The 269861-nt window shown below is 46.2% G+C and overlaps 47 protein-coding genes and 2 long non-coding RNA genes across 67 annotated transcripts; 26 read left to right on the top strand and 23 right to left on the bottom strand.

Annotated features, from left to right (window-relative positions):
* Nucleotides 1-8992: 8992 nt before the first annotated feature.
* Nucleotides 8993-14793, top strand: MGP (matrix Gla protein). Its single transcript, XM_068142698.1, has 5 exons — nt 8993-9071; nt 10975-11125; nt 11886-11921; nt 13031-13106; nt 14421-14793. The coding sequence occupies exons 2-5, from the start codon at nt 11065-11067 to the stop codon at nt 14557-14559; spliced, it is 312 nt and encodes a 103-aa protein (XP_067998799.1). The 5' UTR covers nt 8993-9071; nt 10975-11064; the 3' UTR covers nt 14560-14793.
* A 645-nt stretch (nt 14794-15438) lies between these two features.
* Nucleotides 15439-23933, bottom strand: LOC137442756 (uncharacterized). The gene is made up of 4 exons (XR_010987763.1): nt 23811-23933; nt 22435-22518; nt 18828-18945; nt 15439-15736 (listed from the first exon to the last, which is right to left on the bottom strand). It is a non-coding gene; the product is annotated as an uncharacterized lncRNA (long non-coding RNA).
* On the top strand, nt 17884-25811 carry BGLAP (bone gamma-carboxyglutamate protein). Its single transcript, XM_068141726.1, has 5 exons — nt 17884-17898; nt 18185-18504; nt 20721-20756; nt 22404-22473; nt 24438-25811. Exons 2-5 carry the CDS (start codon nt 18438-18440, stop codon nt 24565-24567), a joined length of 303 nt encoding a protein of 100 aa, XP_067997827.1. The 5' UTR covers nt 17884-17898; nt 18185-18437; the 3' UTR covers nt 24568-25811.
* Nucleotides 25812-27798: 1987 nt separating this feature from the next.
* On the top strand, nt 27799-30850 carry ART4 (ADP-ribosyltransferase 4 (inactive) (Dombrock blood group)). The gene is made up of 2 exons (XM_068142688.1): nt 27799-28141; nt 29295-30850. The coding sequence occupies exons 1-2, from the start codon at nt 28043-28045 to the stop codon at nt 30108-30110; spliced, it is 915 nt and encodes a 304-aa protein (XP_067998789.1). The 5' UTR covers nt 27799-28042; the 3' UTR covers nt 30111-30850.
* A 21-nt stretch (nt 30851-30871) lies between these two features.
* SMCO3 (single-pass membrane protein with coiled-coil domains 3) lies at nt 30872-38316 on the top strand. 8 transcript variants are annotated; one of them, XM_068142694.1, is made up of 5 exons: nt 30872-31056; nt 31569-34008; nt 34484-34532; nt 35497-35535; nt 36503-38316. In XM_068142694.1, the coding sequence occupies exon 5, from the start codon at nt 36520-36522 to the stop codon at nt 37195-37197; it is 678 nt and encodes a 225-aa protein (XP_067998795.1). In that variant the 5' UTR covers nt 30872-31056; nt 31569-34008; nt 34484-34532; nt 35497-35535; nt 36503-36519; the 3' UTR covers nt 37198-38316. The 8 variants fall into 8 exon arrangements, with proteins under 8 accessions (XP_067998795.1, XP_067998796.1, XP_067998793.1 ...); XM_068142695.1 differs by having other exon boundaries at nt 36506-38315; XM_068142692.1 differs by having other exon boundaries at nt 34484-35535.
* A 3169-nt stretch (nt 38317-41485) lies between these two features.
* Nucleotides 41486-59258, top strand: WBP11 (WW domain binding protein 11). The gene is made up of 12 exons (XM_068142687.1): nt 41486-41620; nt 46191-46306; nt 47095-47126; nt 48015-48108; nt 49012-49208; nt 50465-50598; nt 51293-51492; nt 53463-53657; nt 54122-54223; nt 55707-56024; nt 57393-57575; nt 58149-59258. The coding sequence occupies exons 2-12, from the start codon at nt 46243-46245 to the stop codon at nt 58580-58582; spliced, it is 1953 nt and encodes a 650-aa protein (XP_067998788.1). The 5' UTR covers nt 41486-41620; nt 46191-46242; the 3' UTR covers nt 58583-59258.
* A 2944-nt stretch (nt 59259-62202) lies between these two features.
* LOC137443206 (histone H2A) lies at nt 62203-63019 on the top strand. Its single transcript, XM_068142682.1, has one exon. It carries the CDS (start codon nt 62239-62241, stop codon nt 62626-62628), a length of 390 nt encoding a protein of 129 aa, XP_067998783.1. The 5' UTR covers nt 62203-62238; the 3' UTR covers nt 62629-63019.
* Nucleotides 63020-64693: 1674 nt separating this feature from the next.
* Nucleotides 64694-65761, top strand: LOC137443205 (histone H1). The gene has a single exon (XM_068142681.1). It carries the CDS (start codon nt 64722-64724, stop codon nt 65373-65375), a length of 654 nt encoding a protein of 217 aa, XP_067998782.1. The 5' UTR covers nt 64694-64721; the 3' UTR covers nt 65376-65761.
* LOC137443207 (histone H2B 1/2/3/4/6) lies at nt 64839-67285 on the bottom strand. Of its 3 annotated transcripts, none has more exons than XM_068142684.1 (2): nt 66760-67285; nt 64839-65039 (listed from the first exon to the last, which is right to left on the bottom strand). In XM_068142684.1, the coding sequence occupies exon 1, from the start codon at nt 67265-67267 to the stop codon at nt 66887-66889; it is 381 nt and encodes a 126-aa protein (XP_067998785.1). In that variant the 5' UTR covers nt 67268-67285; the 3' UTR covers nt 64839-65039; nt 66760-66886. The 3 variants fall into 3 exon arrangements, with proteins under 3 accessions (XP_067998785.1, XP_067998787.1, XP_067998786.1); XM_068142686.1 differs by having other exon boundaries at nt 64867-64930; nt 66771-67285; XM_068142685.1 differs by having other exon boundaries at nt 64886-64930.
* Nucleotides 67286-71919: 4634 nt separating this feature from the next.
* Nucleotides 71920-72323, top strand: LOC137442753 (histone H4). Its single transcript, XM_068141725.1, has one exon. The coding sequence runs from the start codon at nt 71955-71957 to the stop codon at nt 72264-72266; it is 312 nt and encodes a 103-aa protein (XP_067997826.1). The 5' UTR covers nt 71920-71954; the 3' UTR covers nt 72267-72323.
* A 391-nt stretch (nt 72324-72714) lies between these two features.
* LOC137442752 (histone H3) lies at nt 72715-73630 on the bottom strand. The gene has a single exon (XM_068141724.1). The coding sequence runs from the start codon at nt 73619-73621 to the stop codon at nt 73211-73213; it is 411 nt and encodes a 136-aa protein (XP_067997825.1). The 5' UTR covers nt 73622-73630; the 3' UTR covers nt 72715-73210.
* Nucleotides 73631-74476: 846 nt separating this feature from the next.
* LOC137442750 (histone H3) lies at nt 74477-74993 on the top strand. The gene has a single exon (XM_068141722.1). It carries the CDS (start codon nt 74508-74510, stop codon nt 74916-74918), a length of 411 nt encoding a protein of 136 aa, XP_067997823.1. The 5' UTR covers nt 74477-74507; the 3' UTR covers nt 74919-74993.
* Nucleotides 74994-75893: 900 nt separating this feature from the next.
* Nucleotides 75894-76283, bottom strand: LOC137442751 (histone H4). Its single transcript, XM_068141723.1, has one exon. The coding sequence runs from the start codon at nt 76260-76262 to the stop codon at nt 75951-75953; it is 312 nt and encodes a 103-aa protein (XP_067997824.1). The 5' UTR covers nt 76263-76283; the 3' UTR covers nt 75894-75950.
* Nucleotides 76284-79784: 3501 nt separating this feature from the next.
* On the bottom strand, nt 79785-84302 carry LOC137443204 (histone H2A-IV). The gene has a single exon (XM_068142680.1). The coding sequence runs from the start codon at nt 84233-84235 to the stop codon at nt 83846-83848; it is 390 nt and encodes a 129-aa protein (XP_067998781.1). The 5' UTR covers nt 84236-84302; the 3' UTR covers nt 79785-83845.
* A 246-nt stretch (nt 84303-84548) lies between these two features.
* On the top strand, nt 84549-85575 carry LOC137443203 (histone H2B 8). Its single transcript, XM_068142679.1, has one exon. It carries the CDS (start codon nt 84602-84604, stop codon nt 84980-84982), a length of 381 nt encoding a protein of 126 aa, XP_067998780.1. The 5' UTR covers nt 84549-84601; the 3' UTR covers nt 84983-85575.
* A 96-nt stretch (nt 85576-85671) lies between these two features.
* On the top strand, nt 85672-90519 carry LOC137443202 (histone H3). Of its 6 annotated transcripts, none has more exons than XM_068142673.1 (3): nt 85672-86755; nt 88217-88363; nt 88696-90519. In XM_068142673.1, the coding sequence occupies exons 1-2, from the start codon at nt 86359-86361 to the stop codon at nt 88258-88260; spliced, it is 441 nt and encodes a 146-aa protein (XP_067998774.1). In that variant the 5' UTR covers nt 85672-86358; the 3' UTR covers nt 88261-88363; nt 88696-90519. The 6 variants fall into 6 exon arrangements, with proteins under 6 accessions (XP_067998774.1, XP_067998773.1, XP_067998775.1 ...); XM_068142672.1 differs by having other exon boundaries at nt 88693-90519; XM_068142674.1 differs by having other exon boundaries at nt 85672-86922; nt 88693-90519.
* A 1707-nt stretch (nt 90520-92226) lies between these two features.
* On the top strand, nt 92227-92701 carry LOC137442749 (histone H4). Its single transcript, XM_068141721.1, has one exon. The coding sequence runs from the start codon at nt 92274-92276 to the stop codon at nt 92583-92585; it is 312 nt and encodes a 103-aa protein (XP_067997822.1). The 5' UTR covers nt 92227-92273; the 3' UTR covers nt 92586-92701.
* A 1509-nt stretch (nt 92702-94210) lies between these two features.
* LOC137442748 (histone H4) lies at nt 94211-94917 on the bottom strand. Its single transcript, XM_068141720.1, has one exon. It carries the CDS (start codon nt 94868-94870, stop codon nt 94559-94561), a length of 312 nt encoding a protein of 103 aa, XP_067997821.1. The 5' UTR covers nt 94871-94917; the 3' UTR covers nt 94211-94558.
* A 2476-nt stretch (nt 94918-97393) lies between these two features.
* LOC137443201 (histone H2A.J) lies at nt 97394-103962 on the bottom strand. The gene has a single exon (XM_068142671.1). The coding sequence runs from the start codon at nt 103907-103909 to the stop codon at nt 103520-103522; it is 390 nt and encodes a 129-aa protein (XP_067998772.1). The 5' UTR covers nt 103910-103962; the 3' UTR covers nt 97394-103519.
* Nucleotides 103963-104224: 262 nt separating this feature from the next.
* LOC137442747 (histone H2B 1/2/3/4/6) lies at nt 104225-105224 on the top strand. Of its 2 annotated transcripts, XM_068141717.1 has the most exons (2): nt 104225-104562; nt 104866-105224. In XM_068141717.1, the coding sequence occupies exons 1-2, from the start codon at nt 104250-104252 to the stop codon at nt 104892-104894; spliced, it is 342 nt and encodes a 113-aa protein (XP_067997818.1). In that variant the 5' UTR covers nt 104225-104249; the 3' UTR covers nt 104895-105224. The 2 variants fall into 2 exon arrangements, with proteins under 2 accessions (XP_067997818.1, XP_067997817.1); XM_068141716.1 differs by lacking the exon at nt 104866-105224 and having other exon boundaries at nt 104225-104859.
* Nucleotides 105225-105682: 458 nt separating this feature from the next.
* LOC137443200 (histone H1.10) lies at nt 105683-106595 on the bottom strand. Its single transcript, XM_068142670.1, has one exon. The coding sequence runs from the start codon at nt 106571-106573 to the stop codon at nt 105908-105910; it is 666 nt and encodes a 221-aa protein (XP_067998771.1). The 5' UTR covers nt 106574-106595; the 3' UTR covers nt 105683-105907.
* A 10045-nt stretch (nt 106596-116640) lies between these two features.
* LOC137442746 (histone H4) lies at nt 116641-116997 on the top strand. The gene has a single exon (XM_068141715.1). The coding sequence runs from the start codon at nt 116657-116659 to the stop codon at nt 116966-116968; it is 312 nt and encodes a 103-aa protein (XP_067997816.1). The 5' UTR covers nt 116641-116656; the 3' UTR covers nt 116969-116997.
* Nucleotides 116998-118299: 1302 nt separating this feature from the next.
* On the top strand, nt 118300-119845 carry LOC137442745 (histone H3). The gene has a single exon (XM_068141714.1). The coding sequence runs from the start codon at nt 118334-118336 to the stop codon at nt 118742-118744; it is 411 nt and encodes a 136-aa protein (XP_067997815.1). The 5' UTR covers nt 118300-118333; the 3' UTR covers nt 118745-119845.
* A 78-nt stretch (nt 119846-119923) lies between these two features.
* LOC137442744 (histone H3) lies at nt 119924-120648 on the bottom strand. Its single transcript, XM_068141713.1, has one exon. The coding sequence runs from the start codon at nt 120618-120620 to the stop codon at nt 120210-120212; it is 411 nt and encodes a 136-aa protein (XP_067997814.1). The 5' UTR covers nt 120621-120648; the 3' UTR covers nt 119924-120209.
* Nucleotides 120649-121724: 1076 nt separating this feature from the next.
* LOC137442743 (histone H4) lies at nt 121725-122768 on the bottom strand. The gene has a single exon (XM_068141712.1). The coding sequence runs from the start codon at nt 122596-122598 to the stop codon at nt 122287-122289; it is 312 nt and encodes a 103-aa protein (XP_067997813.1). The 5' UTR covers nt 122599-122768; the 3' UTR covers nt 121725-122286.
* A 3129-nt stretch (nt 122769-125897) lies between these two features.
* LOC137443198 (histone H1.03-like) lies at nt 125898-126659 on the bottom strand. The gene has a single exon (XM_068142667.1). It carries the CDS (start codon nt 126652-126654, stop codon nt 125974-125976), a length of 681 nt encoding a protein of 226 aa, XP_067998768.1. The 5' UTR covers nt 126655-126659; the 3' UTR covers nt 125898-125973.
* A 1997-nt stretch (nt 126660-128656) lies between these two features.
* LOC137443199 (histone H2A type 2-C) lies at nt 128657-132934 on the bottom strand. Of its 2 annotated transcripts, XM_068142668.1 has the most exons (3): nt 132450-132934; nt 131082-131331; nt 128657-130861 (listed from the first exon to the last, which is right to left on the bottom strand). In XM_068142668.1, exons 1-3 carry the CDS (start codon nt 132833-132835, stop codon nt 130847-130849), a joined length of 651 nt encoding a protein of 216 aa, XP_067998769.1. In that variant the 5' UTR covers nt 132836-132934; the 3' UTR covers nt 128657-130846. The 2 variants fall into 2 exon arrangements, with proteins under 2 accessions (XP_067998769.1, XP_067998770.1); XM_068142669.1 differs by lacking the exon at nt 128657-130861 and having other exon boundaries at nt 131257-131331; nt 132445-132934.
* Nucleotides 132935-133806: 872 nt separating this feature from the next.
* LOC137443189 (histone H3) lies at nt 133807-134559 on the bottom strand. Its single transcript, XM_068142659.1, has one exon. The coding sequence runs from the start codon at nt 134425-134427 to the stop codon at nt 134017-134019; it is 411 nt and encodes a 136-aa protein (XP_067998760.1). The 5' UTR covers nt 134428-134559; the 3' UTR covers nt 133807-134016.
* Nucleotides 134560-135972: 1413 nt separating this feature from the next.
* LOC137443190 (histone H2A type 2-C) lies at nt 135973-136362 on the top strand. The gene has a single exon (XM_068142660.1). The coding sequence runs from the start codon at nt 135973-135975 to the stop codon at nt 136360-136362; it is 390 nt and encodes a 129-aa protein (XP_067998761.1).
* An 861-nt stretch (nt 136363-137223) lies between these two features.
* On the bottom strand, nt 137224-137676 carry LOC137443196 (histone H4). Its single transcript, XM_068142665.1, has one exon. It carries the CDS (start codon nt 137662-137664, stop codon nt 137353-137355), a length of 312 nt encoding a protein of 103 aa, XP_067998766.1. The 5' UTR covers nt 137665-137676; the 3' UTR covers nt 137224-137352.
* An 8944-nt stretch (nt 137677-146620) lies between these two features.
* Nucleotides 146621-147711, top strand: LOC137443188 (histone H1.01). Its single transcript, XM_068142658.1, has one exon. It carries the CDS (start codon nt 146661-146663, stop codon nt 147318-147320), a length of 660 nt encoding a protein of 219 aa, XP_067998759.1. The 5' UTR covers nt 146621-146660; the 3' UTR covers nt 147321-147711.
* A 22-nt stretch (nt 147712-147733) lies between these two features.
* On the bottom strand, nt 147734-148761 carry LOC137443191 (histone H2A-IV). The gene has a single exon (XM_068142661.1). The coding sequence runs from the start codon at nt 148759-148761 to the stop codon at nt 148372-148374; it is 390 nt and encodes a 129-aa protein (XP_067998762.1). The 3' UTR covers nt 147734-148371.
* Nucleotides 148762-149109: 348 nt separating this feature from the next.
* LOC137443194 (histone H2B 1/2/3/4/6) lies at nt 149110-150374 on the top strand. Its single transcript, XM_068142663.1, has one exon. The coding sequence runs from the start codon at nt 149110-149112 to the stop codon at nt 149488-149490; it is 381 nt and encodes a 126-aa protein (XP_067998764.1). The 3' UTR covers nt 149491-150374.
* A 3390-nt stretch (nt 150375-153764) lies between these two features.
* LOC137443187 (histone H2A-IV-like) lies at nt 153765-155089 on the bottom strand. The gene has a single exon (XM_068142657.1). It carries the CDS (start codon nt 155070-155072, stop codon nt 154398-154400), a length of 675 nt encoding a protein of 224 aa, XP_067998758.1. The 5' UTR covers nt 155073-155089; the 3' UTR covers nt 153765-154397.
* Nucleotides 155090-155092: 3 nt separating this feature from the next.
* LOC137443195 (histone H2B 1/2/3/4/6) lies at nt 155093-155644 on the top strand. Its single transcript, XM_068142664.1, has one exon. The coding sequence runs from the start codon at nt 155133-155135 to the stop codon at nt 155511-155513; it is 381 nt and encodes a 126-aa protein (XP_067998765.1). The 5' UTR covers nt 155093-155132; the 3' UTR covers nt 155514-155644.
* A 120-nt stretch (nt 155645-155764) lies between these two features.
* On the bottom strand, nt 155765-156770 carry LOC137443192 (histone H2B 1/2/3/4/6-like). The gene is made up of 2 exons (XM_068142662.1): nt 156354-156770; nt 155765-155841 (listed from the first exon to the last, which is right to left on the bottom strand). Exons 1-2 carry the CDS (start codon nt 156728-156730, stop codon nt 155835-155837), a joined length of 384 nt encoding a protein of 127 aa, XP_067998763.1. The 5' UTR covers nt 156731-156770; the 3' UTR covers nt 155765-155834.
* Nucleotides 156771-162749: 5979 nt separating this feature from the next.
* LOC137443179 (histone H1.11L-like) lies at nt 162750-163523 on the top strand. The gene has a single exon (XM_068142648.1). It carries the CDS (start codon nt 162840-162842, stop codon nt 163521-163523), a length of 684 nt encoding a protein of 227 aa, XP_067998749.1. The 5' UTR covers nt 162750-162839.
* Nucleotides 163524-164257: 734 nt separating this feature from the next.
* On the bottom strand, nt 164258-164711 carry LOC137443183 (histone H2A-like). Its single transcript, XM_068142652.1, has one exon. The coding sequence runs from the start codon at nt 164645-164647 to the stop codon at nt 164258-164260; it is 390 nt and encodes a 129-aa protein (XP_067998753.1). The 5' UTR covers nt 164648-164711.
* A 282-nt stretch (nt 164712-164993) lies between these two features.
* On the top strand, nt 164994-165503 carry LOC137443186 (histone H2B 5). Its single transcript, XM_068142656.1, has one exon. The coding sequence runs from the start codon at nt 164994-164996 to the stop codon at nt 165372-165374; it is 381 nt and encodes a 126-aa protein (XP_067998757.1). The 3' UTR covers nt 165375-165503.
* Nucleotides 165504-166957: 1454 nt separating this feature from the next.
* Nucleotides 166958-167467, top strand: LOC137443181 (histone H3). The gene has a single exon (XM_068142650.1). The coding sequence runs from the start codon at nt 166984-166986 to the stop codon at nt 167392-167394; it is 411 nt and encodes a 136-aa protein (XP_067998751.1). The 5' UTR covers nt 166958-166983; the 3' UTR covers nt 167395-167467.
* Nucleotides 167468-168168: 701 nt separating this feature from the next.
* Nucleotides 168169-168681, bottom strand: LOC137443182 (histone H3). Its single transcript, XM_068142651.1, has one exon. The coding sequence runs from the start codon at nt 168653-168655 to the stop codon at nt 168245-168247; it is 411 nt and encodes a 136-aa protein (XP_067998752.1). The 5' UTR covers nt 168656-168681; the 3' UTR covers nt 168169-168244.
* Nucleotides 168682-170201: 1520 nt separating this feature from the next.
* LOC137443185 (histone H2B 5) lies at nt 170202-170661 on the bottom strand. Its single transcript, XM_068142654.1, has one exon. The coding sequence runs from the start codon at nt 170657-170659 to the stop codon at nt 170279-170281; it is 381 nt and encodes a 126-aa protein (XP_067998755.1). The 5' UTR covers nt 170660-170661; the 3' UTR covers nt 170202-170278.
* A 75-nt stretch (nt 170662-170736) lies between these two features.
* On the top strand, nt 170737-171400 carry LOC137443184 (histone H2A-IV). Its single transcript, XM_068142653.1, has one exon. The coding sequence runs from the start codon at nt 170991-170993 to the stop codon at nt 171378-171380; it is 390 nt and encodes a 129-aa protein (XP_067998754.1). The 5' UTR covers nt 170737-170990; the 3' UTR covers nt 171381-171400.
* A 519-nt stretch (nt 171401-171919) lies between these two features.
* On the bottom strand, nt 171920-172677 carry LOC137443180 (histone H1.10-like). Its single transcript, XM_068142649.1, has one exon. The coding sequence runs from the start codon at nt 172598-172600 to the stop codon at nt 171935-171937; it is 666 nt and encodes a 221-aa protein (XP_067998750.1). The 5' UTR covers nt 172601-172677; the 3' UTR covers nt 171920-171934.
* Nucleotides 172678-181507: 8830 nt separating this feature from the next.
* APOLD1 (apolipoprotein L domain containing 1) lies at nt 181508-187354 on the top strand. Its single transcript, XM_068142646.1, has 2 exons — nt 181508-181591; nt 184722-187354. The coding sequence occupies exon 2, from the start codon at nt 184727-184729 to the stop codon at nt 185465-185467; it is 741 nt and encodes a 246-aa protein (XP_067998747.1). The 5' UTR covers nt 181508-181591; nt 184722-184726; the 3' UTR covers nt 185468-187354.
* A 4122-nt stretch (nt 187355-191476) lies between these two features.
* DDX47 (DEAD-box helicase 47) lies at nt 191477-200584 on the top strand. The gene is made up of 12 exons (XM_068142645.1): nt 191477-191573; nt 192258-192351; nt 192935-193123; nt 194521-194592; nt 195135-195253; nt 195988-196059; nt 196183-196299; nt 196488-196634; nt 197783-197920; nt 198702-198772; nt 199774-199903; nt 199997-200584. The coding sequence occupies exons 1-12, from the start codon at nt 191490-191492 to the stop codon at nt 200114-200116; spliced, it is 1353 nt and encodes a 450-aa protein (XP_067998746.1). The 5' UTR covers nt 191477-191489; the 3' UTR covers nt 200117-200584.
* Nucleotides 200585-217559: 16975 nt separating this feature from the next.
* On the top strand, nt 217560-224269 carry LOC137443176 (retinoic acid-induced protein 3-like). The gene is made up of 4 exons (XM_068142644.1): nt 217560-217753; nt 220278-221251; nt 222194-222246; nt 222921-224269. Exons 2-4 carry the CDS (start codon nt 220324-220326, stop codon nt 223011-223013), a joined length of 1074 nt encoding a protein of 357 aa, XP_067998745.1. The 5' UTR covers nt 217560-217753; nt 220278-220323; the 3' UTR covers nt 223014-224269.
* A 20417-nt stretch (nt 224270-244686) lies between these two features.
* Nucleotides 244687-251405, bottom strand: HEBP1 (heme binding protein 1). The gene is made up of 4 exons (XM_068142643.1): nt 251229-251405; nt 250942-251080; nt 249349-249529; nt 244687-247610 (listed from the first exon to the last, which is right to left on the bottom strand). Exons 1-4 carry the CDS (start codon nt 251304-251306, stop codon nt 247439-247441), a joined length of 570 nt encoding a protein of 189 aa, XP_067998744.1. The 5' UTR covers nt 251307-251405; the 3' UTR covers nt 244687-247438.
* A 3405-nt stretch (nt 251406-254810) lies between these two features.
* LOC137443175 (uncharacterized) lies at nt 254811-264547 on the bottom strand. 3 transcript variants are annotated; one of them, XR_010987830.1, is made up of 5 exons: nt 264327-264547; nt 263338-263435; nt 259041-259178; nt 258506-258635; nt 254811-256116 (listed from the first exon to the last, which is right to left on the bottom strand). It is a non-coding gene; the product is annotated as an uncharacterized lncRNA (long non-coding RNA). The 3 variants fall into 3 exon arrangements; XR_010987831.1 differs by lacking the exon at nt 264327-264547 and adding an exon at nt 263987-264131; XR_010987832.1 differs by lacking the exon at nt 263338-263435 and having other exon boundaries at nt 264327-264543.
* Between the last annotated feature and the right edge of the window lie 5314 nt (nt 264548-269861).

Genomic DNA, 269861 nt, shown 5'->3' with positions numbered 1-269861 from the left:
CTGATAACTCTCTGCATAGAGATGCAAAGCACTCTGGAAAGATACAATCCTCCTGCTGAGAAGCAGCCAGGAATAGGTGACCTAAGAATCATTCCTTTAGGATTGTCCTCAGTATCCTAAACCAGGGTCTTTTCTTTCCACCTTGTTGTCTGCTCAGCAGTATGGAGACTTTCAAGGGTACAAACCACTCCACAGTGGCCTTCTCAGACTCCAGGATAGGGCTGTCTCTACTTGGACTCTCTTACTCCTTTCTGGCTCACTGTCTCTGTGCCAGTCACAGGCTCTCTGACCTTTGCTATGATTTTATTTACCTTTTTGCCCCTCTGCCCCTTGCATAACCCTGCTTCTCCCAAGGGAAGGTCCCTGCCACACTGCAAGCACCCCAGGCACTCCCTTTTAAAGAGAACAAATATGCTCCACTAATGGAGAACAAAGAGGAGCAAGACTTCAGCAGCACAGGGGAATGGATTAGCTGCCTTGCCCTGGGGCCCTGTTCACTCAAAGGTTTCTGCTTGGTCTCTGACTCCTGTAATTGGTATTTCAGCTGAGTCCTTGGCAGGTCTGGCTCTGTGATCTAGTACAATAAACTCCTCCTTTTCATAATAAATTTTGGGTGTTTAGGACTTGAGAAATTGCTTTAGCAGCATTTCACATTGCAGGGCTGGATTATTTCTGTGTTTGTTCCTATAGAAATTAGATGTTTTTTGTGTTGGCTTGTCTCGTCCCCCCTTCCACCTGCTCACACATCTGGCAGCAGAGTAATGGTCTCTAAGGTATTGTGGTGCTACTGATTTTGTGAGACTAGGTGTTGGGCAGAAGGGGAAAGTCCCCAAAGCTACATTGTTAGCTTTGTTATGCCAGGGGTCCTATGCTCCTGCTCATAACATGCCCTCATATCCTTGCTGGGACCCTCAACCCTTCCAAGATAAGCTGCTGTGGAGCTGCTTCTTGCCCCATGCCCACTGCCTTGAATGGTGTCAGTGCTCTCCCACTCACCTCTGTGGCCCCTTCTTGAGTATTCATGTGGGATGTTTATTTTTGATTTGGGCTGAGGCTAGCTGAACATCTGTGCTTGTGCTGGCAATCCACCAACCTTGCAAACTCAAAGTCCCTGAAGTGATTGGCTTCTAGTGTTTAATAAAGTAAATCTGCCAGTGAATTTCTCTGTGGCAGACATGGCATGGATAGGTGGCATGTGTGGGGAAGGCCTCTCTTTCCCAACAAGTACCTTTGCCTGCTTCAGCCCCAACACCCATTTAAATTCCCAAGGATCCCTGTTCCTCAGGTCACTGACAAAAGCTCCTACTAACAGCAGGGAGGTGGGGATGTGAGGAGTGGCAATGTGTTCTCTGCCCTAAAATGCTCCCAAATGGAGAGTGGAGACACCAGGGTCCTGAGATGGGCCTCAGGATATCAAGATTTCAGTTTGCTTGCTTGGATATGCAGCTGCCATTGGCAACTGCTTTGCTCTGTCATTCGAGCTTAGTTGCACATGGGAGCAGGCTTGTTTTACAGAGGTGTACAGCTGTTTGGTAGATAAAATATGCACAGCAGAGATTCTAATACAATGCTTGCTTCAGTGTCCTCATCAATCTGAGGTTCAGCCAGCCAGCAGGGCTGTAAATTCTTGTGTACCCAACATGTGACTCATGCAGTGTTTTGCTGATAAACATCCAGTAACATTTTCCAGTGCAGACAGGATGGTAGGTGGAAGACAATGTGGAGAGAAATCTCAAATAATAACAGCCCAGTTGATGTCAGGAAGTATTGCAAATAGATCCCATTACTAGAACAGAGTGGGGGAGAAAAAACCACACCAGTTAAAGCCCAGGAAGAACAAAAGTGCCTTTGTTGGCAAAAGTCTTTAAAGAACGGTCCTGCTATAGAAAAAGCTCTATGCAACTGCTAGGAGTGATATAGAACTCATGCATGTGGTTTTGTGTGGGTTTTGGTACCTGTGTTCAGTTTTAAAATGCCATCCTTTATCATGTGTGGAGGGAAAAATAGGAAAGATAGAATCATAGAATTGTTAGGGTTGGAAGGGACCTCAAGGATCACCCACTTGCAATCCCCCTGCCATGGGCAGGGACACCTTACACTAGATCAGTTTCCTCACAGCCACATCCAGCCTGGCCTTAAAAACCCCCATGGATGGGGTCTCAACCACCTCCCTGGGCAACCTGTGCCGGTGTCTCACCACCCTCATGGGGAAGAACTTCTTTCTGACATCCAATCTGAATCTGCCCATTTCTATTGTTTTTTTTTTCCCATTCCCCCCAGTCCTATCACTCCCTGACACCCTAAAAAGTCCCTCCCCAGATTTCTTGTAGCCCCCTTCAGATACTGGAAGGCCACAAGTAGGTCTCCTCGGAGCCTTCTCCTCTCCTGACTGAACAGCCCCAACTCCTTCAGTCTGTCCTTCAGCCACACTAATTTCACTGACTCAGAGTAACACTCTCATAACCACACACTCACAAGCACCAGGATGCATTTGTTCATACCCTTTGGTTTCCTTGCAATCACAGGGGCTGGGGTCCTCATTGTGTCTTCTGTGTTTCTCTAAGTTTGACCATGAAATGCTCATTTTTAGATGCATCTTTTGCATCCTTCAGGAGCTGGCAGTGACTGTAGTCTTTTGTGTCTCCATCTTTTCCCACCTCTGGGTATCATTAGGTCTGAACACCTTTTGTCTCCTTATTCAAGCATCTTGGCTCAGTCTTGTTCTTTATTTTATCATCATCATCATCACTTATGATTTCATTCTGTCCTTTTATTAAGTCTTAGGTTTACTCTGGCCTTTATTTTAGAGCATATTTTAAACTGTGCTTTGGTTTTCCCCATCTGGGTGTCCAGAGGATGTGTTTCTCAATATGTTGGGATCTTAATGATCTGCTTATCTAAGTGCCATCAATACATGCTGGTCTTGTAGCCCTTCTTATGCCTTTCTTCCTAGGGCTTTCTCATCCAGACCTCTTCTTTGCTCTCCACTTCTACTATTTTTTTTAATTGCTTCTTCTATAATTTAAAGGAAATTATGACCACTAATGGCAAAAACATCCCTGCTCAAGTGGTGCCTTCTGGATTCTAGTGCTGCTTTAGGAAAACCAAGCAACTAATTGAAAAGCAATAAAAGCTGATCTGATCTATCTTTTCTTTCCCTTTTCAAAATCTTTCCTGGTTTATAGGAAGACAAACTCACACCTTGAATCCTGTGTCCAGTTCTGGGCCACTCAGTTTAGGAAAGATATTGAGTTGCTGGAAGGTGTCCAGAGAAGGGCAACAAAGCTGGGGAGGGGTTTGGAGCACAGCCCTGTGAGGAGAGGCTGAGGGATCTGGGGTTGCTTAGCCTGGAGAAGAGGAGGCTCAGGGGAGACCTTATTGCTGTCTACAACTACCTGAAGGGAGCTTGTAGCCAGATGGGGGTTGGTCTCTTCTCCCAGGCAACCAGCACCAGAACAAGAGGACACAGTCTCAAGCTGCACCAGGGGAGGTTTAGGCTGGTTATTAGGAAGAAGTTCTTCACAGAAAGAGAGATTGGCCATTGGAATGTGCTGCCCAGGGAGGTGATGGAGTCACCATCCCTGGAGGTGTTTAGGAAGAGACTGGATGGGGTGCTTAGTGCCATGGTTTAGTTGATTAGATGGTGTAAGGTGATAGGTCGGACTGGATGATCTCAAAGGTCTTTTCCAACCTGGTTAATTCTGTTCTGTTCTACTTATTCTATTCTATTCTATTCTATTCTATTCTATTCTATTCTATTCTATTCTATTCTATTCTATTCTATTCTATTCTATTCTAAAATTTCTTGATGAAAACAATCAGTTGTCAAAGTTTATACAAATAAACAGGGACAGACCCAAAGAATGTAGAACTAGTGTATGAGATGCATTACTAAGGAAGGTCATCATGTCAAATGACTTGGCTGGCATGTGATGTTAGGAGCAGTAATATAATTTGTAGCTATGCACAGGAAGATAAGAGTAATCTGGTTTTGTGCTTCAAGGAATAACAATCTCTTTCTTCTCACCACAAACAGCATTTCACAATTAACTGGGTATCATACATTTCCCCCACCCCTTAGCTTTCCTTTGAACTCTGTCAGGTATTGACATCAGAGGCCAAGACCAGGGGCTTGGCATGCCACAGAAAAAAATATTTACTCACTAGAGACAAAATTTATGATACTCTAGATACTGACCCTGGGACAGAACAAAGAAACACACATAACACTATGGAGATGCTTGTAAATATTTCAGTGTCCCTCCTGTATTCAAGAGAGAGCAGAAACATTTCAGCCCAATCTTGGTTTCACAAGGATCAGTGGATGTTTGGATCTCAAATGCTAAGCTTGTTACTGAAAAACACAGAGGCATTACTGCTATTTATTTTTTTATTTACTGAATGGATGAGAGGAGTGGAACCACAGCTGCTTGCTTATCTTTCTGCATGCCTGGACAGGAAACAAGGCAGATAAATCTCATCTCCTCTGATCCCAAAGAATGAATCAGGTCGAGACATTTCTGTGCTCATGTGTTGAAGTCAGGGGGATGGGAGTGGAAAAGGAGGCTGCATTTCTACCCCCCTTTCCCGTAAGAGTGCAACCCAGAAGCATGCCCTGTTTTTGACAGTCAGAGTTCAGACTTTTTGCTTGCTCAAGGTATTTGAAGTACAAGCAACTCTAGTTACTTATATGGATTATTTCATCCCAACACAGGAGCCCCTGCCAGTTTTTGAAACATCCAAATAATATTAACATTATCCTCTCTTCCTTCCTTCCCAGACAGCAAGAGAAATAGGCTGATCAGTGCATGTGGATGTGTGGGTGGAGAGAGGTGAAGCCAAAGGAAAGGACAGAGTTAGCTCTTAGATCTGAGTGCTTTGGTTGCTCTATTCAGTGAATCAAATAACCTTGGTCTGGCTTTTGTGATATTTTAGTCTTCTGTGCTCGTGAACTTCCTGTTACCAGTAATCTCTTTTTATTGTTTTATTTTTTTTCATTGTTTCAGCCAAGCACAGCTGTTCTGGGAAGTCCTGGCCAGAAAGAGTCAGTCTTTAAGGCAACTTAATGACATCCCATGGAGAATGCTGAATATTGGAGCTGAAGGCTTGAGCCAGGCTCACTTTTTGCAGGAAGCTGAAATGGAGAGCAGTAAGTTCCCACTGAACTGTACTGCTGACCCCAAATGCTCCTCTATTTATACCCAGACTGCATTTTTTTTTCCAGGACACTGGGCTTAATTTTGAAGTCTGGTAGATTGCAAGGAGTAGCTTTGAGGATCACAACTCCACAGACTTGCTGGGAGGTTGTGTCTGGCCACTAATCTCTGAATTGAAATAGTTTAAAGATTTTAAACCAAAGAGTTGAAACTAAACTAAATGTTTTAAACGATTTAACTGGGCTCATGAAAAGAGGGAGGTGGTTCTGCCCCTCTACTCTGCTCTTGTGAGACCCCACTTGGAGTACTGCATCCAGTTCTGGAGCCCCCAACGCAAGAAGGACATGGATCTGTTGGAGAGGGTCCAGAGGAGGGCACAAAGATGATCTGAAGCACCTCTTCTACAAGGACAGGCTGAGGGTGTTCAGCTTGTAGAAGACAAGGCTCTGAGGAGACCTTATAGTAGTCTTCCAGTACCTGAAGGAGGCCTACAAGAAAGCTGGGGAGGGATTATTTGTAAGGACACATGGATAGGATAAGGAGCAATGGTTTTAAACTAGACCAGGGTAGATTTAGATTAGACATTAGGAAGAAGTTCTTTACTGTGAGGGTGGTGAGACTTTGGAATGGGTTGTCCAGAGAAGTGGATCCCTCATCCCTGGAATTGTTTAAGACCAGGCTGGATGAGGCTTTGAGCAACCTGGCCTAGTGGAAGGTGTCCCTGCTCATGGCAGGGGAGTTTGATGTCCCTTCCAACTCAAGCTATTCTATTCTCCTTTCTTTTACTCTTTCAACCTTTGAAAATCTACTTTTGAAATAATAAAATCTGTGTTTCCTCCCAGACTGAACTAGGTTTTTGAACTTGTTTTAGGGTTAATTTTGGGTAACTAAGTGACTTTGCTGCCAGAGCTAACACAGGTTCAGAGATGGGGATCAAGTTCTCTAAACGTCTGAAATGTGTTCTGTTTATTTTTATTTCTTAGCCTTTTGACTAGCTCCTGTGTTTAAAAAAAACCCCCACATCTCCCTCTCTAAAGCTTAGTGTCAGTCTGCTAGTTTTCAGCACGATTTATTCCATGAGCTTGTTGACTTTAATTATATTGTGGATACTCAGAGACTGTCACTTAGTGGCTCAATTATACTTGCTTCTTGGATCAGTTCCCAGGTGTTACTTAGGACCAAATGAAAAAGTGAAAATAAAGTTCTTGTTTTCTCATGTGCTGCAGAACTAGTTCTTCCAAAAAAGCACTTGTTTATCGTGTTGAGAAATCACATCCTAAGCCCTAGACCATGTGGTGGTTGACTGACTTGCGTCCTAAAACACAGGAGCAAAGTGAGGGTGAGTCCAGTTGGTTGGTACTCTGGGCAGCCTGGGATTGGGCACTCCACTGTGTCACAGAGCTGATAGTCTTTATCTGTGATCACTTCTAGGATCATTGCTTCATAATCATTCCTTTTGTTCCTCTTTTACTTTCCTTTTATGAGCTCTTAATTTACAGCAGGATTCTTCCTGCTAGTCCTCGTGGAAGACCTTGCCTCAGCACTATTGTACATTACCCTGTTCCAGTTACTCCAGCTTTCAAGGTCATCCTTTTTCTCCACTCAGGCCTCTTTTCCACTGATGTTGCTTTCTTGCTTTGTGTTATCAACAAACTTGCTCAACAAATATTTCCTTGATGGCAGTAATCAGTAAAAATAATCCCAAGGGAAATTCAAGTAGGAATTTCTCAGCCTTTCTCCCTTCCACTGCTCAAGCTTCTGCCTCATTTGTCTGGTTCCTTACCATCTCACAATTTTGGCTTTAATGCCCACTTTCTCCCTCATAACTTGCCAGATGGGACTGGGGCCAAAGCTTTTCCACTGTCTAGGTAGATGAGGACAGTAAGATCTTCTGGCTCCTGATTTCTTTCAGGCTTCAGCATGTCTCAGGTCTGATATCCAACTGTCCCTGAAAGGTGTTAAAAGAGGGTAAGACATGTCCTCCTGTTTGCACCTGTTTTCAAAGGTGGCTCATAACTATATGCCCTATACCTTGAGGACAGCTCAGTGTTGCTGTTCCTGGGTTTTGAGAGCCAAGAGCTGCTTGCAGGAAGACACAGATGACACAGCACATTGTTGCCATAGGTATCATAGTATCATTCAGGGTTGGAAGGGACCACAAGGATCATCTAGTTCCATCCCCCCTGCCGTGGGCATGTAGGAGTGAACTTTTCCCAAACTCATTGAGCACAGCAGGAGCTAAAGATCCCCCCCTTGGACAGGACCTGGGCAAAAGCACATAGATCAAAAATGCATGTGTTGGCTGTGAGGTGACAAGGTGTCCTATAGAAGCCCAGAAAATCCCACCAGCCCTGTCCCAGTCATTTGGTGGTTCTTTAACTCCACTGTTATGCCATCATTTTCATTTTGCAAACAAGGCTGTAAGTCAGGCCACAGGATCACAGGATGTGAGGGGTAGGAAGGAACCTCTGAAGATCACCGAGTTCAACCCCCCTGCCAGAGCAGGACCATAGAATCTACCACAGGTCACACAGGAACACATCCAGATGGACCTTTAAAGTCTCCAGAGAAGGAGACTCCACAACCTCTCTGGGGAGCCTATTTCAGTGCTCTGTCACCCTCACAATAAAGAAGTTCCTCCTCATGTTGAGGTAGAAACTCCTGTGCTGTAGCTTATATCCATTGCCCCTTGTCCTATCACAGGGTGCAACTGAGCAGAGTCTGGCCCCTCTTTCTTGACCCCCAGCCCTCAGATATTTATAAACATTTATTAAATCCCCTCTCAGTCTTCTCCAGACTAAAGAGCCCCAGGTCTCTTAGCCTCTCCTCACAGGGCAGTGCTGCAGTCCCTTAATCATCCTGGTAGCTCTGGTAGCCACGTTTGATCTTTTCCTGGACCAGACAAGCCACATTCACCAGCTGTTTGGTTAGTGAACAGATGTGATGGGTTTTCTTTCTTAACCTCTGCAGCTGCCCATCTCCTCCATCTCACCTCTGCTGAGGTCAGTCTTTCATGCTGTGCCTACCCTTACTTAAGGACTGGACCTTCCAGCACCCATGCTGGGTGTGCACAAGCAGTGGATCTCGGAGAGCACTGCAGCAGATTGCTACTCACACTGGTTCAGCATCCCAGCATGATATGTGTGTATTCTTGGCTCAAGCGTAGGCAAGACCAGAAGCCCAATAGCCCAGTTCAGCAAGCACATGTCCTGGGTTGTCTGATTTATTGGCCAGCACTGTTGTGGGTCTGGTGTTAGTCGTGAGGCTGCATCTTACGGACTTGGGTTTGTGTAAGCCAGCTCTTTGCCTCACAGTTTGTCACTTCGGGAGGTTTCAGAGCTGTCTCCAAAAGCAGACTCCTTTGTTATATGAGTTTGCAATCCAGCTTTAGCTTGCTTTTAGGATGAGGGATCAGACAGTTGCAAAAGGAGTATGAAAGAAGATGGGAGAAGACTCCTGGCTGCCTGGTCCCCATGGAAGAGCAGGTACACTGGCCAGCAGTGTGACTCTAATTAGAGTATGGCTAAGGAAGGAGAGGGTGTAAGAGAAGGGATGTCTTGCTGCAAAGAGAGAGACTGAATCTCATGCTCAGACCTCGGCTCACTCACTGCTCCTGGGCACAGAAAGGCAGCCTGGATGTGGCTGTGCCCCTACTAGTCCCTGGTGTCTCCTTCAGCCTCTCCCTCTTGGCTCAGTTCTTTGAGGTTGTTGGTTTCCTGGCTGTGAGCAGAAGGTGTTTTTGCTGGAGAAGGTTGTAGCCTGAGGGTGGATCGAGAGTAGGAGACTGAAGAGGGGAGGAGTCATAAATCAATGCTGATAAATAAAAGGTCCCACTTCTTCAGTCCAAGGTCCTGGACGCTGGGAGAGCTGCCCCCTCAGACAAGAGCTGCAGGCTGGTGGGGAAGCGACAGCTTAGTGAGTATGCAGGGACTGCCTTGCTTTGCCTGGACAGCTGCTCATGATTAATGCCTTTCTGGTGCTTCACAGCTGAAAAGTATTAGGAGTGGTTGCTATGGCATGTCTAACATTGTGATTCTCTGCTCCAGCAGGAGACAGGTCAGAGGGCTGCTTTTTCTGATCTCCTCTTTATTTGGGGGACTGCAGATATGTTCCCAGTGTTTGCAGGCAATTAATCTCAGCTCCTCTTTCTGTATTACTAACCAGTGAATGCTGCTGGAAAGCAGGGGGATTGGACTCACTGTGCTGTGGGCTGTGTTACCTTTGGGGTAGCTCACTGATGCCAGGGAGGGGAGATGTCTGCTGGAGAAATATGGAGTGCAGTGGGAGTAGAAAGGAGATGCACTTTTGCAAGGGACAATATTCCCCAAAAGCTATTTGTTGGCATAAGGCTATGAGGCTGGCATGTTCATTCATCCCTTGGAAAATGCATTGCCTAACTGGTGAAAAATGAAACATTTGGGTTAAAGTGGTGGGTTTGGCTCTTCTCCAGTGGTTGATGGGCAGGGTATGCTCCAGGTATTCTGGGACTGGAGTCCTCTGAAATGACAGCAAAATCTTCCAGGGAGCCAAGGACTCTGCCCTGGGTGTAGATAAACAAAGAAGGTTTGGCTGGAAAGTGTCTTGGAGTTTCCCAGTGTGGCCTCACCATCATTTCAAAGTATTCCTCTTTGTGCACCACTGCTTTCCCATTGGGGTCTCTCCTTCAGCCTCTCCTTCAAGCCTCCCTTATACACTCCCAGAGCGTATAAGACATTCAGAAAAACCTATAAAATCCACATTCAATATTTAACTCCAAAACTGTGGGCTCTAAGGAATGCAAACAATCCCAGTACAGAGAATTCCCTTGAAGCAGCTGGAGTGGCAGGGGATGGAGGACAGCAGAAAAGCCTCAGTTCTCCTCTGACTTTGTGTCTATAGCAAATTTCTGGCTTCTGCCGCAGCATATCCTCATCTCAGTCTAAGCAATAAATGGGCAGGGCATAGATGGTGTGCAGAGGCATAGATGGTGTGCAGGGGCATAGATGGTGAAGATTTGAGCTGCTCTCTGTGTGAAGTGGGATGATTGGGGAAGAAATGCAATTCTTTCTTTTTGGTCTGAAGCTGAAGGCCCTCCTCTATTTGTCTCTCAGAGAGCATAGGCTTCAGAGAAGGGCCATGAGTTTGGTAAGGAAAGGGGAAGATGTAAAGCTCAGAGTAATGCAAAGTTCTGAGAGCTGCTATCAGCTCAGTGGAAAAATCATGATCTTTCCAGCAGAAGAGATCCTTCTAGGCTGCTGCTTGTCACTTCTGGAGCAGTAAAGTAGGAGAGGGGAAGGGGCAGTAGGGTTGGATTCTTCCTCTGACAGCTGACAGACTGGGACCACAGTGGAGGCCAACTGGAGGGAGGGGGAGCAAGTGGGGAGGGAATGTTGGAAGCCTCATTCTCCACTACTCCATCGGCAAAGCTGACAGAACAGTCTGGGATGAGAGTATCCAAACAGAGGATGGTGAGGGCAAAGAGGGCAGATCAGAGGAGAAATGAGGAAGGCAAACATTTACATTTGGGATCAACACACACCTCTCCCTCTGAGTTTCTGGCAGCCCCTGAAATTCCTTCCACTTATGCAGGCCAGCTTTTCTGGTCATGGAGTGTTGGTGACATGCTTGCCTGCAAATTATGGCCCCCAGCCATGAACTGGAAGAGAAATAGGGCATGCCCTCTCCTTCCTGAAAACCTGATTCAGTCTGCTTATAGAGGATGTTTTGTAATGGCTCCGTAAAGAGTTTGTACCAGACAGCCATTGCCTTTCCCAGGCTTTTTCATGGGTGTATTCCTAGCTCTGTTTTCATAATAAACATTTCAGTGCTAATTTTGCAGGCGTCCCAGGATCTCCAGCTGCCCTCAGTGGGAAGAGTGTGAGACACAGAGAGAGAGAAAGACTGAGAGATTCCTCCCTGCACTGGCACAATGCGTACTCTCATCATCTTTACACTGTTGGCTGTCTTGGTGATGGCTGCTACTTGCTATGGTAGGTGACCCTTTTTGATGGATAGAGTGATAACTCCAAGCCTGCAGACATGTTTGGGTCTGTACAGACATTTTTTATTCAGCTTTGTTTCTTCTACCCTCTTACCTTGATTCCTTGCCTGCTTTTCTTCCCTTGGGTCAGATCCTCATAGCCCTACTCCAGAACTGCCAGCTCCAGTCATTGCAATTTGTGGTCCAAGGTGCTTCAGGCCCTTCTTCTCTGTTCCATCTCACCTTGCAGATTGTTCTTCCTCCTGCCTCTCTGTTGTCTGGACTGCAATATGAGTTATTATTCTTAGTTCTTCCTTGTTAAGGGGGAGACTTCCCTCTCTCCTTTTGTGCTACCAGCTGCTTTTCCATACTGATGGAATTATGATGCTGTTTCATGCAAGAGTCAAGCACATCTCCTTATGCTAATCCATTCTCTAAGAATGGCAGGCTTTGAAGGTAAGCAGGTATCACATCCACCATGCTGTCAGGAACATGAAAGTGAGGAGCTGTACTTGAGACTCACACACTAGAAGACCAAGCACAAGCCTTGAAGCCCTGGCAAAGACACCAGGTAGCTCCATTCACCCTTTGCCTAACCCCCCTAAACTCCTCATATAAATGCTAGGCCACACCACTGATCCTTTTCTTTCCCTTTTAAACCTGGCTTCTCTGGTTTGTGTGTTCATGTTCTATTGATCTGTGGTGTGTGAAAGATTGTAAATGCCATCAGTGGTGTCTTACCACATGTTTTGTTCTTCTTTTCCCCCCAGAGTCCCATGAGAGCATGGAATCCCACGAGTATCTCAGTAAGAGACTGCTTTACTGTTTTCTTGAATTTCAAGTGTGCTACAGACATCTTCAAGACCATTTCCTTACTGTAGGGTTAAACAGGCAGAACCACTCAACCCAGGCAAACCGAATTTACTGACTGATGGAGATTCAGGGTGAAAAGGAAGAGCTGAAAAAAAGACTCCACATGTTTGGGCACAAGTACATACCACTGTTGTGCACAGAGTACAGTGAGAATTGGAAACCAAAAAGTCATGAGCTTAGTTCCCTGCTTCATGCACCTAAAACAGATTGATACTAGAAAAGGATGTTGCTCAAAAACCTTCAGGATGAGCATGAGAAAAGGTTCTGCAGGAGCCAGTGATCTGATTTCTTCTCTCCCAGGGACAGGGAGAGCCTTACTCTTAGCACCTTGGAAGAAGCAGGTGGAATGTGTGGGCAGGAGGGATTCTTTTGTTGTAGTGTCACAGGAGAAGCATGAGAGGGTGGAGATTCTCACTCTGGAGCAAGCAATATCCTGGAGAAGTTAGAGAACAGATGGATTGAAACGAAAAATATATTACATCATCCGAAAGAAAGACTTCACAAAGCAGTTAGTCAGGGGCACAAAGGCCCTTGTGGGAGCTGGTACCAGGCACCCACAGACTCCTGAACTCTGCAGTGGTACTGTGATGTTTCTCAAAAAAGGATGGAAAGGACCTTCAGGCAATTCAGTCCAAAGCTGCCACACAGACTGCACAGTGACTGCCTTAACTTTGGAAGCAGATAGACTTTAACAATGCCCTTCCTGTAATTTCACAGTCCTGGTAATTCTGCTGAGTGTGCCCAGGCCGCCTGGCCAAGCTCCGCTCACTTAGAGGGACTGTGGCAGTAAAATCATAATGGCTTTCCTCTGGGTGGCTTGAGTAATAGCAGACCCAGAGCAGCATGTGCCCTTCCCTTGCGCAGGCTGCATAAGCCAGAGGAAAAGCCTGTGCACAAACCAGAGGGTTGGACAGCAGAGAACATTAACAGATCTTGGGAGGGAGGGACAGGGAGGCTGTTACAAATGTGGAAGCTAGCCTTTGTTGAAATCTGGCCTTGAAAAAGTGCATTAGCTCATCTGAACAAATGCTTGCCTTCCCAGATCCCTTCATCAGCAGGCGAAGGGCCAATGACTTCATACAAGCTGATGCGAGGCTGGAAGCCATCTCTCAGGAGAGGTATGGTATGGCCTCACTAAGGATGAGAGTGAGGAGAGGTCTTTCACTGTGAAGGACAGTGTGGTATCAGGAGTGGCAGTCATGGTGACTTCTGAGAAGCCTTAGCCCCTCTCTCAATCATAGAATCATAGAACCAATAAGGTTGGAAAAGACCTCAAAGATCATTAAGTCCAGCTGGTGACCCAACACCTCATGACTACTAAACATTGGCACCAAATGCCACATCCAATCCCCTCTTGAACACCTCCAGGGATGGTGATTCCACCACCTCCCTGGGCAGCACATCCCAATGGCTAACAACTCTCTCTGTGAAGAACTTTCTCCTCACTTTAAGCCTAAACTTCCCCTGGCACAGCTTGAGACTGTGTCCTCTTGTTCTGGTCCTCATTGCCTGGGAGAAGAGACCAACCCCCTCCCAGCTACAACCACCTTTCTGGTAGTTCTAGACAGCAATTAGCAATGTGAGATGCCTGCCAAGATTCCAACCCCAGGAGGAGAGTCACAAGGGAAGCTCAGTTTGAGGTCTTGTTCCAGTCCTCACATCTCAGGCAGAATTTGCATGATCTTTTCTAAATCAAAAGGCCATCTGGGGACCTCCTCTTCTCATCTATAAAATGCAGATATAGGCAGTTTCCTGCCTATGGAGGGCTTATGAAGATAAAGCCTGAAGCACAGGAATCAACTTAGTGAAGTGTCAAGGCAAAGCTTCTCTGCAGTAGCAGGTGACCCTTTGCCAGTTGTTTAAGATCTTTGTTCCATGCATGGATTTGGGGAAGAGTAGAAGAGCTGAAGACAGCAGGCTAGGGGGACTGTGGAGAGTACCTCAGCTTGAGACAGGAACCACCCCCCTCTACCCACCACCCTACTTAGTCCTCAAGTAAAAGATTACCTGAGGAGGCAAAATGTTCCAGCTGTAATCCCATGGTTCCCCTGGGTGCAGTGAACACAGAAGGTAGAGTGCTAAGTAAGAGCTTGGTTGCTGGGTGAGGGAGCCTGGTGATGGACCCTTAACCCTGGTGGTCTTTGACCAGGGGGGTTCTTGTGCTGTTTATTAATTGTAAACACCTGTAAATGTTGTATATTTGTACATATTCATTGCATTCCATTGTAGATTCTAGTTTTGCCTGTAAACACAGCTTTCATTTGCTTCCAACTGGGCTGGGCTGGCAAATTTAATGTTGAGGGGGGGTGAGTGGGGGTGGGTGGAGAAGGGGTGGGAAATTTCAACCCACCACAGGGTGGTAAGGCAGGGAAGGGCTATGGGCAGCTATTTAAGATGACAGCACTAACCTCTAACCTTCCTTACTTGTGCAGGATCAGGGAGCGTGTTAAGGCGCCCCGGGAACGTCAGAGGGAGATCTGCGAAGACTACATCCCCTGCAAACAGTACTCTTTGTACCGTGGCTATGGTGCTGCTTACAGGCACTATTTTGACAGGAGGAGAACTAAATAAAAGCTGACCTGTCTCCACTCTGGGGCCTGGAGCCTGGGGTATCAAGAAACAGAAACAAATCTGCTCTGAAACATAGTTGCTTGTGTCCCTGTATGTTATCCTGCCTGCTGCTTCTCTCCCACGTAGCCATGGTTTCCTACCCTGTGTTAATTAGGGCTGAGCTGATGTAGCAGAGATCAGATAGAGTTCAGGATGTGGGTGTTTACTGCACAATAAATTGCTGGTTTGATACTATCTTCTCATGAATCACAGTATTTTGGGGGGGGGGAAGAGTGTGTGTGTGGGGTGTCTCTGTGATTTTCCATGAAGAAGCTGAGTTTGTTTATCACAGAAGCTGGTGTGAATTATGGAAAGAAAGAAAAGGGGAAAAAAAGGCAGCCAGTACCAGACTGCAATGTCTGTGTGCCAGAGACCATGAGTGGCTGCTTTCGGAGATCACTGGCAAATTTCAGATCCCAGCCTTAAGGCATCTTAAAATGGTGTGGTGTTCAGAAGGCAGGGATGAGATTCACCTCTTGGAAATTAAATCCACAGTATATTTTGTCCTTGGGGAAACAACATTTAGAAGGTGCTGTTTTTGATCTTAAAAGCAAAGTTAAAGCATGAGTTAGGGACAAAAAACCAAGCCTGTAAACTGCATCTTGTTTATCCAGCTGCATTCAGGTCCTGATGTAGGTTGCTCCTGTAGAAAGGAGCGTATGGCCCAGACTTTGCTCATGTTTCCTTACTTCCATTTGGAACTGATTCTGGTAATGTTAGAAAGCTGCAGAAACCAAAGGTGAAGAGGAGCTCCAGGTGGTAAATAAACAAATAAAAGAAATTCAATGCTTGGTGTCAAGCTCATTTTTTTTCTTTCACTTAGAGCAATTTCCTGTTACTGTTTGTATCTCATTCGAAACCAAGATGTGGTCTGACCCTCTGCACAGGTTGCTCAGCACCTCCTGGCCCACTGAAGCCTGAGCATGACCACTGTTGAGTGGTCACCAGCAATAGGGCACTTCCCAGAGCCTGTCTCCACACCAAGAGGCATCAGCAGGGACATTCAGTGCTGCTCTGGGCTGGTTAGCAGCCACAGGAGCTTGAACACTCCTTGGTGTAGGCTGTGTAAGAGACATCTTCTATCTCAGCCCAGCACAGATGATTTTTGATATTCACATCTCCAGGCTTCCACAGGCATCTGCAAATTATAGACATGGAAAAGTTTGATTGCATGCTATCAAAGACCATGAGATATGAAGTATCAAACTGTTGATCAATCTGTGAAATTAAGTCTAAGGCAAATCTATCTGATGCATGCATCTCCTTCCAAAATATGCTGTAAGGCTTTGCCAGCTTTGAAAATGAACTTTGGGAAAGACATGGGCATTATTTATTGAAAACACTTCTGACAGGAAACTCCACTGTGACAGCTGCTAAAGTTCTGTGCAAAAGCAAAAGTGAGAGGTAGGTGAGTTTAAGTGGGGTGGGGGGAAATCCATATGGTTATATGTGCACCCACTCTTGCTCTGCGTTTTCCCAAGTAGTTGAATCCTAGAATTGTGGAATGGTAAAGGATGGAAGGGATCTCCAAAGCTCATCCAGTCCAACCTCCCTGCAGTCAGCAGGGACATCCTCAGCTACATCAGGCTGCCCAGGGCTTTGTTGAGCCTCACCTTGAATATGGAATAGAATGGAATAAACCAGGTTGGAAAAGACCTTTGAGATCATTGTGTCCAACCCATCATCCAACACCATCTAATCAACTAAACCATGGCACCAAGCACCCCATCAGTCTTCTCCTAAACACCTCCAGTGATGGTGACTCCACCACCTCCCCAGGCAGCACATTCCAATGGGCAATCACTCTCTTGATGAAGAATTTCTTCCTAACATCCAGCCTAAACCTCCCCTGGCACAGCTTGAGACTGTGTCCTCTTGTTCTAGTGCTGGTTCCCTGGGAGAAGAGACCAGCCCCTGCCTGTCTACAAGCTCCCTCCTATCTCCAGAGAAGGGGCCTCAACCACCTCCCTGGGCAACCTGTTCCGGTGTTCCACCACCCTCATGGTAAAGAACTTGCTCCCAACATCCAATCTGAATCTGCCCTTCCCTAGTTTGAAGCCACTGTTGGTCATTCTGTCACTGCAGGCCCTTGTAAACAGCCTCTCCCCACCCTTCCTGTAGGTCCCCTTCAGGTAATGGAAGGTTGCTATTAGGTCTCCCCAGAGACTTCTCTTCTCCAGGCTGAACACCCCCAGCTCCCTCAGCCTCTCCTGGCAGCAGAGGTGCTCCAAACCCCTGATCATCTTATAATCAGCTGGCACAAAACTTTCACATCCTAAAGTCAACAAGTCTGCAGTGTCTGGATTTGACTTGACACTGTGACTCTACCAAAACAGAGGGCACAGTGTTAGTGCTGTCTAGGCCTGTGCCCAGAAATATCTCCCAATTCCAGCCTCTGATTTACCAGTATAAATAAGGAATAGAAATATCTCCCAATTCCAGCCTCTGATTTACCAGTATAAATAAGGAATAGAAATATCTCCCAATTCCAGCCTCTGATTTACCAGTATAAATAAGGAATAATACCAGAGATCACTGTGGGATTTGGGTAGTGGAAGCAACAAAGCAGCATTTTTAAAGGACTACATGCTGGTTAGAAATGTTGGGAAAAGCTGAGAGCAAAAAAGTATAGCTGTTTGGATTACTGGAATTGCACATTGTTATTCTTCCAATGTTGTTCTTTTGGAAGCATAACTTTCCTAGAATGTCTATGATTTGTAGATTAATCTTTTGATTTATGAATTTATTAGTGTGTTATGCTTTAAGATGCTTTTTGCTGGAAGTTGTCAGCAATACACATTCAGTCTTTCCTGGACTGTAGAAAAGTTGCTGTTGTTGTTTTTCCCCCCCCCACACATCCTGAAATGACTCTAAGATAAAAGTGTTCCTGAGGATTGGCAAAATCCCTGATGGCTCTGACTGCCCTTGGAAGCCTTTTGGGCTTGAATTCTGTAACTTTTGGATGTGTCTTTCGCATGTGGGGCTGAGGAGGATTGGATATGATGTAGAAGAAGATGTGATCCATATGCTGTTTGTGGGATACAGCTTTGTGAACTTGGAGGGTTTAGGGGGTATGGGAGATAGGCTGCAGAAGAGTCCTTGCAGGACACTTCACATACCAAGTAACCACAGCTACTTCTGTCCTGGAAGCTAATGGTTAATGAGATTTTTAGACAAGAGAAGCCAAAGTAAAGCCTCCAAACTAAGAAGATTTCCAGCAGGTAAAAGGAAAGGCTCTCCCTCAGGCTAACTACTGGAGTTCCCAACAGGAGAATAATCTCAGCTCTTTGAAGTGGCTTGGTGAGAGTCTCTGAAGCAAAAATCTACTTTGTGCTTGCTCTGTGCAAACTGTTTCATGGGTTTCTTTACTCTTCAGGGGAATGGGTCAGGGTGGAGTGGGAAAAAGGGGTCATCACTGGGTACAGTTTCATTTGATTTTCCAATTGGGAGAGCCCCATCACACAAAAAGAGCTTCTCTACCTCAGGGTGTGCTGGTCTCTTTCCTGGCTTTCTAGCAAGAAACTGGTTGGCTTTCATGTTTATAATAAAACTGATGTTTTACATTCCAGTTGTTTTCCTTCAACAGCCCTGTTCAAAACCTCAGGAAAAAAAAAATCATCTTCCTGAGACAGATGTCAAGATGGCTGCCAGGACCTAGTACCTCCTACCTCAAAAGATGAACTTTATTTTGGAGCTCAAATGCCAGAACACAAGTCAGAGCAATGATCTCCTCAGTTGATCACAGGATATAAACTGCTGCCTGAAAGCAAGCTGCAGAGAACTTCAGTAACCTCCAGGAAAGCTCTGAGGTTAGGGAGCCTAGCGCAGCCAAAGAAGACATGAGGAGTCTGCTGGCAGTGCTGATGGTGTCTCTGGCCCTGGCAGTGCTCTGCTATTGTGAGAAAGGTAAGGGAGATGTCTTCCTGGGAAGGCTCTCAGGAGCTCTGCTCAACCCTGCAGCTTTTGGGGAGGAGGTGCACTGCTGGTCATTGCACAACTTCAGAGACAGAGCATGGAGGAGAGAGATCTTAGGGAATGAGAGCTTCATCTCTTGCTCAGCACTTTCTTCTGCTGGTCAAACACCACCCCCTCCCAGTTTCACTGTTGTTCACATGTTGTTGTTCATAACAACAACAGCAACAATAATGATGATGATGATAATAATACTGTTGAAATATTAAAGTAGTTTAGCATTTAGGTGAACCAACAAAGGGATGCTGGATACTCACTTTTTTTTTGACAGAGGGTTTTGTTGCAAGCAGATTCATGTTGACCATAAGGAGAGGGATTTTGTGCCTGCCAGTCCTGGAATGCTGTAGGATCACAGCTACTGAGTCAAGGCTTCACCTGCAGGGAAATGTGAGAAGTGGGGAACTTCTGCAGAAAAGAGAACCTGCTATTGGTTGTTAAGAAGGAGGGATTCGTCATACTGAAATAAGAACACATCGCATTTGAAGGTGATTTAGCCATGGTAGATTTATAATGAAGAAATTGCAGTGTGGTGGCAGCTCTCCAGCTGATGACATGAGAGGGAAGGGAGGAAAGCTCAGAAAAAAGCCAGTATTTTCCCCTTACAGCAGGAAAACAGAAGATGAGCAGAGGAGAGCTCTTGCCTTTTCCTGCATTATCTCATTTAGAGTGAAATTTTCACTCCTTGGTATGGACGTGTCCTGTTCTGTAGTGGCAAACATACAATGTTTGATGACATATAAAATGTTTGATGAGTCCAGGTGAGGAGAAAGTTCTTCACTGAGAGAGTCATTCATCATTGGAATGTGCTGCCCAGGGAGGTGGTGGAGTCACCGTCCCTGGAGGTGTTCAAGAGGGGACTAAACGTGACATTTGGTTCCATGGTCTAGTCATGAGGTCTGTGGTGACAGGTTGGACTCGACGACCTTTGAGGTCTCTTCCCACCTTGGTGATACTGTGACACTGTGAGTCTTTTCCTTCTGTTAGTCTTTTTCTCATATTTCACCCCCCCGCAACTTTTGAGCATATATCTGCTTTTAAAAGTCATTATTATGTCCCAAAATGCTTAAGGACCTTGGAGGAACTTCTAATTTCATTTTACTGTTTTGATCCAAGGAATAGAAACACTGGTTTTGAAATAGCACTACACCCAATCCTTGTCACACTTTTTTGTTTGTTTCTTTGTTTTGGCAGCTTTAATTTTTGTTGTTGTTGTTTGTTTTCTGGGTTTCAAGAGCCCCTTTTCTGCCCACAAGTACACTTATGGCAAGTTCCTGGTGACTTCAATGGAACTGTTCAAACATATGATGAAATAGTGGAAGAAAAAAAAACACCCTGTGAAACAGAGCTCTTTGGGAGAGCCAAGATTAGGACACCTCCCTTTTCCCTTAGAGAACACTTTCCTTGGCTGTTTGCAGAGAGAATTAGGGATTAAGATTAGGACTGAAAACAGAAATGGTGTCTAAATTCCTCTTGGAAGGCCTGGTGAGTCAGGTACCTCAAACTTGAACCAGAAAGCTGTGATAACAGAATGGTTCCTGATTGTTGAACTTATTCCTAACTGTTGATCTTATTCCTAACTTTTCATCTTATTCCTAACTGTTGATCTTATTCCTAACTTTTCATCTTATTCCTAACTTTTGATCTTATTCCTAACTTTTGATTTCATTTCTCTTCCCTACCAATGCCTTTCAAGTTCTCCTCAAAATCAAGGGAATCTCTCTTTCCAAGAATAGAAGAGATGCTCAGCTTGCTTTAGGTTCTGTCCAAATCTGAGGTTTTGCTCAAACGCTCAGCTAGCCCTGTCCCTCCCTGCTCTTAGCCAGGATGGGGAGGATGAAAGAGAAAGATCCTCCTCTAGCTCCCATGGTGGGTAATGTTTACTGTATCATTTAATCTGGCTCAGAGGAAGTTGAAATTAAACAAATCTGGGCATAACAGGTGGAGAAGTGGTGGAGAAGTTTCTAAATTAGATTCTATTTCTAGATGATAAGTGTTGATCAAACAATTCCTCCTTTTTTGGGAGGAACAGACCTTCTGGAAAAGTGTGAGGGGGAACTGGATCCAGCCAGCAGGCAGAGGGATTTAGTTACAGAGTGGAGCAGAGGAGGAGGACTCACAAGCAAATTTCTTCCTTTCTGTCTGTTTTCCAGATCCCAAAGACCCCTCAGGATCTCCCAGCACTGACAGTGAGTATTTCTCCTGCATCTGCCTTCCCTTTGATAGTTTCAAGGGGTGAATAAGAACAATGCTGAGTCCCCCTTGGTCAGGTTGGACTTGATGATCTTTGAGGTCTCTTCCAACCTTGGTGATTCTGTGATTCTAGCTGCTCCTTTTTTGTTTCCTCACTGCTGCAGTCCTTGAGGTGCAGGAGCACCTGCAGCAGTATGACTGCCTTTCACAACCATGAGGGCCTGAGACACCAGGGAGGTCAAGTTCTCTCCATCAGCAGCCCAGTATCACTCTTGAGTGTGCTAGTACCATAGTCTGCATCTCCACAACCTCTGAGCAGCCTCCAGGCATGACAGGAGTCCTTCAGGATGTTAGCAGCTGGATGTATCTGCCCTCCAGGATCACAGGGTGGTGAGAGTAGAGGAATATGGTCAATCTCTCTGCTTCAGAGACCTATTCAAAGTGACTGTTGCACTGTTAAGAGTGCAAAACCTACCGTAGGGCCTCCAGGCACTGGTGTTTTGGATGTGCTCAGCAGTCAGCCTGCTGTGCAGAATCAGAGCAGAGAGGTTTGGTGCCTCACAGCAACAGGCTGTGACATCCCTGCCAAATGCCACAACCTGGAGAGTGTGGAAGCACAAGTGCCTTTGTTGGCTGCTGCTGAGGGGTGCAGTCCCCCCTGTCAGGTCATCTAGGACATGGGGGATTTGCACACCTTGAGATGTTCACAGCTTTTGCAGCAAACTGAGCCTGGCAGAAAGCTGTATGGAAAATCCCTTTCGTTCTCCCCTGTCTCTGTCTCTCCTTTCTCATGCTTTAAAGGATAACATTGCTGCTGAGGAGCATGAAAGCTGGTGTTTCTCCAGTGAGCCAATATAAACATAGATTTGGCAAGGCAAAAAAAAGTGTTCAGGGAAAGGTGTTTTCTGACACCTTATTAACTGGCAGTTTCTGTGTAGTCATTATTTTGATCCAAACTAAACCCCAGCTTGCTAGAAAAGAGGCACCTCTTACCTGCCAAACAGAAACACAGACAAACATCCCATGATGGTAAGTGAAGAGCACAAATCTCACCATAGGGGAGACCTTAGAAACTTCTTCCCCCTGTGACAGTGACAGTTTGCTCATTTCCCTGCTGAAACATGTACTGGTGTGCAGCTGCCTGTGTTGCTGGTGTGCTAGCAACCTGTGCACACCTCTGCTGATGGAGGTCCATCTCATGGAGTGAGATTGTGCTGTGCTGAGCCCTTGCAGGGGATGAAGAGTGAAGTGGCTCTACCTGCTGTTTGTGGGGTGCTCCACACCACTACCACAAGGCAGAAATCCCTAGGGGATTGAAATCCAAGGGAGAAAAGAGACTGCTCTGATGGGTATGTTAGCAGAAGCCAGGAGCCAATGTTGTCATGGCAGAAAGATCTTGTTTAGCTTGGAGAAGAGGAGGCTCAGGGGAGACCTTACTGCTCTCTACAGCAAGTTGGAGTGAGGAGGGAGCCCTGAGTGGACAGTGCGGTGGGGGGAAATGAATGGGCAATTAGGACAGATGGTTCATGACAGTCATTTACTTGTGAGGAGAGTAGACTGTCCATTTTCAGAGGTTAGGCTACTCTCTGTTTCTCCCAGTCCACGGCCCTGCATTTCTAACCCACTGCATCCTCTCTTGCTAGGCATCAGGATTAAAAAAGAAGTTGCCAATACCTTTGTGAAGAGGCAGAAGAGATCCAACCTGTATGAACGGTAACAGCTCTCCAGTCAGGCTGAGAGATGGATTCTGGACCTGTTCTGAAGAGGGGGTGGGAAGGCAACAGGACATGACAAGGCATTAATTGCTTGTACATCTATGTTATCACCTTCATGTGTTGAAAGTAATAATGGCTGCAGAAGACACTTACTGATAGAGAAACAGCTCTCCCCACCCCCCAAAATATTGTTTTGGGAGCTCATAGCTGAACTGTGATATGCCTCCCAGGGAAGAAGACAGTACTAGCTGTCTGGGCTAGCCTGAGAGGGGACATCAGGATATGAATTAGAAGTGCTCTAATCTTTAGGGTCAACAGAGGTGATGAGCATGACAGAGTGATGACAGGTCATCACTTTTGGCTCCCTACAAGAGCATGGCTCTGTTGCAGGGATGAGCCTGGATCACAATGGTTGTTCTCTCTGAAGCTGTATTTTGTTTGTTTTGCAAAAATCCTCGGCACAAAGGCTTGGAGAAATCCTAGCTGTAAACATCTGCAGAAATCTGGGGACATCCAACAATGTGCTTTGCATTTTTTTTCCCTGGAAGAGCTTGTTAAGTCACTGCCTCATGTAGGCCTGTGCAAAAAGAATTTTTATTCAATCCTTCTTTGGACTGGGGGGATAATCTTGTCTTTTAGACAATAGAAGATTGGGAGGCCCCATCTCTGGCAGTACTCTGGATCAGAGTGCTGTAGCAGAGGAAGCAACTCAGGTTGAAACCTGCAGTGGTTTAAAACAAGGTGAAAATGTACTGACTCTCCCCTCAAAGGTAGGGCATCATAAAAGCAGCTTCTCCTACAAGCATTAAACAGGAGGGACTGAGCTCAGGGTATAACTTTGTCATGAAATAAGGTTAGTCTGGAAATACAGATGGAACAAATGGAATTAAAGGGTACTGCAGGGTATACAAATGGAATTAAAGGGTACTGCAGGGTATACCAAACACAGAAACAAAGTAAGAACTAATGAGCTATCAATGTGACTTAGAATCATAGAATCAGTCAGGGTTGGAAGGGACCACAAGGATCATCTAGTTCCAACCCCCCTGCCATGGGCAGGGACATCTCACACTAGATCAGGCTGGCCAGAGGCTCATCCAGCCCTGGTCTTAAACACCTCCAGGGATGGGGCCTCAGCCACCTCCCTGGACAACCCATTCCAGGGCTTCACCACTCTCATGATGAAGAACTTCCTCCTCACATCCAGCCTGAATCTCCCCACCTCCAGCTTCATTCCATTCCCCCTAGTCCTATCACTACCTGAGATCGTGGGAAGTCCCTCCCCAGCCTTCTTGTAGGCCCCCTTCAGATACTGGAAGGCCACAATTAGGTCACCTTGGAGCCTTCTCTTCTCCAGACTGAACAGCCCCAACTCTTTCAGTCTGTCGTCTTCTCCTCCTGACTTCTCCAGCAGCACTGTGTGCAGTCATCAGGAAAGATAACCAAACCTGGAATAAGAGCTGAGAGGGAAATCCAGAGAGTGTAGTTGAAACTAAAAGATTTGGGCTTGCTTAGCCTGATTAAAGAAAAGCTGAGTGGAGATAGTGTCACTGTTAACAACAGAAAAGGTGATTAAATGAAACTCCTTAAGCTAAAGGAAAAGTGGTCATAAACTGGGAGAAAACAAAAGGAAGCAGGTAATATAAATACATAAACAATAGAGAAAAGATTCCTGGGTAGTTGGAGAATAAGGTTGGGGACAAAAAAACCTAACACTAACTGCTTCTGTGGTCTCCTTTGATCATAAAATCTCCAAAGCAATTGCTTTGAGTTGGATTCAGTGCCAACTTTTCCCAACATGACTCATGTAAATTAACCTACCTTGAGAAATCTCCTGATGGGGCACCCTGGAGAATCACTCCTCTCATGTTAGTGTCATGGGTGTGAAAGCTCTCCAGCTACATCAGCTGAATGTGCAGAATGGCATCTCTCTCTCTCTTTATCTCTCTCTGTCTGCTCCAGGTACCTTGAGTATTACAAAAGCCCAATGGAGCAGATGCACGAGCGCTGTGAAAACTACCCTCCCTGTGACTATCTCTCTGACCAAATAGGATTTTACACAGCCTACAATCGGTTCTTTGGGAGATACTAAGGATGAGATGGTCACTTCTTTCACTCTGAGCCCTTCAGGAGAAAGAAGGCTGTGGGCTGGAAGGAAGCAAGGACGAAAACCATGTAGACTGGGGCTGCCTTCTGATTTCTCCCTGCGCAGCTGGAACTGCAAAGCAATAATTATCCAAGCTGTTGAGCTCGTGTTAGCTGTCTTCCTTTCCTCAGAAACATTTATCTTCAGTCATATTTTGTGGTATTTTGAGCTTCACCAGAAGTGATTGAGAAGACTGTGTTATGTCTTTCCACTTGAAACCCCTTGAAGCAGCAGATGAAAAGAAATTGTGATTCATCTGAAGAAAATCAGTGCATGCCTTAGAGACACACCAAGACCTTTTGTCCTCTGCTACAAAATGCAGAGTGTTTGTAAGAGGAGGATGTCACAACATGTGTAAATAAAAATGTTGATGGATCTCCTTGTGGGGGTGCTCACCAGGAAGAAGGCAGAAGAGCTGCCTTCTGTTACAGTAACTGGGAAAGTTCAGTGCTTTCAGGTAACACAATCACTCTAAATACGTGACAGTGTAGGATCATTTTGCAAAGGTAGGGGCATGGAAATACTCTCACATCACCAGAAATCAGGTTCTAGAACACTCCTCTGACCATTCTGTCACAAAGTCTGTCTGTAGAGCAACAAGAGATAAATCCCCAGAGGGGTTTTTTGAGGAGTCCTTTTAGATGAGCCCTTCCATTCGTGCTCTGCCTTCAGGGACTGCAAAAAGTGGCTTGGAAAGCTCTGGGGGTTTGTTACAGTTTTCTGGTGAAACTGAATATACCTAAGCAAAATTAAAAATAGCCTCTTCCTGTCTGATGTTTTAGCATTTATGCTTGAAGCCAAACATGCTCCAAAGAAAGCAAAGGAATAAAAAGCAATGAACTTTATGAAATAAAGAAAACGCATATCAGTTCAAGGATGGATTGAAATTGGGTCAGCATTTGGTTTGCTCAAAGCACTCTGTGTCTCTCTCATACATATGTGTGTCTGTGTTGATAAACATATCCTCTTCCCCCTGCACTGCTTCATTTTGTCCTGTGGTAGGGATATTGTAGCTCAGCAACTTTCTGCACAGCCTCTCTTGATGTGCTCTGTCAGCTTTTCTCCCCTGAGAGGGAGATGGCAGATCCCATCTCCAAGGACAGGGACTGCTGACCCTCAGGAGACTGAGAGAGTCCAAATCTCTCTGGTTACATCAAAGCTGGTGCAGCTATCCACAGCTGCTGACTGCAATAAATACTGCTTATGCAAAACGGGTTGGCATGCTGCTTCTTTCTGTTCCTCTGTAAAACTTTTATCTCTGGTTAGGGATGTTTAGAAGACAAAGCCTGCTCCTATGGAACCTGAAGAGCAAAATCCAGATGTGTGAGGCTTCCTTCTCCCCTCCTGTGCCACGGTGTCTATCAGAAATGACTGCACTGAAATTTAGGTCGCGATGGCAGCGAGGGAGAGGAAGGGTAGGCTTTTTCCAGTTCACCATCTACTGAGTTCAGCATTTCTCTGAAAGAACACTGGGTAAGTCCACAGAGAGGGCTGCCAGAGTGAGTGTGAGCATCTTGTGTTTGGCAAGCTGCTATGACTTGCTCCAGCTATGCTGACCTTGGCTGAGGAGAGAAGGTACAGTTAATAAGCACCTCCGCTTGTCTTGGTTAAACACCTGGCACTGCTTCCTTTGTTGGCGTAAACTGATGAGGACTTCACTGCTTACAGCCAAACCCTGACACTACCTAGTGAAAATGAACAAAGTGCTCACTGAAAGCAGGTAAAATTTTGCTGGGATCAGTGAAATCCTAGTGTCTTCTGTACTAACAAGTCAGGAGGGGGTGTTGTACAGTTCTGTCCACACACACACCAGAAAATCAAGCTTGTCCAAATGTCCATTTTTTCTGTTGGTTTGGGATTTTTTTTCTCCCCCTTTCAGCATTTGTTAACTATTTTTTTTGTCCAGGGAAGTTGCACACAAAGGCCTCTATCATGTTACCTGCTCTGCGTCACCAGATCTCTATATGGGCTGAAGTCAGCACCACCTTTGGGGATCTGAGCACACAAATTGCGTTACAAAGTTACTGCTGGCACGGAGGAGCCCGATTTTTGCCGGCTTAATGGCGAGTTCTCCTACTACAAATCCTCTCGTGCCACCTTGTGGCCATTGTATTTGCTGCAGCTATTGCTTTCGGAGCATTTGAAAATGCAGAGCCAGTGTTCTTCCTCATTCGCCTCATACTACAACATCCCCTAGGAGGCCAGAAGAGAAAAATAGGGACAAAATCTGCAGCTGGATTGTATGCAGCTGAGATGACCTTTCACAGGCGTTATTTATCCTGGTTGTCAAGTTCCCACTGGGACCTATTCCAGTTTAGCTCCTTTTTATCTCTACACAACCAGGAGAGGAGATGCCTCTGAATAAGTTCAGAAGCCTTTCTGCAGACTCACTTTTAGCAGTTGAAAAACCACTTTCTGAAACACAATCCAAGAACATAAAGCAATTACAAGCAGAAGTAGCTAGGCTGCATTTATCCCTTTACATCATCCTTCATGTCATCATCTCATATCACCAGTGGATGCAGACCCTGTCAGCAGCATTAGCTGGTGCAGAGTTACAGATCACTTTGAAAGCAACTCAGTACAAACCCTTTTGTCCTCTCTAACCTTATTTCAGCAGCAATCAGCAAAAGCTCCCTGTCCACCAAATCCAAGCAGCTGCACAAAGGTCTCTTTCCCCAGGTAATCCCACCACAACTACAAGTGTTCCCCTCACCTAGCCTATCACACCTACCTCACACACCATTGTCCAGCAGGCAGTGGGAAATGGATTTCACTTCTGTATAGTCAGAACAAGGCCCTGACACTTCCTTTTGGCTCTTCTTTTGGGGTTTTTTGGCTGTCAGAGGCCATGGGGCTTTGCAGGTGAGTAACTCACTAACCTTTATCGAGAGGGCTGACTAGAAAGCAGTTGCTAGAGAGGGGTTAGTTCCACTATAGAATCTGTGTTTACACAGAGGGCTGACTGGAAAGCAGTTGCTAGAGAGGGGTTAGTTCCACTATAGAATTTGTATTTACACTCTCATTCTAAGTGCACCCAATGTAAACAGTTCAAATGTGCCACTCTCCAGTGATGTAAGAGTACGATTGGCAGCAGATTATTTGAAACAGGAGGGAGCTAAGGAGGATCAGGACAGTTACCTTATCTCTGCTTCCAGATGCGATTCTGACCTACTCTGCATTTCTGTGTTGGCTTTATCAGAGCTCTGCACTTCTTTAAAAGGGTTTTTTTTAAGCTCTTGGTCAGGGACTGCTCTCCACCTCATCTTGATACATCACTCCTTGGGGGGAGAGCTGTCTTATACTTCTCCAAGCAAGGATTTTCTTCCTTTTTGCAAGAAAAAGGATAACACCTGGAACTGCAAAATTTCCAATTCAAGAGAAAAGGGAAATAGCTGTAAATAACCTTTGCTTGAGCAACATGCTCTTTACAGTGTCTTGGGTGGACACTAGGATGCCAGTGCTGGCCAGCCTTCTATTGCTGATCTCCTCACAAATGCTGCTAAAAGGGGTAAACATGGTATGGTTTCTCTTCTCTTCTCTTCTCTTCTCTTCTCTTCTCTTCTCTTCTCTTCTCTTCTCTTCTCTTCTCTTCTCTTCTCTTCTCTTCTCTTCTCTTCTCTTCTCTTCTCTTCTCTCTTCTCTTCTCTTCTCTTCTCTTCTCTTCTCTTCTCTTCTCTTCTCTTCTCTTCTCTTCTCTTCTCTTCTCTTCTCTTCTCTTCTCTTCTCTTCTCTTCTCTTCTCTTCTCTTCTCTTCTCTTCTCTCTTCTCCTCTCTTCTCTTCCTTTTCTTCTCATTTCTTTCCTTTCTTTTTTTTCCTCCTCTCCTCTCCTCCTCCTCTCCTCTCCTCTCTCTCCTCTCCTCTCCTCTCCTCTCCTCTCCTCTCCTCTCCTCTCCTCTCCTCTCCTCTCCTCTCCTCTCCTCTCCTCTCCTCTCCTCTCCTCTCCTCTCCTCTCCTCTCCTCTCCTCTCCTCTCCTCTCCTCTCCTCTCCTCTCCTCTCCTCTCCTCTCCTCTCCTCTCCTCTCCTCTCCTCTCCTCTCCTCTCCTCTCCTCTCCTCTCCTCTCCTCTCCTCTCCTCTCCTCTCCTCTCCTCTCCTCTCCTCTCCTCTCCTCTCCTCTCCTCTCCTCTCCTCTCCTCTCCTCTCCTCTCCTCTCCTCTCCTCTCCTCTCCTCTCCTCTCCTCTTTTTCTTTTCTTCCCCTTTCCTTTTCCTTTCTTTTTGTCTTTGTTGGTCTCTTTGCCTTTCTCCTTCTCCATCTCTTTTTCTGTCTGAGAGATGTGACAAGACAGGAGGAGGAAATGCACCTCTGATCAGGCTGCTCTAGCACATTGCTTGGCTTATTCTTCCCCTCATTAAAACCACTTAGTAATCATGAGCACAGTATTGACAGAAATGGACCATGTGTTCCTGCCAGCTCTCTTGGAGGTTTTAATGAAACTGGTCCACATCAAATATGACCTCAGGCATCTTGGCTGGCATTTGCCTGAGGTGGGGCTTGGATAATAACACAAGGCTGCTCAGGAAGATTTTGTCAAAGATTCCTGTTTCCTGCTCTTGCTCTGCCAGTAATGTCAGAGGCAAGAAGAGCCAGGTAGAAACTTGGCTTGTATGCACAGTGATGCACAGAAAAATCACACTCTGATGCTAAACTTAATTTGCTTTTATGTTGCAGGCTGGATCCCACTTCATGATGGATATGGCTCTGCATTCCTTTGATGACCAGTATCTGGGGTGCAGAGAGCAGGTGATGGAAGAACTGGAGCGAGGAGACTACTTCCAAAAGGAAATAGCTGCTAACAAGGACTATTTGAGTCTCTGGAAGAAGGCTCAGGAGGCTTTGCTAAAGAGCCCTGTAGGTCTCCTAAGGGAGATGCATGAAAGCCATGCCATAGTCCTCATGGCATACACCATGAACTCTTCCCTGCACTCTCAGCTGAACTGGGCCACTGCTACAGGAGGAAGCTCTCCAGAGCACTACAGACACAACTTCAGTTTCAAATATTTTCACTTTTACCTAACAACTGCCATTCAGATAATGAAACAGTGGCAGAGCAGCAAAGAAAGCACAGGGAAACCCAAGTGCTACCGAGTGCACAGGGGGGTAAAAGACTTATACATCGAGGCCATGGTGGGCAACAGGGTGCGGTTTGGCCGCTTCACTTCTACCTCTCTCCTCTGGAATGAAGCCCAGAAGTTTGGGAATGAAACTTTGTTCACAGTGACCACTTGCCTGGGAGCAGCTGTGCAAGGTTTTTCTTACTACAGATCTGAGAAGGAAGTCCTCATTCCTCCTTATGAGACCTTCCTTGTCAAAAGCTTCTTTCAGACGCAGCAGGGTAACCGGATGCACCTGCATTCTGTGGGTGACTACAGCAAGTACCACTGCCAGCTGGTGGAAGGTATTGTATTCAGCCTTTCATGCAGGCAGGACACAGGACAGTCTGGTCTCAAGTGGCCTAAGCAGCCCTCACCAGCTACACACACATGAGGCCACACTCAAGGCCAAATCTGTGGCTTGCTCATTGTGTTTGCTTACAAGAAGTAATGTTCCATCTCCTTGTCATGAAACAGCACCCCAAAGCTCACTAAAAGTGAACCCACCTGATACAGAGCAGGTCCCACGGTTCTTTGCAGACTCAATTTATCCTGCCATTGCAAGGATGCCATGTGGGTCCCCATCATTCCTACTGCAAGGGCAGAGGAGCTCTGTATGTTGCTCGAAGTCAGGTATTTATTCTGGTGGCTTGCAAGGCTACTACACTTCAAGCTTCAGGACAAAACTGCTGCTGCCTTAGTTGTGTTCCCTCCTGTGGCAGAAGAGAGAAAAGATATTCTTTGTCAAAGCATGCCCTGTGAGTTTCCTGGCTATACAGATAGCTCTGTGCTGGAAGACCTTACCAGATCTGTTCCACATCCCTGTCCTTCTGTGAGTTCACCACCAATACAGGACTCTTGCTTTTGTCTCTCCAAAGAATATTGTGTCAGTGCAACCTATGAGCACAAAATAATTACCCAGGAATGAGTCTGTGTCTGGACTTAAGCCACAGTAGCAAGTAGACTTGAGGAAATGGCTTTCCTAGGAAAAGTCTGTGTTAGCAAGTGCAGGAAGCTTTAGCCAGTGAAAGACATCGAAATGACTGCTCTCTTGACTTTCTTTCAGCTTCAAGAAGCAAGAATGCTGGATCTACTGCCCTCACCTCTTCTGCTCTTGTAGTTGGAGTTTTCATGTTCTTGGTCTGCAAGAACTGATTCTCTGGCTGCATCCAGATATATACAAGCTTGGAGAGAAGGCAAGAAGAATTCACAGAAACTCAGTCTCTGGGGCTCCGGTTGTGGCAGGAGGTTCAACCCTCCCTTTGCTTTCCGCAGAACCTCATCATCTGAGTCTAGAACATTCAGCCTAGTTTATCAAGACCTTCTCTGCAGACATTAAGGTAGGAGGGCAGTTACCTATGGCCTTTCTGGAGAGTAGGGAAGTGACACCCTTCACTGTAGGCAGCTGTGCCCTTTGGCATTCAGGAAAGACACACATGGACTCTGGACTATTTAGAGATCTCTTAGTAGCTTTATTTTTAGTGAGAAAGAGTCTGTCTGTGGGATGCAAAAGACACCATGGTGGTAAAGTCTGGTGGGTAGCTGTGCAGCCTTGCATATCTCCTTTAAGTGCAAGGTCCCAGGGGACAATAAAGTCTGTGGGTGCTGCACAGTGGTCTTTTCCTACTGCATGATCCCATGGACCAATAGCATAGATGTCTGTAATGGCAGAGGCTATCATCTAATAATCTAAATCACAGTGACATGTTCTGTCAAACTAGACTCCTGTCCCTGAAATCCTAAGACATGATTGCCCAGTTAGCTAAAACAAATTCAGTCCACAACTATTTTACTCTTAGCTTGTTTTCTATCTTTATTTCATGGTACTTTCTTGTTGCTCTTGGCTGACCAGTGATTTCAAGCAAGAAGTTGTCAGAACTTGATGTTGACCCCTACATGCTCAACAATACTAGGCCCAGATTCCAAAAGAAGAATGAAAAGTTTAGAAGCAGCTGCTGCAGAGACTTCTTGCATGTGTGTTCAAACATTCCTAACTCTCTCCTGTGCAAGAATTACAGGAATCAATGGGGATTTTTCCTGCATCAGCTCACTGATGTCTCTTTCTGTAGATCAATTATTGTTGAGATGCAGACTTCAGCCATTTTAACAAAGGATTGGAATCCTTCACAAGGTGGCTTCAGCACCATGAAAGTCTCCTCTAAGTAGTCAGCTGCTGCTTTCAGGATTTTCTTTATGGATCTTTGTCCTTTCAGAACATTGATAGACTGTATGAAACTAAGAAAGGAAGAGGAGTGATGCTCGAGCTGTTGTGCTGTTTCACTTGAGGAGGAGCAGCCTTCTGTGGTACATGGAATCTCCTTGTGTCGCAGTATCTTCACAGGATAAGCATAGTCCATGAGAAGTTCTGATACTTGGAGGGATAAGGCAGGTGAACTCGATAACTGATGAAGAGCAGCCTCTATTGTGTCAGGAAAATCATGTTTCAACATCACTGCAACAAGTACCCACACGATGCTGCCTACAATCCCTCTGTAATTCTCATACAGCTCCTTCACTGCCACGATCTGGTCCTGCAGGGAGGCGGTGGGGCCAGAAATCTTATACAAGCTGCGGGCGATGCTTTCCTGTACTTCATCTTTTGCTTCCATGGTGGTTTGCATCTCTTTCAGAGCACTGACCAGGAGCTGCAGATTCTCTTCGATGCTGAAGTGCTCTTTGACTGTCATGATGGGGAAGTTGGTGCCAAGATGCTGATTGAGGAGTCGGAACATTTTGTTGGTTGAAGAGACGTAGAAGTACATTAAGTCATGTAGATTGTGGCAGGTCCTAATCAGCCTGCCTTTATGACTCTTTGCACGGAGGCAGGGTGACATTTCTGGAGGGGGGGGTCTGACTCTGAAAAGCAAACAGAGAAAAATCCAGGGGAGTAAAACTGGAGTGGGGAATGAAACTGGACACATCTTCTGCTAGAATGTTGCATTCCTGAAACCAGCTTTAGAAATTATCAACCCACCTGATCCTCCCTCCACCAAGACGTTACAGTTAGAAGAGAACACAGAAAAAGCTCCTTGTCAGTCTTTGCAGGTGTCTTATCAGACAGGCCAGAAAAATATGGTGTAAACAGCTGCAAATATCATTGCTCTTATGGCTGTGGGAAGCATGCAACTTGAAAAGCAATAGAAGTGCTGTAAGTGGTCATTCTGCCCTATGCTCAGCACTGGTCAGGCCATACCTTGAGTCCTGTGTCCAGTTCTGGGCCCTTCAGTTTAGGAAAGATGTTGAGTTGCTGGAACGTGTCCAGAGAAGGGCAACAAAGCTGATGAGGGGTTTGGAGCACAGCCCTATCAGGAGAGGCTGAGGGAGCTGGGGGTGTTTAGCCTGGAGAAGAGGAGGCTCAGGGGAGACCTCATTGCTCTCTACAACTACCTGAAGGGAGGTTGTGGCCAGGAGGGGATTGGTCTCTTCTCCCAAGCAACCAGCACCAGAACAAGAGGACACAGTCTTAAGCTGCACAAGGGGAGGTTTAGGCTGGATGTTAGGAATAAATTCTTCATCAAGAGAGTGATTGCCCATTGGATTGGGCTGTCCAGGGAGGTGGTGGAGTCACCATCCCTGGAGGTGTTTAGGAAGAGACTGGATGAGGCACTTGGTGCCATGGTTTAGTTAGTAAGATGGTGTTGGGTGATAGGTTGGACTCGATCTCAAAGGTATTTTCCAACCTGGTTAATTCTATTCTATTCTATTCTATTCTATTCTATTCATTCTATTCTATTCTATTCTATTCTATTCTATTCTATTCTATTCTATTCTATTCTATTCTATTCTATTCTATTCTATTCTATTCTATTCTATTCTATTTTTCTTTAAATGCCTTCTAGTGTTTATTGGTGATTTTATGGGAGTCCTGGCAAACAATCCTCTTTACATCATCCTTAGAAACATAATCCTTCAGGTTGTATATACTAGTGAATCCACACAGAATGAAACTCATTCTGTGGAAGGGGCAATGGGCACAGCAAAGTCAAACATATTCAAGAGGCAATGCAATTGAAGGCTGCACCTATTCTCTCGAGGAACAGAAGGCTTTTGGAGGATCTAACAAATGGAAGGAAGAGAAAAAGAGTGAAAAAAATGAGATGAATTTGGATAAACATGCCACAATAGAATCAGTGAAAAGCAGGCAGGCAACAGGACCCAGCTGAAGCTCAGCCTCTGGATCCCGAACTCATCACATGCTGCTGGAAACAACCAGAGGAACACAGGGGAAAGAGGATGAAGTCACTATCCCACACACATTACAACTGATTGCAGGAGCACTCAGAGAAAAACAGGTAGGCAGTCTAAATGTTTAATTAGAAAAGCCTCTGGAGAAAATTTCCCTGGAGCAGGAGAAATAGTCAGAGATATGGAAATATATGTGGCCTGCCTAACTCTGGACAGCAAATGTAAAAGCTAGGAAAAGTGTTAATTTGAAGAGACATAAAATCAAGGGCAGTTACAGGAAGCTGAAATATTCACTTATAAAGAATAGATGCTAAAAGTCTCCTCCACACCTGCTTGTCTGTTGAAATGCTATTTCTCTTAGGATGTTTTGTCTTCTCAAGTTCTACAAATAAGGGAAAAACAAATGACCTCTCCACAAAACATTAGTGGTGTGGAAAGGTACCAAGACCACTCTGCATCAGGGAGCAAGCCAGAACCGTCCCTGAGGCAGGACTGACACAAAATCATACTTGGCATTGCCATGACTTTATGTTTCCTGACAACCACAAACTTTTACTGTATATGTACTTTGCTCCCTTCCAGCTTGAAGAAAGATGTGTTAAAGAGTTTATTCTCTTGACAGAGCTACAAGGTAAGTGGCCGAGAGAAACCTCCAGTATTGTGCAAAATATTGTGGACAAAATTATCTTCAGACTAAAAGGGGACTGTTGAAATAACTGTTTTTTCCACAGTGCTCTTGTGGGGGAGGGTGTGTTTAGTAAAACACAGCTAGGTCAGTGTCAGATGATTTGCAGTTAGCAGATGGTGCAAGAACTTCAAAGGACTAAAATGACACAAAGGTATCTTCTTTTTATTTAATGCAGAAAAATTTAGCTAGTCCCTTTCTCCTAACAACTTGTATTGATAACTGTGATATGTAGGCACCAACAGCATAAAAGTGGCCCAGAATTGCAAGAGAAGGGCTGAGAATGCAAAAATACTGACAAAGAACCGAGTCATTCGACTCATTCATAGTTTGCCCCTGTTGTAAAGCAAGGTTTATTCGAGTCAAATCCATGATAAAGAATGTTTGCTTTGCAGTTGGTGATGGGTGAAAAGGAATTGGCACAGAATTGGTTACAGAAGCTTAGTGGTGAGGAGCAACTCCATGATCACTGGGAATTCAGCCACTTTGGACTCTGCATATTGACATGCAGAAACATGCATTAAATGTGTCATTGTGCTGGCAAGCAACCAACAGCCCAGAGAACAGTTACTATAAGGATTAGACACAAGTGTCTGGGGAGAAGGAATCAAACAAGTTCAGTTTTGTGCTCTGGTCTGTAAGCAACTGGAAGTGTTTAAGAAGAGATTGTATGAGGCACTTGGTGCCATGGTTTAGTTGATTAGATGGTGTTGGGTGATAGGTTGGACTTGATGATCTTGAAGGTATTTTTCTACCTGGCCAGGTCCATTCCATTCCATTCCATTCCATTCCATTCCATTCCATTCCATTCCATTCCATTCCATTCCATTCCATTCCATTCCATTCCATTCCATTCCATTCCTATTCTAATCCATTCCTATTCCTATTATTTCTATTTCTATTCAATAAGGGAGGGCCAGATTCTGCTCAGTCGTGTCCTAGGAGCTTGGTGAGTACCTGATGATATTAGGTCCACACAGCACATCATAGGTATGGAGGAAGTGTGGCTGCACAAGCTGGGGTCTCCCTGTTCCAAGGTAGTCTGTCGTTACAGACATCATGCTGGAGTAGGTGCACTTCACAGTGCTTAGAGGGCATGCTGAACATCATGGAGCTGTCTGAAGCTGTTTGATATTCACAAGGCAAAAACCATCTGGGGAAACAATTACAGCATTAGGAAAGTGAATAAACAGTAAGGGAGCAGAGGCTAAGTATCAGGGAAGGAAACACAGTGAGAGATGCATATGAGGTGACACAGGTTAGAATGGGTTTATTATAGATAATTTGACTACTCTCTATGAATTCCCAAGTGTGGGTTTATTTGTACAAGCACTGAGTGCTTTTATAGTAATATTTTCTCTTGAATATGAGGAGAAATCAGCTGCCCTGGCATGAGACACCCTTATGGTGATACAGACAATGCCTGCTCCACCAGTTCTCATAGCTGTTTAAAAATCACATGCCACTATCTGAAAAACAAAACAAAACAAAACCCAGGCTGTTACAAAAGTGTGTCTAGAACAGTTCTTTCATTTCCACAGCTTGTTTTAGATGTTGATAATTAAATGAGATTGTTCCATTTTTTTTTGTTCAGTGAACTAGTTCAGCTTCTACCACTTTCAGTTTCCAAGGTGAAGAGTGACCCATATTCATCTCACCAATCTGCTAACTACATATTTGTTAGCTATTTCTGTTGCTCTATGTCCAGTGTCTCGTAAAGTCCTTTTAAAAATCATTTGGCTAAAGATCCAAACCAAGATTTAAGATTTCTACCCAGTTACAAGCTATGCCTTGAGATTTGACTTGTTGAGTAGGAAAAGAACCAGTGAGGCAGAGACAAAGGACATTTCACTGGCCTTTAAGGGTTGGGGCTGTGGGTGTTGAACAGAGTAAGAGATTTCTTTTCTCTCCTGAAGCAGCCTATTTCTGAAGAATGGCGCTGAGTGACCTTCTTTACCCAGATAACCCCAAGAGAAGGCAAGAATTGATCCAGCTGCACCAGGAACTGCTTGACTGCATGTCCACAAATTTCCATGCCACAAATGAGCTGGCTGGGGTGCTGAACGAGCACCTGGGCTGTACTATTCCTCACATTCAGATGAGAGAGAGCAGCACCGTCAAGGAAAACTGTGATATAATCATTCAAGCCATGAGTGAGATTCAGCATCAGGTACAGAAGATTGATAGTGACATGAAGGAAAAGCTAGAGCCTGTGCTGTACCAGAAGCTGTATGACATCAAAGAGCCTGAGCTGGAGAAAATTGCAATAGCCCATAAAATTTTTTCCATTGTTCTTGGGGAAGCAACTTCAACAGCTGAGATGGTAGCTCTGAAAATTCTTGGATCCAGTCTTGTAACGTTCACTGTGAGCAAGCTCATTAGCCTCCTTGCACAGATTGGGGCATCTGTTCTTGGGGGAATCAGCATCACCATCCTTGGGCTTGGAATTGAAATGATTCTCCATGCCATCCTGGGAGCTGTGGAGAGGAATCAGCTTTCCACAGCTGTGAGAAGCTACGAGGAGCACCTGGCTGAGTTTAAAGCAGCCTCGGAAAAGTACCAGCGTGCCATACGTGAAGTGACTTCTTTGGTGAGGCAGCAGGTTCAGTGAAGGCAGTCAGAGCCCTCTCTCCTGCTGTGACAGTGGCTGCAGCAGCTATACCTGCAGAAACCTTTTTGATTCATTATGGTAAATGGACTACTGATGGGTTTTTGGTGGTGGTTTTTTTGGTCTTCTTAGTGGCAGCAGAGCAAGAGATGTGACATCAGAGAATTGTCAATGAAGTGTATTAATATAGAATTGCCTTACAGGTGCCTCTGGGAAGCAATGCTCTCAAACCTTTGCACCTTTCCTTCAGCCATTTTTTGGAAGGCACCATAGATAACCTTGAACTGCAATTTGTACCAGTGACATTAATATTCACTGCTGGAGCAGTAGTGGTAAGAAGGTGTGATATTTTTTCTCTCTGTTACAATGTCAAAGATCACAACATCATGGGAGAAAACCATTTCAACAAGCCAGCCCATGTTGTCACCTGCAGGGCTCACTGGGACAGCAAAACTCTTGGCTTGGATTAGTGCTAAATCTGGTAGGCTGAATTCCCTGTTCATTGAACTGCTTACAAGGACTAGGTGAAGCATATTTAACTGCTATTTCCTGTCCTCTGCCTGCCTGAGAAGCCAGGCAGAGATCTTCTTTAAATAAACTCTAATCCCCAAAGATTAGCAGATAAGAGAAGCATGGGCCTACAAACAAACACAAATAATCATGCCCCACAACTGAAAGTGGCTACAGTGCTCCAGACATGCCTGCCTGTGAATAACCTCTTATGCTCAGTAGTGCCCTGTTCCTGACAACCCTCAGGGACACATTTCTGTGCACACTTGCTGCTCTGTTGACTGAAATGGAATTGCACACATGTACAAGTGTCTGTAGGATTGAAGCTCTCTTGATGCACCACATTTATTTTCAAGTGCTTTACCCAAAATCCATCAACATGGGACTGCAAGAGCATGCTCAGGTCCTGAATTCCCCAGCATGCTACCCAATGGGCCCTTGCTTTTCAGGTTTCGAAAGCAAAGCTGAGAGTGAGACATGATTTGCAGCCTCTTGCTCTGATTTGCTGTGGTTTGCTTTTACTTCTTTGCTCTTTGAAAACAGCCAAGAAAAATAAAACAAAGTAAAGAAAAATAAAACAAAATAAAGAAAAGTAAAACTAACTAAAGAAAAATAAAACAAAATAAAGAAAAAGAAAACTAAATAAAGAAAAAATAAAACAAAATAAAGGCAATTTCAGAATTAATAAAAATGTGCCTGAATATTTTAAGATTTCTCTGTCCTATACTCAGGTTAGATTATTTATTTGGGGGGGGGCTTTATCTGAAACAAAAATCTTGAAACAAATAATGAAAAGAAAAAAAAAAGATATTAAAACCTCAATTAGAGATGCAATTTTTATATCCATGATAGGCTTATCTAGTAGGACTGTATATAGGTTCCTTTTTTAGCACCAGCTTCCCTCAGACTAACAGCATACCCAAATTCACATGTGCTTGTCTATACACAACATTAGAAATGAGACTGGGGTGAGGCCTTGAGCACAAGCTCTATGAGGAGAGGCTGAGGGAGCTGGGATTGCTTAGCCTGGAATAGAGGAAGCTCAGGGGAGGCCTTATTGCTCTCTACAGCTACCTGAAGGGAGGTTGTAGACAGATGGGGGTTGGTCTCTTCTCCCAGGCAACCAGCACCAGAACAAGAGGACACAGTCTCAAGCTGTGCCAGGGGAAGTTTAGGCTGGATGTTAGGAAGAAATTCTTCATAGAGAGAGTGATTGGCCATTGGAATGTGCTGCCCAGGGAGGTGGTGGAGTCACTATCCCTGGAGGTATTTAGGAGGAGACTGGATGGGGTGCTTGGTGCCATGGTTTATTTGATTAGATAGTGTTGGGTGATAGGTTGGACAAGATGATCTTGAAGGTCTCTTCCAACCTGGTCTGGTCTGGTCTGGTCTGGTCTGGTCTGGTCTATTCTATTCTATTCTATTCTATTCTATTCTATTCTATTCTATTCTATTCTATTCTATTCTGATTGATATATTACTAACTAGATTGTACCTGTGAGAATAAAGAGATGGGTGAGATTACAACAGAGAAGCTATAGATTGGCTTCATAGCCCTTCCATTCTGGGTTTTTGCTTTTGTTGCTTTGCTTGCTTGTTTGTCTGGTTGCGAGAGGGTTTGTTTTTTTTTTGTTGGTTGGTTGGTGGTTTTGGTGGGTTTTGTGTGTGTGTGTGTGTGTCTGCTTTGTTTTGTTTCGCTTTGTTTCCCCCACTGTATCCACTTTAATCATCAGAGCTCTCTGTGCATTTGTGTTCAAAAGCCACTAGATGGCAATGCAGTGGTGACTGACAAACCGGGACCCGCTCAAGGCATGGACTGGATTGAGAGGCAATTCAGAGGCAGAAAGAACTGCCTTGCCTCGCATGATGTATTGTGGTGGGTGACATGGTGACCCGAGGCATAATTTCTCCAAGAGGTGACATCTCCTGTCTCCTGCACAAGTGACACTCAGTTTAGAAGCACTTGTTTAGAAACAAGTGACTGTCCATCAGCAGAACAGCAATACCTCAGTGTTGGACAGGCAGGAGCTCCTGGCTCCATCTGACTTTCTATGTGCAAATGCTCATTCTGATTTAGGAAGAAAACTCACCAGCTGTGTATCTGCAAGAATGCAAATCACCACTGTATAAGAACAGCAGAGTAAAAACTGAACCTGTTACTTTTCAGGCAGTTTGTCCACACTGTCTGTAAAGCAAATTCTAAGCAGTGTCAGGGGAATTGGGATATGCAATGTACACAAAGAACTTAGGAAGAAGCTCTTCAGTATGAAGGTGGTGAGAGTGTGGAATAGGTTACCCTGAGAGGTTGTGGATGCCCCTTCCCTGGAAGCATCCTGGGTCAGGTTGGATGAGACCTTGAGAAACAAGTCTAGTTGAGAGGCATCTATGTCCGTGGCAGGGAAGTTGGAGTAGATGAACATGTCCAGAGAAGAGCCATGAGGATAATCAGAGGGCTGGAACACCTCTCCTATGAAGACAGGCTGAAGGAGTTGGGATTGTTCAGTCTAGAGTAGAGAAGATTCTGAGGAAGTCTTATTGTGGCTTTCCAGTATCTGAAGTGGGCTTACAAGAAAGCTGGGGAGGGACTTTCTAGGGTGTTGGGTAGGGATAGGAGTAGAGGGAAATGGATCCAAGCTAGAAAAGGGTAGATTTAGATTAGATGTTAGGAAGAAGTTCTTCACTGTAAGGGTGGTGAGACACTGGAATGGATTGCTGAAAGAGGTGGTGGAAACCCCATCCGGGGAGGTTTTTAAGGCCAGGCTGAATGTGGCTCTGGGCAACCTGATGTAGTGTGAGGTGTCCCTACCCATGGCAGGGCTGTTGGAACTAGATGATCCTTGAGGTCCTTTCCAACCCTGACAATTCTAGTATTCTATGATCTCTAAGGTACCTTCCCACCTAAACCATCTCTTGATAGACCCTTATTCCTGGTGGGCTTAAAGGAAAGCAACTTGACCTACTTGTGTGACAGGTGTCCTCATGCCCATGAGAGATGCTGGAAGAAGCTGGAGGCTGATGGACAGTGGCCTGCTCCTTCTGTGTATGAGTCAGGAGACTGTGAGCTCACAGAGGCTGGGCCAGCAGCCCCCCCAGGCTGGGAGAGCTGTTCATTGACCTCACAGAGGGGAATGGCAACATCCAGTGGTAACAAGGTGGCTTTGAGGTGAAAAGCCTAACAATCACTTTGGGACCTTCCCAAAGTCTTTCCCCCAGCTCTAGGAATAATAAAATCAATAGGATTTCCCTGCATTATTGACAGTTATATACTTGAATTGTGTGCTGGATGTATGTCACCAGCTGGATGCACCCAGGGGAGCAGAGGTATCCTAGCTCTGTTTCTGCATGGTAATCAAAACTCTGTCCAACAAAATATGTAACAATTCCCTCTGAGCAGTCTTACACTTGGTCCTCCAAAGATGCCACAACCAGTCTGCTGTTGTTTCTCCTGTAGTCTCCCTGGAGCTGCCTCTTGGTGTGGCAGAAGCACCACGAGAAACACGTGAGCAGACAGGCCAATTCGAATTCGTAAACATTGTCCAGCAATAGCAGCCTAGCATTCCCCGAGCAGCAAAGGCAGGCTCTCCCCATGCCCCTCACTAAAAGTGCCTTCCCTCGCCTCCAGAGGCCGGCAGGGAGCTTTCTGTTCCCGCCCAGGCGGCCGCGCGGCCCTGAGCCCGCCCTGACCATAGAGAAGCCTCCGCGCGTGGGAGAGCGGCGCCGCGAGATCACAGAGCTGAGGCGGCGAGCGCGCCGCTGCTCGCTCGCGGCGTGCCGTCCTGCGCGGCAGTCGCGCTTTACGGCGGCGCGGTTCCGTCCTGGTTCAAGATGGCGGCGCGGCCGCGGCAAGGAGCGAGGCGGCTATAGAGGCCGCTGCAGCGGGAGGAGATCGGGCTGCCCCGCCCGGCCGGGCGGAGGGGTGAGAAGAGAGGGACGGTGCTGGGCTGGGGGGAGAAGGCGACGGGAAACGAGGGAAAGCGACGATTTTGTGCTACCTCCTCTTCCTTCATTGTGGGAGGAGGGGAAAGCTTTCGTGTGCCTCGTGGGAGGCTTTCTGCTTCGTTCTGCAGCGGACAAAAACGCACCATAAATGTAGTGGTTGGGTTGTTTTCGTTTTGTTTTGGCATTCTTTTTTCCCCCCCCTCCTTCTCCCCTCCCCCCTGGAGTGTTAACTTGTTGCATTGAAGCTTTATGTCCTAAAAGGATTTGGGATGGAGGGTTCAGAAGTTTGTCGTCTTTCCCATTGCCTTTTATATGTTAGAAATACGGGAAGTACGGGGTGCAAATTTAACTCTAACCGCTGTTTGGTGGGCTTCCCATGTAAAGAAACCATTGTGGTGTGCAAAAAGCCCAAACACCACCAACAGAAAAATGGTGTGATCCTGTAAGTGTGTTATTAGTGATCACAAATCGTGGAACACTTGCATGCAGCAGGCCAAATGTGAGCATAACCTGGGAGTATGAGCCCTCAGCAGAGCTCTGTAGAGCTTCAGCAGTCTGTGCATTGAATGGGGTCAGTTGTAGATCTTCACCAGTCTGTGCATTGAATGGGGTCAGGTTTTGGAACTTGCTAGGAACCCTTTCTGCAAGGCCTGAAAGCACTAAATGAGGCACTGTGCTTAAATTTCTTTTTAGGGTATAGAGGAGGGTATTCAATTTAATGGTTTGAGAATGGCATCTTCTGTAATTGGGGGAGAGGAATGTGTACAAAGGCTGCAGTGAGCCTGTAGAGAGCTTCAGAATCAACTTGTGAATACTTTGCAGTCTATTTAGAAATTGTATGGTGACTAGAAAGCTGAATCCCTTCAGCTTCTAAATGCTGAAGCATTTACAGCTGAAATGCATGTACACTGATGCACACAACAAACAAGAGGACTTGGAAGCCATGGTACAGCAGGAAAGCTGTGATGTGGTCACCATCACGGAGACGTGGTGGAATGACTCACATGACTAGAGTGCAGTAATTGATGGCTACAGGCTCTGCAGGAGAGACAGGCAAGGAAAAAGGGCTGGAGGGGTGGCCCTGTACATCAGGGAGGCTCTAGATGCCATGGAACTAGAGATTATTATGATCAAGTTGAGTGCCTGTAGGTGAGAATTAGAGGGAAAGTCAACAAGGCTAACATCCTGGTGGGAGTCTGTCATAGACCACCCAAACAGGATGAAGAGATTGATGAATTATTCTATAGGCAGCTAGAGGCTGTCTGAAGATCACCATACTTTGTTCTTAGGGTTGATTCTAACCTGCCAGATATCTGCTGGGAACTTAACACAGCAGAGAGAAGGCAGCCTAGAAGGCTCTGGGAGTGTATGGAGGATAGCTTCTTATCACAGCTGCTGTGTGCCTACCAGGGGGAAGGCTCTGCTTGACCTTCTTTTTACAAATAGAGAAGGGCTGGTGGGATATGTGGTTGAAGGCTGGCTGGGGCCCAGTGACCATGAAATAATTGAGTTTTCAATATGCAGTCAAACTAAGAGGGACATCAACAAAACCTCTACTCTGGGCTTTCAGAGGGCAGACTTCAGGTTATTCAAGGAACTAACTTGGAAGGTACCTTGGGAAACTGTGTCCAGTTCTGGGCCCCTCAGTTTCAGAAAGATGTTGAGTTGCTCTAATGTGTCCAGAGAAGGGCAACAAAGCTAGTGAGGAGTTTGGACCACAAGCCCTGTGAGGAGAGGCTGAGGGAGCTGGGGTTGTTTAGCCTGGAGAAGAGGACGCTCAGGGGAGACCTTATTGCCATCTACAACTACCTGAAGGGAGGTTGTAGCCAGGTGGGGGTTGGCATCTTCTGGGCAGCCAGCATCATAACAAGAGGACACAGTCTTAAGTAGCATCAGGGGAGGTTTAGGCTGAATGTTAGGAAGAAATAATTCTTAGAAAGGGATTGGCCATTGGAGTGTGCTGCCCAGGAAAGTGGTGGAGTCACCATTACTGGAACTGTTTAAAAAAGAGACTGGATGAGGCACTTGGTGCCATGGTTTAGTTGATTAGATGGTGTTGGATGATAGGTTGGACTTGATGATTTCAAAGGCCTTTCCCAACCTGGTTAATTCTGCATTTCTGTATGAAGGATGGGTATTCACTTGTCACAATGTCTCTTTCTCAGTGATTCTTCCTATAGAAAAGTGTGACTGGTATTTCCAAGCCTCTTCATTTACCACCATGAAGCATAACCATTATGGAGAAGATGCAGCCTTTTTCTGTCTGTTCTTTATGAAACTTGTCTTGTGATTTGTAAGAAGTGATTCTCACTTTCCACCCTGCCCCTCTTCCTGAAGGCTTCCTGTTCAGAGTTGATTGATAAGTGAGTGCATTCTCCAGATATGCTTTATTGCCTTTTTTCCTCCTTTCCTTCCTTATTTCTGAAAGGAAGCAGTGAGGGAAGGAATGGTCTGTAAATGAGGCACAAAAGCAGAGAGTCATTGAATGATGAGAGCAGAGTCAAGAGGCCTCCAGGTAAAACCACTGTAATTAGCATAACATCACATGGCTAAACAGCTCCTGCTCCACCACCACCATTTGTGCTCCCATCCCAGAGCTGTGGGCAAGACCCTCACCAGCCAAGATACCACACAGAGGAGCTCAGCCCCAGCAAGGAGGCCCAGCCAGAACCCATGGGTGATACTGGAGGAATCATCAACACTCTTCCTACCTAACCGGGGGGCCACCAGGCCCCCCGGCCTTTGTTGTCACCACCACCATCACCCAGTGTGCACCATGGGCACTCACCAGTGATGAGAGGAGGATCCCTCAGCCCAGATGGGCTCAGCTTGGGGCTTCTGGCTCTTCTGGAGGGGATTAAAAAGGGGAGTGGGTGGGTGGGGGCCAAGTGGCCACACCTGGGGTGGGAGGAGACTCCAACAGAGCCCAGGTGCTCTGGGTTTTGAGGAGGAAAAGGGAGCAGGTGAGGGACTTTCAGGGTGTCAGGTAATGATAGGACTAGGGGGAATGGGAAAAAAAATAGAAATGGGTAGATTCAGATTGGATGTTAGTAAGAAATTCTTCCCCATGAGGGTGTTGAGACACTGGAACAGATTGCCCAGAGAGGTGGTAAAAGCCTCATCCCTGGGAGTTTCTAAGGCCAGGCTGGATGTGGCTCTGAGCAACCTGCTGTAGTGTGAGGTGTCCCTGGCCATGACAGGTGGGTTGAAACTGGATGATCCTTGAGGTCCCCTCCAACCCAAACAATTCTATGACTCTAAAACCATTTTTCAGTTTAGGCTGGATGTTAGGAAGAAATTCTTCACAGAAGGAGAGATTGGCCATTGGAATGTGCTGCCCAGGGAGGTGGTGGAGTCATCGACCCTGGAGGCGTTCAAGGGGAGATTGGACGTGGCACTTGGTGCCATGGTCTAGTCATGGGGTCTGCGGTGTCAGGTTGGACTCGATGATCCTCGAGGTCCTTTCCAACCTAAGTGATACTGTGATACTGTGATACTGTGATACCATCACTGGGAGTGTTTAAAATAAGACTGGATGAGGCACTTGGTGCCATGATTTATTTGATTAGCTGGTGTTGGGTGAGAGGTTGGACTTGATGATCTTGAAGGTCTTTTCCAACCTGGTTAATTCTGTGATTCTGTACATCTCAGAGGCTGTTTTACATCTTGAAGTGGAATCTGTTGCATATTATGTGGTGGGGTTTTTTTTTCCTGTTGGTTTTGGTTGGTTGGTTTGGTTTTGGATTTGGGGCTTTTGTCTGGTTTGATTATTTATTTAGTTTCCTTTTTCATTGGTGTTCTGACAGGGAAGTAGGCTTGGACTGGGGGGAGAACTGAGAGAGACAACATCCCTGGCTGTAGTTTGGACACATTTGTGGTCCAAGTTGAAGAAATATCTGAAGACAAGAAATAATTCTTTCCAGAATACCTTTTTTCTTTTCTGGTCTTCATAACAGCTTGAGAAAATGCTGATGGAGGCAGAGTGCATAAGGGCAGTGGTGTAGTACTGGTCTGTGGGGGAGAAAAGAAGACATGGGGGAGTGTGCACAGCATTTCATAGTATCATAGTATCAGTCAGGGTTGGAACAGACCACAAGGATCAATTTGCTGATGGATGCAGTAGTTGCTGGGGAGGGAAATAAAAGGCAGCTTAAAAGTCTGAGGAAAGGAGGAAAATTGTGGGGCACAGTTGAAAATGAGAGGAATGGGAAGATAAACATTTATGAGCTCTTCAGGGAGTAAATGAAAAGCTATAAGGACTCTGATAGGCTTGTGAAAAGAATATGTGTTTTACCCCTCTGCAGTGTAAGCAAGAAGCTTTGAATCTTGGAGTGAATAGCAAACTTATTGATTAGACAGCTAGTAAAGTGGTAGTAACTAGGCACTTGGTAGTGCCTAGTTGAAGTAGTGTGATTTTGATGTGACTGACTGACCTCGTAGTGGGGACCTCACAAGTATGTGAGGATTCTGGCGGGGGGAGCAACTCTGCCTTTACAGAGAGAAGAAACAAGCATCCTCAGGCCTTGAAACCGTGTCATCTTTTCCAGGACTCCCTGTTTCTAAAGTTTTTTGAGGTGGAAGGCAAAAGAAGAAGGCAAAATGGGGCGGAGATCTACATCATCCACCAAGAGTGGGAAGTTTATGAACCCCACGGATCAGGCCCGTAAGTATCTACAGAAGCTAAGCAGGTGGGAATGGGGTAGGGGGCTCCTAGGGAAGCAAATAAAAAGCTTTTTCTGAGGATAAGATTCTCACTTGGAAATATTAGCTTAGTTTTGCCTGGCAGAAGAACTTCTGGGGTGGGATGTTTGCTTGCATGTTACTCTTCCTCCTGAGTACTTACCTCTTAGTTTTCACTGCAGTTAGCAGCGTTCAAAGATCTTTGTACTTAGCTGTTGGCTAAACTGCAAGCTGCTTCTTGGGGCATAGTTCATCTGTGTGAGGCTAGAATTTGAGGAACATGTCGAATTTTGCAGATGCTCTGGTTAGAATGAGAGTTGTCTTAACATCTGATATGTTACCAGAAGGAGAAGACATAGCTGTCAGTGCTGAACAGATAAAGACCATCCAGAATTCAGTGGTGAATATGCTTTGTTTCAAATGCATACTCAAAGCCTACATGTTTTTAAAGTGCATTACCTACTGTTGGCTCTGTTCCAGCTTCTGGGGCTGCACACATTGCTGTGACTTTTGCTCCCTGGTGTTCTTCTCTGTAGAAATACCCCTGCTCTGGAGACATGAAAAGTGCTGTATCTGCTTTTCTTTCTGTATAAAACACACAAAATAGAAAGCTGTTGATACATTTCTCCCTCACTGGGAAGAGAGTTAAACAGTCTTTGTAAAACGAGTGAACTATTGAGACCCAGAGCTAGTCTTGATGAAGGAAAGGTTCTTTAGGGATTTGACTGTCTCTTTCAAGCTGTTTTTGCTTTCTTTTCCCCTCCTCCCTAGGGAAGGAAGCTCGGAAAAGGGAACTAAAGAAGGTAAACAAAGAGATTGGGAATTATTACTTGCTTTTCCTTGTACTATGTGCCATGGTTGTGATTGTAATGTGAAATGCTATCCAAACAAGGAGTTTAAGAAAACAAAGTTTGGTTTTGAGCAGCATTATCACATCATCTGCTGTCGTGAAACCTGTGAGTTAGAGCTTTTTGAAACAGGAAGATAAATGCTTGGGAATTAAAAATACCCCCAAAAAAACTAAGAAACAGCCCAAACCCAAATCCCTTCTACAACTATCTGAAAGGAGGTTGTAGAGAGGTGGGATCAGTCTCTTCTCCCTAATATCAGGTGATAGAATGAGAGGAGATGGCCTGTAATTGTGCCAGGGGAGGTTTAGATTGGATATGAGGGAAAAGTTCTTTCCTGAAAGAGTGGTCAGGCATTGAAACAGGCTGCCCAGGGAGGTGATGGAGTCACCATTTTTGATGGTGCTCAAGAACCATGTGGACATGGCACTTGGGGACATGGTTTAGTGGCCATTGTGGTCTTGGGTTGATGTTTGGACTTGATGATCTTAGAGGTCTTTTCCAACCAAAACAATTCTGCCATTCTGTGGCATAAACCTCCCAAAACTCACATCTTTTTGAGCATGTTTTGCTGTATACCTTTTGTCAGCTGGTTTATTTTGTTGAGTGTCTTAACTTGGAGTGAAAGAGTCATAGAAGCATTTGTAAGTAGCAAGATGGTGGAATTAAAATGCCCAGAAGGTTTAATTGCCTTTGCTGCTGATGTTTGGCATGGTTAATAGTTGCAGGGAGTTTTGAAGTGTGGTTTTTTTCCACACCCTGGGAGTGGGTACTCAGTACCAAGGTTCTGTTATCTTTCTCCTGTGATGCTGTTCTGATCTCCTTGATCTCTGGTCTTCTTAGAACAAAAAACAACGTATGATGGTACGAGCTGCTGTACTGAAAATGAAAGATCCGAAGCAGATTATCCGGGACATGGAGAAATTGGATGAGATGGGTGAGTGAGAGGTATCAGGTGTTGGACTTAGGTAGTGGTTTATGTGAACACTTTAATGGTTTAACTTTTGAGGGGTGACTTTAATGGTTTAACTTTTAAGGGGTGCCTGGGAGACTAAAGCAGAGCAACCTTTTTATTTCCCTGTTAGAACAGGAGGTTCCAGGAGAAAGATGTTGAGTTGCTGGAACGTGTCCAGAGAAGGGCAACAAAGCTGGGGAGGGGTTTGGAGCACAAGCCCTGTGAGGAGAGGCTGAGGGAGCTGGGGGTGTTTAGCCTGGAGAAGAGCAGACTCAGAAGAGATCTTATTGCTGTCTACAAGTACCTGAAGGGAGGAGGTGGGGGCTGGTGTCTTCTCCCAGGCAACCAACACCAGAACAAGAGGACATAGTCTCAAGCTGCACCAGGGGAGGTTTAGGCTGGATGTTAGGAAGAAGTTCTTCACAGAAAGAGAGATTGGCCATTGGAGTGTGCTGCCCAGGAAGATGGTGAAGTCACCATTACTAGAGATGTTTAGGAGGAGACTAGATGTGGCACTTGGTGCTATGGTTTAGTTGATTAGATGGTGTTGGGTGATAGGTCGGACTCAGCGATCTCAAAGGTCTTTTCCAACCTGGTTAATTCTATTCTATAATCATGCATTGATTATGATTTTATGTGGTGCTAGCAAAAAGGATTTATTTTTTTTTCCCCACAAGAGGATGACTGATAAAAAAATAGAAGTGGTGTGCATGGTAGTGACTTAGACTTGGAAGAGGAAATCACCCTAAGGCTGAAGACTTCCTGAAAACAAGGACTGAAAGTTGTTTGCTTTGAAGTTATTTCATTCCTTGGAAGCTGTGGAGTGGAGTTAGAAGAATATTTGGATTGTTTTGGGGTTGTTTGTTTTTTGTTCTCTTGAATTAGAGTTTAACCCAGTGCAGCAGCCACAGCTTAATGAGAAAGTCCTGAAGGACAAGCGCAAGAAGCTGCGGGAGACTTTTGAGCGCATCTTGCGGCTCTACGAGAAGGAGAATCCTGACATCTATAAAGAGCTGCGCAAGTTGGAGGTGGAGTATGAGCAGAAGAGGTCACAGCTCAGCCAGTACTTTGATGCTGTCAAGGTAATGCTTATTATATTTCAGTCTTGCCACTGTGGTAGCATGTGCTTTATGTCTGCTTGTTAGGTGTGACAAATATGGAGGAAGGGAGGTTTCTGTGAGACCCGCCTGATGCTCTTTGGCCCATAATAAGTCCTTAGATTAGTTTGTGTGGGGCTAATGCTTCAAAAGGCCTTGAGGCCTTGAGCACAATCCCTATGAGGAGAGGCTGAGGAAGCTGGGATTGTTCATCCTGGAGAAGCGGAGGCTCAGGGGTGACCTTCTTGCCATCTACGACTACCTGAAGGGAGGTTGTAGCCAGGAAGGGGTTGGCCTCTTCTCCCAGGCAACCAGCACCAGAACAAGAGGACACAGTCTCAAGCTGTGCCAGGGGAATTTTAGGCTCGAGGTGAGGAGAAAGTTCTTCACTGAGAGAGTCATTCATCATTGGAATGTGCTGCCTAGGGAGGTGGTGGAGTCACCATCCCTGGAGGTGTTCAAGAGGGGATTGGATGTGGCACTTGGTGCCATGGTCTAGTCATGAGGTCTGTGGTGACAGCTTGGACTTGATGATCTTTGAGGTCTCTTCCAACCTTTGTGATACTGTAAAAAATCTGTGTGGTAGCTCCAGTTACAGCATTTCATTGAGGACAGGATGGGGGTTATCAAGTCTGTGTTTGTCTGTGATGAAATGATTTCGTTCAGTGTGAAATTACAGAGGAAAGGGAACTTTGTTGCAATTAACAGTATCAGAGTTGAATTAAAGATGGAGCACACTTGTGAGTGAGCTGTTGAAGTTTCTTTGGCTTTCTGCTAAATCTGTTGCTTGAAATAATGAGAATTCTTTGAAGAGCTTTCTTTGACATCCTTCCATACCATATTTGACAACTTAATGTTGTCTAAGTGCAAGTATCTGTAAGATATTTAGGTTTGTCCTTTGAAATATGAAGCACCCTGTGATTTGTGCCTTCTGCATACTCTAAATACAAACATATTTGTCTTTGCTATGGAACTGAAGGTCTGAAGGGAGGTAGAAGCCTCACTGGGTTTTAGCTGTAATACTAAAGCCTTTCATGGGTACTCTGCCTATGCTTGGTTTTGAGTTGAAAGCTTTTACTGTTTCCCAAATGTCTTGCATGGACAGCTGCAAGATAATGTGCCCTCAGAACTGACACCTTTGGCAAGTGATGGTAGATCCCATGAGTTTTGTACTCTGAAAGGTTGTGCAGTAGCTTCTGTGGGAGTAACCCATTCTCTCCTTCCCTTTTTATTCTCCCCAGAATGCTCAGCATGTCGAAGTGGAAAGTATCCCTTTACCAGATATGCCACATGCTCCCTCCAACATCCTCATACAGGACATTCCCCTTCCAGGGGCTCAACCACCTTCTATCCTCAAGAAGACATCAGCTTATGGGTAAGAGGAAAAAAAGACAACTCAGAGAGGAGGTAAAAAAGAATAAAAGGGTAGAAGCAGAAGTAATGTGGAGTAGGAGAAATCAGGAGTTCTGTGCAAGTAGTTTGTAGTTTATTTAACCAAAGCCCTTAATCTTTCCCTACTGTTACAGACTTTTTGTTTTAAATTGGTGGGAGTAACACCCTGTGTCTTCTAGCATTTGTCTTTCTGCATCAGTAAAACTTAAAGCCCTGCAACTCTCAACCTAAATGCCTCATACATTGCCATGCATGTGTTCCTTTGTCTTGCTGGCATACTCAGTTTAAGTTCCTAGTGTACTTGTGTTTCAGGTTTCTCATTCTAGTACCAGTTCTTTCTGGGTTTTTTTTTTTCTGAGTAGGCTTCTGTTTTCACCAACTTTGTGATTACTTCATTCTGCTTCTGTGGTAGGAGTCAATACTTCTTTTCTTCTTTCTTCTTCTTTTTTCCCCTTCAGTCTTTTCCTCAGTCATCTCCTGAGAACCTTGCTCTTGTCTGCTCTTCAGCAATCATGTCTTTGTATGAGGCTGTAAACTCCTTGGGACAAATCTGTTCCTGTTTGTTTTTAGAAGGCTTCTGTGTGAGCAATGATGAGAGAAGACTTAGGAACTCTGCTAAGCTCATGTTTGGTTTTGTTTGTTTCTGTTCTTGCGGTTCTTATTTCTTTTATCTCCAGACCACCAGTTCGTTCCATTTCTGTACTTCCTCCTCCTGGGCTTGGTGTTCCACGTTTACCTCCGGGTAGGAAGCCCCCTGGACCTCCTCCAGGGCCACCCCCACCTCAAGTCCTACAGATGTATGGCCGGAAAGTGGGTTTCACCTTGGAGATGGCTCCTCGAAGGCGAGAGGAGGAGGTTTCTTACAGTTCTGAAGCAGGTAAGGACCTCCCTATTATTGTCTGAGGTTTTCCTTGGCCTCTCTGTTTTGCTACTGTTGTGAACATATTGTGCTTAAGTCAACGTTCTCTGGCAATGTGGATATAAATACCACTTGAAGGACTTTCAAATTGATTGTACCTCTGAGACAATTCTAGCAGATTTCATAATGCCTGCAGTTTTTGTTACCAACTACATTTTTAAGTGCTGAAACTTCTAATTACAACTCGCAGATACCATCTGTGCAACATAATGAAAAAGGAAGCATGTGTTCCCAGATGGTTTTAAGCAAAGCTGAATCATTGTGCTCATTACTCCTCAAAAAAAAAAACCCAACCAACCAAAAAACCCAAGGGAAAAAAAACCCCACAACTTTCTGAGAAGCCTTCCCTTTTAAAAACAAAGAAACAAAACCCCCCAACACCACCAAAAAACCCAAACCCAATGCAACAAAGACAGCCAAAAAAGCCTGAACAAAATGAACTCAACCAAAGCCCTGAAAATCCAGACCAAGCTGAGGCATGGATTTGGTAGGAGGGCCTAGGGTCCTCCTTTTTAACACAGCTACTCTGTCTTCCACAGAAACTTTTTTGCTGACTAGGTAGATGCTTTCTGGTAAGCAATAAAACTATTTCAATGATGGGTGATGAATGTGTAGAGATGAACTAATGAGTTGTAGGTAGGAGTTGCCTTCACTTGTTTGCTGTGCAAATCAACCATCTGGTTAATAGGAAATCTTATAAATAGACTCTCTGGAATATTCTTTAAGAACATGCTGAACAGCTTAGTAAAGAGTTGACAATATATCCATGTGGTTGCCAGGGGAGATTTTTCTAACTGTAGACATACAAAATCCTCTCTTTCACACCAGTGTATTTGGAGTTTATGCATTTCATAGATCCATAGTTTAGGAAGGAGGTTGACTAGCTGGAAGGTGTCCAGAGAAGGGCAACAAAGTTGGTGAGGGGCTTGGAACACAGCCCTGTGAGGAGAGGCTGAGGGAGCTGGGGTTGCTTAGCCTGAAGAAGAGGAGACTCAGGGGTGAGCTTCTTGCTCTCTACACCTCCCTGAAGGGAGGTTGTAGCCAGGTGGGGGTTGGTCTCTTCTCCCAGGCACCCAGCACCAGAACAAGAGGACACAGTCTCAGGCTGCACCAGGGGAGGTTTAGGCTGGATGTCAGGAAGAAGTTCTATACAGAGAGTGATTGGCCATTGGAATGTGCTGCCCAGGGAGGTGGTGGAGTCACCATCACTGGAGGTTTTCAGGAGGAGACTTGATGGGGTGCTTGGTGCCATGGGTTAGTTGATTAGGTGGTGTTGGATTGATTGATGGGTTGGACACGATGATCTTGAAGGTCTGTTCCAACCTGGTCTGGTCCATTCCATTCCATTCCATAGAATGGTTTGGGTTGGAAGAATCTTAAAGATCATCTAGTTCTAAGCCCCCTGCCATGAACAGGGATGCCCTCCAGTAAACCAGGTTGCTCAAGGCCTCATTCAACCTGGCCTTGAATGACTCCAGGGAGGGGACATTCACAGCCTCCTTGCACAACCTGTTCCAGTGTCTCATCACTCTTATTGTAAAGGATTTCTGTCTAATACCCAGTCTAAATTTGTCCCCCTCAAGCTTCAATTCATTCCCTCTCATCCTATCACTACAAGCCCTTGTAAAAAGTCCCTTCCTGGCTTTCCTGTAGGCCCCTTTCAGGTACTGGAAGGCTGCTATAAGGCTTTCCCAGAGCTTTCTTTTCTTCAGGCTGAACAGCCCCAACCCTTGCAGTCTGTTCCTGTAGGAAAGGTGGCTCCAGCCCTCTGATCCTCTTTGTGGCCTCCTCTGGACCTGCTCCAGCAGTTCAGTGTCCTTAGGTTGTGGACACCAGAATGGGACGCAGTGCTAGCAAGTGTGTTACAAAATCATGATGTTCTCAGCATGAAGTGTTCCTAGTATTACCTGATGCTCTGATTCCTGCAGGCCAGCGAGGGCATGATGATGACATGTCCAGCACCAGTGAAGATGAAGGTTATCCTGAGGATATGGATCAAGACAAGCATGATGAGAGCAGTGATGACAGTGACAGCGATAGGTCGGATGCAGACAGCGAAGGCGAGGACTTCCTGCATCGTGATAATGACAAGGAGAGGGAAGGTGGTGAAGAAAAGAAATCAGGTATGGTGGGAAGTCAGAGATTTAGGTTCAATTTTTTTACCTCCCCCAAAAAAAAAAAAATATTTCAACACTGTTAACGGAGTTTGTATCTTTTTCCTGACTGGGAGGGAAAGTACTTTGTTTAGCCAGCTAACTCTGTTTTAACTCACTTTATTTCCATCTATGGCACTTTTATGAGTAAATGGATCAGAATGAAACTAAAACCACTGCATGTCACACTGCTAATGCTTTTGGGGAACGTGATTTTCTTAGTTGCTTGCAGGAGACCAATTGGTGAAGAGCACTAGGTTAGCAAAACCTCAAATCATTACTCAGGTTACTTCAGTAACACAAATGTTTGCTGTTAGGTGAGAAGCACCATTATATTAGAATGAAATGTTATCCATGCCAGGTAGAAGGCTTAAATCTACCTGATTTGTATTATGTTCTTCCCACTAACCTTGCCTGTGCTTTGCTTTCCCCAGGTCATAGTGTTAGGTTTGCAGACATGCCTGGGAAGTCACGGAAGAAGAAAAAGAACATGAAAGAACTGACTCCACTGCAGGCCATGATGTTGCGAATGGCAGGTGGGTGAGAGAGAGCTGTCAAATTGGAGACTGGCCATTTGGCTTTCAGATAAGGCTTCTCTGGGAAGCTTGCTTTGTGTGCACAGCTTTTATTTTATTGGATAAATATTTTATTTGTCATCATACAAGAGCTGCTGAGAGTGCAAGCTGTGGCTAGCTATTTGGGGGTCTTTAAGTTACTTTTAGTCTAGTAGTGTGTGTGTGTGTTCTGCATAGCAGAGTTGAAGTTATGGCAGCTTATGGTGGTTTAATTTCTTTTTCTTTAGATGTACTGTGATGATTTTTTTTTCCCTTCTAAATTTTATTTTGCTTAACTCTCAAAACAGTTGCTCAAATGAAGTATAAACCCCATGATGAAAAAGGAAGAGTGAGATTGTCTTTGGGCTCAGCCTGTAACGATTTGTACTGCCTAAAAGATTTACATTCCCTAAAAACAGCCTTTTGAAGAAATAAGTTAACCAATAGAGTGAAGATTATTAATTTTTTAAGAAAGACACCCTAATATCTTTCAAAGGCTTCTAGCTTCTTGGACATGAGGATTGTATTTATTCTGAGGTCCTATCCCTGTCTCTTTGTCTCCATTTCCCACCCTGTTCGCATGGACTCTCACAAACCATAGATCAAATAGCTGCAGTTTGGGTTAGTAGTAGAAGTAGAAGGCCAATGGCATCCTGGCCTGTATCAAGAATAGCGTGGCCAGCAGGAGCAGGGAAGTCATTGTGCCCCTGTACTCTGCACTGGTTAGGCCACACCTTGAGTCCAGTGTCCAGTTCTGGGCCCCTCAGTTTACGGACATTGAGACACTTGAACATGTCCGGAGAAGGGCAACAAGGCTGGGGAGAGGCCTTGAGCACAGCCCTGTGAGGAGAGGCTGAGAAAGCTGGGATTGTTTAGCCTGGAGAAGAGGAGGCTCAGGAGAGACCTTACTGCTCTCTACAACTACCTGAAGGGAGGTTGTAGCCAGCAGGGAGTTGGTCTCTTCTCCTGGGCAACCAGCACCAGAACAAGAGGACACAGTCTCAAGCTGCACCAGGGGAATTTTAGGCTGGAAGTGAGGAGAAAGTTCTTCACTGAGAGAGTTGTTCATCGTTGGAATGGGCTGCCCAGGGAGGTGGTGAAGTCACCATCCCTGGAGGTGTTCAAGAGGGGATTGGACGTGGCACTTGGTGCCATGGTCTAGTCATGAGGTCTTGGGTGACAGGTTGGACTTGGTGATCTTTGAGGTCTCTTCCAACCTTTGTGATACTGTGATACTGTGAAGTTTTGGCTCCCACAAGAATGTGTTGCTCTTGGTGGCAGAGCTCTGTTTAGAACTGTGATGGGTTTTGTATTTTATTTTTAAGAGGAGTTCATGTTTTTGGTTAAGATTTGGTCAGGTTTGTTTCCTTGAAGATTTTTCTGTATTTTTTTATTCTGTGTGTTCAGGTTTCTCACGTTCACAGACACTACCTGTGGACTGATTTTATGTCTCCATTTCCTCCAGGTCAGGAAATCCCAGAAGAAGGGAGAGAGGTGGAGGAATATTCAGAAGAAGAGGAGGAGGAGGAAGAGGACTCAGAATCTGAAGAAACATCACAACAACAGCAGCAGCAACAGCAACTCAGTGAGGAAGCTCTTGCAGAAAGTGGGTCATCTACTTCAACTTCACAGACACAACAGCAGCAGCCACCTCCACAGGCTGTTCCTCCAACTCAGATACAGGCACCTCCTATGCCTGGGCCACCTCCACTAGGACCACCTCCAGCCCCTCCACTGAGGCCCCCAGGCCCACCCACTGGTCTTCCTCCTGGCCCTCCACCAGGCGAGTGCTTGATATCTTCTGCTTTGAAGGATGCAGACTCTATCTACTAGAGGGAGTATGTCAGTTTGGGAAGTTCTAGAATGGGGTACAAGAGCCTGATGTCATAATTTCTGAGACCACTTTCTGTGGTCAGTCTGTTGTTGCTGTGCTGTGCTTTTGAGGCATCAGGCTCCTGTAGCTGTGGTCAGCCTGAAGGGCACTGGCTTGTTTTTATTAGTACTGACACAGACAGCAGTGAAGCCAGGGCCTGGGGTATGAAGAGCAAGGCCTGGTGCCCTGTGCTTCCCCAGGGTGTTTTGTGGTTGGTTTGTTATGTTTGGGGGTTGTTTGGTTTTTTTTTGGTGTGGGGTTTTTGTTTGTCATTGGATTGGGGTTGTTTTGAGCTGTTCTTCTGTGTGTCTGTAGTTGGTTGTGGTTTTTTTCTTGGTTTGTTAGTTTGGGTTTATTATTCCCTTGTGTTGTTTCCTTTACAAGACATCCTAAAGAGGTTTGGGAGCCAAAACCTAGTTACAGGCTTTCATTTGTTGATTGATTGATTGATTGCTTTTTAATAACAAACTGTCACGTGAAGGCTTCTACTATTCTACCACCTGCATATATTTCAATCTTGTTAGGGAAGAAAAATATCCTCAGATGAAATAAATGTAATTTATATCAAGATTAGACTGCCTGGAGCAATGGAGTGAATCAGGAATTTTGTAATGATGCATTATGGGATTTTATTTTTTTTGAGGGCAAACAAAGTTTGTTGTCTTTAAAATTTATTTAGAGGAAGGCAGCAGTTTGGTTTCTGTAAGCCAGTGGGGTTACTATATAGCTGAATTGGATATGAGTAGCAGACTGCTTTGTGACTTGAAGTGTATGAATCTGTCTCTTAATTTCTTAAATTGCAAAGATCAATAGTTGGACTGTAGTGAGGAGCAGGATATGCTGTGATTTTACTGTGTTACTCTGCATGATTACATTAACAACATGATGGTTTTTTCCTCTAGGGGAGTGTATGGAGAGTGCAGTTCTGTCCAGTCTCTTCCCCACAGTTTTATTTCTGATAACCCCCAGGGGAACCTCAAAACAGCTGCTTTCAGTGGAGCAGAAGCTGCTTGCTGCTTTTAGCTGTTCAAATTGTAACAGCCTCAGCTCAGTAGCTGTTCTCTGTTCCTGTTCTATCACATGAGGAAGAGCCCTTTTTACAAGTGTGAGAGAATATTAGACCTTCTTGTTTTTCTTTAATTTGAGATCTGTTTGATCTGGCAGCTGACCAGCATTACAACAGCTTTCAAGTTCCTATTGGGGATTTAGTATTCACTGGATTGGTTTGGGCTTTCTTCACCATGAGCTAAAACTCTCTCTCTGTCTGTGTGCTTTCAGGAGCTCCTCCATTCCTGAGACCTCCTGGCTTACCAGGACTGCGTGGGCCTTTACCTCGACTTCTGCCACCAGGCCCTCCGCCTGGGCGACCACCTGGCCCTCCTCCAGGTCCCCCACCAGGTCTGCCCCCAGGTCCTCCTCCACGTGGGCCTCCTCCTCGCCTGCCCCCTCCTGCCCCACCAGGTAAAGTGTTCTGTTTCCTTCAGTGCTAAGTCTCTCCCTACTTAATTTTCCCAGGTTTTGCTGTGGTGACCAAGCCAGGAAGTGCAGGTGGTTACTGATTTTACTGCTGCTCCTGTCTGTAGCTGCATTGTGCTGTATCTCACTGTGTTTAGTTTGGTACCAAGAAATCCATCCTCTAAAAGGGAATTTCAGAGTTTAAACTTCTGATGGTTTCTGAATAACCCCAGGGTGCTAAATGGTACTGCACTTAATGAGGTGGTGTTCATCCATGTGGTCATACATTTCTGATGACTCTGAAATTCCAGTGGGGTAGATCATCAAGGAAGTTTCTTTTCAGTTTGTAACTCTAAAATTTAGGAGAGCAACACACAGGCTCCTGTGGCTCCCAGAGTCTTGAGGATCCAGCAGCATTTGGTGCAAGGTTGCAAATATGCCTTTTATTTTTTTAAGACAGTTCTACTGCATCTTGTTCATTTTTTGGTTTGCTTCTTCCCTTCTTCACTTTCTGAGCCAGTGCACTTAAGACTTCCAAGTGTGGAGTCAGCTCATGGTATTTTTTCCCCTGTCTTACAGGTATCCCTCCTCCTCGCCCGGGCATGTTACGGCCACCTCTGGTGCCTCCATTAGGACCTGCCCCGCCTGGGCTCTTCCCACCAGCTCCTATTCCAAATCCTGGGGTGCTGAGTGCACCACCAAGCTTGATTCAGCGCCCCAAGGCAGATGACACCAGTGCAGCCACCATTGAGAAGAAAGCCACGGCCACGATCAGCGCCAAGCCACAGATCACTAACCCCAAGGCAGAGATCACTCGCTTCGTGCCCACTGCCCTGCGAGTGCGCCGGGAGAACAAAGGGGCTGCAGCTGCCTCCCAGAGAAAACAGGATGATGAGCCTGCTCTCCCATTAACCAAAGCTGCCCCTAAGGCTGGATCATCTGCCCCTATCTCTGTACAGACAAAGGATGATGTGTATGAAGCCTTCATGAAGGAAATGGAAGGTCTCCTGTGACCTGTCATAGTCCTAGTCAGCTTTGCTGCCCCTCTGAACAAAGATGAGACCACCTCAGAGGAAAGAGAAGAAAGGGTCCTCCGGCAAGCAACAAAAGGGCTCACATGATAGGGAGTAGTTCCCTACCCACAGGTTAACTTTCTGCTAAGCTCTGGATAGAAATGGCCGCAGATGAAATGTGGCTGGGGACCTTCTTTCAGAGCTGGCATGTCCACTTGGTGGAAGGAACTTAAAAGAACGTCACACTGCTTCCCTTAAGTCATCCCCCTTCTCTAGAGGGAGGCAATGGTACTCTGGGGAAGGGGCTGTGGGAGAAGGGGGTGACTATGCTCTGCCTGAATCTTTCCATATCGGGTGAAGGTAGTGGAACAGGTTTTTAACGAGCCAGCAAAGCATTAGCAGCATTTCATACACATATGGTTGTCCAGGTTTTATTTTCTGTGCCCTTCTTTTTCTGTAAATATTTTATAATCCTGATGGGTTTTGGTTTACTTTTAGTTGCAGTGAGATTGGTCAATCATCTTTGTTCCAGGGTAGTCAGGGAGGTAATCTGTTGCATATACTGTACACTGGAATTTGTCACCCTGTCCCCTTTATGGTCATCTTGACAGCTTTTCATCATCTGGGGAAACTTCATTTTGTCTTGTGGAAGACAATAAATGTTCAGTGTATCAAAGTACTGGTTTCCTTGTGATTTGTTTAAAATTAGCATGATGAGATGAAAAAGTGGGGAGAGGGAGGGAGATATTCTTCGGCCTTGGGGGGAGATTGAAGCATTCTGAACCATAGTAAAGCGAGGTCAACTTCTAAGTAGTACTTGACCTAAGTTGTGCTGTTTTTCTGGTTTTAAGTTCATAAACAAGCTTTGGTAGCTAGTAGAAGTTTGAAATGGGAATGGCAATTTATTATTTTTATTATATTTATCTTTTTTTCCTTTTTTATTTGGGAGGGTGCAGTGGGGAGGAGATCATCTTGGTTCTTCTGACCCTCGGGGTTTAATAATAGCGCTGACCATGCCTCGCAGGAGCCAGCCCAAGGAGAAAAGGAACTGTATTCTGGGGTGTCAGGACCAAGCATCATTCAAGGTGGAGACAATCTCCTTGGCAGTCCTGTCATGACATTGGTAACCTGCAGGAGTCATTTGATTTATTCTGCTCCTCCAGTCTTACTTATTTATTACTTCTTATTTACTATATTCTCATGTAGATGAACCACCTTGTCTTTTACTGGGAAAGACTGGACACTTGCCTGCTGCTGTACTTACCCTTTTCAGACAGAGGCACAAGGGCTTGAATTTGCTGTGTGTTTAGATGGGCTCAGAAAAGGAGAATTGATGCACTGAGACTGTACAGACAAAGGTCAATTCCTCACACTGTGTGGGGTAAAGGGGAGGGCAGTAAAGAAGTTGGGTGGTTTCCTACAACTGATAGACCTGTAAGATAGAATCATGGAATTGTTTCAGTTGGAAAAGGTTTCTAAGATCATCAACTGTCAACCTAAGACCACCATGGTCATTAAACCATGTCCATGCTTTTCCTGAACACCTCCAGGGATGGTGACTCCATCACCCCCCTGGCAGCCTGTTCTAATGCCTGACCACCCTTTGAGTAAATGAATTTTTTTCTTAATACCCAATCTAAACCTCCCCTGGCACAATTTCAGGCCATTTCCACATGAGAGCTTTGAGAGAAGGGAGGAGTGGAGTGGGGAGGTGAGGTGGTGCAGACAATGCTACTGAAATGGGATTTAAGGCCACATAGAAGGGCTGGATTTGATAATGCAAATCATCCAGGAGCTGCAACATAGATGATTAATTTTTTTCTGGGAAGAGTTCAAGGACAGGATACCTACTGTCTCATGTCACTCTCACACAGGAGGCTACTCACATTCCATTGTGCTTTTGGATAAATGTGGAGTTTGGGAGCTGTATGGCTTGGTGGGATTGTTTGTGTAGAAAATGGCTGCACTTCATCTGATTGACCAGAACTGGAGGATTGTCTTCAGTTAATATAGGTGATGTTGTTATTATTATTATTCCTTTAATACAGTTCTAGGTTGAAGGAGCACAGATGTAAGCTCTTCCTCTCACTTCTATCAAAGCAGTGGGATATGTGGATGCCCTACCTTCAATCCATGCACTCAGATCAACAGCTGGTTCTGCATTAGCCACACAAATGATGGGTCATGGCAGAAATATTAAATAAAGCTTTGAGGTCTCCTGACAGCATTTTGTTCCCCAGCATCAGAAGTTATTGTAATGTCATTGCTAAACTGACAATACTTGCATCAGCTAGATGATTCCCCCCCCCCCCCCCATTCACTTATCTTTGATCTCTGGTGAAATCAAACCCACAGAATCCCAGGATGTGGGCAAAAAGGAGGAAGACTCTGCTGTACAGGGCTGGGACAGCAGAACTATGTGGCTAAGTCCAGGGTGCAGGGATTGTCCCAAAAATGGATTCTCCACACAGTGTGCAAAGTCACACATAGATAATGAGATACCAGGTTTATTATGATCCTGAGCAAGATGGACTGGGAGTTTTCACACTGTAATTAGTAGAATAAAAGGGTGCCATTTTAGCAGTTCATATGTTATCTCTTCTGTTCACAAGATTTTGCCTCCTTTTAATCTTCCTTAAGGCTTTATCTTGTGAAGCATCTTAGTCAGTTGTCCAACACAGGCTCCTTTGTTGCTATTGACAAGAATGGTATCTGCCCTTGCTCAAAATATATGGAAGAAAGAGAAAAAGAGGTCAGGGAATAAGGGGTATCCATGGGACTGCTACAAGGGAGGAAAAATGAACAGGAATCTATTTTATCTGTAGAACAGAGCCAGACAGTACCAGATGAATACCCTGACTCTTGAAGAAAGCACTTCAGCTTATTGATGTGGTATTTTCCAGCTAGAGTAAAAACGTGACAGCCTGACTGCTAATGCTCTGCAGAATAGCCTTGCAAATAATACCATATTTGTTTGATTACAGCAATATTTGAGTAATTTGTCTCCAGAATCACAGAAACTTCTCATGGTGCGTGTTCCCACCTTGTTTCTACACACGAGTAGTATTGGGTTGCAAATGTTCCTACTGAGTGTTGCCATCATTATTATTATTATTTTTAATTACCCCGTAGTTATATTTCTGAGGTTCTAAGTAAAAGACTATTTCTAATAGGTCAGAGATAGCATTAGCAGAGGTTTCCTCTGCTCCTGGCAGGCCCCTCTGCCCTCTGCTCTCCTCGAGCTGGCTGGCCCACGATTCGCCGTAAGATGGCCTTCCAAGGCTCGTCCCGGGAGTCAGAGGCTTGGATTGCTAGAAAGAAGCGTGTCAGCACCGCAGCCCAGAAGGTGCTTCGAACCCTCCCCAGTCGGACACCGCGCCGGTAATGCCCAGCCCAGCTCAGCCCCGTCCTCCTCCTACCCATGCCGCCAGCCAGCCGGCGGAGCCAAGCCAGGAGGGGAGAGCTACCAGTCTGCTCACCCATTGGGTGGATTTGGATCCGCAACGCCATTGGTCGGGACGATCGAGAGAGTGTCACAGCCAATCCGGAAGCGGCACGGGGAGCGCGGGGAAGCTATAAAAGGGGCTGGGCAGGGGGCGTAATGTTACGTGTTCCACGTGACGTGTGGTAGCAGTACAAGGAGAACATCGGAAGCAATGTCTGGCCGTGGGAAGCAAGGCGGGAAGGCTCGGGCTAAGGCCAAGTCACGTTCATCCCGGGCCGGGCTCCAGTTTCCCGTGGGTCGCGTTCACCGACTACTGCGCAAGGGTAACTACGCAGAGCGAGTGGGCGCCGGCGCTCCGGTCTACCTGGCGGCTGTGCTGGAGTACCTGACTGCTGAGATCCTGGAGCTGGCAGGCAACGCTGCCCGCGACAACAAGAAGACGCGCATCATTCCCCGCCACCTGCAGCTGGCCATCCGCAACGACGAGGAGCTCAACAAGCTGCTGGGCAAGGTGACGATCGCACAGGGTGGAGTGCTTCCCAACATCCAGGCTGTGCTGCTGCCCAAGAAAACGGACAGTCACAAGGCAAAGAGCAAGTAAAACCTGGAGAGAGCATTTCAACTTCCGAAGTAACCCAAAGGCTCTTTTTAGAGCCACCCACTTTGTCATAAAAGGAGCTGTAGGTCCTAGCAACCCAACCAACCAAAACTAAACAAGCACTCATAAATGCAACAGTAACAAAAAACCCCACAGCAACTAACAACCCCCCCCCCAAAAAAAAAAAAACAAGAAAATGTTCCCCTCAAGAATAAAACTGCTGAACTCTTTAAAAAAATTAAACAAAAAATCCATTTTCCATATAAGTCAACACTAAAACCAATTGTAGTTATTCCACATGTAAAATGATTTTTCTTTGGTGAGGATGAGAAAGGCACAAAGTTGATGGCCGCTGTAAAAGTGAACTCACAGCTCCAGGATGCCTCTTGCATCAGTTCAGCCCTGTGTGAAGTTGAGGTAACTCACCAATGTCTTTAAAACCTACTCTGCTTCTTTCTGAACCACCTTCAGGCCTAAAGACTGTGTTCATACCAATAGGCGTCCTGAATCTTTTCTTAACACTTTCTCGTGGCTTTGAATTGCTGTTCCCACTTTGCTTGAAATCTGGGTGGGCTGGGGAGCAGTCTAATTACAGGGCAGACAATTTGATGTAAAAAGGGATATTGCTGGGTCTGACTCATACATAATGCCGAATGTTATTGTAAAAGTGTTGAAATAGAAGCAGAAAAATGGGTCATTAGGGGGTCAATAAGCATATTTTAATAATTCTCCATCTGAAAACACAAGTTACTTGAGTCACAATGTGGTATAAAATGTTAGTAGCATTTGCACTTACCACAGCAAGAAGTTACAAGCAGTTTGCAGGCCTCTGGCACAACAAAGGGTTGCAGACAAGAATGAAAATCCATGTGAATTACTTGTTTTAATTGTCTGTGCTCTGGAAAACAAGATGCATTTACTATCTAATTTGTTTAAACGTGGTCCTGGTGAAGTGCAGGTGAAGCCTTAACCTCTCTTTCCAGCAGCCAGTTGTTTCAGTGTAGCAAATACATCAGGTGGATGTGCTCTTTTAAACATTACTTCTAATGCAAGAACCAGGTCACCAAGGAAGTTAAAAAGAAAATGGAATATTTCACAACCTGTTGTGAACAGGGAACCCTGACCAAGTTTTCAGCAAGTTTTATCGAGCAGAAGTATGGAAAAAAAAATCAGCTGCAGCAGTGTCTGCCTAGATAATGATGACTCAGATTTTCACCAATCAAACACTATCAAAATTAACCATTGCTAAATGGTGAAATGATAGGGCACTGATTATAAATCCTAGCAAAACCTGGCTGTCTTAAGTCCTTCTGTCGCCAAATTTATTAAGGAAATAAGTATTTCTGTAGCAGAGCACAAAGAAACCATGTCTGCATTGTGCACCCTGAGCAACATAGTACAGGCTGCACTGCTGAGAAAAGTCATCTCCTTCTGGGGTACAAGCAGCCTTTCACAGGAGTTCAGTCTGCTGCTTGCCTTGTTGCATAATGCACTGTTTTAACTTATTTTAATTATTTTTAAAGGGGTAAAGGATTTTGGACAACGAAGCTAATTTCTAATCCATATTCAGTGCTCAAGATGAGCCTGTGTTACTTCCTCCTCTTTGAAATCAATTTGCGATTAAAATATCTATTCAAATTGCTACTTTTCAGTCCAGATTAACAGAAGACCCTTTAAAGAGTAATAATTAATTAGTTTGTAAATTTAGTTGTCCACGTTGCGGATTTTATTTAAAAGGAAAAACAAAAGTTTCTCTCTCCTGAGGTCTGTTCAGGTCCAGGACTCGGGGTTTATTGCCTCTTTTTTAACTCACCCTTTGCCTCTTCGAAGGGAAACTTTGCCTCGGGGAAAAAAAGTCTTTCTTCTCCACGTCGCTGAGAACTAAGGGGGATTAGAGAGCAGAAATTGTGATAAAAACAGGCTTTTTTGACTGCTAAGAAACACAAAATGAGCGGGGAGAAGGAACCTTTCTGCCGTGCAGCGGGGCGGGCTCTACAACGCACCAATCACCGCGCGGCTCCTCTCTATAAATACGAGGCCGCTGACTTGCTCCAGGCCCAGTGGTTTTCCTTGATTCGTGGACGGAGCCTGCTATTATGTCGGAGACCGCGCCTGTTGCAGCTCCTGCTGTCTCTGCGCCCGGCGCAAAGGCCGCCAAGAAGCCGAAGAAAGCGGCGGGCGGCTCCAAAGCCCGCAAGCCCGCGGGCCCCAGCGTCACCGAGCTGATCACCAAGGCTGTGTCTGCTTCTAAAGAGCGTAAGGGGCTTTCTCTCGCTGCTCTCAAAAAGGCACTGGCCGCTGGTGGCTATGATGTGGAGAAGAACAACAGCCGCATCAAGCTGGGGCTTAAAAGTCTCGTCAATAAGGGTACTTTGGTACAGACCAAAGGCACCGGCGCTTCCGGGTCTTTCAAGCTGAACAAGAAGCCGGGTGAGACAAAAGAGAAGGCAACTAAGAAGAAGCCGGCAGCCAAGCCCAAGAAGCCAGCAGCCAAAAAGCCTGCCAGCGCTGCCAAGAAGCCCAAGAAAGCTGCGGCGGTGAAGAAGAGCCCCAAGAAGGCCAAGAAGCCAGCAGCTGCTGCAGCCAAGAAAGCAGCAAAGAGCCCCAAGAAAGCAGCCAAGGCAGGCCGGCCCAAGAAGGCAGCAAAGAGCCCTGCCAAGGCAAAAGCAGTGAAGACCAAAGCAACCAAGCCTAAGGCGGCCAAGCCTAAAACAGCCAAGGCAAAGAAGGCGGCACCCAAAAAGAAGTAAAGCCGAAAACAAATTACTTTACTCATTTTAAAAAACCCAAAGGCTCTTTTAAGAGCCACCCACTTATTCTCAAAAAGAGCTGAAACGCTGCGGCAATGGCAGCAGCAAAACTTAAGTCTTTAAAGGGAAGTTGGGGGGGATTTTGATAAGCTTTTTGGTCCAGCCTGCGTGGGACACCTGGGGCTTCCTTCCAGAGGAAGTGTTTCCCTACGTGCAGTTCGGGAGCTCTGCGATAAGCGGCGGCGCTTGCTCCGCCTCTTAATTGCCCAGCCCTGCCGAGAGCAGCAGGGGGCAGCAGTCACGGCAACTCCGGCCTAGTAAGCGCCCCAGTCCTGCGGTCTCCGCGGAAGTTTAAAAGTCCCGCGTTGAGTCGGGATTGGTCTCTTCCGCCCACCCCAGCCCGCCCCTTGTTCTCCAGGCTCCGCCCTGTAGCCTCCCCCCTCCCTCCCCGGCAGTTCCCGATACTGTCTCCCCTACGTCAGTCAGTCGGTTTCCTACGCTACTGCAGTGCCCCCCTCCCCCTCTTCGCAGGGGTTCCGGCACCGGCCGTGGTTGAGAATAGGTCCGGAATACGGAAAACGTGCTCGTTGTGCCCCGGCTCTCTCTTTCCCTGCAGGGAAACGCTGCCGGGGGAAGAGCTGTGAATGCAACTTCGCTGACAGCGGAGGGCAGCTGTGGCCCCACACCGCCAGCCTATCTGAACATCACTGACCAACCCTAGCTTTACATCCGTCATTTAACGATTTTATTTTGACGTTGTTTTGGATCGGAAAATCCTTCATAAAGACGAAAAATCTTTCCCTTTTGCCTAATCGAATGCGAGCAGCTACCTCGCGGGAGGCGGGGGGGGGGGGGGGGACGGGGGAAGAGGAGGAAAGAAAAAAAGCGGTGGTGCGGGTCTGCGGGGCACGTACTGGAAAACAGGAAGAAAAAGACAAAACCATAAACCAAGCCACAAACAGACCGGGAAAACTTGCTTTAAAAACTGCTTTCAAGATATTTGTCACGGAAGGAGACATTTTAAATTAATTTTTTTTTTTTTACTCTACAGGCATAGGACACAGCGAGTGGTTTATTAACAGTAGTAAGATTCCGCCCCCCCCCCCCCCGACCTATCAAGTACAAGAAATTAAAATCTTTAGAAAACAAAAAGCCACCTACCTTCTGCAGGACTTCCAAGCTCTGAAAACAGAGCTAGCACAATACTTGGCATGAAATTGCTGCTTTTTAGCCACATTGGAGACCAGGCAGAACTTAAGAGCATGCATTTCCCAAGTTTTAAACCAAGCATAATAAATATAATAAATAAATAGTAAGCACAAGCTGTTAACAGAGAGCTAAATGTAGTTACATTCCGACTACTAAAAAACCCCCAAGAACTTACTAGTTACATACAAGCAACTAGGCTCTTCAGTCACTTCCCAATAAAAACAGCACTTCAGCTCTTTTTCTTGAAAGGATTGGTGGCTCTTAAAAGAGCCTTTGGTTTACAACTGATGGTTAGAGACGCTCTACTTAGAGCTGGTGTACTTAGTGACAGCCTTAGTGCCCTCGGACACAGCGTGCTTGGCCAGCTCACCAGGCAGCAGCAGCCGCACGGCCGTCTGGATCTCCCGCGAGGTGATGGTGGAGCGCTTGTTGTAGTGTGCCAGGCGAGAGGCCTCACCAGCGATGCGCTCGAAGATGTCGTTGACGAAGGAGTTCATGATGCCCATGGCCTTGGAGGAGATGCCCGTGTCGGGGTGCACCTGCTTCAGCACCTTGTACACATAGATGGAGTAGCTCTCCTTGCGGCTCTTCTTGCGCTTCTTGTCTCCCTTTTTCTGGGTCTTGGTCACTGCTTTCTTGGAGCCCTTCTTGGGCGCAGGGGCAGACTTAGCAGGCTCAGGCATGGCGAGAAGTGTTGTGCAACTGCAACACCGAAGTGCGCGACAACGCAGTTACTCCACTATTTATAGGGGCCTTATGCAAATCACTGGATTCAGGGATCAGCACTTCTATTGGATAATGGCGCGAGTGACGTCAGCCATCGGACGAATAGCTTTGTCATTGGTTCTTTTTAAATTCCACGCTACTATTGGTTAAAATAGCTAACCCCCGTTAGCCAATGGCAATGCGCTCTTACAGTTTCACTGTTCGGTTGCGAAGCTCGGCCTGGGCCCGCCTGGCCTCAGCCATCTGCTATAGCTGCCCGCTCCGAAGGGTTTGTGCGTCCAAAATGCAGTCAATTTATCCAGAAAAAAACACCACACAAAACTACATAAAATTACAAGATTTTGCTCTTCTTATTTTTCTTATTTTTTTTTTTTTGTTTGTGTGTGTGCAAGAAGCATATCTGCATACCTGGCGTTTTAGCCTGTGTTTATAGCAATCACCACTTAAAAGTAAAAAGGAAGAAATACAACCTGAAAAGCATATGGAAACACTGGGATATTAAACATTGCTAATAGTGTTTGAAATTAATTCTTTTGGCTCCCAGAGCATAGGTTGTTTTTCAAGACTTTAAATGAGATGGAAGTAATGATTTAATTTGTACCCTGAAAGATTATTAATTTCTTTTGAAGTAAATGCATTCATCCAATCTTTAAGTCAAACCAAAGAAAAATTCTAGGGATTAAATGGAGATTTTAAACTGCATGTTGATTTTATCAGGAATCATAAATACAAGCTCTTTTCTTGGCAAATTGACTTAACTGTGCAAGAAGAATAGCCTTTAAATTATTTAATCACACTAATAATTCTGATGTGCTAGTTGCGAGGTTTGTTTGGTTTTTAAATCAAAATGCTGTGTAGCAACTTTATAAATTACAATTTAAAATTCACTCCTCTATACATGAATGCACTATAATCCACTTTTAAAGAGAGGAATTTGTCCTTGAATGAAATGACTGGGTAACTTGGCATCAAATAGCCAGTTTACAAGTGCTTCTGCTGTGCTTAACACCTAAACTGGGGAGATAAAAGCGGCTACCCGTGTTGAGAACAGCAGCTTCTTATTGCTTTTGTGATGGTGTAGCTCTCGGGTTTCATGTCCATCTCCTCCCAAGCCTGCTTCCTCTCATCAGGAAGAGAGATAGGGTGGGTGCTCATCCATCTCCTTTTGTTCTTCCTCCCCCCTCAGGTGCTAATAGCCATTCAATGCACTTGGAGATAATCTTTTAAAGGAGGAGAGAGATGCCTTGGGGAGAAGAAAAATAGTTATCTCATTTTCAGCAGAGGAAGAACAGAAGCCAGAAAGGCCTGTCTCCACAGATTTAACTCCCCACACATGCTGGGAACCTGGTAACATTGTTTTGGCATCACCATTAGCTAGAAAAACAGTTCACTGAGAACACCTTTGCCTAGTTATAGTTCTCTTGTTAACATCTCTAAAAATCCAAGACTTCCACTTCTGGACAGCATTGTATAGGAATCTCCCCTTTTGTCTCCAAAAGTGCTGCCAAGGTTGCTGCTTTTTGTTATACTGCTCTGAAAGAGAAAATGTGAAATAATACAGAGCAATCTCAGCAATGTAATCAAACAGATCCAGAAAACAAAGACACTGAAAGCAAACCAAAGCAAAACAAGAACCCCAAACACAAGAACAGTTTCTGCAAACATGTTCCCACCCCCTGTTAATCTTTTCAAGCCTGTTGATCAGTTCCAGCTAAAACTGACAGCGGACTCAAGTCTTAGAGGTTCTTAGTTCTAACAAGTTTTATAACCATCACCTATGGAGGAGAAAAACATCCTCCATCCAGGGAAGCTGAACTGAATAGCTGCTACTTGTTTTTAGCCTTACAGGTAATGTGTTAAAAACAAACAAACCAACCCCCAAACATAACTCCAAAGCCCAATCCAAAGAAATAAACAAAAACCACAGTAGCTGAAGGCCAGTGAGTCCTGGCTTAATGTGGTTGTGCATGCTGCCCCTTCACAAAGAGGTGCAAATCAGAGAATGGTAAAGGCAAAGTATTTGGGGAGAGTAGGGAGAGGAGTAGGAGAAATTTGTAAAGGTAACTCAAGTTCTCAGGAGGAATTGATTGTGGAAACATTATTGATGGCAGAAAAGCTGAGTTCATTGCATTGTTTAGGCAGTCAAGATATATGGAAGAGGAATCCAGACATTCAATTCTTTTGGGTGTCTAAAATAATTGTACTTACTAAAGGAAATGGATCAGAATTTGTTAACATTTAGTCATCCATCTTACTTCCCATTTCAATAGCAATGAAATTTCCAGTGACTGGCTGAGGTTTTGGAGCATCCAAAAGAGAGAATCCTTGAGAACTGAGCCCCTGAATCTGATAGGAGGGAACTGAGAAAAGACTTCAAGAACAATTCCAGAAAATTCAGGGACATCAGAGCGTGGAGTCAATTTCCTATTGCATGTTACCAAACAGTATGAAGTGAAACTCATTTTCCCTGGATGGTGTCTCTCCTCCAGGTAAACACATAATGCTGCAGGCTAACACCTTATTCTTGTTCAGGTGCCTATTCCACTTGCTGGGATGCCACAGCTTACTGCCAGCACAGCTCCTGGGTGAGCTCTGCATATACTTTTTCTGAAATCTCCAGTGAGAAGCACATTTATCTTTGTTTTCCATCTGTACTTATTGCAAAAATAGGCTTCAAGAAAATAAAACGTTGCCTTTATGGGCAGTACCTTTGCTCTAATTATCCCACATTTAATAGCCTCCTCAGCCAGAAAGTCTGGGGAACAACTTGCATGATGAGGCAAAGTCAGACACCTGTATAACATTTTGGGCTTACAGAGTACAACTTGCCAAGGCCAAAAGCTCCTGTTAAAAACCAATCAACAATTGTTAACCAAAGGAAACATGCAGAGACAAATAGACAGACTTTAAAACATAGGAAGATCATCACTGGAGATTCTAATTGATTTATTAGAATAAAACCCTTATTAGAATAAACCAAACCAGGTTGGAAGAGACCTTCAAGATCATCGTGTCCAACCCATCAACCATCCAACCCACCCAAACAGCTAACCCATGGCACCAAGTACCCCATCAATTCTCCTCCTGAGCACCTCCAATGATGGTGACTCCACCACCTCCCTGGGCAGCCCATTCCAATGGGCAATCACTCTTTCTGTATAGAACTTCTTCCTAACATCCAACCTGAACCTCCCCTGGCGCAGCCTGAGACTGTGTCCTCTTGTTCTGGTACTGGGTGCCTGGGAGAAGAGACCAACATCCGCCTGTCTACAACCTCCCTTCAGGTAGTTGTAGAGAGTGATAAGGTCACCCCTGAGTCTCCTCTTCTCCAGGCTGAGCAACCCCAGCTCCCTCAGTCTTTCCTCATAGGGCTTGTACCATTTTATTTTATACTGCTATATTCTCTGTGAGAAAAGAGCCAAGAAGTTGCAGAAAAAGTTATAGGACAACTAGACTATCAACAGAAGACAACCAGCACATAGCCTTCTGGGTCACTGGAAATATATCAACAGTAAGGCAGAGTGGCCTATAAGTTGTGATTAGTTTGGAAAATTACTAAAGAGCATGTTGCACATTGGAATCACATTTCAGAAGTCTGTTTAAGGTTGGAAATAGGTACTGCATATCTTTCATGAGCAGAGACTGAAAGATCAAATATCATTGAACTATATGCTGTATAACTTGCCATCTATTACTGCAAATTTTATAGCTTTGTCAGTCACTGAGTATCACAAGCATCTGAACATTGTGTAATTACAGAAACAGGAAATACATGGTCCACATTTCCACAGCATAAAATAAGAGTACTGAGACACAAGAGGGAAGGATTAAGCATGGAGGGGAGCTTGCCATGCATTTTGTGAAATAAATGGTGTTTAAAAACTTGAGCTTTCTAAACATGGTTATAAATGATGCGAGTCATTACGTTCTTCCCTAAATGTAGATGTAAATTACAGTTTGTGAAGTGACCAGAGGGATAACAATGTTGCCCCCGACAATGAAGAGGGGCCTGTCGGCACCGGAGAAGACAAAAAACAAACAACAAAAAGAGAAAGTAGTAGAGGGGAAAGGATTAACACCCTTGCTCATCACTCGTTAGAGAACAGGGGATTTGCTTGAGCACAGCGAGCAGCCCGACTGGCCGCGTTTCCCCAGCTCAGCCCCGGACGAGCCCTTTGTTGGAGCGCGGCGAAATGGCGGCGGCGGAACGCGGGCGGGAAGCGGCACTGCCGGCCCCGCCGCCCCCATTGGCTAGATTTTGCTGCACACCCGCGACCGGCGGGGCCCGGCTCCTCCGCTGGCGCTGAGAGCCACAAAGACGGAGTCGGAGAGCCGGAAAAGAGTGTCCCCAAGACGGCTATTTGCTTTCGCGGTGCCTGGGCCGAACCGGCGGTGGAACTCGACTGCGCCGGGATCGGGTCGGGGACCAGGGCCCGAGCCCGCGCTGTGTCGGTTGTCCCCGCCCCCCCCAGCCGGAGGCGATGGCGCGAACGCTGCCGCGCGAGGAGGGAAGGGCGCGCAGAAGAGCCCGCCCTTGTCGTACCCCGCCGCAGTCCTCAACCAGGTCGGACTCCGAGCCATATAGACAGGCGCTGGCGGCCGTTCCCGCCACACGCTGCTTGTTGGGTCGAGTAGAGTGAGATCATGTCTGGCAGAGGCAAAGGCGGGAAGGGGCTCGGTAAAGGAGGCGCCAAGCGCCACCGCAAGGTGCTGCGCGATAACATCCAGGGCATCACCAAGCCGGCCATCCGCCGCTTGGCTCGCCGTGGCGGTGTCAAGCGTATTTCTGGTCTGATTTATGAAGAGACGCGCGGTGTGCTGAAGGTCTTTCTGGAGAACGTGATCCGTGATGCTGTTACCTACACTGAGCACGCCAAGAGGAAGACTGTGACGGCCATGGATGTTGTCTACGCGCTCAAGCGCCAGGGACGCACCCTCTACGGTTTCGGCGGTTAAACTCGGATTGCTACAATACACCACACTTTTCTAACACAAAGGCTCTTTTAAGAGCCACCCACTTTTTCAAACAAAGAGCTGTAATTGCTGTTAGTGTACTGTTTCGTTACATAGTTGCGTTCAGTCGAGGCAGGGAATAGGTGTAACGTGTTGGGTAGGTATTTTTTCTGTTAAGCTTTGTAGCCTCTCACTCTCGCGGTCTTCCTAGCCTCAAGCAGGGCGGCCTACACACTGGGAGCAATAAGAGTAGTAGCGTTTCACCCCCGGGCTCTGCTTGGTAGAGAAATAGATGGGCTCTGTAGTATAGCGTGACCTTTATCTGCACCCATTCTGTTTTTCCCGCGCTCCCTTCTCTGTTCCCCTTCTCACCACCCTCAAACCCTGTCTTGAAACGGAAGGAAAAAGACCAGGCAGGCAAGGTAAAGGGGATTCCATAATAGTGCTTTTTTTATCCGGTATTCCCTGCCACGCCTGTACGGGGAAGCATACGAAATGGCGGCGGCTCTCCTCCCTGCTTTTCAAGGGGCGGGGAGAAGGGGGGTTACGAGCCTTAATGGAGCCTAAGGGGCCGCAGAGCTAAAAGGCTGCAAGATACATAGAAACGCCTTCACTCGACTCTAGAATAGCTGGCGCCACTCGATGCTCTACTCCCACCCCACACCCATAGCTTCAGCGCAACTGCCGGATTTCAAACACAGGCCAAAGGTGGTGGGGAGGGAGCACATGAATGAAGAGTGCGACCAGACTTCTTCAAGTCTTCTGCAGTTATCTCAGGGAAAACAGCACTGGCCTGAGTACAGGGAAAAGCAAATAGAAATAGGCTACCTCTGCTTGACTCTACAAGGAAAATAAAAACTGTAACCTGCAGAGATACAGCTCTTTTTAGGGACCATGTAGTGGCTCTGAAAAGAGCCTTTGGGGTTGGTACTAGCAGGGCAGGAGCCTCAGGCACGCTCACCGCGGATGCGGCGGGCCAGCTGGATGTCCTTGGGCATGATGGTCACACGCTTAGCATGGATGGCACACAGGTTGGTATCCTCGAACAGCCCCACCAGGTAGGCCTCGCTCGCCTCCTGCAGCGCCATCACGGCAGAGCTCTGGAAGCGCAGGTCGGTCTTGAAGTCCTGCGCGATCTCACGCACCAGGCGCTGGAAGGGCAGCTTGCGGATCAGCAGCTCGGTCGACTTCTGGTAGCGCCGGATCTCGCGGAGAGCCACGGTGCCGGGGCGGTAGCGATGGGGCTTCTTCACGCCGCCCGTAGCCGGGGCGCTCTTGCGGGCCGCCTTGGTGGCCAGCTGTTTACGGGGAGCTTTCCCGCCGGTGGACTTCCGCGCTGTCTGCTTTGTACGCGCCATACCAATGCCTTACACCTTCTAGTTAAGCGTGAGATAATCCGTAGCGCAACCCTTATTTATATGGGGTGCTGATCCCGCCTTCTCTCCTGTGATTGGTCAAAAATCGGATAATGTAATTGGTTAATTAGAAACCTGAGCAAGCCCGGCCCTAGCTGGAGGTGTCCCGAGCTCCGGCCCAATTTTTTTACGCTTTTCTTTTTTTTTTTTTAAAAATAAGTTTTAGAGTACTTTCGACATTCTATTTTTCTTTCTTTCTTTTTTTTTTTTTTTTTTTTTTCTCCTTCCCTTAGTTTTGTTTTAATTTCTTCCTCTTAATGTTTTGTGCCTGAATTGTGCTTGCTGCACGGTGGTTTAAATTCATGTTGTTTTGCTATGTATGACATCAGCAGCTAAAATCGGGCTAGTAAGAGAATTGGATCTGGAACTACAGATTCATTCGATTAGTCGAAAAACACTGTCCTCATAATTTATCACCACGAAATAGAAATTATTGACTTTTTATCTACTTAGGTTCTAGTAAGGAAACATGGGGTGAAACCCTGTAGATTATAAAACAAACTTCACGCATTTTTGATAACACAGCCCGGAAGAGATTCATGTGAATTAATTTAATGAAGGACACACTGCGTGGAGAGATAAATCACTAAAGCAAAACACTGAGTTTCTGAAGGAATAGGAGTTCAAAAGATGATGCCTTCTTTCGAGTCATTAAGGAGAACCGCTCTGGGTAGAAGGGCAAAGTGGAGTTTTCAAATTCGTCCAATTAGATCGGCCCTTTTCATCAGCCAATGGGAAAGCAGCGTTTGTATATAAAAGAGAGTCGGTGGAGGTTGCGCTCAATTGAGCTTTTTGTGTTGTGCTTTGTTTAGAGTCAGGTTTCACTAGGATGGCACGTACAAAGCAGACAGCGCGGAAGTCTACCGGCGGGAAAGCTCCCCGTAAACAGCTGGCCACTAAGGCGGCTCGCAAGAGCGCCCCGGCTACGGGCGGCGTGAAGAAGCCCCATCGCTACCGCCCCGGCACCGTGGCTCTCCGCGAGATCCGGCGCTACCAGAAGTCGACCGAGCTGCTGATCCGCAAGCTGCCTTTCCAGCGCTTGGTGCGTGAGATCGCGCAGGACTTCAAGACCGACCTGCGCTTCCAGAGCTCTGCTGTGATGGCGCTGCAGGAGGCGAGCGAGGCCTACCTGGTGGGGCTGTTCGAGGACACTAACCTGTGTGCCATCCATGCTAAGCGTGTGACCATCATGCCCAAGGATATTCAGCTGGCCCGCCGCATCCGCGGTGAGCGTGCCTGAGGCTCCTGCCCTGCTAGTACCAACCCCAAAGGCTCTTTTCAGAGCCACCACAGAGCCACTGAAAAGAGCTGTATCTGCGTGTTTCTGGGTTCATTGTTTCATTGTTTGGTTGTAGGTGTTGGGGTTTTTTTTGTGTGTGTATGGTTTCTTTCTTTTGGGTTGGGTTTTTTGTTTTTTTTTTTTTTTTCTCTGATTATTTTTTGGGTTTTTTTGCGGAGCCAGGCATAGGCAGCCTTTGCTATATGCTTTTCTCTGTACTCAAGCCACTGCCGATCTGTGATGCATGTGAGAGGCTTGGGTGTAGGGCAGCGTGCTTCCCTCATTTCCCCTTCCCACTGCGCCTCCAGCCCTTATCTTGAATGGTTTGTAGTTTACCCGTTTGAATCTATAGCTGTGGGGTCGGAGGAGAGCACGAGTGCCTCCTGGGCACCAGGCAGCTGTTCAGAAGTCCAGTGAAGGCGTTTCTGTGCGAATACTACAGCGTGTTAGCTCTAGCACGCGGGGCACCACTAAGGCTCGCAGTGCCCATTTTTACTTCCCGTCCCGCCCCTCCTTTGAAGAGCGTCGCCATTTCATAAGCTTCCTGGTACAGGAGAGGGGATTCCACAATAGCCCTTTTACCTATCGTTCCATGTTTCTTCCCTGGCTGTTCCTTCCGTTCCTATTCCGGGAGGGAAAGACAGGAGAGAGGGCAAGACAAACAGTGAAGGTCACACTACGCTCTCAGAGCCTATCCTCTCCCAACCAGAGCCCGGGGGTGCAGCTCTACTATTCCCGTGCTGCTGTTTTCAGCGTGCAATGTAGACCCTTTATTCGCACTTCACTGCATGAGACTAGGAAAACGAGAACGAGGCTACAAAGCTCAACAGAAAAAATACCCACCCGACACGTTACACCTATTCCCTACCTTAACTAAACACGACTATGTAAACAGCACACTAACAGCAATTACAGCTCTTTGTTTGAAAAAGTGGGTGGCTCTTAAAAGAGCCTTTGTGTTAGAAAAGCGTGGTATATTGTAGCAATCCGAGTTTAACCGCCGAAACCGTAGAGGGTGCGTCCCTGGCGCTTGAGCGCGTAGACAACATCCATGGCCGTCACAGTCTTCCTCTTGGCGTGCTCAGTGTAGGTAACAGCATCACGGATCACGTTCTCCAGAAAGACCTTCAGCACACCGCGCGTCTCTTCATAGATCAGACCAGAAATACGCTTGACACCGCCACGACGAGCCAAGCGGCGGATGGCCGGCTTGGTGATGCCCTGGATGTTATCGCGCAGCACCTTGCGGTGGCGCTTGGCGCCTCCTTTACCGAGCCCCTTCCCGCCTTTGCCTCTGCCAGACATGATCTCACTCTACTCGACCCAACAAGCAGCGTGTGGCGGGAACGGCCGCCAGCGCCTGTCTATATGGCTCGGAGTCCGACCTGGTTGAGGACTGCGGCGGGGTACGACAAGGGCGGGCTCTTCTGCGCGCCCTTCCCTCCTCGCGCGGCAGCGTTCGCGCCATCGCCTCCGGCTGGGGGGGGCGGGGACAACCGACACAGCGCGGGCTCGGGCCCTGGTCCCCGACCCGATCCCGGCGCAGTCGAGTTCCACCGCCGGTTCGGCCCAGGCACCGCGAAAGCAAATAGCCGTCTTGGGGACACTCTTTTCCGGCTCTCCGACTCCGTCTTTGTGGCTCTCAGCGCCAGCGGAGGAGCCGGGCCCCGCCGGTCGCGGGTGTGCAGCAAAATCTAGCCAATGGGGGCGGCGGGGCCGGCAGTGCCGCTTCCCGCCCGCGTTCCGCCGCCGCCATTTCGCCGCGCTCCAACAAAGGGCTCGTCCGGGGCTGAGCTGGGGAAACGCGGCCAGTCGGGCTGCTCGCTGTGCTCAAGCAAATCCCCTGTTCTCTAACGAGTGATGAGCAAAGTAGATTGTTTCACGTGCTTTGAAAAAAATGTATTTTCTATTCAATTTGGAAGGGTTAAAACTTGGAGAGCAGAGCTCCAAGCACTGCTAGAGTGACAAGGGGAGACAGTGTTAGCCTTGATGGCTCGTGAACCATGGGAACACGGTGCAGCAGTGTAGTTGAAGGAGAACAGATACCTGGTTACACACGATTATTATGACCGCGATTCAGCTCAGATTCAGGCCAGGTGTCCACTTTATTATGCAAAATCTTTTCTTTATGAAAGCTAACATAACAAAGAAGCAGTTTGTGGTTGGTTACAGCAAATGCATCACACAGGTACCTATACCTTATCGGGGTTTTAGCAAGCATCAAAGAAAAATTAAGAGACCAGGAACTCTCTTATAACACTCTATGATATGTGTGAAGTCTTACAGGCATGGGATTACATGGATCATTTAAGAGGATAGTGTATCAGTGGGGATAGCTTGAGTTAGCTGCTGTTGCAGAAGGACATGAACAAATAAATACCTGGGCATTTATATCCTTAAAAACTCTGCATCTTTGCTTCATTAGGTCTTCTCCAGGCTAAAAATCCCCAAGACCCTCAGCCTTCCTTCATAAGATAGATACTCTGGTCCCCTGATCATCTTTGTAGCCCTTTGATGTACACTCTCCCATGCAGTCCCTCTGCTTCTTGAACTGGGGAGCCCAGAACTAGACACAATATTCCAGATGAAGCCTTACCAGGGCAGAAGAGAGGGGCAGGTTAACCTCCCTCAGCCTGCTTGCCATGCTCTTCTTGATGTGTCCCAGGATGCCACTGGTCTTCCTGGACACTTTCATGCAGTGTGCAGAGACCTGAAATAAATTCTTAAAGAAGTGATATATAGAGATGCTATGTGGAGGAAAAAAAGCTGTTTGTTTTTTTCACCAGCCTAGTTAGTATGGTAGGGTTGTTCCTGTGCCGTGCAGTCATGCAGCAGGCTTTCTGGGATAGAATGAACAAATCTGGGACATGATCTAATGATGATTGCCACCTTGCCACCTTATAGAAGTAGTTTATCAGTTAGTATGATCAGCTGTGAAGTCTGAAGAATCAAAACAACATTTTCAAGCAGAGCAAGCTGTAAACCCAGGTACATCTAGGAGGTTTGTTGTGTTATGTAATTACTGCCCCCTTCCCTCTCTCTCCCCCCCGACCCTCTCATCATGGTATTAACCAGGAGATTCACATTCCTAGCCTGCGGAGTAATGAAATAGAAACGACTGGGGGAGGAGGAGAGGGGCGGAGGAAGTGAGATAGAGAAGAGTGGGCGAGGAGGAGGGGGAGGGAAGTGGAAGGAAGGAAAGAAGCCACTTCCCTGACAGGATTGGTCAGAAATTGCTGCAGCGGGGGCGGGCAGTGCTCAGGGCTGCTGCGGGACCGGACCTCGGCTGCTTTACGTTGTTGAGGGGGAATCCCCCAAACCGATTGCTCTTCCTGTTTACTCAGCTGAGCCACACTAATATTAGGGAGATTCTGTGAAGACGCATAGAAAAAGATTTTGCAAGGAATTACTTGTGTGTTATGGCAATCTGCTAGTTTGTTAACACTATATGTCAGACTCCATCTAAAGGTCCTTTCCAACCAGCTGATTCTATGGTTCTTTATACACTTAGAGTATTTAGTCACCATCAGAGGCAGCTTTCTGTGTTTCTACATCTATAACACAATTGGCTTTCAGACTTCAATCCTTTCATTCAAATTTCCTGAATGACAGCATCAATGCCTCTGAAATGTTATGAATGGAGAAGTGTGAGTTTCTTTCATGCTTAGCAGTGTATAAATTGATCCTATAGTGTGAATCAGAGGAAAAAACCCAAGCCACCAAATAATAACATAGAATGCCTTCCTCCATCCCCCCAAAAAAACTCATTTGTTGTCTAAGCAGGCCTGTTTTCACAGGGAATGTGATAAGTAAATTGCTGATGATCCTGTTCAGATAGTTTCTATATGCTAAATGATTTGGAAGGTATTCCTGCTGTGGTCATATTGTGATTTGCTATGGAGTATTTCAGAAAGCTACTAAAGGAAGTAAATATTTGCATGAAAGGGATTTTGAGAGTAACTTATACATAGAAGTGTATAGGTAACCTATGAGTAGATTGTCACATAAACATTCAAATAAGTTTTACTAAGGACAGCACACAGAGGTAGCCCTCAGGAGCCCGCAAACGATTCAATTATGGGCTATAGGCAAATGTCCTGATGTAGTTACATATAGTTATTATATTTTAAATACAGTAGCCTAAAGCAGATTCCCCTTATGAAAGGTGAAGGGATTAAAAAACTAAAATGAAAGTCACACCTTCCTCAAAGACTGCAGAAGACTGCTTAGAAGCAAGGAAGTTAGGACAAGGACTATATACTGTCCACAATAAGGTCATTACAGAGCAATCAAGTGTAGTTTTTTTCAAGAAGAATGTAAGTGGCTTTTAAAGACTTTTCCCATACATTGCTTTCACTATAATGAAGTTAAGAAAAAATGTTCTTATATCCCCTTTCACTGATCTACTTGTTTGCATAACTGGGAAAGCTTCTGCATCTGAACATGTAGTATAGTTTTCATTTGGTGGTTGTTTGGCTTTTGGTTTGCTGGATTTTGTGTGTGTGCATTTAATTGGTTTCTTTCATCATTTCTTACCTTGCATTTTATCTTACAGTGTTCTATAAAAAACCCAGAAAGCTATGAGATACAGATTGAGTAATATTTGGGAGAAAGATGAGAGATTGCACTGCCTGTGCTACAGCTACTTTAAAGCTTAAGGCTATATTTTGTGTGTACATAGAAGTCAAAAGAAATATAGGCCATCTGTGATATTTTTTCCCCACAACTACCACCATCTGTGATGCATTGCTTTTAAATATAAAGCCTTTCCCATTTACACAGAAATCTGAGAATTAAGGATCCAAACTCAGTAAGAAACTCAGCATCTGTGCTGAAAAAAAGTTTTCTTTAATGGCAAGTATTTTATTTAAGTCCAACCTGTGATCCAACCTGGTTTATTCTATTCTATTTTACATGGGTTAGTTGATTAGGTGGTGTTGGATGATAGGTTGGACGTGATGATCTTGAAGGTCTCTTCCAACCTGGTTTATTCTATTCTATGTAAGTAGATAGGTGCTATAGTGCATTTCTTTCATCTATTTTAATATACATAGTGCTTCTATTTAACTATGGTGTGCAGACAAGATATATTCATTTACAACAAGCACAGCGACATGAGACAAAAGAATACATAGCCTTTCTACCTCAAATGTGGAAAACTACTCAGGACAAACATGGAAGAGGAACTATATGCTTTAACTATACAAGCAAAAAATATTTGAGTTGTATTCTAGCTGAAGAGGAGGAGGATTTGTTCTACAGAACTTATCACATTAATTAAAAACTGCTGAAATGAACAAAAACCTCATGAAAAATACTGGTGATGACATGGAAAAGAGAACATTAATCTTAAGCTACTATGAGAACAATCTGAACTCTTTATATGCATCAAGAAAGGCAAGAGAACAAACTGGTAAATTATGTGATTTACTATTACTGAGTGTAATTAATTTCAACTGAGGATGACAACAGAAAAAACATGCTTTAAATTTCAAGCTGTCTAAATATCATTTGTAAATGAAATGCTGGAATGCTTGTGCTTTTGAGTATCTTCCCAAACATCAGTAAGGGGGGAAAAACCCCCCTCCTTAATTTCCTAGGGAAGAAAAACAGACATGCTTCCTTCCCAGGCACTTTAGTGTGAACATTAGTCCTGAAAACAAATAAATGCTTCCTTTTCACAAGGTGTTTCCTAGAGCAAAAATAAAGCTTGGGAAACCTCCGTTTCCAAACACAGGATTATGAAATGGCCCAATCAGGAGCTTCTGCAAATCAATCCTCTGCTTCAGACCCATATAATCTCTCCTCCCAACCCCATACTAGATATCCACTAACATAAGGTTATGCTTCTTACTATACTACATTAAATAACTCGAGATTATTAAAAGAAAAATCAATTTTCATATATATTAAATCTAATTCTAAGTCTGGAAGTTCAGTATGGCTTTTAATCAAATTCATCTCTGAATAGTAGGTGATTAATACCTAACAGTATTTCTTTCAACGCGAGACAGATGATTAGAAGTGGTAAAAACAGTCCTCTGCCTGTTTCTGGAAACAAAACAAAACCCGAAAAAACAACAAACCCCAAACAATAGCCCCCACAAACAGATAACCCAGCCAAACCAGACAGCAAACCCCAACACAAATAGACAAAGCCCCCAAACAAAACCACAACCCTCTCCCCTTCCTGAAGCAACACAGCAACAAAACGCATACCAAAAAACCTCCTGCAGCATTGAAAACTGCGTGAATCAAAGGCCGTTTAAAACAAGTCCGGCGATTCTCATCTTGTTTCCAAGCAACACTTCGGCAGGGCACTCCTGTATTACCTCATCTGCTTGAAAAATATTTTCGATTAACACATTTGCCACGGTGACTCACTCCGTCTCCTGAGAGAGAACACTGCAAAAAGCCGTACAATTTTCCCCTCCGTATTTCCCCGGGGGCACTTTTAGGGAACAAAAGTCCCATTGCATCCCCACCCTGCTTTTCCCTCCCCCGCCAAGCCAGGGCTTTCAGCTACCGGCGGTGTATTCTCTAGTTGGAAACATCCCTGCTTACTGTTGGGGACTTAGACAAGATGATCTTCGAGGGTCTGCATTCTGTGATTCCTGCCCCCACCCCGCCCCCGAGGACTGTTTGGTTTCCTACAGCACAAACACTCACAGAATGAAAGAAATACAAAGCAGGTTTACTTCAGAGGAAAGGATATAGCATCCCCGACAGTGGAAGAAAACAATTTGTTCTGAAGAAACATGGAGGGCAGATGAGCCTCCACTACCTTCCAGCAGAGTGAACCCTCCTGGCCACTAAGGCAGAGGAGTTCCTCCCAATAAATACCAGCCTCTCTGGGCTCCCATTGATTGTATCCCACTAACATCTTCCCTCCCCTACCAAAGTCAGATGCCAGCAGCTCCGGAGCCCATGGCCTCAGCATGTCTGAGCTGAGCAAGTCTGTGTGCACCTGTTGGGCCAAAAATGGCTTCTTCAGCCATTGTGGGACATGCAGTCCACACACAGAAACAAGATATCAAGATTGTTACAATCCTGAACAGGATCAGGTGCTAGCAGGGTGTTACAAAGAAGCTAACACACCCGAGGCAAAAGCTGGGGCTTATTATACAAAATAGTAACAAAGTACACTGCAGTCATGTCATCTCTTCCCAACCTTACATACGATGTTCCTTCTACATTTTGGGACCACCTGATTCTTCCCCACAAGTAATAATACCACCTCCCCTTCCACATCCCGGGTTGGGAAATACAAACCCTTGTATCTGCCGGAGGATTGGGATATTCAGAAGTAATTAGCAAGATAAAAGGGTACTATTTTAGCAATTTATATGTTACCTCTTTCTTTCACAAGACTCCGCCTCCTTTGAAGCTTAACACCCCATTGTTCCCTCTTCAAGTTTTATCTCTTGAAGCATCTTAGACAATCTTCCAACAGGCCTCCATGGAGCACAAGAGGCTCCCACACTCAAGCCGTCCAAGGCCGACTTATAAAGCCCCCTAAAAAGGTGACTAAGGTTGCAAAGACCAAAAAGGCAGCACCAAGTTGTAGCATTGTCTTCTGAGTTTCCCAGAGGAAAAAAAAAAGGCAACCAAACAACCCCCCTCCAACAGTACTTTTAAACACCACCCATCCTGTCAGAATTAAAAAGGGATAATTGAAACATCAGTTCAGGTTTGGAATGGTACACAAGAATCGTTTGACATGCCTGTATTTGACCATGTAGTGCTCAGCCTGGAGAAGAGAAGCCTTCAGGGAGACCCTATTTCAATGTCTGAAAGGGACCTACAGGATGGCTGAAGGACTGTTAAGAAGGGCACATAGTGATGTGATGAGCAGCAATGGTTTTAAACTAGAGCAGGGTAGATTTAGGTTAGACATAAGGAAGAAGCTCTGCTGTGAAATAGCAGCTCAGGTCATTGGGAGAGATGGTGAAGGCCACATCCCTGGAAATAGTGATCAAATTTGATGGGGCCCCGAACAACCTCATCTAGTTAGAAACATCCCTGTTTACTGTAGGGGGATTGGACAAGATGACCTTCGAGTGTCCCTTCCAACCCAATGCATTCTGTGGTTCTATAGGCAACCACATGCTATGAGATAGTACACTTTGTGATCCCTCATTGCAGCTTCAGAGTAGCTGATACTGCCCTTTTGGATCCATTCTGGGTTACTTACAGGTCAGAAAAAGAACTGAAAGAATTGCTTTGATATTGCCTGAATGCTGTAAATTGAAAGAAATACAAACTGGGAAAACAAAACATGCCAAAAACAAAACCAAAAAGCCCCCGAACAATAAAACCCCTACAAAGCAAACAAAAAAACCAACAGTAAAACAAAGCAAACCCAAGCAGGCAGAAAAATATATGGGCACAGCATTTTTATATCTCCTCTGTACCCCCGAGAGAGGCAGCAGCAGCCGCAGCGCTGGAGCCGTGTCCCGGCCAGCGCCGGGTTTGAAAAGCGCGCGTTCTCCGCGGATTGTCTGGCAGATACCACGCCCCTCGATGCAGGTGGGCGCAGAAACTACATCCCAACCGGGGTCGAGAGTGCTTACCCCCTTAAAAAGTAAGCCCATCGTTAAGTGTTCTTTTCCCTCCTTAGATTACACTGTAGAGCTCGATCCCCAATGCTAGCCTTTTCTAAATCTGAAATAGCGTTAAGAGCACTAAATGCTACAGCAAAAAACCCCAGCAACCTAAAGCAAACAGCAAAACAGCACATTAGAGACTCTCCCTCCACATCTAAAGAACTTTTAAACGTATCAGAACAATTTCAACAGACGCTATTAGTACACTTGGGTGTTCCTGCTCTTTCTAAGAAGTTGTGGGTGGCTCTGAAAAGAGCCTTTGGGTTATTTGTTTAACGAAGTTTACTTGGCCTTAGCCTTGTGGCTGTCGGTCTTCTTGGGCAGCAGCACGGCCTGGATGTTGGGCAGCACTCCACCCTGCGCGATCGTCACCTTGCCCAGCAGCTTGTTCAGCTCCTCGTCGTTGCGGATGGCCAGCTGCAGGTGGCGGGGAATGATGCGCGTCTTCTTGTTGTCGCGGGCAGCGTTGCCTGCCAGCTCCAGGATCTCAGCCGTCAGGTACTCCAGCACGGCCGCCAGGTACACCGGGGCGCCGGCGCCCACTCGCTCTGCATAGTTGCCCTTGCGCAGCAGTCGGTGGACACGGCCCACAGGGAACTGGAGCCCAGCCCGTGAGGACCGCGACTTGGCCTTGGCCCGAGCTTTCCCGCCTTGCTTCCCGCGGCCAGACATGCCTCCAACCAAAGTTTGAAAAACAAAAAATAAAAAAAGGAGAAGTTATCTACCGCACAGACAAAAACACTGCAAAACAAGGAATGCAGCCAGAGCTGCCACCCTGCCTTTTTATCCCTTCCTTCTGGGGTTCAGTTGGACTTCTGATTGGCAGAGGCTGCGATTGCAAAGCTAACCAATAGGAAGACGGATGAAGTTTCAACCAATCGATGGTGTTAGCTGGTGTGACATCAGGAACTCGTATGCACCAATAGTAAAGCACAGCCTTGAGTCATCTCATTTGCATACCGTCCCTATAAATAGGCGCACCGCTGCTATTGTATTTACGTCGTTCTTGCGGTGGACAGGTAGAGGCAGACTTGTAAAATGCCGGAACCAGCTAAATCCGCTCCTGCTCCGAAGAAGGGCTCCAAGAAAGCTGTCACCAAGACTCAGAAGAAGGGTGACAAGAAACGTAGAAAGACTAGGAAGGAGAGCTACTCCATCTACGTGTACAAGGTGCTGAAGCAGGTGCACCCCGACACGGGCATCTCCTCCAAGGCCATGGGCATCATGAACTCCTTCGTCAATGACATCTTCGAGCGCATCGCCGGTGAGGCCTCTCGCTTGGCGCACTACAACAAGCGCTCCACCATCACCTCGCGGGAGATCCAGACGGCCGTGCGGCTGCTGCTGCCCGGTGAGCTGGCCAAGCACGCTGTGTCCGAGGGCACCAAGGCTGTCACCAAATACACCAGCTCCAAGTAAATCTGTTTGAAAGATCGTCTTAACCAAAGGCTCTTTTAAGAGCCACCCACATTTTCAGTAAAAGAGTCGTTCACACTGATTTTCAGTTGGGTGAGTGATGTTTGTGCTTAACACTGGTTTAGTTTTTACATTAGTACCCACGAATTGGTAAAGAAAATATTTATGTTGAACTGCTGGGAAGGGTTGTCTTGTGAGTGCCCTACCCTAGACTTTATCGGGCAGCTCTATAAAAAGAACTCTAATCTCCCAAGTGAGTTTTAAAGCCATTAAAGTTCTACTTATTTTAATTATTTTTGCTTTCTTTTTTTTTTTTCTTCCCAATTAGTGCAGCCAATTCTGGTAATATTTGGGGTGTTCATGGTATTGGGTTTCTGTTTTCCTATAATTTCTCCTTATCTTTCCTGTATGAAATAAAGTTGGGGTTTGTAGGGGGTTTTGTTTGTTTGCTTTGGGGGGCTTTGGTTGGGTTAATTTTCAGTCTAATTTTACTTTCATTTTTCGGTTATTTCCTCTCCCCTCAAGCACCCCCTTACTCGAATACAACTCATACCTTGCCTGAAAAAAGCACTATTCTTCCCTTTAAATATTGCCTGTCATTGTCAAACGACTTGGCTGCAAGCCAGAGTGGCTTGTTTACTCAAAGAGCTTGACAGGGATGTAGCTCTATGGCCGTGGGGTATTTGGAAGATAGGCTTTAATGAAATTTCTCATAGCCTGCTCATCAGATATGGAGACCAGTATAATTTAATTAGGCTCAGAGATTTTACATGGATATGGTGTAGTTATTTTTTGCTATGTCTCTTTGGCGGAGAGTAAGAGTAGCAGAATAAAAAGCTTCCTCATTTAATTTAAGTGACAACGCAATATGAAGATAAGAGTGAGAGATGAGGGATGCTTAAGAAAATATGTGAATGAGAGGACATAATCAAGTTTGGGATGAAGCATAATGTGCTGGGCAGGCTAGTTTTTCTGAAAGACTTTTGCAAGGGGACATAATTCTGGCTGTCCGGGACAGAGGCAAGGATCAAAGCCGGGCTGCAATCAAAACTGCGTCCGCTGGCAGGTTACCACCGTGGCATAACGCCCAGGCGCGGCCAGACCAGCTGGCGGGGCTGGCTGAGGGATAAGAGCAGGCAGAGCAGCGTCACCTCCACCAGTGGGACGCGGGGGGGGGCTGCGGAGCGGGAATCTGCCGGAGCCCCCTCCCCTCGGCCCAGCGCCTCAGGGCGGGCTTTTCAAATCTTTCCCGCTGCCCAATGGAGTCTGGGCCTTCCCTCTAGCCAATCACAGCGCGGTGGTGGCTATAAGTATGGGCCTTACGGCGGCTTTCGGTACAGCCGCTTGCTTTCTACTGTTGTGGAACAGTTTGCTGTCCGATGGCGCGCACAAAGCAGACCGCGCGGAAGTCCACCGGCGGGAAAGCTCCCCGCAAACAGCTGGCCACCAAGGCGGCTCGCAAGAGCGCCCCGGCCACGGGCGGCGTGAAGAAGCCCCATCGCTACCGCCCCGGCACCGTGGCTCTCCGCGAGATCCGGCGCTACCAGAAGTCAACTGAGCTGCTGATCCGCAAGCTGCCCTTCCAGCGCCTGGTGCGTGAGATCGCGCAGGACTTCAAGACCGACCTGCGCTTCCAGAGCTCTGCCGTGATGGCGCTGCAGGAGGCGAGCGAGGCCTACCTGGTGGGGCTGTTCGAGGACACTAACCTGTGTGCCATCCATGCTAAGCGTGTGACCATCATGCCCAAGGACATCCAGCTGGCCCGCCGCATCCGTGGTGAGCGCGCTTGAGTTAACAAATTGAGCTTTCACACAAAAAACCCCAAAGGCTCTTTTAAGAGCCGCCACATGGACACTAAAGAGAGCTGTATCTCTTAATGGTTGTGTGGGAAGTGATAGGTTTCCCTGTGGTGCCTATTTAGCTTTACCCAAGATTCATCTCAAGTAAGTACCAAGCAAAATACTTTTTAAATCATTTTTCAGAGGGTATGAAAAGGGTCCTGACAGTAGTGAAACGTGTTGAAGTGAATTTCTTAGGGGGGGTGCACTGAAAGTTGTCTGAAAGTGTAAATTACAAATTTTATCTAATGTTTGTTTCAGTGTTTTGTTTTGTTGGTTTTTTTTTTTTTTTAAGATGGGACTTCATATTAGCTTTACAAGAAAAATAATAATTAGCCTTCCTTTTCCGGTGGAAATGTCTAGGTTTATATCTGTACATCGTTTCTCTTTCTTTAGCTCTGTCTTAAACACATTCATACTAACTCGTTGACTTTGTATAGGTGGTTCTTTGCACAATACCTCATAAGGACAAGATATATTGGGAGCTTACTGTAAATACTTCCTGCTATGCTGCATTTACTTTGTCCTTATATTAGCAACATTATTTTGTCTTGACACAAATGCTGTTTTCTAAACCGTTTTTCTCGGATGTGTGTGTTTCTGGAGAAGCCAGAAGCTCTTTCCTGCCCTTCCAGGATAGGCTCTCAGCTGTTTTCACTGTGCTTTATCATTCGCGTCATGTTCTAACTGTCCCTGTCATGAGCGATGTTCCCTGGACCTTTTCAGCCCTTCTCAAACACTTCCAGTTAATTCCTGAGATTTCTTTCCCTTTTTCCCCCCCCTCAGAGATTTCGGGGGGTAGGGGAGTGACAAGGATATTTCTGCGAGTTCTGTCTTTCAAAAGAGGGGTGTACATTTGACTGATGTTTTCTCAGGGACATCCTTGCATCACTGATTTGTTTAATATCCCGTGTGAATGATTAGAGATGTCTATTTCGATCCATTTCCTCTTATGAGTCTTTACTCTCCTGAATGTATCAACGGAGAAAGTGTTTTTGCATGGAGCATTGATGATTCGAAACTTTACACCAAGTTCAAAATTACTCTTAAAAGTAATGTTAAATCACGGTTAAAATTGCTCTTCTATATCCCTCATATTCACTGATTTTATTATTATTACTACAACTACTTAACATTAGTAAGTTTATTTGGTTTGTGAACTACCTGCTAAAGGGGGTTTTGTCCCGGACTGTAAATTCAGCTGCACAACCTTGCCGTCCTACTCGACATTTCTGTAGTTGGTGCTTGAATAATTTACATTTTCGAAGTTATCTCTGACTCTCTTTGTTTCAATTATTTTTCTCCTTTCTCTTTGTTTGCTTTGCTTTAGACCGCAGGATTTTTTTTATGTGGGTCGGGAGCTTAAGCGTATTTGAAACAACGTGTGTCTGTCTTTTAGTGCTACGAAAGAGCAGCTGTGCCTTTAAGAAGCGATCGGGCTGAGTTAAATACAGCCTTCTTTTCGACTCGGAATGAAGGAAAAATGGAAAACTACTTAGAGGAAATATTTCTCTTTGGAAAGCCTAAAATTGAGAGACTCCTGGAGGTGTGCTATCTGCTGACATTATTCTTACTAGGAAATCTTCCTTTCTCTGTGTCAAGAGCTTGGACTCTGCAGCAAAAACTGTCCAATCAACTGTCTCGACACCATTTTCTTTCCCTTGTTTTTCTCACTTTCAGCCATTTTCTTTAAACCTCGGAGGGGTAAAAAGGGGGGGGGGGGGGGGGGACGACACGGGACACACTGTATCGGAAATAGTAGTTTGGGAATTAAGATAGGCGATGTGATTTATTCCCTTTCTCGTTATTGTTTTTCTTTCCTTCGACATAAGCTTTGTTCTTTTCACAACAATTTTTTTTTTTTTTTTTTTGCAGTAGGTGATTATTAAGGCTCTCACTCCCTGCTTTCCAACCAACCAGTTCCGTGCAAGGATGAAAGTGCCGAACGCTCGGGGACGGAATTACGCCTACAAGAAGAATAGGGAAGATGTCAGCAGTGGAGTGCCGAGAAAGACAAAGATAACAGAAGACTAGCCAGAACCGCAACAAAGAGCTGTCCAGAAAATGTCGCTCCGCGAGAGCCGCATAAATGAGGGCGAGCAGGAACCAGTGGAGGGGAGGGGCGGTAGCGCAGAACGCGGCCCCGGATTGGTCCGATTCTGTCGCAGACCCGCGGGCAGAGAGAAGGGACGGGCCAGGACCGGCAACAGGGGCACCGCAGCACGAAAGGCAGGCCCAGGGCCGCCGCCCCTGCTGCCACCGGCGGAAACCCAGAGCCGTCTCGCAATAGTCATGGCGCAGGGCGGGCAGGGGAAAAGGGGACGGGACAGAGGAGAAACAGCACGAAGTGAGGCTGCCAGAGGGGCAGGGCAGCACGAGAGCGGGAAGCGCAGGGCAAGAGCCCAGTCCTGACCTCCATGGGCAGAGCCCGCGAGCGCGTCGCGGGGACCGGCGCCAAGCAGAGCCCCGCGGCCGCATCTGACGGGAAGCGCGTTGAGCCGCGCGGGGGTGGCGGCCTCGGGGGCTAGGGCGGGGAAAAGGGGCGGAGACTCCCGTTGCGTTCCCGCCTCCCTGCGCAGTCCTCAACCAGGTCGGCACCAGGGAACTCTAGTACGGCTCTGCGAGGATGGTGCTGTACAGTGCTACGTTGTGAGACGTTTATCGCTGTCGGGCAGAGGCAAAGCCGGGAAGCGAACTCATTTCTGCTACTCTGTTATTGAGGCGTCTATTTATTTATCTGAGCCTCATTGCATATTTTTATGATAAAAGGATTAATAGGCAAGCTAATTAAAATAGCTGTATTTTATATAGTTGATATTTACTATCTTGTCAAGTCAGAATATTTACTTTTCAGCAGACATTTCAGAAAATATGGGTCAGAAATAATGTCTTTTTTTACCTTGAAGAAGTTATTTTTGAAAGTATGAGAAGAAAATAAGTGCTGTGGGGTTTTGTTTGTTACTTGGTTATTTATTCTCTCTAATGTATTGAAGTCCTTGGACTGTTTCTAATAAACACAGTATAATGTGTTCTGACGGCTGCATCACTGAATTGTAAAAAACACTGGCAGCCTAGCAGATGAGGAAGAAACAGATGTGTAAGCTTGTCTGCAGAAAGGATAAGTTCTTAGGAACCCAGATTCATCCTGTCTGAGTCTGAAATGTTCAGGCATAATGCATTTGAAAGGACACTTTGAGGTGTTTCAAGGCCAGATTGAATGGTGCCTTGAGTAACCTGGAGTATCATGTCCACACTTTTCTTGAACAATTCTAGAGACTCTGCCGCCACCTCCATGGGTTACCTGTTGCAACGCTTGGCCACTCTTTCAGTACATAATTTTGTCCTAATATTCAATCTAAACCATCCCTGGCACGATTTCAGGCCTTTTGCACTCATTCTGTCACCTGCTAGTAGGGAGAAGAGACTGACCTCCCACCTCACTCCAACCTTTCTTCAGGTAGTTGTAGAGAGTAATGTCATCTTCCCGCAGCTTCCTCTTCTCCAGGAACTACCTGCAGCTTGTCTGAATGGCTCAGGCTGTGAAAAAGCAAAGTATAAGGCAATGGAGAGTAGACACAAAAGAGAGAATTAACATTAGTTCAATTTTGTTGAGAGAAGGTGGCATAAAGATCCGTCCTGGGCATTCAGCTATGCAGACAGCAAGGGGTGGGTAAATTGTAATAGTAACAGAAGGGTTATGGGTTGGACAGAGAAGATAAATGCAATTCTACTTTTCTCTAAACTACACAAGATGCCATTCAAAGATGTGCATGCTTCAGCTAACACCTCCTCCTCTCTGGAGATCACATGGGGGCTCACAGCAAGCATTCCTTAGCCTGCCTGTTCCTGCAAGCAATACTGGCCTGCCTACATGCTAACGTGGAATTTGTGTGAGTGAAATCACTTTTGCTATAAAGTAGAAATACCTTCCCTTCTTTGTAAAGTGTTGCACTCGGCTTTGGTGCACCACATCAGCGTTTAGACATTTGGGTTTCTCTCTTTCTCTCCCTTTTGCTACCATCACTTAACAGTTCATCATGAAGAATTGATGAAAATCTGTGTTGCCAAAAAAAGAAAAAAGGCCCTCCAAGTAGTCTGTATTAAATTGCATTTAAACTCAGTATAATTTCTTTGGATATTATCTGTGGCAGGGAGTAAAGTTCAGTAGTTTAATTAGGCCTTGAGTCAGGGCTATTAGTAATATTGGAATAGCAATCTTCATTTGGTTAGCTCTCAAAAACAAGTGGCCTTCCTAGGTTATATGCCATGAGTTTATTAAGGAGATAAACTGAGCATCAGGGAGGGATTTTGTTAATAGCTTTTTGCTTCTGTTAAGGTACAGTGCAATGAGAATGGGTGTCTTACTTCCCCAGGAGATGCATTCCCAGAACATGATGTCATGACTTCTACAACTTCCTCACAGCCTCTATTCTTTAGACTCAGTTTCTCTCCAAATGGTCAAAAAATTGCCTGATAGGTAAAGGTATGACCTATAGGTATGTCTGTGTGTGTCTTTGTGCTGTGAAGCAAAACGACAGATATCGCAAACCTCTAACAACAACAAAAAAAAAACCACAAAACTGAACAAGTTTTACACCATAAGAAGGAAAAGTACGACATATTTTTAAAAAGGGGACAACCAAAAGCCAGCCAAAAGCCAAGGATAGCTACTCTTCTTATCACACGACATGAGCGATTCCTTCCCCTCTTACTTTAAGCAACGAAGATTAGCAACAGAAAGGCGGGGTTTGTAGAGGGCAGCCAGGCAGGCAGAGATTATCTAAAGGTGACCGAGGAAGACTTCTGTGCGGGCTAAAGCTAAGAATTTCAAAATTGAAAGCAACACAACAATTGTCCGAAGCATAGATGCAGGCGAGCAGGAACCAGCGGAGGGGAGGGGCGGTAGCGCAGAACGCGGCCCCGGATTGGTCCGATTCTGTCGCAGACCCGCGGGCAGAGAGAAAGGACGGGCCAGGACCGGCAACAGGGGCACCGCAGCCCGAAGCGCAGGCCCAGGGCCGCCGCCCCTGCTGCCACCGGCGGAAACCCAGAGCCGCTTCGCAACAGTCATGGTGCAGGCCGTGCAGGAGAGAGGGGGACGGGACAGGGGAGAAACAGCACGAAGTGAGGCTGCTAGAGGGACAGGGCGGCACGAATGGGGGAAGCGCAGGGCAAGAGCCCAGTCCTGGAGCCCAGTCCTGATCTCCACGGGCAGAGCCCGCGAGGGCGTCGCGGGGACCGGCGCCAAGCAGAGCCCCGCGGCCGCATCTGATGGGAAGGGCGTTGAGCCGCGCGGGGGTGGCGGCCTCGGGGGCTAGGGACAGGAAAAGGGGCGGGGACTCCCATTGCCGTCCCGCCTCCCTGCGCAGTCCTCAACCAGGTCGGCTCCAGGGAAATATAGCACGGCTCTGCGAGGATGGTGTTGCGGAGTGCTAGCTTGTACGTAGTGTGTAGCTATGTCTGGCAGAGGCAAAGGCGGGAAGGGGCTCGGCAAGGGAGGCGCCAAGCGCCATCGTAAAGTGTTGCGTGATAACATCCAGGGCATCACCAAGCCGGCCATCCGGCGCCTAGCTCGGCGCGGCGGTGTCAAGCGTATCTCTGGTCTCATCTACGAAGAGACGCGGGGTGTGCTGAAGGTTTTTCTGGAGAACGTGATCCGTGATGCTGTGACCTACACTGAGCACGCCAAGAGAAAGACCGTGACAGCCATGGATGTGGTCTATGCGCTCAAGCGACAGGGGCGCACCCTCTACGGCTTCGGTGGTTAAACTCGACTCGCAGACTTTCCATACTGTTTACCCATTCAAAACACCAAGGCTCTTTTCAGAGCCACCCACAGATTTCATATAAAGAGCTGCTTATTACTAGGTGGAATTGCTTCTAAATTTTCAGTGCCTTAATACAGATCAAACATAAAACTTAGCAGTTTATGTCCAGTTGTGTTACCCAGGGATCAGTACTGTGTCCATTTTCATTCAATGTCTTCATCAGTGATTTGGACAGGGTGGAGAGCTGAATGAAGGCAAACTTCTGGAAGTTCAGTCAAGTACAACTGTAGAGGCACCTGGGAAGGAACTATCAGCAGTATAGGTTAGGGGCTGCTTTTTCCATGGAGAAAAACGGTAAGTTCTCCATGGGACAGCAAACTGCCTTTGTGGCCAAAAGAGCCAGTGGTATCCTGGGGTGCATCAAGAAAAGCATGTTTGGCAGGTCTAGGGAGGTTATTCTCCCCTTCTACTCTGCCCTGTTGAGACCATACCTGCATCCAGTTTTGGGTTCCCCAATTCAAGAAAGAAATGCTGGAGAAAATGCTATGGAGAGCCACGGGGATGATTAGTGTACTTGATCACCTCCCCTATGAAGAGACACTGGGAGACCTGGGGCTATTTAGTCTTGAGAAGACTGAGAAGGGATCTGATCAGTGTCTAATCTGAGGGGTGGGTGTCAAGTGGATGCAACCTGTCTCTTTGGTGGCATGCAATAATAAGACAAAAAAGACCTAGGTACAAGGTTGAACACAGATTTCACCTCACTGTGAGGAGAAACTTCTTTACTGTGAGCATGATGGAACACTGGAACAGGCTGCCCAGAGAGGTTGTGGAGTCTCCTCTAGAGACTTTCAAAACCCACCTGGATGCCTTCCTGTTCAGACTACCCTAGGTGATCCTTCTTAGGCAGAGGGTGTTTGGCCAAATGAACTCTGGAGGACCCTTTCAACCTCTCATGTTCTGTGATTCTGCGATTTCTGAGTGTCACCAGCTTTTGAACTGCAAAATTTCAGAAAGCCTATAAATGTTCTGGTAAAATGCTTTGTGGGAGAAAACCCAGTGCATTGAAGTCAGAAGTTATAAATTGATTTCATCAGCAAGTGTGAACACATTACAGCTTTTACCTTAAAGCATACTTTCAGATAACATTCTTTTCTGGGTAAAAGCAGCACCATTGATATTGTAACAAGAGCACAATGCATATGCAAATCCCAGCACTAAATCTGTGACAGCAGAAATGCTTGCAATTACATCACCATTTTTCTCACCAATAAGAATGGAACTATTACAATCCCCTTACAGAAAGGGGGAAGCAGGCACCATTATCAGTGTTATTTAGGTACAGTGAAGATCTTCAACAGAAACTTAAGGTTGCCTAGCCCAGCAATTTCTGCTCCAGAGACAAAGAAGGGCTCTAAGAAATCTGTCACAAAGACACAGACAGTTGACAAGCAAAAGAGCAAAGAAGGAGCTACTTTTTAATTGTACAAGGTGCTGAAGCATGTGCACCACCACATGGGCATTCTATCCAAACCTATGACCATCTTGAACTTCCTCAAGCATCTGCAAGTGCATCGCGGGTGAGGGCTCTAAACTGGTATACAAATGCTCTCACATCATTAGACAATCAGATGGCCATGTGGCAAGCTGGCCAAGGAGTTCTCAGAGCACCAGTACAATCACCAATTAAACCAGCTTTAAGGCTCAAAATTTAACCCCAACAGCTCTTTCAGTAACACCCACAATTTTCTAAAACATCAAAACAGAAAGACTACATTCCTCCCCCATTTTTACCTTCATACATAGCCAATCTGTAAAACAACAGAAGCACAAAACCATACAAGGGTGGAAAAAAACATTCAAGCAATTCCACCTAGTAATAAGCAGCTCTTTATATGAAATCTGTGGGTGGCTCTGAAAAGAGCCTTGGTGTTTTGAATGGGTAAACAGTATGGAAAGTCTGCGAGTCGAGTTTAACCACCGAAGCCGTAGAGGGTGCGCCCCTGTCGCTTGAGCGCATAGACCACATCCATGGCTGTCACGGTCTTTCTCTTGGCGTGCTCAGTGTAGGTCACAGCATCACGGATCACGTTCTCCAAAAAAACCTTCAGCACACCCCGCGTCTCTTCGTAGATGAGACCAGAGATACGCTTGACACCGCCGCGCCGAGCTAGGCGCCGGATGGCCGGCTTGGTGATGCCCTGGATGTTATCACGCAACACTTTACGATGGCGCTTGGCGCCTCCCTTGCCGAGCCCCTTCCCGCCTTTGCCTCTGCCAGACATAGCTACACACTACGTACAAGCTAGCACTCCGCAACACCATCCTCGCAGAGCCGTGCTATATTTCCCTGGAGCCGACCTGGTTGAGGACTGCGCAGGGAGGCGGGACGGCAATGGGAGTCCCCGCCCCTTTTCCTGTCCCTAGCCCCCGAGGCCGCCACCCCCGCGCGGCTCAACGCCCTTCCCATCAGATGCGGCCGCGGGGCTCTGCTTGGCGCCGGTCCCCGCGACGCCCTCGCGGGCTCTGCCCGTGGAGATCAGGACTGGGCTCCAGGACTGGGCTCTTGCCCTGCGCTTCCCCCATTCGTGCCGCCCTGTCCCTCTAGCAGCCTCACTTCGTGCTGTTTCTCCCCTGTCCCGTCCCCCTCTCTCCTGCACGGCCTGCACCATGACTGTTGCGAAGCGGCTCTGGGTTTCCGCCGGTGGCAGCAGGGGCGGCGGCCCTGGGCCTGCGCTTCGGGCTGCGGTGCCCCTGTTGCCGGTCCTGGCCCGTCCTTTCTCTCTGCCCGCGGGTCTGCGACAGAATCGGACCAATCCGGGGCCGCGTTCTGCGCTACCGCCCCTCCCCTCCGCTGGTTCCTGCTCGCCTGCATCTATGCTTCGGACAATTGTTGTGTTGCTTTCAATTTTGAAATTCTTAGCTTTAGCCCGCACAGAAGTCTTCCTCGGTCACCTTTAGATAATCTCTGCCTGCCTGGCTGCCCTCTACAAACCCCGCCTTTCTGTTGCTAATCTTCGTTGCTTAAAGTAAGAGGGGAAGGAATCGCTCATGTCGTGTGATAAGAAGAGTAGCTATCCTTGGCTTTTGGCTGGCTTTTGGTTGTCCCCTTTTTAAAAATATGTCGTACTTTTCCTTCTTATGGTGTAAAACTTGTTCAGTTTTGTGGTTTTTTTTTTGTTGTTGTTAGAGGTTTGCGATATCTGTCGTTTTGCTTCACAGCACAAAGACACACACAGACATACCTATAGGTCATACCTTTACCTATCAGGCAATTTTTTGACCATTTGGAGAGAAACTGAGTCTAAAGAATAGAGGCTGTGAGGAAGTTGTAGAAGTCATGACATCATGTTCTGGGAATGCATCTCCTGGGGAAGTAAGACACCCATTCTCATTGCACTGTACCTTAACAGAAGCAAAAAGCTATTAACAAAATCCCTCCCTGATGCTCAGTTTATCTCCTTAATAAACTCATGGCATATAACCTAGGAAGGCCACTTGTTTTTGAGAGCTAACCAAATGAAGATTGCTATTCCAATATTACTAATAGCCCTGACTCAAGGCCTAATTAAACTACTGAACTTTACTCCCTGCCACAGATAATATCCAAAGAAATTATACTGAGTTTAAATGCAATTTAATACAGACTACTTGGAGGGCCTTTTTTCTTTTTTTGGCAACACAGATTTTCATCAATTCTTCATGATGAACTGTTAAGTGATGGTAGCAAAAGGGAGAGAAAGAGAGAAACCCAAATGTCTAAACGCTGATGTGGTGCACCAAAGCCGAGTGCAACACTTTACAAAGAAGGGAAGGTATTTCTACTTTATAGCAAAAGTGATTTCACTCACACAAATTCCACGTTAGCATGTAGGCAGGCCAGTATTGCTTGCAGGAACAGGCAGGCTAAGGAATGCTTGCTGTGAGCCCCCATGTGATCTCCAGAGAGGAGGAGGTGTTAGCTGAAGCATGCACATCTTTGAATGGCATCTTGTGTAGTTTAGAGAAAAGTAGAATTGCATTTATCTTCTCTGTCCAACCCATAACCCTTCTGTTACTATTACAATTTACCCACCCCTTGCTGTCTGCATAGCTGAATGCCCAGGACGGATCTTTATGCCACCTTCTCTCAACAAAATTGAACTAATGTTAATTCTCTCTTTTGTGTCTACTCTCCATTGCCTTATACTTTGCTTTTTCACAGCCTGAGCCATTCAGACAAGCTGCAGGTAGTTCCTGGAGAAGAGGAAGCTGCGGGAAGATGACATTACTCTCTACAACTACCTGAAGAAAGGTTGGAGTGAGGTGGGAGGTCAGTCTCTTCTCCCTACTAGCAGGTGACAGAATTAATGTAAATGGGCTGAAATCGTGCCAGGGGAGGTTTAGATTGGATATTAGGACAAAATTATGTACTGAAAGAGTGGCCAAGCATTGCAACAGGTAACCCATGGAAGTGGCGGCAGAGTCTCTAGAATTGTTCAAGAAAAGTGCGGACATGACACTCCAGGTTACTTAAGGCGCCATTCAACCTGGCCTTGAAACACCTCAAAGTGTCCTTTCAAATGCATTATGCCTGAACACTACTTCAGACTCAGACAGGATGAATCAGGGTTCCTAAGAACTCATCCTTTCTGCAGACAAGCTTACACATCTGTTTCTTCCTCATCTGCTAGGCTGCCAGTGTTTTTTACAATTCAATGATGCAGCTGTCAGAACAAGTCCACATTATACTGTGTTTATTAATAAACAGTCCAAAGACTTCAATATATTAGAGAGAATAAAAAACCAAGTAAGAAACAAAACCCTACAGCACTTATTCTCTTCTCTTGCTCTTCAAAAATAACTTCTTTAAGGTAAAAAAAGGCATTATTTCTGACCCAACAGTCAGCTAAAAAGCAAATATTCTGACTTGAAAAGATAGTAAATATCAACTATATAAAATAGAGCTTTTATCATAAAAATATGCAATGACGCTCAGATAAATGCCTCAATCTCAGAGTAGTAGAAATAAGCCTACTTCCCGGCTTTCCCTCTGCCAGACATAGGTATACACGTGACACGACATAGCCCTGTACAGCACCAGCCTCGCAGAGCCGTACTAGAGTTCCCTGGTGCCGACCTGGTTGAGGACTGCGGACGGAGGCGGGAACGCAACGGCAGTCTCCGCCCCTTTTCGCGGCCCTAGCCCCCGAGGCCGCCACCCCCGCGCGGCTCAACGCGCTTCCCGTCAGATGCGGCCGCGGGGCTCTGCTTGGCGCCGGTGCCCGCTACCCGCTCGCAGGCTGTGCCCGAGGAGATCAGGACTGCGCTCCAGGACTGGGCTCTTGCCCTGCACCTCCCGATTTCGTGCCGCCCTGTCCCTCTGGCAGCCTTACTTCCTGCTGTTTCTCCCCTGTCTGAAATGTCTGCTGAAAAATAAATATTCTGGCTTGACAAGATAGTATATATCAACTATATAAGATAGAGCTATTTTAATTAGCTTATCTATTAATCCTTTTATCATTAAATTATGTAAAGAGGCTCAGATAAATGAAGAGATGCCTCAATATCACAGTAGAAGAAATCAGTTTGCTTCCCGCCTTTGCCTCTGCCAGACATAACTACGCACATCTCAGAGCGTAGCACCCCTCAACACCATGCTATCACAGGCCTTCTGTATTTCCCTGGTGCCGACCTGGTTGAGGACTGCGCAGGGAGGCGGGAGGGCAACGGGAGTCTCCGCCCTTTTTCCAGGCTCTAGCCCCCGAGGCCGCCACCCCCGCGCGGCTCAACGCGCTTCCCGTCAGATGCGGCCGCGGGGCTCTGCTTGGCACCGGTCCCCGCGACGCGCTCGCGGGCTCTGCCCGTGGAGATCAGAATTGGGCTGCAGGACTGGGCTCTTGCCCTGCGCCTCCCTATTTCGTGCCGCCCTGTCCCTCTGGCAGCCTCACTTCGTGCTGTTTCTCCCCTGTCCCGTCCCCTTCTCCCCTGTCCGGCCTACGTCATGACTATTGCGAGGCGGCTCTGGGTTTCCGCCGGTGGCAGCAGGGGCGGCTTTGGGCCTGCCTTTCGTGCTGCGGTGCCCCTGTTGCCGGTCCTGGCCCGTCCCTTCTCTCTGCCCGCGGGTCTGCGGCAGAATCGGACCAATCCGGAGCCTCGTTCTGCGCTACCGCCCCTCCCCTCCGCCTATTCCCGCTTCCGCTTATGCGGATATCGCGGAGGAACATTTTCTGGACAGCTCTTTGTTTGTTGCGGTTATGGCGAGTCTTCTGTTATCTTTGTCTTCCTCGGCACTTCTCTCCTGGCATCTTCCCTATTCTTCTTGTAGGCCTAAGTCCGTCCCCGAGCGTTCGATACTTTCATCCCTGCACGGAGCTAGTTGGTGCTAAAACAGGGAGTTAGAGCCTTAATCATAGACAAGTGTTCAGTGAGGCGGTCTGCTAGGAAATGCCTAGACCTGGGCCTCTGGCATCGGCTGCTTGGAGAGACTGCTTGGGCCCCGCAGCCTCGCCGTACGGGGACTTCTGGCCTCAGGCTCTGGACTTTCTCCTGGCCTCTGAAATAAAGACGTGCTTGTGTGCAATGTTTTCCCACATGAAAATGAAAACATTGTAGACATTGCTATCCATATGCCTGTATGACATCAGAAAAATGAAATATAACCAAGTATATATTCTGCAAATGAGTAATTCAGAAAACTTGTGCTTCATTTCCCACTTTTTATAACACGCCTCATATATATGCTGCTTACAGTTTGTTGCACTTTAAGTGAGTTAATAAATACTGAGAACTATGAAGCAATATTTTAACTAAATGTGTTAAGATTTTAAATGTTACTTACTTGGAATAGAAGTTATATTGCTGTGGTACTTCCCATTTGTCATATTATTATTACTTTGTACATTTCAGCCTTATTTATCTCTTTTAAAAGTCATAGAAGCATACAAAAGTAAAGGTTGGGAGTGTCCTCTGGAGATCACTGAATCTTGCCAAAACATAATAACTGATATACATCCTTTAAATATGCTATGTAATTTCATTCCAGGATATATTTTACATAATTTATGCAATATCTCCATAATATTTCTTGGCAGAATATGTTTCCTACATTCACGAGGAAGCATGACTGAGATATTAATATTTTAGTGAGAGGTCTCCAAAAAGGCACTAGTATTCTCTTTGGCTATAATTATCACTGTGAATTCCATTTTCATACAATGCACTATTTCAAACATGTAATAAAGAGTTGACACTCAAAAAGAAACAACACAAACAGGTAAAACCTGCTTTCATTTAGATTATGTTAGCTTTTCCACTGAACAGAGTGAATCAAAAGGGCTTGTAGGTTCACCAGAAAGTCTGTCATTAGTGGATGTGCCAGGCTGGTGTCAGGCATTGCTCATTGGCTCCACAAAGTTTGCCTTGTTCTTTGTACCTGAATGTCTGGGTCTCGATGTTTCCTGAGGCATTTATAAACAACAAGGAATATGAAAGGAAACCTAAATAAATAGCACACAATCTTTCAATGTCTATATAATTTATACTTAAATCTTCCTAAGTGCATGGTGAGTATCCCAAGCACAACTTTTCTCTAGCAGTATTACTACCGGAAAACTTGGAAAATTGTATTCCAAAGTGTCCTGGCAGAAATGAGTGGATGAGACCAGTAACTTAGAGATTATCTAGAAAGCCCTTTCCCCAAAGTGTGGTGCACCTTTGATACAATTTACTATCATGCCTTCTCAAAGGTTGCTTTGCCTTAGGGCTGCCACAAGTAGCTACAGAGATATTTCATGATTATTTCTGGTTTTGTCACAGTCGGCTCCCTTATGGGTCAGAGGGTTTTCTTGGACAAAAATAATTAACAGGGGAAGAAAGTTTTGCTGTTAAATACATTCCCTAATGAAGCTGCTTTTACTGTTATTAGAGACAGCAATTACAATTTGGATCAAAGTTTAGGATCCAATCTTCATACTTTAGGGACTACATTTTCCTCATGAATTTCTACAAATATTAGTAGGAGAAAGTACTGTGAGAAATTAAACCTTTCCAGAACTCTGCCCCACTACAAAGAAAATAATGCAGCTTTTCAAGTGTGTTTAGTTAGGATAGTTACCCTGGTTCCTCATTAAACACTAATGAGGAAATTGCATTTGTTTGTTTCAGGAAGGGAACATCTTGCCATGGATGGCTGCATGAGAAAGTACATCATTAATTAAAAACCAACAAACCAAACCAAACCATCCCATCACTGTATTGTATCTAACTGCAGAGATAGTCTTCATTCTCTTGAAAGCTTATATGGCAATTTAAATCCATACCTGTATCTACTAAACCTGTAAGAAGAATACTGCTATGCAAATGAAAGTAATGTAAGGATCTTTTCAACAGAGTACCTAGTTCCTAATACTGCAGACAAAATAAAGGTGAAAAGGGAGAGTAAAGCCTTTCTTTCCTCTTAACTACACAGTTCTGTGCCTTTTGTGCTGACACCACTGAATTATCCTCAAATATAACTGGGGTCTATAACATTAGATGTTGGAGAGGGTTGTTTTTTTTTCCCATCATGAGTTCTTTAGAATGTGAAGATGTGTTGGAACTCAGTGATACACTTTGCTGTATATGTGAGAGAAAGCTCATTTAAACTTTACTACATATCCTCAATCCATGGGATTTTCTTGAAAGCAACAAGCCATCATTCTTTGCACATAATCCCTCTCATTTATAGGAATTTGAAATAAGAGGCCTCACTGGTGTGATTGCAGCACAGTGTCCACAACCCATGCAATCAATAGTGGCTAAGAACAAGAACCAGGGAATGTGAAGAAGCTAAATACTGGAGAGAGTGAAACTGTAATTCCTGAGGCAAACAGAGAAATAAGTAAAGTAAGAGGTGTTTGAAGTTAAATTGAAAGAATAATGAACTTTTTTGGTCAGATCATAGGAATTTTGAGAGATGTGCTGGACTTGCCTCTACACTCAAAGGGGCAGAGCCCTATCACATGCTTTCTACACAGGAAACAAAATAAATAATCAGCCTCTTCACTACATACAGCCCTACCCTTACCTGGCTTTCTCTGCAATTCCAGTGCTTGGAGCCCAGATAGCCCATCAGAACCTGGAATGCAAAACAACACCAGTCTGGCCTAAAGGGTACAGGGAGGTGATTCTTTCCCTTTAATCCACTTTTGTGAGACCTCCCCTCGACTATTGTGCCCAGCTCTGAGGTCTCCAGCTCAAGGAAGACATGGACCTGTTGGAGAAGATTCAGAGCAGGGTCACAAAAAATATTATGGGGCTAAAGCATCTTTCCCATGAAGGCTGAGTGGGAATTATTCAGCCTGGGTTTCTGAGAATACATTATTGCAGCCTTTCAATACAGAAAGATGGAGAGACTTTTTACCAAGGGAGATAAACAGACTGATGAGAGGACAAAAGGCAATGAACTTAAACTGAAAGAGGGTAGATTTATATTGGATACCAGGACTATTACTTTTTTATGCCCAACAAGAATGGTGGGATACTGGACCAGGTGTACAGAGAATTGCAGGATGTCCCATTCTTTCTAGTGTTTAAAGTCAGGTTGGACAGGGCTCTGAGGAACCTGATTTAGTGGAAGACATCTCTGCCTGTGGCAAGATGTGTTTTACTACATAATTTTAGATGATTTCTTCCAATCTAAGCCCTTCCATGATTACAATACACACATGCAATGGTCTTTTCTGGGAACTAAATGCAGAAGAGACTTGTGCACTATGAAAGACAGTTTAAATCACCTCTGTCCTTCAAAAAGAGAAGCATAAGTGCTAGTGATTAAAAATAAAACAAACAACAAAATAAATCCAAAACACAGCCCAAGCATATGGAATCCACCTGAAAAAAACAACACCCAAACCAGAACCCACTTATGCACAGCTACTGTCACTATATCAGAATAGTCTGATGCTTCCAAAAACTCTCCTCCATGTTTCTCTCTACAAATGATCTCTGATTTCCCACTTGGGTCATGATACAGTAGTACCTAAAAAGCCTCCCTGCTACAGCTCGATGGTGGAGAGAAGAACAGGAAGTACTGTCTTACTATAGGTAATATTTTCCTTCTTTCATGTCTAAGGGATTTTTCCTTCCCATTAAGGGAAAGGGGAGGGCAGAGGTGCTGGACTGGTGGGTGCCAAGGCCTCCCTGCAAATGTTAACTGCCCAGGGCTAACTGATATCACAAAGGAATAGCTATGCACATCAAAATAATTTAAGAGTGGTAAGCTTGAAAGTCCTACTTAAAACAGGAATATACTTGTGTTGCAAGAGGTTTCTTCTGAATTAAAAGATGCTGAATAGTTGCTTTACAGTGCAGGCCTAACTAGTTAAGGATCTAGAGCAAAACAGGTTGCTTTCCCTAAAACATTTCTGATTTGATTGCTGTATAAACATTATAAGTCGAAGAAGCTTTAGACACTTTAGAGAGTAAAGGCTTACAAATGGAACCCTTCTCCATTGTTACGTGTAGTTACATCTGTTTGGCATCAGTTTCATGGTATCACAGCTTTGAGCCTTTTAGCCACCCTTCTGCCCTCCCATACTTTTGACTATAAGCAGCATAGAAGACATAAAAGCTGAGCAGTTTCATCACAGAGCAAGTGTGTTAGCAATCATGTTACAAGCTACAAGACAATTAATAAACAGTAACAAGTACAGTGTTATTTCAATAAAAGGAAGTTAGAAAGCAAATATATCACTTCTATCAAATAGGAAACAAAACTTTTCAGATATTGCCACAGCACATGGCTTTAGCTCCCTGAACTAAATGCACAAGTTTTATCACCAAAGCATATTTGTTAAGAAAGCAACCCAACTCTTTTGTGACAGTGTGGGTGGCTCTGAAAAGAGCCTTTGGGTTGTAATTATCGTCACTTAAAGACTCCTTGAGCAGTTCTGCTCATTGAGTTTATGGAGGTTTTACTTGCTCTTTGCTTTGTGGCTCTCAGTCTTCTTGGGCAGCAACACGGCCTGGATGTTGGGCAGCACTCCGCCCTGCGCGATTGTCACCTTGCCCAGCAACTTGTTCAGCTCCTCATCGTTGCGGATGGCCAGCTGCAAGTGGCGGGGGATGATGCGCGTCTTCTTGTTGTCGCGGGCAGCGTTGCCTGCCAGCTCCAGGATCTCAGCAGTCAGGTACTCCAGCACGGCCGCCATGTAAACAGGCGCCCCAGCCCCGACACGCTCCGCGTAATTACCTTTCCGCAGCAGTCGGTGAACGCGGCCCACGGGGAACTGCAGCCCGGCCCGTGAGGAGCGCGACTTGGCCTTAGCTCGAACTTTGCCACCCTGCTTCCCGCGGCCCGACATTGTTTTTTTAAAATGTGTTTGAAAGAGAAGGCCCAAACCCTCACCCGCAAGGCAAGACAGAAAAAAATCTTAGTAAGGCAGCGGCTCCTCCTTTTTTATCCCTTTTCTGGGCGGGATTAGCTATTGGTGATTGGCTGGGAGCAGTTACTGCATACACAACCAATGAGCAGACGGATCGCATTGTCACCAATCAGAGACAACGGTATAGCCCCAGTGCGCGACAGTCCAATGGCATTGGGCGAACATGAAGCCGGGTATTTGCATATCGGCGCTATAAATACAGGGGCTGCGACTGTTTCAGCTGCCGATCTTTTTGTGCAGAAAGAGAAGCTGTACCGAAATGCCTGAGCCAGCAAAGTCCGCTCCCGCGCCCAAGAAGGGCTCCAAGAAAGCGGTGACCAAGACCCAGAAGAAGGGAGACAAGAAGCGCAAGAAGAGCCGCAAGGAGAGCTACTCCATCTACGTGTACAAGGTGCTGAAACAGGTGCACCCCGACACGGGCATCTCCTCCAAGGCCATGGGCATCATGAACTCCTTTGTCAACGACATCTTCGAGCGCATCGCCGGTGAAGCCTCTCGCCTGGCGCACTACAACAAGCGCTCCACCATCACCTCGCGGGAGATCCAGACAGCTGTGCGGCTGCTGCTGCCCGGTGAGCTGGCCAAGCACGCTGTGTCCGAGGGCACCAAGGCTGTCACCAAGTACACCAGCTCTAAGTAAAGCGTCTCCGACCATCAGTTTTAACCCAAAGGCTCTTTTAAGAGCCACCCACATACTCCTTAAAAGAGCTTTAAACACTAGTGTTTGGAAGTACCTAATGTATGAAGTGTGAAATACGCCATCGGACCTTGCAGTGATTAATCCATTAATTACCTTGCATCTTTAACAAATGCATTAACTATTATATGCATTAATCTTAAAATATTTTCCCGACGCGTATGCTTTTATCTTACAGGGCTATACAGAGCTGTAATAAATTCATGAAGCTTTCAATTGCTACACGAACACATTCGCCCTCAGAAACGGGAAAATAAACGGGTAGGGTAACTTTATATATATATATATGTATGTATGTAACTCTTCTGGGATAGCCCTACTTATTTTTTCCACAACAGTACGAGAAGACAGGGAGCAGCAATATATAACGGAAAGGCGTAGAAAATCGAGGACATTGATTTCGGGTAGATGCTTTGGGAAGCCAGTTTTTTTTTTTCCCCCGAGGATGTACGAACGCAGCAGTCTGGGGAAGCGCGGAGCCAGGGCGGGCTTTTCGAAATTTTCCGATTAGCCAATAAGTAGCTGCTTTTTTTTCCCGTCAACCAATCTCAGCCGGCGACGGAGCTTTCGGTGCTGCGATGGCTGCGCTCAGCTCGGCCTCTTTTCCCGTACTGGAGCCGGCTCTGCCGAATCCCCGGGCGTAAAGCTCCCTTCTCGCGGAGGCTCGGGAACTCCCCGGCAGAGCTCTACCCCTTTCCGCCCTGCCCCGCAAATCTCAAAAAGTAAGACTGGCGAAATCAAGCAGAAATTAAGTCCTGCCCTACGACAGCGCTGGCAGAGAAAAGGTCATTGCCAAGGAAACGGAGGAGTCGTGCTGATAGTTCCCGGCTACGGTCACCAAGAGGTGTGGCAGTCGCACCAGGCTGTTAGGAACCGTGCTCGTTAAGTCTCTGAAAGAAGCCTCCACACCCCGAAGCGATAAACGCCCTAAGCTCTTCCACCCTCCCTCCCTCCCCGTCTTGCCGGGCTCAGAAAAAGTCACCCTTTAGAAAGCATTTTCACAGAGAATGTAAACTTTATTTTTCCAGGTCTTAGCGTAACCGCGCTATGAAGTTTAGCGTCCCATCCACTCCACAGACGGAAGTCCCACCCGGATAGCTGCCTGTGGTCCGCTCTGCTGCAGGCACGGAACTCCTTAGTGGAGTGTATCAGCCCTTTTGGGGACAGCAGTGGGTGGCTCTTAAAAGAGCCGTTGGGTTTAAGCACTTCCACTTCACACTTCACTTCTTGGCCGCTGCCTTCTTTGCCTTGGCCGTTTTGGGTTTGGCTGCCTTGGGCTTGGCTGCTTTGGGCTTCACCGCCTTCGCTTTGGCCGGGCTCTTGGCTGCTGCCGCTGCTTTTTTGGGCTTGGCAGCCTTCGTCGCCTTCTTGGGGCTCTTGGTCGCTTTCTTGGCTGCAGCAGCCGCAGGTTTCTTAGCTTTCTTAGGGCTCTTCTTCACAGCTGCAGCTTTCTTGGGCTTCTTGGCAGCACTGGCAGGCTTCTTGGCCGCCGGCTTCTTGGGCTTGGCTGCAGCTACCCGCTTCTTGGGGGCTTTTTCCTTCACCTCTCCTGGCTTTTTGCTGAGGCGGAAGGAGCCGGAGGCACCGGTGCCCTTGGTCTGCACCAGGGTGCCCTTGCTGACGAGGCTCTTGAGCCCCAGCTTGATGCGGCTGTTGTTCTTTTCCACATCGTAGCCGCCGGCGGCCAGCGCCTTCTTCAGCGCAGCGAGGGAGAGCCCCTTGCGCTCCTTGGAGGTGGACACGGCCTTGGTGATCAGCTCGGTGACGCTAGGGCCCGCAGGCTTGCGGGCTTTGGAGCCGCCCGCCGCCTTCTTCGGCTTCTTGGCGGCTGCCTTGGCGGCGGGGGCCGCAACGGCGGGCGCGGCGGCGGGCGCGGTCTCCGACATCGCTGCAAAGACTTCTTCCTAATCAAAAGAAAGTAATTGGGCTACAGTAACCCCGATGCCTGAATTTATAGCGAAGCGGTGATCTGTGATTGGTGCTTTGCAGAGCCCGCCTAACTGTTAGCCAGGAAGAGCTTTTCGTCCTCTGAGTCTGTGTTTCTTTGGAGTTATAAATTCATATTTTTCGTAAAATACGTGTCACCGAATCACCCCAGTTTCATGGGGCAGTGAAGAGAAGACGGTGGACTTTCATCCGGGGGAGTTTCTTACTGTTAGGACCCCACATGAGAGAGAAAAGATGTATTTAACGCCGCGTTGTGAAGCCAGACAGAGCCCAGGAACGGCAAACTTTTGTTTTTCCTTCTAAATTAAAATAAAACCCCTAGACAAAAAGTCTTCCCCGAAACGCAGGCTTATTCTTTAGGGGCTTTTCTCCAGATTAGGATAGAAACCGAGGATGCAGCTTCAGTATTTTTGTCGTAAATTGATTTCAAAGAGAAGCAAGTAACACAATTTCATGGCTGAGCTCTGAATATGGATAAAGATTCGGCTCCCTTAACCATATCTTTAGCTATTAGGGATACTGTATTTCTTCAGAATTTCGGCTTTGGGGAAAATGAAAGACCTTCCGAGGAATATATATATTGTTGAAAAGTGTTTGGAACTTGCCAGAGCTTTGCAATTTTTGCAGTGTTGTGGTAGTGAATAGCAAGATGTTGATATTTTTACAAATAGCCTCTGTTTCTAAAACGAAGCTGTCATTGCCTAGTTAATGCATATAAATTCCAGATAAACTGCCAGTTTGACACTTTCTCAGCTACTGCAGTGTATATTGTTAGTATTTAGGACTTAGAAAAGTCAGAAGCAGGCTCTTTGGGGAGAAATGTAAAAAAGATGTAGATACATTATAATGTATTTTATGCTGCCCAAACATTAATGGAGCCAGCTGAAACCTCAGTTCCCCTCAGATAAATTAAATAACGTGGAAATCTGGCCCACATGAACATTGTCAATATTACTTATAAATAGACACAAATTGGTGGTGATTTTTCCTTCTTCCCTCCCCCCCCCATATCTTTTATGAAAGCTGCCATTCTCAGCTTTAAAGTGAAATAGTTGCTAATTATGTTTTCATCCAAACCCTCAGAATATTGAAATACTTTTCACAGCATCCTCATAAATCATAATCAGTATCAATTATTATAATCCCCCTTAATTATTAAGTCTCACAAACTGACAATAGAAATTAAGGAAATTTTTTAAGGACAGATACGAGTTGTTTGGGGCATTTTTTTTTTTTTCATTAAATCAGAACACAAAAGCCTTGATTGGTGTCTAATTAAAAAGCAACCAGATTTTTGTCCCACATTGCAAACAACGAAGTAAGCCTAAGCTTAATATTTTGCTCCATTCTGCTTTCTAAACGTTTGTCATGCCAAATGTCAGGGGACTATTTCAACAAAGGAGGATCTCTTCTAACATGGGTGAATTTGAGATTCTATTCTACAAATAGTATGGCATTCATTTCCATAGATTAAACGTTGAAGAGATAACTAAGTTAAACTTAATAATAAGTAACATTAGTTGAATAGTTGAGATTAAAATGGCAAGCAAAAAAAACAGACACATTAGAATAGCACAAATGAAAACAAAGAACTGCCAGTTTTGAGGGGTTTTATTTCCTTGAAGTTCTGTCTTTGTTATGTCTGCATATAGGCCAGATAATATATAATTTGAAGGAGAGAAAAGGAAAACAAGAGCAAGGGGAAAATTAGACTTTTCAGTACCCTGCAGTAAAAAAACACAAGCCTAATATCATACTATAGTGGGCTGTGAAATCTGCCACATTTCTTGTGAAATTGATGTTGTTCAAATGCAAGTGACTAGACCAAATCCACAGTAGCCACAGGGTTTTAAAGTACATGCTGGTGACCCAAATAAACAGCAGGAATATGTTTCTGAGAGGTGAAAATGTAGTTGCTTCTGGCAAGACATGGGTATTAGGGGTATTTTCCAGGTTAGGTGAACGGAGATGAACATAACACAGAACCAGTCTGCAAGTGACACAAAAGACAGCCTGGAAGGGTTGTTATTTTTCCAGGTCTGTATACTGCAGTGCACATTATTCTGGGAATAAAGACTGAAAGAAGCCCAACGGGCCTTAACCTCTGCAACTTCACTTGTTTAGTGTTAAAGGCCTATGACTCTGGTTTATTACACTTTAAACTGATTTGGTACTGGGTAACTGCTGGTGCAAAGTGAGTACTCTTCACCAGCTCCTTTCATCACATCCACGCATTTGGGCAAGTTTACTTTTAATATCGCTCTTTGTAAATCTGTTCTCAGCCCATCATGAAAAGAAATATTTCTTCCCCTCCCCCGATAAACAGGCTGCATTTTACAGATAACGACAGAAGGTGGAAAAACTCTCATGTCTTGGTCCTTAAGTAGCAGCAACCACTTGAACTCCACTCCATCACAGCCCACGGATATTGCTGTCTGCACTTTGTGACAACTTTTAAAGGGACAAGACCACCTCTAGTTTTGTAAGGAAACCGAATGAGGAAGAATCATTATTTGAGATATTCAAGAAGCAGAATTTAAGACTTTTGCCATTTTTAATGCTCTACAAGCCCATGAAAATCTGCATGTTATTTATACGGTTCTCTGCTCTCTGTTTTGAGTTGCACTTCTTAAATTCTTTGCTTTTCCCTATTACTCTGAGACTCTGGAAGCCTTGGCAGCTGGCCTCCGGCATTATTTGTCAGCGTCCTTTATTGTGCCCATTCCTCAACCATCACACTAGCTCTGTTCTGCACGGAGAATTATTCCTGGTCTACTTCTGAGCAGTACAACAGCAAAGCATTTTTCTGGTCTTACAAAGTATGCTCATGAAGTGCAATTTTTTTTTCCCCTCCCAAGAACGAGACTTTAGAGATATGAAGTGGTGTGAATTTTATTCCCCCCTCCCACCCCTCCTCACCCCCGGGTATTTCTCCCTCTTTGGCCTCAACAATGACATTTCTAGTTAATTGGATAAGATTGCAAGAAGCTTTAAACAATTGTCAGGCTTGCATTTTGGGAAAGAGCTGTGAAATGCAACATTAGACTAAAATAAAAGTTCTCAGTTTGTATAAAGTTCAATCACTATCTAACAAAATAACATCAATATTGCCTTGGGTGCTTTACAGAGAAGGAAAAAAATAGTACAAAGTAAAGTAAGTATCCCCCACAGAACTTATCAAAAGAGTGGTAGAGTGTGGAACAAATTTTCAACCTGACAGAAAAGACTTCTCCCTGCCATGCATGGAAAAAAACAAACAAAAAAAAACCCAACATAAAACTTCTGAGTGAGCTGGTAATAATAATAAAAATATATATTTGCAGTTTCTGTGTAAAAACACAGCTTTTCACATGTGACTTTTTGTATAATGAATTTGAATCAAACAAAAAAGCATGGAGGCCCTCTTGGGCTTTTTTTTTCTTTCAACCACCCAGTCTGAATGCAGTCTCTGCTTGTCTCCTAATCACATTCTTGCTTCTCCAAAATAGAACCTCATTTCCATGCATCATCACACAACGTGGCCTGGATTCCTTCCTTACCTAGCAGTATAGGTGTTAGTGAACATTACAGAAGATCCTAAAAAAATGCCTGTGATCCAGTGCAAGGATCTTCAAAACACAATAGTTCATATATGATATAAGAAGTGATTCCTAAAAACGGTGTAGCAGAGAAACCATCAAGATTCATCGTAGCAAGACAGAAGCTTCACATGGAGAAGAAACAGATTAGACATTAGATAAATAGAGGCAAATTAGACATTCAGACTGCAGGAGAACACTTCAGATAAGATGATTTAGCCAAATTTAGCTGAAAGCTTACAGTCATTTAATTAAAGTTGCTCTTGTGGAAAAACTACAACCTTTTAAGTGAAGCCTGTTAACTTCCTGACAAAGATTGATTTTGCAGACAGTCAGGTATACTTTCAATACTAATAATGAAAGCACCATTCTAAAATCAAGAGAAAACAGCTGTGTCTCTGGCATGCTGCAACTGTAGTATCAATACTGATACAGGATCTGCAAAGTTTATGTAGCAGGGAAGAGCTAAGACGCCAAAGGGCTGTCAGTAGTGCAGAAGCCTGTGTTCTTTTAAATGGATACTTCAAGTAGGCTAACAAAAAGATACTGAAAGTGTTAGGGCAATCACTTCTCCTAAGAAACTTCCTAATCTAACACCTAATGCAACAGACTTTACCCCCATGCTCAAAATAAAGGGTTAGCTAGAGTCTCCAGATAGCTCTAGTGCAATAGTCTCAGGCTTTTCAGCATCTCCTCCTATGAGAGATGCTCCACTTCCTGAATCATCCCCGTGGCCCTTCACTGGTCCCACTCCAGTTATGCCTGTATCTCTTGCGCTGAGGACCCCAAGACTGGACAATGCACTCCAGGTGCATCTCAACAGTACTGATTGGAGGAAACAATAATCTCCTGCAGCATTATATACAAAATACTAATGCCCTTCAAGTTAATTTGTGAAACCTATGTGCAGATTAACTTTAAATGTCACTCAGACCTCATTCTGAATCTTTGCAGTCAAATAAAGGGAGCTTCAAAAAACACTGTTGCATCTCACATAGACCTTTAGTTTCAAAGCTTGTCAAGTCTAGTCTGAAGTGCCCTGATTTGGATGAGTTATCACATTGTTCACACCTGCAGAACTTGTTGAGTCTAGTTGGAGTCTCAGCAAAGCTGCCACTTAAAAAAGAAGTCCCTAAATTCTGGAGTGATCAAAATGTAGTTGATCAGTGACTCCCTGACTGCCACAAAGTTTTGCTAACCAGCTAGAAAAAAAAAAAGAGTTGTGCATTTTAATGAATCAGCCTTAAAATCTTCTTGTATGTCCAGAAAGCATCAGAATATTCCTTCCACCTTCTGAAACATTTTGGATCAGATATCCTCTTGTATCAAATTTCACTTTGTTCCACCCTCCCCTGGAAGTGATAAGTGACATTACTATTAGCACTACTGCTACACATAGCAATCCTAGCTCTGAGCAGGATTCTATTCTACTTTGTTATGTACACTTATTAACTTTGTGAGGTTTTCAGCTGGAGAAAGGACAAAGAAATACAGGGACCTACATGAAAAAGCATGAAAATGCATCTGTAACTAACTCTCAATAATTAAAGGTTATATGCTGTCAATTCTCCCAGGTGCTTAATACTGTGCAAAGAAAATATTTCTTTTGGGGTGGGTTTTTTGGTTGTTGTTGCTTTTAGGGTTTTTTATGGTTTATGGTGGGTTGTTTATTTGGGGTTTGTTTGTCTGTTTTTTTCTGAGTCATATTGCAAACACTGATTCAATCAGAGATTAAACTTGAAACTAGACTATCAGTGTAGAAAAATCTGTGTCCTACTCCTTCATTGGCACTCAGGATGTACATGTTATTAGATGTCATTGTCTAAGTTATCAAAGGTAGCACTTCATGCTGAGTAAAAAAGAAACAAGATGTTGAAAACTTACTTCTGATGATGTGCAGCAGACTGAGCTCTGCTCCCAGCCTATGCAGCTACTCTGTCACTCTTCAGGCATCTGAAGAATACTGGGCAAGAACTAAATACATAGTTAGTCATTCCATGTTATAGGTTGTTCAGATTTGCAGCCTCTGCACATCCTTGATGTTGAGCTAGCAGCTCAGCCAAATTCAAGGAAAATATGAACAAAATAAAGAATTTGCAGCACTCAAAAGAGACATTGGTTTGTAAAACACAGGGGAAGAAAGCTCCAAAGTTAATTGTAGAAAGAGTCACAGCATAGGATGCATTATTTACCTAGAGCTCCCTGACACCCTGCAATGGTTCTTTCTGTCTCATTTTATTTCATTGTAGAAAAAGATCAGGTGTGAAACTAATAATCTATGAAATTTGGTCTCTCACACCTCCCACCCCCCCCCCCCCCCCCAAAGGATTGAAGGTTTATGATTGCTAAGCATGAAGTTAAAACATTGTGTTAAAGAGAGTTCTACACCGTTCAGTCTCAGTCCCAACCCCAGTTTGTTTTATTTACCCTCTGAATTTGAATCTATAGGGCATGTGTAAGAAGTGATGTGAGTACCAGTGAGAAAAGAAATACAAGAATGATGGAGGGCAGTTGGTGTATTTCAAACATGCCTTATAAATCTGAGATGTTGTCTTTAAAAATACATGACATATTTAATCAGGAAGGAGATACTTATTTTTTTTTTCAAATATTGGACAGTAGCAATTGATTAACATTTAAGTAGATCTGGTTCTCCAGGTTGCAATAGATTACTAGATATTAGAAAGGAACAAAAGCAAAACAGGTGAAGAACGTCTTCTCAAGCCAGGAGTAGCATAGATTTGCTTGAAGTTTACTCCAATTTTTAGTACTTCAAGTAGTGAGAAGGAAACAATGATAGAATACACAGAATGGAGCAACAGCAGTTATCAGAGAGGTCTAAGACCTATTCCCTAAGGGAAAGGCACACCCTCTGCAGTTTCCTGACTCAAAGAGGAAGGATAAAACCTTCTCAAACACTTCAAACATGAAGAAAAAGGAAGTGATCTTTCCTCAGTATGCATTGTAATAAATACAACAATGAAAATTCTTTGCTGCAGCACATTAGCAATAAGGAAATAATTTCTAATACAGAGTGACATAGTAGACATTGTAATGTGAGATGGTAGCAGGCCCTCCAAAAATCATTGAACAGCTATCAGAAATAAAAGTTTGGTTTATTGACTCTTGTTGATGGGTGGAAAGCAAACAAAATCGCTGAGGTCTAAGAACTGTTAATTATCACAGAATTGCATTTAGAGATAATATGTGTGGGCATGGCACAGGTGCAGGATACATTACACCTGGAATTTAGTAGGATTTTTTGGAACCATTTTTACACGGAATTCTTATTTAGGCTCTTATTGTATATGGACAGGCTGTTAAATGCCTGAATATTGACTGTGAATCATGGTCAAAGGGCGGTAGTTAACAACTTAGTAGTGGGTACTTAGTCACTTAGTGACTCAACCTAGGGGACACATGGAAAAGAGAGCAGTGCCCCAGAGCTGAATACCTGGTATTAATTGGTGGTTGATAAGAAAGAATGCACACTTAGCATGTGTGGATGATCCTAAGCAAGGGAGGGTAGATAGAGCAAGAAATAATACTAAAAGAGACTTTAATAAACCTAAGGTATAGATCAAGACAAATTTCATGCAGTTTCTCAAAGAGAAGTGCAAAGTTCTGCACTTGAAGCAGAACAGCTACTTTCCTCAGCATGAGCTAAGAAATGTCTGGTCTGACCTGGAAAGCACCTATGGATTGTGGTGGTCTTTTTCAGCTGCTGGATCCTTAAAAAGGAGTCTGCTACTCTGTCTAGAGCTTAAGACTAAACAAAAGCCTGTAACCAGCTGGGGTTTCCAACCGATGTATTTGGTTTTCTAACCAAGTTATTATTGTAACAAAGGCAAAGCACAGCAGTAGACACTGACACAACACACGTCACAAAATTTTCCAGACTTGGCTTTCTCCAGCAACACACAGCTCAAGACAAAATTTAATTCATTCCTACAAGGATGCCCACAATTGATTCATTACTTGGAAAATAATGCCCCAGAGAGATTGCTTGGACACACTAATACTTCAGCTGCTGTTAAGTACTTACGACTCTGCAAGAGTTGGCAGAGTTCAACAGGAAACTTACTGCCCAGTGCAGCTGTGTGGGAGCTCAGGCAAGGCGAGAAACTAATCAGTCTTAGCTGTGCAAGAAACATCATGCTTACAATGCCTCCATGATATGCCTTTTTAGCTTACATCTAGCTAATCAGTGATCAGAATATCAGGAGACCTGTGCTGCTTCAAATATTGATTTAGAAAGCAGAGTAAGTGTCTAAGAGAAGGAGTCAAAGATCAGAACGCAGGAGCAGATTTGCAGAGTGTGCTATTAATTGGGCCATCCTGGTCCTGGGAAACTATCTGGAGAACTTGCTGGACAGATTTCTTGGTGTCTTTCTGAAAGAAGTTCAGAGCTCAGGGAGGAAAATAACATGGGCAACAGGGCACCTGTGGCCGCAGAGGTAGGTCATTGACTCTGTCCCTCCTCTGCCATATTTTAAGACAGTTTCACATGAACTGTCTTCCCAGCATGCCACACCTGGTCTAATAAATCCTCCAACCTTTTTTTCACATACCTATTTAGCTAATACCAGCTATTCAATGAGTCTGCAAGTCTGCAGCTTGTGCTAGTGTTGTGGGGGTGAGACCCATGCAAACCTTCTACTCCCAAGGCAGAGACAACTCACAACTCATTACCCCAGACTGGTGCTAGGCTGACCATGAACAAGAGTTCTGATCATTGATACACTGAGTGAAATAAACACCTCAGAACATGTTTGCAGTTGTAGCACAGAGGCCTTTGAAAGGAATCCTGAAATATCTGACCTGAGGAGGAGGAGGTGTGAGTTGTGGTAGGGAAATGTGAGTGCCTGGATGTTGTTGTCTGCCAAGTACAAAATTCCTTCGGAAGTGCGTGTGCAGTGTCCCTTCCTGCAAGCCCCTGTTGGAGACTAATCCTGTGATGTCGTTTTCCATGAGGAAATGGCATCCAGCTCCTGGTGGTTTGCAGAATAACACGGTATTGACTCAGACAACATGCAATTGCCCTTGTCTGCAGTTGGCATGGGGCAGGGAAAGAGAGACCATATCTGAAATATTTTAGCTTTGCATGGATCTTCCTCTGATTTGTTAGAGATCACTCTGTGTGAGTGGCAAACTACATCCTCAATGGCCAACCCAGGCTGCTGGGCTATGACAGAAGTATTTTCTTGATTTATCAGTCTCTGTGTATTTTCTGGACTTGGCAGCAAGAATACTGGAAACAGTCCAAACCAGGGCTGCAGCCCAGCCTCTTAGATCTCTGACTAGAGAGATTCTTGGGGGAAAAAAAAAAAATAGATGAAACTGGGCTTCTCCACCTCTGTCTCAGCTGGCAGGGCAGTGGGAAGGAGAGACATAAAATAAGGTGTCAAATTACCAATAATGAAGCTAAATTTGTGACCAAAATCCTCCAAAATATCTTGTCCTATCTATCAAATACATAGATGTGGTCATCACATTGAGAAGCTGATAGCTATAGCATTTAAACATTAGGAGACATTATTTGCTAGTTTTCCTTGAGCAGCAGAAACATCTTCAGCTTTCAGAAACACTAATTCAGAAACTCTTCTGCTTTCACTATAAGTTTAGACCCACAAAACAATGGGTAACAATTGAAAAATAAAAAAGAAAGAGGATTTTCTTCCTTATTAAGGCAGCAGACGTTTTTATCTAGAATTATACTAAAAGATATTAAAAAAAAAAAGGAAAAAATAATAAAATTTAAATTCTAGTATAAAGTTAATTATAAATATATAGTTTTTATACACCTTTGGGTGAATGTGAAATTATGGAGTCAAAATGGTTTATGTGGAAATCAGAAGAGAGTATGAAAATTTCCACTTAAGAAACGAGAGGCAGGACATAAAATGCCAACCCAATATATTAGAAAACCAGAGAGCACAGATATTGTGGACAATTCCCTAAAGCCAGCCAGAGACTTCAAAACATTAAAACTTCAGAAGGAAATCTTGAGAAACTTTGAATCTAACTAAAACAAAATGATTACTGAACACAGTATGAAACAATGAATTTTTAAAGTAATTGGAACAAACTGTAGTTGCTACAAGAAAGAAAAATACACCAGCATGTGAAAAGCAATTTGATTTATACGAATTCAAGAAGGGGGGGGAGGGAAGCATTCCAGTTGTCATGAATGTATGTTTGGGGGAATTTTGTTGTGATTGAGAATGTAATATTTGGTTCACCATGCAGTTTTTACTGCGCTGTTTAACAGGTAGCAGGAAACGATGGTCTATGCTGAGCTATCACTGATGAGAAAAAAATGGCGGGAACCCCGCCCCTTCTTGCTGCAGTCCCCAACGAGGTCGGACCCTCCTACATAAAGAGAGAGCCGCAGTCGACAACCACGCACAGTTCGCAGTACGCGGTACGAGCACTGTTAGCAGCATGTCTGGCAGAGGCAAGGGCGGCAAGGGGCTCGGTAAAGGAGGCGCTAAGCGCCACCGCAAAGTGCTGCGCGACAATATCCAGGGCATCACCAAGCCCGCCATCCGCCGCCTGGCTCGGCGCGGCGGTGTCAAGCGCATTTCTGGTCTCATCTATGAAGAGACCCGTGGAGTGCTGAAGGTCTTCCTGGAGAACGTGATCCGTGATGCTGTCACCTACACCGAGCACGCCAAGCGAAAGACTGTGACGGCTATGGACGTGGTCTATGCACTCAAGCGCCAGGGACGTACCCTGTACGGCTTTGGCGGCTAAAGCTTTTTGCTCCCACACCATCTTTAAAACCCAAAGGCTCTTCTAAGGGCCACCCACATAAACTATAAAAGAGCTGTATTGCTTCATTGCTGCTAAAATCTTAAGGATTTGGTTTCAGCTAGGTGCATATTACTGTTAAGCTACAATACAGATAGTGCTATGCATAGTTAAGTAATTACTTCATAACTATTGCTAGCTTAGTTTTTACTGACTGGGTCATTCTGGTGAAATAGAGAAAACATGAAGCTGTCCTGGCTCAGGCTGCTAGCCATAGCCCTGTTGTCACCTCTCTCTGTGGTCTGTTTTTTCACAGTAGCAGAAACAGATACACTTATACAGAAGTTGTCGAGGAATGTAACAAGTGCCTGTAGCAATGCATGTGTTGGGTAAGAAGTATCACAGGTCATTCCTCCCCCGTGTAAAACGTTACAAGGTGGATAATCAGAACATTGTCCTCTGAAAGTGTTTCTAATTTCAGTGAGGTTTATGTTATACTGTGTCCATTTTATTACATTTTAGGAAGCTGCTTATTTCAACTGAGGCAGCTGGAGGCAGAGGTGTTCTTGGCGTCCATTGGGTCTTCCCTTTGCCTGAATGCCCTTCCCTGATCAGGTTCTAAGTACAAACCTCCTGAACAGGAAAACAGCAGATATACAGTGGTTAAAATGGGAAGCTCACACGAGTATGAAGATGTTATTTCACCAAGCAACAGCCTGTGAATTGTTCATATGCTGAAAGAAATTCAAAGCCGTTGAAAACACTGTCCTTTAAATTAGGACATTTTCACATTTAATTGCCTCATCTCAATATGAGAGAATTTACCATAGGAGCAGTAAAAATAAAAACAACACAAAAATACACATACACACACACAAAAGGCATAAAAGGCAACTAAAATAAAATTTAAAAGTCCAGATTCCAAGGTCTAAAATACTGTTCTAAGAGTTTTGTGGAAAAACTATACTAATATTATTTTTCAATGCTGGAGTCCCTATAAATGTGAGCAAAATCAACATGATTTTTCTTCACCTGCAAGCCAGCATTAATTTAAAACTGCCTATGGTCCTTTTGGTCTGTCTTCGCTAAACGTTTTCAATTTCAGAAGTAAAAAATATAGAAATATATGTGAAAACGGTAGATGAGTAAAAGGGGGGTAAGGGGGAGGGGTTGAGAGCCGTTGGGAGGGGAATACAGAGTCGCGCTTTCTAGGCGGGCTTTTTCGAATTCGAAAGCATCCAATAACAGCGCCGCAATGCTACCAGCGAATCAGAGAAGGGAACACGCTATAAAGGACGCCACACAGCGCAGCAGCACCACTGTTACAGCAACAGAGCTCGCAGCAGTTTCTCTGAGCTATTCGAAACTATGGCACGTACGAAGCAGACCGCGCGGAAGTCCACCGGCGGGAAAGCTCCCCGCAAACAGCTGGCCACCAAGGCGGCTCGCAAGAGCGCCCCGGCCACGGGCGGCGTGAAGAAGCCCCATCGCTACCGCCCCGGCACCGTGGCTCTCCGCGAGATCCGGCGCTACCAGAAGTCGACTGAGCTGCTGATCCGCAAGCTGCCTTTCCAGCGCTTGGTGCGTGAGATCGCGCAGGACTTCAAGACCGACCTGCGCTTCCAGAGCTCTGCCGTGATGGCGCTGCAGGAGGCGAGCGAGGCCTACCTGGTGGGGCTGTTCGAGGACACCAACCTGTGTGCCATCCATGCTAAGCGTGTCACCATCATGCCCAAGGACATCCAGCTGGCCCGCCGCATCCGCGGTGAGCGTGCCTAAGGCTATTTTCTCCGTAGTCCTTTACCCTTGCAACCCATCCTAAAGGCTCTATTCAGAGCCACCACGTTTGCACAAGAGAGCTGAGATACTTTTTTTTATACTTGGAAAAAAAATAAGTCCTTTCACGGTATCGCTAGTCTTCCACACTGCTTCACAGTATTTCTACTGCTTAATTTTCTTTTGCAGCTCTGTTCAGTTTATTTTTTTTGGCCTCTTTTCTAGGTATCTTTTCAATTAGATACTGGAATTCCAGTAAAATTATACCTATGTTTCCTATGCAGTTGTCTGAAACTACTTTTTATCAGACTATGCCAGAGAAGAACTTCAAAATACCTAATCAACTGCAAAAAATGCCAAAATCACAAATGAAAAAAATAAGGCAAATAAAGGTTTCCATTTATTAATGATGGCAAAAGTATTTTAATGAATCTGGGGCCTAATTATTAACTTTCTATTTCAAAGGCTTGGCACTTTTTAGGCAGGTTACTTTTGTGTGTATGCCCCATAGTAAGAATTCCAGCAAAGGTGAATCCTAAGGAAGGGTTGAATGCCATATATGCATGCCTGTGCCCTGCCAGGGTTTTCTGAAGAATCCTAGAAATCTGACTGCATAAATATTGAGCAGGCATGTTTTCTGACTACATAAATTGTAGTATTGAACTTGCAGTGATCATATGTACAATACATTGAAGAATACATGAGTTTCCACTCTTTTATTAACACTCTAATTAGTAATTCCCTCCACTCTCTTCCAAAGCCTCCTTTAAGTTTTGTGAGTGGCAACATGTTTGGGCAAATGTATACTTTCTTGGCTGTCCTAACAACATTCCTGTGTTGTAATAAAAAGCCTTACGTGGCTCTCTTCAGCTTTTGCTGTCCATTTTTAAACCTGTTTGAAATAATTTTATTGTTGGTGTGAACAATTGTTGGACTAAGGTGGCAGCTCTCTTTAAAACAGTCTGCCTTATCCGGATTTAACAGCAACGTGATTCCAATGAGATGCAGGAATTTTCAGCTCTTGTGCAGTTCCTGAGCACAGGCCTAACCTGGATAATTGTCAGCCACCTGCACCTGATTGTTCAAAGCTCTTTTGAGTTCAACACACTTAAAGGGAGGCTAATCCACTCTGATATTCTCTGCTCACCCACCTTACCCTCCCAAGTAAAATTCTCTCCTTCCATATTCCCATACTCTTGAAGTGCCTTCACTCCCTTGTTATCAAAACATCTCATTGTACTGCACGGGGAAAAAGCTGGAGACTGGAATTTGAAAACCTTAGTGCTTATACACAGGCAGCAGAATATAAAATGTAACTTTGTGGGGCCCCAAAATCGAATTCAGCAGCCTATGGAAATCCTAGACAATTATCACAATTTACCAGTTAAAAACAGTGCTGCAGCCCTTTTTATTGTAGATGTAAGTGGCTCTTAAAAGAGCCTTTGGGTTTACTGTCAGGGTAGGAGCTTCAGGCACGTTCACCACGGATGCGGCGGGCCAGCTGGATGTCCTTGGGCATGATAGTGACACGCTTAGCATGGATGGCACACAGGTTAGTGTCCTCGAACAGCCCCACCAGGTAGGCCTCGCTCGCCTCCTGCAGCGCCATCACGGCAGAGCTCTGGAAGCGTAGATCGGTCTTGAAGTCCTGCGCGATCTCACGCACCAGGCGCTGGAAAGGCAGCTTGCGGATCAGCAGCTCGGTTGACTTCTGGTAGCGCCGGATCTCGCGGAGAGCCACGGTGCCGGGGCGATAGCGATGGGGCTTCTTCACGCCGCCCGTGGCCGGGGCGCTCTTGCGAGCCGCCTTGGTGGCCAGCTGTTTGCGGGGAGCTTTCCCGCCGGTGGACTTCCGCGCCGTTTGCTTTGTACGTGCCATTGCACAGAAACTACGAAGAGCTACCCGAAGGAGGCAGAGTGTGAGGAGCTCAGCGGCGTCTTTATTTATAGAGCCATCTCGTCTCTGATTGGGCACCACGAAGCGAAATCTCATTGGTTACCGTGGAAATCCTAGCCTGGGCCTGAAGATGTTGAAATTGCCTCTGGCTGTACTGACGTTCTCTCCTACCGCTATCCCGCCAGGACTCCCGGCTCCCTGGACTGGAGCGAGAAGCTATGGGGGGAGGATGGGGGGAGAGGGCTCCCGTAATTTCAGACAGAGCTCTTAAATCCTTTGTTCTTCTGCTTTCTATCTCCTGCAGCCTCCTGAACAGCTTACAATTCACGTGGAAGCTGAAATTCAGTAGTTGTTCGTGAAAGAGTTGGGGTTTGGGTTTTGTTTGGTTTGGTTTATTTTTTTTTTAATTTATTTTTGCGTGTGTGTATTGAATACAAAAGAAGAAAGAAAATAGGGGCATGCAAAACTCCCTCTTACAGTAACTGGCTTATTATTCTCAGAGCTGCAGAGGAAAGATAGCCTAGTCACTCAGCACAAATAGACATCCAAGAAATCAAAGAAAGTGCAGCTCTATAGCTATTAGAAATATATAAATATCTTCTAAACTATTTTCATGAATTGGTATTCTTATCTCTAAGAAATTCAGCATTAAGCACTGCAAAGAAAATTGTGACTTTGAGTACTTATACAATAAAATAATTTCTGAAATTAGAAGGTAAAAAAGGAGTAATTTTTTTTTCCTTCTCTACACATTTAGGCTGTGAGTAAAACAGAAAGTGACCACCAAGGTTTATTGATCAGCATTTGTGAGTCGTCAAAGACAACTCCTTTTCATATTGCAATAATAAATTGCTTCTGCAGGGTTTTTTTGTTTTCATTCCTTTTATGAAGGAGACAGAACACTGATATCTTAGAAGCATACACCAGATGGGCATGCCCTCTGTGTGGAAGAATTAGAAAAGCCTTCACACAAGGCTCCTTTTGAAGCATTTTCTTGAAACGTGTTACCAGGAACATAATTTTCATTCATGGACCCAGCCCCACGCTCTCAAAAGGGTACTGTAGAAAAATTAGTTTTGAAAAAGGAATAAAATTTATTGAGAAGGAACTGAGGGACTGACTGCACATTGCAATTAGGAAAGATATAACAAGAAATATAATCGGGAAAACACTTGTCTTGGACCATTTTTTTCTTAATTTCCCTAAAGAGTACATTGTCTTTTTTCCTTGTAATTATCTCTGATCAGTTAATGAAAACTGATAACGCTCAAGATACTGAGTAGTATCTCATGGCAGTTCTTAAATCGGCATAGATTTTAAGAAATACAGAAATCATGCACTTCAAACTTTTATTGGAGTATTAACATTTTTAAGGGAATTGAAGGAGCACACAAAGGGAAGAAAAGCCCACATTTTACATAGGAAAAATATTTTCACCTTTAACAGAAATACCAAAACAGCTGGGTTCACTTACTGAATCACAAAGCCTTCTACAGCATTAAGCCAGTTTTAATTACTTTTAGAAATTATACCCCTTTTCCAGACATTCCTTAAAAAATAAAACGGTGCAACAGCTCTTTTATGGAAAATGTATGTGGCTCTTAAAAGAGCCTTTGGATTCTCGAGATGATATGAGAGCAAAAAACCTTTAACCGCCAAAGCCGTACAGGGTACGTCCCTGGCGCTTGAGTGCATAGACCACATCCATGGCTGTCACAGTCTTTCTCTTGGCGTGCTCGGTGTAGGTAACAGCATCACGGATCACATTCTCCAGAAAGACCTTCAGCACTCCACGGGTCTCTTCATAGATGAGGCCAGAGATGCGCTTGACACCGCCACGCCGAGCTAGACGACGGATGGCCGGCTTGGTGATGCCCTGGATGTTGTCGCGCAGCACTTTGCGGTGGCGCTTGGCGCCACCTTTTCCGAGCCCTTTGCCGCCTTTGCCTCTGCCAGACATGACGCCGCTTGCTAGAGAACCTGCTCCGAACAGATGTGTGTTGTCGCGGTGTGGCGCGGTCTTTATGTGGGAGAGTCCGACCTAGTTGGGGACTGCAGCGAGAAGGGGTGGGGCTTGGGGCTCGCCCTCGCTGCTTCGCCTGGCCTTCCCTGGCGTGGGCCCCTGTCGGCACAGAAATTGGGTTTAGTGCGCGGTTCCCTTCTTGTAGCAGCAGCGTACATTTTTTTGTACGTTCAAGGTTCTTTCTTTGTGGCTGTTTGTTTGTTTGTTTTGCTCTGTGTGTGTTTGGGTTGAAATTTAATTATCATTTCAAATTACGAATACATGAAAATTTACTGTAATTCTGTAATTCCATCTGGATACACTTATTTGACTTGTGGCTACTGTGTTTCAAACAGCGGCTCCTCATGTTATTTTAATGTGGCATATTGCAGCAAAATCTGTCCAATCCTATTGCTGAGAAATTCTACCCCCCTCCTCCAGATTCTTTCTCCATTTTTTGCCCTTTCTCAGGGATTTCTAGAGGGTAGTTTAACTGTAAAGGTAAAACTAACTCAGAGTTTAACCCATATGGGCTCAAGATTGATTGCTTTCTTTAAGGTAAATTGCTGGGTTTACTAATATCTTAACATTATATGCTTGTGGTGGCATAAGCAACAATGCAGCTATTTTTTAGAGAAATTTTAAAATTACATACAAAAATAAGGGTGTTACTGTTCTTTAGGGGAAGATATGTAACTCTCGATTTTCATTGTTTGGAGGATGAAAATCTTTTGTGATTTTGCTATTGAAAACCAGAAGCAGTGTTTAACAAAAAGCATTCAGTCGGTGGCTTTCCACCTGGAAAACATTAGGGTGGAAAAAATTTCCAGCGTTGAGCTTTTGCTGCCCTCTCATGGACAGTGCTGTTTTGTTTTGCTTTGCTTAGTTTCTTTCCTTTTTTCCTCTTAGCAGCCAAGTGGTTTTGTATAATGCATCCTTCCACAATGTTATGTTATAAGATTAATCAATAGTTGACTCTGTGCCATAGGCGAGAAACACAGGCCGACATCTGAATCATCGTGTCACAGAACATTCACTATTCCTGCTGTCCCTTTCTGGTAGATAAAATTAATTTAGTCTGCTGTGCTTTTCATGCACAGGCCTAGAGGAAACTCAAGCTGGGCGAGACAAAGTTTTGTGCATGCTTCCTTTTATTTTCCCTTTCTGAGAAAACAAACAAACAAACAAACAAACAAACAAACAAACAAACAAAAAAAAAAAAAAGAGAGAGAGAGAGAGAAAAAGGGAAAAAAAATTGTTTTAATTGTACTTGCTTTCCCTGATCAGACACCTAGACTTTTTGGGAGAGTTACCACATGGCATACTTAGCCTTTTTTTTTTGATACTGGAGTGGAGGAAATATGTCTGATGCACATCTTTTTTTAAAGGAAGTCTTCTGACTCAGGAGTGTGCAAACTCAATAGATCTGCCTCACCTGCCGTGTGACAGGAATGCAGGCTGATTTAGTCCACTTCAGGAGCAAGGTTGAGATGCTTACACACAAGAGCTGTGTATGTTATGTCTGGAAATTAAGATCTGCAAAATTGGCCTGCCAAAAACCTGAAGGAGAGCGTCTTATGAACATAAGATGGTCCTGTTTCGAGTAAAATTACTAAAGGCAAGGCTGAAACAAAACTATGCAGCAGCAAAACAGATTTTGAGGGCTATAGTGCCCAAGGAAAGATCTTTGCTGCATAACCTTCAAAACCAATAATAAAGTTGACACCCCTCAGTATCATAATGAGTCAAACAAAGTACATGGTAAACATATGACTATGTTACTCAGCTGTCCACCCAAATCATTCTAAATGTCACCTAGAAGGCAGAGACACTCAGGGTTGCTATATATATACACCACCACCACCTCCCCCCCCCCCAAATAAACAAACAAAAAGACCCAAAAGAAACAAAAGAGCCTCACAACAACCCCCAAATCCCCCAGCTCTAGACCAGACTGAATCAAAACCTGGGGCATGGAGTAAATGTGGGGGCTGTAACTGTTAGAAAGTTAAGCAATGACAACAGACATTCATGGATTATTTTGTTTGTTATGATACCAACTTGTTTTATAATAAGAATCAGCTGCTTAAGTAGCCAAAGAATGACCTCCTAAGATGACATGGGGTCCCTGAGAGATGCATGGTGATCAAATACTGTGACAGTGATGCAGTAATTTAAAATAAGCTACTTCTGGAGCAGAATCAGCAAGGAGTTGTGCACACCCACTGTCACAGTGATGCAAGGCTGAAGGGAAGGAGGATGAGAAGTGATTAATTAGGGGTACTGATTGGTAGGCCATTGACAATATGCTTTTGAAAATAACATGGAATTACACTTGTCCTTCAAGATAATTTTGCTCAGGCCACTCTTGCTCTGTCACTGTACTTCCCTTTTGCAGCTGAGAAAAGTAATGTCCAGTAGGTACCTATGCTACCCAGTGTTTTTTTTCCAAATAGGATTCTGTTGTTTGATGTTACTTTTGTCCCTGTACTGGGAAATACCTCTAATGAAGCCTGCATAGCTAGTCCATACTCACTGAGACACTGGCAGGTAATTTTGTGAACTCTCCATTCTCCTGCGCGCAGGGGAAGTGATGGTACCAGGTGGGTGACTAAAGAGAGGAAAAAGCCTCTCCACAACTTCTCCCGACAAACTCCCCCTGATTCGTTCTCGCTGCTGGAACCCAGACAGAGCTGAGGGGGGTGGAAGGGCTTGGGTGCAGCACAAGTGAGGAAGGAAAATGCAGCCAGGGATAAAAAAGCCCATAGGACGGAGAAGCTGCGAGCACGTACCTAGGCAATTCAGAAGCTTCTTCCACCAAGTAAAAAAAAAAGTAGCCTCTTTTTAACCCTAAAAACGCTGTACACCAGAAAAACCCTAGTCACGGCCAATGCTCGCATAGCGCGGGCTTTTTGAAATCGGTAAAGCTCCGGAGAGTGGGCAGGAGCGCTGACAAGCGCGGCTCCGCATCCCACCTCTGCTTATTAGAAAGAAGTTACGGGGAGAAGGGTGCGTCCCCCGCCCCTCCAATAAGCCCAGTGCTTGTAAGCGCCGCCCAGTTTCCACGGGTCTGGAAGGAAGCTTTCTACCCAGACCCGCAGCGGTGTCCAGGGATGTGGTGAAAGGCACTACCTTGCACCTATAAATGGCAAGAACACTGTCATCGGGTCGACCTTAAACTGGGGCAAAACCGACAGAGAAATTACAATTAGGCGAAAACAAAACACCAGAGTGAAAAAACAGTGTTTCAGCTCTTTTTTAAGAAAATGTGGGTGGCTCTTAAAAGAGCCGTTGGGTTTATCTGCAATGCAGATGAGCTTTTGTCAGCACCCTTTACTTCTTTTTGGGCGTTGCTTTCTTTGCTTTGGCCGTTTTAGGTTTAGCCGCTTTGGGCTTGACTGCTTTAGGCTTCACCGCTTTTGCCTTAGCAGGACTCTTAGCTGCTGTCACCACTTTCTTAGGCTTAGCCGCCTTAGATACCTTCTTGGGGCTCTTGGCCGATTTCTTTGCTGCAGCAGCCACCGGCTTCTTGGCTTTTTTAGGGCTTTTCTTCGCTGTTACCGCCTTCTTAGGCTTCTTGGCAGCAGTAGAAGTTTTTTTCGCCGCTGGCTTCTTAGGCTTGGCAGAAGCTGCCCGCTTTTTAGGAGCCTTTTCCTTCACCTCTCCCGGCTTTTTGCTGAGGCGAAAAGAGCCGGAGGCACCGGTGCCTTTGGTCTGCACCAGGGTGCCCTTGCTGACAAGGCTCTTCAGCCCCAACTTGATGCGGCTATTGCTCTTTTCGACATCATAGCCGCCAGCAGCCAGTGCTTTTTTGAGCGCAGCAAGAGAAAGCCCCTTACGATCCTTAGAAGCGGATACAGCCTTAGTAATCAGCTCGGTGACGCTAGGGCCCGCAGGCTTGCGCGCTTTGGAGCTACCCGTCGCCTTCTTCGGTTTTTTGGTAGCGGTAGCCTTGGCCGGAGCCGGAGCCGCGGCAGCAACGTCCGGCGCAGCAACTGGAGCTGTCTCAGCCATGTTCTTTCTACGAGTCAGAAGGAACAATAGCAGCAGCGCCGCCGTAGCCCCTTTTATAGCGGCACCGCGCACGCTGATTGGTGCTGCCCGCTCCGCCTCTCCGTCCGCCGCTGTGCCAGTTGTGTTTTTTCCAGGCCAAAAAAGGGCTTTTTTCTCCCGAAATTCACTGCCAAGGAACCAAGTTTCTTCCCGGATGGGGAGAGGGTCGTATGTCCTACCTGGCAACAGAGCTTCCCGTTGGAAGGAGCAGAAATGAGGGAAAAGTGAGCCCAGAAACTCCCCAGCTCGGAGCCACAGAGAGCGAGAGAGAGAGAAACTTTCAGTTTATCTTTTAAAATAAAATCATACCATAGCCTAAATGGGCACAGCCAGCATGAAATCTTGCGCTTTTGAAGGTTCTCTCTAGAGCTGAGCAAAAAACAGACTGTTTTATCTGTTGGTCTTCAGATAAATTGATGTTAAAGCCGAGGAAGTAACACAGCTTACCCCGAGGTCCTAGATGCAGATGCAGAACTGGCTCCCTCGGCAGAGCCGCTTTCCTCCGAAATCACATCATTCTGTTCAGTGTCCCTTTAGGGACCACAGTGTTTTAGCCAATCTGTTTTGCCGAGACGTTTCGCCTTTAGTACCGTGTGTGAAAGCTGATGGTACTTTAGGTCTGCCTATCTATTTCAGTTGAACAAAAATGTGTCCTGCTCCCATGATATTCTTGTCATTGCACTATCAATATAACCTTAAAGAAGCAGTTTTTGTTTGTTAAATTCAGGATTTAGGGTTTGGACTTAAAAGAGATAAAAGTCTTTGAATCATACTTTGTTAAAACTTACTGGTAAATAGAATCTGGGATGTAATGCAGCTTGAACCAAATAGGGAATTGTAGCTGAAAATTCAGTCTTCTGAGGGTATGTTCAGTAATCAGAATATTATGTAGAACTGATTTCTCTGTGCTAATGCTTTGCTGATAGCATCTGGTGATTCACTACTTTGCTTCTTTTAGAAATAAAATAAGAATTTACCTCTTTTCAGGAAGGTTTCTTTTCTGGGTCAAACAGTGTATGAATTCCTCGAGGTCTTTTCCAACCTTAGTGATACTGTAATTCTCCCTTTAAAGAGGCATGCTTTCTCTCTCTCTTTTTAATATATGAAACAGCTAACAGTCTGCTTTCAATATTATTGCCTTTTATACATTAAATACTAGACTGCCATCAGCTTCTAAAAACCTCTGAGGTGATTATCATTATTAACTGAGTGAATGAAATGACTGTACAACAATCCTTGCCTGGGATTGTGAAATTATACAAATATATTGACCTTCAAGGCCATGTGGCATTAAAGAAATGTCATATTCTTGCCTGATAATCTGTGTTTATCTGAAAATGCTGAAGGGCTAGACTCAAAGCAAGGACTAGAATCATTCTACTGATAGAACATATCGGGATTTCTGTCTGCTTGCAGATGTGGGATGAAATATATTTTCATGAGGTCTCCCTGCAAAAGCATTTCAGCCTGTAAAATGAAGTTAAATACCTGGCTTGGGGGATCTGACTGCAATAACAAATATGATGAAACTACAAAGTGTGAGACTACAGAATTGTGCATTATGTATTGATCACACACAGAAACTGGAAACTGGTTTAATGGCCCTATCTGGTGGTTATTTCCTATAATAAAGAAGGATTATGATCCTCAGTGACATGACTGGACACTGTCAAAAATGCTGATGCATTTCACTCTGAATTTCCCCCTCCTCCCCCCCCCCCCCCCCCCCCCCAACTACTAGTAGTGAGCCCATGGTAAGAAAGGATGGAGATTTTAAATACTCTCAAAGCAGCGGAGCTACCATTTTGTAATTCTCTAGTCCATTGATACTGTATATAAGTGTTCAAGAGCTATACACATGTAACAGCAGCTTTAAGGACTTGTACACAAAGGAATATTTTAATACTTTCATTTTTACCTATTGTGCTTTATTTTCCTGAATTAGAAGGAAATTGAAGTTGTCTTATAGCAAATCTTGATGAATTATTGTCCTTACCATCATACATGTGCACATTAATTACCATCATGGCAGAGCAGCCAATTTCTTTTCTTCCCACTCAATTATGGTTTCCAACATGGTGAGGCTCACCCTGCTGCTCAGAATGAAGAAACTCCAAGGAATTGGAACTTCTTATTCTTTTTTTTTTTTTTTAATGCACCTATGGGGCAAAATCAATTTCTGACAAAGCATTAGAGCTAAAGGCTGCTGCTGGAGCCAGCTCAGTACTTCAAGGATGAGAACAAACGACTTGCGCTTAGTTCACAGCTTAGAGCTAATAATAAATATGGGCTAAAAGGAATCTTTATCCAGGTCCGAGATTCCCAAAGCTCCTTGAAGAATGAGGTGACCTACAGTGTTTTTCTAAAAGTTGTATCAAAGGTCCTCCCAGAATTGTAGAGTAAGGATGCAAACAGAGCCTTGCCCACAAGCAGCTGGCAGTTCTTGCCATTTAAAAACTCCAGGGATGGCACAAATTTTAATATAGCAGTGAGGGAAGCCAGGGATGTTCGCAAAACTCCCAACACACTTGGAACTCATTTTGTTTACCTCCAGGTGGCAAGAATAGTATAGGGAGTTCCCCGGCTTCATTGATACATGTTACCCTAATTCCTGTTGCTGTGCAACAGGCCCAAGCTCTGATGGCTACTTCAGACCATTTTCTTCTACTAAGGTTACATAAAATGTCAGTTGTTTCTTCTGCTAACATAGAGCTACAATCCCACTTGAATTCTTCAACTGCTTTCATCCTCTAATAGGAAATGGATTAATCTTTTGAGCACTTGCATAACACAGAAGAGATGTTTATGCAGAATCTGATGTCTGCAAACTGCAACTGTAATTCAGCAATGCTCTCAAGAGAGATTCCATCCACCTTTTTTTTAAGAACTTTTGAATGAACCCTCAAAATTCAGGAGTCTGTGTCCCAGCAGCCAAACTCCTGATGCTTTATTTTGTGAAGACTTTAATCTTTGGACATAAGACATTTACCAGGTGACTTTTTTTTTCAGCATATATTGAAGCAGAGAGAGGAGAGGAAGATAATCAGAGGAATCATAATTGAAATGTAATTCAGTGAAGTGCCAAATATGAGCACAAAACACAATAGGTGCCATGCATTTGAAAGTGTTTAGGAACATTTACATGAACAAAGGCCAGGGCACAGGGTGATTCAGGGTGATTTCTAATGTTGACTGCAGTTGTGAACAATTTGAACTTCAGTTTAGAGCTGACATGCTCCTTTTTCACACTTCAGTGAAATATGAAGAGTCAAATTCAAAACATAGAGATCAGAATTTCACTTGAGTATGAAATATTTTGGTACTGATTTCCTGAAAAGCAACAAATACAAAACCACCAAACCCAACCCACACACGATACTCTATTCTGCTGATTTATGAAGGAAAAAAGTTAAGAAAAGGAACAAAAGGAAGAAAAACTGCAAGAAGTGCTTTTAGAATCTTCATAGATACCTAACACTGTATTTGCTATACTTGACTATTTCCTTATAAATCACTAATAATTGTTCATTATTTTCTAGGCAAACACTTATATAAAATGCATGTGAGGGAAAGGAAAAGAAATTCAACGTACTGCCTGGAATGTTCACATTCACTGCAAATCTATCATCTTCAGGCAGTTTATAAGACTCTGTCATGGAGAACAGCTTCAAAGGAACTCGAAATTAGGAGTGCAAGGAAATGTGCTGAACATAGAACAGTGCAGTAACAATTAAAATAGTCATAGTAAGCACGAAAATGAAGGCCAACAGCAGAAAGTTAAACAGGCACTGCTAGACACTTATGCCAGACACTTATGCCATGTCGAAAAATCAATGGGGAAAGGTTCTAAGGAAATAAAAATGCCCAGCAGATGGCAGGAGAGGATAAAACCGGCGGAGCCAGGGAGGGTGCCTCTGGACGCTTTTCGGCCCCTCACAACAGAGTGGGCAAAGGGCTAACCCCCTCCACAGGAAGGCGGGAGCCGCAAGAATCCCAAACCGTGGACACAAAGGCGCTGCACGAGGACCAACAGTAGCACAGCTAGTACCAGCCCCACTACCGAAAACAGCAGCTGAGGGGACGTGTCCGGCCTTCACAGGTGGTCAGTGCTCAGCTACTGCGCCCGGAGGAGAAGGTGCCGGAGAAAGGCGCTTCAGAGGCACCGGAGCTGAAGGACAGCAAGCGAGGAGGAGGCGGAAACAAGAGAGAGACTCAGCGAAACTGAGCGGGACCTAGGGGAGGTGCCCGAGAGAAGCGAAGGGCCAAGGCCCCGCCTCTCCGGGCCCACAGAAAGGAACAGAGGCACAGGCCCCACCCCTCCAGCCGTCCCCTCCCCTGTTCCCAAACAGGTCGGACCCACATGCATAAAAACCATTGGGCAGTAATACCTTTACCAGTTGGATCCTACAAGCGGTGTCATGTCTGGCAGAGGCAAAGGCGGGAAAGGGCTCGGCAAAGGCGGTGCCAAGCGCCACCGCAAAGTGCTGCGCGATAACATCCAGGGCATCACCAAGCCCGCCATCCGCCGTCTGGCCCGCCGTGGTGGAGTCAAGCGTATTTCTGGCCTCATCTACGAAGAAACTCGCGGTGTGCTGAAGGTTTTCCTGGAGAACGTGATCCGTGATGCTGTCACCTACACTGAGCACGCCAAGAGGAAGACTGTGACGGCCATGGACGTGGTTTATGCACTCAAGCGCCAGGGACGTACCCTGTACGGCTTTGGTGGTTAAATCTTTGTCTTCTGGACCACTCTGAAAACCCAAAGGCTCTTTTAAGAGCCACCCACATTTTCATTTCAAAGAGCTGTGTCATGATACCAGTCTATCTGTGTTGCCCTATCTTCATCCATTATTTGTTAGTTTTTATTCTCTTCATTACTACCAGGATCTTTCCCTAGCTTTCTGGTTGCCATGTGGATGGATACATTTGTGTATTGCCTTTTGTTTCATGAAGTACTCTGCTGTTGCATTGTTTTTCTTCGCAGGTCTTCTGCGCCTGCTTTAACGGCATTTCCTCTCAGACAACCTCGCTGTGCCAGCAGTTCCAGGATACTGCAACATTCTGAACTTCAACGGCTTGCTTTACATCAGACAAAAAAAAGGGGGGGGGGGGGGGCCAAGGGAACATTTCTCCCAAGACAACAAAACAGGAAAAAAGAGCAAAACATACCTCTTGTCTGCCTAAGCCCTCCACTGCACAGCCTCGGATGCTTCCTTTCACCTGCCTGTTTATACCTCAAGCTGAGGAACTGCACAGGCTAAGCTAGGTTCCTTAAAGTGGCGGGGCGTACTTTCCTGGGCAGGGTAGAGAGTAGAAAGACAGCCGCCTAACGTGGCCGATGCTCCGGCTGTGAACGGGTTAAGCGGCCTTCCCTTTCAAAGACTGCGCGGGACAGTGGCTCTGAGAGACTTACACTCCGGGCTTTCGCCTGGCACCGCAACCCTCCCACCAACCTGTTCCTCTCCCAACCTGCGAGAACCACCGCACAAGGCTCCGGCATGGGTGGAGGTGCAGGGCCCGGACTATTCGTCCAGATTTGGAATAGCCGGCACAATTGAGACTTCAGTAACTAACTGTAGAACATTAGGTCCTCACTGCCCTGCTTTCATGGCCTTAAGAAACAAATGCATGCACAGGGTCCCCCCCAGCACCCACTTGGGAGCAACTCAAGCTCTTTCATGAAACAGTGGGTGGCTCTGAAAAGAGCCTTTGGGTTTAGTTTCTGTGCTCGACACCGTTAACCGGGCCCACTTTACTTGCTCTTTGCTTTGTGGCTCTCAGTCTTCTTGGGCAGCAGCACAGCCTGGATGTTGGGCAGCACTCCACCCTGCGCGATCGTCACCTTGCCCAGCAGCTTGTTCAGCTCCTCGTCGTTGCGGATGGCCAGCTGCAGGTGGCGGGGAATGATGCGCGTCTTCTTGTTGTCGCGGGCAGCGTTGCCTGCCAGCTCCAGGATTTCAGCCGTCAGGTACTCCAGCACGGCCGCCAGGTACACCGGGGCGCCAGCACCCACTCGCTCTGCGTAGTTGCCCTTGCGCAGCAATCGGTGGACACGGCCCACGGGAAACTGAAGCCCAGCCCGTGAAGAGCGCGACTTGGCCTTGGCCCGAGCCTTCCCGCCTTGCTTTCCGCGCCCCGACATCTTTCAGATCTTAACTGAAGAGCAAACAGAACCCCACGAACGCTAAAGAGAAGCAGATGAATTTGCTAAACTCTCGGGCCTGCCTTTTATACCTCTTCCCCTTGCGCGCTCTCCGGCTCCTGATAGGCCCTGGCTCCTATCGCGGAGCGTTCACCCCAATGGCCACGCGAATCTCGTTTTGTCCAATAGCGACGGGAGCAGCTCCGACGGTCCTTCGACGCGGCCAATCAGAATGCCGGAGAGGTGGGATTCAGCAGTCAGCTCCGCTCGTACGGAATGTTTGCTGCCGCCACAGCTACAGCCACAGCCAGCAGTAAAAAGGGGAGATTACTGGAAGCGGTGAAAGGCGGCGGCACGCTTCCCCCAGGTCTTTCTCCCCGGCTCTTTTCCCAGCTGAAAGATTCCGCCCCTCTCCCATCACCGGGTAGCCTCCAAATCTTCCGACCCTCCAACATCTTACAGGATTCTTTAACCTGGAGAAACACCATAGCTTACTCTGTACTCTGCCGCTCTCCTTTCTCTCCGCTTCCCCCCCCCCACCTCCTCCGTGTCCTACCCAACCAAATGCACAGAGGGCACGTGTGTTTAAAAACGTTTCTGCTTTTCCTGCTTGACGCTTAAAAATCCTTACAACTTTTCTGTATTTCATTTTTCCCTTTTATCTTCCTTTGTATTTTTGAGAGTTTTAAAATGCTATTTCATGAAATTTATGACTTCTAGAATCAGTTTTAAATATTCTTTATATCAAACCTCTCTTCACTGCAATAATTTTGTTTCACCTTTAGGATTTTTAAAAAATATTTGAATATATGTAAACAAAACCTCTGAAGCTTGTTTCACAGGAAATATCAACTAAGAAAATTAAACATATCAGGAATTTTTTGCCTTGGAGAAACATGACAGCTTGCTTTACTGTGCAGACCTCAAGCCCCTTGGTCCAAATCAAGCAAATGAGGCTTAGGCAAACAGCACACTGAAGGCACTGTCTGATGGAATTAATTCACTTATTACAACTTTTGCATAGTTTAGCAATGTAACTGTTTCAAGAAAATAAATGTTAGGTGAGCTTTGAGGTATTAGTGGTAAAAGTCAGTGCTACAGCTCCTTATATTGTGTATGGAGTGGCTCTTAAAAGAGCCTTTTTGTTGGGGTTTTATGACATTGTTGCTTTTTAAACCAGCTTATGCACGTTCACCACGGATGCGGCGGGCCAGCTGGATGTCCTTGGGCATAATAGTGACACGCTTAGCATGGATGGCACACAGGTTGGTGTCCTCGAACAGCCCCACCAAATAGGCCTCGCTCGCCTCCTGCAGAGCCATCACGGCAGAGCTCTGGAAGCGCAGGTCGGTCTTGAAGTCCTGTGCGATCTCACGCACCAGGCGCTGGAAAGGCAGCTTGCGGATCAGCAGCTCAGTCGACTTCTGGTAGCGCCGGATCTCGCGGAGAGCCACGGTGCCGGGGCGGTAGCGATGGGGCTTCTTCACGCCGCCCGTGGCCGGGGCGCTCTTGCGAGCCGCCTTGGTGGCCAGTTGTTTGCGGGGAGCTTTCCCGCCGGTGGACTTCCGCGCGGTCTGCTTTGTACGTGCCATAGCTGTTAAGAGACTATCTGAGACTCCTACAAACACACTGGGGCTCTGTCGGCGTCCGAGCAGTATATATAGCGCTAGGCTCTTCTCTGATAGGCAGTTGGATAAATGCTAAATCTCATTGGTGGATTCAAAGTTTAAAAATCCCGCCACTCTCTGGTAATGCCCAGAGCCTCCTCTTTGTTCTTAGAGCATGCTGTGCCTACTAAAAAAATCATCCCTTTGTCACTGTATTTTCTCTTTCTTTCTTTCTTTTTTTTTTTTTTCTTTTTAAATTTCCGTAGACCATTAATATATCATAGACACTCAGGTTTGTTTTCAGCATTGCATGACTCCATTAACATTTCCTGTTTGTAAGAAAATCATATTAAAGAATAGTAAAACGTTTCATTTCACTGTAGATTTTTTTTTAGCTGATGTTTACTCGGAGACTTAACAGGAATGACATTTCTCTGGAGCTACCTTTTTGTTTAGATACATTTAAATGTTGCAAAACAGATATGCACTATAGGGAAAGAAAATTTAATCAATTTAATGGTAATTAAAAAAAAAGTAGATAGAAAAATTAAAATTGATATATTAGAAACTATAATCAAAAGAGAGAGATAAACCCTTTCTAGCAGCTGTGAATCCTATGTTCAAGCATAGAAATGTTTCAGAATGAAAAGACCCTTAAGATTGTCAAATCCAGCCATCAACCTAAAAGTAACATGTGCACTAATCAATATCCCAAAATGCCACGTCCACGTTTCTTAAAGTGTCCCAGGCATGGTGACTCAAACACCTCCCTAGACTACCTATTCCAATCCCAGTCCACCCTTGCAGCAAATAAATGTTTACTAATATCCAATCTAAATCTCCTCTGGCACATTTCAGGGCATTTCAGCTTGTCCTGTCTGATAGATAGTAGGGAGAACAGAAAGTTCCTCACAACGCTGCAACTTTATTTCAGACAGATTGAGTACAGGAAAAATGTTTAACACTTCAGAAAGAGCAGAGACCTTGTGTCAACACTTTCTCACTCTGTGCATTTCGGTTGGGGCCGGGGGAGGAAGGGGAGAGCGGGAGAGAAGAAAGTAAGCTCTGCTGTTCCTCCAGTACAAAGAGGGTCGCAACATTTGGACCCCAGTGATGGGAGAGGGGCGGAATCTTTCAGCTGGGAAAAGAGCCGGGGAGAAAGACCTGGGGGAAGCGTGCCACCGCCTTTCTCTAATTCCAGTAATCTCCCCTTTTTAATGCTGGCTGTGGCTGCAGCTGTGGCGGCAGCAAACATTCCGTACCAGCGGAGCTGACTGCTGAATCCCGCCTCTCCGGCATTCTGATTGGCCGCGTCGGAGGACCGTCGGAGCTGCTCCCGTCGCTATTGGACAAAACGAGATTCGCGTGGCCATTGGGTGAACGCTCCGCGATAGGAGCCAGGGCCTATCAGGAGCCGGCGAGCGCACAAGGGGAAGAGGTATAAAAGGCAGGCCCGAGAGTTTAGCAAGTCCAGCTGCTTCTTTTGAGTACTAGTGGGGTTCTGTTTGCTCTTCAGTTAAGATCTGAAAGATGTCGGGGCGCGGAAAGCAAGGCGGGAAGGCTCGGGCCAAGGCCAAGTCGCGCTCTTCACGGGCTGGGCTTCAGTTCCCCGTGGGCCGCGTCCACCGATTGCTGCGCAAGGGCAACTACGCAGAGCGAGTGGGTGCCGGCGCCCCGGTGTACCTGGCGGCCGTGCTGGAGTACCTGACGGCTGAAATCCTGGAGCTAGCAGGCAACGCTGCCCGCGACAACAAGAAGACGCGCATCATTCCCCGCCACCTGCAGCTGGCCATCCGCAACGACGAGGAGCTGAACAAGTTGCTGGGCAAGGTGACGATCGCGCAGGGTGGAGTGCTGCCCAACATCCAGGCCGTGCTGCTGCCCAAGAAGACTGAGAGCCACAAGGCAAAGAGCAAGTAAAGTGGGCCTGGTTAACGGCACAGAAACTAAACCCAAAGGCTCTTTTCAGAGCCACCAACAAATTCAGAAAAAGAGCTTGAGTTGCTCCCAAGTGGGTGCTGGGGGGATGCATTTCTTAAGGCCATGAAAGCAGGGCAGTGAGGACCTAATGTTCTACAGTTACTGAAGTCTCAATTGTGCCGGCTGTTTTAAGCCCGGAAGGAATGTCTGGTCCCTACATCTCCGACTCTGCCGGGGTCTTGTGCGGTTGTTCCCACATGCTGGGAGGGAAACAGATTTGAAGGAGGGTTGCGGTGCCCAGGCGAAAGCCGGGAGAGCGTAAGTCTCAGAGCCACTGTCCCGCGCAGTCTTTTTGAAAGGGGGGGAGGGAGGGGTGGGGGGCGCTTAACCGGTTCACACCCGGAGCGTCGGCCGCGTTGGGCGGCTGCCTTTCTACTCCCCACCCTGCCCAAGAAAGTACGCCCCACCAACTGAATGAACCTAGCTTAGCCTGTGCAGTTCCTCAGCTTGAGGCATAAGCAGGAAGGTGAAAGGAAGTATCCGAGCCTGTGTAGTGGAGGGCTTAGGCAGACAAGAGGCAGGTTATGCCTTTTTTTCCTATTTTGTTGTCTCGGGGAAAATGTTCCCTCCCCCCACCTTTTTTTTTATTTTTATGTAAAGCAAGCCACTGAAGCCCCTAATATTGCAATTTTCAGGAATTATTAGCACAGTAAAGTTGTCCGAGAGAAGCTACCGGTAAAGCAGGCGCAGAAAACCTGCGAGCAGCAGTGCACTTAATAAAACAAAACCCAGCAAACAAGTGTAGCCGCAAGGCAGCCAGAAGCTGGAGGAAAACCCCCATGGCAAGAGAACATACGTGTGGAAATAGTAGTACAGTAGTGCCAAAAAAAAAAAAACCAAACCTGCCATGACACAGCTCTTTGAAATGAAAATGTGGGTGGCTCTTAAAAGAGCCTTTGGGTTTTCAGAGTGGTCCAGGAAGACAAAGATTTAACCACCAAAGCCGTACAGGGTACGTCCCTGGCGCTTGAGTGCATAAACCACGTCCATGGCCGTCACAGTCTTCCTCTTGGCGTGCTCAGTGTAGGTGACAGCATCTCGGATCACGTTCTCCAGGAAAACCTTCAGCACACCACGAGTTTCTTCGTAGATGAGGCCAGAAATACGCTTGACTCCGCCACGGCGGGCCAAGCGGCGGATGGCGGGCTTGGTGATGCCCTGGATATTATCGCGCAACACCTTGCGGTGGCGCTTGGCACCGCCTTTGCCGAGCCCTTTCCCGCCTTTGCCTCTGCCAGACATGACAACGCTTGTAGGATCCAACTGGTAAAGGTACTACTGCCCAAAGGTTTTTATGCGTGTGGGTCCGACCTGTTTGGGAACAGGGGAGGGGACGGCTGGCGGGGGTGGGGCCTGTGCCTCTGTTCCTTTCTGCGGGCCCGGAGAGGCGGGGCCTTGGCCCTTCGCTTCTCTCGGGCACCTCCCCTAGGTCCCGCTCAGTTTCGCTGAGTCTCTCACTTGTTTCCGCCTCCTCCTCGCTTGCTGTCCTTCAGCTCCGGTGCCTCTGTAACGCCATTTTCCGTCTGATTTCCTTCCGGCCGGGATGGCCTTGCACAGGTCTTTCCTCTTTGCGGGGGGTGATCGCGGCTCTGCGAAAGGACCCAGTAGTTCTGTGGCCCCGACGAGCGTTGGGAAGGTCATTCAGGCCGTGTCTGCACTCCCAAGGTCACATGGCAAGGACTCAACAGCACTACTGAGACCCAGCTGCTAAATGGGAAAGCTAACAGGTTACCTCCACTGCCTTATACTACTATTTAACTTAGGCTGTAAAGCATCTACAAAATTATGACTGTGCCTTCACCTGCCACCTGAAAGAAGTATACTTGTTTTTCACAGAGTTGGCTATGCCTGATTCTCATGCTGTAGCATCTTCGAGGAGTCCCCAAAGGGCTTTTTCATCGTAGAATTAAAGAAGGACCTTTAGTTTAAATCCTGTGTCTGGACTGTTGCCTTGTGTCAAGTCCCAGATGCCCTGGACATGTTTCATTTCTGTTCAAATCACAGCTACTAACTGGATTAAAACTACTCATGCATATGAAATGTACAAGAAAAAATATTAAGTTAGCTCCATGCATGTATACCTGCGTGTTTTCAAAGGCCTGAGGTCATTCACAGTGAATAGATACTCTTTCATGCAGTATGTTTTCCTTCCATTACTCATTGCCAGTGACATCTCTTATTGTAGTATGGCTTGATAATTCCAAAAATTGGTCATCATGACTCCTAAACCTATACCCCATTTTGCTGTCTATCCTTTCCACTTGCCCTTATCCTAGCTAGGGCTTACTGGGCATATGAGATTAGCAAAATTCCAGTATGGAGTGTTTGCCTGTCCTCATCATGGCTGAACACACAAAATTATCCAGAAAGAGAGAAGAGATCCTTTCAGAAAGAAGTGTTCAGGCAGGTCTTTGTGAACTCTGACAACCCTTTGTCTCATTGATACTGACATTTGCTTCTGCCTTGGTCACAATCTCTCCAGGAGGGAAGGTTTGAGTGATGGGACCTAAATGTATAAGGCTGAGGTAATTATTTGCCAGTACCTGTCAGCTCTGATATTTTATATAAGACTGTCACTGCCTGACCCTGAAAACTGATTTATGTTCCTCTGTTTTTTCAGCACTGCATTGATGATAACCAGGTGACACTGCTACCCTAGAGAGTGGAAGGTGACCAAAAAAAACTCCCCATAGATAATACAAACCAGAATGTTAGAAGAATAAATGCACATTGTAAGATGAAAGACGGGGGGGAGGAAACCAAAACAAACGGTTTTAAAGGGTAAGAAGCTTTTCTTTTCATTAGTGTCAAATGCAAACAAGCATTAGCGTCCCCACTCAGGGCTGTGACTGACAGTAGAAACCCTTAAAATCTTTGTATGTTTTCAAGCATGTCAAGGCCTATTTCCTTCTCCAGATTAGTAAAACAAGCACAGATTGCACATTTTCCTCCTTTTAGGCTTTGGTTTTTGTTTTTTTTTTTTGTGTTTTGGGGTTTTTGTGGTTATTTGTCTGGGTTTTTTGATTGTTTGGTGTTCTGTTTGTTTCTCTTTACTTTGGTTTCTTTTCATTTTGGATTGGTTTATTGGTTGGTTGGCTGTTTTTCCCCACAGGGAGATGTTTATATAAATAAGTGTGCATTAGATCTGGATAGCCAATGTCAGAATTCCTCAGCTGTTTGCCTCGCTGATTAGCAGGCCCTTTTCTCACCAGGCCTGGATAATTTTGCCTATAAAGTTTCCTTTTGTGCTGGTGTCCTCTGTGTCACTTTGAGTAAACCCAAACCCCCACCTAGTTTCCCTTCACTTACCACCTCTATATAGCTGGACACAAGCTGGTTTTTACACCTCAGTGCTCACTTGTTATTCTGCTCTTTAGTGATTCATTAATTCTTCCTTGATTTATGCACTAATCAACTAAAACTTGGTTTAGCATTTTCAGTTCCAAAACAGGAAAAAAAAAACAAACAACATATCTTGCTTAGGACAACCAAGATTTAGACTTAATTTACGGAAATCCTTCTTTCTGCAACCCAGATCATACAAAGCAAGCTGCACATAAAATAGGTGAAATGCATTCTTCTTCAATGTGCCTGCACTGTATTCTCATAATCTTATGAGCCTGTGAAGCCACACTCCTGAATTCCTGACTGCCTGATAGCAGAAGTAATGAGTGTCTGCCCTCCTTTGCATATTGTGGGGCAATCTGGACATCAACTGGCCCCTCTAGTACCACAGCAGTCTGGATGACATCCTAACCAGGGACAGCACCACTCTGTCACCATCTTAACATAGAACAGAATTATAGGATGTACTGGGTTGGAAAGGACCTCTAGAGGTTCCAGTGTTCTACCACCCTCACAGTAAAGAAATTCTTCCTGAAATGCAATCTGTATCTACCCTGCTCTAGCTTAAAACCACTGCCCTTGTCCTAGTGCTACATGCTCTTCTGGGCAGTCCCTCCCCAGTTTTCTTATGGATCCCCCTTCAGGTACTGGAAGGCCACTATAAAGTCTCCTTGGAACTTCTCTTCTCCAGGATCAACACCACAAACCCTCTTAGCTTGTTGTCACAGGAGAGGTTCTCCAGCCCTCCGATTACTTTTGTGGCCCTCCTCTGGACCCTCTCCATCAGGTCCATGTCCTTTCTGTGTTGAGTGCCCCAGAGCTGGACACAGTACTCCAGGTGAGGTCTCACTAGAGCAGAGTGATGTGACAGAATCACCTCTCTCCATCTGCTGGCCATGCTGCTTTTGATGAAGCCCAGTATGTTATTTGCCTTCTGGGCTGAAAGTGTGTGTTGCTGGCTCATGTCCAGCTTCTTATCCACCAGCACCCCTAAGTCCTTTTCCACAGGGCTGCTCTCTATCATATCCTCTCTGACCCTGCATTGATAATTGAGAGTGCTCTGACCTGAGGTGCAGTATTTTGCATTTGGCCTTGTTGAACATCATGAAGTTCACCTGGGCCTAGTTCTCCAGCTTATCCAGGTCCCTCTGCATGACATCCTGTCTCTATATCATACTGACTGCATTGCTTGGCTTGATGTCATCTACAAACTTGCTGAGGGTACAGTTGATCCCACTGTCTATATCACTGTTGATGACATTAAACAACACTGGTCCCAGTAGAGACCCCCGAGGGACACCACTTGGCACCTGTATTCATCCAAGCATTGAGCCATTGACCACTACCCTCTGGATGTGACCATCTAGCCAGTTCCTTACCCACCAAACAGTCCACTCACTAAATCCATATCTTTCCAGATAGAAAGAATGATGTCATGAGCCACTGTGTCAAAGGCTTTGCAGAAGTCCAGACAGATGACATCTATTGCCCTTCCCTTATCTAATAATGTAGAAAGCCACTAGGACTAGGACTTGCCTTTAGTAAAGCCATGCTGGCTGTCTTGAATCACTTCCCTGTTCTCCATGTGCCTTATCAGATCTTCTTACGGACTGCAGATCTGCAAAGCATGTACTGTAAAAAACATAAGCTACAGCACTCTGAACAGCTCTTCAACACTTTTTATCTATCTTCCATGGGATGACAACCAGCGTATACTGCTGCCACCCCACTATTTTATGGTACTCCTTCTCTAGAAAGATGGCACAAACAGCATTATCTGGAGCCAGAACCTGCTTTACCTCCACACCTCTGAGGAAAACCAGTAAGGCAGTATCACTTAATGAGAGCATCTTCTCATAGTGTGTGACACAGTGCTTTGGCTCTCACTGATGGCAGAAAATCAGCCTACACAGTGTCTGGGTGCCACCATCACTGCCTGAGTGGCAAAAAATGGCTTGCCTGTTAACCTAAATGTATATGGAAGCCCCATCAGTGCCGGGGTACCACCAGCCAGGGAAATGGTGGACTGCAAATCAGCTGTGCATGCACCCATGGCTATGGCTACAGGGAGAATGTGAATTGGTCACACATCACAGAATCAGAGAATGGTAATGGTTGGAAGCGACCTCTGAAGATCATTTACTCCAAACCTCCCTGATAAAGCAGGATCACCTAGGCTAAGCCACACAGGAACATATCTAGGTGGGTTTTGAAATTCTTCAGAGAAGGAAACTCTAAAACTTCTCTGGGAAGCTTCTTCCAGTGCTCCATCACCCTCACAGGAAAGAGGTTTTCCATCATGTTGAGGTTGAATTTCCTGTGTTCCAGTTTGTGTCCCTTGCCCCTAATTCACACCTTTGAAAAGAGACTAGTCCCATTATTTTGACATCTACCCTTATGGTATTTGTAAATGTGGATCAGATTCCCTCTCAGACTTCTCTTCTTCAAACTAAATATCTCCAGGTCTCAGAATCTCCTCATAAAACAAATGTTCTATGCCTTTAATCATCCTTGTACCCCTGTGCTGGAGCTTCCAGTAGTTCCCTGTCTCTCTTGAACTGGTCAGCCCAGAACTGGACACAATAATAGAGATGAGACCTCACTACAGCAGAGTAGGACAGCAGAAGCTCCCTCTACCCACTCCCAGATCATTCCCTGTCTCTAAGCTGTGTTCACAAGGAGCACTGGCACATGAGTAGGAAAGAGTGGAGAGCAGAAAGCATACAGAAGTGACAGGGTGCTGGGGAAAAAGTGGGCTTGGCACCATAGATTTTTTGATATCCAACTGTGGGAATCTTTTCTTTGCTTGTGTGTGAGAAAGGTAAAAGTGTATTAACCTGGTAGATTCCCAAACAGTTATTCTGGGAAGAGTTTTCCCCTACTGAGTTTTTGGTGCTTTTTTGTTTGTTTGGTTGGTTGGTTTGGTTTGTTTGTTTTGTTTATTTGTTTTCTTTTCCTTTCACTTTCCATGGCAGGGCATTTCCCCCAGTGCCTCCTAACTATGGACATATCTAGGTTTTGGACAATAGGTTTTCAATTCCCAAATTACATGTCATGTCTATAATGAAGGGAAGCCACAATAGTTGCCCCAACCCCTAACCAAAAGTACAGGGAGGAGTGTTCAGCATTCCAGGAAGCTGAGTCTCTGGGGACAGTCATCAATTGCCCTACCCTATTTGCCTTGCTCACTACAGATGCTTGGCCATATGCTGGATTAAAAAAGGCCTTGTGTGGCCTTAGTACACTTAGGAGGAGTCTTACCAACGGCAGGAGCAGGAACATCAACATTATGTAGGTAGAGACTTGTTTGCTGGGCTGCAGCAAGTTTGCAGTTTAGTGGGTTAGCTAAGGGTTAAAAGCTGTTAAACTGTGCTGACTGGTTGGATCACATGAATTATTACATTTGTAACTCAGATGAAGGATGAAGTTGCTGAAGGCAAGTAATACATGGGTGTAACACTGTAATAGGAGTGTAATCAAGGTTGCAGGGAGTATTTACACCTCTTTCCTGTGGAACAGGTATGTAGGAGTGTAGCACATAATGTAAAGGCCCTCATGTAAATCTCGCTGGAAATTGTTGCTTTAAGGTTGGAGAGGGGCTGAGGTGCAGGGGCTTAGCAGCTGTACTACCTCCAGCTGTCCAAGAATGACTGAGCATGGTCTTGCCTACAAGGGGGTAGAAGCCTATCAGGACATTTGTGTGGCTAGCTCTCATGGTAATGCTTCCTTAAAAAAAAATTGCTTGAGAAGAACAACTACTGTGCTACCTCCCATTACGGCAAACATATCTAAATATAACCCAGACCTCATTTTCTTAGGAACAAGTACTGGCAGATCCTAAACTGGAGATGAGAATGTTTGATATCTCTCAGGTGTAGTGCCAGCCCTTGGCTGTGGTTCATACATCTTGTTTGTGCCAAGAGGTCTTAACAGATATCTGCAGAAGTTGGACAGGCCTGAGTATCTGAAAGGAAGTGACTTGCAGGGTTCAGATTGCAGTCTTGCGTAGGTTTGTGATGTAGTGTGACCTGCTGCTGTGGCCATGAGGTGAGAAGGACTGAAGTCATTGGGATGTAGCAGGCACTACAGTGATGGCCTTGTCCTAAGTATCTCTAGAGATCCTGAAATCGTTCTCCTCCTCTTAGTGAATGACAAATTCTACCTCCTTCCAGTCTCATTGGGAAAGTCAAACTGCATGTCAGTCTATGTGGAGCCTTCTCTATGAAGCCATTCTACAAAATCCTACACCTCAACCAGAATTAATGTCTTTTCTCATTTACTCAGCTGGAGGTGAATCTGCCACTCCTGCCTTTTTTAATAAACCTTCACCAATTTTTTTTCTTTGCCTGAATATCTGTGTCTGTTCCTGCTATGACTGCAGAGCAAACTGTGTGAAAATTGCCAAATGTGCCTTCACTTGCCTAAAAGTTGTTTCTGCACATTTGGGTTCCAAACAATGGTTCTACATCTCTGAAGTTATTTTATGTCTTTGCCACAAAGCTGCTAAAAAAAAAAGTAATAAATTAAAATCATAGCTTCTGTCTGTGTCATGAAGTTTCTGAATTTATTACAGTTTATTTTAAGGTAATAGATGGCAACATTCAGAGATCAAAAGTTGCCATGAGTATTATTAGATGTCCTCTGTTGGGAATAGGGAGAGGGTAGCAACTGCTGGGACAAAACTGATGGTGGCCATTTTAGCCACCTCATTTTCTGTCACCAATAAATGAGAAGTAACACTCAGTGAAGCCACAGCAAGGGGCTGGAGTATTCAAATCTAACTAGCTGCTAACATGGCATCTCCTCTCAACGTTACTACTTTATTTCACTATGTAAAGTCATTAGAAAGTCACATTCATAATGTACAAACATGTCTAGGATATAGACTTCATATATGTATATATGTGTGTGTCTATATATATATAAACATTTAGATTTTTATCATATGGGGCAGTATATCTTCAATACCCACATGCAGTACAATTTATTTAAGTTCTGTATCCTTATTTCATATTATGCCACGGTCACAAACAAGACCTTGACATTTCCAGTTTAATTCATCTCTCTCTCAATTATCTTCCCACTGAATCACTACAGAGCTGAGGTGCACTTTTCCTGCAACATTTTTTCTGCTGTTTCGTTTTTTTTCTTTCCATCTAGAGACTTCAATTTCTCCCCTCATTGCATTTGTTCAGGATTTCATAGTCAGTGAGCCCAAATTTTACATCAAACAGAAATGGTTGCTTATTTTATATGCTTTTACTATACAATTTAGCCATTGCAAATGAAACAATGAGGAGGAAAGAGGATTACATTTACTCTAAACTATCTGATTTATATGATCTGAAATTTTGGTTGTGAATATGTACTTAAATACTGTACTCATGATATATACATTATCTGGTAATATCAAAGGAAATCAGAGGACAGGGCTGAAGTGCAGTCTTTGTGATTCTTAAATCAAAAGGCCATGGATAATGCAACAGTTTATAATCAAGTACAGATTAATGAAGTATTATTCCAGGGTTCAGTTCTGTTCAGCTTATTACATCATCTTCCTCCAGCTATCAATCTTGAATTCTTCCTGGTTCTTTAGGAATGACCTATGGCCTACCTCTCCCCTTTTTGAATTTCAGATTATCACAAAGTACTCTGGTTTTATCCTAACAATATTTCCTCATTTCAGTGAGGGTTGTAAAATGCATAAGGATGAATCAGATGTTTTTGCTGTGGAGTGGGAAGAGGATTTCAGAGTTGGCATTAGATAAACCTTTGTGTAGATACAATGTGTGAGATAAGTGAGGAAAAACCCCAAAACCAAACACAAAACAACACTAATCAGTAATGCTACTTTAAATTTTACAACTATTACAGAAAATACATGACACGACAATACTCTCTGAGAAGGAAGACCGTGACTATTGCTATACTAGTCCTCGCACATCTTAAATTACTAGACAGACAAAGATGATTTCAGTAAACATCATCAGAACTTTAGGAGCTTGCTTTCTCTTACAAAACTGCAGTTTTTTGACATCAAATGATGGTTTCCTTGAAAGTAACATGCAACACGAAAAGAAAATAGTTGGATTTACTTAATAATTGTTATAGAAATTCGTGTGGAAAACAAACAAAAGGAAGAAAACACCCAACACAAGGTAGCAGGCTAAGTTTGCCTCCCTGCGACTGAAATTCCAGGAAGGCAAAATAAAACAACTGTATGTTCATAAATGTCCAGATATAAACACATTGCTTATGGTTCTCTAAAAAGTGCAATGGGAGGCTGTACGAGACACTATTTCACTAGACTTTAGCGTTTTAGAAGGTAAAACACATGGTCAAAGGAACCGGTTCTTAATCCATATTCAGAGCTGAAAGAGAGAGTTTGTGTTACTTCCTCCTCTTCAAAATCAATTTAAACTGTCAAAATAGCTGTAAATCGGCAGGTTCCAACTTTAACCTCAAGAAAACCCTCTAAAGAATCAGACTGAGTCGTTTCTGTAACATTTATGTCAAAAGGAAATTTTTAATTTGCAAGGAAAAACAAAAGTTTCTCTCTTCAGAGGTCTCTCCAGCAGCAGCACACGGGATTTATCGCTTCTCCTTTAACTCACTCCGCGTGTTTGCGACTGGAAACTCTCCCGAACGCAAGTACCTGCTCTTCTCCTCCCTCACCGGGGAAATGGGGCGATTTGGTGGCAGAAATTCCGAGGAAAATACACTTTTGTTAGTCCAAAGAAACACAAATCGAGCACACCGAAGAGCTCCCCGGCCGTGCAGTGGGGCGGGCTCTGCAACGCACCAATCACGGCGCGGCTCCTCTCTAAAAATACGAGCATCTGACCCGCGCCAGCCCAATTGTGTTCGCCTGCTCCGCAGAGGACGCTGCTACCATGTCCGAGACCGCTCCCGCCGCCGCCCCCGATGCGCCCGCGCCCGGTGCCAAGGCTGCCGCCAAGAAACCGAAGAAGGCAGCGGGCGGCTCCAAAGCCCGCAAGCCCGCGGGCCCCAGCGTCACCGAGCTGATCACCAAGGCCGTGTCCGCCTCTAAGGAGCGTAAGGGGCTCTCCCTCGCTGCGCTGAAGAAGGCGCTGGCCGCCGGCGGTTACGATGTGGAAAAGAACAACAGCCGCATCAAGCTGGGGCTCAAGAGTCTCGTCAGCAAGGGTACCCTGGTGCAGACCAAGGGCACTGGCGCCTCTGGTTCATTCCGTCTCAATAAGAAACCTGGAGAAGTGAAGGAAAAAGCTCCTAAGAAGCGTGCCGCCGCGGCCAAGCCCAAGAAGCCGGCGGCCAAGAAGCCTGCCAGTGCTGCCAAGAAGCCCAAGAAAGCTGCAGCTGTGAAGAAGAGCCCCAAGAAGGCCAAGAAGCCGGCGGCTGCTGCAGCCAAGAAAGCGGTCAAGAGCCCCAAGAAAGCGGCTAAGGCAGGCCGGCCCAAGAAAGCAGCAAAGAGCCCTGCCAAGGCAAAAGCGGTGAAGCCCAAAGCAGCCAAGCCAAAGGCGGCTAAGCCCAAAGCAGCCAAGGCGAAGAAAGCAGCGGCCAAAAAGAAGTAAATTATCCCGGGAGAGTCCTGCTCTACGTACCCTTTTTGTTATCCAACGGCTCTTTTAAGAGCCACCCACACTTTCCCTAAAGGAGCTGAGACACTGACGTCGTCAGTAACCTGCAGCAAAGATCCAGTAATTCGTAAGTCGTCAGAGGTCCATTGTATCTTTTTTTTCTCCTCGCTACAGTTACCGAAAGAAAAGTTAACGAGCCCGGTATAACGCGGCGGCTTTAGGAAAGTGTAGACTTTTGACGTGTTTGGTTGTTTTTCTGACGAGTAATCGTTTTGACTACCAGGAAGCAATGTTTTATAATAGCGATTTGATAAAAAAAAAAGGGTGTATGGTGGGGTTTTTTTTAAGGATGTATTTTTTAACAAAAGTAATGCAAGGCACGCTACTACTGAGCCATGTCTAATCTGTTGTATTGTTTCTCCTAAGGTGTATCTTTAAATGGATTTATCCATGTGGGGGAGGAGGGGGATGGGTTTCCTTAATGACGCGAAAATAGCCAGGAGCTCCTTTATTCTCGATCGGAAAGAAAAAGAGCTTTAAGTATTGAAAAAACCCGCCCTGCCCAAGGATTGGCCAGAGGAGAGCCCGGCCTGCTCTCCTTCCCCCCCACACACCCCCCTTCCGCGAAGACGATTACACCTCGTATCTGCCGTGCTGTTTCAGCCTCCCGGAGACAGGAAGAAAACAGAAAGCATGAAGGGGTGGGGGAGGGCCGGGAGCTGTCACCTAAAGAATTCCCTTGTTTGCCTGGTTTCAGAACTGAACGGAAAATACTTCATCCCAGGAAGAACAGGACATTTTTTTGGCACGACTTTGTTAACGATACCATGGAAAGCGTTGCTACTATCACCGAACCAAAAATTGCGTTAATAAAAACGGAAAAGGAAAAGACAAAACATGGGTTGAGTAATTCATATAATACGGGTTAACTTTAAAAAAAAAAAAAAAACGGATAACTGCTCTTTTATGATTTTGTGGGTGGCTCTGAAAAGAGCCTTTGGGTTATTTACTCTGGAAGAGACAACTTTGTCGCCTCTCCTTTTGTTCACTTGGCTTTAGCCTTATGGCTGTCGGTCTTCTTGGGCAGCAGCACAGCCTGGATGTTGGGCAGTACTCCGCCCTGCGCGATCGTCACCTTGCCCAGCAGCTTGTTCAGCTCCTCGTCGTTGCGGATGGCCAGCTGCAGGTGGCGGGGAATGATGCGCGTCTTCTTGTTGTCACGGGCAGCGTTGCCTGCCAGCTCCAGGATTTCAGCCGTCAGGTACTCCAGCACGGCCGCCAGGTACACCGGGGCGCCGGCACCCACTCGCTCTGCGTAGTTGCCCTTGCGCAGCAATCGGTGGACGCGGCCCACGGGGAACTGAAGCCCAGCCCGTGAAGAGCGCGACTTGGCCTTGGCCCGAGCCTTCCCGCCTTGTTTCCCGCGGCCAGACATCTTCACTTGCTCGCAGCTAGAACAAGCTCCCGGCAGCAATACACAAGAAACAAACCGAGCTGCCCAGCTATAGCCCCGCTTTCCCGCCTCATTCCTTCGCTGATAGGCTGAAAAGTAGGTCTTCTCAAGGTAGCCAATGAGAAGAAGGATCGTATTTTGACCAATCAAAAAAGGCTATGTGAGTGTTGTGACGTATCTTTGAGTCCTGACCAATGAAAATGTGAAGTTAGGATTCTTTTCATTTGCATAAGGCAGGCTATAAAAAGTACAACGCGGCTGACGTTTGCATTCGTCTTAGCGTTTCTGCTAGTGTCGTTGCTGCTGCGTCTGAGACTTACATCTGCTGTCATGCCTGAGCCGGCCAAGTCTGCTCCCGCGCCCAAGAAGGGCTCCAAGAAAGCGGTGACCAAGACCCAGAAAAAGGGAGACAAGAAGCGCAAGAAGAGCCGCAAGGAGAGCTACTCCATCTACGTCTACAAAGTGCTGAAGCAGGTACACCCCGATACGGGCATCTCCTCCAAAGCCATGGGCATCATGAACTCCTTCGTCAACGATATCTTCGAGCGTATCGCTGGCGAAGCCTCTCGCCTGGCGCACTACAACAAGCGCTCCACCATCACCTCGCGGGAGATCCAGACAGCTGTGCGGCTGCTGCTGCCGGGTGAGCTGGCCAAGCACGCCGTGTCCGAGGGCACCAAGGCTGTCACCAAGTATACCAGCTCCAAGTAAACTGCATCCTTTACCTAGATCTACTCGACCCAAAGGCTCTTTTAAGAGCCACCCACTTTTTCAATAAAAGGGCTGAAGAGTCAAGTTCTAAAAAAGTTCCATATTATTAGTGTCACTTTTTACTTTATGGTTATGTGTTTGGTTTGTGCCTTATAAGTAGAGGGATTTTAAGAAATTATAATGCTTTTAATCAAATTAACTGCATAACTACAGGAATGGTTTAGTAGGTGTGAAATGATATTCACCCTCCCTTTGTGGTTTTTAATTGAAAGGTGACTATTTTCTGCTAAAGCAGTCACAGGAAGGAGCTGAGCGATTTTCTGTGAAAATTGCATACACAATATAATTAATTTTAAAAATTGCTGAACATAAGGAGCTAGTGGTGTTACTCTGCTGCAAGGAAGCATGTACAATGTTTAATAGCCAGAAATTTGGGGGGAATTTGGTGATGAGTTTATCATATGGCTGCAAATCAACCCTGAAGTCTTTTGGCCTCAAACAACAGGCTCATGAAAGCCTTCACTTAAAAAAAAATGTTGCTTGTGTTTGCTTTTTCCAGTATCAGTAAGAATGATAAGGCAATACCCAGGGGGTTATAATGTGAATATGGCATTTCTATCTGCACACATCACCAGCTCTGATTCTACTGCATCCACTATTTTCTAGCAGTTCTGAGGTCAAAATCTCTGCAATAGGAAAAACTAAGTACCACAGAAAATTTCGTCTACTTGGGGTTTTTTATATTATTTTTATTTTAATCAGAGTTAAAAGTAGTAGGTGACAGGCTCAGTGAGAATAGTAAACTTTAAAATTCAATCTCACAGGAGGATGTACATTCACTATTAATTCAGCAAACTGTGTGAATATAAAAACACCTGGCAGCATATTCTTTCACACTGTTCTTTAATGCACTTTACTATTTAATTCAAAGTAAAAATCTCTTAGATCCATTCTACTCAGAAGACATGGATGGACTTTTCCAACCTTAATAATTCTATACTGTCACCCAGCAACAGTAAGATGTCACAGTGCTCCAGGGGGCCTTAGAGTAGCCTTCTAGAACATGAAAGGGGTCTGCAAGAAAGCTGGAGATGGACTTTTTGCAAGGGTTTGTAATGATAAGACATGAGGTGGTGGCTTTAAGATGGAATAGGGTATATTTAGACTGGATATTAGGAACAAATTCCTTACAGTGAGAGTTGTGAGGCACTGGAACAAATTGCCTATGGCATGGGGGTTGGAACTAGATGGTCTTTAAAGACCCTTGCTTTCTATAAATCTATGAATATACTTATGAAATCAAATTATTTTTTTCTAATGGCCAGAGACTGCAATTACTAGACACACAGGGGAAAATTATTGCCATGTTGATTTCTTTTCAATAGAGAAGAATATATTTCAAAGTAGTTAACACAGAGGGTGAAAGCATTAGGTGCAACTAGGGAAAAAGACTTGGCCTTTTATATGTCTTGATATAATGCTTTTGCTCAGTAATGGAAATGTTCATGATTCAGATTGTAAAGGAAAAACTTGCATCTTTATGCTCCAAAAAAAATGGTCTTGGTTTTGTGTTGTGTGAGAGCACAGTGCTGCTCAAGACGTGATGCACATCTCACTGGAGAAGACAGCTGGAAATGTAGCTGGGAAAAACTCTTCCCCTTTCCCAGCTCACATACCTACAAGGAAGGAAGAATCATTGCAGTAGGCATGGGCAGTTTTTTCCTCTAGACTGAGTTGACAGAACCAGAGGTGTATGTAGGTGGAAAGAGCTTTTTCTGGGTTTGGATTTATTTGGTGTCTGCAAAGAACTAAATTGTTTGATGTCCTGTCCTGTTGGAGGGGTTGTTCTGAGAGCATTCCTTGCCAAAAGTTATTCTGTGAATCACAAAGGCTCTTCCCTTCATATTTTTTTAACACAGAAAAGATAAAGAAGGAATTCTGGGCATACTTGTATTTTAAAGCTACAAAATAAGTAGTTTGTTTGTGAAAGGAGTAAAGTAGTACCAGGACATCTTGAGATTTTTAGCACTAGTAAAATCCACACCCCTCTTTTTTTTTTTTTTTGTTTTTGTGCTTGCTGTCCTACTTGCATTGAGTGTAGATTTTTGTACTTGAAAATAGGAAAATGGAAGACAGCACAAAATAGAATAGGGTGAAATCTGTACTTCCGATAGAGGATCTTGCACCACCCTTGTGTAGGATAAAAGTCATGACAAAATGCATGCTGCTCTTTTATGCATCCCCTTTGAGTTTTGTAGCAAGTAATAGCTCCTGGAATGCAAAGCAATCTGAACACTAAACATAATAAAGGTGGTTTTACCTTGTGCACTTGGGGTACAGCAAGATTAGCATCTTTAATCACCACCACTTAGAAAAGAGGACAAGAGTGACACAGCCTCAATGATTTTTACACTTTGAAATACATCTTTACATGAAGCAGACCAGACTGACTGCAGCGCATACAAACCTGATTGCTAATTTATCTGAATTAGTTCCACTCCCTCTGTGCAGGAGCATTTAAACTCTGCCTTCTGAAATTGTTGGGAAAAAAGCCATGACAGAAGTGAACTGGGCAGATGGATGTAAGGTAGATATATTTAGCTCCTCAACCAATAATAAATGACACACAAAAAAAAAAACACCCTGATGGGATGTGTTATGTGCTCTACTTCAGGCTTATGCTAGCAGTTTTTAAATGTATGTTTTTCTGAGGGGGCAAAAACTATAAGAGTTTCTAAAGTGCTAACGATCAGAGTGACTAAACCTTTTTGTAACACGCTGATGACAAACTCTTTCTCCACCCCCCCACCTCCATCTTTACACTCTTTTCCACCTGAGAACATTTGCTTGAAAGACAGTATTTCTCACCATCCTTCTGAAATGGCAAAGTATAAAGCGGCATTTACCTTATCAGCAAGCGGCCTGAAGGGGTGGGGGAATCTACTGGGAGGGGCCTTCTGGGCAGAGGTGATGCACTCCCTTTTCCCAGGCCTCCCTGAGCCCCGGCCCATTGTTGCTGTTGAGTTGCTAAGTGATCCCATTCACATGGGCTTGGGGAGGCAAATTTCCCTTTGTTCCTTTTTCACCAGCGTTTGTACCTTCCTAGTCCGTCCGGCTCTTGTAAAACCGAATTAATGTTAAAGAAAGAACCCAGAATCTGCTTTTAGGAGATAGCAAGTGTTCCTTAAGAAATATATATATATATGCATTTTCAACTTTGATGAGCTCACCTGGATTTGCAAGAAATCGTGCAATGGTTTGGGTTAGAAAGGCTCATCTAGTTTCAAACCTCCTGCCACCGGCAAAGATACCTTTCACTAGACCAGGTTGCTCAAGGACCCATTGGAACTGGCTTTGAACACTTCCAGGGCAAGGGTGTCGATTTTCCTGGGTAACTCCCTTCAGTGTCTCATCACCCTCACTCTAAGGAATTTCTTCCTAATAACCAGTCTAAATCTACCTTACATCTATGGGTTTGATAAACCACATCTACTGCAGTGTCTGACACTGCAAGAGTGGTTTAGCGGTGGGCTTGGCAGTGATGGGTTAACAGTTGGACTCTACAGTAATCTCAAGGGGCTTTTCCAACCTGGACAATTCTTGTGGCCAATGACATCCTGGCCTGTATCAGGAATAGTGTGGCCAGCAGGAAAGTCATTCTGCCCCTGTACTCCACACTGGTTGGGCCGCACCTTGAGTACTGTGTCCAGTTCTGGGCCCCTCAGTTTAGGAAAGATGTTGAGTTGCTGGAACGTATCCAGAGAAGGGCAACAAAGCTGGGGAGGGGTTTGGAGCACAAGCCCTATGAAGAGACGCTGAGGGAGCTGGGGTTGCTTAGACTGGAGAAGGGGCTCAGGGATTTTCAAAGGATTCTTCCATATTTTGCTACAATGCCCAGTGATTCCCATGTGCAGTTGACAAAACTCATCATGTAGAAGAGATACAGAGGGGAATGAGACTTTCTTCCCTTGCAGTTGGGTGAGCTTATTAATCAGCTTCAAGAAAGTTACACTCAGTTAAGACCAGGCCCCAAAATTATCTTAGGCAGGAGGACTTTCTTGCATGATAGCATTAAAAAAGCAGCAATAGAGGGAAATTAACACGGGCCCTGAAGCAACGAACATCCCTCCTATTGCGAAAGAATTGTGTCAGGGTCGCTGCTAGTACCGCGTGATTTCTTTAGAGCCATTTGGGTTTTTTTTCTTCTTTCACCACCATGTCTACCCTTCTCCCACCCCACGCCCATCCCCTCCCCCATACCCCCTCTCCCCCATTTCCCTGCTCTATATGCTTTGCAAAGTCGAAGATGGAGTGAAAAGCAAACCACTTATTAACCACTTGTAACTCTGACCAGCTGTTCCTTAATACTATCCAAGAGAACAGAAAAAATCTAGATTGACAGGAAAGCCTTTACACATATTGCCTCCAAAAAGAGCTGCAAAGAGCACCTAGAGCAGAACCAGTTTGCTTAATAGATGCAATGTTTACTGTAATACCATACATAAAAGCAAATTACCACAAACACACTGAAAGTGCCCAGACTTCCTCAGAAAATATAAATATTTTAATAAAGATAAAGTTATAGCCCTTAAAGCAACAGGGAACTGAATTGTAACCTCTAGGTGTAATACAGCCGGTATTTTCAAGCAGTATTTAGATTAATACAGCGTCCTCCCCCCTACCCCCACCCCCCAAAGAAAGCAAACAAAACAGGAAAAAGGTAAAACTGAGCAAGAAGGCAGAAGAGTTAAGGCAGGCACTTTAACACTCCACGAGTTTTTACAACAGCTCACTAGAATCAAAACCATTAGAGTGATTCAACCTTTTTTGATCACTGTGGGCGGCTCTGAAAAGAGCCTTTGGGTTATTTTCGGTCTGATCTGCCTCCCAGTCAACCCTAGTTGAGTTCACTTAGCTTTAGCTTTGTGGCTATCGGTCTTCTTGGGCAGCAGCACAGCCTGGATGTTGGGCAGCACTCCACCCTGCGCGATCGTCACCTTGCCCAGCAGCTTGTTCAGTTCCTCATCGTTGCGGATGGCCAGCTGCAGGTGGCGGGGAATGATGCGCGTCTTCTTGTTGTCGCGGGCAGCGTTGCCTGCCAGCTCCAGGATTTCAGCCGTCAGGTACTCCAGCACGGCCGCCAGGTACACCGGGGCGCCGGCACCCACTCGCTCTGCGTAGTTGCCCTTGCGCAGCAATCGGTGGACACGGCCCACGGGGAACTGGAGACCGGCACGAGAGGAGCGCGACTTGGCCTTGGCCCGAGCCTTCCCGCCTTGCTTCCCGCGGCCAGACATCGCAGCGACGAAACAAATAAAATACAACAGCACAAATACCAAGTTGCTCCCAAGCCCCGACCGAAGCTTATATACTTCTGGAGTGGAGCGGCAGCGGCTGCGATGATTGGCTACGAAAGAGGAGCAGTACCGACAGCCAATAGGAATGCGAATCGAGAGGTGGCCAATAGCAGAAGCAAGCACGGCGCGTCGACGGCCAGTCGAACTTCCAACCAATGGGGATGTGTCTCTGAAGAGCCGCTGGGTACTCAGCGCTGCTATAAATGAGGAGACCAAGCGCAGCATCCGTATTCGTTGCTTGCTTCCCTTTGCTTCGTGCTGAGAGAAGGAGCCGCGTCTGCTGCCATGCCTGAGCCAGCCAAATCCGCTCCCGCGCCCAAGAAGGGCTCCAAGAAAGCGGTGACCAAGACCCAGAAAAAGGGAGACAAAAAGCGCAAGAAGAGCCGCAAGGAGAGCTACTCCATCTACGTGTACAAGGTGCTGAAGCAGGTACACCCCGACACGGGCATCTCCTCCAAGGCTATGGGCATCATGAACTCCTTCGTCAACGACATCTTCGAGCGCATCGCCGGTGAGGCCTCTCGCCTGGCGCACTATAACAAGCGTTCCACCATCACCTCGCGGGAGATCCAGACAGCTGTGCGGCTGCTGCTGCCCGGTGAGCTGGCCAAGCACGCTGTGTCCGAGGGCACCAAGGCTGTCACCAAATACACCAGCTCCAAGTAAATAACCTGTTCAGAAGATTTGTTTAAACTCAAAGGCTCTTTTAAGAGCCACCTATCTTTTCAGTAAAAGAGCTCTAATTCCTGTTTTAATTGTTAGTAATACAATGGCAAACGTTCCCCCCTACCCAGCCAATTTAGTTAAAACTAAATCGGTAAGAATGAAGTAGTCGCTGCTTCCTATGGTTTCTATACTTGTTTCCTTTTTCCTACTAACCTCAGACATTACCAATAAGTCTTTACAGTGCCTTTTACGTTCTTGAGAGCTGCTCTGGTGGTAGTTTATAGGGCACTTTCCATCCACCACCCGTTTCAATGTCGTTGTTCAAAGTCTGAAGTGAAAAAAAGGAAAAAAGTTATTATACTTGGTCTCTGCTAAGCAGGATGATTTCAGCACTGGTTTCCTCCCCCATTCTCGTGACACAGTCATATAACAATATAAAAATCTCCGTGATTTTAAGTAACTGATAAGGAAACATTTAGTTCTCGTTTTTATGGAGTTTTTTTTTTCTTTACTCGATATTCCTATTTAGAGTAATGGTTTGAGAACACATACTAATCGCTCCTCAAGTGCCATTTCTTGGCCCCTGCTGCCCCCTGATGGGCGTTTCCAAATTTTCTTTTTGTGGTTTATATCGGGTTAGGACCTTGGACACAGGAAAAAAACTATAACCGGTGAAAAACCGGTGCTGGAGGAAGTTATGACAGCGAGACTTAGGAGACAGAAAAATTAAATAACAGTAGAAAAAATCCAGTGGCAAAGCCCTTCATGTGAAAGATTGGATGGCTCTTAAAAGAGCCTTTGGGTGAATCAAATCTGGCTGCGAGCGCAGAGAGAGCTTACTTGGAGCTGGTGTATTTGGTGACAGCCTTGGTGCCCTCGGACACGGCGTGCTTGGCCAGCTCACCAGGCAGCAGCAGCCGCACAGCTGTCTGGATCTCCCGCGAGGTGATGGTGGAGCGCTTGTTATAGTGCGCCAGGCGAGAGGCTTCACCGGCGATGCGCTCGAAGATGTCGTTGACGAAGGAGTTCATGATGCCCATGGCCTTGGAGGAGATACCCGTGTCGGGGTGCACCTGCTTCAGCACCTTGTACACGTAGATGGAGTAGCTCTCCTTGCGGCTCTTCTTGCGCTTCTTGTCTCCCTTTTTCTGAGTCTTGGTCACCGCTTTCTTGGAGCCCTTCTTGGGCGCGGGAGCGGATTTGGCTGGCTCAGGCATGGCAGCAGACGCGGCTCCTTCTCTCAGCAAAAAGCGAAGGGAAGCAAGCAACAGATACTGTCACAGCTCCCGGTCTCTTTTATAACAGCACAGCGCCGCGCCTGTCCTCTTCTAAACCTAGTCCGCCCCGCCCCCGTGAGCCAGCAATCTGAGATCGGCGGCAAGGAGGCGGAGTTTTTCCTCCTGGCACCGCGGTCGGATCAGAGCGATTTGTGGAAAAGAATAACTCTGTGTTTGTCATCGGCGCAGATGGTCTGTGTGTCTGGAGGAAAGGAATGCGAGTTCTGTGTGGCACCGAGAGGTGGCATTGCTGCGGGGCCCTGAGCCGTGGGTCCGGTGGTGCATAACGATGGACTGTTTAAGGGGAGCGAAGCGATGGTTGTGTATTTGGCCTCAGGGCGATAGGTTTCAGGAAGGCATAGACCAGAGTTTTTGTGGGAGCGTGAGAGTAACAAGTTGGGGGGGGGGGGGGGGGCACGGAACTATGTGTTTTAGCGGAGATGCGGGTTTAGTTCAGGGTGTAGCGTGTTTTGAGGGGACCTGAGCGATGCGTTGTCTGCGAGGCACTGAACTCTGCATGTGTACAGCAATAAGGGTGTTCAGTTTGGAGTCGCAAAATTATGCTTTTTGTGGGCGAGGCAGAACGAAGGCTGCTTTGTACAGCTGGCAGTGTGTGCATGAAGGGGTACGGAGAGATGTGCGTGTCCACAGGGAATGGAACGATACGTGTATAGGGGAATAAAGGAGTGATATGTTTATCATGAGGAGAAGAAAGATTACAAATACTCGGGGCGATGAGAGAGTAGAGGAGGGCAAGAGCGATATCTTTGACATCCAGTGCATAGTGATGGGAGTTACTTCGGGGAGCGAAGTGATATTTGTGCGTAGAGGAGGAACCAAGCGATATGTGCGGCTGTTCGGTATTCATTACTCGGTGCAGATCGATAGGAATGTCTTCGAGGAGAGGAGAGAAGAGCTGTGTTTCCTTCGTCGCGGAACAATGCGTGTGTCGAGCGTTGCTCGGTGATGCTTGCATTGTGAAGTGAAAATCTAAAGCGTGTCTCGGGGTACACTGTCTTTTTCTCGAGCAGAGTGTGATGAGTGTTTCGGTGACACTCGGTGCGAGGCGTGTGTCGGAAACATATTCTGTGTTTGTGTTCGCATGTGTTATGGTCAACACGGTACAGAACCTTAAAGAATTGAAGGATGTGTACATCAAACAGAACAGTGTGTTGGAATACAGCAGTGAGTTGTTGAGAGAAGCGATCTCCATGATCACTGTAACGAGTGTTTCCTAGTGAGACCCCCGAGCACTTGCAAGGGCACGTCAGATCTTTTCCTCTGGCTGGACGACAGGGGAGTGAGTGTGTCGTGCACTGCACAAATGAATTTGTATTTGTCTCATCTGGCTCTTTCTTTCTGGAAGCATTCATGTCGGGGGGTCAGCTACTTTCTGTTTCTTGCACCACTGCCAGAAACCCTAAAGTGGAGCTGTCACACTCGTGACCCCTCACATTAACGTTAAGTGCGGAAACAGAGGTGTTTACCCGCTGTATCCCGGCCACTGTATCCCAACTGGCCCGCCCTGCCCAGGAGGAGACGGCGTGGGATCAGCAGCAGTTCTGCTTTGCTTCTGCTCTTGGTACTGAGGTTCGGTCTTGGCTGGACGTTGAGGGAAAAGCGACTGTACGCGGAAGTTTTTTTAAATGTGGGAACTGCTTAAGTAAATTTCATGGTCTATCCTATATAGAAATATTAAGACTCCTCATACACCCCCCGCACCCCTAGTTCGTCCATTTGCTCGTGTCTTGAGCTGTTACAGAGCTCATTCATTCGGGAAAACATCCACGAAAGGAAAAAACGAAAAGGACAGACGAAGAAGAGTGGGGCGGGGGACGCGGGGGAGAGGGGGAGGAAGGCGGCACTGGTGGTGGTAATCTCTGTCCAGGCAGGCTGCGGTAGAGTCCTCGGAGCAGGAGCCTGCCCCTCATTCCTGGTGCCACAGGCAAGCCGGCACAGGCAATGCGCCCTGCCTTAGCCTAAGCTCTGCTCCCAGCCTGCACAAGAGGCAGATTAATCTAGGAGGAGCAGCCCTCCCAAACCCTCTTCCATTATTATCACACGCTCATGTGCACAGATTTGGTATGGAAGCCACCCTTCACCTAATTAAGACATTGGATGTTGTTAATTGATTTTTCTAGGTGATACTTAGCTGTCTAAGAAGAATTTCATACAGCCTTTTCAGACAGCAATAGTTAATAATAATGGAGGTAATACTTTGGCTTTAACTGGGGATGAAGTTTCTCTTCTCAGTGGTGTGATGAAGTGCCTTCTGTCCTCCAAAATATGACATACAAAATATCACAGACTGAAACAAATATTTTACGAAATAACTTAACACTCCCTTGTATATGATGAAGTCGCATATATCCGGGATATATTTTTTCCTTGAGATGAAGAGAATGTAAATTAAACCCCTCTTTTTATTAGAGTCTTACAGATATATGATCTCTCTGCCACTTATTGACTGCCAAAATCTCCCTAATGAATACTAGCGCGCCCTGTATATTTTCTGGGAGAGAAGGCTTGAATGCTATGGAAAGCGGTAGAGAGAAACAGCTGGAATCATCAGAAGGTGTGGTAAAAAAAAAAATAAATAATTAAATCCCAGTCAATATAAATCGTTTTTCCTTTGAGACATGCTTATTGTACTTTGCAAAGAGGCCAGAAGTGCAAGGGAACAAACCCACAAGTGCTACAAAGGTCTTTCTAGACACAAAATGAATTGTAGGGGAAAGTGGAAACTGGTTGCACAGGGTGGATCTATCAGCTCTATGTTAAAGGCCATGGGAACCTCTTTAGGACAAAGAAAACTATTTGCACATCTGAAGGCAGGGGTTTTAGCACCCTTTTGTTCTCGAAAGCCACTGTCTTTCTGCAGGAACAGCCCATGTTCTGTGCCTGCAGGAACAAAGATATTTAGACAGCCTGTCTCTCCAACCCTCTCCTAACTTTTTCTGTGCTTTCAAATGTTATAGAAAAAAATTATTCCCTGAATACAACTCGACATTTAGAAGCAGAGTCTTGGGTGTCGAGTTCTTGCCATGGGAAATTCGACCCTGGATGGTCAATGCAGAGCAAAAGTGCGTTATTCATCATCACATTAAGTATGTACAGAGATTTAATTGCAGTTCTGCTTGTATTTCTGCGTCGAATCGAACTCCGTTCCCATAAAAGAAAAACATGCTTGTTCCTAGGACCTTCTTTCTCCCTTTCCCTTTGCCACACTTGAAGATGACTTATGAGTATTTACTGAAGTTAAATTACACTAAATACTGAATCTCCTCCTCTTTAAAATAGCCATAATTTTACATATCTGTCCCCTACCTATTACTGGTGGTAGCACAGATATGAGGATTGAAGGAAAAATTCAACCACTTCCAAACAGTTCCTGAGACATCAACCTTCACAGGTTGATTGTGCACAGATCAATTTTCTTAGCTCACCACGCCACAACCTCTGGGATAATATGAGGGCAGGGTCCCCTTGGTTTGCATAAAGATGACCTATTGTTGCCTCGGAGTGATACAGTTCCTTATTACTTTTGCTTCTTTGAATATTGACTACAAAACATCATCGGTGTCAATAGGAGTGGCTATTGGCCTATTCTTTCTCTTTCCTTCTCCTGTCCTTCATATCCACCTCACACATCTAAAAGTATGTAGTGTTAATTATTCCCTTTGTTTCACAAAAGCTGTTAAATACCAGCACTATCCCATCTCCACTCCTCTTCCTTAGGACCATTTCTTTCTCATATCAACTAAACATATATCATCCACATTCTCCCTGCATCATCAAAGTGTACCAGTCCCTGATTTGTTACAATTAATTAAGATTTTGAGATGTAACAACTTAGCCGAGGAACATTGCTATGATAGCCTAGACAGACAAAGAAACTTCTGAAGAAGCTCTGCTGCTCATTTCTCACAGTCTACAAGGAGTACCTTAGATGTGTTCTGCATCCATAAATAGTGCAAATGATTGCACTCCTCACAGTCTTGTAGTATTGCTTCCACAGGTATTCTGAGCCAAGGAACCAGGCAGCTAGCAAAGCCTCATCCCCTCAATCTCTGCCCATGCTGCCTACAGCAGTTCAGTTTGGCCACAAGATACAGGAACTATTACATGTTGTCACTTCTAATTTCACCCTCACAAAACCCAGACCCACACTACTACAGGGGCCAGACAGAAATCAAAATTAAAGTCTTGTTCTCATCGTTTTGAAATGCAAATGAAAACCCAGCCACGTGCTGCAGCATCTTTACTAAGGATTGTGGACTTCCTAGCAGAGGAAGCACCAGCATGTACCCCAGAGTATCCAGCAGTCAGAAGAAGCTGCTGTTCCCCAAGGTACAGGGAAGGGAACAGTAGCCCAGACATGTTGCAGTGGGAGAGCCTAGATAGTATGCACAAAGTGTGCAAGAGCAAAGGAAATGTCACAGTGACAGAGAAATATGTTATTTCATGTGTTCCTGTTCTGCCCCAAATGTCTTGAATGTTTTCTTGAAGAATGAGAGATATTAACATTTGAGATCCTTGAATACGTTGCCCAGGGATGTTGTGGATACCCCCTCCCTGGATGTGTTCTAGACCAGGTTGGAAAGCACCTTGAGCTACCTGGTCTAGTGGAAGGTTAACACCATGGAAGGGTCTTAAGAACTAGGTGATCTTTAAGGTCGCCTCTGACCCAAAACATGATATGAAATTAACGATAGCTAGATCTTCTGTTCTATACATCTTTCTGGTTTTCAGCTTGTGCACACATTTTTCAGATATGTCATATTTTGTGTATTCTGTGACCCTTCCAGCTTATTAAAAGTATGAGCTAAGCAAAAGGAAGAGGGGTGACAGGCTGTTTTCTCTACCAGTATTCACATTACCTACTGGCAAAATTAGGCTTTTTATTAAGCCATTAATACAGACATATAAATGCATCCAGTACAGTAACATCTTAATTAATCTTATGTTTACATCACATTCAAAGAGTAAATATTCAATGAGAATCCTTGTAATTTGACTGCTTGATTGATTGGTCTGAACTGAGTCCTGCTATTATCCCTTTAAAGATGTTGGAAATCATTAAACCCAATGCAGTCTGGAATGATCAAGGAGCTGTTTCTCCTTGGCTTTGATTTAAGGTAAAACATTTAAAAGTATCTGAATATTTTTGCAAGGAGATAATTTTAAGAAGAATTTAAAAAGCTGTCTCTATGAATCCCCTTTGTGATAACTAAATAATCTTCCTAATGACTACCACACCACTTGTCATGGATTTATTATTTTAAGAGATTACTCCTCTACTTGGGGATTTTAAATCTATACGAATACAAAAAGCCCTTTTTGTGATGGGGAAGAGTCCTTTGCTGGAGGTTGAAGGATTATTTTAAAGAGCAGCTTTTCCCACATTAACATTTAGTGTGAAAATTATAATTCTTTTACTTTGTATTAGCTGGGAGTAGAGCTAAATAAGTCACTATGTAAGACAGTTTCATTAATTTGAAGAGATGAAGCCGTGTTACGGCTAAGACCTTATAACCCAGATGCACAGCTGAGGAGCTACATTGTGTTACTTGCTTCTTTTCAAAGCTACTTTATGTTTAAAAAGTGCTGCGATATTCCCTCCGTTTTGCACTACCTTCATGAAAAACCCTCTCAGGAACACGAATCCACTGTCGGTGTGACAGTGCTGCCACAAATAAGGTTTTAATTCAAAAGGAAAAATAAAAATCACTCTTTCTGGCCCTGCATACAATACCCAAACAGAAGGATTATTGGCCTGCATGGAACCCATTTTGACTCTCAGTTGAAAGAAACGCTAAAACATAAAAAAATCTCAATTCCCCAGCAAAAATGAGAGAAAGTAAGGTGCCGCGAACGTGTTTTTTTGACGAAAAGCACACTTTTTTCAGAATGAAGAAACACAAGCCCAGCAGCACAGAGCAGGGCGGTGCAGGCTCGGCAATGAACCAATCAGCGCCTATCCTCCTACTATAAAAGGAGGCGCTCGCCGCACGCTTTTAGACGCTGTCGTGCGTTTCCGTGTGGCGTCATGTCTGAGACTGCTCCAGCGCCAGCTGTTGAAGCAGCGCCTGCGGCCGTGGCCGCTCCGGCTCCAGCCGCCAAGGCTGCTGCTAAGAAGCCGAAGAAGGCGGCGGGCAGCTCTAAAGCCCGTAAGCCAGCTGGTCCTAGTGTTACCGAGCTGATTATTAAGGCTGTGTCCGCTTCTAAGGAGCGCAAGGGGCTCTCCCTTGCTGCGCTGAAGAAGGCATTGGCTGCTGGTGGTTACGATGTGGAGAAGAACAACAGCCGCATCAAGATAGGGCTTAAGAGCCTAGTCGGCAAGGGCACCCTAGTGCAGACCAAGGGCACCGGTGCCTCCGGCTCTTTCCGCCTTAGTAAGAAGCCCGGAGAAGTTAAAGAAAAAGCTCCGAAGAAGCGTGCAGCTACGGCCAAGCCTAAGAAGCCAGCTGCTAAGAAGCCTGCTAGTGCTGCTAAGAAGCCAAAGAAGGCTGTAACAACGAAGAAGAGCCCTAAGAAGGTGAAGAAGCCGTCAGCAGCTGCAGCTAAGAAAGCAGTTAAGAGCCCTAAGAAAGTGACTAAAGCTGCAAAGCCCAAAAAAGTGGCAGCCAAGAGTCCAGCCAAGGCGAAGGTAGTGAAGGCAAAAGCAGCCAAGCCCAAGGCCGCCAAACCTAAAGCGACCAAGGCAAAGAAGGCAGCGGCCAAGAAGAAGTAAGCCCCGGTAGGAAAATTCTCTTCCTCCGTCCCTCAACCCAACGGCTCTTTTAAGAGCCACACAATTATTCTCAAAAAGTGCTGAAAAGAAGTGGTGTGGTTTTTTTCTCATTTTGTCTAATACACAGCAAAAAATGCCAGTGCCACCTAAGCTTGCTATTAGCTGAGTGCGCAGTGATTTGGAGGCCCTTAAAAAGCAGCCTTTGATGTTTTAATCGCTGCCTTCCTACACTCGAGTAGATCGTACACTCCTTTTGAGAATCTTAAGTACTTAGAGACCTGATCTTAAATCCTTAGATTTTGAGTGAGCAGTTTTTCCTAGCGGTAAAGGTAGCTACGTGAGAAGTGTGATAGAGGAAGGTAGGGGAGAAGAGGATTAGGGCTTGTTCACAACTGGTTACTACAAATGGAGCAGGGGTTCTTTTTTGCAATTACAATGACCGTAGAAATGCAATCATTACAAGATAACGGTTGCTAGACTGCAAAGCATCGAAAAATTGATGTCAAGTACCCAGACAGGAAGATACACTAAAATAGAACTTGAAAACCGAAATCAGTATTTTTATCCCGGAGTTGTTTGCCCAGTTATTTCGTCTTAAGAGTAAATAATTAACAATTGTTTTCCAAGCACTAATAAACTCAATTTAAGCAACTTAGCTCTTTAAGGATCTTGTAGGTGGCTCTGAAAAGAGCCTTTGTGTTTGTCTGGAAATAAGTTTTCGCGAGATTTAAAATTTACTTAGTCTTAGCCTTGTGGCTGTCGGTCTTCTTGGGCAGCAGCACAGCCTGGATGTTGGGCAGCACTCCACCCTGCGCGATCGTCACCTTGCCCAGCAGCTTATTCAGCTCCTCATCGTTGCGGATGGCCAGCTGCAGGTGGCGGGGAATGATGCGCGTCTTCTTGTTGTCGCGGGCGGCATTGCCTGCCAGCTCCAGGATTTCAGCCGTCAGGTACTCCAGCACGGCCGCCAGGTACACCGGGGCGCCGGCACCCACTCGCTCTGCGTAGTTGCCTTTGCGCAGCAGTCGGTGGACACGGCCCACGGGGAACTGGAGACCGGCGCGGGAGGAGCGCGACTTGGCCTTGGCCCGAGCCTTCCCACCTTGCTTCCCGCGGCCAGACATCGCAGCGACGAAAAAAACAAAATGCAACAGCACAAGTACCAAGTTGCTCCCAAGCCCCGACCGAAGCTTATATACTTCTGGAGTGGAGCGGCAGCGGCTGTGGTGATTGGCTACGAAAGAGGAGCAGTAACGACAGCCAATAGGAATGCGAATCGAGAGATGACCAATAGCAGAAGCAAGCACGGCGCGTCGACGGCCAGTCGAACTTCCAACCAATAGGAATGTGTTCCTGACGAGCCGCTGGGTACTCAGCGCTGCTATAAATGAGGAGACCGAGAGGAATGTTAGCGTCCGTCGCTTGCTTCTGTTTCTTTCGTGACAAGGGAGGAAGGTGTTTTCTGCCGCTATGCCTGAGCCAGCTAAGTCCGCTCCCGCGCCCAAAAAGGGCTCCAAGAAAGCGGTGACCAAGACCCAGAAAAAGGGTGACAAGAAACGGCGCAAGAGTCGCAAGGAGAGCTACTCCATCTACGTGTACAAGGTGCTGAAGCAGGTGCACCCCGACACGGGTATCTCCTCCAAGGCTATGGGCATCATGAACTCTTTCGTCAACGACATCTTCGAGCGCATCGCCGGTGAAGCCTCTCGCCTGGCGCACTATAACAAGCGCTCCACCATCACCTCGCGGGAGATCCAGACAGCTGTGCGGCTGCTGCTGCCCGGTGAGCTGGCCAAGCACGCTGTGTCTGAGGGCACCAAGGCTGTCACCAAGTACACTAGCTCCAAGTAAGCCGCCCTGTGCTCTCAGACTTTCTTCTACCCAAAGGCTCTTTTAAGAGCCACCCAAGTTTTCAATAAAAGAGCTGGCGCTGTTTGTTTTTTTTTTTCCCCTGCAGTCTTAAAAAGATTTGCTGGGAAACCACAATACCGTGAAACTGCTGTTTGATGGAACCTGGGGGGTTCTGTTTATGGTAACCGGTATGTTGCCCGCCTCCTTTTAGCTCCAACAGAGAAAGCTCGCGATTTTCTGAAAGCGCCCCCGAAACCCGCTTCACTTTGCCCTGCGCTTTAGGGGGGTTCTGAGGGCAGACAGTTAATAAGTTATGTAAGTGTTCTCGTTAACCTCCCGAAATAAGCGTGTCCTGCATAGGCGTGCTTCCTCTTTCCCGTCAGGCAGTCCAGCGACTTGGGGCTAACAGGAAAAGCACACACCGTTCCCCAAAACCGTGCGCTCTCTTTACTTTCCCAGTCTGACATCCCCGCACATACGCACCGTTACTGTGCAGGCACACAGAAGCTAACAGAAGCAAACCAGAGCCTCACAGCATTCTTTCCCACTAACCGCGCAGCCCGCATGTGGCACCGAGTGAACTCTGAACTCACGCCCATCCCCTCCCGCACTCTTCCCCTATCTCTCGGGCGCTTCTCCCCCGCCGCGTTGCCCCGCGCCCCCTAATGCCAGCAGCCCAAGGGAGCCGGGGCCAGGCGGGCGGAATGTAGGACGCGGAGCCACGCAGCTGCTGCTGCTGCTGCTGCTGCTGCTGCTGCTGGGCTCGGTCCGACCTGAGTGAGGACTGCGCGTCCTTCCGCAGCAGGCGGGCCCGGCCCTGCGAGGCATCAGCTGCCGGCAGGGCGCTGATTGGTCTCGGAGGCGCTCGCGGCTCCCATCCCGTCCTCGCTTCACCAAGGCGCCCTCCTCCGAGCACAGCCGCGCCTTGAACCGGGGAAGCCGAAAAAACAGGAAACATCCGCGGTGTGCGAAATATGGGCTGCCGCCCGCGCTTACACCGTTCCTGCAATCACCCCGAACTGAACGCCGTTGCGGAGTGGGAGAAAACGGTGTGCACTCGGGACACGGAGGCTGCCAAGCCAGGGAGCGTTACCCGGCAGTCCCGATGGCGGGAAGGAGTGTTTGCGTGAGGACGAGGGAGACGGGTCGGGAAGAGGAGGCGGCGTGGGCGACTGGATCCTGCTGCACCGGTCACCTACGGCCACCTCACCGTCGCCCAAACTGCTGTTCTCGGGGACGGGCCAAGCATTTCTCGTCAGACACCGGAAAAGCCGGTGCTCAGGCGTTCTGTAGGGCCAGAAAAAGACAAGCGGCCGGGCCGGGGCAGGCCATGGCGGGAGTGATAATAGGAGGAAGGGAAAGGCAGACCGGTTCGGCGGCTCTGGAGGCAGAGGGGGCGTGGCGGGAGGGGGGGGGGCGTGGCGGGGGGAAAGAAAGGCTCCCTGAAGCGAGGCGCGGGCTTTTCGAATGCTCGCGACGCCCAATGGCAGCCAGATTCGCGCAGTCAGCCAATCGGCAGGAAGCTGCGGCTATAAATGCTGTCGCCGCGGTGCTAGTGCTATAGTTCTACCCCTGTAGGGAAAGAGTTTGGTGTGGTGTCTGTCGAGCTATGGCGCGCACAAAGCAAACCGCCCGTAAGTCTACCGGCGGGAAAGCTCCCCGCAAGCAGCTGGCCACCAAGGCGGCTCGTAAGAGCGCCCCGGCCACAGGCGGCGTGAAGAAGCCCCATCGCTACCGCCCCGGCACCGTGGCTCTCCGCGAGATCCGGCGCTACCAGAAGTCGACCGAGCTGCTGATCCGCAAGCTGCCTTTCCAGCGCCTGGTGCGTGAGATCGCACAGGATTTCAAGACCGATCTGCGCTTCCAGAGCTCTGCCGTGATGGCGCTGCAGGAGGCGAGCGAGGCTTATTTGGTGGGGCTGTTCGAGGACACCAACCTGTGTGCCATCCATGCCAAGCGTGTCACTATTATGCCCAAGGACATCCAGCTGGCCCGCCGCATTCGTGGTGAGCGTGCTTAAAGCTCTTGCTCACACCTGCCCTTGGTTCCAGCAAACATCAATATACACTATACAGACCCAAAGGCTCTTTTAAGAGCCACTCACACACGCAACAAAAAGAGCTGTATTGCTTCTGGATTCCATTTTTCTGGTTTGTTTGCTATCTAGACAAACCATTGTGTTTACATTATATTTTGAAGCTCTGCTGCTTTCCATGTACGGTTTCCGTTTTTAAAATTTCTGGTGGTTTTGGTACACTTTCTTGCTAGTGAAGTTGAAGTGCAATGCTGTTTGTTGCACCTGAAAGGGATCAAGGTAGAAGTTGGTTTTGATTTTAGTATATTAGGAGTCCCAGCTGAAAACATATTAGCCCCCTCAAGAACTTGCAGTACTGTAATCTGTATAATTATTTCACAATTACTTTTCCAGAAATTACATGGGAAATACTGACATCTGTTTAATTGTCTGGTGCAGTCACAGCAACATAAAAAACCTGTTTGCCTGATGTTGTCTGCTTGCCACACTACTACATCGACCTCAACCATTTTGCCTTCAATTTCTCCCTCTCTCCTCTTGAACCCAGCTCTCATTAAGCGCAATTGGGGGCATTAGCAAAGCACTGCTAGCAAACTGGAGTATTTGCAAATAAGGTAATTCGTGAAAACTAATACAGAGTAACTTGATGTGAACAGAAAGAAACAAAGCAGGAAAAGAAATCTTAGAAGAATTAATACATGAAAAGCTGTAACCATTTAAAACCAGTGCTTCAGCTCTTTCTGTTGTGTGTGTGAGTGGCTCTTAAAAGAGCCTTTGGGTCTGTATAGTGTATATTGATGTTTGCTGGAACCAAGGGCAGGTGTGAGCAAGAGCTTTAAGCACGCTCACCACGAATGCGGCGGGCCAGCTGGATGTCTTTGGGCATAATAGTGACACGCTTGGCATGGATGGCACACAGGTTGGTGTCCTCGAACAGCCCCACCAAATAAGCCTCGCTCGCCTCCTGCAGCGCCATCACGGCAGAGCTCTGGAAGCGCAGGTCGGTCTTGAAATCCTGTGCGATCTCACGCACCAGGCGCTGGAAAGGCAGCTTGCGGATCAGCAGCTCGGTCGACTTCTGGTAGCGCCGGATCTCGCGGAGAGCCACGGTGCCGGGGCGGTAGCGATGGGGCTTCTTCACGCCGCCTGTGGCCGGGGCGCTCTTACGAGCCGCCTTGGTGGCCAGCTGCTTGCGGGGAGCTTTCCCGCCGGTAGACTTACGGGCGGTTTGCTTTGTGCGCGCCATAGCTCGACAGACACCACACCAAACTCTTTCCCTACAGGGGTAGAACTATAGCACTAGCACCGCGGCGACAGCATTTATAGCCGCAGCTTCCTGCCGATTGGCTGACTGCGCGAATCTGGCTGCCATTGGGCGTCGCGAGCATTCGAAAAGCCCGCGCCTCGCTTCAGGGAGCCTTTCTTTCCCCCCGCCACGCCCCCCCCCTCCCGCCACGCCCCCTCTGCCTCCAGAGCCGCCGAACCGGTCTGCCTTTCCCTTCCTCCTATTATCACTCCCGCCATGGCCTGCCCCGGCCCGGCCGCTTGTCTTTTTCTGGCCCTACAGAACGCCTGAGCACCGGCTTTTCCGGTGTCTGACGAGAAATGCTTGGCCCGTCCCCGAGAACAGCAGTTTGGGCGACGGTGAGGTGGCCGTAGGTGACCGGTGCAGCAGGATCCAGTCGCCCACGCCGCCTCCTCTTCCCGACCCGTCTCCCTCGTCCTCACGCAAACACTCCTTCCCGCCATCGGGACTGCCGGGTAACGCTCCCTGGCTTGGCAGCCTCCGTGTCCCGAGTGCACACCGTTTTCTCCCACTCCGCAACGGCGTTCAGTTCGGGGTGATTGCAGGAACGGTGTAAGCGCGGGCGGCAGCCCATATTTCGCACACCGCGGATGTTTCCTGTTTTTTCGGCTTCCCCGGTTCAAGGCGCGGCTGTGCTCGGAGGAGGGCGCCTTGGTGAAGCGAGGACGGGATGGGAGCCGCGAGCGCCTCCGAGACCAATCAGCGCCCTGCCGGCAGCTGATGCCTCGCAGGGCCGGGCCCGCCTGCTGCGGAAGGACGCGCAGTCCTCACTCAGGTCGGACCGAGCCCAGCAGCAGCAGCAGCAGCAGCAGCAGCTGCGTGGCTCCGCGTCCTACATTCCGCCCGCCTGGCCCCGGCTCCCTTGGGCTGCTGGCATTAGGGGGCGCGGGGCAACGCGGCGGGGGAGAAGCGCCCGAGAGATAGGGGAAGAGTGCGGGAGGGGATGGGCGTGAGTTCAGAGTGTGCTCGGTGCCACATGTGAGCTGCGCGGTTCGGGGGAAAGAATGCCGTGAAGTTCTGCTTAGCTTCTGTGTGCCTGCACAGTAACGGTGCGTATGTGCGGGGATGTCAGACTGGGAACGTAAAGAGAGCGCACGGTTTTGGGGAACGGTGTGTGCTTTTCCTGTTAGCCCCAAGTCGCTGGACTGCCTGACGGGAAAGAGGAAGCACGCCTATGCAGGACACGCTTATTTCGGGAGGTTAACGAGAACGCTTACATAACTTATTAACTGTCTGCCCTCAGAACCCTCCTAAAGCGCAGGGCAAAGTGAAGCGGGTTTCGGGGGTGCTTTCAGAAAATCGCGAGCCTTCTCTGTTGGAATTTAAAGGAGGTGGGCAACATACCGGTTACCATAAACAGAAACCCCCCCACTCTCCACATAACTAACATCGCTTTTATAGTATTGTTTCCCAGCAAAGCTCCTGGAACTGCAAAGACAAAAAAAAAAAAAAAAAAAAAAAAAAAAAAAAAAAATCTAATCCAGCGCCAGCTCTTTTATTGAAAACTTGGGTGGCTCTTAAAAGAGCCTTTGGGTAGAAGAAAGTCTGAAAGCACAGAGCGGCTTACTTGGAGCTAGTGTACTTGGTGACAGCCTTGGTGCCCTCGGACACAGCATGCTTGGCCAGCTCACCAGGCAGCAGCAGCCGCACGGCCGTCTGGATCTCCCGCGAGGTGATGGTGGAGCGCTTGTTATAGTGCGCCAGGCGAGAGGCCTCACCGGCGATGCGCTCGAAGATGTCATTGACGAAAGAGTTCATGATGCCCATAGCCTTGGAAGAAATGCCCGTGTCGGGGTGCACCTGCTTCAGCACCTTGTACACGTAGATGGAGTAGCTCTCCTTGCGGCTTTTGCGCCGTTTCTTGTCACCCTTTTTCTGGGTCTTGGTCACCGCTTTCTTGGAGCCCTTCTTGGGCGCGGGAGCAGACTTAGCTGGCTCAGGCATTGTAAGCAACCTCCCAAAATCTCTGCTGAACAGCACACAGAAACGAACAGAAAAGCATTCCGACCGTCCTCCTTTTATAGGGACTGTATGCAAATTAGGGTTTACTAATACCTTACTTTCTATTGGCTAATGTTGTCTTTTACATTCATAGATTTCTTTTCTCACTGCCATTGGTTGGAACTCAATCCGTCTTCCCATTGGTTGTTTTCTCAATGTCTCTCTGTCAGCCTATCGTAATTCACGCCTTTCCCTGGGAAGGCATAAAAGGGCGAGTTGAGAAGCCGTTTTCGTTCGTGTGTATAGCGTGTTTTGTAATTTCTGACGAGCTGCCATGTCTGGGCGTGGAAAGCAAGGCGGGAAGGCTCGGGCCAAGGCCAAGTCGCGTTCCTCACGGGCCGGTCTCCAGTTCCCCGTGGGTCGTGTCCACCGACTGCTGCGTAAGGGCAACTACGCAGAGCGAGTGGGTGCCGGCGCCCCGGTGTACCTGGCGGCCGTGCTGGAGTACCTGACGGCTGAAATCCTGGAGCTGGCAGGCAATGCTGCCCGCGACAACAAGAAGACGCGCATCATTCCCCGCCACCTGCAGCTGGCCATCCGCAACGATGAGGAGCTGAATAAGCTGCTGGGCAAGGTGACGATCGCGCAGGGTGGAGTGCTGCCCAACATCCAGGCTGTGCTGCTGCCCAAGAAGACCGACAGCCACAAGGCTAAAGCCAAGTGAACGCCGAACAACTGTGCCAGCTATAGCTTTTTTACCCCAAGGAACCCAAAGGCTCTTTTCAGAGCCACCAACAAATTCAGAAAAAGAGCATGAAATTGTTAAATATAAGGCAGTTTTAAAATTGGCTGAGACTTTTGAAAATCCCGTGACAGCCACTCGAACACACCCCCGTGCTCGCACCCTTTGCTCTCTTGTCTCCCGCCGTGTGGGGCGGGTTTCCCAAGTAGTAGTTCTGCCCTTCCACAGCCCTTAGCCAATCTCGGTGCCGCTTGAACCTTGCTAAGCTAACATGACAGCACCCCGCCCCTCCCGGCCACGCTGGGCGGTGGTTAAAAAGTATAGCATTGAAGGCTGTTGCTTTTACCTCCGTAGCCCATTTCTGAACTAACGCAGTTTTATCCAGTAGAACCCGCTAAGAACTTCCTTCGAAACTCCCCCGTACCTCCCCTGTTGCCCCCGCCAAGGTGCTACTCAGTGTTACAGCGCTTTTAAGAAAACTTGGGTGGCTCTTAAAAGAGCCGTTGGGTTCAATACAGAGATTTCTCCACCGAAGCTTACTTCTTCTTGGCTGCTACCTTCTTCGCCTTGGCGGCTTTAGGCTTGGCTGCCTTGGGCTTGGCTGCTTTGGCCTTCACGACCTTTGCCTTGGCTGGGCTCTTGGCTGCCACTTTCTTGGGCTTTGCAGCTTTAGCCACTTTCTTGGGGCTCTTTGCTGTTTTCTTGGCTGCAGCTGCTGCTGGCTTCTTCACTTTCTTGGGGCTCTTCTTCGCTGTCACTTTCTTGGGCTTCTTAGGCGTGCTGGCAGTCTTCTTGGCCACTGGCTTCTTGGGCTTGGCTGCAGCTGCCCGCTTTCTGGGGGCTTTCTCCTTCACTTCTCCTCCAGACTTCTTGCTGAGGCGGAAAGAGCCGGATGCCCCAATGCCCTTGGTCTGCACTAGGGTGCCCTTGCCGACCAGGCTCTTAAGCCCTATCTTGATACGGCTGTTGTTCTTCTCCACATCGTAACCACCAGCAGCCAACGCCTTCTTTAGAGCCGCAAGAGAGAGCCCCTTGCGCTCCTTGGAAGCAGACACAGCCTTAACGATCAACTCGCTGACGCTGGGGCCCGCCGGCTTACGGGCCTTAGAGCTGCCCGCCGCCTTTTTCGGCTTCTTAGCGACAGCCTTGGCGGCGGGGGCCGGGGCAGCAGCAGGCGCTGCAGCTGGGACGGTCTCAGACATTTCGCAGTTTTTGCAGTTTTCGCAGTTCTCAGCGGCGGCAGCCGCGGCGCCTCCTTTTATAGCAGCGCGGCGGGCGCTGATTGGTGCCGGCCGTCCCCTCCGCCCCGCCGCCAGCCGGTGTTCTGCGCTCTGGTTGTGTTTCTTCGGGGGTAATAAAAAGTGTTTTTACTACTTTATCTGCCCTGAAATGGCTCCTTTTCTACACCCGGGGGCCCGTGGAAGTGCCTATTTTCACTCAGCAGTGTCTTGTAGCGAAAAGAGGTGTTTGTGCAGAGAGAGGACAACAAATCCCGACTCCTGGAACCCAACAGACATTGAAAATGCCAAAGTTTTGTTTTTCTTCGGAAATTTTAAGTTCTCCTTTAAAGTTAAGGTGAGACAGGAAAATCAGTGTTAATCTTCAGACGGTCTTCTTCACATCAGAGCAGAAATCTAACGTTTAGAAGCTCATTCTTTAAAATAAAATAGTTTCAAAGAGAGTGAGGTAGCACAAACTTCCACAAGCAAGCCGTTCCTCTGCTTCTCAGCGAGGTTTAGACCTCTGGCTACTGCAAAACACTTCGTGAGGGATTTTTTTTTTCCCCTCCCTTCCTCCGCTTCTAAAGCTAAAGTTTCCAGAGGTTATGCATGAAATCATAGGCAGCATGTACTTTATTTACTGTAGAATGGGCTACTTTCTTTGCAGTCCTTTGGTGGTGTTGACATAGCAAAAGGCTCTCTGATGTTAAAGGGATAAATTGGGATGCACAACCGAAAGATGAAAACGTTTGTGTTGAATCACTGAGTCTCATGTATGTCTCTGGCATCCAGAAACCAACCACGCTCTAAATAAAGCCCACAGTGCTATTTCTATAAAGTCTATTGGTATGATTCAGGAACATGGGGAAAGATTGGCAAAGATCTAGTCTGCAAGAGATGTGAGAGCACCATCCTGCTTCTATTTTGATGCCAAGCTAGGAAGAAGAAACACAATTTGTGCTCACTGTTCTTTTGCCAGGTTAGATCAAGTCATGGGAAGCTTCTGTTCATAAAACCTTTAGCTACAGCACAGTGATGTAAAGTTCCTTATCCATCATGTGGGGACTACTCTGTTAGTGTGCATACCTCCTTGTCAGCTGTGAATTTGTGTCTCAGGTAGGAGTACCTAATGCACTTACCTAGAAGTTTAATGTCCATCAGCCAGTTTAGCGCCATCATAGTGCTGCATTTGTGCCTGATTTGCACAAACTCCACTCACACAGCATATGTAGGATGCTGACCAGACCACCAACTTCACTATTTCAGAAAAATGCAAGATCTGAGAGTGGAAAAAAAAGCCAAACAACTAACAAAACCAAATACCTCACTCTTGTCTCTCATTCTACCCACTCTGGCCAAGGAGAGGATAACTGCCTTTACTTGCTCTCAGCAGCTAAGCATATTTGCTGTTACCTGATTAATCTAGAGCAACCTGATCTAGTGTGAGGTATCCCTGTCCATGGCAGGGGGGTTGGAACTAGATGATCCTTGAGGTCACTTCCAACCCTAACAATTCTATGATAGACACTGGACCTGTTTCTCCTATTGACTGCTGTGATCCATAGTTTGGGAAAAGACCTGCTTGCAGAAGTGCACTCACTTGCACTTAGGCGCCTCTGACACCTGCTTTAGTAACTGATAGCTTTACTAACTGGTAACTGATTCTCCTGACTTCGTTTCTTCATCCATCACTGACCCACTGTGGCCAAATCCATCCAGGCTACAGCAGAGAAGCTGTTAACTTACTGCAGAGAAGGCAGGGAAATGAGCTGCCACTTCACAAAACCAAGGTCACAGTGGCTCAGCACAAGTGGAGAAACATAGTTGAGGGAGAAGAGATTTGGTCCCTCGCTCTGTGTTGCTGGAGGGCAGGGCCTGAAGTTGACATTCCTTGCACTTTTCCTAGAGGACACTGGGCTGCAGAGTCTGCAAAAGAAACAAGCTCAGCATAGATGTCCAGAAGCTGAAGCACTGCCCTGAACTAAGTGTAAAGATAGCTGCTGTCATCACTGCACCTGTGAAAGCAGGGGAGCTGCATGGAGCTGGGCAAGCAGAAGTCTTCAGAGAAGAGCTGGAGGAGGAGGGATGCTTCTGGTGGGGTTTCTTTTGTCACCTTCTATTAAAGTACATGGAAGGGGCATTATGTAAAGTTTCATTTCGAGACCCTGAATTCATCCATACCTTTTATTCCTTTTTCCACTAGAACTCCTCTGGCAGTTCCGAACCCACAAACAGCTTCTAAGAGGTTTTTAAATCTTAGCTGCATGAAGCAATATTCTCTCCTTACTGCTGACATATATTCAAATGAGAATTCCTATGCAGTCATAGGACATGCATCACATCCACATTCAGTAAAAACAAATAGATGAAATTTTGTCCCAGGGGCCTTACAAGGGAAGATTCCTGCTGGCCTGCAGGTGCCTTTCCTTTTCCAATATATATAAAGAAAATAATAAAACTAGAGCAAGGTAGATTTAGATTAAATATTAGGAAGAAGTTCTTTACTATGAGGGTGGTGAGACATTAGAATGGGTTGCCCAGGGAAGTTGTGGACATCACATCCCTGCAAATGTTTAAGACCAGGCTGGATGAGGCTTTGAGCAACCTCATCTAGTAGGAGGTGTCTGTGCCCTTGGTGGGGCAGGGGGGTGGAAGTGGATGATTTTTGAGGTCATTTCCAAGTCAAGCCATTCTATGATTCCATGAATACTATGGCTTTGAAGGCTGAATTAGTCCTCTTAGCAAGCTGCCTAGAATCAGAAGTTTTCATTCAAATCAGAACTTTTTCATTAGAATTGGGATTCTGGAATAGTTTTCCCAAGGAGGTCATGGATGCCTCCTCCCTGGGGGTGTTCAAGGCAACGTGGGATTAGGCTGTGAGCAGCTGACTCTATTTGTGAGGCATCCCTGACTACAGCAGGGAAGTTGGAGTGGATGATCTCTATGGTCCCTTTCCAATCTAACCATTTCATGCATCTATGAATTGGAAGTTTTCCCATTTAAAAATGGGGAAGTTTCACACTCCAGCCTTGAATAGTCCTAGAAAAAGGGAATTTTAAGTCATCACCTGATCAGTATTACAAAGCTGTGATAGGTCACAGGGTAGCCTCACAGAGCACTCACCTGAAACTGTGGCCACCTACATTCACCACTTGGTTCTGCCCATGACGCACTGAGCAAACCACCTTCTTCCCTGCCTCTGTTTCCAGGCACATCAGGAGACAGAAGATACCTCCCAAGTTCATGGAGATTGCTGCAGAAGGGCAAGAAAGTGTGAGTTGTCATATTGGTAATCAGAGGTCCTGGATCCACAGTGATGTGATTTTTGAGTATACATCAGGAAATGAGTCAGCCACCGTATGCTTCCTGAAATATAAAAGGTGGTGAGAAGTAGGCAGCCTCATAACTGATGCCTTTTACAGTCTATGGAAGAAAGGGCTCCTATTGAGGAGGAGGTTTTAGAGAAAGAGACTGCTTTTTGCCTATGCTTCTCCATGACCACTCCTGAAGACCTGCCTATAGAAAAAGTGTTCAGGTGCAATGTCTGTAGTACAGATGAAAGAAGGATGCTCATCTGCAGACACCTCTCTAAAGACACAAAATAGAGCAATATATTTGCTGAGTCCTGATCCAGCTCCCTGACTGCAGTGATCAAGGGAGGACTGACAATAAGAAAACATAACCACTCTCTCTGCCCAGTTCCTGTTTTCCAAGCCTGCTGAGCTGCTTCAGGTGTGAAAATATTTTTCTAGAGCTATACCAGTCCAACACTAAACATGCCATCTGATCTGTACAGTCACTCAATCTCTAATGAGAGCAAATAGAAAATAACCTCCCCTCAGTGACAACCTCCTGCATGCTCACAGCCAGAAAACTCATTTCTCTTTTGACCCAGATGAGCTTCATTGCAGAAATTCCCTCTCCATGTCCAAATGAATACTTGATCCCTGCAGACACTGCTGGTAGTGTTATCATAGAATCATTAAGTTTGGAAAAGAACTCTTAAGGTCATCAGGTCCAATTTTCTACTTAACATCTCCAGAAGCACTAGACCATGTCTCAAAGTGCCACATCTACTTGTGTTTCGAGCACCTCCAGGGATGGTGATTCCATCACCTCCCTGGGCAGCCTGTTCTGATGCCTGACCACTCTTCTAGCAAAGGAATTCTTACTAACATCCAATCTAAACTTCCCCTGGTGCAACTTGAGGCCGTTACCTTTTGTCCTGTTGTGACTTACTTGACTTGTTTTGACAAGGCAATTCAGGATGGTGTTTTTGTTCCATGAATATTTGCTCACAGAGCAGGAACAGGCACAGTCAATGCACTTGGCTGATATCCTACTTCATTGGAACTAACAAGAGATGTTTCCATCCCACAGACTGTCCTCTTTAACCTCCCCTGCCCTGATCTTTGTAGCTTTCTCCAAATCCAGCTGAAGTCACACACACACTGGTGACCAGAGCCTGGAACAGCCTGTCTCATTATGGAATGCTTTCAAACATTAATTGGGATCTACTGGTAAGGTTACTGAAAGCCAATGCACTCCTTTTTGATCTAATTCACTTTCTTTCTTTTAATTTGGGCCTGTTTAGGTTCCCACTGAATCTGAGCAAATGTCTTGCTGTGAAGAGTTAAAATTTATCACGGTTTCAACTGACAGCAGGAAGAAGAATAGTAAAAAGGCAGATTTTAGCCCTAGGATCCAGCAGTTAAGGTTGAAAGTACCAAGCATCACAGAATTCCTTTGTTAAAAAGGTAATATTTGAACATAAATTTACTCAAATTTACTCACTGATTTGATCAATGTTAATAAATGAAGTGCATCTTTGAAACTCCACCTTCAAATGTTATACACTTACATTCAAATGTTACCTTGCAGCAGCTCCAAACTGCTTCAGAATGAACATTTTCTGCCAAAATCCACTGGAAGGAAGAGAGATGAGGCAATAAAACATCCTTCCTTCCCCTCATTGGTCATCTGCTCCTGCAAAATGCCTTCAGGGCAAATTTTGCATGGGTCTGGCTTCTGCCTGTTTCAAGAGGATGCAGCTACGTGGGAAAGGGTGGAGCAGAGGGACCATTTTTGGCCTGGGTAGTTGCAAAACATCTGCTGTGCCCCTTCCATCTTCAAGCCCAAGCAATTCACAGGCCAAGAATGAAAAGACAGCAGTGGCAGAAAGGTTAGGTGAAAACATACAGCAGACAGGGTGGTGAGGCCCCTGCCAGCTTTCAGGACTGCCCAGTGAAGGTCAGATCTACCCCATAAGTCTTGAGATGCCTGGTAGTTAAGATTCACTCCAGGCAGGCCCTGGGACCTACCTGGTGAGTCAGCAGAGGTGCTCACATCTGGGCACATGCACTAATGGCACTGAAATCCTTTCAGTTCCTGGGAGGTGCTCAGAGAAGATGCTTTTCTCCCATCCTGCTCCCACTCCTACCTGCTCACCTTTGTTGGAGAAGATCTCTGTAACTATCAGTGGGAGAGAAGAGCAGCAGTCTCACCAAAGGGATGCTTGTGAGAGTGTCAGCAGGGACAAAACCAGATCACAGCATACTGCTGTAGGGCAACTCCCTAGGAAATGATGGCTTTTATCCTAGCACACATTTCTTTGTAAAAATGCAGTTGACATGTGCAGCTCCTCATCAGAAGGCCTTACTTTTTGGGTATGGACCTCACTATTGTCTCTTTAGACAATGAAGGAGCCCAGGGATGGATGATCCCCGTGAGAAACCCTCCTGGACTGAGACCAACATCTTGTCTTCTATTGTGGCGGGTTGAAATTTCCCCCTAGCATAAACTTTGCCAGACCAGCTCAGTATGGAAGCAAATGAAAGCTGTATTTACAAGCAAAACCTACACTCCACAATGGTATGCAATGAATGTGTACAAAATACACAGGATTTCCAATATTTACAGACATTTACAATTAACAAACAACACAAGAACACCACCCCCCCAGTCAAAGAGACCAGGGAAGCTGTCCCTCTGCCCCCCCACCCCCTGTCCCAAAGGGAGAAAGGAGCAGAGAAGAAAGCAGCTGTTAGACTTCACCAAAACAATGCAGCCAAGGTCAAGCAGAAGCAGGTTAGTATCCCTTCAGAGCACGAAGTGAGCAGAGAAGAGAAGCCCCCCAGAATGTTTTGGTACAAGCAGTCTTATAGCAGGTATTTCTCCAATGCAATTGTTTAGAATTCTCTGTGGGTTTCCTTTTCACACCCAATAGTGATTTATTTACATTTTCCTACTTCTCTGCTCGAAATCTGCAACAAAACTTTAAAGGCATGGCCTAAACCCACCACATCTATGAAGTGCAGGTCTCTCAGCGTCCAGGAAAGTCTGTGAGGAAATACTATTTAAACAACAACAAAAAAAGTGAATTGTCTCTTCTGCCTTCTAATGATGTCCTCTGCCCACGCACTAAGCACTGCAGGGGCTCCTGGGAATATTTGGCAGATGAGTACATTAAAGGAAGAGCACTGGGAAAAGAAGAAGAGCAATCAAAACTGTGTCATCTTCTCAGGCTCACTCTAGACATTTGTGGGTATTTTTTTTCATAGAATCAATAAGGTTGGAAGAGACCTCAGAGAATATCAAGTCCAACCTGTCACCCAGCACCTCATGACTAACTAAACCATGGCTTCAAGTGCCATGTCCAATCCTTTTTCGAACACCTCCAGGGATGGTGACTCCACCACCTCCCTGGGCAGCACATTCCAATGGCCAATCTCTCTCTCTGTGAAGAATTTCTTCCTAACATCCAGCCTAAACCTCCCCTGGCACATCTTGAGACTGTGTCCTCTTGTTCTGTTGGTGGTTGCCTGGGAGAAGAGACCAACCCCCACCTGGCTACAACCTCCCTTCAGGTAGTTGTAGCCAGCAATAAGGTCTCCCCTGAGCCTCCTCTTCTCCAGGCTAAACAACCCCAGCTCCCTCAGCCTCTCCTCACAGGGCTCGGGCTCGAGACCTCTCACCATTTCTTCCTGAGTTAATTTTTACCAAAACTCAGAGTCCTAGCAAGGACTTCTTGATTGGCACAAGTCCTGATGCAGATGAAGTTACATAACACACAAAAAAATAAATAAATCCTATTCTATTTGGGAAGGTGTGAAAAAACTGTTCTGGTTTCTATCAACTGCAAACCTTTGCCAAGGCAGATGGGCTCAAATTCAAGCATATGCTTGCTAAAACAAAGGGAAGGGCTAAAGCACTGTTTCCTTCAGTGTCAAAATCACCTTCCTGTTAACGTGCAACAAGTACAAAGTGTGACAGACCAAGACTGCTTATTTAAGCATCTTCAGAACAATGTTTTCTCTTTTGGGGCCTGTGACAGGTTGAAGTAGCTCTTCACTGCTATTTGTTTGTTTGTTCATGTCCTATCTCATAGAATCATAGAATCAACAAGGTTGGAAAAGAGCTCAAAGATCATCAGGTCCAGCCTATCACCCAAGACCTCATGACTACTAGACCATAGCACCAAGTGCCACATCCAATCCCCTCTTGAACACTTCCAGGGATGGTGACTCCGCCACCTCCCCGGGCAGCCCCCACTCCTCACCCCGAGCCTAAGACCCCATGCAGGTCCACCCCTGACAAAACACTTGACACACTGTTTCACAGACATTTTAAAGTGATCTAAAATGAAGCTGCCACCGAAGTGAATGGTCCCAGCTTTCTCATCTCCCTGCCTGCTACCTGTCAGTCCTTGGCTCTTCCTAAGTTCATCTCCAGCAATTGCATGGCTACACATCTCACATATTCAAAGGTAAAGCCTCACCACTCTCTGACAGCTGGGTAGCTTTCAGATTCACCAGGCCAGAGAGATGCTAGGCTACAATCAGAGGTTCCTTGTCAGCAAACAGCCCTGAAGAGTAAGAAGTCACCAAGCAAAAAAGGAAATTCCCCTTCTTCAGGTGCAACTTCTGCACAGGCCCTGTGTCAGTAAGGACACATGGTCTAAAGTGGGTTGCACCACTTAGTGCCACCAAAAAAGTCCTGTCTTCCTGAACCCATTCAAAGAACCTGTCTTTGACTAAAGCTGGCCCTGGCTCAGTGTGAAAAGGCAGCACCAGGAGTGTCACTTAGGCTGTTTCTCCCTAACATCTTCATCACTTCCTTCCTCTGGCCTCAGCTGTATGTGGGCACAACTGCCAGGCAACAGCAGGCAGCCAAAAGGGAGATCCCAATGACCCTTCCTTACTTATCACTGGTTGCTAGGCAGGCATCTTAGGAAATAATGGCTGTTTCTCAACCATCTTGATGTCTGTGGTTAAGAAACAGAGCAAAGCCACAGGGAAATCCTTTTGCAGGATGCTGCACAGTTTTATCTGCTCAGAAGGAGACGATTTGGGAATTCAGAGCACTCCTCTTGCTGGAGAGCTTGTTTCCCTTTTATGGGGTGGAGCACTGCTCCAGCTCTCACACAGCACTGCTGTGCTCCAACCAGTCACACACAAGAGTGTCCCAGAGCTGGGATTTTAAAAGTATACTGGCTTTGAATGAAGTAGCTGGCTGGCTCTTACTCCACTGGCTCTGCATGATTGGGGGGGGGGGGGGAAACTTCAGTCATCAACTAATTGGCTGCTCCAGCATAGAGTAAAGTCAGTTGCTATTTCAGGGAAAGGAAAGGCAGCTGTTCCCTGAGGGGAATGAGTGCACTAGCTCAGCTCCAGGAATAGGCTGAGATGTTAAATGATTTTTTTCCCCCCTCACCCCCTCCTTACACCTCAGGAAAAGCTACCACACAATGTTCATTCGCAGGGATCGTTTCCTGAGCATGATGTGTGCTCGCTGTCCTGCAGGTCACTTTCCAGTGTGTCACATCCTCCTGCACAAGGGAGAGCAGGAAATGGCAAACTCCCACTATGAGGCAAAGCATTCCCGTGGCAGCAATTGGTCCACTGGAGCTATAAATTGGTCTCCTCCAGAAACAGATCAGAATTTGTCTTTGGGGAGGTCAGCTGGGCAGCAAAGGTAAGTCTGAAGCAGTATTTGTTGGAGTCTTTTCAAGTGCTGTATTAGGAAATCATTCTCACAGGGTTTTTTTGGTCTAATGTGTACCTGTGTTGTTGGGGAGGTATTTTTTTCTCTAAAAGCAGGAACTGGTTTAATTTTCCTTTATGTTGGCATAAACTGGTGTAGTCAAAAAGCTGTGCAGCTTATGCTATATACTGGATGATTGTTCTATTACATGCAAGTGAGGTGGTTGCTGTTATTACCTGAGACTCTTCTCAGCAAGAAACTCTGCAGAACAAATTAAAAGTCTACAGGAATCAATATATTTAATGATCTTACTATTGACCTGATGTTAAGTTACTGATGATAGGGTCTTAGCTCGTGTCAATGCCAGTGTCCATCTAGCTTCATGTTAGTCCTTGTGATTTCTGCTTAATTTCTGACTATAGTGTTAATAATATGAGGATACTGCCTCCAGCTAAGAAAATCACAATGTACTAAGTGGCTCAAGTGGCCTAATGATACCAAGACGGGGGGGATCATAGGAGGAGGTCCTAAAGGATTCTACATGAGGTGGATTAGGGCAAGCAGAAGGGGAAAAAAACTTGCAGTGAGATTATTTACTTACTTCAGAATGGAGAGACTCCTTATGGTAGGAGGTTTCCTCCTTCTGAAACACAAGGGAATTGTGCAGAATGAAAGCCCCAAAGATCCCAGCTATATTGTGTGCTCATGTGAGGAACCAGACACCTGCAATTCACACAGTACAAAAGACTAAGTTAAAAAGTGGCTGCAGAATAATTCTGCTTAGCTGGCTCTAGGACAGGGTCTTTCTGCTGCAGAGACTTCTTTTGGCTATAAGGGCATTATGGACTGCAAGCAGCTTCCTACCTCTGCAGATAGATTTTGCTAGGTGCAGAGGCAGCATAGCCTTGTGCACAGTGTAGTGCAGTGGAGCATAAAATCTCTGGTCCCATCTGCCCAACTGGCAATGCTACACTGCTCTTGTTACCTCCCTTGTCTCAGTTGTCCTATACATAGACAAGCCTAAGGATACTGTAAACCACTTTGCAGCCCTAGAACAACCTGTAAATGTTTATTGGAACATTTCTTTCTATTCTCATGGCAAAGAACTGAGAAAGCAAAGATTGTCCAGCACTGAAACCCTGAATATTCACCCTCTAGAAAGGCAAATGCTCTCCTACTATCTTGCCAGGGGTGGTTGCCATAGCCAGCAGTTTTCAAGCTTTTTATATTCACAGGCCTCTGTGCTTCTCTTGTTCCTCCAACCCCAAGGGAGTGCATTTTGAAAGTGGGCTTGCTTTTCTGATGCCCCCTTTGTGAACCTTTTAAACAAGGTCCACAGGCCTCTGTGCCACTGGGGATCCAGCACAGAACAATGTTTCCCATCTTTGTCCAGTCCCTGACGCCAGGTTACAATAGGCAAAACATGCTGCAGGACCTTGAGCAGCTTAGGCTTAAAGAAAGGAAGGATGTTCACAATACACATCTGAAGCATCAAGGAGCTTCTCACCTCCTAGATGGAAAATCCAGACCTTGACTCCCCTCAGCAGCTTCCCTCTATCCTCCTTTAATGGAAAATGACCTCTAAATAGCAATCTAGGATGGATGGCTTCCATTTTTTCAGATCCTGGCTTTTCATGTGAAAAATATCCTGGAATGTTGCAGATCCTCTGAATCCCATCATGCGGTCAACACATTAATCCTGCACTTCAAAAAGGGATTGAACCTGGCACTTGAAGCCATGGTTTAGTCGTCATGAGGTCTTGGATGACAGGTTGGACTTGATGATCTTTGAGGTCTTTTCCAACCTTATAGATTCTGTGATTCTCTGAGCAATAAGTTATTAAACCTGAAGGGAATTTGAGTCCCTAGGGTTAGAAGGTACCTCACAGAGGTAGTAGGAACATCACTTTTGACCTCAACCTTTGAGATATTTCATTCCTCTCAGGGAACAAGAAAAACATTTAGGAGTTTTTTTCTGTTTGAAAGTAATAGTGGAATATGGTAATTAAATGTATATAGAACCACAGAATTGTTTTGGTTGGAAAAGACCTCTAAGATCATTGAGTCCAGCCTTCGACCTAAGACCATCATGGCTATTAATCCACATCCCAAAGTGCCATGTCCACACATCTATTGAACATCTCCAGGCACAGTGACTTCACCACCTCCATGGGCAACCTGTTCCAATGCCTGACCACTCTTTATGTAAAGAAACTTTTTACTAATATCCAAACTAAACCTCCCCTGGCATAATATAAAGACATTTCCTCTTGTTCTATCACCTGATACTAAAGAAGAGACCAAGCCCCACCTCACTCCTACCTTCTTTCAGGTAGCTGTAGAGAGCAATGAGGTCTCCCGTCAGCCTCCTTTTCTCCAGACTAAACAATCCCATTTTCCTCAGACATTCTTCATCAGCCTTGCTCTCTAGACCCTTCACCAACTTTGTTGCCCTTCTCTGGACTCGCTCCAGCACCTCAATGCCCTTCTTGGAGTGAGGGGCCCAAAACTGAATACAGTATGTGAGGTGTGTCCTCACCAGTGCCGAGTACAGGGGCATAATCACTTCCCTGATCCTGCTGGTCACACTATTGCTGATGCAGGCCAGGATGCTGTTGGTGTATGTGTGCGAGAGAGAGTGTGCGAGAGAGAGTGTGCGAGAGAGAGTGTGCGAGAGAGAGAGTGCGCGAGAGAGAGTGCGCGAGAGAGAGTGCGCGAGAGAGAGTGTGCGAGAGAGTGCGAGAGAGTGTGAGAGAGAGTGTGAGAGAGAAAGTGTGAGAGAGTGTGTGAGAGTGTGAGAGAATGTGAGAGAGTGCGAGTGTGTGTGCGTAAGTGAATGTGTGAGAGTGTGTGTGTGTGAGTACATGGGTGTGTGTGAAAGTGTGAGAGTGTATGTGAAAGAGTGTGCACATGAGTGTGTGAGAGCGGTGTCTACGTGAGTGGTGGGTGTGTGTGCGTGAATGTGTACGTGTGTGCAGACAGCAAATGTTCCACATAGCTCAGCAAAGCAGAAACCCCCAGTTGGCTGGAGGCCATCCCTGAAATGTTGGTCCAGGCTGAGCACGTCTCACTGGTTTTACTCAACACAAATCCTAACCCAGCTTTTTCTGTTTCTGGACAGAGGCCATGGAGAGAAACGGGGCTGCCTTTCCCCAGACACCAGACCCCACACACCACTTCCACATTTCCCTGCTGGATCAGAGGCGGAGGCTGCGTGGGCAGATCGCTCACCTTCACAAGGCAGCTCGGAAACTCAGCAAGCTCCGCAGAAGGTCCCTGATCGCCAACGTGAGCGGGAGCACGCTGACGGCCGCGGGAGCGCTCACCGCCATCGTGGGGCTCTCCCTCAGCCCGGCCACCCTGGGAGCCTCTCTCCTGGCGTCGGCTGTGGGTCTGGGTCTGGCCGCTGCTGGCGGGGCTGTCAGCATCACCTCCGATCTCTCCTCGGTGCTCTGCAACTCCCGAGAGGTGAGGAAGGTGCAGGAAATCGCCACGACTTGTCGGAAACAGATGAGGGAAATCCTTGGCTGCCTGGAGTTCCTTCGCCGGGGGCAGGGCCCTGGGGACCCCAGGCTGCGCCAGTCAGAGAAGAGGGCCTCCATCTCTCTCTACAACTCTGTCTGCTTCATGGTCTTCTGCGGCTCCCACACCTTCCTCGTGCCAGAATACACAAAGGAGGTCACAAAAGTTAGCCAAGCTGTGCTGAAGGCCAAAATCCAGAAGCTGGCTGCTAACCTCGAGACCTGCACCAGGGCAATGGATGAAGTCTGTGAACTTCTGGAGTCTAGGACAGAGCTTTCTCAGTGTATGAGGAGACTCAATTTGGGTTCTGTAACCACTGCTGAGATCTCAAGATCATCCAGCTGAAACAGGGTTTGCCCCATAACTAAACCCAGGCTTGGAAATGTGACATTATTAACTGCTACTGTTAGCACTGCTGCCTGTTGCTGTTGTACTGTTGGTGGTGCTGATCCACACAGGTGTGAACATCTCTCTTGTGCCCTATCTATATCTGAACACAAGCTCCTTCCTGATAAGAAGCTAAAGCTCCCTCACACACTGCTAATTGACAGCAGCCACATGATTCAGGTTGGAGGTTGTGATGGACCTGTGGCCTTTTGTGCACAGGGCAGCACATCCCAGAGCCTGCATGCAGGGTTAGGTTGCTGTTCCTCAGCCCCGTGTTTCCCCAGCTCCTCTCCAGCTCTGCTTACCCAAGGTAGCAAAAAAAGAAGCTGGTCAGGAGGCTGGGGAAATACCTGCACTCCTGGTTCTGACTGAACCTGGTTTGTAAATAACTTATGAACCTGAAAGGGCTGAGGTACCCCCCGCAAAAAAAAAAGGCAGCAATAGAGTTCCAGTAGAGTTCCAGCCTGGTTACCAAGGTACAACTGGAAAGGCTGTTGAAGGAAGCAGCTCCAGATATGACAGACTGCAGGGATGGCTCATCACCCCAGGGTGAAATAGCAGGGCCAAAAATTGTCATGCTTTTTTGAAGAAACTTCTCCAGGCTCAGTACTGTGATGTTTATGTTCTATTTATTTACATTAAGATTATTTTAAGGGTGTTTTTTTTATACTGTATTTAAAGATGTATTTTTTTTTTTTTTTCCTTTTAAAAAGAAGGCCTCTGCTCCAAAGGAAAGCAGCTCCTCTTAGAGGCAAAGGAAGTCTGTGGCATGTGAGAGCAAGTTATCTGTTCTTTGGCAGTGAAGGAGTGAAAGTCACTGTAGGGAAAGGAAAGCATGGCCTGAATGCTGATAGTTATAAAATAGGTGAAGCTCTGTCAACCAATGACAGACCTTAGGAACCAAAACAGGGAGAAGGACAGGTCAGGGAGCCTGGAACCAGAGTCTGCCTCAGGGCACTGGTGGAAGAAAGCAGTGTCATCTTTTGCAGCAGGGAGGGAAGCACAGGTTGGTGCTACTGCTCTGAGCTGGAGCCCACCTGTGATAAGACCAGATCTGAGAGGTGGAGTGCCACTCTCCATGCAGCTGAGCAGCTTGTGAGACCCACAGGGTATTTTTTTTCCTGTGAAGGAGGAGGCAGCACTCATGGAGACCTACACATACTCCTAGAGTAGGGCTTACCAGGGAAGGCTTCATGTTAGCAACATATATATTGGTACTAATACTTGAGAGGGGCTCAGAGAAGCAAAGTGATTCAGTGGCAGGGCATTTAAAAAAAAAGAAGAAGGGACCCTGTTTCAAGTGACTGTTCTGCTAAATACATCCTTCATGATTTTTTGACCCATCAGTGCCTTGGTTCCCCACAAATGGGGGTAGTAGCACTTCCCTACCTCACAAGGATATTCCTGGGACAAACATTGAAAAGTGTTCAAGTACAGTCATGACGGGGAAGGTGTCTGTACCTGGAAGAGGTACAAGGAAAAGACCCCAGAAACTAGCTTGAGACACCTAGAGGAGTTAATGCAGGGATAATTCCACCTCCACCAGTATGTCCCAGTAGATAAGGGAAACTCCCCTGCAGATGCATGAATCAAAATGATCATAAAAATACCCCAAAACCAACACTGAGTTCTGTAACACCAAGCAAGCTCTTAAGAAGAGCAACACGCCATCTCACAAAGCTTGACTCTTTGTCTTTTTTAACTCTTCCTCTCATAAAATCAACATTTGTTTTAACACATAAGAAGAACACAAGCTGTAGTCCCTCAGAGTGTGACTCAGATGCTTGTAATGCCTGTGCCTGTTTGTCAGTACACTGCTGGTTTGATTAAATGAACATGAAACACTTTTGTATCAATGTCTCTTTGCACACCTGCATGTGAACAAAGATCATCGAGTCCAACCTGTCACCACAGACCTCATGACTAGACCATGGCACCAAGTGCCACATTCAATCCCCTCTTGAACACCTCCAGGGATGGTGACTCCACCACCTCCCTGGGTAGCACATTCCAATGACAAACGACTCTCTCAGTGAAGAACTTTCTCCTCACCTCTGGTGCTGGTTGCTAGAGAGAAGAGACCAACCCCTTCCTGGCTACAACCGCCTTTCAGGTAGTTGTAGAGAGCAATGAGGTCACCCCTGAGCCTCCTCTTCTCCAGGCTAAACAATCCCAGCTCCCTCTGCCTCTCTTCCCACAGCTTGTGCTCAAGGCCTCTCCCCAGCCTTGTTGCCCTTCTCTGGACATGTTCAAGTGTCTCAATGTCCTTCCTAAACTGAGTGGCCCAGAACTGGACACAGGACTCAAGGTGTGGCCTAACCAATGCAGAGTACAGGGGCACAATGACTTCCCTGCTCCTGCTGGCCACACTATTCCTAATGCAGGCCAGGATGCCATTGGCCTTCTTGGCCACCTGGGCACACTGCTGTCTCATGTTTAGGCAGCTGTCAACCATCACCCCCAGGTCCCTCTTTGTCTGGCAGCTCTCCAGCCACTCCGACCCCAGCCTGTAGCTCTGCATGGGGTTGTTGTGGCCAAAGTGCAGCATCCGGCACTTGGACTTGTTGAATGCCAAGTCTCTGTCTGGCCTCAATAATTAAAAAGGCAAACATTTCATGCTGTGCAGAAACTGTCTTAACAGGCTGGTTAGGAAGAAAAAACCCACTCAGTTAAAAGCAATGGGTCTGTTTTACCTGGGTCCCACTGAAAAAAGAAGGCATGTGGCTGCCGAGCAGGATTCAACTGAATTAAGAAAGAAGGTAGTTCAGGTGCACATCGATGAGCCTGCCTCAAAGCAACAGCCATGGTCACATTCTGCTAAGACTGAAGTGCTTCAGAATTCAAAGCTAGAGGAGAACACAGATTAGTACCCCCCTTTAGGAGTTCAAACAAAGGACTTAAATCTGCATTGGAAATTCCCCAAAGAGGACAATTTATGGTTCCCAGCAATTTCTGAACATTGTGAAGTGTTTTCACATGCACATTGATTTGTAAAGGCTGTGGAACAATTGTTTGGGTCCGAACTCTCCACCCTAAATCATTCCCATATTTCAAATACATCTATTGACAAAAGGGAAATAGCCAAATTGGAAGTTCACCAGAGCAGAACTGCTCCACCCTGCTCCCCAACAGAACAGCAGCTAAGGTGCATGGGCAGTGAGTTCAACAAAAAAAAAACCCACATCACAAGCAGTGACTTCCTGCCACATCCCCTGGCTCCATTTCCTGAGGCATTCCCATGACCCTCACAAGGGTTTATGTCTACGTGCTAAGCCAGACTTAACCTTTAGCCCTCAATGATGTACAACGAGCTCATGGCTCAGATTGCTTTGATTGTTTTGCAACACACAGTCATAACTAGAATCTACACCATGTGTGTGTTTTTTATTGGGTTGGGTTTGTTTTCTAAATATTTTTGAATAATTGGAGCTCAGTGGGATGCAGCAGTTTCATTTCCAATGCTGCCCAGCAAATTGTTTCAGGTTTCCTCTCCTTTCTCTGTCATGCAGAGAGCTTGTTTGGATTTCCTCTCACTTTCCTCATTGTTCTGGGAACAGAGGAAATGCCACGCTTGGAATCCAGGGACAGATGCTCAGGTACATCAGCATTTCCACTGTGAGCACACCCAGACAGGCTTCCCACACAGCATGGGAGGGAGGTCTGCTCAGAAAAGCAGTCACGAGTTCCATTTTGCAGTTGGCTCTCCTGCCCTTTCAAAGGCTGAAGTCTTGGATATGGTAGCATCTTTTTTCCTGAGACAAATGAGGCTCACCTAGCTGCAAGGTTACCTTGCTGTAACTAGCACTGGGACTACAGATCAGAGAGACCACATCCAGAGCAGACAAAAAAACAATGAGTGCAGGAACTCCCACCATGATATAATTATTTTGCTGCTGCTCTCCTCTAAAAGGACATAGGACATTAAATCCATCATTTTCACTTCTCACTGCACACTTGTAGGCTCCCTGCCTGAGTCACAACAGCAGCATCCAAGAGAGCTGGGAGAGTGTGTACATCTATTCCCATTCCCTGTCCTCTCATTTCATGATGTGAGTTGCCACAGTTTCTTTACTGTATTTCTGGCACTTCCAAGTTGCACATTGGCAATGTGGTGGAACAATGACAGCTCTTGACTCCCCCCCCCCTTCATTAGTACTTCAAAACGTTTCAAGCCAGTGCTTTTGAAAAAGTTAATTTGCTCTTTATATGTATTGTATATACAAGTTGATATATACTGTATGTTTGTGCCTGACTGACTCATTTGATCTTCTTTTACAACTGCAGAATTTATGAATACAGAGCATCATCCTGCACACTGCCTAAGCAATGCAAATGCTGAGTTGCAGGATAGAGGCTTAGCCTTTTGGGCTTAATGCCAAGCAGGTGGGTTTTCACACAACCAATTCAACATGCTCTTATGCCAACATAGGTGGCTATAGCTTTATAACTTCTCCTTCCCTGAAGAGCCCTCCAGACTTCAGTGAAAACCCACCCACAGTTTCTAATTCAGCAAAGCACAGCACTTGTCACATGAATCAATCCCCTTTGCAGAAGCAGGAGCCTAATTAAGTTTAAAGAAAACAAGAGTTGAAGACATTTAGAAGAAAGGCCTCCTCAAGTGTTCTGCTTAATCATAGGATTATGGAATGGTTTAGGGTGGAAGAGATCTTTAATGATCATGTAGTCCAATTCCCCTGATATAGAAGGGACATCTTCAACTAGATGAGGTTGCTCAGAGCCCCATCCAGCCTGACATTGACTGTTTCCAGGGATGGGGCATCTACCACCTGCCTGGGCAACATGTTCCACTTTCACCAGCTTCATGATAAAAAGCTTCATCCTTCTATCTACCTTAAATCTCTCCTCTCTTAGTTTAAAACCATCACACCTTGTCCTATCACAACAGGCCCTGCTAAAAAGTCCCTCCCCACCATTACTATTAGAGGCACCCTTTAAGCACTGGAAGGCTGCAATAAGGTCTTCCCAGAGCCTTCTCCAGGCCGAAGGACCCCGACTCTGTTTCTCCTCATAGGCGAGGTGTTCCACCTCTCCCATCATTTTTGTGCCTGCTACAACAGGTCCAATGCCTTTCTTGTGTTGGGGGCTCCAGAGCTGGACACAGTACTCCAGGTGAGGTCTCACCAGAGCTGAAGAGAGGGGCTGAATCGTGGTCCTGCTGGCCATGCTGCCTTTGATGCACAACGAACTCGTACAGAGCAAGGACATTTCCACAAACACGCAGCTCACAGGCGTTCCTCACACAGGGAAAGGACAAACCGACGGCACTGGGGAACCCCAGACTTACACCTATATTCCAGCAGGCTGCGCTCTCAGGCACTCCGTCTGCAGAAAGGCACCTTCTGACCACAGGAAGCTGACACCGCCTGCACCTCCCTGCAGCGGGCTGCCCGCCCCGCCCGAAGCTCCAGCCCGGCCCCAGTCGCCGAGAGCAGCGGCGAAGGCGCCCGCTCCGACGGGCACCACGCGCGGCTCCGCACACCTTGCTCCCATCGGCTCTGTCCTCCGAACCGCAAATCCTATCACCCCCTCAAGACGACTACAGATCCCAGAGTGCCCTGCGCAGCGCCTCCAGCCCCGCTTCCATTGGCTCTGTTCCCCGAATTGCAAATCCCATCACCCCCCAAGACGACTACAGCTCCCAGAGTGCCCTGCGCAGCGCCTCCAGCCCCGCTTCCATTGGCTCTGGTCCCCGAATTGCAAATCCCATCACCCCCCAAGACGACTACAGCTCCCAGAGTGCCCTGCGCAGCGCCTCCAGCCCCGCTTCCATTGGCTCTGCTCCTCGAATTGCAAATCCCATCACCCCCTCAAGACGACTACAGCTCCCAGAGTGCCCTGCGCAGCGCCTCCAGCCCCGCTTCCATTGGCTCTGGTCCCCGAATTGCAAATCCCATCACCCCCTCAAGACGACTACAGCTCCCAGAGCGCTCTGCGCAGCCCCAGAGCGGGACGGGCCAAGATGGCGGCAGGAGATGAAGAACGGCAGGCAGCGGAGACAGCGATGGAACCAGAGATGGAAGAGCCGCGGAGCTTCAAGGACCTGGTGAGACCGGCTAGAGGCACTTTTGCCCCCACTGCTCCCTTCCCCGTGTCCCCGCCCCGCGCATCAGGCCGGGGTGGGAGGACGGGGAGCTCCTGGCACAACCCCATGTGCTAGGTTGTGCCTCACGCCGCACCGCCTCGCTCCGCCCCGTCGTCTTGCCCCATCGTGCTTGCCCCGTTGTGGCGTGGCCCCGGGCTGCGGCGCCAGGCCCGGCAGAGCTGCCGGTGCGCCGGGAGCAAGCAACGTGCGCTCCCGTCCATGCGCCGATCCGCTGGCGTGGTGCCTTGCCCAGGCGGGAGGTCTGGGGAGTTCAGCCTCTGCTCCGGGGAGTTTGGCGTTGCTGCCCCGGGCTGTGCTTCTCGGACAGCTGCCTGTGTTTTCAGTTGTTAATTTGGCCAGCCGTTTTCGTTGTTTCACGCTCATGGGATGCTCCTAGAGGGGAAAGGAGGTGGTTGAATGTGTATGGAGAGAACTTCCTGTGTAAACTAGGAAAAAAAGTAATCGGTTTCCTGCTGATGATTGATGGAGGTGCAGAGCACTGTGAGCAACCTGCCCTTTTATGCAGTTGCATTGAAGGCCTGATGGGGTTTTTCTTTGCCAGTGACAAGTTTGGTTCTATTGCAGGCTGTATTTATTATTTAAGTCTTCTTGGTGATAGCTGTTTTCCTTCTCACTAATATTCAGGGAGTGACTGATGTTCTATGTGAAGCTTGTGACCAGTTAGGGTGGAAGGTGCCAACAAAGATCCAAGTTGAAGCTATTCCAGTGGCTCTTCAAGGTGAGCAGTGTTTCTGTGTTCCTGTGTGCTCTATGTGAACAAATGTTGCTGAGTGAGAAGCAAGTGGCAGGGATGAGAGTGTTCTCACTTCACTGTTGAAGATCTCTGTCTAGAAATATTCTGTGTTTTGTGAAATGGGGGTTTGGTAGTGCTGTTGTCTTGTAGTTGATATAACCCAAGTGTTAAAACACTCAAGTTTATTTCTCTATAAGCCCAAGCAACAGTTGGTGTACAGTACTTACCCAGATAGAAGCAATAAGCTGTAGACTGACAGGTTTGAGAAATAATAAAGTAAGGGGGGGAAAAAAAAGTAAACCTTTCTTTGAATCTAAAATCTTTATGAAAACCTGCATATTGGCAGAAGTGTAGAGGAGAAGAGGATCAAGAGTGTAACTGTATAAATGTAGTCACACAGAAAAAAATGGTGCAGAGATGTTCTGATATTCTTTGCTTTGGCCCTTTGATGTTCTTTGCCCTTTGTATATCTTGGGTTTTCACATCCTTAGGAGTTCTTGTGCTTCAGAGACTTCTTTCTTTGGTCTAGCTTTGTAACTGTTGTTACCCTCTCTGCTGCTCCTTGTAGGCAGAGATATCATTGGGCTGGCAGAAACTGGCTCTGGAAAAACAGGAGCCTTTGCGTTGCCCATTCTTCAAGCACTGCTGGACACACCGCAGCGATTATTTGCTCTCATCCTTACACCAACAAGAGAGTTGGCCTTCCAAATCTCAGAGCAGTTTGAAGCTCTTGGATCCTCCATTGGTGTCCACACTGGTAAGTAGTTTTGTGATATTGAAGCAGTTTTCCTCAACACTGAAGCTTACCTTGTTCTAGGCTGCAAAAGAAAAAGTAGAGGGGATTTGCATGAAGGATTCAACAAAAGCTTGTGATTCTAGAAGGTGGAGATCTGGTCTCTCTCTTTCTGGGATATAGAATAGAATAAACCAGGTTGGAAGAGACCTTCAAGGTCATCGCGTCCAACCTATCATCCAACGCCACCTAAACAGCTAACCCATGGCACCAAGCACCCTGTCAAGTCTCCTCCTGAACACCTCCAGTGACGGCGACTCCACCACCTCCCCGGGCAGCCCATTCCAGTGGGCAATCACCCTCTCTGTGTAAAACTTCCTCCTGACCTCCAGCCTGAACCTCCCTTGGCACAGCCTGAGACTGTGTCCTCTTGTTCTGGTGCTGGCTGCCTGGGAGAAGAGACCAGCCTCTGCCTGTCTACAACCCCCCTTCAGGTAGTTGTAGACAGCAATAAGGTCACCCCTGAGTCTCCTCCTCTCCAGGCTAAGCAGCCCCAGCTCCCTCAGCCTCTCCTCATAGGGCTTGTGTTCCAAACCCCTCACCAACTTTGTTGCCCTTCCCTGGACTCATTTCAGCAAGTCAACCTCCTTCATAAACTGAGGGGCCCAGAACTGGACACAATACTCGAGGTGTGGCCTAACCAGTGCATTGTACAGGGGCAGAATGACCTCCCTGCTCCTGCTGGCCACACTGTTCTTGATGCAGGCCAGGATGCCATTGGCTCTCCTGGCCGCCTGGGCACACTGCAGGCTCATGTTCATCCTACCATCAATCAGCACCCCCAGGTCCCTCTCTGCCTGGCCGCTCTCCAGCCACTCTGACCCTAGCCTGTAGCACTGCATGGGGTTGTTGTGGCCAATGTGCAGAACCTTTCCTTATGGAGTAGTCTGGAGCTCTTACACATTTTATGGCCAAACAGTTAAAGGTAGAAGCAGAAGAGAATCTTCCCAATAGTAAATTTGTGTCCAGTGAAGTTGCATAGAGCTCCACTCTGTAGTGTGATGCAGTTTAACCTTTCCTTCAGACTGTGCTGTCTCTTTAAGTAGTCTTTAAAACTGCAAAAGCTTTGTGGGTATTTGTGGAATTCCTGGGTTTTTGCTGCTGAGTTAAGCTATAAGGAATAAGTTGTGTGTGTGGCTCTTCAGTTCTGAAAATAAAATACCCAGGGTCATTAAGGGCTTCATTTAAAAGGTCTGGGAAAGTCAGATGTGCTAAAGTGAAGTGGATTCTCTTTAAGATAAGTAGCCTTTTATCTGTGCAGACTTAGTTGTGGGTGGCAGGGAGTAGGAGGAAACTCTATGGTGACAGGGGATGACTGGCACTACATTTGACAGATTCACTATGTTCTATTTGTCCTGCAGCTGTTATTGTGGGTGGAATTGACTCAATGTCTCAATCCCTGGCCTTAGCCAAGAAACCACACGTTATAATTGGTAAGTTAATGTGCTGGGGATCCAAGGGTATGAATGTTATCAAACTGCAGTTGTCCAAAGAAAGAATGCCAAAAGGTTTTGTTCACTTGAAGGAGTGAGAGTGCATCCTTCACTTGTTTTTTGCCCTGAGATCTGAGTACTGGCTTGTTAGTGTTTCTGAATTGCACACCAGTAGCCGTGTTGCTACATTCTCACTCCAAAGCACTTCTGCTAGATCACCTTTGGCTTGGCTTTTCATTTTCCACACGTACTCAAGGCTGGTCTCATCCTTCTCAGTGTAGCTCATTTATGGTCTGTTTTGCTTTGGGTTTTGTGTTTGGGGTTGTTTTTTAGGGGGATTGTGGGAAGGAGGGCATTCTTCAGAGAACCTGACTGCAGTAAGCTTAATTCAAACCAAAAGATAATCCTCTAAAATTAGTCCTTTCCAGGAAGCAATCTGCCTTTGCTTCTCTTGGGCAAAGAATTCAATCTCTTTAATGGATGGCTCTCTTGCCTTGTTGGATCTTTCCTTTTGCTTTCATTACAAATTTTTTTGTTGGTAGCAACCCCTGGCCGTCTAGTTGATCATCTGGAGAACACAAAAGGCTTCAATTTACGAGCTCTGAAGTTCCTAGTGATGGATGAAGCCGACCGGATCCTTAACATGGATTTTGAGACAGAGGTAGGAATCTGCTAAAAGGAGAGTTTTGGAACACCAGGATGAGACTCTTTAAAATGGGTTCCTCACACTCAGGTGTTTACAGACTGGAACACAGGAGTTCCAGGAGAACAAGTTCCACCTCAACATGAGGAGAAACTTATTTATGGAGAGGGTGATGGAGGATTGAAACAGGCTGCCCAGAGAGGTTGTGGCATCTCCTTCTATAGAGACTTTCAAGACCCATCTGGATGCATTCCTGTGTGGCCTGCCTTAAGTGATCTTGCTTTGGCAGGGTTTGACTTGGTCTTCAGAGGTCCCTTCCCATCCCTACCATTTTATTGTTGTGTGTTCTGTAGAAATTAATAGCAATCTTTAATGAAGATGTAATAATTGCACAAAGCCCTATGGTGGTAGCAGAACATTGCTGAGTTCTGCAGAGCACTAGCAAGACAGCAGGAGACATTTGTCTCAAATCTGCTGGTTTCTCTGGAGCTTCTGACATTGGTGTAGTTACTGTAGAACAGGACCATATGCAGGAATATTGCCTGGTACTTGACTGCTGTTTGGCTTCTGGAAATCACACTGCCTAATTGTTAACAAGCTATCAGCCTACTCCTTTAGAAGGGGAAAGTTGTTCCTACTGTGACTCTTAAGTTGCACATGTACATTACTCTTCATTTGGATGATCATTATGTTTGGGGGAGGCTTATGTCTTATTTGTTGTGTCATTCAGCATTTCCCTTCTGTTTTTACAGGTGGATAAGATACTAAAAGTGATTCCTCGAGACAGGAAGACCTTTCTGTTTTCTGCTACCATGACCAAGAAGGTGAGAACAGAGCACTCTGCTTCAGTTCTCTTTCCATCAAGCTCTGCTGTTGACTAGATGGTATCATATAGCTTTCTGACAAGATCTCTGCCCACTGAATACTAATTAGATTGATCTTCCCAGGTGCAAAAGCTCCAGCGTGCTGCTCTGAAGAATCCTGTTAAATGTGCTGTTTCTTCCAAATATCAGACAGTTGAGAAACTGCAGCAGTACTACATTTTCATCCCCTCCAAATTCAAGGTGATGACACTTCTGTTTCTTCCCTCTTCTGGTTGTGTCTTGTCTTGCTGTTCCCACATCTGCCAAATACCTTGGCATTTTCTCCAGCTTATATTTAACTCTTTAATGTGGTATATGATTTAGTTTTCTTTTCTTTGTAATTATTTTTTTTCCCTCTACTATTTTTTTCCTCCTCTGTTTCTTCACAGGACAGCTACCTGGTTTATATCTTGAATGAACTAGCTGGGAACTCCTTCATGATTTTCTGTAGCACATGTAACAATACCCAGAGGACTGCTCTGCTGCTCCGCAACTTGGGGTTCACTGCTATCCCTCTCCATGGGCAGATGAGTCAGGTATGGACATACTCCACAGAATGGAGCAGACAGGAGACCTGCCACTTGGGAAATGGGCTTCACCACACTGAGGCCTTGAGCACCTTGGGCTAGTGAAAAGTTCCCGGGAAGGAATAATTCTGTGCACCAGTATAGGTTGGGCATGGATCTGCTGGAGAGCAGTGAAGGCAAAAAGGACCTGGGGGTCCTGGTGGATGGAAGGATGACCATGAGTCAGCAATGTGCTCTTGTGGCCAAGAAGGCTAATGCCATGCTGGGGTGGATTAGAAGGGGTGTGACCAGTAGGCCGAGAGAGGTTCTGCTCCCCCTCTACTCTGCACTGGTGAGGCCACATCTGGAGCATCGTGTCCAGTTCTGGGCCCCTCAGGTCAAGAAAGACAGTGAGCTGCTTGAAAGAGTCCAGCACAGAGCCATGAGGGTGGTTAAGGGAATGGAACATCTTCCATATGATGAGAGACTGAGGGAGCTGAGGGCTCTTTAGCTTAGAGAAGAGGAGACTGCGAGGTGACCTCACTAGTGTTTATAAATACATAAAGGGTGAGTCCCGAGAGGATGGAGCCAGGCTCAGTGCTGCCCAGTGACAGGACAAGGGGCAATGGGTGGATGCTGAGGCACAGGAAGTTTCATATAGATATGAGGAAGAATTTTCTCACTGTGAAGGTGACAGAGCACTGGAACAGGCTGCCTAGGGAGGTGGTGGAGTCTCCCTCTCTGGAGATGTTCAAAACTCACCTGGATGCATTCCTGTGTGATCTGTTGTAGGTGATCCTGCTCTGGCAGTGGGGTTGGACTAGATGACCTTTCAAGGTCCCTTCTAACCCCTGAAATTCTGTGATTCTGTGAAGTGTCCTTGCCCACAGCAGTGGGGTTGTAACTAGATGACCTTTAAGGTCCATTCCAACCCAAACCATTCTATGATACCATGCAGGAATATTTCACAGCTAAGTGGCCTGGCCTGATCCCTAGAAATTCAATGTGAATGCTGCCACTGATTCTGCAGTAGTTCAAAAAGATATTAGAGAACTGGTTTATTTTTTTGTGGAGTGGTTTTTCCCCCCCAAGTTTTTCAGTACAAGTATTTCAACAAGAGCATCTTAACCCAAATGAACATTCTCCTGTCATCCCCTTTTTGTCCTTCTCTTCTCCAGAACAAACGTTTGGGCTCTCTAAACAAGTTCAAGGCAAAGGCACGTTCTATTCTGCTGGCTACTGATGTTGCAAGCAGAGGCCTGGACATCCCACATGTAGATGTGGTGATCAACTTTGATATTCCCACGCACTCTAAGGTAAGCCAACCTGCCACCTGAGAGCTTCTGGTCACTGGGAGGCATAGTGGTTTACCTGGGATTGTTCAGCCTGGAGAAGAGGAGGCTCAGGGGAGACCTTATTGCTCTCTACAACTACCTGAAGGAAGGTTGTAGAAGTTTGTCTGCCTCTCCTTGTCCAACCATGTTGCACAATGCATCCTTCCTCCTCTTGCTCCCTTTCTTGACAGGTTTCCTTTCTCCCTGCATAGAGAAGGGAGTTATTTTGATTTCCATAATGCAGTGTAAAATCTGGAAAATGGCCTAGAACCATACAAAGAGAAGACACTCAACAGATCAGATGCTTCCAGATTGTTTTCATTCATCTTTCCTTTTTTCTGTGCTTGCCAAATTTAAATCTGCTTGCCAGAGGGTTTGCCTGGAAGCCAGACTATGTGGAGCACTAGATCCCAAGGCTGAAAATGCAGGCATTGCCACACTTCAATACTAGCTTTCCAAGTGATAATTCATGGGCAAAGTCATGTATCACACCTCTTGTCCTGCAGACCTGAATAATTAGAGATACTCTTCTGTTTGAGAAAGAAAAGGCTTCAAATGTTAAAACCACAGATATGCCTCCCATAAGCCAGCATCTTCTCAAATGCTAATAGTGCACACACTCCTGAGTGCTTAATCCTGCCTGCATTTGTCTTTCCACTTTCCTGTTCTTTTTCTGAAGAGAATGATATGGGCTGATGTCTCCTAGCTTCTGTTGTGTGTCTGGTGCACATATCTTATTGCTTATCAAGACAATTGTTTTCAGGATTACATTCATCGTGTTGGGAGAACAGCTCGAGCTGGGAGGTCTGGCAAATCCATCACCTTTGTCACACAGTAAGTGTTCAGATGGGGCAGACTTACTCTTCCCAACTGTGTTTCAGAAGACATCTGATCTCATCCTGGCTGAAAGGAAAATGCAGCTTTTCGTTTTGAGGTGCCATTTGGGTTGGTTTAGTTAAAGAGGAAAGAATTGAAAGTCCAGGGTGAGGAGGAAGACAAGCTTAGATAAGTTTTAGAAGCAGCCATGTAATGAGCAGAGCTGTTTATAACTTGATTGTGTATTGCACATGTATGAGACACTACCTGGAGTGTGGCATCCAACTCTGGGTCCCCCAACACAAGAAGGGCATCAAACTGTTGGAACAGGTCCAGAGGAGGGTCACAAAGATGATGAGAGGGCTGAAGCACCTCCTTTGTGGGGACAGGCTGAGAGGGTTGGTGGTGTTCAGCATGGAGAAGACGTTTTTGGGAGACCTTATAGCAGCCTTCCAGTACCTGAAGGGGGCCTGCAAGAAAGAAGGGGAGGGGCTTTTTACAAAGGTGTGTAGTGATAGGACAAGGGGCAGTGGCTTTAAGCTGGAAGAGAGCAGATTTATACTGGATATTAGGAAGAAATTTACAGTGAGGGTGGTGAGGTACTGGAACAGGTTGCCCAAGGTAGTTGTGGATACCTCCTTCCTGGAGGTGTTCAAGGCCAGATTGGATGGGGCCTTGAGCAACCTGGTCTGTGGCAGGGGGCTGGAAGTAGATGATCTTTAAGGTCCTGCCCTTTCTATGATTTTTATGGCATACAATGCAGGCTAAGTAAATGGAGGGGGATTGGATCAATACTGAAGTATTTGTTTAGTCTTTTCCAAATACTTTAGACAAAGATGAAGCTCAGTAACTCAGTAAGGCCATCCCAATTGATGGATGCAATTTAGAGTTGCTTGTGAGACCATCAGCAGGAGATGACAATATCTGTAGGCTGGAGATAAAGGGTGGTACCCATGGGTGGTGACAGCTGAAGCAGTTTGAGGAGGGCTGCTTTAAGCTGGTGCCTTGCCTTTGCTCAGGTACGACGTGGAGCTCTTCCAGCGCATAGAACACCTGATTGGCAAGAAGCTGCCAGCATTCCCCATGCAAGAGGAGGAGGTCATGATGCTGACAGAGCGTGTGGCTGAGGCCCAGAGGTTTGCTCGAATGGTGGGTGCTGCCTTTTTGTCCCTCTGCTTGCTGTTGCAGCCTGAGTTGCCTCAGGTGCCAGGACTCTTGGTCATTCTCTTGCTGACATTGCAGGAGCTGCGGGAGCAGGGAGAGAAGAAGAGGTCTCGGAAAGGTGATGACGACGACACAGAAGAAGCCCTTGGTATCAGGAATAAGGTGGCAGGTGGGAAAAAGAAGAAGAGGAAAGCCTAGTTCAGTATTTGGACAGACATTTGTATTTTTCTCTTCATGGCAACATGAGCTCAGTGAAAACAGTCTACCAAGCCATCTCCAGTGGATTTTTTTCATGACACCTTACAGAACTGGGCAGTCCACCTGGAAAACATCTTCCTCTCTTCTGCTTTCACCAGTTACAGACTGAACTTGGCCCATTGTGGTTCCATGGAACCAGGCTTCCTTTCAGAGACCCCTGAAAACAGCTGTGGTCTGACCCTGCTCTTTCACAAAGAGGTGCAGCATGAAGTCCATCTTTCCCATGGCTGCAAGCTGTCTGTCTACCCAAACTCACCTGGGGTCAGATTGGTCTGTCAAAGATAAAACGAGAGAAAAAGTTAAAAGCAGCAACTGAGTTTCCACAGCACAGCTGTGATGCCCTTGCCTTGGTTAAAGGACATGTGATGTGGAGAACTCCAAATATACCTTGCTTAATTTTAAAGCTACTTGGGTTTCCTTGTCTTGTCATTGGCATGTTCATTTTGAGTGCCAGCTCTGCCAGGTTTTCTCCTTAGGTTCATCTCAGCCATTCAGATGTGGCCTTAGATATGTGGGCTGAAGAGTGACCCAGCACGGAGGGAACCCGTTGTGGCAAGACTAGATTATTCACTGCCTGCAATTCAATCCAGAATCTGGAACGATTGACAAGGAGAGGATTAGTTTTGGGTGGTTTGGGGTCTTTTACCTGCATATTGTAGTACTTAAGAGCCGCCACAGGAGGGCGGTATTTGAGCAGGAAAGCAACTGAGCTGGGTGGTGAAGAACATTTCCGGGGCTGCCTGCGTTTCCCTCTTTATTTCTGTCTTAGAGTTCAGTGCTGTGTAAGCAGACTTGCAAGAATGGGGTAAGTGTACTTCCCTTCATACCAAAGCAGAAGGTTAGTGCTAGCTTCCTTAGGCAGTAAAAAATTTCACAGTGGGCATTCTGCTGGTGGGCAGAGAAGGGTGAGAAGTTCCTTTGTGGTCACTCATGGTGGAAAATGAATGTTTGTTAAAATGACTCAGAACATGGGGTTTCTCCTATAGGGAAAGCTATTCAAAAGGTTGTTTCTAGAAGGAAATGGAAAGCAGAAGCCACTGTAGTAGTCAGGCTGAGCACCATGGTTACTTCACAGGATCATATGCACATGTGTGCTAGTTCAGATTGCTTTTATACTTTGGTTTGGGGCAGCACATTTTGCAAAACTGTGAGAAAAACTTCATGAGGAGCAATACTTCATGGCCTCATGAGGAACAAGTATCTTTTCTGGTATGAGAAGAGTGCCAGTGTTTTCACAATGTCCCTTGTTTTCTTCTTTTCCCTAGCAATGAGGACAGACTGAAGGAGTTGGGGCTGTTCAGTCTGCAGAAGAGAAGGCTCCGAGGTGACCTAATTGTGGCCTTCCAGTATCTGAAGGGGGCCTACAGGAAGGCTGGGGAAGGACTTCTCAGGATCTCAGGAAGTGATAGGACTAGGGGGAATGGAATGAAGCTGGAGGTGGGGAGATTCAGGCTAGATGTGAGGAGGAGGTTCTTCACCATGAGAGTGGTGAGACCCTGGAATGTGTTGTCCAGGGAGGTGGTTGAAGCCCCGTCCCTGGGGGTGTTTAAGACCAGGCTGGATGAGGCTCTGGCCAGCCTGATCTAGTGTGGGGTGTCCCTGCCCATGGCAGGGGGGTTGGAACTAGATGATCATTGTGGTCCCTTCCAACCCTGAATGAAACTATGAAACTAATAATTTATTCAAACCTCCTGAATATTCACCTTCAAGTCTGACAGCTCTAAAGCAGTCTAAGATGAATGGCAGATAAGTAAGGGTACAGATCTTGGGTATGTTGACTAAGAGCATTCTTTCAAAGCAGGAACAGTGAGTATCTCCTGTGGGTTGTAGTACAGAGGCAGGGATGGAAGCCCAGTGCTAACATCATGTTACTTCTAGGTGGTCCTTTGGTAGGAATCCTGACATGTACAAGGATACAGCCCTAGAATGCACCTGAGAGGGAAATGAAATGAGGGAACATATGGGTGGTTATGCAAATGCTCCTTCCTCATGGAGCAGGGGAACTTCCTGACTTATCTTCTGCCCTTCTGGATGCTTGCACAAAATTTCTTACCCTTCACAAGCAGGAGAGGGTTGGTTCTGCTATTGGTAAATAAAGGTTAGATCCCTCTGAGGCTTCTGGGTCTCAAGAAAACCTCTTGGTATTACTCCCAGCTATGTAATGAATGGCATTCAGTGTCTGTGGTGATCCAGTGAAGTGCTATGAAGGGCAACTTTATTGATGGAGGAGGCAAGGCAGGGTCATATATTTCAGAAGTAGTATGGAGCTTTCTTTAATAGCTTGGTGGAATCTCGAGCATCAGTCTGTGCTTTCCTGCATGGAAGGCTGCTACAGCAGGGGGGATCTGTATTGCCCCTTGAATAGGATCAAATAATCTCTTTACCTCCTGCAGCTGCGTGAATAACTCGAGGAGGGAAGTAGAGCTGCTCCCTGTAAAAAGCTGCAGAGCCTCCCTGGGTGGAGTGACTCCTAGACAGCTGGCCACCTCCCTCAATTTGGAATGACAAGCTGTAGAAACACTCAACACTAGAAAAGCAAAGGTCTCACCACACCCACATTCTCACTGGTGCCTCACCTGCCACAGGTATGTGCACTCAATTTCAACTAAAAATACCTCAGCAGGTTGGAGGGGCAGGAAATAGCTTCACCTTGTGACTATGGCAGGAGAGCCAGTTCTGAGACTGTTTATATAACAAGTAGAATAGGGAGTGTCATGTCTAAAGATGGATCTGGTCAAAACAGAATTTGTAAGCCAGGCTAAAGAAAAATCTGTAGCTGATCTAATGAAACATGAGGGGGAAAAGAATGGAGACAAACCTGCCTCTCTCTGGATAAAAAACAATGCAGAAAGTACCAGCAGTGGTATGTGTGTGGCTGCATACTTCTGTACAAGAACTGATGCTAGTGTGTTTGTTCAGTCAGGAGGACTCTTGAGGGGCAGTTCTGAAGCACACCTCTGAGCAGCAGGGAGTTGGAGTGGAGGATTAACCTCAGTGTGACATAAGGTAGGGATTGGGCTAACAACCTGTCCTGTTTTTTTCCTCTCCTGTGATTGAAACTCAAGCTTCAACAAAAGCTGTGTTCTCCAAAGGTGGGATGGTTTGCAGTTTGGAAAGAGTTCTGCACCTTCCAAGTACACAATGAGGTGGTGATCTTTTATATGCTTGTAATATGCATTTTAAATAATGGTTTATAGTATTGATTTTTAATAATCCATAGGTGACTACCTCAGGCAGTAAAGAATGGAGATGCAGTGGCTGTCATTTAAATGCTGTAGACCTAGCAGAAGTGAGGCAATCCTGTGGAAGGGAGGAGTGAAATATTGATGTTGGTGTGGATAACTGACCTCAAGGTAATTGAGGATAGCTGCAAAAAGTAGCAGTCCCTGCAACCACATAGTGGTCCAGAGCAGCAGCTGTGCAGACCTGGCCTGTTGGAGATGGATTTGGCTGTCTTAGTTGCCCTGTGTCATGCCCAGGGGCTTCAGGGGCAGGAGAGCACAGCTTGAGGATCAAAATGGAGAATTCAGGGCTTCTTTCTTTTGTGTTGGCAGCCTCAGCCTGCTTAAAAATAATCACAAAATGCACAGCCTGTTCAGTGAGCTGGTAGCCTGCCATCCCCCCTGCCCCAAAACAGTAGAGATGACCGAAAGGGAGAGCTAGGTGTGATGACTTTCTAGCAACACCTTTAACCTGTGCTGGGAAGGGGTTCAGTTTAGGAGGGAGCTCTCAGAGTAAGAAATGATCAGGAACTTGGAGGGCTTTGGTTTACAAAGCAGGACTGAAATTAGTGAACATTCCCAGCTTAGCCAAGCAATGAAGAAGAAAAATATCCAACATACTTAAAAGCTCTTGGAAGTACTTAAGGAGGAGTGGAACTGATTGCATGACCTGTGAAAGACACAGGCACGTACCAAGCATTTGGATGATGTATAAATGTGAAGTTGTGGTTTGCCTGCAGTGGCATGTGAGGAGCTTCTGTAAGCATTCAAGTGAGCAATTAATTCTTGTAACTGTTGCAGAGTAAAAGTCCAGCTTTGGTGCCAGAGGTAGTCCTTGTAATCATTCTGAATTCTTACTGCTTTTGCTTACACATTTAATAGAGGATTGTTTAGAGCAGGAAACAAACAAACCCTCAAACCAATAAAGCCAAACCAAACAAAAAAACCCTCAAACAATTACTGTGTAAGCATGAAGAATCACAGTATGAGTTTCTGACACAATCCTAAGCTTTGGGGTTAAGTCCTGAGCTCCTTTTTATTAAAAACAAGCAAACAAACCAACCCAAACCTTTTTCAGATGGCTTTTGTTTGTTTGTTTGTTTTTCTCTCCTGGTCAGATTATGAAAGCTTCTTGTGAACAACAATATTGACAAGGAGCTAAGAGCTAAGGATGTTTAATTGCTTTGGCACCTAAGAGATGGCAATGGTGGTTTTCTCTCTGGCCTAGTAATGAATACAGCCAAGCCTCCAGTGCTGAATTTCTTCCTGAAGACCCTTCAGATATGGAAAGTTATGCTTATGACAGTAGTGCTTCCAAAGCCCCCTGGATGCAGGTTCCTGCCTTCCTGAACATGATAATCAAGTAGATGTCATGTTTCATGGCAGGATGTGTGTTGGACTGTGCCAAGGTCATGCCTAGTTGTGCAACAGGAGACAGTGGCACTGTGGAGTCTTCAGCTGCTGATGTTTCTAGGTCCTCAGGGAGGGGTGGATGCTCTTGGAGCTTGTTCAAACAGTTTTTCAGGGAAGCATATAAAAGCCTGAAGCTGTGTTTACTGGAGGTTAATACAAGGTAACTGTGTGCCCAAAGGGAAGTGGACAGGTTTTATCTGCCTTCTCTGCTGGAGGATCCACATTGTTGCAGGGATGTACATACTACTCTGTTGCTTCTCCCTGAAATAAAGCCTAGGGATAGGACAGTCAAAATTTTGTTTCTACCTTCCCATGGTCTTGGTGCTTGCTGAAGGCTTCTGAAGAAAGAGAAATGCAGTGTGGGATTTCTGTGCAAAAAAAGGGGGAATGTTCTATCTTCCACTCAAATCCTAGCAAAGGTAGAAGAGCCCTACTGACAGGCCTCTCAGAAACTATTCCTTCTGTTCCTCATTTCCTTCTCCCTATTTGATATTGTCAAGTAAGGCAGGAAGGTTTTTTTTGACACTTAGTTTCCTATTTGGACTGATTTAAGTCCCCTTTAATTCTCCTCAAGATTTTCACCAACAAACACATCTCTGTGTAAAGGCAAATACCTGAACTTGCTCTGCAAGTCATCTGCACAAGATAGAGTTGCATGATAAGGTTGAATTGCTTTGGTTCTGCTGGCTTTCCAGAAGAAAATGATTCCTTTGTGTGGGTTTTGTTATATATCTGCTCCATTCCATGAAGAGAGCTTCAAAAATAAGGCAACAAAGCTGGTTAACAGTCCAGAGAAGTTTTAGGAGGAGGAGGGGCTGAGGGAATTTGTGTTGTTTAATCTGGGGAAGAAGAGGCTGATGGGAGACCTCATTGCTCTCTACAACTCCCTGAAGGGAGGCTGGGGTGAGCTGGGGGTCAGTTTCTTTTCCTTAGTATGTCCTGAAACTGGGCCAGGGGAAGTTTACATTGGAAATTAGGAATAATATCTTTCCTGCAAGAGTGGTCAGGCATTGGAACAGGCTGCCCGGGAAGGTAGTGCAGTCACCATCCCTGGAGGTGTTCAAGAAACCTGTGGACATGGCACTTCAGGATATGGGTTAATGGCCATGGTGGTGTTAGGTTGACAGTTGGATTTGATGATCTTAGAGGCCTTTTCCCACCAAAACACTTCTGTGATTCTATGAACACATGAAATTTCTTGCCTTTCAGGGAGGAAAAAGTCTTTTGCACAATGAGAGTTGGAGTTACACGAGTACCTTCTTTCCTGGGATGTGAGGGGGCACAGGATCTGTTGAGCAAGCCTGGGAGAGAATCTGTGGAGGCTTCTTCAATTTTATTTGAAACAACAGGAATGAAGGTGCCCCAGTCAAGCATGCAATTGGATATACATGATCTTGTACTGTCCTTATTGTATTCCATTTGAAGGGAATTTATGACAGGCAATATCCAGCCTGCTCTGCCCTTGCCAGCTTCTGTGTTTCATATATCATCAGCAGGGAAGTAATATTTCTCCCTCAATATGTATTCAGAACAATTAACTGGCCACTAGTGGGTGATTTCCTACTACTGCTGCTCATGTGCATGCTTACAGGAGTGTTAAACCTTTATCTTGGTGCATGCCAGAGGTGCTCTTTGGTTCTTAAGGACTGGTGGTCTTCAAATGTGATCAACAGTATGAAGAAGAGAGCCTGACAGACTCCTTTAGCAGAGCTTAGAGAGAATCAGACTTCCATTCCTGCATATGCATGACTTAACATGCCTCTTCAGAGATTCTGCAGAGCTGTGGGCTGTTTTCCATTGGATATACTCAAGGCATGTATGTGTAGCTTAGTCTCACCTGTTGGTGAGAACTGCTTTGGCATTAACTGGGAATCTTGGAGTCACCTTTCCAATTTTTCAGGAAGAGCTTAGATAAAAATGCAGGCTTGAAGAAAATGCAAACTAAGTGTTGTCTGTGCTCTCCAAAATGGGTAACAGAGTGAGGAAGGGTTATAAAAGATCTGGGGATGAAATGTTAGCAATAGGTGTGCTAGCAGGAAAAGGGGTATGGGATGTAAGGGGACACAGGATGTGTTGAGCAAGCCTGGGAGAGAGTCTGTGGAGGCTTTTTCAATTTTCTTTGAAACAACAGAGATGAAGGTACCCCAGTCAAGCATGCAATTGGTTTTGCACTGTCCTTATTTTATTTCATTTCAGTTGATCTTTCTAAGGTCAAATTTAGAGACAGCTTCACTTTGTCCTCGTGTTCAGCTGGCTAGCTGCAGCCAGGCTTGCTCATCCCAGCTGAGCTTGTTATAGGGCCCTTCTATGTGAAGCATGCCAGTGTTTGTGACCCCTGGGTTCTCCCAAGACTTCCCCTTGGATATGACTTCTTTACTCCAGCTACACTGCCTCTATCTATTTCAGAGGATGACTTTTGGAAGATCCATCTTCTGAATGCCAGGCCACCTCCCTTTGAAAATGCCAGTGCTGCTTTTACAGGTCAGATGCTGCCACCTGTTCTGGCTGATGTGGTCAGCAAGTCTTTGTGATTAATGAGGAGTCTCCATCAGGGTTGTGTTAAGCTGATGGAAGTAGAAGTTCTGGAGTTACTGTCACTGGTGGTCTTGGTGTTATTTTGTATGGACAGTTTGAGTATGTGATTACCTCATTCCTTTGCAATGTCTGTCACAGACAGTTGTGGATGTCTTGAATTCAGCAAAAGCAGCAGATGTAGAGGAAAACTTTGCTCTTACAGGGCTCTTAGCCTTCTGTTGTTGATAAACCTGTTGTGCAACAGGAAGGCTGCTTGCTGGAGGGCATAGTATCAATGGCATTCTTTGAGTGTCTTTCTGTCTTGCACAGCAAGGATGATGCTTTTGGGTTTGGCTCTGGGGGGTTTTGTGTTTGTTTTGGGGTTTGTTTGGTTTCTTTTGGTTTCTTTGTTTTGTTTTAAATACACATAAGAAGCCCTCTGGAAAGCTAATTGCTCTCTTCTGTTTTTTTTTAAAGTAAGGCAGAGCCCCTGAACCAGCAGCACTTGTTTGTCCTGTGCCAAGCAGGACACAGAAAGTTTGACAGCCATGTTCTTTAGCCTGTCCTGCTTGGGACAGGGCAGCCTTCTTGTGGAAGTGTTTAGCTTTGTTAGCCCTGTCAGCCCTTTCTTATTGTGATCACCTGAGAGCTACATGACCATCTGTTACCAATTTACACAGCTAGCACAGGAAATACATAGAGAAAGAAGGGGAAGTCCCTCCTTGGGGCTGGATGGTGAGATTCATGGAGTTCTGTTATCTCTCTTGGTGGGGAAAGACCTTTGACAAGCAGAGATCTGAAGCAAGCCATGGCTATGTGACCTTGGCTCGAAGTTGTTTTTATAGTCTGGACACTCAGTGTCAGGACAAATAGGTAAATTTCTGCCTGCTTTGCTCAAGTAAGCACCAGAAGCCTTAAGTGAATCCTGGATAGAAAGAAACAGCTTGTGAGCTTGTGCATTTGCCCAGGCCCTGCTTCAGCTGGAGGGCTTTTCTCTGACTGAAGTGGGCAATGAGCTGAGCCCCACAGCAGAACCCAGCTCCTGACACACAAGGCAGCACTGATACACCAGAGCAGGTTAGCCTGCATGCTCAGCACCTCAGCACAATCTTACTGCCTGGATAGACAGTTTGCACTTTTCTGCTCCCATCCATTGTCTGCAGGATTGCATCATGACCCAGTCCACTCCCATCCTTTGATCAGATAAAGCTGACCAAGGGATTCCACTAACCTTTGGACTCATTCAGTGACAGAGATCATGAGGTGGTGACACCTGCAGGGCCCCACAACTGGGGATCCACCTCTCCTGTGGCTGAAGGAGAGAATCTCCCTGTGTGGCCTGGGGTAGCAGGGCCCCTTTACACACAAGTGCCTCTGTGCAGCCTCCTTCCCTATCTTTAGGCATCTCTGCATGGACTCAGTCCTTTGGAAGCAAGGCCTTCCTTCACATAAGTAACTGGCAATCCCATGCTCTGCTCCTGCAGCTCACACAGGCCTGCCAGGTGCCACTGAGATCCTCCCTGAGTGAGATTTCCTCATGCTCAGCATGTCCCAGAATGTGCTACATTGTTAAGCTCTCATCATTTGGTGATTTTATTTTACTTCCCCCCCCCACCCATTTTTGAGACCTCCCATCTTCTCCCACCATCTTTAGCCATTCTGATTCTCTCCCTTCATGCATCCCTCTTTCTAAGCACCTTCTTCATTCTGCTCCGCTCAGTTCTTTCCAGCCTTGCACCACCAAACAGCCAGGTTCCCTGAACTGCCCCAGGGCCAGTTCTTTTCATTGCTGTTCATGCTTCACTGCACTATGATCCTTCACTCTCTTTCTCCCAGCCAATGGACAGGTGCCTGGCCAAGCCACTTGCTTCCAATTTTGTCTTCCCTGTGTTTCACACAAGGGTGCAGGGGAGATCAGAGCTTCCACAGCAGTTCCCATGTGGCTGTCCCCATCCTGATGGTGTTTTAGGAGACACCTCTGTGCTTTGAATCCTCTTGCCAGACAAAGCTACTACAGCTCCTGTGCAGGTGGAGATCACTCCATTGCACACCTGTAGGCATATTCCACCTCAGCCATTTAGGGCCTGACTGGGATTGTGTCCAGGTGCTCCAGAAGATACAAAGCAATGAGCTAAATGATAGAAAGCAATGGAGATCCTGATGGGCTCTCTGGGCAAGTCTTGCACAGAATGGTAGGGGTTGGAAGGGACCTCTGGGGATCATCTAGTCCAACCCCCCTGCTAAAGCAGGTTTGACTGGATCAGATTGCACAGGAATGCATCCAGGCCAGTTTTGAACATCTCTGGAGAAGGACTCCACAACCTCTCTGGGCAGCCTGCTCCAGTGCTCTGGAACCCTCAAAGAAGTTTTTCCTTATGTTTAGGTGGAACTTCCTGTGCTCTAGTCTGTGTCCATTGCATCTTGTCCTATCAGTGGGAAGCACTGAAAAGAGCCTGGCCCCATCTTCTTGGCACTGGCTCTTTAGATGCTTATAAGCATTGATAAGATCCCCTCTCAAGTCTTGGCTTCTCCATGCTAAAGAGCCCCAAGTCTCTCAGCCTTTTCTTCTCAGAGGGATGCTCCAGTCCCCTCTTTGTTTACTAATGTAGGACTGCTGCTTGTTAGGAAGAGATGGTTCATTATAGTCAAAGACTCCTTTCAGCTCATTCATTGTATTTAGTCTTAAATCCCTCTGAGTAGCAAGGAAGATGGTTAGAATTTAGGGCAAACCTATCAAAACATTGTGCTGCCCTGGAAGGTTTTGGATGCATCCTAACCAGTAACAGACTCAGCAATATCATTTTTCTTCCTGATGATTATAAGTGAGTAGTTAGGAAAGTCAGATTTCAATTGGCCAGTGGACACTTCAGCCACGTGTACATCTAGATTAGCCTCTCTGGAGACTGGGGGATTACCAACTGTTATGTAACAGCAGACATTGTTTTTAATTAGGACAGAGCCACAACAGATGCTGTGTTTGCTCAAGAAACCAGACTGTCATGTGGTGCATCCAGAATGTGTGGTTTGTGTGGCAGAATCATGCCCATGGGTTGCCACTTTCCTTTGCCTCTAGTAAAATCACACTGCTGATGGGACAGGTGAATCAACATAGCTTGCATTTAGTTCTTGTTTGTGTTCTGCAAGAAAGAACTGAATGTGTCCAGACAAGGGCAGTGAGGCTGGTGAGAGGCCTTGAGCACAAGCCCTATGAAGAGAGGCTGAGGGAGCTGGGGTTGTTTAGCCTGGAGAAGAGGAGGCTTAGGGGAGACCTTATTGCTGTCTACAACTACCTGAAGGGAGGTTGTAGCCAGGTGGGGGTTGCTCTCTTCTCTCAGGCAACTACCAACCAAACAAGAGGACACAGTCTCAAGCTATGACAGGAGAAGTTTAGGCTTGAGGTGAGGAGAAAGTTCTTCACAGAAAGAGAGACTGTCCATTGGAATGTGCTGCCCAGGAAGGTGGTGGAGTCACCATCCCTGGAGGTGTTCAAGAGAGGATTGGATGTGGCACTTGAAGCCATGGTTTAGTAGTCATGAGGTCTTGAGTGACAGGTTGGACTTGATGATCTCTGAGGTCTTTTCCAACCTTATTGGTTCAATGATTCTATGAAGTTTGTTCAGTTCCAGTTCCACACAGCTTCAGATCTACTGGATGAGTTCAGTTCTGGCTGAGGAAAGGCTAACAGCTTGTGTAAGATCCCATGGTAACTTCACCCTGGAACTTGATAAAGCCCTTGGAGTCAGCAATACTATTGCTCAAATCCACAGCATATTGCTGTTCCCTGAATGCTGCAACAGTGTTTAATTCTCTCAGATCCCCACAAAATGGTTTAGTGGGCATGGTGATGTTGGGTTGATACTTGGACTTGATGATCTTTTCCAACCTTAATGATTCTCTATGTGGAATTCCTTCACTCCCAGCTTAGCCTCTTATATTCGTTTGCCTAAGAATGTATGTTACTGTATCCCACGTGTGATGGGATGTGTTGTGTGCCAAGAACAAAGTCAGAGCCAAAATCTGAAGCGATTCCTTTTGCCTTTTTAAATGTAAGTACAAAGACAATGATTATGTGAATGATGTAAGTACGAAGACAATGATTATATGAACCTCCCTACTGGTCCCAGAGCTGGAATAATGTGTGCTTGCTGAAATGCCTGATGCCTGGCAGATGCTGAGTTTTACTTTGAAGTCCTGTCTGCAGTCAGGGATTGCTGGAAAAAAAGCACTTTGCACCCTTTTCAGGAGAGCTGCTCATGTGCCAGGTGGTATTTTGTTACTGCAAATGAATGTCTCTTATGGCAGTTTGTTAGTGGTGAACCAGGAAGGGATTATTGGGTAATGCAACAACCTTGGAAGAGGAGAGCCACCTCCTGCAGGGAGGCTAAAGCTTCCTTTTGCAGTATCATGCACATACCAGGAGTCATCCCTCATCTCTAATATTTTCCTGGATTGCTCATACTATTACTTGAAGCTGCATTTACACTTCTGAAGAGGTTAATTGGCAATTAAACATTCACTAAACCCTTCCATGAGGCCTGGCTGTCACTTTTGGTTACCAAGCCAAACAGTGATGGTTACTGGATCTGAAGAGCAGTCAGGAGCCCAAGGGATCCCACAAGAGAACTTGCTCATCTTTCCAACCCAGGAGCCAGCTAAGTGGTAAGAAAGGAGCACAGAAGGGCCAAAAAGGGCCTGTTTAGGCTGAGGTTACTGCTCCAAATTGAAGAACATGCTGTCTTTCCATACTCCAAGCCAGGAACTTTGTAAACCTCCTTCCTTCCAGCCAAGTCCTCTCCAATTCTCTACTAATAATAACTGCCCACTGACATTATTCTGCTTAGCTTAGGGAAGCTCCTGGGTTTTCAGGAAGGTTGGAACTAAAACAATCAAGGGCAGTCAAACCTTTGGCACTCAGCTGTAGTTCAGACCTTGCCTTCTCCCAGCCTCAGGCATGGCATTCAGGCTGAAAGTTCCTGGAGTACAGAAGTTTCTGCTTCCCATTCAAACAGTACAGTGCTTTTTTCTAGCCCAGCATTGCAGCCTGCTTAGATCTGTGCAAACAGGACAAGTTTACATCACCTTTAGTGACCATCAGGTGAGATGGTCCCCATAGGCTGATCTGCAGTCTGAGGAATTAAATGAAGGTGTGAGGCGAGGCGAGAAACTATCCTAGCAGCAGAGCAAGAGGCACTTTTTGAGTTCTGCCAGCTGGTCTGAATCATCAGTGGAAATTTCCATTTGGACTTTTGATGGTGGAATGGTGGATTTTTGGTTAAAGGAGTGAGGAAGAGCCTGTAGTCATCTGTAGACACGTGTGACTGCGTGTTTAAGGCTATTTGAAGGGTTTATTCTTTCCTTTGCATTCATCAGAGGACTTCAAATGGTAAAAGCAGGAATTTTAGGCACAGCCTGCATTTGTCTGGGCAATTTTCCCTTTGAGATTTCCCCTCTTTATTGTGATAGAATTAAAGAGAGAATAATGAAATGGATTACATTAGGGTTTCATTTTCAGTTCTCAAGCACTTAATCTCTCTGGCTAGGATTCAAATCTGTGGCCTCAAGTGCTCCATCTTTACAAAGTGCAGTCACTGAACTAGACAGCATTTCAAGAGTGCAAATCTTGCAGGCCAGCCTTCACAAAGCAAGGAGAGGAGTCCTATCACAGTGCAGCACATGCTAAAAATATCCTGCAGTTAATTTTCTGTTGAAAACCATTTTCATTAGTGCTCCTGGCTTGCAGTTGTGTGCTCTCTCTCTCTCTCTCTCTCAACCAGCCTGGCCACCACTTGCACCCTCACCCTTGCAAGAGCTGCCTTTCTATTTAGTTGCCATATTAAAGGGTAAGATCCCAATGTCTGCCTCAGGGTCCCAGGACTCTTACTGGAACTATTTGGCAAAATTCACATTTGTCTCTCTTTCCAGTGCCCCAATAAGGACTTGCACTGAAGCACTAGCTTCAGAAAGTTAAAGCAATCAAATGGTTTAATTATTCACTTAAGAGATTTGGGATTGCTGGTGATAAATGCACTGCACTGGAACAGGAGGACACAATCTCAAGCTGCGCCAGGGGAAGTTGGGGCTTGAGGTGAGGAGAAAGTTCTTCACAGAAAGAGTTGTTGGCCATTTTCAGAAGCAGGGTCTTCTCTCCAATTAGAGATGCTCTGGTAGGTAATTCACAGGCTTGAAAGTTCCTGTTTCTAGGACATAAGCCGAGTAGCACTGATTTCAATATTTTAACAAGTTTCCTTGCCCAAATCTTTTCCCCTCATGGTAAATGAATGTCCTGTACCAGGAATCTGGGCATTTAGGAGTCAGAAAGAGAAAGGAGTTGTCCAAAACTTACTCATTTCAAGAAGGGAGTTCCTCTGAGAGGAGGCAGCAATCAGCACTCAAACCAAAGCAAAGGACATCACTGGTACCTACTAGAAAGGTTTCATTTGTTCCTGAATATGGAAGTAGCAGGGAGAACAACATGCAGTTTGGCAGAGCCAATGGCTGCAGAGACAATTAACAGCAGCCCTGAGGCACACTGGTGTGAGGGTCTTGAGAAAAATCTTTTTAGACAATATTTTTGCTTGTTTGTTTTTTGATGCCACATTTTTCATTCCCAGAGGAAAAGTACTCAACTCAGGGGTTTTGGTAATCTCTGGATAGAAGCTTTCAGAGCCAGCACACAAGGGATTCAGGGACAGGAGAAAGCTCAGTGTCATGTAGAGGTATCACTTATCCCTTTCTAGAAATTACAGTCCCTGTCTTTGTCTTTATTGCTGTCTAAGGCAGAGAAGTCCCAGGCTGGCTGCCTGGACTGAAGATCTGTCAGTTCTGCTTCCAAGGGTGTCATAATATTTAAACCTCAACTGGTAAGATTTAAAGAAGAAGGAAATGGACAGGGGAAGGACAGGGTGGAGGCTGCTGTAATGTAATCTCAGTATGACTGTGACAAGTGCTGGCAGAGGGCATTTTTTTTCAGTGAGTGAGGCTGTTCTGGTGTTGTCAATGCACTGCACAGGTAGCTAAGCAGAAGGAATTACACAATGCAGCCAATATTACTGACCAGAAGCAAACACATTATTTAGACACATTCCACAGTGCCAAGCACTGTCTCTCCCCAGGCATCTACTTGCTTTATTACTTGGCTTAATAAAGCCTACTAACCCAGTCCCTGAACCTTCCAAACATGCTTTCTCCCTCAGACCTGGCTGAATTGAGAGGGGCTGCAGTGCTCTGCCTTTTGTTGGCAGCTCAGTCCTGTGACATCAAAGCTGGTGGAGCAGACCTGGCACAGGGCACTGTGAGCACCACTGGGCACTGGTATTCTATGGGAGGAAGCAGGGCCAGGCAATGCCAGCAGCTAGAAGGGGGAAGGAGTGGACCTGATGCAGAGTTCAGCCCTCCTCCACCTCATCGTGCTGCCTGAGGACTAGAAGGTGAGGTGTGGGTGCCTGCTGCTGTCTCTACCTCTCCTTGTCAGCTCTTGCCATTGCTCCTTCCCATTCACCAGCAGCCAGCTCGCTTGCCCATGGCTGTGGTATGGCCAGTGGAAGCTATTTTGTTACCTACAGCCTCCCACCTAAAGGGACTTCCAGCATTAGCAGCATTTTGTTACTGGATTATGTTGAAATAATTTTGGAGATTTGCCATGAAATTCTGCTGAGAAGTTTAAAGATCTCTATCTGAATTCATTGTTTTGTCTGCTCTCACCTCTCTGGAGAGCAGTAGATACTTCTCAGCTGTGCAGCAAGTCAGCTGAAACTCTGCTGGAAGTGCCTCTCTCTCTCCACTAGCTCTAGCAGGAATCTGGACACCTAGAAGTCAATTTAATTGCCCCCTACACTGGAGCATTTCAGATCCCCTGGGATGTTCATTGTGAGCTGGTGCTCCAGAAGGGTAGTTTCCCACAGCTCTTTTTATCCTTTATGCCATCCTTGTGCTGGTGACTGAGTTACAGGTGACTGAGCTGCATTGCCTTCACCTATTTGTCTATGTTGATACACCAGAATGATCTGGTGGACGTCTACATATAAGTTGAGCATCTCAGCTCTGCAATAGCCAGTGGAGATCCACTTGCTCTTACAAAGACGATTTGAGATGTCTAATAGTATCAAAAACATCTTCATAGGACTGTCAGAACTGATATAGGAGGTATGGGAGACTGATGTGCTCCCTGGAAGCCGAGCAGGGCACTCTGTGGCATCTCAAATGACGTTAGATGTCAATGTGAAAGCAACTGAGGTGAGGCCCCAGGCAGTTCAACCAACCACACCTGAAAGCATTTCAGTAGACACAGAAATAGACACCTACATCCACTCAGCTAGTCCAGTCTTTCTGACCTTTAGGCTGCCTGGGAGCTGAGGCATGTCAGCCAGCTCACGTATATGTAGCAATCTTCGGATATTTATATTTAGGTACCTGTGTCTGCAAGCTGCATTCCATCCCTGCAGCAAGGTGAGAATCATCTCACCTTTCTGGTGTCATCTTTGTGCCATTTGTACTTACCCACATGGACCAGGGATGCTTCTCAACCCTCCTCAGTGCAGCATGAGGGCCATAGGCACCATTTCTTAGGCCACCTAGCACAAGCCAGCAGCACTTTGGCTCCTGAGCCCCTTGGGATGTATATTTTTTTAAGCATAGCCCCATTTATTAGCCTTTTGAAACTACAGAATGTGTTTGATAACTGATAACTCTCAAGGATTTCTCAGGTATTCTGGAAGCTGCCAGTGTTACTCCTTTTTGTCTTTCCTTTTTCCCTTCTAATACAATTTGACATGCTGCCTTCCATGGGGGCTTGTGTGTCTGTGTAAATGCAGGGAAGTAGCTGGCAGTCCATAATGCGTTCTGACGTGATGCAAATAGGCTGGCAGTGTCCAGTGACCTTTGAAAGTTTCTTAGGATGTTTTTCTAGACATACTGAGTCCCACTGAGCTGGTGCTAAAATCTCCATCAATTCTTTCTCCCTCTCATTTTCCACAGCTGCCTCTTTTTTGGCTGGCTCGCTGAGCCTGCAACCTACTTTGAAGTTAAGGTTAATTTCATGCAAAGAAACCTGGTGTAACCTTTCCTGGGAAGTCCCAGGATTTTACACTGGAATGAAAGTAGGAGGGATGTGAGGGACTGTTCAAGGACTTCACATGGCCCCCTCTGAAGTGACTGCACCTTAGAGTTGCTTTTCACTTGATGAGCCACTCTGTACTTCTAGGGCATGTGCAGGAGAGACTTTCTTGTGTGAGTTTTGTGCTCATTCATAAGGGATCAGTACCATGAATTAAACCAGGGGCTCTAAAATAAACACACAAACAAAACTGGCATGCAGATGAGACAACCCTGGTCAGTCAGACCTCAGCACAAGCTACAGCTGCTCCCCCACTTCTGGGAAGGAGCACAACCATTATGAGGTGGGAGGGATTTGCAGGCTTGGGGGCTGTGTGCAGGGACTGAGTGTTTGGTGTGGAGAGTCCCTGATGCCAATTCCTTAATCAGCTTAATAAAATACTCTCAGTGAGTAATATTTAAAATAACACATGAAGTCATGAACATGTTAGAGATACCCAGGGCTTTTGGATGGGATTGCTGTGATAGGTGTGTCAGGCACAATGTAGAGCAAGGGGGAATTTGTCATTGCCTTCATTCCTTAACTCTCGGGGCCAGCAGTTTGGACAAAGTGACTCAGCGCCCGCAGACACCTGCAGACAGCAGGGCTGGGCTGAGACACGCACCAGCAAAGGCAAACTGCCCTTTTCAGAACAAGAGCCCATGGCTCTCACTGGCATGGGTGGGAAGAATGAGCAGAGCAGACCTGACCCTGCACACAGACACAGCACCCAGCAAGAGTCCCAAGGAAAACTGTTTCTGAGGCCAGGCTTGCAGTCCCTCTCCTTCCAATACTGTGGTTTGCATGCATCTCACCACCTCCTTGTCTTCCACCTCACAAGCAGTTAGCTGGCCATTGAAAGCATGCAGAACCCACAAAAGGCTGGGAGCAGGGAGAGGATACTCTGCTATTCATAGCCACCATCCCCACCCACGGGTGCCAGGAGGCAAACAAAGGAGCACCTCATTCAGGCGCTTGCCTGAGCACCATTCAATCCTGTCCCAGGGCTGGGACAGGCAGCGGCTCCATCTCCACCCCGACGAAGGGGTGAGTGCCCCTGTGACGTCAGGAGGCCTTACTTCATTTCCTGGCACGGGGACCGTATTTTCATAGCCGTGTCCCGTCGGAGAGGAGAGGAGAGGCGGTGGAACTGGACTAGGCGTGCTCAGCCACACCTCCCCAGCCCTCCAGCTGTTAAAGCTCCCAAGGAGGGCCGGCGCGGGGCTGCTTCTCATCCGGGGTTGCAGAAGCGGAGGTGACTGTGTTACTGGTGCCCTGGGAACTTGCCTGCTCTAGCCGGAGCCTCCCTGTTGCCTTCTCCAGGCAGGAGCCAGAAAGGTAATTCAAGGCGATGTCCTACAAGATCCAGGGCACACCTGCCTCCTGCGGCTGGGATGAGATGGTGTGCAAGAGCGTGGCGCTGGGTGGGGGTAGGTGACCAGGGGCATGGAGTGCCACGGCAAACAGAATGCTTCCCACCCTTGACTCGAGCATGGGATTGCCAGCTAGAGCTGAGGGGAGTTATGGCAGACTTTCCTGGGAAATGGTTTGAAATTCGTGGCTGGCTGGGTGTATTTTATGCACAAGTAAGAATGAGGGAGGAGGTTCAAGCCGGAGGGAGAAGTCTCAGCACTGAAGCAAGAAGCATGATTTGGGGTGAGCTGTGAAGTTACCCTAGCACAACCTCCCTTACACAGCCTGCAGGGCCCATGGAAAACTCCAGACACTTCTGCAAGTGCTGGATGAGGCAGACTCAGCTTCTGAGGGAACAACTCTCATCCATGAGACAGGGCAGAGACCCTTCATGCCTCATAGGGCATCTACCCTGGGAGGGTGTTAAAAAAGGAATAATAATTTTTTAAAAGGGAGTAAAACTCAGCACAAGTGGCCCAGTTTTTCAAGGCAGTGAGATTCTGTCCATCCTATTTGTTCCAAGAGCCATGGCAGCTGACTGTGGCAAGTACCACTTGCAGTAAGCACCAGTCAGGACTCAAAGCCATGGGGGGGTGCTCTGTGCTGCCCTGAGGTCTCACGCTGCCACTCTGGGCTTTCCACGTGCCATGACAGCAGGCACTGGTCTGTATCTGACAGAGCTGTGAATAGATAAGCCAATATGATCAGCAGCAAATGTCTGTGGTTATAACTGTAGCATTTGCTCTCCAAATTTCCAGAAAGATTTGTAATTTATTACTCATAAATGTCCAGATAGCTCTCAGCTATTTGTGCGAGAGATCGTAAATCCCCAATACTTTATGAGCAACAATTTGAGAACGCTCCTGCATTTGTTATTCACTAATTCTCTTCTCTCCATGGGAGTCCAGAGTCCCTGCATGTTTGAATAATTTGCATTTTATTGTAGCCATCTTTTTGAAGAGCTGCACGCATCCTCCGTTTACATAGTGAGGCTGAAAGCTGGGAGAAGTATTCCACTCTTTATAGGCAGGTCACATTGAGGCGTACGTGGGGCTGAGAGTGAGTCAGTGATATTTTCCCCCTTTGCTCATCCTTTCATCAGCTCAACAGCTATTTATTGAAGACTTAACTGAGCTGGTCTGGCAAATTTAATGTTGGGGGTGGAATTTCAACCCACCACACCTGTGCTCCCTAAAATCAGTTGGAAGGGTTTCAGATCCAGCCTCATAACTGCAGGATGTTGTTCTGAAAGGAGAAAAGTGAGGCAAATGGCAGGGTGAGCACTAAAGACTAGGTTTTGCAAAGTCAGCTTTTTTCTTTATGCATCAGACAAGAAAGTCTTTAGTTTTCCAGTGTGGATCACCAATAAGGCAAGATTCCCCCCAAGTTTCTTGCTGATATTGTATCTAAATTCCGGGATCTAAACTCACTCAATGCCTGTGTCTTGGGCCACAACCATCCAATGTCTCTTCATATGTTTCTTCATATGCTTCAAGCTCCCAAGGAAGTAGGTAACTCAATTGCCTCTGGCAATGAGCAGAGCTCACCTAAAAATTCCTCTTATCCCCTGGCAAGACAGGCTTAAACCAGGCTTACACAGCACAACTCCTCGTGACGAGACAGCAGGAATGTGCTGGGTGCGTTAGAGACCTTGTCCATCTTTGTCTCATGGACTCCTGAAGCAGGAACTTGGTGGCTGCTTCTCATGCAATGAACAGCACTAACTCTGACATGCCAGGATTCTAGCTAGCATAAAGCAATATCCTGGGGAGGAGACTGAGGTCTTCAAAACAGTTCTTATTGCTGTGCTGCCACGAAGGAGGAGGAATGCGAGTTTAGGGCTCATGGTTGGTAGCCTATCTTTGCTGTTTAATTTGGGCTGAGAATATCTATGCTGAAGGCATCTAGGTTAGTTATCTGTAGGGTAAAAGGCAGTTAAAAGTTCCCTGTCATTCATACTCGTAAGAGTGTTTCAGAGCAAGTAAAAGATGGAAAAGAAAGAGTAATGAGTTTCCTGTTCAGCATTGCTCATCTCATGCAGAGGACTGATGTTGTTTGAACTTGTCAAAAGAGTGCAAACTGTTTTATGACTAACAGCTGCTCTTGTATCATAAAAGTGACAGACTAGCTCTGTCTCTGTGCTGCAGGGCACCAAGCTAATGCTTGAGAAAGAGCCTCTACCTTCTCCCTGCTTCCCATGCTCCTACGACATTGCACAACCACAGGCATGGTGCAGAGGACATGCAAGGTGAATTGTCTCCTGCTAAGGGGCTTGGCTTGCCCTTGATAGACAGCCAATGCCAAACAAGGGGCTGGCTCTGCTCACACACCTCTATGTCCTTAGCACTTTGGTGAAGTGGGGATGGAGGTCTCTCCTGCCTCTCCTTCCCCACTGCTGGCAGCACCTGGATGGTTGATACAACAGCTTGTGCCTTTTCTTATTCTGCAGCTTTGGGGAAACATTTCACAGGGAGGCTATTCAAGAAGGTGAGAGGATGACAACATCACCACCTCCACAAGGCTGCAGCAACATCGGTGATGACTATTACCTGCTCTGTGACGTGCAGATGGCATGGGGGATTGTCCTAGAGTCACTGGCTGCAGCTGGTGTCCTCATCACCATTTTCCTTATCTGCTCACTTTTCTTTCTCATCTGCAAAGTCCAAGACAACAGCAAGAGGCACATGATCTCCATCTATTTCTTCTTTCTCTTAGGCACACTTGGCGTTTTTGGTCTCACTTTTGCCTTCATCATTAAGCTCACTGACACGACTCGCCCTACTCGCTTCTTCCTCTTTGGAGTAATCTTTGCTCTCTGCTTTGCATGCCTCCTCACCCATGCCTGCAACCTCAGCAAGCTAGTGAGAGGAAGAAAACCCTTCTCCTGGCTGGTCTTGCTGCTCCTCATTTTTTCCTTTCTCCTGGTACAAGTGGTGATCAACATTGAGTACTTAGTCACCATGCTAGTAAACCAGAGAGACGCATTTCTGAAAATGCTTCGAGAGGATGCCAACAAGGACTTTGTCATGCTGTTGATCTACGTGCTCTTCTTGATGGCCCTGACCTTCTTGGTGTCCATGTTCACATTCTGTGGGCCATACAAAGGCTGGAAAAGGCATGGGGCACACATCTTTGTCACTGTCCTGTTTTCGATTGCCATTTGGGTCGTGTGGATCACTATGCTCACAAAAGGCAACACAGTTTTAGATAAACCTGACTGGGATGATCCTGTCATGGCCATTGCTTTGGTGTCCAATGGATGGATCTTTCTGATTATGTATATCATCCCTGAAATTTGTTTCCTCACTGCTCCTCTGAGGCTGGAGGACTACCCTCCAGAAAATAACCTCTGCCAACCCAAGCTCATAAAGCAGACAACTGGAGTGGACAACCGTGCCTACACCCAAGACGAAATTGTGCAAGGTAGGATGAAAGGAACAACTCCACTCTCCCCCAGCCCTAAGCACAGGCACCACTTAGGAGCCAAAGAAAAGATTTGAAGATGATGGATAATTTAGAGATAGAAAACAAGGATTGGACTGATGAAACTTCAGAAGTACAAGTGAAAGAGAATCTCCAGACCAAAGGGAAAAGAATAAGAACCAATGCAAAGCCAAAGATATGTAGGAGGAGTGACTGAGTAAGAGACTTACTGTGTGTCAGGGCTGAGACATGACTCCTTCCAATTCTCTTATGTCTGGGAAGTCCATGTCAAAATTCAGGACTTCTTTTGTTTGTTTCTCAGCAATGCTCCAGCTCTTCAGACCTCTCCAGGTTATACCTTGGAGATTATTTATTCCAGTTCTAGTCTGGTTCCCATTATCCATCTAAAAATGAACCCATCCAAGGACATCTTACTTTTCTGTATGAGTCTCATGCTTACCTGGACAAGGGTTCCCTAATCTGTGGTTGGATGTGACTGCACTGCCTGTGGGTAGATGTGACTGCAGTGCCTGTGGGTCTGCTGCTGAGATCACATACATCCCCTGGAGTCAGACCTCCAGGTTGTTAAAGAATAGCTGAGAAGGGCTGCAGTCTCGCAGGGAACACCACAGAGAGGGTCTTGTACATTCAGGTGGGAGGGATTTGGCTGATAGTGGTGACAGTAATTGTGAGGCAATAGATGTCTAAACTCCAAGGCCATCTATGTCCTGTTATTTACATACCACTCATTCCTGCTTTCAGGAATATTTAAAAAGTCACCAGTGGATTTTAACCCATTCCTACCTGCATATTGCATGGTTTCATCAGTCTAAAAGCAGCTACTAATGTAGCCACAGGCCCTTTGAGTCTCCCTTGGTATGCTACTTCCAAGCTACCATAGAAAACTAACTAACTTTCTACCTCTCTTGTCTTGTGACTCAGGAGGCACAGGAAATCTCAGCTACTCCCCATACTCTTCTCACTTTCAGATGAAGGTAAGTTCATGCTCCACTTCACCTGTTTCACCACACATAGGCTATTGTTCAGGCACTGCAGAGAAGGAGAGCAGGCAAAGAGAGACGGTTCTAGACCAGGCTCTGTAGCAGCAGACCAATGCTTTGCATGGATCTGAATGATGTGTTCATGGAAATACCTGTGGCTGAACATAAGGAGATGGGGCTGTGGGGGGTGGTCCAGGGCAAAGTCTGAGGGTGTGGGTTTCAGTGCTTCTGGATGTGTGCATACAAATCAATCTCTTTGAAGACAGTTTCTGCATCGGACTGTGCCCTTTCCCCAGGAGATCATGCTTCTTTTCCCAGCCTATGCCCTGAGTATATTCCCACCAGCAATCACTGGCAGTTGCAGTGCTGATCTGGAGTGGGCACTCCGTGTGTCGTCATGTCCATTCACCAATCCTCTCCTTCAGATCACAGCCCAGCCAGGTCTAATAGCTCACATCTTGTTCCCACATACACTCCAGTGACATGTCTCCGTTGCTGGTTTGTGGTGCCAGGATCTTCTTCCACAGCCCCATTGATCAGGCTCTCAGGAAACCTTCAGCTCTGTTTCTCCCTCCCCTGCTTTGTTTTACTTGTTGGAGTTTTAAAACCCCCATGCTATTACTTCTCTCCAGTTTGGAAAGGTAAAGACTTCTGTGCTCTCTTTCCAGACCATCGACCCCCAAAATGATTTCTCCATCCCTCGACCCAAGGCCCGGACAAGCCCATACCATGACTACACTGGTGGTAAAGGCCCCATGTAGCAGGTCTGCAGCAAGCAAAGAGACTAAGTGCCTGTCAGCAAGGGCGTGGGGCATGGGCCATGTGATGATGGATGAGTTATCTGGCAGAAGAGACAATCAACCCACAATGACATAAGAGGAGAAGGGTCCTCTTTTCTCCGCACAAGCACCCTCGTAGATGCCTCTCATTCCTCAAACACAGCTTTCAGACACTGCTCTAGCCATCCTGTCCCTGCTCACTGTTTCTGTGTGGAATGGAGCTCATCTCTTCTGACAGAGGAACGTGCTGGGAAGAGCCTGTCCTGGCCTATTTTCAGCAGGAATGCTGTAGTGCTAGAGCAGCAGGAAGATCATCAGCCAGGTCTGCAGCTGGCTCTGTGCCAGCCAGGACTCACTTTGATCAGCTCATGGAGATGCTTGCATGCCACATCTGATGGGAGAAGAGGCATAAGCAGGAGCATCATGCCTACACATCCACACTCCTGCCCACCTGTGAACACATCTCAGGTACTACCAAGGACAGCCCTTCTCTATCTACCATTACTTTTGTACCCACTCCCATCCCTGCCTGATTCTCCTTCAGAAACCAGTAGAGGAAAGACAGAGAGAAAGGGTATTCTTTTTCTCTTCTTCATATTCACTTCCAACCCCTTCCTTATCACCAAGAGACCACAGTGAAGAGGGGGAAGAAAATTTAAACCCAGGAAAACATCTACATTTATTTGCCCTGACACATTTTTTGATTTGTGCTCTGGCATCAGCCTCCCTCCTAGCTCTTAACTTCTGACCACATGCTCCAGCTGAGCTCTCCAACTTCATAAACCCTCCCTTCCCACCCCTGCCACCCCAGCCTGTGCACCCCTGCAGACAAAACCTCTTCCTTCTTGCAGCTGCTTGCAATACCCTGGTGGGATTTAATCCCATGCACCTTGGAGCTCTGTCTCTTCCAGAGTGTGTCTGTGGCATTAACACAAACATTTCCCAAGTAGATAGGTTGTGGAGGGTGGACACCCTTCTTGCCAGGAATGTGTGTGTGTGTGTGTATGTGTGTGTGTTCTGTGTGGACTGCACCCTGGCAATGAGCAATGAGTCTGCAGAGCTGAATCACTCTGTAGCCTGCTTTGCATTTGGTAAATAGCTCTCCATGATATTTCATATGTAAAAACACAGAGCTCCCCAAGTGGGTGTGTATGGTACACTGGTGTCTGACACAGCTATGTATTTATTTGGTACTTTGTACATGGAATATTTAATTAATAAAATCCCAAATAGCCTGACTACAAGAGGTTGGTGTTCTTCCTCAAGAATGTGATTCCTCTAATGGCCGGTGGGCTGACAGCAGCAGGTCTCCATGAGTTGAAGTGGGCCACCTAGGAGATGGCAGCTGTGGGGCAAACAGCAAAGTGAAGCTGGCTTTTTCACAGCTGAGGACTAGAGATCAGTGATCTTATAGCTGTATTTCAATATCTGAAGGGCACCTACAGGAAGGCTGGGGAAGGACTGTTTAGAAGGACTTGCAGTGACAGGACGAGGGACAATGATTCTAAACTGGAGCAGGGTGGATTTTGACCAGACATTAGGAAGGAGTTCCTTACAATACAAGTGGTGAAATACTGGAACAGATTGCTCAGAGATGTGCTTGAGGCCCCATCCCTGGAGATACTCAGGGTCAAACTTAATGGGGCCCTGAGCAACCTAATCTAGTTGGAGATGTCCCTTGCTCACTGCAGGGTGGGGTTGGATGAGGTTCCAACCCTTGAGGGTCCCTTCCAACCTGATGCAATCTGTGAATCTTTGTGGGTGCGGAAGAGGTTTAGTACTTTCTCCATGCTACTTTTCTTGCAAAACAACCCAAAATCAACCCACCAAACAAAAGCTGGCTCAATGTTAGAAGTTCTTAAGAAATGAAGTACTGTAAACATAAGCTACAGTAAGCAAATGCAGGAGAAAGGATGTGATCTCTTCATCACCTCATGTGTCTGCTGCTTCTGTATCCTTTTATTTATTCAATTGTCTCTTGCTGGGTGCTTGCATAATCAGGACTAGAAAAGGAGTTTGTAGGTACTTAATTCAGCTTGCAGAAGATGTCTTTCTGATGTTCTGAACACATGTATTATTTTTATCTGAAAACTGAAACAATATCAAAGCAAAATGATGATGATGATGATGAAGACGATGATGGTGGTGATGATGCTAACGATAATAGTAATCATTTTTAAAGCCCTCCTGGTGGCACAAGGCTGTGATCTTCCATTTTAGAGGCTTCTTCTCCCAAGAGCTTTTACATGGCATGTTATGCTACCACATATCCATATGCTCTTGGCAGGCAAACCTCCTTCCTCAGGCACAGTGCTGTCTAGAATATGCCTTCCCCAGCAGCACTGAATGGCAACACAGGAACATTTGGGTCTTCCGGATCCCTTGGCACAAGAAATTGCCCTCCTAGGCATTATGCATCACAGAACATCATGTCTTTGTCTACCTTCACCTCTTCCTTTCCCCTTCACCTACACAGTTCTACCTATGTAACACAGAAGATGGGAGAGAAAACTCAACCATAATGAACTAGTGTATGTGAAGCCATGGTGGAAGTTGTTGACTTGCAGATTGAAGGTAGAAGGGATATGCTTGAAACAATTCTGAACTTTCAAGAAATTAGGTTTTCAAGCTGTTGTGGTGCCACTGAGGGCTTAACTGTAGCTAGAGTGTGTCCCAGGAGAAGCCAAAAATGAGTGAAAGCAGAGCCAGCTGCCCTGCTTCAGTGCAGTCTGGCAAAGCACAGGGACACACTAACGCAAGACAAAAAGAGCAAAGAGTGCTCTTATCATAAGTGTTTTCACATCCCAGACACTTATCAACTCCTTCACTGACTGCCACAGTCTAGAAAGTGCCTCTTAAATGCACCTTGGCCCCAGAAGCAGCAGAACTAGGGTGGATGAGGGATAGCATATGCACTCCCCTTGATCCAGGACATGGAGATTTTCTTGATTACTTGGTTGCTGCTGTGAAAACCACTTGGCAGAGAGTGAAAATCTCCTTCCACAGATTTGCTGTGCCTTTTAAAGTAATTTTTCTTTTTTAAACCTCTGTGGTGACACCAAGACTAATCTCCCTAGAGTTATCTTGCACTTGGTCCATGTTAAGGCAGCTTTGGGTGAGGGCTGAATTAAATGCCAAATCAAATACAAACTTCTGTGGGGCTTGGCACTGGTGGGAAAGGGGTGGTACCACGCTGCAGGTTTCTCACACCTTGGAAAGTTTCCTCTTTACTTAGAACTGAACTTAAACCAAATCAGCTGAGCAGTTAGTCACACACACATCCCAGGAAAATCCTAAACTAGTGGGGCCAGGCAGGCTACACCCAAAAGGAACAAGTGACTGGAGGAGGCAGGAAGGTTGCCTGATCCTTGTGTTGTTTTTTCTTTAAACCTGCCCACTGGAAGACCAGTAAACCCAGTGAGACTCATTCCTACTCTCTCTCTCCTGCAAAGGGCTCTCTTGGTGGGGGGGCTTGCAGGTTCACTGCCTTCAGGTCTCTCAGGTTTCCAGTCCTTCCTCTCCCTTTTTGAGGAGACCAGAGCACCAGAAATGTACATACTGGGGAAAGGTTGACACAGAGCACAAGTGGATTATGAAAGCAGCCAGGATTATTGGGAGGTGAGATAAACTCAGCTGAACTTCAGGTCAGCAATGTCATGGGAAAATATCAGAGAACAGCAGAGGCATGGTTGAGACACAGGACCTTCAGGGTCACCAACCTACAGCCTTGCCAGGGTGTCCACATGCCCATCCAGGCATAGTCACAGAGGGTACAATAAACCCTTGAAGCACAGGCCCAGGCCTGTGGTGCTGGACCTGAGATGAGGAAAGACATTGCTGGATTCAGCTCCCAAATAATTTGCAGCTTGCCAAAAAATATCCCCTTTTGGCAGAGGGTGCCAGCACCACCCTCCCTAGACAAGGTGTTCCTCTGGGAGGGATTCACCCTCTCCCCACAAGCACTTCAAGTTACTTCCAACCTCTTCCCCATCACCAAGAGACCACAGTGAAGAGGGGGAAGAAACTTTTAAACCAGAAAAACATCTACATATATTTGCCCTGGTAAATGACTCTCCCTTCCTCAGCTGCAGCAGGAGATGCCAGGGACTGGTTGTAGGCAGTGAGGAGCACACTGCCAGTCATCAGGGCTGCAGTTGGGTTGCATTCTCCTTTGGGCTCTGGAGGCAGGTATGCCAGGCTGACCATGGACCAACGAAGCAAGTGTTGGTTTCCTGGGGTGGCAGGAAGCAGTTGACAACTTCTAAGTCCCTCCACTGTGCACCTCTAACAAAAGCCTAAGCACAATTTACTTAATCCATAGCTTCCATTTACATAATAGACAAGAGCAACTGGATCCCCTTAGCCTTTCCTCTCATGGCTGAGCAGGTCCCTCAGCCTCTCCTCCCAGCAACATGCTCCAAGTAGCCCCCAGCCATCTTGGTGGCCCACCACTCCAGACTTGTTCCACTTGATCAAGCTCTGTTGCAGAGAGCCAAAATGTCAATAGTACTCTAGATATGGCGTCACAAGTGCTACAGAAAGGGGAGTAACCAGCTCCCTCACCTTGTTGACCTCACCCTTACTCATGCAGCACAGTATGTTGTTGGTGTACATTGCCACGAGCATGCACCACGGGGTAATGCCCTCTTTAGGTTAATTTTCCCCATCACCAGCTCCTCCCTTTGCCCTGGAGGAGCTTGTATGGTTACAAATAGAAGGGACTGAACAGTCTTGAGGTTCCATGGCCAAGGCCAGTGGTTTCTGGCAGGTGCCAGAAATGGCAACCAGTGCCACTCACAAGCTGAGCGCTGCAGCAGCAGGGCCCTTGCTATCATATGCCTGCTTCTTGGGGGTTCTGAATGCAAAGTGGAGGTGTGCCTGGTGGCAGCTAGCCTTGGGTACCAGCTAGTCTGCATCAATCCACTCAGGCTAGGATGGGTGAACTGCATCCAGTTCTGGAGCCCCTACTACAAGAAGGATCTGGACATGCTGGAATGTGTCCAGAGAAGGTCCATGAGGATGAGCAGAGGGCTGGAGCTCCTCTCCTGTGAAGACAGATTGAGAGTTGGGGCTGTTCAGTCTGGAGAAGAGAAGGCTCTGAGGAGACCTAATTGTGGCCTTCCAGTATCTGAAGGGGGCCTACAGGGACTTTTTAGGGAGTCAGGGAGTGATAAGACTAGGGGGAATGCAACAAAAATAGAAATGGGTAGATTCAGATTGGATGTTAGGAAGAAGTTCTTCCCCATGAGGGTGGTGAGACACTGGAACAGGTTGCCCAGGGAGGTGGTGGAAGCCTCATCCTTGGAGGTTTTTAAGGCCAGGCTGGATGTGTGTGTGTGTGTGTGTGTGTGTATGTATGTGGCTCTGAGCAACCCAATCTAGTGTGAGGTGTCCCTGCCCATGGCAGGAGGGGTTGGAACTAGATGATCCTTGAGGTCCCTTCCAACCCTAACAATTCTGTGATTCTAAATATTGGTGACCAGCTGTGCTGAATGAATCTGTGCCCTTACTGGGACATGCCAGACTTTGCTGCTGCACTAAGCAACGCAGGACAGTGGTTGTGGGAGTTTCTCCTGTGAGTCCTTTCCCTACTCTGGTCACCTTTGTTCCTGTGTATCTGGAACTTGTCCTGTCCGCTCTCCCTGCCTGCAGTACACTCACCATTTTGCACCCAGTACTGTCCTGTGTGGAATCCTTTCCCTCCCTTAAAGTCAACATGCCCTGCTGCCCGCAGTTTCTAGGGAAATTGGTGTTTGCTTTGCCTTTGCTATGGTGACGAGCGAAGCACCATGAGAGATATGAGAGCCATTATCTGCAAAAGGCTTTCTGAAGTGCCAGTCCTGGAGCAGGAGCTGCCCTCCCAGCCAGGCTGATCTTATCTGGATTTATCTCCATGAGTTAATCAGGGCTTTGCCTGGCTGAGTGGTGTCTCCTGTCAAACCAGTAACAGGTGCATTTGAGGAGCAAGCAAAGGCTGTGGCTTACAAAATGGGCAACTTGTTCTCTAATGAATTAGTCAAAAGCTGAAACAGAATGCTGTGCCTCCAGCATATGGTGCTGTCTGCTGTTTCTCCCCCAAGAATAGTCCACAGTGAGGTTCAAATGCTGGAGCAGGAGTGTGAAGAAGTGCTGAAAATGTTGGATGAGATTACAGTTATGGAGAGAAAGGGATATGGATATCATCTTTGGCTCTGGTGCTGCTCAGTGCTGGAAGAAAGCACATTTTCCCACAAATCAACTCATTACTGGCTTGACCTGACTAAACAAGTGCATGTTTGACTCTCAGAAATTAGGCATCTTGGTGTCAATCACGCCAGGACCCCTCCATAATCAGAACAGAGAGGCAGACTCAAGCAGTAGGAGCCAGCTGTAAGCTCAGCCCCTAAACCAAACACCTGAGACTGGTGCCAAGGGACTAAAGCAGAATACAGGGGCTGAGGTGCTTTCAGGGTCCGGGTCTCCAGCTCAGTGGAGCACATCCCACAGGCTAATTCTGGCAAGAGTGAAAGTAACCCACCTCAAAAACATGGAGGAGGCTGGTTTTAGAACCATAGAATACATTGGGTTGGAAGGGACACTTGAGGGTCATCTTATCCAGCACTCCTGCAGTGTGCAGGGACACCTCCAACTAGATGAGGTTGTTCATGGTCCCATCAAATTTGGCCTTGAATGTCTCCAGGGATGTGGCCTCCACCACATCTCTGGGCAACCTGTTGCAGTGTTTCTCTACCCTCACTATAAATAACTTCTTTTGAATGTCCAACCTAAATTTTCCCAGCTCCAGGTCATCCTCATCCTATCACTGCATGCCCTTCTAAACAGTCCCTCCCTAGCTTTCTTTTAGGTCCACTTCAAGTACTGGAAGGCTTCTCTAAGGTGTCCCTGGAGCCATCTCTTCTCCAGGCTGAACAACTCCATCTCTCTCAGCTTGTCTTCCCAGGAGAGGTGCTCCAGCCCTCTGATCATCTTTGTGGCCCTCCTCTGGACTCGCTCCAGCAGGGTCACGTCCTTCCTGTGTTGAGGGCCCCAGTTTCGGATGTCTGGGTCCTCAGAGGAAACAGAGGCAAGGTGGAAATTGTCGGTTGCGAGGAGGAGCCGCGGGCAGAGCTGCCGGCAAGATCTGGACCCGACAGGCAGACGCCTCCTGGCGTTCCGGCAGTGACCGCTAGAGGGCGCCATTGCCACGCTGAGCCTAGAGCTGCCGCTCCAGAGGCGGAGGCGGCGGGCGGGGGGGGTTGCTCCTGTCGCAGGCTGAGGGGCTGCACCTCGCTGGGGTCAAAGCAAAACACGCTGGGTTCCTTATTGTAATTAAAAGCAAAACTAAAGCAACCCGTCTGCATACCACGAACGTGTTAAATATTAAACCCATTTGAAACAAAAGATATTTCACAGCCCTTCATTGAATCTTGGTAGCATTTGCAGTTTTGCTCCCATGAAATGATCTGACTCAGCATGTTCCAACATAAAAACAAAACAAAAAAACAACAAACCACCCTGAAACCCAAAAGCAACTAAAACTTTCCAGCCTAAAAATGGGAGCTTTTTTTTCCACTGTGACGCTCAGCTTGTTTTATGCAGCAATACAAAAAGCTCATCTCTGAAATTGTTTTATTTTAAGCACTGTTTGGTTGGACTTCAGCTAACCTCTTCCTGACAGCCTGCTGGAGACAAATCACTGCCTGGAGAGGCTCCTGCTCAGCCTTGGTGAGGTGTTTATGGGCAAGGAGGATCACTCAGTGCCCTAGACCCTAGGCTCCAGATTCCTGGGGCTCCATGCAGTCATAGAAGATGGAGAGTCACTGGGGGCAAGTGGACATGTTTCTGGCAGCCTGGCTGTCCAGACAGATAACATCTCACCAGCTCCACTCACCATTCTGTCCAGCCTCTCAGATGGTGGCCACCAAGCTCCTGGACATGCCTAGGTGGGACTGTGCCAGTCAGAAGGACAGGAGATCCCCAGTGTCAGAGCCAGTGATGCCTATCAGTTATATGGGCAGGGCAATTTTATTACACAGAGAGCAGTGCAAGGAGCTGCAGGTATATAACATGACCTGTATCACTTCTCCATACCCATCACCACCAGTCTCACTATATATCAAGGCTGTGTTATGGTTCCCCTTGTTACACCCAGACTTTTGGATTTAAAATGGCAAATGATTTGTGTAAGATGAGACCTTGTCAGGGGCAGGACTAATTAATTGCCTAGCTCTTCAGTGCAAGTCACTTTACAAGCAGATGTAGTCACTGATGCAAGGAAGTGTGTGCTGATTTGAAGGGAAAAGGACAGTAAAATGTATGAATGTATCTGGTTGGCTCTGCTGAGTAGTCTGCAGGCAAGATGAAAGCATAAGGATTTTTCCAGCATGATAGACCTATCTGTGACCTTCTGGCAGCATAGCAAGCTATAGGGTTGTGAGACAGGAGTCCAGTGGGCCAGGATGTGTTCACAGTATCACAGTATCACAGTACATTAGGGGTTGGAAGGGCCCTCCGGGTCCAAATCCCCTGCCAAAGCAGGATGACCCAGGGTAGTTTGCACAAGAATGCGTCCAGACAGGTTTTAAATGTGTCCAGAGAAGGAGACTCCACAACCTCTCTGGGCAGCCTGCTCCAGGGTTCCAGCACCCTCAGAGTAAAAAAGTTTCACCTCATGGTGAGGTGAAACCTTCTATGTTCAAGCTTGTACCCCTCGTCCCTTGTCTTATTACTGTGCACCATGTAAAAGAACTCGGCCCCCTCCACTTGACACCCACCCCTCAGATATTGATAGACTTTGATCAGATCCCCTCTCAGTCTTCTCTTCTCCAGACTAAACAGCCCACATTCTCTACAGAATGGGCAGCTGCTAGGCTGCTGGAAGGACTGTGGCTGCTGGAAGGACTGTGAGGCAGTTATGATGCTGCTTCAAATAACCTGGGAGCTGCCTCTGCAGCTCTCACAGCATCGCACTATTAGTGCCACCCTCCCCTCTGCCCTGCTGCTGCCCTAGGAGGAGACCGGCTGTGCTAGCCGCTGGGCTTTGGTGTGTTCTCTGAAAGACGAACTGAAACCTGTCCCATGTGAAGACCTGAAAACTGATTTTTAAGCGGCCGTTTTCCTGTAGCATGGAAATCTTTCAGGAACCAGGTGGGGGCACTGGGGAGATCCGCAGCCACCGCGGACAGACGATTCGTTTTCTCCCGAGTTACTCAGAACGCAGGCAGATATATCATGAACCGTTTTTAAGTGATTGAAGGCGTTCGAATGAGTTCACACCAGCTCAGTGCTTCGCGTTTTGGCGGCTGCCACGTTTTTCATCCGATAGGAGGAGTCCTAAACCCAGATTTACCCAGGTGTGCAGCCCTGGCTGCAGCTACAAGTGATTCTTTCCAAATCCTGGAGACAGGTGCAGTGGGAGGAGGCGGGGGGGAAGGTCCTCTCTCTGCAAGATTCATTATGCATCTTGCCTTTTTTCTTTTTTTCCCGAATATCATCTGTCTTTATTGTCTGGTGGTAATCTCTCAAAGTGGAATCAACTTTGTCTATACTGAATGAATGAGCAAATGCTGAAAGAAGCTGTATGCTCCTTTACAGGATCCCAAAGAGATGAAACCCTTGACAGTGTCTAGCCTGATTTCTCTTTCATAGTGCACTCTTCAAATGTAATCAGCTTTTGGAGCATGCTCTGCCTCCAACTGTGCATACAATACTCACATTGAAATTAATAGAAGCATGATGATATATCTGAAGTTAAAATCTGGGACAAAAAAGGTGAGGAGGGGAAGTGACTTTTTTTGCTGGTAAAATCAAGGACAAAAGTTTCTTTGGCTTCAGTTGCCACTTTCTGCTTTTAGGCAGAAAGGGACCTAGGGGTACTGGTTGATAGTAGGCTGAACATGAGCCAGCAGTGTGCCCAGATGGCCAAGAGGGCCAGTGGCATCCTGTCCTGGATCAGGAACAGTGTGGCCAGCAGGAGCAGGGAGGTCATTCTGCCCCTGTACTCAGCACTGGTTAGGCCACACCTTGAGTCCTGTGTCCAGTTCTGGTCCCCTCAGTTTAGGAAAGATGTTGAGTTGCTGGAAGGTGTCCAGAGAAGGGCAAAAAAGCTGGGGAGGGGTTTGAAGCACAAGCCCTATGAGGAGAGGCTGAGGGAGCTGGGGCTGCTTAGCCTGGAGAAGAGGAGGTTCAGAGGAGACCTTATTACTATCTACAACTACCTGAAGGGAGGTTGTAGCCAGGTGGGGGTTGGTCTCTTCTCCCAGGCAACCAGCACCAGAACAAGAGGACACAGTCTCAAGCTGCATCAGGGGAGATTTAGGCTGGATGTTAGGAAGAAGTTCTTCATAGAAAGAGAGATTGGCCATTGGAATGTGCTGCAGGGAGGTGGTGGAGTCAGCATCGCTGGAAGTGTTTAAGGAGAGACTTGATGGGGTGCTTGGTGCCATGGTTTAGTTGATTAGGTGGTGTTGGATGATAGGTTGGACACGATGATCTTGAAGGTCTCTTCCAACCTGGTTAATTCTATTCTATTCAGAAGCACCCACATGTCTAAGGCTGAAAGAATTTTAATGGGTATATTGGTCTTAGCAACTGCCTAAGGAATCAAAACACATGAACTTTGAAAACTTTTTATACAAGGAATTTAGAAATGTGTCTTTGGCTTCCCTCTTAGCAGAGATTTGCTGTTGTGTTTAACCCCACTGCTTCAACCCTATTTCTGAGCTGGGGAATGGGGAATTGTTTGTGATTGATGAGGATCATCATAATACATGTGGACAAAGTTCTGGATTTGAATCTGTATTGGCAGCCTCTGATCTGGTATTTGGAATTGTCCTATTTTGGGTTTGATCTGTCTATTGAATTTCTACTAGTCCTACAGGGGATCTCCCACATTTATCCTTCTGTCATACAATCAAGCTGGGAAAATGCTGTTTCCTACATTTAGGGGACAATGTCAACAGCAGATTTCCACCATGCTGCGCTGACTGCTCACCCACACACCTAGGTCAGTTGCTTTGTCACTCAGAGATTGAAACCCAAACTGCTTAGAGGCAAGGACTCAAACTACTGTGCCCTCCTCTCTGTAGGAAGAAACAAGGAGAACCAAAAAAAAAAAAAAAAAGCATGATCCCAGGGGATGAAGTAAGAGGACAATTGGGATAGGCTTCACATTCAGACTGTCCTGTCTTGCCTGGCATTGACTGAATTGCAGCCCAGGCACAGAAGCTGTGTGCAGCCCATACTGGCAGCTGAACTCCAAGCTTTCTCTAGATTCTCCATCCTGGTCCTGACAATTTGCCTTGTCCTGGATTGTATTAGCTAGATCAAGAAAGCACAAGTTTCCCAGAAGAAGCTTCATGCCTGACACTTCTGCTCTGTGGAGTCAGCCAGCAGCAGCTTGCTGCAGAGATTTCGTAAGAGGGTAAGTCATGAGTTAGAAACACTTGGTCAAGGATTTCTCTGTCTGCAGCTCTGACTTGGAGAAGTTCCTGCTCCTTGTCTCATGAGCTGAACCAGATTTGCAATCGCAAACAGAAGGAAGGGGCATGGGAGTAATCCCTAGTAAGGTAGAAAGACCCTCCTGTCTCTGTGGGCAGGACAGTTGAGATGCAGCTCCCTGCACCCAAACCGCGCATCCTACCATTACACTGCGGCCTCCTACTTAGCCTCCAGCTAGCACCCTAGTCAAGGGGAGGAGAAAGGCAGAAGCGAGATGTAATCCTATCACCTTGTGCTGACAGTGAGCATACATCCTTTGCAGCTTCCTCTGAGCATCTGTAGCACTAATTTTCTTGTCTCAGCTCTGTCCAGCTCTGCAGGTGAATTCTTGAAAGCGCTGTGAACTAAGTGTACTTCCTAAAGGTCTGAAGAATGAGGACATTATTTACTTTGGTTGTCAATGGGCATCAAATGGTGAGAAAGAAATGTATGCCTCAGCGTCCTCACTATCTGGGACCAAAATAACAGATAAAAGAAGAAAATCAGTGGGAGTTATCATTATATGGAGTTGCCATGGAAATAGCATGAGAGAACTCAGAGGAGAGCTAGCACATGTCTCCAGGAGGGCATAAATCTCCTGCTAGCCTCACTCTTTTTATCACATTAACAGGCAGTATTTCTTGCTTTAGCAAGAGGTGGGAAAACATCAAAGCACAGCTCTGGCATTTTTGTCTATCCTTTGATTTCTCTGACCAAGACCACTCTGACCCCTCAAGAAGCAGAAAGATGAACCTGTAAAGAAATAAGGAGTATTAATTTGCTTAGCCTAACTTGTCTAGCATTAGTAGTTAAATATACTGAAGTCTTAGGCTGCAAGCTGTGAATCTTCACCTAGAAATGCTGAACTTTTACTTAGTTAAGGAAAAAGAGCCCAGGAGCCATTTTGAGCTGGAAGATAAGGAAGCAAGAAAGGTCACTACACATATCAGCAGAAGATTCAGCCCACATAGAGACAATGAAGAGACCAAATGAGGAATGGGAAGACCCCAGACCCTAATATAACTGCTGGTCAGAACTGTCATGAGAGGGGTGGAGAATTCAGATTGTAAAGGTGTAGCTGCCCAGGGATTTCTTTCTTTGGACTTCCTCTGTCTAGGCACCCAGCTCAAGCTGTTCCTGCCGCTGTGTCACTCAAACAAATTGCCTTACTGGACTTAAAGCTTGAGATTGTGCTACAGGATACTTAAGATGGAGAAGCTTAACAAACCCTAGTGCTATTGGAAAGTTATCCTGGGAACCATTTGATAATTTCAGTGAAATGGTAATTTTTTCCCCCCCCCAGATTTATTTGCTTTGTGAAATCATATCCCAAAAGTGTAAAACCTTTCTTTTCAAATGTACTTTTTTCTTCTTTTTTTTTCCCCAAATTAAAATGTCATAGCCCATTAAAAGGGTTTATTAAGTGTTGATCTCTAAGGGAAGGCATTACAATTTGAATGATCTCAGGATCTCAGGGAGGTTGCTGCCTTGTGCTGCTGCACCATTCTGGGAAGCCCATTTTATTCTACCCCCTCAGCTGTCAAATCCTGCTTTTAAACTGCCTCATCCCCCTGGTCAGGACAGGACAGCCATCTCTGCTCATTCACTAGATCTTGAGGCTCTACAAACACAGCTCTGAGGCGTGATGTTGTGTTGGAGTGGCATCCTCCACCGCACACATCCAGCTCTCCGCTTTGCACTTCCTGGCAGGTCTTGGGTCAGTCCTCTGGAGGGTAGTCACCAACCAGAGACTGTCAGTGATGGCTGTGGCAATCTGACCCAGAATAAACCACCATTTGGATGCCAGTGGTCTATGAGTACAGGTGTGAAAGTGCACTAGACCAGTTCTATTCTCGTACAAAATCATCATCCTCTCATATTAAAGCCTTGCACTGAGTTCTGCTGCATTGCTGCTCCAATGCTGTATTTTTCTTTGGGGTAGCATCTTCCTCACTCATTGTTCTTACCCTTCCCTATGTGGCTTTTGCCTTTATGGGACGTGACTGAGCACCTTTAGAGGCAAGAAGGACCCCCAGCCTGCAGCCAGGCTCCAGAGGAGAGAGGGCAGACACAAAAACCCGGGGCAGGGCAGCAGTAAGGCCTTCAGATTTGTATTTGCTTCTTTTCAGCAAAGCCACTAAATGGGAAAAGAAAGATGTCCAGGAGCTCCCAATGAGACCACTTCTTCCTCAGCCACCAGTACAAATGCTTTGTCTCCTCATTAGTGCTGCAAGAGCAAGTGAGATGAAAGGAATAGGAATAACAAGAAAGGAAGCCAAAGAGCATGGTTCCCAAATGCTTCTTTAAGCTCCAATTCAAGTTATGTTCCAGCTACTGACCCCAGTTCTGGCTCAAAGCACCATTTCAGCAGCTGAATTTCCATTACATTTGTTAACTCCACTTGGAAAATCTGGGACCTTAAGTGATATAAAGCTCTGCTTTTGGAAACCTCTCTCCAACAGAACAGCTAAAGCTGTGGCATTAATTTGTGTGGGGTGACAACTTGGGCCCAGGCTGCTTCTTTGCCTTACAGACATCACATTGACTATGATGTCAGTAGTTGCAACTTTCCCCCCCCCCCCAAAGCTCTCTTTAAGAAACAAAAGAAGAGGGGGGGGGAAAGGAGAAAGGCCTCTTTTGACATCTGCTTTTCTAAGTCAGAAGTCTTAGAGTTATCTATGGCGTTACCAGCAATTAAAATTTCTCCTCAGAACAAAACTTGGGTGCTAAGCTCTTGTTGATTGTTTTGTCTGTTTGCTCAGCATCCATTTAAGATAAAATTATACATATAATTTTATCAATGCTATTTATAAAGCTGTGAATGCATATTGTGCATATTTTGTGCCAAACTGGATCCATTTTTACCTCTATGAAATGACAAGTCCCAAACACTGAATAATTCCAGAGGGGCTATTTTTATGTCATTTGGTGGTGCATTTTGTTGCTGAGTAGCAGCTCTCTGTCTATAGCCATGGGAATAGACATCATTTTTAGCTTGCCATAGTTCTGGAGCTGGATTCATTCCAGAGGAGTTTGTCACAACAGTAGGCTGTTGAATGGCTATTTATGATAAATGGATTCCTGGATTATGGGATCAAACCTTTTGGAAAACAATTGTGCTTACCTTCACGTCAGGACTGTCTGGGGAGCTCTCAGTTCATCCCCTTGATGTGTCTCCCAGGACAGAGAGCTGCAGCCACTGGGAAATGTTCCGCCTGGGTGGCAGTTCCTTATCTCCCAGGGGTGCTTGGTCATATCTTGTTGCTTTCAGTAGAGTTATCTGGAAGTAACTGACTCCAGTGCTTCTTCAGGACTGTTACATTCACAGATTTCTTCCCAGGGAAAGGGAAAACATCCAAGGCCTTTCCAAATGCTACTGCCTTAGCATCAGAAATGGGAGTAACTTGAAAGGTGAGACAACAATCCCTGTCTGTATCTATGCCATTTTTGCTACATTCTGTGCATTCTGGGCTTCCATTCAATCTAAACACTTTTATTTATTGGTTTGTTTTTTTTTTTTTAAATGCCAGAAACTAAATTGCATGCTACAGCAAAAGCTTTCATTTTTCTCTCTTGCTCAAAAATAGCACCATTGCTATGTAAAATAAATGAACTCCTGCTGGTTGTTAGCAGACCAGCTCTGTAGAGAGCTGTCTCCAGCCAAACAGATCCCCTAGTTGAAGATCTGGCCTTCACTCTTGGATCCAGAGAGATCTCCTATGCAAGCAATAAAGAGCTGATACCAATCAGGCTTTTGCATCTGAAGAGCAAAGTAGGGAGCAGGGCACTGCCTGCCCCAGGGCCACCCCCATGCCCAGGGAGATGGCAGAAGTGAGGCATGAAGCTACACAGGCGTCAACACATAGTCAGACCAACAAATACATCTGGGAGGAACAAAACTACCCCTGGGCAATCTGTGTGCCTCAAATTGTAGCAGTTGTTGTTTGTTTTGGGTTTTGGTACTTTTTTCCCCCAGCTTTATTTGCTTCAAACCATTTCTCCATTCAGATCAAGCAAGCACTTCAAAACCTGCAGGGCTGCTTTCATTGTTTGGATATGGGCTTGGCAGGTTCCCAAGTAGAAGCTGTTTCAGGCTGGATTCCCAAGACACAGTATCTCATAAAGTTAGTGTTTCTGTTTTTTTCACCCTCTGGGGTAGGGAGGGGTGCTCAGAGCAGTCTCAGCTGCTCTTGTGGCTCAGGATTTCACTCCTCCTGGGAAGCAGTGCCAAGGATGTCCTCAAAGGATGAGCATTGCTCTTTGCAAAGGCATATACCGAAATCTTGTGCAAAGCAGATGGCAACACAGCAGGAGGAAAGTTGTGCTGGAGATTTACAGGGAGACCTTTGTTCTCTGGGCCCTGCTGTAGGGAGGAGACATGGTCTGGCTCAAAGTGGGGCTAGAGAAGCTGGCAGGTGTCTCCGGTACCTCTTCTGTGTTTAACTGTGCTGCAGCCATCACAGCTTAAGCTTTATTGGAAGAGGTTTTGTAATCTGCCAAGGCAAAGGACTAGTGCTTGAGGTATGGGGACACTCAGGGCTCTAGGTCCAACAGAACCACCCTCACACCACCCTCCTCTGAGACAGAACATCAACTCCCTCCATCCTACACCTCCACAAGATTTTTCCTTTCAGCTGAGGTATCCCACGCATGGGTATTGGTGTGCAGCTGGAAGCAAGGCACTGGAGAAGGAGAGACATGGTTTACATGAACTCATTGCCCCAAATAAACACCACTGCAGTTGCCCTCCTTTCAAAGCACCCTGCCTAAATAACACAGCTCAGGAAAGAGATCTCAATGAGCCAGCACATGTTGATTTGGAAAGATATTCCTTTTGCAAAGCTGAGTCATAAAGAGGATTGAGAAACTCTCCTCTCAGTGATTAAACAGTTAGAAAGATCTGCCAGTAGAAAAGCATGCCCAAAGTGATCATGCTGTACACTACCTTTTATTTGAGTGCTTTGCTTTGGGTAAAAGGCTTCATTTGTTTCATTTGTCTGAGTACAATGCATTTCAAATTCCAGCTCCTCTCTTACTCACAGCAACGTTCAGTTCTATTGATCTTGTACTTCATCAGCTGTGTGGGAAGGTGACTGAACGCTTTATCTAATGGTAGAAGGCATTTCAATTGCCTCTTTGGACTCCAATTAGGAAAGGCCTGAAATTAAACACTGGGAGTATAAAAATAAAAATAAAATGAAAAATTGAAAGAGACTGAAAAACCCTAGAAAAATGCTCAAGGGAGAGCAGTTGCCATGGCAATGCTTCTCTGTTTCTCCTGGGAAGAGCAGAAGTATGTGCTGAAGAAGACACTTCCCCAACACAAACCTTGCTTTTACCCAAACCCACTGAGCTTCCAAGTCCAGGCAGGGGCAGGGTGGGTGGTGCAGCTTCCCCCACAGCACAGGGCACCACAAGAAGCCCCAGTGTCAGGTCACACTACCAGTGTCCCAGCACAAGAAGCCCCAGTGCCAGGTCACACTACCAGTGTCCCACAACAAGAAGCCCCAGTGTCAGGTCACACTGCCAGTGTCCCAGCACAAGAAGCCCCAGTGTCAGGTCACACTGCCAGTGTCCCACCACAAGAAGCCCCAGTGCCAGGTCACACTGCCAGTGTCCCAGCACAAGAAGCCCCAGTGTCAGGTCACACTGCCAGTGTCCCACCACAAGAAGCCCCAGTGCCAGGTCACACTGCCAGTGTCCCAGCACAAGAAGCCCCAGTGCCAGGTCACACTGCCAGTGTCCCAGCACAAGAAGCCCCAGTGTCAGGTCACACTACCAGTGTCCCACCACAAGAAGCCCCAGTGTCAGGTCACACTGCCAGTGTCCCACCACAAGAAGCCCCAGTGTCAGGTCACACTACCAGTGTCCCACCACAAGAAGCCCCAGTGTCAGGTCACACTGCCAGTGTCCCACCACAAGAAGCCCCAGTGTCAGGTCACACTGCCAGTGTCCCACCACAAGAAGCCCCAGTTTCAGGTCACACTGCCAGTGTCCCACCACAAGAAGCCCCAGTGTCAGGTCACACTGCCAGTGTCCCAGCACAAGAAGCCCCAGTGTCAGGTCACACTGCCAGTGTCCCAGCACAAGAAGCCCCAGTGTCAGGTCACACTGCCAGTGTCCCACCACAAGAAGCCCCAGTGTCAGGTCACACTGCCAGTGTCCCAGCACAAGAAGCCCCAGTGTCAGGTCACACTGCCAGTGTGACACAGCATACCCAGTGCAGTGTCACCCAGGTCACACACTGTTACCCAAGTCAGGCTGCACTGTAGCACATGACTCAGGAACTGCTTCCTCATACCAGCTGCCCCTTGATGGCCTCAGCTCCAGAGCACTTCTGCTGCTTCTTGGTCCCACAGAACAAGTTGGGGTGGCGAGAGGCTTGCAGCTTATGCTGAGCAGCTGCATTAGCTTGGGGGATTACAGAGGGGAAGATGGGCCATGGCACTTGCAAGTCCACACTGAAGGCCAAGCTACAAGGGGATGTAAAACAGGAACCCCTGTCTGAACCTGTGCTTGGTACATGGCAGTAAGCTCATCCACTTGCATGAGAATCCATATCCTCCAAGATATTCAGACACCTAAACCTCAATGGCATCTTTCAGGATGGAGTTTCTGGGATCTTTCACTTCCATTTGTACTTTTGAAAACTATGCACCCAAATGGCAGGCTCTCCAAACCCAGCCTTCTCAGTGGCATTGTACAGAAGATAAATCAGAGGCTGCCCCATGGTCTTTGGGCTCCTGATCAGCCATATCTCACCCTCCAGCTAAGGACAGTACAACTCCTTCCATTTCATCCACTCAAATTTCTCCTGGGGGGTGGGCAGGAGCAAGGGGTAGGGGAGCAGCACTCTCACTTGGGCACAGGGTCTGAATGTGGAATCAGACAGCACCTTAAGAATCCAGCAGCTTTTGCACCGACACATCTTCTGCAGCAGCTCCCACAGAGGACTAGAAAAAAACAAGCAAAGCATCTGCCATGGCTAAAATCTGTCTTGTGCAACACATTCAGCTGAGAGCAAAGCAGAGATTATGAATGAGCTGACAAAACCAGCCTGCTGTTGGCATAGGCACCAAGCAGAGACAGAGTAGCTACACTGGAAGTGTTTCATCCATTACTGTCAGAGAAGTCACTTTTACCACTGATCCTGCTCCCATAAATCATATTGCCAAGCAGTTTTATAGAGGTGCTATACATCCAAAGCTACTTATGGTCCCCTTAAAAGAGATGCATTTCTCTTTTAGCTCAGTGTGCCTGAAATGCTGTCATAGAAGAAAGAGAGCTGCTGCTCAGAGTGCTGTTGTAAAAGAGCTATTATTGTAATTGCAGCAGGAGGGACAATGTGTGCTAGGAGTCACCATCTTCCTTCCTTGTCCCATCGCCTTTGGGCAGCCTTGCAAAGCTGAAAATTTGCTACCACAAGCACAATGACTGCTCACACACCCTTTGCCATGGTGACTGATGAAAATGTGGAAATAATGATGTTACTTCCCCATTCACCATCAATCACCCATCAATCACCCATCCTCTCAAAGTGACTAGAGTGTTGTAAGTCTGGCCAGATTTACATGGACAGCTTAACCAATTAGGTCTTTTACAAAGGCTGCTATCTTCTTAATGAAATGTTAGATGTATTTAGGCATGTGTCTACATAAGAAAGTATTTCTTATTTCTGAAGCTTTCATTTTGGAAGATTTAAAAACTTCAGTCTGCAAATGCTTGCCCTGTGGTTATATTTGTATTAGCAAGTTATTCAGTGATGGCAGAAGCCAACCAATAGATGAAAGCAGGGGGCACCCACACAGAAATCATAGAATGGTTTGGGTTGGAAAGGACCTTAAAGATCATCTAGTTCCAGCTCCCCTGCCATGGGCACAGACACCTTCCACTTGAGCAGGCTGATCAAGGCACTGTCCAATATGGCCTTGAACACCTCCAGGGAGAGGGCATCCACAACCTCCCTGGGCAACCTGTTCAAGTGTCTTACCACCCTCAGTGGATAGAATTTCTTTCTAATACCCAGTCTAAATCTACCCTCCTCAAGCTTAAAATCCATTCCCTCTCATCCTATCACAACAAGCTTTTGTAAAAAGTCCTCCCCCAGCTTTCTTGTAGGCTCCTTTCAGGTACTGCAAGGCTGCTATAAGGTCTCCCTGGAGCCTTCTCTTCTCCAGGCTGAATAAACCCAACTCTTGCAGCCTGCAGACTACATCCATCCATGTTCTAATAGATGCATGCATACACATACATTTTACATTTACATATCTATTTATGTGTTTTTATGAAGATACACATGTACAGCTATATAAATATGCATGATTTGCTATTGAGGCCAGCAGGAGAACTGTCACATCTTATGTTACTAACAAGTGGAGTAGCTTAGGAAGCCTCTATATCCAGTAGAACTAAATCTACATGGCCTCAGTGTAGTTCCCATCAAGATGATGCTTTTGAATTTGCCTCTGTTTAAATGTGGCCTTTCCCGTGGCCAGTCTATTGTCACTGCACTGCTGCTTTGCATAGCTCTGGGAGGGACCTGCCCAGATGCTCATTAGAAGCAAGGCCACTCCTGTCTCTGGAAGGCAGAGATAATTCCTAAGGCCATCACCCTGCTGAGCCCAGATGGCAACAGATAGCTGTGGAGATGCCCTACCACAGAGCAAGGAGATGGGAAAGGGGACACAGGCAGTGACACAGCCTTTGCTACACATGCCCACTGCATCCCAACAACCTATCAAGGCAGCTGCCAACAGTGTTGAAGTGCTTAAGCAAGAAGCATCCACCTTCCAGTTTCCACAGAACTATCCTCTTCAATCCACACACCCTGTTGTATATCAGAAAAGCACCAAAATGTCCTCATTTTGGCACTTACTGCAGAAAGAAAAAGGCACTGCATAGGCACATAAGGAAAGCAAGGAGGTCTCTAGGCAGTCTGGTGCAGACTTATCCCTTGGAAGAAAAATGCTGGAAGGGGCAGAAAAAAATGTGTGGCTTTTTTTTCACATCAGTTCAAGAGTCAATTCCATGTAAAGGAGCATCTGTGACTATGCTGGCCTTAGGTCAAAATGGCCCTCTGACTCCCAGGGCCAGGACAAAAAGGTTGCTGGAAAGCCTCTAATGTCAACAGCAAGCCTGGTTGTCCAAACAAACACCCACTTGCAGTGACAGAGGCATATCAAAAAGCTCTCTGACCCAGCTGCCTACAGAGCAGACAGACAACCTGCTGGAAATCCTCAATCACAGAGTATTTCTACCCTTCCACATGCAAGGAGATCCATGCCATAGGACAAAAGGATGCCACAGATAGTAAGTTCACCTTAGGTCTAGCCTGGAGAAGGCTCAGAGGAGACCTTGGTGCTCTCTACAACTACCTGAAGGGAGGTTGTTTCCAGGTGGGGGTTGGTCTCTTCTCCGTGGCAGCCAGCACCAGAACAAGAGGACACAGTCTCAAGCTGCACCAGGGGAGGTTTAGGCTGAATGTTAGGAAGTTCTTCACAGAAAAAGTGATTTGCCATTGGAATGTGCTGCCCAGGGAGGTGGTGGAGTCACCATCACTGGAGGTGTTTAGGAAGAGACTGGATGACGCACTTGGTGCCATGGTTTAGTTGATTAGATACTGTTGGTTGATAGGTTGGACTTGATGATCTCAAAGATCTTTGCCAACCAGGTTAATTCTATTCTATTCTATTCTATTCTATTCTATTCTATTCTATTCTATTCTATTCTATTCTAATTTCTATCCTATTCTAAAAAGCAACTGGACAAATGTATGGGATAAAATCTATCTGGGCCCACCAAGCACAATAACAAACTTTCCTGAGTCACATTGTACTAGAGACAGAGAAATATTTAAAGGAGGTATCAGCCCACAGTTGCACTGATCCTCAGGTGTCCACTACTGTCTATCAATGGCAGCAGGACACAGCTAGATGGACCTCAATGTGGCAGTATGTGTAACATTTCTGGATAGAAGGTCATGTTGAAATCAGTCATGAATATTTGCCTGAACAGTGTCCATGAATGCCAGCCAGAGGAAGACACAAATGAACAAACAGTTGCCCTCAGTTGAGCAGGCCCCCCAGTTTCTATGCTAACACAAATACATCAGTCAAGGCCTCTCAGTAAGTGGAACCAATGATGATTACTCCATCAACTCCCATCTCACAGAGTCAGATAATGCAGGGCCACATCAGGATACCTAAAATAGCAATTTATTGGGAAAAGCATTATGACTATTTATAAATGCTGCAACATGATGAGTGCCCCAAACACAGATAAATTGGCAACCTAAAGTCTTTCAAAGCAACAACTCCCACTGAGCTCACAATGCCAATGATCAGCACAGAGATTGTAAATCACATTGTTATTTATTATTATTTAAAAACTGTAGAAAATGCAGACAGAGCACTGGCATCTTTGCATGTACAGAAAAGGCAATTGGGTTTGCATAAGCTTTTGGTATCAGCTAACTCTATAAAACTCTACCCTCTGTTCTCACCAGATTTCATAGGATGAGTGGACCAATGGCATCCTGGCCTGCATCAGGAACAGTGTGGCCAGCAGGAGCAGGGAGGTCATTCTGCCCCTATACACTGCACTGGATAGGCCACATCTCGAATACTGTGTCCAGTTCTGGGCCCCTCAGTTTAGGAAGGAGGTTGAGTTGCTGAAGCGTGTCCAGAGAAGGGCAACAAAGTTGGTGAGGGGCTTGGAACACAAGCCCTATGAGGAGAGCTGAGGGAGCTGGGGCTGCTTAGCCTGGAGAAGAGGAGACTCAGGGGTGACCTTATTGCTCTCTACAACTACCTTAAGGGAGGCTGTAGACAGGCAGAAGTTGGTCTCTTCTCCCAGGCAAACAGCACCAGAACAAGAAGATACAGTCTCAAGCTGCGCCAGGGGAGGTTTAGGCTGGAGGTCAGGGGGAAGTTCTATACAGAGAGATTGTCCATTGGAATGGGCTGCCTGGGGAGGTGGTGGAGTCACCATCACTGGAGCTGTTCAGGAGGAGGCTTGATAGGGTGCTTGATTGCATGGTTTAGTTGATTAGGTGGTGTTGGATGATAGGTTGGACATGATCATCTTGAAGGTCTCTTCCAACCTGGTTTATTCTATTCTAATTCTGCGACATTTCAGGATTTTGACCATTGCAGGATGGCCACCACCAGCAACTAGAAAGGACTACATCTATAATCTACACCCAGGTTCCAAAATGAACCTGGGAATGTATAAACCAGGCAGCACTGTGCCCCTCCATTCCTCACCCACACAGCTAAAATCATCTCTGACATGAACAGGTCCCCTTTGGATTCAGGGACAGCCTTAGAAGGTTTGTTTTTTTATCCTTCAAAAATTCCTTCAAAAACCTTTGTCTGCCTTGATTTTCTGTTTTGATTCCTCCTCCCCTGTGGTGCAATCACTAACTGTACCTAATAGCTTTTCCCTGGTTTTGGTTGTTTGTTCTTTTCTAATTAAGTATCTGGGGGTTTTTACCCATCCTGACTAGCTGCACCTGCACAGGGGTGACCGGAACCCTTTCATGAGGTCCACAACAAAGCTCTGGTATGGCTCATCAAGACTAAAAAGGAAAGCACATCAGAGCCTCAGGTGGTTTTCTTTTTTCTTTAACTGCTCATTTGTTCTCAGAAAGCAAGCACATGTCAAACTGGCCAGAACCTGGGATGCCATCTGACAGCTCCAGGGAGAAAATGGCTTTAGACAGGGCCTGAACTTCGGGGCACTTAAGCATCAAAAGAGCACACCTCTTTTATGGAGGTAACAAATTGTACAGGTACCCTGGAATGGTTTGTGTGTGTGCTCCCACTGTGAGCATCCTGCTGCCTCCCTGGCAGAGCTGACAGCTAAAACACTGGTTTGATGCCTACCAGTTAAACATTGCCAGTCTTACTGACAAGATCCACCCTTACTCTTGTATTGGAAGTTTCTGAAAGGCTACTCATTATTTGACAGAAACCCTTGTTTCCTCCTCCTTCCAAGAAGGTAGCTGCTCTGAGTAGCCTTCCAGAAAATAACACCATTTATGACAGTGTGTTTTTGGAGCACCTGCACCCACGGTAGCCTCATTAGATGCTCACCATTCTTCAAATACACCTTCTGTTCAAAAGGAATTGACACCTGCTGTTTTCACAGCCTGTATTTTTCTAATTCAATTAGATTATCACACACATTTCAGCTCTGGCTCTTGTGCAAGCTAGCTTTAAAGGAAAGCTACACACAAGTAACAGGAAGGAAATTATCTTGAGGTCCAACTGCTTAGCTGAGATCAGGACATAACACACTCCAAAATGCCTCACCTCACACAGAAGCACAGCTGCAAACAGAGACCTGGATTTTCTCCTCTAGATGACATTTCTCAGCCAGATGGCAGAAGCATTGCTCTCCTGCACACTCTGAGTCAATGTAAAGGATACTTATTTTCACTGTGCTGTGTTGGTAGCAATGCTCATGGTCCCTTTATATTGCATTTGGAAAGGCACAGATCAAAGCAACACTTTACAGCTGCAGCAAGCTCAAGAAGTTCAAAAAGTCCCTATATGCACTTTTGTCATGGTCCCTTGCCTGCCTCAGGTGAGACTCATGGTCTGCCAGCACTTGGATGCAACTCCTGTCAGGCACCAGTCTTGCTAATTAAGTACTTTGGCTGTCTCAGCATTGAACCCTGGGAGCGTGAGGGAGATAAAAGCAAGCCACGGAGACATCACCAGAGTCTATGTGATTGAGGAACTAGTCTGAAACAAAGGAAGCTGGACTGTTAGGAGGGCCTGCAGTGTTCTCCTGAAAACGCTGCTCCGCAAAAGACCAAAGCATAGTTGTGGAGGAACGGAATGATTCGTCCTCTGCCAAATGATTAGTTTATTTTGAAGAGGACAAGAACATAGGGTGGGGGAGTTATCAGTGCAGGCCAGCAGTGCAGGAAGCCAGATGCTCACTCACTCCTTCACAAACCAGACCTCGTTGCGTCGCCCGTAAGGCTTCATGGGGGGATCGTAGCCGTTGCACAGGTAGAAATCCTTGTGGTACGCAGCTTCGCTCCCCAGGGCAGACCTCAGCTTGGCAGCATAGCTCACGTAATCGACCTCTTTGGCATAGCCACCAAACTGCCTGCAAAGAAACCAGACATGGATCACTGCTGAGCAGTCCTGGCAACACACTGAAGAGAAGAGAAGATCCACAGGGCTACAAGGATGATTAGGGGACTGGAGTGCTGCCTTATGGGGAGAGGCTGAGGGACCTGGGGCTTTTTAGCCTGGAAAAGAGAAGACTGAGAGGGGGTTTAATAAATGTTTATAAATATCTGAGGGCTGGGGGTCAGGAGGGAGGGGACAGGCTCTGCTCACTTGCTCCCTGCAATAGGACAAGGAGCAATGGATGTAAGCTGCAGCACAGGAGGTTCCATCTCAACACAAGGGGGAACTTCTTTACTGTAAGGGTCACAGAGCACTGGAACAGGCTCCCCAGAGAGGTTGTGGAATCTCCGTCTATGAAGACTTTCAATGCCCATCTGGATGCGTTCCTCTGTGACATGAGCTAGATTGTATGGTCCTGCTCTGCCAGGGGGGTTGGACTCGGTGATCTCTTTGGTTCCCTTCCAACCCCTGACATCCTGTGAACATATACCCACAATACATTTAGCCATGCATTTTGGTCCAGGTCCTGACAACATGCACTTGTGCAGGCACTGGTCTACCACTCTGGGATAGATTACATAGCCAGGGTGCAGTCAGACATAACAGATGACAAACAGAGCCTCCCCAAGCAGCCCTATGCATGTCAGTAAGCAGAATGGCTCTACCCTTTGCATCAACCTCATATCAGAGGAACAGCTTGCTAGGACACAAGGCTATCTCCAAGTCTGCTCAACCCACAGCCCTCACACCAATGCTGCCAACAACCAAGTTCACTGTAGTGTGAACAGCCATCTGCTGAAAGCCAGATCAGGAAGAGAAGCCAAACTCTAACTATCCCAAGGCAAACAGGAGAGAGGACCAGAGATACCAGCAATTACAGTTCACAATACTATTTAAAGGGGCTGGACTGGAACTCATCTGTTTTATGTTGACCTCCCACCAACAGGAACTGTTTCCTCATCAGCCTGTACCTCACCACCCTGTCTCAGGGCCAAGGTTTGAGACAAAACAGCCTGGTCTTGCAGAAGTGGCCCACACCCGCAGCAAAGGTCAGGCAGCAGTCTCAGGCAAGGGAGGAGCCAAAGAGTTGAGAATCAGACAAAATACTTCAAGGAAGAAGGGAGGAGAAGATCCAAGGGCTTAAATACAAGGTGAAGAGCTTATCACTATTGTGATACTAGTCTGAGTCCAGGTTGTCAGTCAACAAGTATGTTCAAAGATGATTTGAAGCAATGCAATGAATGACTGCTTGTTTCCATGATGGATTCTGATATAAGTCTACCTAAATGGGGCTTCAGCTGACACCTGCAGTTTGATGTGAACCACACCAAAGGACATTCCTGATGACTAAGAACCTTCTTGCTCCCAGAAAGTGAGCAAAAGAATAGTTTTCAGCCATTAGAAATGACTCAGTAACTTCATATTCACCCTTTCTCTGCTCTTCATCTCCTCAGGTGAAACAAAAAGCCTTTCAGGGCTAACCTCCACACTTGTTTTCCCAGTGAAAAATAAAATAATCCATATTTCAAGTAGCTGCAGCATGATCAATGATAAGCAATAACATAAACCACCTGCCCTTCCTTGAAAGACCGCTCCACCTCCTTCTACCACATGCACCCCTGGTCTGGCACGTCATCTGGTAAAACCAATACTGAAGAGCAGTGCTGAGATCTCAGCACTGGGAACTGGAAATCCCAGAATGCATTCCTTACGTGGAATAAATGGTCATCCCTTTTCTCTCTTCAATCTTAATGCTTTCATCACTAGGACAAGGAGGGTTGTCCTGGAATTGGCTCGGGATCCGCAGAGAGACCTTCACTTTCTGCTGTAAGGAGCCATCTTCAGCAGGAAAAGCAGTGATGGAGACAGGAGCAGTCATGCCCATTCCAGCCCCTGGAAAGAGACACAAAGAAGTCCAGGTTCTCAGTATCTCACAGAATTAGCAGAGCATTCACAAGAGCTAATTTTAGTTCAGGAAAACTCCTCACACTGTACTCCTTGTATAGCCAGTTAAGAGTGTGGTTCTCTACAACATCCAGAACAGGCTCCTACTTGGGCCAAACTTCTCTCCTCACTGCCTGCACAAGGACCCTGGGAGATAAAGGCCCCTGGTGACCTCTGGATGACTTTTTATCAATGATCATGGTTTTGTGGATCTCAACCATGTCGACATGCCACCAAGATGCTCTGCTCTTCTGACATAATAGGGCCTATAATTCTGGCCATCAGTATTTAAATTGCAATTAGTGGTGAGCCCATAGCCAATAATGGGTGACAGGAGCTTTCTCCTAAACCCTTCCAAATGCTTCCAGACATCCTACAAGTTACAGTAACCCAAAACTCACAGCTGTTGATGGCTTTCAGCAAGACTGTCCATACTGTCCACCACTTCAATGGTAGCTTCTGCAGAACATTTTCTCCCACTGTTCTTCGTTCAGCAGTAGGGAGTTATAAAACTTCAGGATCAGGCAGCCACAGAATCAGATGATATTAAGCCATCTTCATCATTTGTTTTGCTTTGACACTATACCTGCCTTTGTGGCACCCTTTCTCCTGAAGCAACAGTGATCACCATCCTTCCAAAACACGCTGCTGTGAATGATATTTGCCCCTGCATCCAACAGGAGTTGGACAGGTCCCATACAGACCATAAAGGTTCCTCTGCCAGCTGCCTGAGAAAGTTGTGTGAGCAAATGCATATGCCTCAGAATTATTCTGTGGTCTTCTCCTCCTGGAAGACTGCTGATACATGTACTTTGGTAAATTGAGAATTAGAAGCAATCACCTGGAAGCACCACTATAAAACACTACAAAGTACCACTAAAAGACAAGCTTTGATGAATAACAATTGCCAGAGTATATGATAAAGTATGAAAGTCATAAAACTTATTGCACTGCCTCCAAGGGCATGTCATAGAAGCAAAGTACCCCAGATACCCTGGATTTCACCAGCTACTGCTCGCCCAGGGAGCTGTGACAGATAATGTGCATGCCTGTCCTCACATCATTCCCGCTCCAAGGTAAATCACTGCTGCTGAAACAAACCAGTTTTTGAGATCTTACTCTGAAACAGAGATGGGTTAAGACCAGACTCATCGCATGAGTTGGCTGGGCACACTTTATGACAAGTTTATTCTTCCCAGTGAGGGACCATGCCCATCACAGACCCCCCGATGCCAGAAGCTGCAAGCCCCATGAGGCCCATGGTGCCATCGCCTTCATCCATCTGGCTTTCACCAAATGTCCACTAGCAGCGGCCAACCACAAAGCGATGCCAAGCTCGCGGGGCAGGGAGTATCTCTCACCCTTGTCATTGCTTCCTCCGACGTACTTGAGGAGCTTGACCGCCCCTTCCTTTGAGGCTTCATCGAACGGCTTCCCCACCACCTCCACCGCCGCAAACCTGCCGCCCTCGCACTCCCTTTCCTCGTAGCTGAGCTGCTCCTGGGGAAGGAGAACGGAGATGCTGCTGGAAGCCCAGACAGGCTGGGAGGATGGAGGGTGAGGGTGACCCCGAGGTCTCCCGCTCCCTCTCGCAGCGCCTCACCCGGCCCCGGGGGCAGAGAGGCCGCACGGCCGCCTCGCCACTTACCTTCTCCCCCTTGCTCAGCACCCGGTAGGGCCATGCCTCCACCGAGCTCAGCAGGGAGTTCTTGATCATGCCCAGCATGGTGCCGCTCGGCTTGGGCCCCGCTCGGCTCCGCGCGGCTCAGCCCCGCTCCACTCTGCCCCGTTCACTACGCTCGGCTCGGCCCGGCCCGCCGGGCGCCGCCCGCGCACCGCCCCCCCGGAGCGCCCAAGGGCCGCCTGCGCCGCGGCGGCGGGGCCGGGGACGGGGCCGGGGCGGACAGGGTCGGCGGGACGTCGCCCCGAGGAGCTCTGGGTTCGGCGGGCTGCGGGAGCGGAAAGGCGGCCCCGGAGGTGAAGTAACGGAGGAGGGCGAGAAGTGTGGAGAGTAATGAAGTGCGGGAGCAGGTCGTGTTCGTCTGGAGGGGAGGAAGGCTGGAGAAATAAAATCCAAGGGAGGCATGGCAGCGGGGTTGGAACTAGATGATCCTTGTGGTCCTTTCCAACCCTGAATGATACTATGATAAAGTGCTGACAAAAGCGTGTCCTGTGTAGCGGAGAGGGGCACGGCTCCCCTGGAACGGCAAAAATCCTAACGGTTTTGTTGGGGTTTTTTTTAATAAACGGAACTAAAGGAGATCACAGTTGTTGCCTTTGAAGACAGTGAATTTCAAGCAGAGCTCCGTTTCTCTTTGAATATTGTAAGCTATAAGTAAGGACTAGATCTTGGAAGCCACCAATGATACTTGCTGTCTCTTTGCTGACCTCTGCCTCTGTTCACAGCCCCGTTTAAAACTCCAGCCGGGCCTGTTCCAAAAATATATGTAAATGAACACAATGGAACAGCTGGATCTATTTATCTGCACAGAGGATTTAAGATCCTTCATGTTCACAAGCGTTTCAGTTGTATAAGCCATGTCCAAGGACAAGTGCCAGCTAGAGGAAGTGGAGCAGGCAGTAATTGATACCAAAGGACAGCCCTGGATCAGACAGAGGGAGCAGAAGCACCTCGAAGTGCTTGCTCAGTGGGAGTCCTTCCTCCTTTTATACAGAATCAGAGAATTGCCTGGCTGGAAAAGACTTTAAGATCATTTAGTCCAATCATAACCTAACATCTCCCTTGTTGTTCAACCATGTCCCTAAGCACCTCATCCAAATATTTTTTAAACACTCCCAGGGATGCTGACTCCACTACCTCCTTGGGCAGTCTGTTCCAGGGCCAAATAATCCTTTCAGTGAAGAAATTTTTCCTAATACCCAATCTAAACATCCCCTGGTGTAACCTGAGGCCATTTCTTCTTGTCCTATCACTTATTACCTGATTGAACAGGCCAGACCCTACCTCATTACAACCTACTTTCAGGTAGCTGCAAGGGAACAATGAAGTGTCCCCTCAGCATCCTCCAGACTAAACAACCCCAGTTCCCTCAGCTGCTCCTCATATGTCTTGTGTTCGAGACCCCTCACCAGCCTCTTTGCCCTTTTCTGGACGTGCTCCAGCACAAAAATGTCCTGCTTTTATTGAGGGGCCCAAAACTGAACACAGTATTCAAGGTGCATTCTCACCAGTGCCCAGTACAGGGGCAAGACCTCTTCCCTGGTCCTGCTGGCCACACTATTTATGATACAAGGCAGGATGCTGTTTGTATTCCAGACAGAAGGTGAGTGGTACAAAATCAGGCTGATGCAGAACTTTCCTGTACTCTTAAAGAGCAAAAAAAATAAAATGATAGAGGAAATGTGACATTAGAACAATTCCATCTAGAGAGAGATGGTTATGCAAAGGCAAAGAAGTTAAAGCTGCTGGCTGTGATCGTCTGATCAAACAGGCCATGGAAGTGGGCTGGACCCTGACATGGACTTTGACAGAGTCAAAGACAGGGGTTGCTACCAATGGTGACAAGACCACAGATCTAGTCATTTATAAACCATGAAAGTTACTTGGTTTATTTACCATCATGCAATGAATTGCAGAATCGTAATATACATGGTATGCTGCAGCTTGTTCTCTTTTAGAGCAAGCAGTGAGTGTCTCTATTGAGCTGAAGAGCTTTGCCAAAAATAGCATCTTGCATACATCAGTGTAGGAATACATGGACAGGGGCAGACCAGAGGTCCATCTTTCCCAGTCCTCTGGCAGAAGCTGGTGGTGGGTGTCTAGGTAAAAAGTAAAAGCACACAGTGATCTGGTCTGGCCTCCCACCTCCAGCCACCTCCCTCCCCATGTCTGAGGGAGCTCTCATCTTCCTGTTTCCAGTAATCCTCAGCTGATTTTGTAACAATTCAGGTTGCCTGATAAAATGTTTATGTCTAAAATATGAACATGAAAACTGGCATTTATGTTATATTCTTCTTCCAAATGGGCCAAAGTGACCAGCAGTCCCCAAGCAAAGTGTGTAAAGCATCACTTTGGATTGACCAGCAGAACTTGCAAGCATGCAGCTGATGCTACAGCACAGCCTAGTACCTTTGAATGTAGAATAGCAAGGGGTGGGGGTGAGTGTCTTCTGTTATTCCTTGTAATTAGGGTAAATATCTTCTGGGATCAAAATATTCTACATTTTCTGAGAAATTATAATGACAGCTTCACCAAAGGCACAACTGTATCTTTTCCCAGCCTCATCACAATCTTGATTTTCTCCTTTTCAAGCCAAGCAGTGTTTCCAATTCTCAAGCAAAAGCCAAGGAGAGACTTTCCAACTTAGAGTTTGGTTATTTTCTGAAAACTTGATCTCAGAGAATTTACATCTGAGAAATATTTATCAGCTTGTCTCATACACCACTCAGGCCTCTGCCACTCAACTCCCAGGTTGCAGACAAAATGATGTGTTAAATCTTCTGGTTCACTTTAGGATAGGATAGGATAGGATAGGATAGGATAGGATAGGATAGGATAGGATAGGATAGGATAGGATAGGATAGGATAGGATAGGATAGGATAGGATAGGATAGGATAGGATAGGATGGAATAGGATAGACCAGGTTGGAAGAGACCTTCAAGATCATCATGTCCAACCCATCATCCAACAGCATCTAATCAATTAAACCATGGCACCAAGTGCCTCATCAAGTCTCCTCCTAAACACCTCCAGTGATGGCAACTCCACCACCTCCCTGAGCAGCCCGTTTCAATGGACAATCACTCTCTGTGAAGAATTTCTTCCTAACATCCAGCCTAAACCTCCCCTGTCACAGCTTGAGACTGTGTCATTTTATGAAACTAGCTTTTCCCCTTTCCCTCTGGAGGGTATTATAGCATCACTGAACTTCTTGCCATAAACTCAGGCCTTGGAAATCCTGAAATAACGAATCTGAATCCTCACTGTTTATGACTGGAGAGCATTCGCAAAACAACTGCCATGCCAACCGCCCCCACAGCCATTTAAACATAATCCACTCTCTATTTTTGTTCTCATAAATTGCTTCATCCAGACCTTTAAAAAATTTATTTTCCTCTCTGACTCTCCTGCCTAAGTTTCAACAGATTTCAGGTATTCAGTTGACTGCAGTGCTGGATGGAAATCTCTTCATTGGCCTTACCTTTAGCGACCTGAAGAGCAAGCCCACTCTGTCCTCTGTTCAGTGCGTGATTTGATTTCTGCATGGGTTTTTGTTATCACCAGTTTTATTGTCAGGAAGCCACAGGCAAAGACAAGCTGAAGGCAGGGTATTCTCGGTACTCCCTGAGGCACCAAAGCCCTTGGGCTGCATGGTTATTCATTTTCTACAGATATTAATTGTGCTAAGAGGATGTTGGGAAGTGTCCGGAGGTCAGTGCTTGCATGTAGAGAAGATACTCTACAAATTAGACACCAATTGAATTACTGTCTGTGGTTTGGGGAACTGAACTTTTTCTTAAGCTACATTGGAAAATCCTTCTAGACACTTATCTATGCCATTAAGTATCTAAATAGTTTTGTAATAAAGCATGCCCTGGTTTCCCAGGGCCTTGGCAGAAGGCAATGAAGTATCTTTCAGAGAATCTGGAAATTCTGAAGGTATCTGCTGAATAACACAGCTCTGAGTGCCCAGTTCCAGGTAGCTAAAAACCCACTTTTTTTTTTGTAGAAGGTGAATATTCAGATTTAGTCCCCCAGAATCTGACAAATCTTCAGCCTTGCAAGATGAGGCACAGGCCAAAGTTATCCAACTCCACCCACCCTCTGGACATGCTAACAGGGCATTCTTTGCAGTGGTGGAAAATAGGTTAAAGCTATATCTTAAACCACAGCTTCCTCTCACTGTCCCTGCCCAGCTGGATTGCCAAGTACTAATCTATCTTTCTGCATTCATCAGGCATTCAGCACTTTTGAAGATCAGAATCCCTAGCAGTTTCAGATGGAGTGCTGTAAAAATAAGACAGAGAGAGAAAGTCACTTGATCTTTGTAGGAAGAGCTTCCTCTGGTAAGCAGAAAGAATGACTATATATCCTAAAGTTATTCACACTCAAGTAGACTGAGCTTGTCAACTCATGTTGCTTGGGACACAAAACAGCCATCCTTGAAGAACAGGGTCAGATTTCACCTACAGACCTAGGTTTGAAAGGCAAAATATGATGCAGAAGTTGTGGTCTTCTTAGTAAAGCTAACTCATATGAGCTCTACTTTATTCTCTCTAGCAGTGTCCCATTGAGAGAGGCTTGAGCAGATGAAAACACCCCAAAGATTCCCCCTTTATTTTGGTAGAGAATTAACTCCTCTGAGGTCTCCTGCGAGCATACAACCTTCTCCTATGCACTGGAAGCCTCCGCAGCTGAGTGTTTCCACGCCTCTGGCTCTGTAGAGCACTCAGTTGGATGGGAAGGACAGTTTTGTTGATGACAGTGAGACGTTCATTCAGTTCTTCTAGCCTCTTCCTTATTGACTGGACTTCCCTCACGAGATTGTCCACAGCTGCAGAGAAAGGGCGGAGGCTACAGAAAGAGTAATACAGGAGAATAACTCAATGTGGGGAGTGCTCCTGAGCAAGCAAAATAGCCTACCATGGCCGTGTCTTTCCTGGTGGATAAGGTCCCTTCACAATGAAAGGGCTGCAAGCAACCATTCAAAGGTGCTTCTAAAGCCACCCTCTTGGGTGGTGGGAGTTTATCTGACATGCCCCCATCTGAACTGAGGAAACCATGAGCTTCAGGATCAGCACGGGCAATGTGGTCTTTTCATTGCTGCCAAAGCACATCTGGCTTGGTGCTGAATAATGATAGGTTTATGAGCTCCCATAAGGACTTCAAAGCACTTCTGCTTTAATGGTGGAGCTGAAAACAATCCTGTTCAGCTGGAACCAGCAGGGGTAGAGAAGATAGCAGTAATGTGTGGGATCCCAGTGAAGGGGAGGCTCCTGCATGTTCCCCAGGTCACTCCAGGACGTGCCTCTGCTTAAGCACATCCTGGAGTGCTGGAGGAGAAGAGCCAGGATTTTTACATCAGGATTTGGCAAGGTGAGGGCTGCACTGATGCATCAGTGTGCTTGGAGGTAACCATGTTCCTTCCTTTGAAGAGTTTTCTTTCAGTCTCCCTTTGGGTATTATAAAGTTCTTATGCTCATTCTAATCTCATTGGATGTTGATTAGTATTAATTAGCCTCAGTGTCAACCAGGAGCAGGCATGAAGGCTGGGCCAGTGATTCCCATGGGTTACTGTCAGTCCTCAACATTTCTAACAGCCCAGCATGTGTTCTCCAGCAAACTCTTAATTCAAAGCCTTCTGCAGGAAATATGGCTGAATAGTCTCTTTACATCTCCCTGGACTAAAGTTAGAGTTTTCCAAATGCATGACTCAATATTGGCCCTGATAATCTTAGGCACCAATGAATTTCAGCACTGGCAGTGTGCTAATAACAGCCACGAGGCGGCCAGGGAGAAATCCACTTGATGCCAAAGGCCAACATATATAATCTATCAACTATATCCTCCCCAAACCTTAATTTGTACAGACATTGTGTGACCTTCTGACTAGTTCCATTTTATTTTTCTAGCCTTTCCTTTTCAACTGGTTCAATGCCTAGAGGCTGTGGACAGATTGGGTTTTTTCTTTTTCCTGAAAAGAAAGCTGAGTTATGGCAGAAGACCACTTATTTTATAACCAGTTCTGATTTAAGTGATATTTACTTTCTAGTAATTCCCAGTATTCCCTTCTCCCCTCTCTTGTTCATTGCCTTTCCAACTCTGTTTCTGGAAGCTCAACATGAGCTCTCAATGTGCACTTGCAGCCCACAAAGCCAATCAGATCCTGGGCTGCATCAGGAGAAGTGTGGCCAGCAGGTCAAGGGAGGTGATTCTCCCCCTCTAGTCAGCTCTCGTGAGACCCCACCTGGAGTACTGCCTCCAGTTCTGGAGCCCCTATTACAGGAGGGATATGGACATGCTGGAACGGGTCCAGAGAAGGGCCACGAGGATGATCAGAGGACAGACTGAAGGAGTTGGGGCTGTTCAGTCTGGAGAAGAGAAGGCTCCGAGGTGACCTAATTGTGGCCTTCCAGTATCTGAAGGGGGCCTACAGGAGGGCTGGGGAGGGACTTTTCAGGATCTCAGGTAGTGATAGGACTAGGGGGAATGGAATGAAGCTGGAGGTGGGGAGATTCAGGATGGATATGAGGAGGAGGCTCTTCACCATGAGAGTGGTGAAGCCCTGGAATGGGTTGTCCAGGGAGGTGGTTGAGGCCCCATCCCTGGAGATGTTTAAGACCAGGCTGGATGAGGCTCTGGCCAGCCTGATCTAGTGTGGGGTGTCCCTGCCTATGGCAGGGGGGTTGGAACTAGATGATCCTTGTGGTCCCTTCCAACCCTGACTGATACTATGATACTATGAAATACAAAAGTGAAGTACCTTTGGTGAATGTGGTCAATCACTAATATTTTCTGCAGTGCAAGGGAGGAAACATGATGACATGGACTAGTGAACAGCTTTCTCATGTCTGTGTGTTAGAGACTGAAATAAAAAACATCACAGGGCAAATCAGCTGCTTCTCCCTGCCCTGTGGCCAAGTCCATGTCTGGATTTGTAACACAATTCATCTTTCCAGTCTGTTCTCACAGACTGGAGCGAGGTGCCAAGAGCAGCCTACATTTTCTATAGGATAATCATTCTTAACACAGTCACTGCAACTGAGAATGCTGCACAATAAATATTCAGCAGAATATTCAGGTTACTAGTATTCAGTGCTGCTATCACAATAGGTACCAAGGCAGTGGGATTCATCTCCCCACTACTGAGCAATCTGAAAGTTCATCTTAGAACGGATGAATCCTGCTCAAGGAAGGGTGCCCAGGAAAGGACTGAATCCCACCAGCAGATGAAGGGAATTACCTGGAGAACTCAGGCAGTAAAGCATTTGGGTTGTTCAGCAGTGTGTGCTTCATTTGCCAGAAGATACCATTTCCCCATTTCTCAAGGGTTTGAGTAATGCTGTTAACGCCTTCTATGTTGACCTTGTCAGCTAGGTTAGCAGGACATCCATGGAAGACAGGAAAATAAAGGTGACAGAACAAAAAAACATGAGCTAGTGATCTGATTCCATTCCCCATCACTTGAGCTGTGTCACAGTGCAATGCCAAATATTAAACAGAGGATCTATGTTGAAAAGCAGACAACCCTCCATCCAGTGTAATTCTCGCCCTCTAGGTGCCCAGGTGTTCTGCTGACACTGGATATCCCATACAATTATTTCTAAACCCATTTTTCTCTCCAAATACCTCAACAGCTACTCAGGAATCAGAAGAAGCACTCATGAATGAGAACTATTTGCCTCATTCCAAGCTAAAAAAAAATAGATAAATAGGTGAATCTTCAGCTCTGAGTTACTGAAGACCTCCCAGGCTGACTCACCACTACCGTCTCTTACCGCCTTCTCTGTAGTCCCATTTCTGATGCTGGTCCAGAAAGTCCTCCTGGAATTCAGCACAGGGCAAGAATATGAAGAAGAGGAAAAGTGGAAGAGTCATCATGATGGCTTTCTACAGGTCCTTGACCTCCCCCAACTCTGTGAAGACAAAAAAAAAATCTTGCTAAGTGCTTTATTTCTCTCTTTCCTCTGTTTCTCCACCTCCCACCTGTCACCTCCACAACAAATTTCTCTCTGAAGATGTATTTCTTTAAACTGTTGTTCAGGTTGCTCAGCCTAGCTTTTCTAGAAGCACAGAGGGTTCTTTTTCACAAGTATAGATCACCTTACTTTGGTGGGGTTTTTTTGGTTGGTTGGTTTTGGTTTTATGGGGTTTGTTTGTTGGTTGGTTTGGGTTTTATGGGCTTTTTATGTTTGTTGGTTTAGTTTGTTTGTTTGTTTGTTTTTCCAAGCCATTGAGTGGTACCTTTGAGAGGTACCCAGATGCATCAGCTACTGGCAGCAGCCAGGAAAGTAGCTTTGCTTCATATGTAGCCACATTGGGATAGCACCTTATAGTTAGAAATGTTCTGTCATTGTCTGGAGAAGGTACTACAAGGTGCAGAAACAGCTTCATCCCCACTTTGCAACTGGAGAAAGCAAAGTACAAGCCAGTGAAGCAATTTGTCAAGGATTTAATAGAGGTCAGAATGGAAAAAAATGTTCTTTTTGATCTGATCCACTAACCAGTAGAAATAATTGAGATGCTGCCCAGTGATGGAGCCTCAAAGGCAACCCCACTCCCCATCTGCTGTATCCACTCTGCTCTAGGTGTCAGTTCCTCCTAAGCACATCTACAGAGTATGCAAGACAGGTAGATGAAGTGCTGTGAGCATTTTCACATTATCTCCTTGTCTTCTTTTCAAGTTTGCCATCATTCCCAAGCCAATGGAAGTCAATGCTAACCTACAGGCCCTCCTGGACAAGTCCTGTCTCTAAATGTAAGAGAACAGATCAATCTCACCACAGTTTACTCATGCTTATTTGTTACTTTGTCTTAATTAAATGGCCTCTCTCTGTTCAATCTGGTATACTTTGGTTTTTTTTAATGTCATGAACAGCTGTTCTGGTAGCAAGTGACTGAAATATCAATTATGCACACATTGCAAATGGCAAACAGAAAAGAAATGCATTGCCAAGTTCACGGGTTTTAGTAATGATTTTGGTCATCTGTAGTCACAGCGATGGAGGGACTCATGGAAAGCAGGTATTCAGGAAATCCAAATCATTCCCCTACTCAGCTGCATGTGTCAAAAGTTAGAACACCTCATTGCAAAATATGGGACATTAAATTGCTTTTTGAGTCTCACATAGCTCTCCTCTCCTAACCATCTGTGAAGGATTCAGCCACCTCAAAAGTTATTGGGAGCTGTAGCAGATAAAGCAATACATAAATGAATCCTTTTACTTTGTGCCTTTCTTACATTCAATCTCTAGTGTATTTTAATTGCAACTGCATTTATTTTCCCATCTATTTAAAATAGCAGCATGAATATAGCCATACTGATGGGAAACGTCACGCTACTTTAAAAATACTACTTTCCACCTGTCAGGATGTATTTTGCACTCAATATTCTTCTAATTGCAGTATTCATTTAAAGGGGGGGTGGGGGGAAATAAATTGCTTTCTTCCTATCTCATGCATACATACACCTCTTCTTCCTCCCAACTCAGTGCTGCCAAAATGAAAATCTCTAAGAAGGTTTGATGATATCACCAAGGCACATAATGGAAAGGCCTTCATGGACCTTCTTGGAACTATTTGCATTGACACCACAGCTCCTCTGCCTCTCTGCTTTTCCAGATAAACACCCCAGTCTTTAGAGCTTTTTTTCTTCTTCTTCTTTTTCTCTTTCTTTTAATGACTATGCACTACACATGCCTTTTTAATCTTCCCTGATGGGAAGACACCACCATCTCTAATTGCAAATGATTTGAAAATGCTTCCAACATCAAGGAGGCAGTGTGGCTTCCCAGCTCAGTTTAAAACTTCCTGAAAAGACTGTCCATTCCTTGCTCTTTTCACCTCCCATCTGTTTCAATAGCCCAGGGATGGGACATTGAAATGTTTCTGTATTTGTTAAAAGAAGGGTGGTGATAAATTCCACCTACATCTGATACTGAAAATCCACCCTGCTTGACCTCAAGCTTTTAAAATGAATCATAAGACCCACGGGCTCTATTTGTAGGGCCCCTCACAGATCAGTTTCTTTGTAGCTTTGCTCTCTGCATTCCTGAGAGCCTACTGTAATTTATTATCATAGTAAGCATCAAGTTAGAACCATCTTTGAAATAGAGTCCCATATCTCAAACACTTACACAGAAACTGAGCAATTGTCCTTCTCTTAGGTTGAATTGTAGAAGGCAAATGGGTAGTCACTAACAAACAGAAAAAGTCTGCAGGGTCATCTGTAGGATGTAGGAACCACATCCCAAGCCCACTGCAAATGTGTTTTCAGATCTGCTGCAGAGTTGCACTGGAAAATACTGTCAGGGTAGAACATAGATTGACAAGCAATGAAAACTGTCTCACACTCTTGGATGAAAGCTCTGTCCTAAATCCAGAGGATAACAACAACAACAACGTAGTAGCTTTGTTGTTGTTACTGTTAATTACAATAATAAGTCATGCTCTCTGTCAGAAAATTACATCATATTCTGCCCTTGGATCAGGGTAGGCTCAGTGATTCACTGGATAGTCCCTTCATCTGCAAGCAATGAAGAAGGAGCTATTCACCTCATTATTGCACAATGTTGGGGTTTTTTTCTTCTTTTAACCTCTCAATACCTCACTCTGACATGATAAAAGTGCTCTGCTAGCTCAATATCCCACGCACAGCCTTGCTGAGATTGGTGGTTGTGCTATCCAAGCCTGAAAACCTGCCCCAAAGCAAAGAAGTGCTGCCAGGATTGGAACTCTGTCCCTCTCTTGTTCCCCCTTTCTGTTTCTTGCTGCTTCACTATATCTGCTTCCAATGCCCATCCCTCCTTACATGCAGCACAGAATGACAACAGAGCACTGAGATTTCAGTACACGCCTCAGACTTCGGCACACTGAGGTCAAATGTGATAATTGACTGCTCATGGGTTGTGCTGCCTGCTAGGGTATGGGGGAACTGCCGAGGTTATCCTCTCTTGGTGCCAAACACAGCTTCATTTCAGAGCACCTTCCCTTCCCTGAAGCCTGAGGAGCACACTCTGTTCCTATTGCAGGCATGTGAGTTGTTCATTGTGATTCAGAGCTTGCCTGCCCCTTGTCAATCAAGAGGGCTCGAAACCTTTCCCTGCACTTCTTACTGCTCTAAACACATACACTCTCCTGATGCATGCATGACAATCCTGGTGTTTTAGCTCAAGCCCAAGCTTGCTTTGAAAGAAGGATTTTGTTGATTAGAGTTAGCAGTCACCTAAAATGAAGTTTGTTTTTTTTCTGCAGTATTGGACTGAAAGTAAATTAGCTTTGAGGTTTTCATTTGAGACCTGTTCTCCTCATGCTTTTCTCAAGTTCCTTTTGAGCTACTTTCAAACTACAGCTGAAGAGTGATGCTGAGCTTGAGTTATGTGCAGCGAAATAAAATATGCTTTTAAATGATTCAGAGAGTCTGATCTCAGGTTTGATCTCATAAATACATCAAATGTATCTCTCATTCCAATGGACCTTAAAACATCAAAGTAAGTTTAAGATCCTCCATTTGTAAAGGATCTCAATAGATAATAAAGGTATATTTTGCAGACCAGTAGAATTTCTCTGTATTTCTATATGCAACATTTGGAGACTATTTTAAGGTTATATTGCTTACACACACACCAAACGAAAAGGTTCTGCTTTATATATAAAGTCAGAGAAGGTTTAGGCGCTGTAAACCAAACTGTTTCACATTCACAAAACCCCCCACAGAGTAGCTGCACACGATTCCTCACTTAATGCCAGTGCTGCCAGAGCTCCCAAGTGGGGATCCTGACAAGACTCAGAGATTTCAGAGGAGAAAGCTGCCCAGACTGCAAGTGCAGAACAATCAAAGTATTTGCGAGCTCTGCTTGCAAAGCGGATGGCATTTGTTAGCTCTCCAAGCAAGGAGAAGAAGAAGAAGAAGAAAGCAGGGGAGTATAAATATTAGCATATGTTTGTAGTATTATGTAATGGTGGAAAGATCACACACAAAAAAGAAATGCCAAAAGCAATAAAAAAAAAAAAAAAGGAATAAAAATTGGATCCTACAATATTAACCCAGTCGCAGTGCTCCAGTTAGAATCTCACCTGTTTCAGAAGTCCTTGTTAGAAATCCACTGCAGTGGCTTTTGTAGTGCACACTTGTTATGCTGTTCTGTCAGTGTGTGTGCACACCCAGCTCTGGGCTATGTAGGAATAACAATATTTTGATTATTTTTTTTTTCAAGCTTGGCAACATGTTTCAGTCCAATGGAGGTTTTGCATAGATTCATGGATTCCTAGAATGGTTTGGCTTGGAAGCGACCTTGAAGATCATCTAGTTCCACTCCCACGCTGGCAGTGGCAAGGGACACCCTCCACTAGACCATTATTATTAATTAAGAGTTACGCTGCTCATTTTTATGTTGTGTGAAAAGTAAAGAGCACTTCAATCCCTCAAACTGCCTGACCAGCCTGCTGAGCAAAGGGATCTGATTGACAGCCTGGTGATGGACAGCTAGGATGCTGCTGGCTAAAGAAATAAAAGTGAAGAGTCATCCATGTGCAAAGCAAATATCTACTGCACATCATAAGATTAGTAAAGTCCTGTTGGATTTGAGGAGGTAATATCTACCTTTTACCTCTTCTCCAGGTGTACCTGGCTGCACATCTTTTTCAGGATATATCTTACTGTCATCTCTCATTTAGAGTTTGGTGCTCCTTATAAGAAGTTTCCTCTCTTTCCCTGGATAGGTACCTGCAGACCTTGTACTCTCCATGTCTGTCCATCTGTCTCACTCTTCTGATCTCCCTCTGTCTCACTCTTCTGATCTCCCTCTGTCTCACTCTTCTGATCTCCCTCTGTCTTTCTCTCTGGACACTCCTTTTCTCTAGAAATCTAGGTAGCATCCTCCAACTTGTAAGTCCATGCCAGCCTGCATATGATCCCTCCTCTCCTGACTCTTCCCACAGGTATCTTTAGAGTCTTTCAATGCAACAAGCTCTTTCCAGGGTGCATGGATGTGTCTCATCCGGAGGAAGAAAAAAGCCCACAACATTCTCGGGAAAGAAGGCAGAGAATTGCATACAAGTGTTACCTGTGCTCTTGAGGCCAGTCCTTCTGTGATGAGGCTTCCAAATCTCTGCCTCCCTCTCCTTTCCTCCTCACCACCCCTCTGCATTTCAACTTGCAATGAGTGACGTGTCCCTCTTCATTTCCCTGCTTTCCATGTTTCCACAGTCTTTCCGTGGAGCCTCCTCCAGCTGTACCTCTCCTATCCCTCCCTCCCACTCCTGCAAGCAAGCCATCATCTCTCCCCACACATGGGAGCCTTATGGGAAGGAAAGCCTGGGCAATGGAGCCCTTCTCAAAAGCAGCTCCATCTGCAAGGACACCCAAGTCTTTTTGCCCCCAGTTCTTTTGGGTAGTTCTCAACCACTGACTCTCCAGCACAGCTGTATGACTTCTCTTACTAGTCACAGTTTCCACTATGCAGTGCTTTCTCTGGCTGCTTGAACCCTCCGGCCATCCAGCCATGAATTTGTTCCCCACGTTGTTTCTGCCTTTTAACAGTCGTGCCAATTAATTCCCTGCTGATTAGTTCATTCCTGATGCACTCTGCCAAATCTATTTCTGGTGGAATAAACAAGGAGGGATGAATCGGCTGCAGTGTTGTTTGTTGTTGTTTTTTGTCTCCCCATGTCTCCTTCCCCCAGGTCCTTGCCTGCCAAATTAAACAAGTTCAGATCTGGTCAGTACTTGATAAAGAGATTTCCAAAGAAACATAAGGTGTTAAAATGATGGTTTTTGCAAAGTGTGAAGTGGACCTGATTCTGGTCCCACATCCATGTCAGGCTGACATTTTGCTGTGATTTGAGAGGATGTGCAGCCACCACAGCCCCGAAGCTGCCCAATTGCTGCACACTCAGGCTCACGACTAGACACTGCTTGTGAGCGGCTTGGCCAAATCTGCATTCTTCCTGATATTACTTCTCCAGTATCAGCTGGCAACAGCACCTTATCTGTCTCCTGACCAGCCTATTCTTATTTAACTCCATTTTCCACATCCAAAACGTCTGGACTCAACAGTGAGAAAAATGATGCTTTACTCACAGGGTGAAGGTCCAGCTGCTCAGAATAAAAGCAAGCACCCTGAAGGAAGGTGCCAGAGGATAAGTGCAAGTAACTCAGTGTTACAATTGCAACAGGGTGAGGCTGGTTTACCCTAGGTGAGGAGCCCATGGCAGGAGGGCTGGGTTAATAAACATCATCCAGCACTGCCATTTAGTCAGCCATGTAAATCCACTCAAGAGAGGTCTAACCAGGACCAGACTGAGGGGTTTCTGCTTCTCTGATACCAGAACCATGTGATGTTGGCTGCTCCAGCTCCCTCAGTCCTGCTGGCTCTGTGGCAGGGAAATTTCTGAGAAGCCTGCCTTGTTTGTGGAGCATCGCCACTGACACAGCAGGACATTCATTTGCAAAGTTATAAAACACCAGTTTTCAAATGCAGTCCCCAATATCCACACTTAACACAGGACAGCCTCTGGTGGAACTGGAAAATTATGGTTGTTTTTTTTTTTTCAGTGCTCAAGCAAGCAAACAAAATGTCCAGGCAACAGGCAAATAACCCAAACAATCATCTGCTTCCAGCTGTTCCCCATTCAGCTCGTGGCAAACACAATCCTGCTGATGTAACTCCCCTTGAAGAGGAAATGAACTGCTGATGGTCAGCGTCAGATGGGGACACTCCATGGAGGAATGCTCTGATCAAGAACCCCTTCATGGCGTGGCACAGAGGCACTGTCTGAGCGAACCTGATGGGAAAACCCACACAGGCAAAGCAATGTTCTCCTGAAAACCTGGTCCAAATCCAATCTGTGCTGGTGAAGGCTTGCAGTATTTGTTCTGTGTCCTGGTCATGTGCTGGCAACCTCAGCACAGTGCTCAGCAGGCAGGATGATGTATCACAGACACTCCTCATTCCCTGTGCCTCCACCAGGGCTAGTGAGGGAGACAAGACAGGAGGGAGCTGTAGCACTTCCCTTCCCTGTCTCCTGTCTGCTCTCTTCCATATTTCCAGTGATGTGAAAGGAGTACTGCCCAGCCCACCATCACCACCATGGCTGCATTCAGGTAGGGATCTCTAGTACACATGTGATTTGCCCACCAAGCAGAGGCTGAGAACTTTAATACAACCAACTAACAAGAAGCTCCCTTGGGTTTTTGTTTTTTCGTTGTCACATTTCTGTGACTGTTGTAAGCAATTGCAGGGTATGTGATCTGCTCTACTGTGCGAGGACTGCTGCTTGCAGACAGTTTTCTAAACTTGGATAGCCTCAGCATGAAACTTGCTTGTGAAATGCAAACAGGCTACTGCACGTGTCTATCTGTAGGTCTCTCAGGACATGCAAGAGCTCTGAGACAGCAAAATCCACCTGGCAAGATCAATGTCTGCAGAAACATTTGTCTTCATTTCCCCAGACCCTGGTTAAGCCTGCAGCCTTCAGGCAGATGTAGATTCAGCAAGCTAAGGGCAAAAGGAACTTAAACCCTCTCTGAAACTCCTGTGCTTTTCAGGGTGTTTGTGCCCTGGGCCATGCAAGAGAGCAGCAGCTGTGGGGGTCTCCACAATGCTGCTGCTTGTGTCCAGCCCTGGCTACCATGCACACATTGAGCCAAAATCCCCCCAGGGTGCAAAAACTTGGCACTCTGAGTCAGATTGGAGAGCAATTCCTGACACCTCCTGGGAACCAGAGTGGCTCTTAACAGCTATAAGGATGGAAACCTTTTAAAAGTCCACACATGAGTTATGAAGGATTTCAATAAAGCTCTGAAGTGCCACAGAAGCTCCTGTGCAATTTCTAGGAGCTAGAGCTGGTCCCACTGTTTTAGAGCCAACCACAAAGTCTTCTCCACTGGCCTTATTAGGTGGACCCTGGATATTACTACAGTTTGTGTAGGTCAGGTGAATAATGTGCACCTATACAGCATCTTCAACACACCAGCATTTCAAAGGGCTTGGAATAACTCAGAACTCAGGCATCTAGCAGGGCACAGCAAATTTACCTCAGGCAGTGCCTTCACCCTACACAGGACAGCAGGTGCCAGTGTGGGCAGAGAGGGCTGGCACAGGCTCAACACTGATGAACACTTCATCCCTGGAGGTGTTTCAGACCAGGCTGGATGAGGCTCTGGCCAGCCTGATCTAGTGTGGGATGTCCCTGCCCTTGGCAGGGGGGTTGGAACTGGATGATCCTTGTGGTCCCTTCCTACCCTGACTGATACTATGATACTATGAAGGGCTGGTGGCTGGACATTTTCATGCTTTTTTGGCTCATGATGCTTTTCTAAAGGACCACTTTGCCCACCCAAAGCTCTCAGGCTTCCAAGCCTAACCTCAAGCATCTCATTTCTCAGCATCTGGCTTTTTCCAACTGCTTTGAAAAGATAAATAAATAAAAGAAGCAGCAACATTCAGACAAATGAATGATTTATTTGCAACTTGAGTTTTATTTTCATAGCCTTTTGATTGATATTGGTACACTTGACAGGTCCAATTTATATGCAAATCAGCTTGCATTCACAATGCAAAGAAGGAAAACTTCATTTCTCATGCTTTGCAAGTCATTACACCCTACATATGACTACTTTATGTGCAGTCATATATTCCTCAAAAGCATCAGTTTTCATCACAGATCACTCTCCATTAGCCTCACAGATATCTCAGGGCTTGGGGAATGAGCCATTTTTGTGGGGATGCATGAAATTAAGAGTGGGCTCTGCTGTACTGCAGATGTGCAATCATTGTTAGCTATGGGCTCATGCAGTGTATGTGTGTGCCAGATGTTAGATCACAAATGAGGACGCCAGATTTTCCATTTCCTGCTTCTGGCTGTTTTCTGTTGTACCTTTACTCCCAGCTCTGGTGGGTGCCAGAAGAATTTTCTTAGAAAGAGTCACTCTGCTGGACAGCTTTTGTCCCTGTGTATCACAGGCTTTGCTAACTGAGACGTGGAAAGGATCCAGGATCTCTCACATAAATATTTACATAGATACAGGGTAATCACTGCTCTTAAATCAGAAAGTGGAGAAGGGGAAATGGCATATGGAACACAAAGTCTCTGTATTCAGAAAGACCTGGAAGGAAAAGAAAAAGAATTACTATGATGGCTTCTCCAGGGTTTGCCACCAGGGACGTGGTGGCAAGTGTTGTGTTCTCAGGAAGGTCCTGATCTAAAGCCTGATGACATCAATGGGAAAAAAAAACAAAAAACTTTTGGTACTAAGAGGTTTTGGATAAGAGCTACTCTCTTTCCTGTTCATATATCAAAAAAAATATTTCTCATCACCAGCCAGACCACTTGGTGTCTCTCTTCTGCTCCTTCTTTATGGTTATCATTTAAAGTTTCAGGACAGACCTGGACAGTAAGTACACTATTCACAGGACCAGTACCTGAAGCAGGAAAAAGCAGAAGTAGCAGTAGATGCTGAGGAAACATATCACAGAATCACAGAATCACAGAATCACCAAGGTTGGAAGAGACCTCAAAGATCATCGAGTCCAACCTGTCACCAGAGACCTCATGACTAAACCATAGCACCAAGTGCCACATCCAATCCATTCTTGAACACCTCCAGGGATGGTGACTCCACCACCTGCCTGGGCCGCCCATTCCAATGGCAAATGACTCTCTCAGTGAAGAACTTTCTCCTCACCTCGAGCCTAAACTTCCCCTGGCGCAGCTTGAGACTGTGTCCATGATGTGTTCTTCAGCCAATCAGACTCTCACCTAGCCAGTATGCCTTTTTCTTCTGAAGTGTTCCCAGACAAACTATGACTCGAAGAAGTGGTGCTGTTAGATGGCCCATTCACAGGCCTGGGAATCAGGAAGCTGGAGCTTTGTGGCTTTGGGGAAGCCACAAACCCCTCCTTGCTCAACTTCCTTATTGTGGGAAAGGAAAAGTTTGCTGTTCACTTACCTCAGAAGGCTGTGGTGAAGATCAAGGACAGTTTTTGGAAAACACCCTGGCAGTCTTTAATTTGAGCAAAGAAAAAGCCTCTTGCAAAATAAACCACAATCACCAAATAAGATTTCTTCCAACCAAAAACTTCCCAAAAAAGAATGTGTATATTTATACCAAGAACCAAGGCATATATTTACACTGAGTGACTGGCACTTTCTCTGTAAACCATTTAGGACAACAAGCATATTTTTGCCTATGTCAGTGCCCAGCAAAGCTGTAGGAAACTGTGCTGTCCTTGGTCATGGCTTGCTGCCACCAGCCCCCACCACTCTTCAGGTCTCTGCCCCTGTAACACAACAGAAAGGGACTGAACCAGTAAAGAACTTTGGTTGCAATACCAAGTTGCTGCTGCCTTTGCAAAACAGTGGCACCTCCTAAGTGAAGTTACTCTCAGTAAGTTTGCAGGCTGCGCCAAGGTGGGCAGGAGTGTCAATCTGCTGGAGGCAAGGAAAGCTCTGCAGAGACAGGCTGGATCAATGGGCAGTTGTATGATGTTCTATAAGACCAAATGCCAGCTCCCATACTTTGATCACAACAATCCCATACAGTGCTATAGGCATGGGGAAGAGTGGCTGAAAAGTTGCTAATCAGAGGGTTCTGAGGG

Source organism: Melanerpes formicivorus, unplaced genomic scaffold (assembly GCF_026170545.1).
Source record: "Melanerpes formicivorus ecotype bairdi unplaced genomic scaffold, bMelFor1.0.p_v2 SCAF_8, whole genome shotgun sequence".
Classification (NCBI taxonomy): Eukaryota; Metazoa; Chordata; class Aves; order Piciformes; family Picidae; genus Melanerpes; species Melanerpes formicivorus.
Note: the sequence above shows the minus strand (reverse complement) of the source record. Positions and strands in the feature narration are given on the sequence as shown.

Coding starts and splice junctions, on each gene's coding strand:
- LOC137443192 (XM_068142662.1), bottom strand. CDS start 156,730: ATGCCTGAGCCAGCCAAATCCGCTCCCGCGCCCAAGAAGGGCTCCAAG.
- LOC137443203 (XM_068142679.1), top strand. CDS start 84,602: ATGCCGGAACCAGCTAAATCCGCTCCTGCTCCGAAGAAGGGCTCCAAG.
- LOC137443184 (XM_068142653.1), top strand. CDS start 170,991: ATGTCTGGGCGTGGAAAGCAAGGCGGGAAGGCTCGGGCCAAGGCCAAG.
- LOC137443194 (XM_068142663.1), top strand. CDS start 149,110: ATGCCTGAGCCGGCCAAGTCTGCTCCCGCGCCCAAGAAGGGCTCCAAG.
- DDX47 (XM_068142645.1), top strand. CDS start 191,490: ATGGCGGCAGGAGATGAAGAACGGCAGGCAGCGGAGACAGCGATGGAA. Junction 191,574..192,257: donor CGCGGAGCTTCAAGGACCTG/GTGAGACCGGCT, acceptor ACTAATATTCAG/GGAGTGACTGATGTTCTATG. Junction 196,060..196,182: donor CTGCTACCATGACCAAGAAG/GTGAGAACAGAG, acceptor TGATCTTCCCAG/GTGCAAAAGCTCCAGCGTGC.
- LOC137443198 (XM_068142667.1), bottom strand. CDS start 126,654: ATGGCTGAGACAGCTCCAGTTGCTGCGCCGGACGTTGCTGCCGCGGCT.
- LOC137443179 (XM_068142648.1), top strand. CDS start 162,840: ATGTCTGAGACTGCTCCAGCGCCAGCTGTTGAAGCAGCGCCTGCGGCC.
- LOC137442749 (XM_068141721.1), top strand. CDS start 92,274: ATGTCTGGCAGAGGCAAAGGCGGGAAGGGGCTCGGCAAGGGAGGCGCC.
- LOC137443183 (XM_068142652.1), bottom strand. CDS start 164,647: ATGTCTGGCCGCGGGAAGCAAGGTGGGAAGGCTCGGGCCAAGGCCAAG.
- LOC137443200 (XM_068142670.1), bottom strand. CDS start 106,573: ATGTCGGAGACCGCGCCCGCCGCCGCGCCCGCCGTTGCGGCCCCCGCC.
- LOC137442750 (XM_068141722.1), top strand. CDS start 74,508: ATGGCACGTACAAAGCAGACAGCGCGGAAGTCTACCGGCGGGAAAGCT.
- LOC137442746 (XM_068141715.1), top strand. CDS start 116,657: ATGTCTGGCAGAGGCAAGGGCGGCAAGGGGCTCGGTAAAGGAGGCGCT.
- LOC137443189 (XM_068142659.1), bottom strand. CDS start 134,427: ATGGCACGTACAAAGCAGACCGCGCGGAAGTCCACCGGCGGGAAAGCT.
- LOC137443180 (XM_068142649.1), bottom strand. CDS start 172,600: ATGTCTGAGACCGTCCCAGCTGCAGCGCCTGCTGCTGCCCCGGCCCCC.
- ART4 (XM_068142688.1), top strand. CDS start 28,043: ATGCTCTTTACAGTGTCTTGGGTGGACACTAGGATGCCAGTGCTGGCC. Junction 28,142..29,294: donor TGCTAAAAGGGGTAAACATG/GTATGGTTTCTC, acceptor TTTATGTTGCAG/GCTGGATCCCACTTCATGAT.
- LOC137443204 (XM_068142680.1), bottom strand. CDS start 84,235: ATGTCTGGCCGCGGGAAGCAAGGCGGGAAAGCTCGGGCCAAGGCCAAG.
- LOC137443188 (XM_068142658.1), top strand. CDS start 146,661: ATGTCCGAGACCGCTCCCGCCGCCGCCCCCGATGCGCCCGCGCCCGGT.
- LOC137442747 (XM_068141716.1), top strand. CDS start 104,250: ATGCCTGAGCCAGCAAAGTCCGCTCCCGCGCCCAAGAAGGGCTCCAAG.
- LOC137443195 (XM_068142664.1), top strand. CDS start 155,133: ATGCCTGAGCCAGCCAAATCCGCTCCCGCGCCCAAGAAGGGCTCCAAG.
- LOC137443185 (XM_068142654.1), bottom strand. CDS start 170,659: ATGCCTGAGCCAGCTAAGTCTGCTCCCGCGCCCAAGAAGGGCTCCAAG.
- LOC137442745 (XM_068141714.1), top strand. CDS start 118,334: ATGGCACGTACGAAGCAGACCGCGCGGAAGTCCACCGGCGGGAAAGCT.
- LOC137442752 (XM_068141724.1), bottom strand. CDS start 73,621: ATGGCGCGTACAAAGCAGACAGCGCGGAAGTCCACCGGCGGGAAAGCT.
- LOC137442748 (XM_068141720.1), bottom strand. CDS start 94,870: ATGTCTGGCAGAGGCAAAGGCGGGAAGGGGCTCGGCAAGGGAGGCGCC.
- BGLAP (XM_068141726.1), top strand. CDS start 18,438: ATGAGGAGTCTGCTGGCAGTGCTGATGGTGTCTCTGGCCCTGGCAGTG. Junction 18,505..20,720: donor GCTCTGCTATTGTGAGAAAG/GTAAGGGAGATG, acceptor TCTGTTTTCCAG/ATCCCAAAGACCCCTCAGGA. Junction 22,474..24,437: donor AGATCCAACCTGTATGAACG/GTAACAGCTCTC, acceptor TGTCTGCTCCAG/GTACCTTGAGTATTACAAAA.
- APOLD1 (XM_068142646.1), top strand. CDS start 184,727: ATGGAGAGAAACGGGGCTGCCTTTCCCCAGACACCAGACCCCACACAC.
- SMCO3 (XM_068142696.1), top strand. CDS start 36,520: ATGGCGCTGAGTGACCTTCTTTACCCAGATAACCCCAAGAGAAGGCAA.
- LOC137443190 (XM_068142660.1), top strand. CDS start 135,973: ATGTCGGGGCGCGGAAAGCAAGGCGGGAAGGCTCGGGCCAAGGCCAAG.
- LOC137443202 (XM_068142673.1), top strand. CDS start 86,359: ATGGCGCGCACAAAGCAGACCGCGCGGAAGTCCACCGGCGGGAAAGCT. Junction 86,756..88,216: donor GCTGGCCCGCCGCATCCGTG/GTGAGCGCGCTT, acceptor TCTGTCTTTTAG/TGCTACGAAAGAGCAGCTGT.
- LOC137443205 (XM_068142681.1), top strand. CDS start 64,722: ATGTCGGAGACCGCGCCTGTTGCAGCTCCTGCTGTCTCTGCGCCCGGC.
- MGP (XM_068142698.1), top strand. CDS start 11,065: ATGCGTACTCTCATCATCTTTACACTGTTGGCTGTCTTGGTGATGGCT. Junction 11,126..11,885: donor GATGGCTGCTACTTGCTATG/GTAGGTGACCCT, acceptor TTTTCCCCCCAG/AGTCCCATGAGAGCATGGAA. Junction 13,107..14,420: donor GAAGCCATCTCTCAGGAGAG/GTATGGTATGGC, acceptor TTACTTGTGCAG/GATCAGGGAGCGTGTTAAGG.
- WBP11 (XM_068142687.1), top strand. CDS start 46,243: ATGGGGCGGAGATCTACATCATCCACCAAGAGTGGGAAGTTTATGAAC. Junction 51,493..53,462: donor TTCTTACAGTTCTGAAGCAG/GTAAGGACCTCC, acceptor TGATTCCTGCAG/GCCAGCGAGGGCATGATGAT. Junction 56,025..57,392: donor TCCTCCTGGCCCTCCACCAG/GCGAGTGCTTGA, acceptor GTGTGCTTTCAG/GAGCTCCTCCATTCCTGAGA.
- LOC137443186 (XM_068142656.1), top strand. CDS start 164,994: ATGCCTGAGCCAGCTAAGTCCGCTCCCGCGCCCAAAAAGGGCTCCAAG.
- LOC137443181 (XM_068142650.1), top strand. CDS start 166,984: ATGGCGCGCACAAAGCAAACCGCCCGTAAGTCTACCGGCGGGAAAGCT.
- LOC137442743 (XM_068141712.1), bottom strand. CDS start 122,598: ATGTCTGGCAGAGGCAAAGGCGGCAAAGGGCTCGGAAAAGGTGGCGCC.
- LOC137443176 (XM_068142644.1), top strand. CDS start 220,324: ATGACAACATCACCACCTCCACAAGGCTGCAGCAACATCGGTGATGAC. Junction 221,252..222,193: donor CCAAGACGAAATTGTGCAAG/GTAGGATGAAAG, acceptor CTTGTGACTCAG/GAGGCACAGGAAATCTCAGC. Junction 222,247..222,920: donor CTTCTCACTTTCAGATGAAG/GTAAGTTCATGC, acceptor CTCTCTTTCCAG/ACCATCGACCCCCAAAATGA.
- LOC137443191 (XM_068142661.1), bottom strand. CDS start 148,761: ATGTCTGGCCGCGGGAAACAAGGCGGGAAGGCTCGGGCCAAGGCCAAG.
- LOC137442744 (XM_068141713.1), bottom strand. CDS start 120,620: ATGGCACGTACAAAGCAAACGGCGCGGAAGTCCACCGGCGGGAAAGCT.
- LOC137443182 (XM_068142651.1), bottom strand. CDS start 168,655: ATGGCGCGCACAAAGCAAACCGCCCGTAAGTCTACCGGCGGGAAAGCT.
- LOC137443207 (XM_068142684.1), bottom strand. CDS start 67,267: ATGCCTGAGCCTGCTAAGTCTGCCCCTGCGCCCAAGAAGGGCTCCAAG.
- LOC137442751 (XM_068141723.1), bottom strand. CDS start 76,262: ATGTCTGGCAGAGGCAAAGGCGGGAAGGGGCTCGGTAAAGGAGGCGCC.
- LOC137443199 (XM_068142668.1), bottom strand. CDS start 132,835: ATGTCGGGGCGCGGAAAGCAAGGCGGGAAGGCTCGGGCCAAGGCCAAG. Junction 131,332..132,449: donor AGCCACAAAGCAAAGAGCAA/GTAAAGTGGGCC, acceptor TGGCGTGCTCAG/TGTAGGTGACAGCATCACGG.
- LOC137442753 (XM_068141725.1), top strand. CDS start 71,955: ATGTCTGGCAGAGGCAAAGGCGGGAAGGGGCTCGGTAAAGGAGGCGCC.
- LOC137443206 (XM_068142682.1), top strand. CDS start 62,239: ATGTCTGGCCGTGGGAAGCAAGGCGGGAAGGCTCGGGCTAAGGCCAAG.
- HEBP1 (XM_068142643.1), bottom strand. CDS start 251,306: ATGCTGGGCATGATCAAGAACTCCCTGCTGAGCTCGGTGGAGGCATGG. Junction 251,081..251,228: donor TGCTGAGCAAGGGGGAGAAG/GTAAGTGGCGAG, acceptor CTCCTTCCCCAG/GAGCAGCTCAGCTACGAGGA. Junction 247,611..249,348: donor GGGATGACCATTTATTCCAC/GTAAGGAATGCA, acceptor GTTTCTTTGCAG/GCAGTTTGGTGGCTATGCCA.
- LOC137443201 (XM_068142671.1), bottom strand. CDS start 103,909: ATGTCGGGCCGCGGGAAGCAGGGTGGCAAAGTTCGAGCTAAGGCCAAG.
- LOC137443187 (XM_068142657.1), bottom strand. CDS start 155,072: ATGCTGCGCTTGGTCTCCTCATTTATAGCAGCGCTGAGTACCCAGCGG.
- LOC137443196 (XM_068142665.1), bottom strand. CDS start 137,664: ATGTCTGGCAGAGGCAAAGGCGGGAAAGGGCTCGGCAAAGGCGGTGCC.